The following is a 288,358-nucleotide window of genomic DNA, read 5'->3' on the forward strand; positions in this document are numbered from 1 at the left end:
GGCTTCATCCTGATACTGTGTCACTATGTGGTGTTGTCAAGGCCAGGATCTATCTGGGTGGATACCTGCAGTGGCAGAGGCAGCCCTTTAGAACAGTGGTCCCCAATCTTGGGCCTCCAGATGTTCTTGAACTACAACTCCCAGAAGCCTTCACCACCAGCTCTGCTGGTTAGGATTTCTGGGAGTTGAAGTCCAAGAACATTTGGAGGTCCAAGGTTGGGGATCACAGCTTTAGAAGATCTGTGACAAAACTGCTCCACCTGACCTGCTTCTCCACATAGCCCAAGTACACCCTAAAAGTCTACTCTAAATTGTACAGATAGCCTATCCAGCAGTGTTAAGTGGTGTGGAGGACAGAAATATACTAAAGAAAGCCCTGTAAAGAACTTGCAGGGAGAAGCATGGGAAGGGAAGATGCCTCCTCCTGAGCCTGCTGACAGGCTTCTACCATTGGCACACTTACGCCAGTGAACCTAGATCCCTGAAGCCTTATTGGAGTGGGTATGTGCCTACTGTTGCTAAATCTGCCTCATATATTGGAGGTGCATGGAAGAGGTAGTGTGTTGGAGGCTGGTTCTGTACAGTTGAATGGCCATCAGGATTTGCCCTCCCATGCAGCTGAGCGAGTTGCAGAGATCCCTGGGGATGCTACACTGCAGTGGGCCACTCATCTTGCTGTTTGAAGAAGTAGTGGCATGGGAAGAGCATTAGGATAGAGTGGCCTGGCCTAATTCCTTCCGGTTTGGGGGCTTTTACTCCTATAATTCTGCCTGGGCAAATTATGGAAGGGGAAGTCTCAAAAATACAGAAGTCCCATCTGTACTGTTGAGATAGTTTCCCGGGCTTTAACAGAAGCCAGCTGCTACAGTGATGATTGTACAGAAAAAGTCAAGATGTGCTTCCACATTCCTCAACCAAGTCATAAAATAAGAATCCTGAACTTCAGCCACAACAATTCCTCTGAAATGTCTCCTGCTTTGAAATGCTTTTTGATGTGAATTTATTTCCTAGAAGATTGAATTTGAATAATCAAATGTCCACCACTGAGACAGACCAAAACATAGGAAGAAACCAAGTTTGGCGGCAGACGAAATTGGCAATTATAGGCCCGTTGCCAATGTTTCTTTCCTAAGCAAGGTAGTTGAGAGGGTGGTGGCCGATCAGCTCCAGGCGCACCTGGACGAAACAGATGCCCTGGATCCATTTCAGTTGGGCTTCAGGCTGTGCCATGCTACAGAAACGGCATTGGTCGCCCTGTGCGATGACCTATTGAGGGAGGCCGACAGGGGGAAAGTGTCCCTGCTGGTCCTCCTCGACATCTCAGCGGCCTTTGATACCATTGACCATGGTATCCTCCTGGGGAGGCTCTCTGAGTTGGGAATTGGAGGCCTTGCATTGGCCTGGCTCCGTTCCTTCTTGGAGGACCATCCCCAGAGAGTACAGCTTGGGGAGAGCTTCTCGGCCCCGTGGAGTCTCAATTGTGGGGTTCCACAGGGGTCGATTATCTCCCCAATGATGTTTAACATCTATATGAGGCCGCTGGGAGGGGTCATCCGGGGGCGTGGAGCTCGATGTCATCAGTATGCTGATGATACTCAGCTCTACATCTCCTCTCCACCTGCTGCAGGAGATGCCGTTCTGTCCCTTCAGCGCTGCCTGGCGACCGTACTGCAATGGATGCAGGAGAACAGGCTGAGGCTGAACCCGGACAAGACAGAGGTGCTGAGGGTAGGTGTCCCCACAGTGGGGGGTCTGGGAAACTCCCTCTCTTTTGGGGGGGTGACTCTACCTGCCAAGAATGGGGTCCGCAGCTTGGGGATCCATCTGGACCCGGCGCTCACTATGGAATCCCAGGTGGCGTCCGTGGTCCGAACCGCCTTTTATCACCTTAGGCGGATAGCCCAGCTGCGGCCCTATCTTGATGTGGGGGCCCTCACTACCTTGGTACATGCGCTCGTAATCTCAAGATTAGACCACTGCAATGCGCTCTACGTGAGGCTGCCTTTGAGGCTGTTGCAGAAACTACAGGTGGTGCAGAATGCCGCGGCCAGACTCCTCAGTGGTGTGAAAAAATACCAACACATTTCACTCACTCTGGCCGCACTGCATTGGCTGCCCATCCAATTCTGCATCGACTTCAAAGTGTTTATGCTTACGTATAAAGCCCTAAAAGGCTTAGGGCCTCGATACTTAGCGGAACGCCTACTTCCACCAAGTTCTACCCGTGTCACTCACGCGAGTCAGGAGGTGAGGCTGAGGAGCCTAACGCCAAGGGAGGCCCGGAAAGAAAAGACAAGAAATCGGGCCTTCTCGGCGGTGGCTCCTCGCCTCTGGAATAACCTTGCCCCTAACATTCGCGCGGCTCACTTGCTGGGTATTTTTAAAAATAAATTAAAAACACTGATGTTTCGGCGGGCCTTCCCTTCAGCCAACTCCTAATCTTCCCTCTTTTTTCCCTTTCTTAGTGTTTGTTTCATTTTGTCTAAAGTTTTTCCCCTATTTAAAATTGTTTTAATATATTGTATTGTGCTTGCTGTAAGCCGCCTAGAGTGGACTCAATGAGACTAGATAGGCGGAATATAAATAAATAAATAAATAAATAAATAAATAAATAAATAAATAAATAAATAAATAAATAAATAAATAAATAAATAAATAAATAAATAAATAAATAGTATGTCAACTATCTTCAGAGAACAGATAGCTATGATATAAACTCTAGAACTCCCAGAAATCTTGACCAGCACAGCTAGTGGTGAAGGCTCCTGGGAGTTTTAATGCAAGAACATCTGGGAACTCACGGTTCGGAACCACCGTTCTATAGCAATCATGGAAGATCTGCACATTTTGATGTTTACGTGTTCAGATGCCTTTGAATAAATGCTTTATTTTTCAGAAACCAGATGTCTAGTAAGCTGCATGAGCACAATAATATCTGTAGCAGTTATTTTAGTATTTCCCAGGTCTTAGCGCTTAGTGGTGGTGCTGCAGACTAAACCACAGAAGCCTGTGCTGCACGGTTAGAAGACCAGCAATCGTAAGATCAAATCCACGCGACGGTGTGAGGTCCCGTCGCTTTGTCCAAGCTCCTCGCCAACCTAGCAGTTTGAAAACATGTACGTGCGAGTAGATAAATAGGTACCATCTCGGTGGGAAGGAAAAACGGCATTCCCTAGTCACACTGGGCACGTGACAACCGAAACTGTCTTCAGACAAGCGCTGGCTCTACGGCTTGAAAAGCGGGATGAGTGCCGCCCCCTAGAGTCGGACATGACTGAACTAAAAATGTCAAGGGGAGCCTTTACCTTTACCTAGCATCTAGAGCTCAGCTGTGTTGCTTTTTTGCTAAGTGTGTGTGTTAGATTTGGCTTCCAGAGACTCTTTACATGCAAACAGAAACTGATTTTATCAGCTAAACTTCCCCAGTTATTACAGAAATTGTGAACAAAGAACCCATCTGAACTTCCACTCCAATATAACTTTATAGTATCTTTGGATCATAACACTGGCTGTAACAATCCAATGAAATATAAATGGATAACTTCCATCAAACACTTCATACTGCAGCACTCTTTTGTTGAAGACACTCAGCTCATGTGAAAATTCAATCCATCAGCAATCTGTACATGATTTTCATTTGTGAAATAAGCTGATCAGATGTTCCATTTTTGTCCGTGTGTGTTTCAAGCAAAGTTGCTCCCAGAGCTTGAGTCTTTCACCATGTACTGCACACAACAGAGGCGTCATTTTCAAAAGAACTTTTGTGCGGCCAGCCATTTCATACCAAAGGTTTACCACACCAAGACAGATGGTATGTGTTTCAAAACCTCCCTATTGAAGCTATAACGGACGCAAAAGTCGCAACTCAGTGCTTTTCATTTTCACCCTACTACATTTGTTTCTCCTCTCAAGTCTTGTAACTAATATAAAAATTGGACTACCATATAGCTCTACCGTGAAAGAGCAATTCTCACCCAAGTGCTTCACCACATTTTCTACTCCAAACAATAAATATTAACAAGTTGGATGAGGTGTTGCAGAGAATACTCCCCAAGTTGGTGGATGCCACATTGGGTGGAATAACTAATACCTTAGTAGGCAGGAACAAATTTCAAAAAGTTCTTCATAGGCCAGGATTGAAAATAACTGAATGATATCGAACAGGGATAAGCGAAAAGCTCTACATCCTGGGAGGAAAAAATCAAACACACAGTTACAAGATGGGGGAATACTTGGTTCAATAATACAAAAAGTGAGAAGAATCTTCAAATTGTTGTAGACCACAAGCTGAATATGAGCCAAGAACACAATGTGGCTGCAAAAAAGACAAATGCTGTTATAGGCTGCATTAACAGACGTTTGGTCTTCAAATCCCATGAAGCACTCATCCTCCTCTATTCAGCACTGGTTAGGTTTCATCTAGAGTACTGGGTCCAGTTCTGGACATTGCACTTTAATAAGAATACCAACAAACTGGAACAAGTTCAGAGTGGTCTTATATGCCAGATAGGCGGTGCATGTGTCTGGTCTCTGGGTGTCTGTGTATTTCGTTGTATGTGTATATACTTACAATGACAATTAATAATAATAATAATAATAATAATAATAATAATAATAATAATAATAATAATAATAATAATAATAATAATAATAATAATAATAATAAATCAAATAAATAAATAAATAAACAAGGATGATCGGGGGACTGGAAACGATGCCCAGTGAGGACTGAAAGAACTGAGCGTGTTAAACCTTGAGAAAAGAGGACTGGGGGGGGGCATATGATAGCATTTTTAAAATACCTGGAAGGTAGTCATACAGAAGGGAAAGATCTGTTTTCAATCATCAGAGTGCAAGACACATAACAATGGGCTCAAGCCACAGGAAGCCAGATTTAGACTGAAAATCAGCAAAAGCCTCTTAACTGTTAGAGCACTATGACAATGGAAGCAATTACCTTGGGAGATCACAAGTGATCCAATGCTGGAGGAATTCAAGAGTAAGACAACCATCTGTCAGATCCGCTTTGCTTTGGAATTCTACACTGAGAAGGGGGTTGGACTTGATGGCCTTATAAGCCCCTTCCAACACAAATATTTTATGATTCTTCTATGACATTGAATATGATTTCACTTTATTGAGACACAAAGTTCTTATCCTATTACTACTGTGTGTTGCTTCTGATTTCAACTGAAAAGGATTCACTCAGGGAAGTTAATTAGTACTGTTTTAAGAGCCTCATGGCGCAGTGGTTAAACTGCTGTACTGCAGCCAAAACTGTGCTCACGACCTGGGGTTCAATCCCAGGTAGCCGGCTCAAGGTTGACTCAGCCTTCTATCCTTCCGAGGTCGGTAAAATGAGTACCCAGTTTGTGTGTGGGGGCAATGTGTAGCCTGCATAATTAACTTGTAAATCGCCGAGTGGTTGAAGCACTATGGGGCGGTATATAAGCAGCACACTTTGCTTTTTGCTTTGTTGTATATTTAAATTAAAACACTTACTACTGCTTCCATATCAAGGACTCATACGAAGAACTGATGACAATGAAAAATGCATGAAAAGGAGGCATCAAAAATAAAAAGGAACTACTGGATAATTTAGTACATCATTCTCTCTTTGCGTGTGCTGTTTATTTAAATTCTAAGGATATAGATGTGGTTTTGTTGTTGTGGAGATAGATAAAACAAGGTGGCAGTACATAGCACTCATATTTTCATAGGCTAGTCAGGCTGCAATATCCAAGAAATATGTAAACTAAATATTTTTCAGATGACTGTTCAGAATCATTACTGAATATGTTAGGGTTTTGTTTGACAGAATTTCCATTTTAGATACACATAAAGATTATAAAATGAAGCAGATGACAACTATTCCTGAAAAACCAAGGTCATCACTAGTTGTTTATATTCTAAATGTATGACTTAATATTCTTAAAGTTATTTTGAAAGGCTGGTGTAACCAAGAAATTCTATTTTCAGGACTAGTATGCAAAAGAATCTCATCTCATTCTAGGAGTAATTTAAGATGAGAAGTTTAAATAGGAAAGGATTCAAATGTTATGAGAAATACTGATGGGTAGTTGTTGTTTTTAATAAAAACTTTCATTGTGATAAGATGAAGAGAATTTCCTGTGGACTTCAGAAAATCCTTGCCCACAGATTCCAAAGCAGTACGTTAATCTGTTTCAGCACGTTAGCAAAATTAAAAAGGAAAACCAAAGGGAAAAAAAGATAAAATGTTGTGGTACCGTAAAAACTAACACACAAGGAAGCATGACATTTTGTGGATCAGAATCCACTTCTTCAGACACATGGAGTGCTCATATTTGCCACCTTGAATTATACTTCTTCCTGAGATGTTGGTGGTGGAATCATAAGTAGGTGTAGAAACAACAATATAAGAGTGCATCATTAACACAAGGATGGAATTATTAAGATACTAATTACTTAAAATTGCAGGTCATAGTAAGTGTGATTATCTGTCTGGTAGATTCCACTGTCATATTTCTAGGGAAGAGATCAGTGTATGTCAAGGGAGACAACTATTTTATATTCATAAGACATGGTAGAAAACGAGCTTATTAATAAATATAGTGCAGTGAGTAGCCTTGGTCTACATATAAGCCCTTAAATACACATTTGAATTTGTGTATGTGGCCCATTTCCACTGTTTTCCTCTTTAATTTTCCTTTATAGTTCTTTTTCTCTACAATGGCCACTTTGAGATTCCTAACAGAGAATTCTGGGAGGCTTAAAATTTCAGAAACTGGTTTCTCTGTGTTGTCATTCCTGAAGTCAGACTTAAGTCTGTTTGTCCTTTTATGCAGAGGCAGCCATGTCTGTTATACATAAAATATGGAAAAAGACAAAGTTGGTAGGAAATGGCATAAATCACATTAAAGGATGAAGTAGTAAATAGCCTGATGTTGTTAAGACCCTTGATAGTGTTGCCAATATAGATATGAGGATACAACTCACAATAGGTTTGTGGTAGAGTCTTGTTCCTGTCTCTATCTGCACATTGTGTTGCCTCTTGTGTTAGCAGATGTTTAAATAGGAGGAGTTGCCTATAAACAAATATGTCTGCCAGCCACAGCCTGGAAAAGGAATATATTATGATCCAGGATCAACTACAGTTCACAAATAATACAAATTAGTGGTCTTAAACTCTAGGTGACTACCAATTGTGCTCTGTCAGTCTAATTTTTCTGCCAATTTGATTTTCACCTTATAGTGTCGGTACTGCAATGTCTGCTCTAAATCCATGAGTCTTGATTCTGTGTCCTCTGATTCTGAGCACATCTGGTTATAGAGGAGCTTGGCTATAGACAATGGATCTAGCAACTGTGTGTGCAATGGTTTGTGGGTTTCCAATATAATATAGCACTCATATGTCCTTTGAGCAGTTGCACAATGGCATCTAGAATGTGTACTTATTGTATAGACTGGCCTGGTTTAGGCTAATAGAAGGATGGAAATTATTGATCTGCTAGTGGGTTTTTTCTAATGATTCCCCTGCCATGCATCCAAGTGACAAATATGTAGTCAACGACCTAGAAGGGAGGATTCTGGGTAAAGAAACTGAGAAGCCATTCCATATCAACCATAAATGTTTCTTCTCATAGAAGCCTTCTCATGCAGATGTTACGATGATACCAATGGAAGAAGAGCAAATTCTAAACCAGACTTTACAAAGAGCCTGCACAGAGGACTCCCCACTGAAGAAGCTACAAGCAGCCACCATGCAGTTTGGGGCTAGCACTAAACCTAACAACTTTTGGCTGCCTTCTGCCTATACTGAAAGTAATACTTGCATAAGGCTTTCATCTTCACAAACTACATGAAGAGCACACAATTTCTTCCTGGTTTGATTCACTCTTGATAAGAATGATTGGAAAATGGGCTATTATGTGTGGTTAAAATAGGAAACAGTAACATGAACCTTTAACAATTTCCTCAATATTAAATGTAGGTTTAGTTCTACCATTAATGGTACTCTTGTAGAATAAGAAAATTCAGAAGAATATTTGTTAGAACAAAACCACTTTTTTTGTCTTGTCCCAAGCAATTTATTTGAACCATTTTACTTAAATATTTTGCGTCAAAACATGAACTGTCATTTAAATTATTAATTTGACAATACACTGAAATTTTCAGAATGCTGTTTCTTTTGGAATACAGGCATTTTATATCCATACAAATTACTTTATACATTTCAATTTAAAATTTACATGAACAGTCTTGGATAGAGGCGCCATACCACAGTGGCATTTAAAAAGCATGCAGACCATTGAGACATTTACATGTTCAAATCTTTATTGTTTTAAAATTCTACATGTCTTTTACAATACAATAATTTGTTACTTAAGTGGCCTTTTTATAGTTAATGTACAGTGGATTCTTTTCTTCTTCTTCTTGAACCTCAGCCATGAAACTGAATTTCATCAATATGATTTTTCTAAATGAATACAAGATTTCTCTGTGGATTGGGAAAATCGGGGTGCTTCATTTAAACACAAGGGCACAGCTACTTCCCTTCAAAATCTGTGATCAATCCTTCAAAGACGCTTTTAAGGACTGTATATTTACTATGGCTGATTTGTATCAGCCCAACAAGGTACTCCCCCCCCCCGTTTATATTCAAGGATTTTTTAATGCAATGTAATGGAGCAAGTTGCAGTAGTTACCTTTTCATCTACTGAGGCAAACTCATGTTGAAGAAAATTATGATTATCTGCATGCAATGAACACTCTTTAAATATGAATTTTATACATATTAAAGAATCTGTTAAGAGCGCAAGTACTTTGATAATGATTTCACAAAAGGACATATGCTGGTAACGGTAGCTAACATTTAACACCTAACATGAAAGTAATGTATATTAAACAGGCAATTAACATGGCTAGTAAATAAGCCATGATATGCAAGGGTTGCCTTCCATAAAATGAACTCTTTTGGTCCACACTTTGTCCAGGTAGAAAAACTGGAACTGTTAAGCCAGTTTTTGTGATGAATTTCTTGTTTCTAAAATGTAACACATTAAAAAAGGAAAAAAAAAAAGGTTTTATATTGTGGAGCATTGTCATGTGACCTCAGTATAAAAAAGATGGCCTGCTACTTGGAGTGACGAATGTGACCTGAAGGCCAAGCCAGAAAAAATTGTAGTAAGTTGAATTTCCATGATGTGTTATACTTTCTTGTTCCATGGCACTGCTTTTACTCTATAGAATTTTGTACCCAGAGGAACTTTAAATCTGTTTTGTGCCTAGAGAGAAAGAGAAGGAGCATTATTTCAATAGTTATATCTGAACTCCAGGTAAGACTACCTTATTGTCAAGTTGTCAATAAATCCATTTGAAAGGAGAAGGGGGAAAGCACTAAATACCTGGCATTACACATTCTTCCTGCATGCAACACTGAAGTAACAGCAGTTTGTCTATCTCACCGGTTATCCATAATAATACTACTAAAAACTGACTTCTGTCTGTACAACAATATTAAACTTTTGTAAATCAAATATATTCAAATCATTTAATTACATAATGTATTCTGAAATATACATGAAACACACATATGGTGGGAAAGAGAAGGTATATCCAAGTCTATCTGAATGGATGATCAGCAGAGAAGAAAAAAAGTGAGGCAAGACAAAATAGGAATCTAGAATCAGGTCTCATTTCCATAACCCTGTTCAGGTCACACAGACAAATATCCAGTGTAACTGAATAACGAGGAACCAAGGTTACATAACTAGATAGTAGCAACTATGGGACTCAAGAAGCATGAATGAGTAATTTTACAGGTTCTGCAAACTGGAAATAATGAGCTACTGATGACTTTCACATAAGTCTATATAAATTCATGAAACAAAAGGGACAGGTTTAGACTTAGATGATCAGGAGCATTTTCAGAGTGAAAGACAAACAGAAATCAGAGCTTGGAACCTTAATTCTCCAGTAACAACACAAAAATGACATTTCTTTTTGTAAGATAATGCAACAAATTGTAACATAATTACATTTTGTGCAACAACAGTTTAGTTCCAAAATGTTGTGTCTGTGTGTTATTGTGGAGATGTTTGAGTATTTTTATATTTAAGGCTTTAAAAATAATTTTTAATTAATTAAAAACTTACATATTAGTCATAAAGTACGAGAGAGTGCTGATCTATTGAGCCTTTCCCAGAAAAAATTGAGCGAGGAAGCTATAAATTGCAGGATGTATTGGCCAATTTGTCTGTATTCAATGGTGCAAAAATCAACTACCTATTATTTTAACTTATCTTTCATGTTCAGGTCTAAAGTGAACATGGCAGCACCTCCAGAAAAGTTCAATGTGGAAGAGCAGAGGACCATAACCAAGTTCCTGTTTCTCCAAGGGAAAGGTTCAAAGCAGATCCATGATGAAATGTCGCAAACTATGGGTGACAGTGGCCCTTCATATGCAACAGTTAAACATGACATGATCATGGAGGACTGCTCAATATCAGCCAAAAGTATTGCTACATATCTGAGAATATCGCGTGAGAGTTGGTTCCATTATCCACAATGATTTGGAAATGAGAAAGCTGGTAGCAAAATGGATCCCCAAACTTTTGGGAATCGAACAAAAGAGGAAACGTGTGGAGTCACTGGTGGCTGTTTTGGACCATTTTGCAAGAAATGAGTCAGATTTCCTGGGCAAACTGGTAACTGGTGATGAGACATGGATCTACTGTTATGATCCTGAGACAAAGGAACAGTCTAAGGAATGGAGGCACCGTGGTTCCCCCAGGCCAAAGAAGTTCCAAGTGCAAAGGTCGGTGCAGAAGCAAATGGCAATGATTTTTTGGGATAAGAAGGGAGTTCTGCTGGTGGACTACCTCCAAAAGGGTTCAACCATCAATCCAAAATATTGCTGTGCTTTATTGATGAAATTGAGGCAAAATATCAAGGAAAAATGTCAAGGAAAGCTCTCCAAAGGTGTCATCCTGTTGCATGACAACACCTTGTCACACACTGCAGGTGAAACAATGACACACCTGACCTCCTTAGGCTTTCAAGTGATGCCCCATCCACCCTATTCTCCTGACCTGGCTCCTTATGACTATTATCTGATCCCCAAACTCAAAAAACACCTAAAGGGACAATAATTTGGGAGTGTTCTGGAGGCAACTAATGCTGCAAATGAATGGTTATGCCAGCAGTCAGAAGAATTTTATTTGCAGGGACTTAAAAAACTGCACCCTGATGTTGGGAAAGTGTGAGGGCAAGAGGAGAAGGGGACAACAGAGGTCGAGATGGTTGGACAGTGTCACCGAAGCAACCAACATGAATTTGACCCAACTCCGGGAGGCAGTGGAAGACAGGAGGGCCTGGTGTGCTCTGGTCTATGGGGTCACAAAGAGTCAGACATGACTTAATGACTAAACAACAACAACAAAGCTGCAGGACAGATGTCGCAAGTGCACTGACTTCCAGGGAGAATATGTAGAATAGTGTGGTAGTTACAGCTTCCTAGCTCAATTTTTTTCTGGGAAAGTCTCAATACTTACCAGCATTCCCTCATAGTGGGCAAAGATCAACATGAAAAAAGTTACCCCTTCATACAAACTAAGATTAATTTGTTTCTTTTTTAATGTAAAAGTTCAGGTTCTAGTGGATATGGCTAACATGGGTTGGTTTGTGGCATACGGAAGGCAGATGAATGAACAAAGAATATTATGAATAAATTCAACAATGCTAAAAATCGTGAAGACTGCTTATCCAATTTTAATGAACCATACTAGAATAAATCTCTAATTCTTACCTTTTTTGCCTGGCAGTATTCCTTCTCCATTACTTTCCCTAATACCCAGGGTCTTCGCGATGCACCTGAAGCTAAAAGGAAATGTTTTGTTATGCATGGGATGATACGCAAAGTATCAAATAGCCCTCACAATTCCCCTTCATCAATGGAACATTACTCAGTATGATTAGAAGCCAGTTGCAAAACTACATGCCTTTGTCTCCTCTTCTCTCCCATCTGGTGCTTGACATACAGGAAGTTCTGGGGAGAAATGCACCATTTGCGGGAACACAAGCCCTACCCAGAATCTCAAGAAAAAATAAATCCAAACACATGGGGAGGGGGCGAAGAAGGCTAGCCCCTCCTCTTCAAGTAAAGAGCTAGTCTGAAATAAAGTACAAGCTCTTCACACACTTGGGGACCATAAAGAAATCACAGTTCCTTACTGTCTCGAGAGGCTCTATATGTAGTAGAGACTCCTATCTTCAGATGGCTGCTTTCCATAGACAGGAAATGACAAAAGAGATTACCCGTTCTTGGACACCTGAATACAGCTATATGGGCCTCTGTCTTTGTCACCCTCTGAATTGAAATGACTAATGAATTTTCAGGAGCATTCCGTTCCAATCACTTTGGAGGAGCTCCAGGTTGATTCACACATCCCTCAGATCTCTCTCAATCACCACTCAGATCTCTTTCAACCACTATAATTTCTTTTTGGAGTTTGAATTCACCTGAACAAGAAACATACTGTACCTCAATACATTTATATATATAAATAAATATATGCATGGAATGTTCAAAACTTTTTCTCTCATATATGATTAAGTATTTTAAACTTCTCAGAAGAACACACTGTGCTGTGTCATGACACTTACCACACTCACCTGGTTTCAGATCCAGTGCAGCAAGAGATTCTGAGTGTAAGAAATACAAAGTGGGGCTAACAGTGAACAGGACATAGTTGTCATGACGCTCATCCAAAATAATGAGAACCAAATCTCCAACCTGAAAACTAGATTGAAAACACAAGATTGAGAAGGAGATATTTACTTAGAAGAATGTCCTACGATCATTATTGGGCTGATTGCTAGACAAGGGATTCTACCTTTCATGCCCATCATTGACATACTTTTAAAATGGCATATAGATCTGCATTAACTGTTAAAAAACTGCTGGAAAATTTTATGTGGCTGTAAACATGTTGCCAACATGGTGAGCTCTGTAAACATATAGTTATACTGAGTTATGTAATACAGTAAATTATAACCCCCCAAAAGACAGCCAACTGCCATGTAGTACTTGACATGTCAAAGTAGGACTGGGGAGATTTAGGTTCAGATCTTCACTTAGCAACGAGGCTCACCGGGGACAGTGCTTAGTCACTATATTTTAGTCTAACCTTCCTCCCAAGCTACTTGTGATGATAAAAAGGAAGACAGAGATCCTGATTGGAGAAAATGACATATATACAGTTGTGTTCAAAATTATTCAACCCCCACTGAAATTGAATGTTTTGGCCATTTTGACATTGATTTTGATCATTCAGTCATCTTGCTTACATTTACATGAAAGAGGCACTTGTAGGTCAGAGAAATATAACCTTAAGTTTATAATGAAATAACCACAAATGTCTTTTCTGTGCTCACATCATTATTAGTTTTTATTCAACCCCCAAGTGACATTCAATCTTAGTACTTAGTACAACATCCTTTTACAGTTATAACAGCTTTTAAACGTGAAGCATAGCTTGACACAAGTGTCTTGCAGCGATCTACGGGTATCTTCGCCCATTCTTCATGGGCAAAAGCCTCCAGTTCAGTCAAATTCTTAGGCTTGCGCACTGCAACTGCTTTCTTTAAGTCCCACCAGAGGTTCTCAATCGGATTTAAGTCTGGTGACTGCGATGGCCACTCCAAAATGTTCCAGCCTTTCCTGTGCAACCATGCTCTAGTGGACTTGGAGGTATGCTTGGGATCATTGTCCTGTTGAAAGGTCCAACGTCTCCCAAGCCTCAGGTGTGTGACGGACTGCATCACATTTTCATCCAATATCTCCTGGTACTGAAGAGAATTCATGGTCCCTTGTACACGCTGAAGCTTCCCTGTACCTGCAGAAGCAAAACAGCCCCAAAGCATTATTGACCCTCCGCCATGCTTCACAGTAGGCAAGGTGTTCTTTTCGTCATATGCCTTGTTCTTCCTCCTCCAAACATAGCGTTGATCCATGGGCCCAAACAGTTCTAATTTTGTTTCATCAGTCCACAGAACACTATCCCACAACTTTTGTGGTTTGCCCACATGACTTTTGGCATACTGCAGTCGACTCTTCTTATTCTTGGGAGACAGCAAGGGGGTGCACCTGGGGGTTCTGGCATGGAGACCTTCATTACGCAGTGTGCGCCTTATTGTCTGAGCTGAAACTTCTATACCCACATCTGACAAATCTTTTTTCAGTTCCTCAGCAGTCACACGGGGACTTTTCACCACTCTACGCTTTAGGTAGCGCACAGCAGTCGAAGTCAGCATCTTCTTTCTTCCACGACCAGGTAGCATTTCAACAGTGCCCTTTGCCTTGAATTTGTGAATGATGCTTCCTATGGTGTCTCTTGGTATGTTTAACTTCTTTGCAATCTTCTTATAGCCATTGCCCTTCCTGTGAAGACAAATCACCTCTTCTCTTGTCTTCCTGGACCATTCTCTTGACTTCACCATGTTTGTAACCACACCAGTAAATGTCTAGAAGGAGCTGAGTATCACAGTCATTTTAAAGCTGCCTAATTGGTGCTTATTATGCTTGATTGGTGCTCGGTGACATCCACAGGTGTTTTCAATACCTGATCGAAAACACCTGAATGAACCTCTCTTCTTCAGAGTGGTAGTCTTTAAGGGCTTGAATAATTGTGGCAATGAAGAAACCACAAAAGAAACATTTACTACTGTATTACATAAACAATTGATGTTATTTTAGTTGCATTTGGTTCTTTAAAACGTCCTTGTAGGATTTCATTCTGAATACAATTCCAAATGTACACTATAGTCCCTAAACCCCTTTACAGCATTGGGGGTTGAATAATTTTGAACACAACTGTAAATGTCATAGACAAAGAGAAAGGAAGCTCAAAACACAACAGTGACATGCACTGAAGTATATGCCAAATTCTTAACTATACTCCTGTAAATACAATCTCCAAACTTAAGAACACAACAAAACTGTGTGTGGTAAAGAGCTTTGGGATACTACCTGAAGTAAATTTCAGACATAGTTTTGTGATCTTCTAAAATAAGTAACATGAGAGGTTCTGTTTCATACTGGCTAAAATCCCATGGCTTAGTGTTGAAAGTCTCACTACAAGAGATCCACTGGATCAGTGGGGTTTTGGTGATTCGACTCCTCCATATACACCGCTGAGTCAAATAGGCTTACCGTATTTGCCGGCGTATAAGATGACTTTTTGGGCCCAAAAAACATGCCTCCAAGTGGGGGGGGGTCGTCTTGTACGCCGAGTGCACTGAATGACGTGGGGCCGCGCTGGCCAGGGAGGCAAGCAGGCGGGCAGGCAGGCGGTCTGTATGGAAGGAGGGAAGCACAGCCTGCCATGCCTGAGCGGCCAGATCCTGCCGCCGGGCTGCCTGCTGCCCCGCGCCGCTGAGCCAGCTGTGTGCTCACTCGCCCGCCACCTGTTTCCCCTTTTCTCCTCCTCCTCTTGCCTTCTTCCTTGCCCTCTCGCTGCTGAGCCAGCGTGCTCACTCGCCCGCCACCCACCTGTTTCCCTTTTCCTCCTTCTCCTCCTCAGCCTCTTGCTCTTCCTTGCCCTCTTGCTGCCATGCCTGAGCCGCCGCCAGGCTGCCCCGCACCGCTGAGCCAGCTGCATGCTCACTTGCCCGCCACCCGCCCGTTTCCCCTCTTCCTCCTCCTCCTGTTGGGGGGGTGTCTTATACGGCCGGTCGCCTTGTGTGCCGGCAAATACGGTACTCCTGTTGCAATTTACTATGCTAAAGGAAAACACAAGTAGGCCCATTTGAATCAATGGAATTAATGGAGGAGTTGAATCACCAAATTCCCACTGATTGAATAGGCCTACTTTAGTATCGCTACATTATGCAGCAAAATTTCAGCCAAAAAGTGGGGGGGGGGGATAAATGTTCAAAATGGTTTTGACAAATCTATAAACTCACACAAACTAAAGCAAATAGTTAACCCACTGAATAGCTTTCAGTCTGTATTCAACTAAGGGTTTCTAAAAGAACCTACTTTATTATCATTATTATTATTATCATCTTTATTAATATTTTATAAAAAGATTGCAGTAAAACAGAAATGTTTAACTTGACAATTGCCAATAGGTATACTTACTCTCTGATAGCAATTTTTTCAGAATGTCTTAGGGATACTGATGACATACTTTGAGACATCTGGAAAAAGAAACAGAAAAGTATTACTCTAGTCTGGCAAGTTGTGATGCAACACATTACATGTATCGTTATTAAATATTGATCTCATAACATATTCAGGCAAAATAGAATATTCTGCATTATTTTTATATTACAACTTATTGTACTCCTTAAGGCCAATGGAGAATATCCAGCCATTTGGATAACAGCTTAAAAGAATCTTAATAAGGCAGTTAGCACTGAATCAGGGAAATAACAGGTTAAATTTCACTTCCCAATTGCTTTGTTCTCATTAGTTCTATTGGGCTGAAGCACTGAAGAGCATGCAGGGCCATTTCACTGGATAACCCAGAAGGTACCGTCATCTGGCTCCCCTTGCCCTTCTGACCTATGGAACAGCTATTAACCCTTAAGAACTGGTGCCTGAGTTTGTTCTCCCACTCTGACTTCCAGACATTAAACTATGCAAGCAGCAGCAGAAAAAGGAATAAAGGATAGAGACAGCATGAGAGAGACTACCAAGGGGTGAGAAATTCCATGGGATGGGGGCCAGTTTCCTGTATGGCCAACTACTTGGAGGCGGCAAACCCACAGGAGAGTGTAGTCTAAAGTGAAAGAGGGCATGATTTAAGGGAAAGGGAAACAATGCATTTCCTCCTATACTATTATATTTTATAACTTTATATTATGTCATATATACAAGATATAATTTTAATATCTAATAAAAAATCTTACTTTAATAGAAAATATTCCACACCAGCCCCCCACCCCCACATTTCCAACTTTCCCATTTCAGATCTTGAGGAATCTATGTTCCATTTTTTCTTTCTTTTTTGTGCCTTCTTTTATCTTGTTTAAAGGAAGAATGGGAGACACATCAATGCATACAGATCATAATGGTCCCCAGTTACTAATATGACAGCAATAAGGAGTGCAGTCTATCTGCAAGCTGTACACAGAAGAAATAGCTTTGATTGCCCCAGGATGCTTAACAGAGAAGCACTTTTTTGGAGACAGGCTTTGTAATTCCACCTTCTTACTTTATCCAGGTAATACCTAAGCTTGCATTGTACTATTTAAAGACTTTTAAAAAAAGTTCTTCCTCTTTATTGACCTTGTAAATAAATCCATATAAGTTATTAGTCTACAAAACATTTTACTAGCCCTCTGGGTCTGGCAGAGGAAGGATGGAGAGCTCTCTTCTTCCTACATTACTCATCTATTTCTACTTAGGGCAGAGGTGGGGATGAGAATTCTTACCCCAGGAGTCTACTTTGTCTTCAACCTAGGGATAGAGTGGTGGAACAATTTATTCCTCAGCAAGCCTGTTTCTTGCCCATTCATCAGCATGTAACTTGCTGTCACATATAGCACCAGCTGGATGTTTAAGCACAAAGCTGTTCTCTGTACCATACAGCTTTTGTTTTTAAGCACTTGGCTATTGTTTTTGTACATTTTACTGTGATAGATTAGCCTTGTACAGAGAAAAGTTTGCTCCAAGGAATTTGTAGCAGTTATTAAGTATTAGGCGCTGCCAAAGATAATACTGTAGAGCAGTGTTCCTCAATGTTTTCTGTAGTGCGGACCGGCGGAGCCTCTGAGGGAGGTGGGGCGGCCCCTTGCACTCATGCATTCCCCTTCCCACCTGCCCTCACAAGCACTTCCCTCCCCACAGCTGCTCACGCTGGCAAGCACGCCCGCAAAGCAGCTCTGGGAGGGGAGTACATGCGGGGGTGGGGGGCTTCCTGGCTCTTGCCCACCCCCCTCCGCTGCCGCTCCTGGGAAGAGAGCAGCCGGAGCACCCCGCCAAGCTCTTGCCTCTCGGTTCTTGGCTACCCCATCCCCCTCCTCCGCTGCTGCCGGGAAGAGAGCAGCCAGAGCACCCGGCCATGCTCTTGCCTCCTGGCTCTGGCCCACACCCTACCCCCCCGCCGCCGCCGGGCCGCAAAGGCAGACCTCCCACCCGCCCCCGCACGCACTTCCCTCCCCACAGCTGCTTTGCACGCGTGGGCGCTTGCATGAAAGAGGGAGGGAGCGCTCACGCTGGCAAGCGCACCCGCAAAGCAGCTCTGGGGAGGGGAGTGCGAGTGGGGGAAGGTCTGTCTTCGCTGCCTCCTGGCTCTTGCCCACTCCCACCCCGCCTCCACTGTCACTGCTGGGAAGAGAGCAACCAGAGCACCCGGCCATGCTCTTGCCTCCTGGATCTGGCCCACACCTTACCCCCCCCCCCCGCTGCTGCCGGGCCACAAAGGCAGACCTCCCGCCCACCCCTGCACTCACTTTCCTCCCCACAGCTGCTTTGCGCATGCAGGCGCTTGCATGAAAGGGGGGAGGGAGCGCTCACGCTGGCAAGCGCACCCACAAAGCAGCTCTGGGGAGGGGAGTGGCTGCGGGGGAAGGTCACTGTCACTGCTGGGAAGAGAGCAGCCGGAGCACCCGATCATTTCCTGACTCCAGGCTCTTGGCTACCCCCCGCCCCCGCCGTTCCGAGTGTGTGCGGGGGAGGGGGGCCGGCAGGAGGTCTGTCTTCACGGCCCAGTCAGGGTCAAGCCATGGACCGGCAATGGGCCGCGGACCGGGGGTTGACGACCTCTGCTGTAGACGAAAATCTCTCAATGTACTCCTGCCTGGAAGGTTCTTCTTATGTTACTTCTGACCCTGAGATGATATTTAAAGCATGGGACACTGCTGTGCAGAATTGGCCTGTGCTTTGTAGTCAGAGAAATGGTTGCACTGTTGCTTATTGATCAGCAGATGTACAAAAAATGGCACTGTACTTTGCAGGGAAAAATACCCAAATAAGTACAAAACAAAACCCTACATCTAGTTTCACACACCTTGCCTTGCTCTTGCTCACTTCTTGAATGTAGTCCCTAGACCCTTCCCAACTTGGATTTCAGCACTGAACAGTTCATTTTGCCCCCAGGCAAATGTAGCCAAAAAACCCGTGGGTACTCAACCCTGAATAGCCAAGTATAATTTGTTAGATGTTCAAAATGCTGCTGGAAAACAAAAAGATGAATATATGTAGATTCAATAAACCCGAAGCTGAACACTGAAATCTATTTTCCAAGTTGCAGAGAAACAACTTTTCTTGAATAGCAATTTTCTCCATCATTATTCAATACACCATAACCTAAGAGAAGTCGACTTTAAGCAATAAATGAAACCACTCTTTTTCAACTGAGAACTTACAGGGTCAATTTCATGGAATGTTTAGGCCCAACCACCATTATTGACATGCACTTTGATTTACGAAGTAATTCTCATGAAGTTTCTAAAACTGTATACCCAGTTACTAGATGTCACAGTACATCAAATAGGGAAGCTATTTTTATCATCTGCTTTCTGTTAAGCTTTTCTCTCCTAGAGACCGGCTTGGATCCAAAAATCCCCAGGCTTGTGATGAACACACATCCACACATGCATGGGGAGGAGCATGGAGAGTGGAGGTAACCAATTTCATGCCCTAACTTTATGTCCCAGAAATATGATTCAGAGATAGAGACTCTTCAGAGTGCCACACAACTTAAGCACTTGGCTATTGTTTTTGTACATTTCACTGTGATAGATTAGCCTTTTACAGAGAAAAGATTGCTCCAAGGAAAAAAAAAATAGCAACTCCCCCTGTTTACGTACATAAGGGCCTTCTGCCTTCCAATCAAGTTTTTGCTTTGGATTATGCACCCAATGGAAAATGTTGCTTAATTATTTAGGCATGTGTTAAGGCCATCAAAGACAAAAAAAAAGCCAGCCAATAAACTTTGTACACTTATTTAAGCTCTAGCAGAGATATCAGTGTTGCATGGGTAGAGGCCTATTAATTTCCTCCATGTTCTCTTTCCTTCTTTCTGCTACCTTTTTCTATCTTCTCCCCATTTCCCCCCTTACAGCTCTTGACTACTTCAGTGGTCACTCAGCCTTTCGCTTTATTCCTTCCCCTCTGTTTTAATCAAGAGTTCTCACCCTTCTGACATCTATGTACTAGTTGAAAATGGGGAGGGCTGCAGAGGAAACCATCAAGCTTTGCAGAAATTTTTTTCTCAGACATGCCTCCAGTTTTCTCATGCCTGGCTACAAACGTATCTCAATTAACTCAAAGTAGTCAACCCATTTAAAAAAAACAAAATAACTCCGAGATACATTCTAAGGGAATCTGAGGGTGCATATCACATTCCATGAACCTGAAGTCATGGTGGAAATGAAACTCACAGGGACATACATCATCTTTGATGACTACTGGCAATATTTTAATAAAGGGGAGGGACAGGTCATGGAAGGATAAATGAAAGAGAAGAACAGGAAGAGAACACTAAAAAGATAATATAAATCTATTCCTTCTATATGTCCCTTCATGTGCCCTAAGGTGTTTGAGACCTCAAGAAGCAGCTTTTTCACATGGTTTCCAACCTGATTACTGTCTTCTAGAAGGGATCTGTCTTAAAAATACACACATTTAGGGAGATTTATCTGAAAAAAAAGTCCTGCAATGAAGAATCAAGTTATTTTATTTAATTACTTATCATATGATCAGATTTTTAAGCAAGTCCAGGGCTAACCAAAGCCAAACACTACTAAGAAAGGCAACAGTTTTGTTTCTCCTATGTTATCTTAGATCACAGCCTTCCATTCTGCATTTGTCTGGATTAATAATCATTTGTATGCCTGTACCTACAATTAGGGATATAAACTGGAATATAAACTCTATCAACATGCAATGTAAGGGCAGAAAAATATTTCTGTAAAAAAATAAGTTTCTATAACTCTTCTGATGCTACAAAAGGGTGGTGCAGTCCATCTGTATTGAATTAAATAAAAATAATATTCTTTTTATTTCTTTGTATTTTAAAAATAAAAACTATTTTTGGTTGACATACCCTTCCTACTATTTTATAGATAGCAGTCCAAAGATTATATCCATGTATACTACTGGTCAGTGCTATATAATAAATTATTTATGTAGTGTTACTAAAGTAAACAAAGGCATGCTTGTATAAAAACATTCTTACATTTAAAAATGCAATGCGAAGTCAGCCTTTTACTATAGCAATCTTACAGCAGCCGGGAAAAGGGAACTGGCTGTAATAGGGATGACTTGAAAAGAGTCCCTGTTTACACGTTTAAACTTAGTGCAGGAGTTTGGGGTGGCTATCCTCTGCACAGCAGCATATACAGGTAGAGAAGGTGTGTGTATACCCACACAGTATCCAAAGAGATCATAAACAGTAGTTCAGTGGTTCTTAACCTTGGGTTATTCAGGTGTTTTTGGACTGCAACTCCCAGAAGCCTTCACCACCAGCTGTGCTGGCTGGGGTTTCTGGGAGTTGCAGTTCAAAAACACCTGAGTAACCCAAGGTTAAGAACCAATGATATAGTTTGATATAGCATGAAGGCCTTTGCATTGTTTCCACCATATTTATGGGAAGAAAAATTGAGGAAAAAGCTTCACTCAATTTATTGAGATGAAGGAGAATATCACAATTAACAGTGTCTACAACACAGCTTTGTTCTTTTCTTTTCCTTTTGACATTGCCACAAAAAGTGGTAAAAGCAGTGTACCTGGTATTGGCAGGCTAGACATTGTTTTGCTCCATTCACAATGTCATCTACTAGTGTCACTCTTGGGGATAGTCACGGAGCCAGGGGAAGCAGTCACCAGAATATGGTGAGGAAAGTTTGGAAATAGTTTTGCAAAGTGTCTGAACAAACATTTTGGTTCAGCAGCTGTTGTCCTCTATCAAGATTCAACTTTTGCCCTACCTTCAAAATATTAAGTTCTTGAGGAGTCACTGCAGATGGAGTTTGGCTCAGTGCCAGATGCTTATAATACAGCTCTAGTCCTATAAACCCTGTAGTAGGTTATGAGGGATGGTAATGTTGTGTCCAGTTCCAAATTCCCATAGGTCCTGTTGTTGCTTAGTCGTTAAGTCATGTCCGACTCTTTGTGACCCCATGGAACAGAGCACGCCAGGCTCTCCTGTCTTCACTGCCTCCGTAGCTTCGATGACACTGTCGAACCACCTGGTCCTCTGTCATCCCCTTCTCCTCTTGCTTTCACACTTGCCCAACATCAGGGTCCTTTCCAGGGAGACTTCTCTTCTCATGAGATGGCCAAAGTATTGGAGCTTCAGCTTTAGGATCTGTCCTTCCAGTGAGCACTCAGGGTTGATTTCCTTCAAAACGGAAAGTTCTGATTTCTTTACAGTCCAGGGGACTCTCAAGAGCCTCCTCCAGCACCACAATTCAAAAGAATCAATTCTTCGGCGGTCAGCCTTCTTTATGGTCCAGCTCTCACTTCTATACATCGCTACTGGAAAAAATATAGCTTTGACTATGCGGACCTTTGTTGGCAGGATGATGTCTCTGCTTTTTAAGATGCTATCTAGGTTTGTCATTGCTTTCCTCCCAAGAAGCAGGTGTCTTTTAATTTCGGGGCTGCTGTCCCAATCTGCAGTGATCATGGAGTCCAAGAAAGTAAAATCTGTCACTGCTTCCATATCTTCCCCTTTGATATGCCAGGACGTGATGGGACCGGTGGCCATGATCTTAGTTTTTTTTATGTTGGGCTTCAGACCACTTTCGGCACTCTCCTCTTTCACCCTCATAATGAGGTTTTTAAATTCCTCCTCACTTTCTGCCATCAGAGTGGTATCATCTGCATATCTGGGGTTGGTGATATTTCTTCTGGCAATCTTAATCCCGGTTTAGGATTCCTCCAGTCCAGCCTTTCACATGATGTATTCTGCATATAAGTTAAATAAGCAGGGAGACAATATACAGCCTTGTTGTACTCCACCACATCCCTTGATCTGCTTCTGTTAGGTCCCTACTATTTTTGTCCGTTATCATGTCCATCTTTGCACAAAATGTTCCTTTAATAGCTCCAATTTTCTTGAACAGATCTCTGGTTTTCCCCTTTCTATTATTTTCCTCTATGTCTTTGCACTGTTCATTTAAGAAGGCCCTCTTGTCTGTCCTTGCTATTCTTTGGAAGTCAGCATTCCATTTTCTGTAACTTTCCCTTTCTCCCTTGCATTTTGTCTCCCTTCTCTTCTCTGCTATTTGTAAGACCTCTTTGGACAGCCACTTTGCTTTCTTGCATTTCCTTTTCTTTGGGATGGTTTTTGTTGATGCCTCCTGTACAATGTTACAAGCCTACAACCATAGTACTTCAGGCACTCTGTCCACCAAATATAGTTCCTTAAATCTGTTCTTTACTTCCACTGTGTATTCATAAGGGATTTGGTTTAGTTTATATCTGACTAGCCCAGTGGATTTTCCTAGTTCAGTTTAAGCTTGAGTTTTGCTATAAGAAGCTGATGATCAGAGTCATAATCAGCTCCAGATCTTGTTTTTGCTGACTGTATAGAACGTCTCCATCTTTGGCTGCAGAGAACATAATCAATTTGATTTTGGTATTGCCCATCTGGTGATTTCCATGTGTAGAGTCGCCTCTTGTATTGTTGGAAAAGAGTGTCTGTAATGACCAGCTTGTTCTCTTGACAAAACTCTATTAGCTTTTGCCCTGCTTCATTTTGAACTCCAAGGCCAAACTTTCCTGTTGTTACTTTTATCTCCTGACTCCCTACTTTAGCATTCCAGTCCCCTATAATGAGAAGAACATCTTTCTTTGGTGTGAGTTCTAGAAGGTGTTGTAAGTCTTCACAGAACTGGTCAATTCAGCCTCTTCAGCATCAGTGGTTGGTACATAAACTTGGATTCCAACACCTGGGTAAGGCTGCACCAGGTATAAAGATATGCAACAGCATTTCACCACTGTAACGTAGCAAAACATATGGCAATTATTATTTTCTAGTTGCCACAGAGATGACTACAGAATGTTACATAAGAAATGCACACAATTGCAAGGCAAGAACAAGTATCCTGAACTTCACCGGGAGAATTTACTCAAGATTTCCTCTCCTTTGAAATTCTTTTCAAAGCAAATTTCTTTTCTAGAGAACGGAGAAACCTGAAGTTTAATCCAGTTTATACAAAAAAAATTAGGGAAAGAAGCAAGAAAATGTGTAAATGATAGAATTCCTCATCTTTCAGGGACTCAGTCACAGAAAGAACATTTTTCATTACCATGGCCAGAAGATATTGTTTTCTTCCGGAACATGAAGGATACCAAGAGGATCCTAAAATAACACAAGCATCCTAAATCAATAGAAAACTGAACTTTAATCCTTGCGTTCACAGTACTTGGGAAGCTTGAGCTGGGAGGCTATAATACTTGACAACTCTTACTTGTTAGAAACATGACATATCAATAGGATGTTATTATGATGACGTAAATGAAAGGAAGCATTTGCTGATAACATCTAAAAGACCCAAAGACATGTATTATGGTCTTCATTGGTTCTCACCTGTTTCAAACAACTATTGGTAGTTATATATCAGTATGACTGGCAAAATCTGGCTTCATGTTATGGTTTCTTCCTTGTGTAATAATTGCTGCTTTTCCTTGTAAAAGTTCTGTGAGTTACTGCCAAAACTTTTCTATACCCAAACATCAATCTCTCAAATACTCTTCTGTAATTTTATTGATGTCCAATTTAGACAAATCAATGAAAGATACAGCAGAGTTTCTCATGAGAAAATGTCCTCTAGACAGGAAAGAGAATATGAAATTTATAACAGATTTAAAGATGTTGACAAATTTAACACCTCAGTCCTAAATACTGAGGCCAGATCCAATTGTGCAGCCAGTGGTGGACATCTCAATTTATTTATTTTATTTATATCATTTCCTTGTCACTTTTCTCCCATAAATGCTGATATCTTATTGTACCTGATATAAGCTAAAGTTACATCTATGTGAGTTCACCAGGAGTTACAACCAAGTGGTCCACAATGAAGTATGCAATGAACTGGTGGTATGAGGGTCTGTCGATGTCGAGATCTGGATTGTGAGGCTTTGACAAAAATAGTTTGGAGCTGGTTGTTTTTAAAGAAATAGAGCTCCAGGATCATGGGCTCTGTAGAGGTTATCGATTCGTTTAGACATAGTATGGGAAAAGGCTGATTTTGTCCAGGATCATTGAGCACTGCTGAGTAGATGGAAGCATCGAGATGTGTACTGGACTAGTTGCATCTTTAGAGACTGGGTCGTATAGATGATCGGCCGGTTCTGTCGAAGGATGGTGGTTTTGGGGATTGAGAGACTTAGCCATATGGATCATAAGTTGGGCATAGGTTTGGAAGTTTTCCACCGGTGATGGTGGGTCGGCATCGACAAGGTCAGATTCTGGTGAGCTAAGTAATACTGACGGCGTCTGAGGTCTGGATTTGTGATCAGAATAATCAGGATAGTGTTGGGAGTCGATGGATTGTCGATCGACTTCAGTGTTGAGTGTCATACGTAGTATTGACGTTTGTTGCTTGATGTCGATGAGGCAGCATGTCCATGGGCATTTGTCGGTGTTGAGGATTTTTGATATCAAGAGATGTCATCCGAGTGTCCATGGATGTCATTAGATATGGTTGAACGTCGGTGTTGAACCCGGGGTCATAGTGATGTCAAGTTCAATGGCTTGGTTCTATCAGATGACAGAAATCGTGAGTCAATAGAGGGGCAGAATGAGTGTCCATGGACCAGAATGGATATCGAGGATCATTGATATCAGAGCCTGTGTCTTGGTGATGTCAAAACGGAGGTTGTTGACGAGCTGGTAAAGCAGTGTATATAAATCCTAGATATGCCGAGTGAAAGGAATGATTTCCCTCGTCTGGATTAGCGGGAATTATCAGGAGGCTGGAGCTGTAAAAGTCTTGCATGCAGAAGAAAATTGCTCAACCGTCCTGAGCCTTTTAGGTGCCAGGTAGGGAGCAGGTTGGAGTTGATGTGTGTCATGCTAATATGGCCGTTTTGACACCGATGGCTGTCGAGATCAAGGCCCACCATGAGAAGGTACAGTCAAGCTGGATAGAGCAACTGGCTGATTGACAGTTGCGGTTTGTCCGTTCGAGCACTGGTCGGGGCAAATGGCACCCCGGTGAGAGTACTGAATGTGGGTCTGAGCCACGCATGATGAAATAAATGGCTCCAGGGACTGTTGGGGCTGATGTCTCTGAGGAAGTCATGGTGGATGATCAGATGTTACCGAATAAGGTATGGTCTCTAGTTGTTGTACGGAGTCCACCCTGTCAGGTGAAGCAACTATGGAAGGGTTGCTCAAAAGAACAGTGTGTTGAGGACCGGGAGAAGATGTTAATTGATCAACTCTGTCATCCCATTCCGGTTATTGGGAGCAGGGTTGATAAGAGGGGATTCCGTCATCGTCAGAAGGGGAACCAATAAAGATTGATTCAGCGGTTTGTTGAGGCTGCTGAGAAATGACTGCAGCTTTAGATTTATGGCGTTTAGGTCTTTTAGGCGGAGAAGGCTCCGGAACTGAAGAGGCTTCAGTGGACATTTGACATTTAGTGGAGGGCTTCGATAGCGAGGATTTCGGCATTGAGTGCTTTGATTTATGAGTTTTTGAAGTTTTAGGCGAAATGGGACGGAATGTCTGACTGGGATGGTGTGGTCGATGGACGTTGTTTTGAGGCTTCAGAAAAAGGCTTCTCTATTGCTTTGGTTTGTGAGATGGCCTTACAAAGAGGTTAGGCCATTTTGGTTGGCTGAAGGGATTGTTCCCAAAGATGGAGTTTTAATCTGGATAAGCGAGAACGGAGGATTCCGCGCTTGAAGTTCTTACAATGCTGGTGGGAGAACATCTGGTGTGTCTCTCCCAAGCAAAAAAGACACTTGGCGTGCCCATCAGAGAGTGGTATTTTGTTATCACAGACCACACAGTGTTTAAATGGGTCCAAAGGGGCCATGAATAGGAGAAAACAGTTTGAGGAGAAAAAAAACAATGGTGGGGGTGCTGCGGCCAGAGGCCAAGCACAGTAGAAAGGGGGAAAAACACTTCTGATTATAATGAATTTGATATAAAAGTTTAAAGGAAAAAAAGATTGATAACGGAAGAAATCAAGAATAAACTCTCTTTCTCTTTTACTCACAGAAGCAGAACTATGAGGCTCTCATCAGGGTTGCTGAAAGAAAGGGGAGCCTTGGCACCAAGGTACTTATATGAGGGGGGAGGGGCCTTATTCTAACGTTTTGGGGTGGGTTTTTTTTTTTTTTTTTGCTACCGCAGAAGCTCTAGAACTTTCCAATGAGGCTCCGCACAGGCATGGATCACCCAGGGTGTGATTCACAGAGGCCACGAAGAACTTTAATAGTAAAAGTAATCACGAGATTGCTGCCAGTGGTTCCAATGAAAGTGACAGCAATTTTGACTATTAAAGCTCCTCCCCAAACTTTTCCTGGTGAATTGTGGGGGAAAATTTATAATCAAGGTTTCCACATCTTACCAGCCATTGCCATCATCTCACTGAAAAACCCTATACAAAGCTAGAAAACTACACCACAAGCTTTTCTTATGTAGTATTTAAATTACTCAGTGAGGAAAACTGCTTTTTAGATGAACTGCAAATACCACTGCATATGCAACCAAGGCTCTCTTACCTAAGTGTAAATCAGTTCAAAACAAACAACCCACTCCCAAACCACAGCACTTCCAGCACTGCAACATTTCAGAGAGATTTGCAGAGCAATTCTATGATGCTTCAGATCCTCATACAGACACAACTTGTTCATTATGACACCATGTTTATACATTCCATATGTTTAAATGTATCAGGTGGTAGCAATTCCTCTTGCCTATATATGAACTCAGGATTTTAAGAAATGATTTTTAAAGAACTAATTTTTAATATTTCAATACAGTTCTTCAAAAACATAAACTAAACATATTTTCAAATGACTACTTTTCTATTATTCCCTCACCAAGATTTGCCTTTGTGTCCATTATAACTGATTTTCTAAGGTATTTTTAATCTGTTCTTATAATAAAGCATATCGTCTCATGTGTGTTAGTAGTTACTGCCGTGTATTGTAGTAATACATAAGGAACAGAACTCATTTATCGGAGGAAAAGGTGGGGGAAAAGTGACCCTCCAGCTCCCATACTCCTTCACCATTGGCTGTGTTGGCTAAGACTGATGGGAGATGCAGTCCAATGATATGTGGAGGGTAAAAGGTTTCCTATTCCATCCTATCCCTGTCTTAAGGAATGCTAACCAATGGAATCTAAGGCCATCCTTAGCCACAGATCCAAGCATCTGTAGCACCCTACACGGTACTCATTTATTTGGGTTGTGAAAGAAATACAGTGGTGCCTCGCTTAACGGGTGCCCTGTTTAGCGAAGAATCCATATAGCGATGAAGATTTTTCCATCGCTTTTTGCATCGTATTGCGATTTTTCCTATAGGGAAAAATGGCATTACGATGATGACTCCCCCCCATCATCGCAAATGCTCCGTTTTTGCAGAGCTTGTGATGAGGGGGGGAATCCCTCATCCCAGAAAAGAACTGGAGCCCTCTTCCCGGCTCCAGCCCCTCCCCCTCCCCGCCTTTCAGCTGACGGGCGGGAAGCTGCGGCTGCTCTTAGAAGCTTGCCTAGCAGCTAAATAGGCAGTGTAAAAGCACTGCCGAAGCCTCTGAAAGCGGGGCTTTGCTGGGGTGGGGGTGGGTGTGTGTGTGTCAGGGACAGGGTTTAATGCATTCTTATGGGCTTTTTTGTTCCGTACAGCGATGTTTCCGGATATCGATGTTAATCCTGGAACGGATTAACGTCGCTATGCGGGGCACCACTGTACTATTTTTGTAACTAGTTGCTTGATATGTTTTTGTTCTCTAAAACAGAACTCCAATTATCCATATAAATACATTCACTTACCAATCTTTGACTAAGCCTCTTATTTTCCTCCTCTTTCAACTGTAGTGTCTATAAAACAAGATAGCATACACTTTTAAATGTTCTATTTAAAAGCAGTACTGTATATATTAGTGTCATGCCCTTATATATACAATTTCAGTATTTTAAAACTGCAATCCTACACTTATGTAACTGAACATCTCACTTAATTTATGGAGACTTGCTTCTGAGTAAATATGAACAATAAGGATTTGTAGATAAATTCTTCTTCATCTTTGTGGACACACAAATGAACAATTACGTGGATCAACCAAGACCACAAATGAGATCAGCCATGTTACACAATTTTTTTGTAACACTGTATATCTTGAGTAACAGCTTCTGATATAAGGAAGGCAACCAGCTGTTCATAGCAGATGTACATTTCTAGTGATTTGAAGTTCAAAATGAAATATGATTTTCAGACTAAGTAATTTTTATTTAAAAGAATTCCGTAACACTGGTAGTCAACTTTAATATTACTGATGTTTTTCCCTCTTCCCACAAGGAAGGGGAGAAACCAAATAGAGTGATAGACGAAATAAATCCCCAGAGGACTAAAGGAAAATACTGTACATGCATTTTTAATTATGCTAATCCAATTGAGTCTTAACAGCTAAGCACACAAGAGTGCTACCTGCTCCCCTTTTTAGTTTATGACTGAGTCTAAAGGAGGGAAGGGAAAAGACAATCTGAAATGTTTATCTGTGTAGAGCAGCTCTTTGTAATAACTGAATTTCTTCTGGAATGAGGAAAAAGATGCAAAAATTTCTGTCTTGCCTCACTCATAATAAGAGTTTAAAAGCAAGACACACATATGGATAAGCTAATGCAATATAATCACAGACTCAGTACTGTCACACTACCCCGGCTCTCGACTAACTAGAATACAAGTTTTTTTTTCAGCTGTTTCTTGTGATCTTAACTGCATACATTAAAAATACAGTCTTCTTACAAAGTGTGTGCTCTATCAGTGAGCTATGCGTCCTTCCTCTAATCACCCAAGAACTGTGTACGTTGTAAGCTAAAGCTTCTAATGGTAAATAAATGCAATCATTCAAAGATGAAAAGGCAGTATTAATTTGTAAGTTGAAAGTTCTAAGTGCTTAACATAATAAAACATTTTCATTTAACCAACTGCAGAATAGCATTATATATTACAATACATGCTACAACTCAGTAATGAAAAAAGCACTTTGGAAGTAGATTGATATTAGATAAAAACTACTCACTTTTTCTAACATCATAATCCTTTGTTTTTCTTCAGACATCTGCACATTCTCACTATTTAAAAAAATAAGTCATTAACAATTTGTGGAGATCAAAATTTTATTTTTGTGACATAGGCTCAACCCCGCCAATGCACCCCCACCGTCTTCAGCTGGCCTCCACAGCTGCAGCTTCCCTACCCTAAATGAAGCCGCAGCCGCCATCTTTGCAAAGGACAGGCAGTGTCCCTTTCTTCCGGCTGTGGCGGCCAGCTGGAGACAGTGGCGGCGATTATGGTGCGGGTGCATTGGCGGGAGGGTGGGAGGTTGGGGACGGCGGAGGCAGATAGGGAGAGGAAGGGGGCAAGGGATAGGCTACAGGAGTGGGGGGCTGTGGGGGTAGGCAGAATGAGAATGCCATAGGAAGGGAGGGAAGGCTAGCCTTCCCTCTCTTCCTATGGGGGATGAATAAAAGTGGGGAAATACTCGTGCCTTCATATTCCTGGGTGTCTCTGGAACCCACAAATATGAAGGGGCGAATATTTAACGAATCAGCTATTTCTAACAAATATCACGATCCATTTTTTAATTCATCCCCATGTCTAATCATGAGTAAAAATATCAAAAGGATTACAGCCGTAAGAATTTTAGGTTCCAAGTATCTGTAGCGCTACATCCATCTTGCTATTCTATGCTGTTTTCCAGGTTATTGTGTACGCTGTACACACTGTTAAACAGTAGACAACAAAAAAGTGGCACATCTGGGCACATTTATTTATCACAATGCCTTCAAAATCATATATAGTGCCCCTTAAAGCTTCTTCAAGCACCTGATCACAATATATGATTACAATTAATTTCAAAGAATACACTTAGGCTTATCGTTTTATTTTAATTTTCTTTATTATTTTTCTTCTCATTTTCACATAAAATAGTTCCTCACCTCTATGTTTAACATACCGTATTTTTTGCTCCATAAGACGCACCTTTCCATAAGACGCATCAATTTTTTAGGAGAAGAAAACAGGAAAATATAATCTGTTTTCTTAGCTCCGTAAGACGCACAGAGTTTCCACCCCCCTGTTTTGTGGGGGAAAAGTGCGTCTTATGGTGCGAAAAATACGGTATATCATGCCTTTTCACATTTGCTGGAAACCAATCATTTTGAAGTCATTGGATTGAATCCTGTTTGTCTAGATGCCACATAATGTTATGTTTGCATAAATGTACCCAGCATTTCACCAAGGCAATGACAACTGGGCAATTCCATTGTACAATCCATCACATGGTTCTTCTTCTAACCGACTGCTCAGTGCAGCTTCATAAATTCTTTGAGTACAGCACTTCTGCCTTGGCACAGTGAGCACTACTGCTTGCGTAACATCAAGTTCTGCAAGCACAGTTATTCAATTGGATTGAAGCCACTGTAAAATGCCACCGGGGTGATAGCATAAGTGAGTGTCTATTAAGCAGAATCTGTGTATACATCACCACCATCCAGCTACAACTAGCTTGGAAAAGTTGGTCTTGTTTTGGACTATAACTTCCTCCAGTCAGCATGGACCCTCTAGGAGTTGCAGCATAAAAAAAGATTACTTCCAATCTCTGAATTTTATTCAGTTATGTTTGAACAAACCTTCTGACCAGAAGACAGGTGTGTGTGCATACCTTTCCACTGTTCTGTCTACCCCACCCCACAGATATATAGACATAATAATGTTCTAATACTGGGAACAAACAGAGCATAAATAAGTGTCCAACTATGGTTATGAATCACATTCAACTCCAGTTAAGGTTTGATACTTTACCCCTTCATTCATAAGTGGAAAACACTCTCACTCCATCAAAAGGTTGAATGACTAAGAATTATTTCCACTGAACACAGCAAAGTATGAAACACCAATGACTCAGGTTCTGATAATGAATTACATTCCAGTATAGAATGAATTGCATTAGAAGCAGATCATGGTCAAGGTGCAGACACTCCTATCAATCAAGCACACATTATATATATAAGATAATAAAGATAAGCATTTGCAATACTTGGAAAACAAGTATTTGGAACAAAAATTTCAAACATCAATATGGTTTTAAACCAAGTATCTAATTTGTTCTGCAACATTCAGGTATGTATTTAGTTCAATACCAAATTGTGCTACTTACTTTACAGCCATCATGCTAGTTTCCAGTGTAGAATCCATTCTCCCTTCCTCTGTAGTTTCTGAAGCCAGTCGTTCCGTTTCTGCAGCAAAGTCAGCTGCACAAGCTCCAGGAAGTTCTGAACTGGGAGGTAAATAGGTTGATGGAACCAGATTACTACATTTCAATTTATTAACTTCTTCTTCTAGTTTCTTCTTCTCTTCAATTAAACGAGCTCGATCTTCAGAAAGGGTTTCAATCAGATCTGAACAAGGAACAGTTAATAATTATTTCTCAACATTCAAATACTGAACATAACAATTAGTTGGATTAAAACTGTACAATATTTTCTAGCTCAAGCGTACCCTTGTCCCTTTCTTGTTGCTGTGTTATCATTTTTAATTTGTCATTAAGATCATTTATGATGTTTTCTTTTTTCATCTTTTCTCTTGTCAGCACAGTGTTAAAGGTAGTCTGAAAAAAAAAGAAACATTACTTGAGGTAAGACAACATAATTAAATATGAAGGGAAAAACCCTTTATTTTCTTCACCTCCAGCTTAAAATGGAACAAAGAAGCAAGCAAACAAACAAACGATAGGCAGAATGCATTTCCGAGTTGTGCTTGTAAAAGATTTTGGAAAACACAAACCTAGAATGCATTCAATTTCATTCCGGTACATCATTTATTGATTATATTTATATTCTATACTACAGTCTTCATTCCATTACAACTTCATTCCAGACAAAGATAAAGTGGTGCCTCGCTTAGTGAGGTTAATCCGTTCCAGATTAACCCTCGCTCAGCGAATCCATCGCTAAGTGAAATAAAAAAGCCCATAGGAACGTATTAAAACTGATTTAATACGTTCCTATGGGCTTAAAACTCACCGTTCTGCGAGTTTCCTCCATTGCGGCGGCCATTTTGGATGCCTCGTTAGCGAGGCAAAACAGCGGTCGCCATTTTGTTTTAGCGGCGGCCATTTTGGAACCGCCGATCAGCTGTTCGCTATGCTTTGATCGCGTCCGTGCGATGATTGCATAGCGAAAAAAGCCCATAGGGGCCATCGCTGAGCGAACGCTCCAGCGATGGACCGGGACCCCTCGTTGTGCGGTTTCATCGCATAGCGAAGCGCTCGCTATGCGAGGCACCACTGTATCATTAAAAGTTCTTAGGAATCTAAAGAATGACTATCTGTTGCACAGGCTACCAAGCTTCTAATTATCATTGACTATGCACATCTATTGCATTTATTTTGAAGTCACAGAACAGACTATTCTACCTGCTGCTCTGCAGTGAGTGATGTTCGAATGTTTTGCATTTCCTCATTTTTCCTTTTTTCATGTTCTTCAAGCTGCTCCAAAAACTTCACCTTTTCCTCCTGGAGTTTTTCTTGAAGTTCAGCAACCAAACTTGATGCAGATGATTCAGCCGAACTAAAGGAAGGAAGGAAAGAAGGAAGGAAAGAAAGAAATAGAAGAATGGGGTTTGGTCCAAATAAAGCCACACACATTAAAGGTTCAAAACTTAATACTATTTCTCCTGATATCTTTCTATGTGTGTGCCCCTACAAGGATTTTCTACTGAACTATGAAACACAAGATGCTGGATATGATTAACAGACAACTATAACCTAATACTTCTGCATCAAGAGAGGAAACAAATACACATATGAAAGCAAACTAAGGGGAGACCATGGTTTGTAGAAGACAAGAAAGAGATCTTAATGGTGCCCCCCTAACTAGGCATGAGCATGCACAAAGACCATGGAATGTTTGTGGAATGTTGTGTATGTGTGTGAAAAGGAGTGGCTGCAATCCTGAACATTAGTCCCACACACAACATCCTGTGGCAAGTTCCATTTGATATGAACTTTCAGTGGTGAGTTCTAGAAATATCAGTAGTAACAGTAGTGGTATCTTATGCTACAAAACCACAAAGGGGAGCCTTCGTAGGTCACATACAATCACCAAAACCCCACCCCACTGCGTCATGAGTAAGTTGCTGCCACACAATGAAAGCAAAGCAAAGCATACTGCTTAAAGCATTCTCTAAGTGGTTTGCAAGTTAATTATGCAGGCTTCACATTGCCGCCGCCCCGTCAAGCATGCTGGGTACTCAATTTACTGACTTAAGAAGGGTGGAAGGCTGTGTGAATCTAGAGCCAGCTACCTGGGACTGAATCTGGGTTGTGAGAATAGTTTTGGCTGCAGTGCTGCAGTTTAAACACTGTTCCACAAGACTCTAATCAGGGTAAAGGATATACAACTTTATGGATATTCATTTTTTTAAATAAAATGATAGAAGAAACAAGAGACAAAAATGATGTGCTTCATCTTGCACTTCTTAAATATTTCTCAAATAATCATTTTCCTTGAGATATAAATAGCAGTACAAACAAGATGAAAACAACCTCCAGCATATCACTAGTTTACGACTCATCAAAATCATCTTCCTAGATGTATTTCTCAGCAGACCAACACAACTATTCACATTTCCTTTGCAAACATTAAAATCTAAGTATAATATCTATAGCTGATAAACAGTTTAATCTTACACCTTCTAATAGATGACTCCCATACAATTTAGTGGATTTGAAAAACAAAATTGCACTTATACAACATAAATTATAAGAAACAACCTGGCACCAGCAACAATATTAAATGTTAATGCAGCTCTGCTTGGCAAATTTGCTTGAAGGCAATAACTGAAACTTCTGGCTTAAAAGAAACCCCTAAGAGTTTGAAACCAATGAACTTTTATATAATGAACCTTTACATAATTGCTTGACATTAAACTGCAATTGCTTAAACCCAACATTGCACTAGTGCAGTAATACCAGCATAATGGAACATCCTTCCCACTCCCACCACCACAGAATTCAGTGCTCCTTGTAAGCTGAATCTGAAGCATTTCCAGTCCTCCAGAGAGAGTACAAAGGGGTATAAAAAGGGGGATGCAATAAGAAGGGAATAAAAACCTCCTCCCAATTCTACTGATGAAGGTAGATCCATCAGCAAATACACCTTGATAGATCACAGCCGTATCAATGAAAGATAAATAAACCTTTTAAAAAACAAGTGTATATAATTTTTAATCTATACATGAACAACTGCAGCTCACCACGTATTTAGTTTTAGTAACACTGCCTATGAACACAGGGGCTTGCAAATGAATTCCTGTTAAAACACAATGGTCATCAATCCCACAGGATAGCTAAACATTTCAACTTGGAACTATCTCCATGGAACAGGAGAACTATTTCTTTCAAATCCTCTACAGAGACCTGCTCAGGAATTCCATCCAATTTTCTAAAGAGGTTTTTCATGAGAGCGGCTAGAAAAAGGGATGGAAGAGGATTCCTTCCATAAATTAATTTATCTCGGATGCAAGAATTAGCATATAAACACAGATACATACCTATCCGTGCAGGTGCTTATCACTCCATAATAAAAGATGCCTAGATAGGAATGGAAAATTTGGCCTTACCCATAATTTAATCTTTAACCTATTTATAACTTGCTCTTCCTAAAACAGAAATGAGCAGTGCACTCTGCTACCCTAGCCAATGAAGACATACTTTCTTCTCATCTACTGGCTAGAGAAGGGGAGTTAAGAACCAACAATTCACCCAGAGATTGGTTCAGTAACAAGCCAACATGTTAAAGAAGGTTAAGTATGAAATAAAAGTCATCATCTTATTTTCCCAGTCCCACTGCCTAAAGTTAGTTTATGTGAAACCTAGAAGACATCCTATAACAACACAAAGATTAATCTGAGTATCTGCAGATCCTTCCTCTTCTGAAACCACCATGAGAAAAAAAAAATGACGTCAAAATCTGGGCAGATGTTCCCTCTTCCCAAAATATGTAACATCTTGCCTAAGTATCACATCAAGTCTGCACGTATTGCTGTACCCTTCTAGCTGGCCTATTAACTGTATTATTTTAATATGGATGAGACAACTGAGTTCCTTGGATGTTGTTAATGTACATATTTTTCTTTTCTTGTTCTCTCTTTTCTTTATTGCACGGTTTTTTAATCACTATTTGTAATATGTATTGTTATGTGAGATCTGTAAGATCTTTTAACTTGTAAACAACCTAGCGTGAACTAATGAGGCAGTATATAAATCAAATAAATGAGGCACCACTCATTAATACTCTAGCAACACCACCATTAAATTCCAAGTAATTTAAACTCCAAGCCATTAGGTGAGTGGGATAAAAATCTTAAAAATAAAATAAATGAATTAAATGCAACACTCAAACACAGCAACATGACTCCTCGAGACTGCTTTACTTCTGAGCTACTGGGTATCAAAAATTGATATAGCAGAAAAAAAAACAACATACAGAGAAGAAAAACAAAAGTTTAGAGTTCAGAAGTCTGCTTTTAATTTTTGTTCTAAATACAAGCAGAGGTTTATGCAAAACAAGAGTCAGTTAGAAAAGTCACACATGGCAGTCAGAATGTAGATGCTTGTATGTATGTTACATTATAAGAGGGAGGAGGTGGAATTGTGAACCAGATGGCAGAAAAAAATCAACTATAGATAGTGGCGAGTCATAGAATAATTGTGTGGTAACAGATATCCTTGCTCTGGTGAGCTAATTAAGACATGCAGTGCGACTTTTTACTATCTTAAACATGAATTTTATCCTTTTTATTATAGGAGATAAAGAGCTCAATCTTCAGACAAATCACACTGTTTCAAGCTACAAATTCTTATCTGAAGTTCCTACATATCTTACCAATGCAAAGACAGTGCTATCACCCAAGAATTATCTTGCGAATAATTGCCACAATAATCAGCATCTCTATTTTCTGGGTTTTATTTTCCTCTGGTCTCCACTTCCTATTTCTTCGTATTTATACATCAAGAGACATGTATAAATACTTGTAACATTTGACATGACGTGCACTTGAAGAAGTGGATTATAGTTCACAAAAACGTATGCCAGAAAATGTCAGGTTGATGAGCTGAATGACTCTTGGACATATCTCTGTGATCTTTCTGCCTTGACGGATTAACATGGCCACCAAAATGAAAACTCCATTGAAGTGCTTTTCATGCTCAATCATTTTATCATTGATTTATCCTGTTTTACTGTCTTTGACTCCACCAAGACCACTAGATATGGGGCAGGATATGAATTGCTTCTGGATCTTATCATACAGATATGGAAAAACAATCAGTTAGCTACTTTACAACTGGATTTGTCACTAGAGGCCCTATATTATAAATATCAAGGGGTTCAGCCATCTTCTGGAAAAGAATGGGAATGACAGATTAGTGATTTATGAAATTTCACAAGATCATGGACTGAAGTATGCATTACTGAACCATACAATATCTGGTGGAAATTTCCAACTGTCTTTCACACTCTGGTGAATTCATTAATTCACGCTGGTGAACTATAAGATGACTGCCCAATCTCTATGAAGTCAAATACCCTTCAGGTACGTTGATACCTACATCTTTTCCTAAATTTTGCACATCAAAAGATAGACAGAACAATGTTCTGTCCTTGTGGAAATGATTATTAATTGTGGGGGGACTGTGCTGTTTTTTCAACCAGGAAAACTTGCATGAAGCTACCCAAACACCTTTGTCCATGTTCAATGGACCATCCTCATTAACTCAAGTAGATACCATGCATCTGTTTCAGGACACAGGGTCTCAGCATGCATCCAAAAAGTAACAAATATCTATTATCCCAGGCAACTGTGGGTATAGGGAAGAGGAGAAAAGAGCATGCTTTCCAAATAAAGAATTTTAAAAATATCTTCCTTGCATGTGACGGATATTGAGTCCCTCTTCCTTGCAAAGGTTCTGAAATCCTCCACAGGCTCCTTGTCCACTAAAATGCCACTGTGACATGTTCTTGGTCATGTGCTTTTATTGCTGACTTTCACTATTTTGTCTCCCCTTATCTGTTGATACAGGATGGGTCCTTAAAATTTTATGGTGGCCAATCGCTGTTTAGTGAAATCATCGTCTAGAGAAAAGCATTTCCCCATTGGAATGCATTTAAACCTGTTTAATACGTTCCAATGGGGAAATATCGTTGTTGTCTAGCGAAGATCGGCCATAGGAAAGCCGCTTTGTGAACCGCCGATCAGCTGTTTAAATAGCTGTCTTGTGAAACTTAGGTCCCGAAAACACCCGTTTTGCGAGCACGGAGGGAGCTGTCAAAATCGTTGTCTAGCGAAAATTGGTTGGTGAAGCAGGGACCAAACATTGTCCAGCGAAATTCCCCCATAGGAATCACTGTTTTGCGATTCGCTATAGCAATCGCAAAAAGTCAATGTCTAGCGAAAAAACTGTCATGCAGGGTAACTGTCTAGCAAGGCACCACTGTAATGGTTTCTTAAAATATTTATATATCACCTTTTGGCTGCTCTTGGAAGGTCTTCCAAGGTGGCTTACAACTGTACGTATGTATACAGGAGACAGATTGTTGACTGAGGCAGGTTACAGGGGTCACACAATCCCCAGTTAGAACAGCTCCACCGGCTGCCAATCTGTTTCTGGACACAATTCAAAGGTTTTAACTTACAAAGCCCTACCTCAAAGACTACGGCTCCCATTATGAACCTCCTCTTGTACTCAGATCATTAAGGGAGGCCTTTCTCTTTGTCCCACCACCTTCACAGGTACATTTGATGGGGACACAAGAGAGGACCTTCTCTATCGCTGCTCCAAGATTTTGGAACTCCCTCCCACAAGAAGCTAGGCTGGCCCCATCTTTGTTGTCTTTTTTGCAAGCAAGTGAATACCTTTTTCTTCAGGCAAACTGGCTTTCGCCAATGAATGGCTGCCTGTGCATGATCTTTTTAGATGGATTGTTATGCATCAATGCTTTGATGGTATCTTTAGTATTACAGGTACTTGTGTTTCCCATTTCTAAGAGGGGTATTTTGTTGTTTCTTTTTAATATTGACTTTTAATGATGTATGTCACCCTTGTATCATTGTTTTGTTCTTAAATATTGTCTTTAAATGCTGTAAGCCACCTTGGGTCCTTTTCTAATGAGAAAGGTGGGGTAAATATATTTTAAATAAATAATTGATAAATAATAAAGATGGGGAAAAAATCACCTTTCAAACAAATACAGAATGGCAAAGAAAAAAGATTAGTGAACCAGTTAGAAAACTTTAAGAGCATATAAATGTTGCAGCTGTCAATATAAAAATCACCAAATATAAAGCGTATCAAACCTCCCATGGGACATTTCCTTAATAAGGGTGCTAATACTAACAAAGGCTTTGCTCAGCTATGCACAAGATGAAAGAAGTCCCTGTTTTGGCCCAGGACCCTGTTTTTCCTATTCTTTACATTCTGCATGGGGGAAAAAAATCACATATAGCTTCTTTATGAGACCCTATCAATTCTTTATGTGAGAAGTGACAGGCAAATACAATCTGAACCAAAAATGAGACTGAACATAGGTACAGTTGTGTTCAAAATTATTCAACCCCCACTGAAATTGAATGTTTTGGCCATTTTGACATTGATTTTGATCATTCAGTCATCTTGCTTACATTTACATGAAAGAGGCACTTGTAGGTCAGAGAAATATAACCTTAAGTTTATAATGAAATAACCACAAATGTCTTTTCTGTGCTCACATCATTATTAGTTTTTATTCAACCCCCAAGTGACATTCAATCTTAGTACTTAGTACAACATCCTTTTACAGTTATAACAGCTTTTAAACGTGAAGCATAGCTTGACACAAGTGTCTTGCAGTGATCTACGGGTATCTTTGCCCATTCTTCATGGGCAAAAGCCTCCAGTTCAGTCAAATTCTTAGGCTTGCGCACTGCAACTGCTTTCTTTAAGTCCCACCAGAGGTTCTCAATTGGATTTAAGTCTGGTGACTGCGATGGCCACTCCAAAATGTTCCAGCCTTTCCTCTGCAACCATGCTCTAGTGGACTTGGAGGTATGCTTGGGATCATTGTCCTGTTGAAAGGTCCAACGTCTCCCAAGCCTCAGGTGTGTGACGGACTGCATCACATTTTCATCCAATATCTCCTGGTACTGAAGAGAATTCATGGTACCTTGTACACGCTGAAGCTTCCCTGTACCTGCAGAAGCAAAACAGCCCCAAAGCATTATCGACCCTCCGCCATGCTTCACAGTAGGCAAGGTGTTCTTTTCGTCATATGCCTTGTTCTTCCTCCTCCAAACATAGCGTTGATCCATGGGCCCAAACAGTTCTAATTTTGTTTCATCAGTCCACAGAACACTATCCCACAACTTTTGTGGTTTGCCCACATGACTTTTGGCATACTGCAGTCGACTCTTCTTATTCTTGGGAGACAGCAAGGGGGTGCGCCTGGGGGTTCTGGCATGGAGACCTTCATTACGCAGTGTGCGCCTTATTGTCTGAGCTGAAACTTCTATACCCACATCTGACAAATCTTTTTTCAGTTCCTCAGCAGTCACACGGGGACTTTTCACCACTCTACGCTTTAGGTAGCGCACAGCAGTCGAAGTCAGCATCTTCTTTCTTCCATGACCAGGTAGCATTTCAACAGTGCCCTTTGCCTTGAATTTGTGAATGATGCTTCCTATGGTGTCTCTTGGTATGTTTAACTTCTTTGCAATCTTATAGCCATTGCCCTTCCTGTGAAGACAAATCACCTCTTCTCTTGTCTTCCTGGACCATTCTCTTGACTTCACCATGTTTGCAACCACACCAGTAAATGTCTAGAAGGAGCTGAGTATCACAGTCATTTTAAAGCTGCCTAATTGGTGCTTATTATGCTTGATTGGTGCTCGGTGACATCCACAGGTGTTTTCAATACCTGATCGAAAACACCTGAATGAACCTCTCTTCTTCAGAGTGGTAGTCTTTAAGGGGTTGAATAATTGTGGCAATGAAGAAACCACAAAAGAAACATTTACTACTGTATTACATAAACAATTGATGTTATTTTAGTTGCATTTGGTTCTTTAAAACGTCCTTGTAGGATTTCATTCTGAATACAATTCCAAATGTACACTATAGTCCCTAAACCCCTTTACAGCATTGGGGGTTGAATAATTTTGAACACAACTGTATGTATAATGTCTGTCTTGAACAGCACAGAACAGCTTCATGTCTCATTAAATCACTATGATTCTTTAAACTGTGGTGGATGACATATCAAACTGGTAAGACAAAAAAAGGAGTACCTTTAGTTAAATATATCTTTCTCATCCATCTGCATCGTAGCTTACATTCATATACATTTTTACTCATTCATAAAAATTCACTAAAGCAATGCATTCAACAATAACATAATTAAAGTATACCAGGTGATTTAGTCTTGCCCTCAATGACAGTATGGTTAGACTGGATATTTTTAAATGCAGCATTTTCCCAATAAAAATTATTTTTATATCAACTATGAACATCTATTTTCAAATTATTTAGCAATTGAACAAGATCTGTGCAACTTTATTTGAAAAAATATATAAGAGACACAGTATTGGCCCGTTAATCACACAGAAACTGATCAGACAATAGTTTGACTTTCAGACCTGAACATCTGTCAGATTTTCAGCACATTAAATTTTCTAAATATCTTAATTTTTTAATTCTGATTTTTCATTGTGGCATCCGACATCTTCATTATAGAAAAATACAAATTATCCAGTAGCTTCCAACACTAAATAGCAGACTTGGCATTCTGAGTTATTAAAATATAAAGCTATTCTCACTGTTATTTGGCAAACATATGTTTCAGAAACTTGAGGAAGGAAGCCTTAAATGTTTTCAGATAATAAGCTATATAAAGACATCAAACTGAAGTCTGTTAAAAGTCTGCTATCAACTTTTATGAAACCAAATCATACACAGTAACAGCTTTGTTTTATTTTATTTCCAAAAAACCTTGGAATGCAGTTTTGGCAGGGGGTGAGATTCAATGTTTGCTACCCTGATGATAAAGATCTGTCAGTAGGACAGGTTAATCTTCAGAGACTGTCCTTCCCTGCAGCAACCCCACCCCATTTTCTGGCCTTGCAGTGGAAACAAAAAAGGCAGTACATGCGTGATTCTGCTGTAAAATAGCCAAGATGTGCTTGTCTCTTCTTCCTGATCTCTACCAACACTGGATTATACTTTTGTATGTAGAAAGATTCCAACGTTCTTAGAACTTTATCTTACACTTTACATCAATGGCTACCAACCTTGGGTAACCAAGCTGTTCTTGGATTGCATCTCTCAGAAACCCTAGCCAGCCGGTGCTGAAGGTTTCTGGGAATTCTAGTCCAAGAATACCTGGGTTACTCAAGGTTGGGAACCACTGCTTTAGAATTTATACAGCAGGCTAAACATGAAACAGAAACCATAGTTTTCTGTTACAAAAATGATTTGCAACATATTTCCAGATGGTACATTCCCCTTTCAAAGAGAAGTTTGATTTTTTTTCCAAAATCTGGAACCAAATGACAGTTCTCTGGAGGGAGGGAATGTAGTATCCTTAAACAATGGTGTAAGAAAACATTAGGCTGTAACTGTTGGGATGTGATTTGATCTGGGCTTGTTCTCAATAATAATAGTTTAAACAAACCATTTCCCCAATTCAGACATCACAGAAAGCCATTATTTTAAAATAAAAAACAGAGGCACATGAGAAAAGGTGTAGAAGGGCAGAAGGGGCATGAATGCCTTTATCCTTCCATTTTCTTCTTTCAAAGTAGAGTACTGACTAGAATATATGGCTACAGTTCAGGACACCTTGTTTCAATGTCTAGTTGGCCATGGGGACTCTAGATCAGCCTCTCAGCCTGAAAATTATTGTCAGGATAAAACATGGGAATGGTGAAAGAGATATGTATATCACCCTGACCTCTGTAGAAGAAAAAAAAAGAATATAAACACAATAAGCCAAATGCTCACTGTGGCTGAATCTCACCAAGGGGAAGTCTTCTTGCTACATCTGAATCAACCCTACATGGACTTCCCATATTCCAAACCTATGCAAAAAGTTCAGCTCCTCTTTCTAGGTAATTTACAGTTAAATCAAAATACTTGTCCCACAATGTACAAGCAAGTATACTGTCTGCCAAAATCTATTATCTACCCTTCATCTTACATTCAATACACTCCCTAGGGTGATGTATGCAAAGAGTAATCTACACATTTTGTGACTTGAATCCAAAGATTCCCTTTCTACACTGGAGATACTAGATAAAGCATGGGAGTGGTGAGAGCACCACCATACCTATCAGCAATTGTAGATCTTGCCCAATGTTTCCAAAGGTTACTCATTGTATTGATAAATAGAATAAGCCTGATTTATTTTAATTTGAATCCATTTTACTTAGAAACAGGTTCAGTGGATAAATACTGAATACAGTCACATACCTTTCAAATGTCAGGATGAAAGTCGATGTGATATTTTAAAACACATACTACAGAAGAACAAAAATTCTAAAAACAACTAAGAACACCGCCAGTTTAATAGCTAATGAACAGAACAGTTTTAAAGCTGAATTACTTGAAAAGTCCATATCAAACAAATGAGGACATCCCAACAAAAGCAACCTGAAAGCAAAACGTTGCAAGTAAAGATACATACAAACCTACATATGTAGGATATTAATGAACAAAATCTGGGTGAATATGGCAAAAGGCCAAACCCTTGCCTTAATTTCTTCACAGCTGATTCAAATGTAGCAAACTGAGAAGCCTGGAGGGGGAAGGATCACTCTTGATCTTGGCTTTCCCACTGAGCAGCTTCCCACATCAAAGGGGAAGATACATTCCATGTTCTCCATCATCCATTCCAAATGATAACTTTTTAATATGGATTTCAATGGATACACAGCTTTAAAAAATTACGCTCCAATTCAAACTTGTAGTCCCAATCAAAATAGACTCATTAAATGTACTGCTAAGTGATGGGCTAACATTTATAGACATTCCACTGATTCAGTGGGACTGCTCTACCAATTGGATGAGGCTAGTTACCAATCCATTATGAAATAGGAAGTATATATCTAATGCAAATATGTGACACCCTGCCCTCCCCAGGTATTAATTTGTCTTTAGTTCAAGAGTCAAGACAAATGGAGAACAACAAATAAATCATGTTGCTCAAATATATGTTATGGAGCAAGAGGATTAAGGTTTGATGGTGAAGACAGGTTGAAGACATGTTAGGGGGAAAATCTGGAATCTGAAGTCATTCTCTTATTTATGGCTTCACTGCACTTACTCCAATGACTGCAAGATATATTGAGAACAACTGGTTTTATTGCAAACAGAAGTGTGTAATTTAATTCATACAGTACCTCTGATTAACTTGAATCTCAAGTTGCTGGATTTTTTCCAAAAGTTCTTTTTCAACAGCTTCCCTCTGCAACTCAAATTCTTTAAGGGCACTTCGTACAGCATCTTCTTTTTCACAATTCAGTTTCTGCACAAGCACATTCCTGTCCTGCCCATGGTTTGTTATTAGAAGTTCTTTTTCTTCTGTTAGCTTACTGATTGTGGCTTCATATTTCTTTTGTTGTTCACAGAGTGCCAGATTCTTCTCTTTTTCCTTCTCCAGGGCACTTACTTCCAGTTCCAGTTTACCTTGCAATTCTGTTATTTGTTCTTCCAACCTTTTTTCTGCTTCAAGAGCTTTTTGATGCAAAGAATTTACTTTGCTTAGTTCAGTTCTAAGTAAATTTGTTTCTTCTTCATGCCTGTCTATTAATTCTGAAATGCACTGATCTTTCTCTATTGTCATTAAAGTTCTTAGCTCTGCTAGACCCACCTGATATTCATCATTGTTAACTTGAATTATATGGTTCAATTTATCAATCTCTTTTCTTAACACTTCAGTTTCCTTGTCAACAAGACTTTTCAGATTATCCTGCTGCTGAGTTTTGCTCTCTTCTAAGAGTAATTTCATTTCATCTGTTTCTGCTTCTTTCAGTGCAAGTTCAACTTCCAATTTGCATCTTAAGTCAGACAGTTCAGAAACCTTGATCTTCAATTGTTCAATCTCTTGTTCTTTTGCATGAATATTAGCAGCATGGGATTCTTGCATTTGCTCAAGTCGCTTCTGATTTTCTTTTTTTAATTTCTCTAAACAATCATCGTGTTTGGACATTAATTCTTCAAACTCTTGTGTATGTTTGATAAGAAGATTGGATTCTAATTCCTTCAGGTGATCTTGCTCCAAAGTTTGAAGTTCCTCCCTTAGAAGTTGCATTTTTTCATCATTTTCAATATGAAGTTTTTTCAATTTTTCTAATACTCTTTCACGTGACTCTCTTAGCTTTTTAATTTCACAAGTCTGATTCTCCATTTGGCATTCCAGTTCAAGCAACTTCTGATCTTTTTCATTCTGTAAAACCACAACTGCTTCCTTTTCATTCTTTACTATTGCAAATTCATTATCTTTGTCATGCAAAACCTCTTCTAGACCTTTTAAGTCATGTTTTAATTTTGTAATCTTTTTTTGATTCTCTTCACTATCTTCAACTAAGGTATTCAATCTACATTCATATTCAGTTTTTATAGACTGAAGTTCCTTTTGATGCTTATCTTTTAGTGTTTTTTCAAGAGAAAGTTTTACCTTTTCTATGATATTCCTTATTTCTATTGAAGTACATTTTAAAGAACTGGAAAATTCACACTGTTCCTTTTCTACAAACGTTCTAAAGTGGCAAAGATCTTCTTTGATGTTTATTAAATTTAAGTGAGATTCCTGGGCAACATCTCTACATTTCTCCATATAAACATTTACAGCAGAATTTTCTAAAGCTTCCTCTTTTGCACATATATTTGTATCTTGCATCCGCCTACTATCTATTGCATTGATAACTGATGAATAGAGGGACTCCACCATCATTTCTGGACTCTGAGGATCACTTATGACATTTGGAGACGTTGGGTTTTCTTCTATTATGAACTCATTCACCGCTGACATAAAATCAGATTCTGGACTTTCTGCCAATGAATCCAAATCTAAAGACCCTTGCTTAAGAGCTTGTTCTATGCTTGGATGGGCAATTGTTTCAAAATCAAATGTCTGAGCATCAATACTGTCTGGTGACAATTCTTCCAAAGGACCTGGAGGACATACGGGAGGGTACAGAGGTCCCTGAAGACTGAGTGGTGGTGGTGTTTTAGGAGAGGTAGCAATTGTTGTTCCTTCCATCCTTGGTGTAGTGACAGACTGTGGTGAGTCTTGACTGTTGGAAGCCTAAAAATGAAAAAGAGGTAGATGTTAAAATACTCTTATAGCAATCCCCCATACAGATCTCAGGCCAAACAGAGAGCATACCATACATAAAGTGAAATTCCAAATTTGTCTCAAAGGAGGCAAATCCCAAAACTTCCTAAAAATAATCTGTGCCGTGGCTTTGTACTAAAAACAGTCACCAAATACCATCTGGTGTTCAAGCTACCAAACTTTAGAACAGTAGGAGGCAATCTCAGGCTAGCCACAGGCCAAATTCTTATCTCGCAACCTAAGGGTGCCCCAACAACAACAAAATCTGCAGCACAACCTGCCCCTGAATATATGGCAGCATGGCTTCAAGCCATTTTTTTCTGGCTTTTCAGCAGCTTTCTTATGTTCAGTCAACTAATTTTACACTGAAAATCAGTGCTATCTTACATTGAATCAAGATTAGCAAAACACAGTTGGGAAACTGGGCATAGTATCTGCTTTAATGAAACAAAAAACTATTTCAGCCATACTCTTAGAATTTGGGACTGTTAAGAGAATCTTTAGAAATACATGTTATAAATAATGTGGTTAATAATAAGGGCAAAGACTTAGTGCCTTGTGGCTCCTTGTAATTGATCTCATCAGAAAAGCAAAAAGTTGATCAAGAAATTAGTACACGTGGAATGTTTTTGTGTTGTAATCACATTGAGTATGTATCACCATGTGCAATGTAGCTAGTATGCCATTTGTAATCCTGAAGAAGATAGGACATTTTCCTTTGTTGACAGCTTGATTTTTTATTGTTTTATTACACTTTTTACTTGGAAGCTAAACCTGTGACTTTTTTGAGCCAATTCAGTCTGTTTGGTCTGGGGGTAGTCATCTTTTTCTATGATGCTCCAAGAAATCAGAAAAGTTTTTATAATTTTATTAGTTTAATAGTGTTTTCAGCAGTAATTTTTATATAAAATTGAAGTTTTTAATGCAATGATAGAAGTTTTTGACCTTTATTATCCTAATTGACTCAGAAAGTCTCCAGCTGGATTAAGCCCTTCAATTTGTGAACATATATGTATATATGGATAAATGACATCGTTTGAGAGTAACTGAAGTACAACCTTATGCTTCCCAACTAATATTCTAGTAACATTCAAGAACAAATGTCCTTCTGAAATCAACAACAACAATGAAGATGAGATGCCCTCCAAGAGCACAAAGAATAAAAATGGCAAGGCAAAATATTTCAATCCACTACTTCCAACATTTAAGTCTATCCATATGTTACTTCTGCCAGAAGATGCTGTAAGAGTAATCAAAGGACCCCTGAAGAGGTGACAAGCATGTGGATTCACAACAGATGCTCTTAGACATATGTTACTGACACTTAAGTACATTTACCATTGGTAAACCTGAAATGTTGAAGTAAGAACAAGCATGCATCACTTCAATTATTGTTGTGATGAAAAGGTCTTAGGTACTTCAGTAAACCAACATTTAAGGTACTACAAAACAACCTCTGGAGAAGGCGAGAGAGAAAGGAATGTCTTAGCCTATTATTTCAGTATGTCTGACAAGCTTCTGCACATTTCAAGAAGAAAACCCAATGTTTTTATGAACAGACAAAACAGAGCAAAAGATTTAAAGGATTCAATTCATCCACTTCTTTAATGAACAAATTCAAGGTATAAGTATTGTGGCAAGTTAAAAACTAGCTCTGGAAAGAACCTGCTGACTCCAGGCAGTTTGAACATCTACCTCACAAAGCCAAAAAAGAAAAAGACATATCCAGATGTGAGGTGCACTTTTAAAAAACAGGTTAAAATTGGAAGTTGACCTATGAAAGTTTTCTAATCCCAATTTCAAAACTGCATCTACTCCCATGTGCATGGGGGACCTTGCATCCAACCTGGAATTTAAAAATCTGACTTTTTCTACAATGTAAAGGCTTTAAGAATATGCATGATCTGAAGTGAAAAAGGGCAAAACTAATTCAAATATTGTTACATTTCTTGACAGAGATAAAGAATGAGTAGTTCAACCCTTCTCTTGTTAGCAAACAACTTCCTCATATTGCAGGTTAACTGTTTACCAATAATCAGTTAATTAATGTACTATTCATTATTATACACTGCTCTCAAGGTGTTCAGAGCTATCTTCATCAGATAAAAACTTTTTTTTTTCAGAAATCAGGAAAAACAAAGAAATTAGCTGTTCAATCCTGATATAGTTTTAAGGAATTCTTAACTGACTCCAATTTACAACTGAAGCTAAATCTGGCTGGCACTCCCATCTCAAGTAGAATCACCGAATCAACAAAAGTTACAGGAGGGTTGGCTTGGTAAGTCCTGTTCATTTAATGGGCCTACTTTACCAGCAGCCAAATAACAACTGGATTTAACCTCATATTTATTTCCAAGTAGCATTCTATATTGGCATTCTAAATATTTTCTTTATATATAATCACATCCATACCCCAAGGATACCTTTTGTTCATTCAGCAGATCTGTAATGGTCTGTGACATTTCATCCAAACTTTGCGCTGCTTTGACCAGGTTATGTAGAGCAAGTACATGCTGGTGGAGAGGTTCAAAATCACAAAGTATGGGAACCCTTAAAAATATGAAATAATTAATATAGATTATCAGAGGAGATATTAGAATATGGATTAAATCTAAAAACAATTATTCTATGATCTACAGTACTGTCTGCACATGATTATCATTCTTTGAGGATTTCAGCTTCTAATCCGAAACCATGTATTATAATATGGCACTAGTTGAGTTTACAAAAGTAAATTATAAAACAAAGACTGTTTTAAGCACTATGGGGCAGTATATAAAAAGCAGAATTTGTTTTATTTTGTTTGACCCTCAAGAATGCTCAGATTAGAGAGTTCAAGACCTTGCATGGCCAAAGAGAAGTTAATTCTTGCACTGATCGTATAAATCCTAGTTTAAATGAGTGGCACTAAACAAATAACACTTTTCCTATACCTTTAAGTACAGATTCCCTCATACCCCAAGAAGCAGACTAAGATCTAAATCAGACTAAGGAAATAGAAGTTAAGACCCAGCACTGCTTTCATGTTTTAATAAATACTGCTTTAATAACTGAAAGGCATGTTGGTTTTAATTATAGCTATAAAGATTTTTGAATAAATTAGTAGAATAAAACATATGCAGCATTTTTCACATGACAAAATCTATCTATGTAAATAGCAAAACAAGTTCATATTTAGATTTTTTCCATACAACAAACTACGTTAATGTTGCCTCAAATTTCCAACAATGAAATGCATTCTGTGGAAGTAATATATAACCTTTGAAACAGCTTTGACCATTACCGAAACACACCTCCTGGAACTTCTGCTATTCACAAATTTAATAGGCAGCTCACATTAAAATACAGCAATTAATCTTTAAGGTGCCACAGCATTTTTGTCTTCATTTTTAATGTTTCTTCTGTATTTACCTGATATGCTGCAGTTGGTCTCTGATTAGAAATACATTAGTCTATTATGACTTTGCTAACTGGATAGCTCAGTGAGTTAGGTATCTCGCTGTGAAGCCAGAGACTAGGAGTTCAGTTCCCCACTGTGCATGTCAGAAGAGCCAGGCTGTGTGGCCTTGGGTAAGCTGCACAGTCCCAAGATGCTCCTAGAAGAAGGGAATGGTAAGCCATTCCTGAGTACGCTCTACCTAGAAAACCCTGAAAAGGGTTGTCAAAAGTTGTAATTGACTTGATGGCACATGATTATAATTGTTAAGAATTATGGATTTAAAGTAATTATAATGATGATTTCAGGATGTCCGTACAATGCTAAGTGCAAATGGAATTGGGACCTTACAATAAAAACACAAGCATAGCTTTTAAAAATCTATTTTCATAAGCAGCACAGTAGTAAAGCAAAGATAAGGGTTACTTCAAATGCTACTTTCCTTGACTCTCACTCAGAAATGGTTATTAAGAATGATGACTATGGCTTGCTTCTCAGTTCAGGTAAGAATAAACTACACTACCATGTACTTCAGTCTCCACAGAAAGAAGACAGATGGTTTACTTCTAACATAGCTCTTCAAGTGCTACTCTTTGGAGTCACACATACAGGGATTTAGACTTGTGCAAAGCAGCTCTCCAGAAAATGACTAAAGCCTGTAAAAGCTTGTAAACCTTACTCATGAATGGGGAAAATAATGTGCCAATACATGCTTACAGATGTGGCAACATCTTCTCATTAACTCCAGGAAAGCCATGAGCACAAGTCAAAAACTGGGGCCGGAAAGAAAATCCTGTTACCTAAGCACAGTAGAAATCATATAATTTCCAGCAGGCTGTGGGGCATGAATGTAATAAATAAATAAATAAATAAATAAATAAATAAATAAATAAATAAATAAATAAATAAATAAATAAATAAATAAATAAATAAATAAATAAATAAATATGTTCAACACCTTTGCATAGTGTTTTACAGCATAATGCCTCCAGGAAGATCATAATACTGACATTGGACTCAGACAGGGCAGGGCAACAAGTCAAGTGGCATTAGCACAGCAATGTACCAAAAGACAGTAAGCAATGTCACAAGGGGACCTTGGGTTACTAAGTAAGCTTTGAGTAATTATACAGCAGTTATAAATAGTGAAAACAATTGAGAGGGGGAAACAGAAAAGGTCCTTCATTATATCAATGCCAGGAAGCGACCCTGAACCTTGTGGGTGTCAGATAGGAAAGAAACTGGCAGTATCCCAACTCACAATACACAGCCCACTAGACCCAGCAAAGCAAGCAGGGGCTAGAGATAGGCAACATGTGGTATTTGATGACAGACTGCTCAAAATGACTTTATGCTTGCCAAGCTAACCACTGTATCTAAATATGTATATAGCAGAAAAGAAAATCTGTGGTCTTTAAGACTATCAGATTTATTTTAACATGGGTTTCCATAGATTAGAATCCACTTTCTAAAACGCAGGGAATGCAATATTCAAGGTCTTAGTCAATATTATATGAAGTGTCATCCATGAAAGTTGGATTTTTTATGAAGAACAAATGACATTTTATAAACTACTGTTAGAAATGATTAAATAATTAAAAGAATGTATGAATATCTCTTAAATATGAAAATGGAAGATGAAGTGGTGCAAGATTGGATAATAAAATGGGTACAAAATGTTGGTCATAATATCAATTTAGAACAGTGGGCACAAATTCTCAGAATAATACCCTGTTTCCCTGAAAATAAGACCTAACCTGAAAATAAGCCCTAGTAGGATTTTTCAGGATGCTCGGAATATAAGCCCTACCCCCAAAATAAGCCCCAGTTAAGTGAAACCCCGCCATCCACCATTGTGTAGCAACCAGAAGATGACATGATTGCATTTGAACAAATGTAGATTGTTGCACATGGAAAAAAAAATAAAACATCCCCTGAAAATAAGCCCTAATGCATTTTTGGAGCAAAAATTAATATAAGACCCTGTATTATTTTCAGGGAAACACGGTATTAAATTTATAAAATCAGTAATTTTAAAGAAAAAATATATATGATGTTTTATAGATGACATATGATTCCAACTAAATTGTCCAAAATACAGTGGGGTCTTGACTTGAGAACTTAATCCATATTGGAAGGTGGTTCTCAAGTCAAAAAGTCTGTAAGTCAAGTCTCCATTGACCTACAGTGCAGTGAAAACCGATTAATCCCGTAACAGGCCGTTTTTGTTCCATTTTGGTTTTTTTTCTGGTCTGTAAGTCAAATCTCAGTCTGCAAGTCAAACCTAAATTTTGCGGCCAGAGAAGTCTGTAACTCAAAAAGTCTGTAAGTCAAGCCGTCTGTAAGTCAAGGGTCCACTGTATACAAAAATACCTCCAACAAATGTTGGAAATGTAAAATGCAGGAGAGTACTTTTTACCATATCTGGTGGAAATGCAGGGAAGCAAAAAATTACAGGAGATCAATACATGATATGATACAAAAAAATCTTATCTGATGTGATACCATTTAAACCAGAATTGTTTTTATTGAATATTATAACTGAAACTCTAGATAAAGAAATGAGATATTTGATAATACATGTAATTACGGCAGCGAGAATACTATATGGACAATACTAGAACAAAGAAGAGGTACCATCTCTGGAGGAACTGATAGAAAATATAACGAAAGTGATGGAGATGGATGTACTAACAGAAGCATTAAATGAAAGATCATTTCAGAAATGACTCAAAAAAATGGGAAGAAAATATGGATCTGAAATATGGACTGGAAAGTACAGTATAGATAAAAGAAGTATGAGAATGTCCAATGGAATGGAGAGAGTAGTAACAAGAGATAAGTCTGGAAAAACTGCTATATTGTTTACTTATGTGATTTCCCTTTTTAACATAATTAAGTAAGTGTATGTAAGAACCCCTTCGTGGATTGCTGCCTTGTCGTGGCGAAGGGGCTTGAGTAACTCAGAGAAGCTATGGGCTATGCCGTGCAGGGACACCCAAGACGGACAGGACATAGTGGAGAGTTCCGAATAAATGCAATTCACCTGGAGTACGAAATGGTAATGCCACTCCAGTATCTTTGCCAAGAACACCCCAAGAACAGAAACAAAAGGCTAAAAGATATGACGCTGGAAGATGGGCCCCTCAGGTCGAAAGGCGTCCAACATGCTACTGAGGAAGAGCGGAGGACAAATGCAAGTAGCTCCAGAGCTAATGAAGTGGTTGGGCCAAAGCCGAAAGGACGCTCAGCTGTGGACGTGCCTGGAAGTGAAAGGAAAGTCCAATGCTGCAAAGAAAAATAAATACTGCATAGGAACCTGGAATGTAAGATCTATGAACCTTGGGAAGCTGGAGATGGTCAAACAGGAGATGGCAAGAATAAACATCGACATCCTGGGCATCAGTGAACTAAAATGGACAGGAATGGGCGAATTCAACTCAGATGATTATCATATCTACTATTGTGGGCAAGAATCCCGTAGAAGGAATGGAGTAGCCTTCACAGTCAACAAAAGAGTGGGAAAAGCTGTAATGGGATACAATCTCAAAAATGATAGAATGATGTCAATATGAATCCAAGGAAGACCTTTCAACATCACAATAATCTAAGTTTATGCACCAACCACCGTTGCTGAGGAGACTGAAATTGAACAATTTTATGAAGAGGCGGGGCTGGGAAGGGGCGGGGCTACAAACAGCGAGGCAGCGAGGGAATTTGGGCTCTCCAGATTCCTGCTGCTTGCCGTGAATCCAACACCCCCCGAGAAATTGGGAGGAAGGGGGAGCCAGGAGAAGCTCCTCTGGGTTGTAGGAGGGTGGGGGTTTTCTGGGGGGGTGGAAGGCAACCACCTCTTTAGATTACCCTTTCTCCAGACAAAGGATTCCGTTGACGCCATGTTTTATGGCTGTCCTAGCTGTAAGCCCCGCGGCTGGAGGGGAAAGCAGGAGAATGTTATAAAGGACTGAACCAACAGAACTAATCAATTCCAACATTTTGTGAGTACAAAATAAATAATCTCAAACGGCTGGATGGTGTAATCCTGAAGCGGCAAAAAGGCTCTAGCCTGGAACAGATCTGTTGTTTTTTTTACTGCGTCACACCCGAAATAGAGAAGCAGATAAGGACAGAGACTTTCGTTTTCTGCTCCCTGTAAGAGGTTAATTTACAACCGAAGCTACTTATCTGTTGAGGAACTGACTTTTATTGCTTAAATACCTTACAGCTGCCGGCCGTGAAAAGTAAATAAGCTAAATTGGGGAGAATCTTCATAACAAGGAATGTCTCTTTAAATGAGGTGGATACTTGGAAATTAGGAGACAATTTTGAACACTCACCTTCCAAATAAGGAAACTTTAACACAGGATATAGTAGCGGATATAGTAAATGTTTTCCACAAAGTACAGAGGAACATTCTTGACCATCTGAATTTTCAGTTTGATGGGCTTAAGACTGTCCTCTCTGGGATGGAGGAAAAGATACAGCACTGGAACTTTCCGTCGCAACAGATTGAAACAGAAATCATCACTACACAGTCGCAACAGTTTGATGGGCTCAAGGCTGTCCTTTTTGGGATGGAGGAAGAGATACAGTACTGGAACTTTTCGTCACAACAGACTGAAACAGAGAACATCACTACACAGCTGCAAAGGAGAGAGACAAAGGAGGGGAAAGAGGCTCAGGTGGATGAGAGATGTCCGAACTTGATGGGTGTTTATGCAGATCGAAGAAGTGAGAAGGAAGAGTTGAAATATGATTACAAATTAGATATTCCTTGGCTCCAAATGGACATGAAAATTGAGGAAACTTCAAATCAGAGAGAAAATAGCCTAATAGGTTTTTATAGGTGGCATTTTAAAACTAGGGAAAAAAAGGAACTAATGTTAATTTTGATGAAATATGAAATTGGGATATCATTTTAACATAATCAATCTATAATGTGAGAGATACATAACATACCTATTCTCTGAAATATTGATATCATGTGAAATTTTGATATAGAACTTTATATGTGCATAGATTAAAAATAGAAAGTAATATAGTGTAGGAGGATAATTAACGCCTTTATAAAAAGATACTAAACACATATGAAGTATAATATGATTAGGTAGCCAATGTTAGATATGTTTGGTGTGGTTTTGCTTTGCTTTTGTTTCTCTAATGATGATGTTTTATTGCTGAAATGTGGAGTTTTACATGATGGTAGTATTGATCTTCCAAGAAATAATTGGTAGCCAAGGATGTAAGAGAAATAATTATTAGAATTAGTACAATTTTAGAACGAATGATATTTTGGAATTCTTATAAAGTAAGAAGGTTGGTACAGTCAGTTTTTTTTAAGAATGGATAACATTGTATGGAAATGCTTCCCCCCTGCCTATATATGTGGGGGTTTGTCTGTTTGTATTTTTTGATTTAGGTGTACTGTCTCTGTTTGTTTGTTTGTTTTTTGTGTAGGGTTGGTAGAGATGTTTTTTTTTGTATGTAGGAAAAAAAATCTAAACAAAATACTATTTGGAAGGAAAAAAAAACAATTTTATGAAGATTTACAACACCTTCTAGAACTGACACCAAAGAAAGATGTTCTTCTCATTCTAGGGGACTGGAATGCTAAAGTAGGGAGCCAAGAGATAAAAGGAACAACAAGGAAGTTTGGCCTTGGAGTTCAGAATGAAGCAGGGCAAAGGCTAATACAGCTTTGTCAAGAGAACAAGCTGGTCATCACAAACACTCTTTTCCAACAACACAAGAGGCGACTCAGTACATGGAAATCACCAGATGGGCAATATCGAAATCAGATTGATTATATTCTCCGCAGCAAAAGATGGAGAAGATCTATACAGTCAGCAAAAACAAGACCTGGAGCTGACTGCGGCTCTGATCATCAGCTTCTCATAGCAAAACTCAAGCTTAAACTGAAGAGAGTAGGAAAATCCACTGGGCTAGTCAGATATAATCTAAACCAAATCCCTTATGAATACACAGTGGAAGTGAAGAACAGATTTAAGGAACTCGATTTGGTGGACAGAGTGCCTGAAGAACTTTGGATAGAGACTCGTATCATTGTACAGGAGGCAGCAACAAAAACTATCCCAAAGAAAAGGAAATGCAAGAAAGCAAAGTGGCTGTCCAACGAGGCCTTAGAAATAGCAGAGAGGAGAAGGGAAACAAAATGCAAGGGAGATAGGGAAAGCTACAGAAACTTGAATGCAGACTTCCAAAGAAAAGCAAGGAGAGACAAGAGGGCCTTCTTAAATGAACAATGCAAAGAAACAGAGGAAAGTAACAGAAAAGGAAAAACCAGAGATCTGTTCAGGAAAATTGGAGATACTAGAGGAACATTTTGTGCAAAGATGAACATGATAAAGGACAAAAATGGGAGGGACCTAACAGAAGCAGAAAACATCAAAAAGAGGTGGCAAGAATACACAAAGGAATTATATCAGAAAGATTTGGATATCCCGGACAACCCAGACAATGTAGTTGCTAACCTTGAGCCAGAGATCCTGGAGAGTGAAGTCAAGTGGGCCTTAGAAAGCCTGGCTAACAACAAGGTCAGTGGAGGTGATGACATTCCAGTTGAACTATTTAAAATCTTAAAAGATGATGTTGTTAAGATGCTACATTCAATATGCCAGCAAGTTTGGAAAACTCAACAGTGGCCAGAGGATTGGAAAAGAGCAGTCTACATCCCAATCCCAAAGAAGGGCAGTGCCAAAGAATGCTCCAACTACCGTACAATTGCACTCATTTCACACGCTAGCAAGGTTATGCTCAAAATCCTCCAAGGTAGGCTTCAGCAGTATGTGGACCGAGAACTCCCAGAAGTACAAGCTGAATTCTGAAGGGGCAGAGGAACTAGAGACCAAATTGCAAACATGTGTTGGATTATAGAGAAAGCCAGAGAGTTCCAGAAAAACATCTACTTCTGCTTTATTGACTATACAAAAGCCTTTGACTGTGTGGACCACAGCAAACTATGGCAAGTCCTTAAAGAAATGTGAGTGCCTGACCACCTTGTCTATCTCCTGAGAAACCTATATGTGGGACAGGAAGCAACAGTTAGAACTGGATATGGAACAACTGATTGGTTCAAAATTGGGAAAGGAGTACGACAAGGCTGTATATTGTCCCCCGGCTTATTTAACTTATATGCAGAATACATCATGTGGAAGGCTGGACTGGAGGAATCCCAAACTGGAATTAAGATTGCCGGAAGAAATATCAACAACTTCCGATATGCAGATGATACCACTCTGATGGCAGAAAGTGAGGAGGAATTAAAGAACCTCGTAATGAGGGTGAAAGAGGAGAGTGCAAAAAATGGCCTGAAACTCAACATCAAAAAAACTAAGATCATGGCCACTGGTCCCATCACCTCCTGGGAAATTGAAGGGGAAGATATGGAGGCAGTGACAGATTTTACTTTATTGGGCTCCATGATCACTGCAGATGGAGACAGCAGCCACAAAATTAAAAGACGCCTGCTTCTTGGGAGGAAAGCGATGACAAACCTCAACAGCATCTTAAAAAGCAGAGACATCACCTTGCCAACAAAACTCTGAATGGTCAAAGCTATGGTTTTTCCTGTCGTGATGTATGGTAGTGAGAGCTGGACCATAAAGAAAGCAGACCGCCAAAGAATTGATGCCTTTGAATTGTGGGGCTGGAGGAGGATCTTGAGAGTCCCCTGGACTGCAAGGAGAACAAACCTATCAATTCTAAAGGAAATCAACCCTGAGTGCTCACTGGAAGGACAGATCCTGAAGCTGAGGCTCCAGTACTTTGCCCATCTCATGAGAAGAGAAGACTCCTTGGAAAAGACCGTGATGTTAGAAAAATGTGAGGGCAAGAGGAGAAGGGGACGACAGAGGATGAGATGGCTGGACAGTGTCTGCGAAGCAACCAACATGAAATTGACACTACGGGAAGCAGTGGAAGATAGGAGGGCTTGGCATGCTCTGGTCCATGGGGTCACGAAGAGTCGGACACGACTAAACGACTAAACAAAATGATGTAAGAATACTTTCGCTCTCTGGAATTTTACCCTTTCCCCATCCCTTCCTTATTCCCTTGTACCCACACCGCAATCCTTATCCCTACTGAAAATGAATAAAAACTTTATAAAAAAACCCCGCTAGCCTTTTTCTTTTATGTTGAAAGACTAGCACAGCAATGTGTTTTAGATATGTATGTACATCTTTCTCTTTCTGTACATACACAATGATATTATAACATATAATAGAAAGCATAGAATTTTCAAAATTAACTCCATGATCATCATGTCTTTGATCTATCATAGTTTGATGTGCAGAAACAGAGGACTACAGCTGAGAAAGCCCTACATCTAATCTTTCAAAGCAATTATCTTATAAAACTGAGAAATGGAATTGCCTGACCCCACTCCATAATTAAGTACAAGATTCTTGCAATCTCCATGGTGAAAGGAGTGGGATGAACACCACTGTACCATAATAGAAGAATTGTTTTCTCTAGTAAAGAGACTTAAATTAATCTGAAGTGATGCTGCAAGAACTGATCGATTTTCGGCTTGAAAAGGCCACAAGTAGTAGTGGAATATAAGGTTACAGATCTGTAGTTAAATATTCTGCTTCTCATGCTGCTCCAGTGAGTATATTTGCAGTCTACATTAAAAGGGGCAGGTACCAGTAAAAATAGCTAAAAAGGAACATTTGCCAAAGGAAATGTATTTGTCATATACGTAGCAAACGTTCATAAACTACAATAACCTGTGCCAGCTCACTATTAGCAAAACATATGAACAGTATAGCCTGCTGCAAATCAGTAGGGACTAATCTTTCAGCACTAACTGGAATGATGTGATTTGAGGACAGAACATCTGAAAATCTGCTTCCTGTTGTATGGGTCTGGTCCATTTCTGGGCATAGTTCAAAGAGTTGGTTCTAGCTTATAAAGCTCTAAACCACTTGGGCCCAAGCTATTTCAAGGACTGCATCTCCCCTTATGAGCCTGGTCAGGTGTTAAGATCATCAGGAGAGACCTTTCTCTTGGTCTCAATGCCATCACAGGTGTGTTTGGTGGGGACACGGGAGAAAGTCTTCTCTTTTGCTGCTCCTAGGCTTTGGACGTCCTTACCACAGAAGGTCAGACTGGCCCCATCTTTCCTGTCCATCCACAAGCAGGCCAAGACCTTTTCCTTCAGGAAAGCTTTTCCCCAGTGACTAGCTGCCTGAGTGTGGTTGTAAAACAGGTGCCTTGCTGCTTTCAATGTGTTTCTGGCGTTGTTTCTGTTTACTGTATTACAGTGTTCCATTTGACTGTTTCTAGTATTTTTATACTTCCCATTTTTAGCTTTAAATACTGTATTTTAAGCTGCCTCGACTCCTTTTAAAGAAAAAAGGCATTATATATATTCATTCCATCTGTTACATGCCCATCTCCTAGAGACTGATGGATATCTAAAATGAGGCATTTTAGGTAGCAGGAGCCTGTTGCAAAACTCTCTTCTGAGGGAAATTATATTATCCTTCCTCTTTGCTGTTCTTTAGAGAACTGATAAAAGCAATATTGTTCCACCAAGCTGTTAACAGTTAATACAACAAACAGTTTCTTTTGATAGTGGCTGTCTATATTGTTCAATTCTTTGTGCTTTATTCCTTTACTGCTTTCATTTATACATTATTTTCAGTGCTCCGTGACTTGTGGGGCAACAAAGAGCTCCAACATATTGGTGTACACTTTATGAACAGTTTGCAAGTTCTATTCACTAACTTAGAAATGCTGCATTTGTTCAGAAATATATGACTGGGGCTGACAAGAAGATGCTTCAAAAATTGCTCAAGAAAAGAAGAAAGGTACAACAACCACCCCTTTTGCAATAGTAAATCTTAAAATGGTTTCTTGAATCTTGAATATGCAACAATCTGGAAGTTTGGAAGTAACTGAATCATGATTAACGGCTGCCAAGTAATACTGCTTATCATCTGAAATTGTTTTGACCATTCCATGGTATCTAAGGATGATTGTCTTGTAAATGGCAAATACCATTGTGACCAAATGGACAGAAAGGCTGGATTTCTAAGATCTTGTACATCAGAGTAAGATGGCTGAGATAAGCCAAGAAATGCTTAAGGATTGCAATGTCTGAAATGTATATGTATAACACATGTGGAAACAACAGATCCATAGTTCAGTAAAACTATTGTACAGTAGCAGTAACATCTCTGCATTCTGAGCTGACTAATGTACAATGAGATTTCTTCCAGTGACAAATACTGTATTTTTCCATGTATAAAATGATACTTTTGGCTAAAATCTTTAGACTAAAAATTGAGGGTCGTCTTATACATGGAAGCTGAGGAGAGAACAAAAACAAGTGGAGGGGGAAAGGATCAAAGCTATCCTACAGCCCTTTGATCCTTGCTTTTCCCCTCCACTTCCTAAGCTCCGTGGGGCTTAAGAAGTGGTGGGGAAAGCAGCAATCAAAGTAATCCTGCATCCCTTTCATTGCTGCTTTTCCCCTCCTTCTCCTAAACCCTGTGGGGCTTAGGAAGTGGAGGGGAAACCAGAGATCAAAATGATCTTGCAGCCCTTTGATCCCTGCTTTTCCCCCCCTTTTGCTAAGCTCCAGGCTTAGGAAGGGGCAGGGAAAGCAGTGATCAAATTTTCTAATTTGGGGTTTAAAAAGTGGGGGTCATCTTATATATTGGGGTCTTATACACAGAAAAATATGGTAGCTTTAGCCTGTAGAAAATCAGGAATCACTGCCAAGATAAATATCCCTCTATCTCTTACAGCAGTGAGGAGAACATAGCACTAGCATTAGAATAGCTAGACAGAGCCATTACAGTGGAAAAGTCATGTTGTTTAATGCTATTACCCAGCAAAGCACAAAACCTAGAATCTGACACTGACATGCTTATTAAGTCGAACAGTCTTTCTCTACTGGCTGAGAATGGTCAAGTGTGGGTAAAAAGGGATGTCAAAAGGATATACAAAAAATAAAAGCTAAAGTAGACAGATTGTCTAATGAAATAAAGAAGTTATGAAAAGAAAAACTCAACAGTGTGAGATGAACTATTTTTCAAGGAGTACTATAAAAGCATTCTGAAGCTCTGGAAGCCACTGGAAAGAAACGACAGAAAGATTTTTTGGCCCATCCAGAGACATGCTGAGTTGCAGGGCGCCCTTCTCAAGAGAAGATGCTCAATGGGCTCTAAGATCTACAAGTGCTGCAGACTATGAGACAGGGCACATGCTAAATTAAGCACGTTTGTTTCGTGTTGTTTCATGCCATCAAGTCCCATCTGATTTATGGTGACCCAACAGGGTTTTCAAGGTATGTGAAATATTCAGAGAGTGGTCTTGCCATTGCTACCCAGCCTTCCCAGTGACTTTTCATTGCTGAGCAGGAATTTCAATCAAGCTCTCCTGGGAGTACTGTAGTCTATCCACTACAGTACCCTGCATCTGGGCACTTACAACTGTGCTACTCGACATCCAGACTCTAATGCAGTATTTTAAAACTGCATGAGAAAGGCTGCACAGAGACTCAGTCAAACACAATACATTAACATGCCTTTTAACTCTGAAACTCATGAGCAATTACCACGAGGTCAGAAGTGTTAAGGTAACTTCAGGGCTCACCATCAACGTTTTGCCATTTTTCTTGCTGTTGCTCATCTTGAAGCAGTCAGACACCCTTTATCCAGAGATCTAATAATACACTCTGATCAATATTCTACCCAACCCATATCACTAAGAAATTAAACTTACCTGAGTAATGGTTGTACTTCTGAAGGACAAAAGGACTGCAAAAACTGCAAGTCAGATAACGAGATATCAGGAAGCTCACTATCAAACTTGCGAGGTTTTCGGGTCTGTTTATAAAATAAATTGTACATATAAATATGACAAATAGGCAAATGGGGGAACATTTAAAGTTTATCAACAGCTGCCAAAAACTGAGGCAATTAACAGATGACATCAAGTCTATATGGGGAAAAAGAAAGTTTTAACACTGCATATAATACATTATGATATAAAATGATGCACAACAGGAGGAAAAATCCTAACCTCATATACAGTGGTGCCTCGCTAGACAGTTACCTCGCATGACAGTTTTTTCGCTAGACATAGACTTTTTGCGATCACTATAGTGATTTGCAAAACAGTGATTCCTATGGGGGAATTTTGCTGGACAATCTTTGGTCCCTGCTTCGCAAACCGATTTTCGCTAGACGATGATTTTGACAGCTCCCTCCGTGCTCGCAAAACAGGTGTTTTCGGGACCTAAGCTTCGCAAGACAGTGATTTAAATAGCTGATTGGCTGTTCCCAAAACGGCTTTCCTATAGCCGATCCACGCTAGAGAACAACAATTCTTCCCCATTGGAATGCATTAAACAGGTTTCAATGCATTCCAATGGGGAAATGCTTTTCGTTAGACAATGATTTCGCTAAACAGCGATTTCAGTGGAATGGATTATCATCGTCTAGCGAAGCACCACTGTACTATGATGGAAACTGAATTACTGTGATGAGTAAAAGTCATGAAGGGCAGTTTAATGGAAAATGGCAATAGTGTGGAAGAGCAAATTCCAAACTAAAGACAGAGAACAAAAGAAACATATTCGTAAAATATTTGGGTATGAAAGAAACAGAAGGAGCTACCAACTTCTTCCATATGGTATCTATTTCAAATCGTTTGGAAGAAGCTAGCTGTCTTTGTTTAAAATACTCACACAAAAGGATGGAGGCCAAGCATCAAGTCCCCTGAACAAACGATTTCTTAGAAAAGATTTCCCTGTACACAGAAATAAATATAATTTCTTTTATTCATACATACCAGAAAATCTAATAATACTGAAGTGAAATGCAGTGGCTATATATACAGATAAGCATACCCATTTTTTCACTTCGTGAATGAACTGTTTTTCCAGTGGAGATAGACAGAAGGCTATGATATGCAAGGAAAAGGCAAGTCAACATGCTCAGATCTCAGGGACATCCCCTCAGATCAAAATGCACTGCATTCTTATGCTTCTGGTGTTGTTCTTCCTTTCTCTCTCAACCAATTTCACTTAAATTTCAGTAACAAATATTTATCAATAAAAACTCATGATCATTTGTGCTCTGTTACAAACAGAAAAAAATAAATAACTAACTCTAAAGGAAAATTTCAGAATGGTAGCTGTGTTGGTTTGTTGTAGCAACAGTATTGTTCTAAGGCATGTTAAAGACCAACAAGTTTTGTCTGGCATAAACTTTTGTGGACTGCAGCCTTCCTCATCAGATGCATAGGACACCTTATGACAAATAAAACTTGTTAGTCTTTAAGATGCCACAGGACTGTTGGTATAAGTCAAAAGCCTACTTAAGGTTCCCTATACAGAATACATTCAAGTGCATTATGTGGAGCTATGTTAGCACACTGTACACTGTCTCTGTGCAGTTTTATACTGCATTAATATTTTCCTCACATTGTTAAGGTGGAAGATACTGTCTGTATCAGTGATGACTGAAAGGAAAATGTGTATGTTCATGTCTTGGTCCTGCACTTACAGAAGATGGTAAATTCTCCCATTTGGAACACTTCTACCCCATTCTGCCTTCCACTGCTCCATTACTCTGATATATGCAATGAAACGGACAGGAAGAAAAGTGACCAGGGCAACAGAGCACAGGGAGATAAGATGAAAAACATCTTCTCTTTCTCCTCCTCCTCCTCCTCTCCCTATCACATAACTAACTTTTTCATGCATGGAATTATAAATGACTAGGAGGAAACCTGTGAATAAATATGGCTGATAACTGGGACTAACAGTTTGCTTGAGTAATCAGCCACTACACATCAACTAACCAAGAGAAGGGTCATGTCACGCTGCAGTTTACATCAACCTCTATGTGACGGATAACATGTATAACCCAGGCTTCCAAGACAGAAGTGCTACCTCAGTCAATGTTATAATATTATTTATGTCACTGTAGCTTGAGGGAGGAAAAGAACTTTTTAAAAAATACTTACTAAATAATTTCCCAAAAGATTCCCTTTTGGCCTTTTCTGCATCATAAAGATGTTTCCCATCTTTTATTAATGCACCAGCCCACTATTAAAAAAAAAGTATTTCAGTTAATCACATATGCATATCTACATGCAAACAAGGATCATCTTATTTCCTCTAGTCTTTCAAAGGTTTGATGTAGAAATTATCTATCCAAGTTACTTACCTCCCTGTAGTGTTTTACAAACATTTTTCTTCTTACAACTTCAACAACAGCCAAACAGTACATCTGAGGAACATTACTAAGTTTCTCTACGATCTTCACTCTTTCTAAGAGCTCTGTTACAAGACGTAGCAAGGCTTGCAGCTTTTCTCCATCTTGGTCAGCATGAAGCATTACAAAGCAACACCACCTATGGAGTATAATGTTTCACTGAAGCATACTGGATTGACATCATTTAAGAAAAATAGTAATATAATAATTTTAGAACTGCAGAGCTAGAACAGATATGATCTAATGAATAGCTCAAGGGTTTAGATATTGCTTGAGAGTTCAGTTACCCACTGTGCTTCCTTGACAAGGTTGGATACAATGATCCATAGGCTCCCTTCCAAACCTGCAATTCTAGGATTAGATTATTAAATTAGATTAAATCCTATCATCATGTCCAGCTCTTTGTCAAGGAGGCACAGTGGGATAGCAAACTCCCCACTTCTGGCTTGGCAACCAATACATATACCACAAAGGTATCAAAACCCTCTCACATATGTTTTAACCTGAACAGTTTTTTTTCAGATGCTTATTTATAAAACAAAAGTAGTCAGCATTAGTGATTGACACCTTTGATTCAACATCTAGCAAAAATATATATAGGAGAATGCCAAAGACAAGTCACACAAAGTTAAATTTGTCTGTTCTGTATATGTAGTTGTTCTGCTTTAAAAAGTAAAAGTTAAAAAATTGTGTGAAGTCCCCAAGGAGGCTAATTTTATATCTAATACCAAGTTCTGCCCTCATGCAGATTCCAAAATTATTTTACTATAAATCACATTAAAGGCTAAATAGTTTTTTTGAACTTCTCATAGGTGCTAAGTAAATACCCTTCTAGTCCAAAACTAAGAGCACAGAAAGATTGTCAAATTGATAAATTCACACCTGACAAGATTCCATCTAGGTACAAGAGTCCACGCTCTTAGATTTCTCTTGCAAAAAGTACACAATAGTCAAAATCCTCTTGTGTACCTTTGTAAACAGTGCATCCTTTAAAGATATGAAACAAATAATATCTATGGAGATTCCTTAACTCAAAGCAATATGCCTCCAACTGCTACACCACTTGTATTACCATAACAAGATTATTTTTAATCTGAGTATCTAGACAACATTAGCTAGCAATATAGCTACATGATTGGAGAAAAGCATATATAATCTGCTGCATGTTTACACACATGTGCACACACACTCAAGAGCTGATTGAGTGCACTGAGCTTGTTCTTATTACACTCAGAACTGTGTTACAGAAACTGAATACTATCCATTTTAAAATCAATTAATGACTAAATTCTTCTTCCCGGAGTTCTTTAGATACAGCTAAAAAACAAAACTCGCATTGCTTCAGTTCAAGCTCATGCAATAATATGCTGGAATCTGGAAGCATTTGAGGTGGAAGACTAAAACTGTAATGACTAACAAACACGACAAAAACTTTATGACAAAAACTTACTTCAGTCGAACCTGTAGATTATTTGCAAGTTCTTGTTTGGCAGTAGTGCATTTCTGCTTAATATCTAAAAGCTTCCGGTGATTAGTTAACATAATCATCAATTGATTTGCATGACTCAAGCACAGATCAGGTAACACAGAAGGATCTTTCAAGTTCTCTGCTCTCTTCTGATTAGCCAAAAATCCCTATCAGAAAACAGAACTTCAAAATTCACTCATATGACAAGAAATGAAAACATATATTGTTTTTTATGTTACACAAAATCACTTAGTATAGTCCTTAAATTACTCTTCATTGGTATCTAATATCTCAGAACTTCTCATTCAAAAAAAAAAAAAAAACCAACCACAAAGTTGGTTGAAATATAGATGAACTATGAATAATTTCCAGCAGATAAATGGAAACTGCAAATCCATGTATATATTTACATGTATCCACAAAATTATATGTTAAATTATACATCTGCAAAAAAAAATGTAACCCGAATAATATTCTGTCAAATATGCTGCTTCAAACATTGAAAACCAGGACAATGCTATCACTTCAAAGATGTTACTTTTATTTTATTTTTTCCTCCTAGACTTAAATATAACAATGTTAAACAGAGAAAACATTTATTTATTTATTGAACTTATATACCGCCCCATAGCGCTGCAAGCACTCTCCGGGCGGTTTACAGTTTCATTATACAGGCTACACATTGCCCCCCCAGCAAGCTAGGTACTCATTTTACCGACCTCGGAAGGATGGAAGGCTGAGTCAACCTTGAGCCGGCTACCTGGGATTTGAACCCCAGGTCGTGAGCACAGCTTTAGCTGCAGTACAGCATTTTAACCACTGAGCCACGAGGCTCATTGCACTCGGAGGAAGCCTGTTGTCTTTCACATTTCTGGAAGGTGCATGTATTGCTTCTTATAAGCATTAGGCATGATGCTGCTGTTGTACAGGAATCTACATCAAACTTCCTCTCTGCTCATAGTAAAGAATTAGGAATCCATAAGAACATCATCATTCGTTCCACTGTCTGCATTCATTGTATTAAGATGTTCGGAATTACTTGGTTTAGAAAAGTAACATGTTTTTTAACAATGTATTTATTTATTTATTTATTTATTTATTTATTTATTGGACTTATATACCGCCCCATAGCGCTACAAGCACTCTCCGGGCGGTTTACAATTTTTAATTATACAGGCTACACATGTACTGAATTCTATAACACTTTTGCAACTTATTTATACAAAGCAGCATTTTATTAAGTGTTCAGCAAAAGTTTCCAGGATGACTAACAATAAAAACTTAAAACCAGAAAATAATAAAAACAAGAAATATAAAAGTATTCATTAAAAGCTCACGAAAAAAACAATGTGAACAAAACGCTTCTGGTAATCTTAAAACTATTCAATTTATTTCAGTGTCGGTGCCCGTGTGGATTACAAAGTGGACCACTGTATAATCCATTAAAATAAACATTGAAAAAGATAATGTGTCTGTCTACAGTTTTGGGGTTTATTATATGTGCTGGAACAGATAATATGGGTACGTCTATTAAAACAAAAATGCCTGTTGCACCCAATGGTCCAAATCTAATAAAGCCAGCAGCAAAATGTGCCTGAGATAAAATGCTCATTCAATTGGGAAACATCACTGAAAAAACACATCCCACAAACTTTATCCACATTAGAGAACTAATATATATGTGGAACTACATTTGAAATTATTTAACATTCATAATCACACAGAGATGTCAATTAATACTAACAGTTTGGGGTTCAAAATCTAATAAGATAATATGCCAACTGCACACATTCTTAACTGTTGCCATATTATCAATCCTTCAGAAACGCTGAAGTCAGCCTCCTGAAAAAAATGTGGGGGCACTAGTCAGAGTCCATGCTTTTGCATGTCGTACATTCCATGTCTAATTCTTGGCACCCCCAGTTTAAAGGAGACACAGACACCAGTTGTCTCATGAAGAATACAAGAGCATCACTCATAAACAAAATTTTACAACAACAGCAATAAAAGCCTTATTTTCAACTGAAATACAAGCAAAGTAGCACAAGCTTAGCATTACATTTAATTTACAAGTTGAGTAGAACTAGCTTTATGATATATTGCCACCTATTGACTATACCAAAAAGATGTAATACAAAACTTACAATGTTATGTGCAAGCTATTCTCCTACTTTCTTTTGTATTTCTTTCCTTTTAACATCACATCTACTTACAGAATAAATTAAAAACTTAAATAAAAACAGTGCAGCCATTATTGCACATTATTTTTACTCTCTGACCGAAATTTCAGCCTTCATTTCACCAGTTATTTCAACCACAAAGTTGTAGAAAAAGGGAGACGTACAGATAAGCTACATATACAAATCCCATAGTGTCTAAGGTTTTAAATATAGATTTCTACATCACTATGTATATTAGTAAGCAATTTTCTTTATAACCTTGACTCTGAGCCCAGATTTAAAGGATGGATTTAATGGTGAATGTTCCTTCTGGTCATTGGGGACCAAAATGGTTATCTCTTCCCTAAAGAGAAGCACGGCAAAGACAAATTTCTGCTATAGACTAAGGAGGAAGAAATTCCCTATCAGTAACTGATCTTGCCATTAGCAATGCATATTAATTCAGCATAGCCAGCACAGAAAACCCTGAACATTCAACAATACTAAATAGGAGCCAAAAACCATGGACAAGAAGAGGCTGAGATGACCACTCTGTAAATGTCCTCCACTGGGGTTTGGGAATTTGGCCATCACCTCACACAATGCATGAGCAGTCCCTCTGATCTAAGGTGATACATTTGATCAACACTAACTGAACAGCAGAACACCTGTTTCCAACATTCCAAAGTGGATAAAAGGCTTTTATTTTATTTTATTTTATTTATTTATTTATTTATTTATTTATTTGTTTGTTTGTTTATTTATTTATTTATTTAATATGCTGCCCACAGTACCCAAAGGTCTCTGGGAGGCTTTTTAACATATTGTTAACCTGAGATGCAAAACAAAAGAGCCTAGTGGCGCAGTGGTTAAACCGCTGTATTGCAGCCAAAACTGTGCTCACGACCTGGGGTTCAATCTCAGTTAGCCAGCTCAAGGTTGACTCAGCCTTCTATCCTTCCAAGGTTGGTAAAATGAGTGCCTGGCTTGCTGGGGGGGGGGGGGCAATGTGTAGCCTGTATGTTTAACTTGTAAACCGCCCAGAGAGTGCTTGAAGCGCTATGCGGCGGTATATAAGCAGCACGCTTTGCTTTAGTCTTTAAGGTATTTGTATTTTTATTGGTTTGTTTTGTTTTATTCTGGTATTGTACTACAAGTTGGTATAGACCAACAAAGCTATATTTTTTATAACAAGGCTTTTATTCTAAACTACTATATAAAGTTAATACACTGACCATGTTCTAAAATGATTTCAATCAAGATCTAAGGAACAGCTTGGTAAGGATAATGGTAATTCATGTAGTTCTGTTAAGAAAAATCTTTTCCACACATGGGAGTTATATAGGGAGAGAGTGCACTTCCTAACCCTACCCTTACATCTCTCTGAATTATCCTTTCTCTCACACACAGATGCACAAATATTTACAACCAGATTTCATCTCTACAAAGTAATACATGTTCAGCTGACTGTATTATACATATTTAAACATGTTCCTCTCAGTTTGGATCCATATTCAAATATGCTGAGCACCTATATATATTCAGCAGATGATGACAATAAATTCCTTCACAATCACCACTGCTCAGGCCACCCAAGTTACAGGCAAGAGCAGCAGGAATGCAAAACACCTGAGTCAGAACCAGGACACATGACCTACCTGCCTGCCTAAATACAATTTGCATAGAAGGGATTTTCCGAATATTACATCTTCACCTGTTTGGTTTTCTAGCTGCTTCTAAAAATGAAGCAAGTTTCAAAAGCATATAGTGATATGAGAGTGCTTTAAACTGGACATACTACAAGTAGTTTTTCAAATTCCAAACACTGTGGTTTGCTGCATACTATAATTACAGACCCACTGTATGACTGTTTACTCAGAATCCACTTTGCTTGGAAACAGATGACAAAGCGGTGGAGGTCTTCTAGTGCCAAAAAGGCATGTTCTCTCATCTCAGCCAATCACATTTGTGAGACCCCCAGCTATAACTATGAGTCACTCACTTAACATCAGCAGCCACCTTCCACTGAAGTATAATCTGTTCCTGCATTTGTACCTTTCACTGTGTTAGTCTTAGGGACAAACTTTACATCTCTGTACATAATGTTTTTGGTTTAAGCACAAATATCAGACATGAGTTAGTGAGTGATAAGGGGGGGGAACCTGTAAAACTGAAAAGGAACATAATCTCTTTTTCAAAATAACCCAAGGTAAATTCAGAAGTAATTTAAAAGAAGGAGGAAGTCAGATGAAAGAAATTAAAAAATAATAATTGGGTAAGACTAAGCAAGACTGCCTCCAAGCCAAAAATTTGATGTGTGTACATTCAGACTGCAGCTCCCAGAACTCCCCTGGGGAATATTTGGTGCTACAGCTGCAAACACACAAATATGCTATCAAAAATGGCAGTGCCATTTTCATCTACTACTCTGCAGACAAATAACTCAAATGGCACTACTGGGAATGCAGTTATGTTTCCCTATAATATTTTTGCACTACTATCATTTCATGTTCTTACAATTACACAAAGCACAGAATAATTTAATTTTGGTGATGTATGCCAGGCCCGCATCCTACAAAAACAAGCTATAAATGTTTTTCCAGGTGGACAAGCTCCATCTGAGAACTGAAGCATGGCCATTTCCTTGATTAGCATCTATTGTGTTTTTGGACGTCCTTGTCTTCTCCCTCATAGCTGTATATTCTATATACAGTAAAGAAGGAATTCCCTAACAAATCCCAATCAATAAGAAGCAACCCAACCAGGTCTACTTTATCAATTTTGCCTATATGGTATTATCCAAAGCATTTGTGTACAGTCAGAAAAGTCAATCATACAATCTAATAAAGCACTATTCATAGCCTGATTAGATCGAATCTGTTCATCTGGGCAGAATGGAACTATGAAAACTGATTTTTTCAAAAATTAAAGTTTTAACATATCACAGAGAAACAATGCATCAGCAAACAGTCATACCCCAAGGAACTGGTGATATTACCTGAGCAAGTTCTTTTTGTTCATTTACCAGCCTGCTACAGCTAGCTATCATCTGGTCCAAAGCATAAAGCCTGTCCTCAAGTCCCTTAATGGCTTTCATATTTTGATTATCTAACTTGGCAATTGTTTGTCGACAGTCTGCCAAAAAAGGCTGAATAATCCTTGGATCCAGCTGAAAAACAAGGACAAAAAATTAAAAAGAACACATGAATGAGTGAGGGATACATGAATATGAAATATAGTGCAAATGAAACAGACATAACAACAATGGTCAGCCATTTCCTTGAAGAAAACCAGCAAATTATTTATTAAAAAAATATATTACAGAGAAGACAAGGCTAGCTCTGTTGCTCATGTGAAAACCTCTTAAAAAATATATTAGGGCCATCATTTTACGAGACCATCGCAAACGTCATAAAATAGAATAGTATACAGGCATTCAGTTGAATGCTGAATAAAAGCTTTTATCTTCTCTGACATTTTGGCTTTCTGATAAAAGCACTGCCCAGTGAAATAAAAGCTACAAAATGTTACTGTGCTGCTTCTTATGTTTAACAAAGCTGATCACATGCCTTCTTTAGACACAGCTAACGTTCAAACGAGTCAGAAATAAACTGGTCATGGTGATGTTTAAGAATCGACTAAAATGGATGATTAAGACAGAAACAGATTTGTAAATAAAATTAATGTAGGACGGTAAATGTTAAACATCTGGTTGTCCACCATTTTTTATTATTTATTAATTTGATTAGTACTATTATTTTATTAATTGATGCTATTTATTTATTTATTTTCCTTTGTACATGGAGTCAATTGGGAAGTGAGGCTAGAAGTAAAGTGAGGCGATAATGTCTATTAAACTCAACTGTCATAACCAGATTTCTACTGATCTGCAGCAGGGAGGAGCACTTCTTGTATAGTTATTCAAATGTTTTGTAGAGAGGGAAGGAGTACTTTTTTTCAGTTTTGATGTTTTGTGTTAATTGAGTTATTTAGGTTTGTTATATTTTATATTATTTCTTTAAAAACTAAAGAAAAGTATAATTTGCATGGTCTTTCTTTATTCATATTAGAGCACTGCACAATCTAAAAATATGGACACATGAAATATAGGTGAAGTTAAAAACAAATTAAAATGTTTTTGACCAGAAGCAGAATATTCCAACTGTGTTATCTTGGCTATTTGCTTGATCTTCTATTGTACACATGGTAGGGCATAAACTGGATATACCTAAGTGCTGTATTGATTGAGTTTCTCCACAATCACAGAAAATTTGCCCCATTTTACTTTATTTTTTGAACTTCCTACTTCACTTTGAATTCAAACATATAAAAAAGTCATAGATGAAATTATATCATTCATCCATCTATCCTAGCAGCATACAAATTTAATAGTAAGAAAGTTTCCCAAGGGTTTAAACCCTTTTAAGTAAGTTAATTTTTCTAATCATTGCTACCAAGGATTTTTTTTCCCCCATGGAGATACTGTGGACTGAACTTGATATGTTCTGTATACCAATCTGGTACTCTCTCACTGAGTACAGTATATGCCTTTCCTCACCTCTAGAACTGGGAAATGGTCCAGCCTATAGACAATGGGCCTGCAGCATGGAACAGATCAGGTTTGGGAGAGGACAAATAATCTTTTTTAATATTATGAGATCAAGAAAATAATATTTGCCCTAACATTGGAAATAAACATAGTGGCAGGAACATAAATAAGCCTATAAAACAACACATCCCAACCTTGAGTCCCCAGATGTTCTTGGACTACAACTCCCAGAAATCCTGGCCAGCACAGCTAGTGGTAAAGGCTTCTGAGAGTTTTAATCCAAGAACATCTGGGGACCCGTGGCTGGGAATCATTTCTACAAAAGTTCGTCACTTTAGGTTTTATACATAGTGGCTCTTTAAAAACCTACCAAATTGCAACTCCCTGAAGTTACCATGGAGTTTAGCAAATGTGAAAGAAAAGAGAAAGAGTAAGAAAAAAAGAAAAGTGCAACTATGATTTAAAAAAGAATCTGGTGGGCTGCTCTAGCTGTTTCAACTGTTGAGCAATTTGGATTTGGCTGAATGGAATTGTGTTGATAGGACACTCTGTCCAGAATTTTTTTTCTTTTCTCATGCATTTCCCTTTAGACACCAAAGCCAAGGGGTGGGGGAGTCCAAAGGATAAATGAAGTCACTTGAGCAACTGGAGGAAGAATGGGGAAATCGGCCAAAATTACCTCCTAGACACTCGCAGAACCTTCTACTGCATTTTAATCTCATCCATAAACAGAGGGAGCCATTCTATTTATAGGACAACTCTAACCTTCCATATTTCTAAGAAAACTAATATAAAGACAGGACACTGTAATTCAAAATATAGTAAGAAAAACACAATGAAATTTTAGAAGAATTCACTTACTCTGCTCATAGAATCAAAACACTTTCTGACCAAAGATTCAACATCGTTAGGTCTATCTTGAACATTAATCCAATCTAAGAGGGACACATTGAAGGAAGGGAGATCATTCTCTTTCAGCTCCATTGAAACATCACTGTCCTGGACAGAAGGATCCTGACTGCTTTCCCTCTTTTCATTCACTTGTTCAGAAACTCTGCCATCTGGGCTTTGATGTTCTACTGATTTGCAAAACGATGCTAACAATGATTGTTTGTTAATTTTATGCTTATTAGGAGAAACCATGACTTCAGCTGACTTCTCATTTTCAGTGTCTTCACTTTCAGTCTCTCCATGTTCTACTGAAGAATCAAGATGCTCCAAACACTCTCTGTAACTATGTCGAGTTAGGCACTCCAACAATGGAATCTTTGCCATAATAGAAACAGCAGCCCCTAAGCTTGGGAGAGAAAAAAAGACCAAAACCTCCCATAAGAATAACCAAAGAAAGTGGCAGGCACAAAAGACGTGTTCTCCAAAATGAATTCCATACAACTCCTCATGATTACTTGCATTTAGTTATTAGTTCTAGAATCTGAAGCTAAGATCTGAAAGCACTTCAACATACGTTGTAAGGAATTTAAAAGAAAATCCTAACATCAAGGCTGTAGGCCTTCTTAACTCCCGCTGAATTCACTGGATTTATTTTTTGGACAATTACAGGTCTACTGTATGTTCTACAGTGCTAAAAATACAGAAAAGATTTCTCAAAATCTGTCCACAAACGAAACTGATGATCACTGAATTAATATGCATCTTATCTACATTTTGAGAGGTAAAAAATGCTGGGAAAATTTTTACATTGTACCTGCATATACATAACTAAATTCAAACTGATTTAGTTCTAAATAATTTTGTGAAAAAGTGTATCCTTAATTCAAGAATCATATCAGTCTGTAATGTACTCCAAATTATCTATCACGAAATCCTGAAACAAGAATTATTAGGTACATGAAGTTTATTATATAAGTATGAAATGCTAAACTATTTTTAATTATCTAGAGGTAAACCTACTGTGTAAGTTTTAGCTTAATGTCATCAATGGATTGCAGGTAACTTGAATAAGCATTTTCAAACTTGAAAAGCAGCTTTTGGTAAGAGCATGCACAATCTTCCAAATTTGCCATTATGGCAGCCCAGCCTTGGTGCTGAAGATGTTCATCATGGACCAGACCTTCACAGAAGGAACAAAGTTTCTTGGCAATCTCATACATTTCCTGTAGAAAAATAATATTTGTAAACATTAACAGATGATTACTCTGGATACCCATATTTACTTGTTAAGAAATTGACACAAACAGACACTATGGGATATAAAATCACTTGTCTAATCATCCCTTAAGAGAAAAAGATTCAGTGTAAGTGTACAGACTGTATACAAGATGCACTATACAATAAACTGCAACACAATATAAAAAACCAAATTATCTAGAAGGATCATGAGAGCTAAACGACAAAAAAAAGAGTTTCTTTGTCCTGTCTGTTTTCTTTTCTTGATTCCTCAAAAGACTCCCTAAAACATGATTCATATTACTGAAAGTTTTGTGTTCTTCCATGTTTCCTTCTTTCATGAAAACTTTTTTCCACTAGCTGAACATGCCCTGAAACAAACTGAAAGGCATCCAGATCCTCCCACCCTGCCCCCGCGGCCGGGATCCCTACCCTCGCCAGGGAGGGACTGATCCAAGCGGCGGCGGCAGGATGGGAGGGGTCCAGATACCTTTCAGGCCTCCAGGGCTTGGATCCGCCCCCGGCCAGCTTCCCCATCCATGGACGGACTCTCTGGAGTCCGTCCATGGATGGGGTAGCCGGCCGCGACGCGGATCACGGCCGCCCTCCTCCCAACCCCTCACCCCCTTCTCCGACACCGCTGCTGGACTTTGGAAGCCACTTCCAAGCCCAGCGTCAGCGGCGGAGATGAGGGTGAGGGGTGTGTCGAGAAGGGAAAGGCTCGGGTATTCCCCGAGCCTTGCCCTCCTCTCAACCCCTCACTCCCTTCTCCACCACCGATGCTGGGTCTCGGAAGGGGCTTCTGAAACCCGGCGGCGGCGGCGGAGATGAGGGTGAGGGGTGTGTCGAGAAGGGAAAGGCTCGGGTATTACCCGAGCCTTGCCCTCCTCTCAACCCCTCACTCCCTTCTCCACCACCGATGCTGGGTCTCGGAAGGGGCTTCTGAAACCCAGCGGCGGCGGCGGCGATGAGGGTGAGGGGTGGATCGTCCAGACCCGGGAGGAGGGGGAAGGCTCCGCCACCGGCGCTCAGACGCGCTGGCCGGCATTTTCCCGGCCAGCGCTTCCGAGAGGCCTCGGGGGGAACTGCCGCTCGGACGTGCTGGCCCCGCCACCGGCAGCCACCCCGCGCCACCTACCCCAGCCGTTCTCGGACGCCTGGAAGTCCGAGAACGGCTGGGGTGGGCGGCTTCAAGCGGCGGCAGCGGCTGCAGGGTGGGGGGGTGTCCCGAAGCCTTCCAGACACCCCAGACACCCTGCAGCCGCTGCCGCTTGAGCCCGCCGCCCAGCTGGGGGGAAAGGTCAGCCGCCTTTTGGGAAGGAGGGTGGAGGAGGTCCCCACAGTCCTCCCCAAGAGCCCGCCGCCCAGCTGATCGGCGGTTCCAAAATGGCTGCCCGTTTGGTGCCTCGCTTACCGAGGCAGCGAAAATGGCAGCCCTATGCAAGATCTTCGCTGAACTGTGAGTTTTTGCCCCCTAGGAACGAATTAAACAGGGTTTAATTCGTTCCTATGGGGATTTTTATTCCGTTCAGCGATGTTTTCGTATAGCGACGTTAATCCTGGAACGGATTAACGTCGCTGTGCGGGGCACCACTGTACGTGCAAAAGGTCAATGAACTCTGCCCAGGCACAAGGACAGGGGATCACTACACACAAAAGACCAGCTAATGACACCCATCAATTACAGGAACAGATAATCTCTTCCCCTTAGCACAACAATACACCCACAACAATGCACACTAATCACCCATCTAGAGGAAAAGACAAAAGCCTATCTCACAGCCATAAACACTGCACTCCCAAGCCAATTACACCAGAGTACAGGTTGCTGTCCTCTGAAGATGCCGGCCACAGAGACTGGCGAAATGTCAGGAAGAACCTTCAGAACACAGCCAAAGAGCCCGAAAAACCCAGAACAACCAACTTTTTTCCACTCTTTCTATGTCAAACCTTTCTTTCACCTTTCATTTCCCTCTTCATATTTCAAACCATCTGATCTATTTTCTCATCCCATAACACTGGCAGAGCTATTGCAATGACAATGTGACCAACTGCCAGCAGCCAATCAGAACATTTGGAGGGAGGGAGAATGTTCAATCTGTAGAAGGTCCTAGAACCCACCGAGAATTTTTTAATGTTCATTTGATTCCTTTTGCTTCACAGGCTTTTGGTCTCTGCCAGCCCTGACTTCTTTGGAAAGCCCCCGCCCCAGCTCATTTTGGGTTTCTGTTTGTTTTAATTTTTTCCTTTCTTGCATTATTTCTGTTACTGCTGTGCCTGGCCTGCTGGACTCAAATAAGACAAGAGAAGGCATCCAGTGGGGGGAGGGAGCAGGAGAGGGAGAGAGAGAGAGAAATGCCTCATATTTTAGCAATTTTGACATGTGGGTGGATTTGATTGTACTTTTTGCCTCTCTTTCCTTTTATTTATTTATTTATTTATTTATTTATTTATTTATTTATTTATTTATTTATTTATTTATTTATTTATTTATTTAGCTTTTCTTGATTTTTGGCAGAGAGGGTGATAAGTTTAATTTTGCTACCTTTTGCCGTGTGTGTGTGTGTGTGTGTGTGTGTGTGTGTGTGTGTGTGTGTGTGTGTGTGTGTGTGTGTGTGTGTGTGTGCGCGTGTGTGTGCGTGTGTGTGTGAGAGAGAGAGAGAGAGAGAGAAAGAGAGAGAGAAAGAGAGAGAGAGAGAAATGCTTTCCCTGTTCAACTGGTGGATTTTTTTAATTATTTCATTAATTTATTGTGTCTTTTTCTTTTATACATTTTGGTGAGTTTTTATTTTTTCCTCATGTAGCTTCTATGGGTTTTTAAGAATTCTCCAGGGCTTTTGGAGTGTCAGAAAACACAATAAGAAAACCCAGAAAAGAAAACAAAAAGAGGCAGGCTCAAAAGAACTTAAAATGAAACAATCATAAATATTTTCACCATGATCATCCCAAGGCAGTTGAAATGCACACTGTTTAATCTCTTACATTTACAAAGAAACAGAGGAAAGAGGATCCACATGTTGCCAAGACACACTGAATCCAAACTGGCAGTTCTGTCCAAGATACCAAGCAAAGCCCACACATAGTTGCTGTCTTCTATTAGGAGAACACATAGAAGTTTCCCCAATTGATCTCCTCCTAGAAAACATGGGACCTATGTCTAATTTGGCAATAATTCACTGTCAAGTCCACCCTGTATCCTTGGTTTATTTTCCCTAACCCCAAGTCCACCCTCTGGATGTGTTTCTTCACACCACACTGCCACCAGGTATTATTCACTCAATACCAAATAGATCTTAGACATGTGCTGCCAATACAGTGGTACTTCACTAGACGACAACCTCACTGTACGAAAAAAGTGCATGACGATGGCTTTTTGCAATCGCTACAGCGATTCGCAAAACAGTCATTCCTATGGGGGAATTCTGCTTGACGATGATTTGGTCTGTGCTTCGCGAACCGTTTATTCGCAAGACGATGATCTTTACAGCTGATTGTCGAGGTCCTAAAATGGCTGCCCTATGTTTTCCGGACCTATGCTTCGCAGGGCAGCCATTTTAACACTTGACTGATGCTCGGAAAATAGCTTCCCTACGGGCAATCTTCGCTGGGACGACAAGGTAATTTCCCCATTGGAACGCATTAAATGGGTTTCAATGCATTCCAATGGAGAAAGGCTTTTCGCATGATGACGATTTCGCTTAACAGCGATTTTCCCAGAACGGATTATCGTCGTCATGCGGGGCGCCACTTTACAACAGATTTATTAATATTATAGATGTTATGCAAATCACAGGAGACAATCACATTAAATATCATTTGCTTTTACGTTGGTTTGTATGTATATTTATTCAATGTCACAATATTCTCTGCCTATTTATTCTCTATGCATTTGAACTCTTTCCTATTATTTCTAGCATTCCAACTTTCCAATCTCTGTCATAACTTTCTCAATTCAATCTCCTAACTCTCTCTCTTCAATTCCCTATCTGTAATCTCTTTTCTCCAACTCCTCTCCCTAACTCTCTAACCAGCTGTCTAAGTGTCCTTTAGGTTCCGCCCCTCCTGTCCTATCATAAGCTCCTGCCCTTGAGCTCCCCATAATGGACAGGCGTGACATGGGGGTTCCGCCACAATCACCGTTATTCATTCATTCCAAATTCTGTGTTTTGTGTCCACTGCTCACACTCTGGATACACCTGCTGCTACTGTAGCAGTGAAGCACAATTGTTACCTGAAAATCCTCTATTGCCTGAGTAGGTCTGATAACCTAAACTTTTATCTCTAAGAGACTAGTACCACTGCACCTCCTTGCTAAGAATGATTTCTTTTAAAACTAGTCATTAAAACTGACACCCATGGCTGTTTTCTCCCCTCCTCTTACCTAGTTCCTCATGTCACATATTGTAGACTATAGCCCTGCAGACAAGAACTACCTTGCATGTTACAGATCTGAAATTACATAAACAAGGTGGACTTCTGATTTGATCCACAATGTCCTAGATCTCCTAATGCCAAAGGCTTTCCACATCCTATCCAGTAAATGAGTCAAATGTCTCTTATCTAATAATCTAAAGTAAATGTTCAAGTTCATAAACATCACAAGCATCCCACAGTTCCTCCCCTCCTTCCAAACATGTTAATTCTGCTCTATGATAGTTTGGTACTATATCTAATAAGCATTGACCTTGATTAATACAGAACTAGTTAGCTACTAAAATTCTCAATTAAACTAGTATGAGAAAATCCAAAAACCTGATGAAGTTTTCCATTCCACAAAATGTTCTAGAATAGCATCAGAGAGACAGAGTGAGTGTACACATACAGAGTACAAACACATACACACGAAAAAGATACTTTAACAATCTGCCAGACTAGCTTCTACTGGAGAGATTTTTAAAGTACCGTATTTGCCAGTGTATAAGATGACTTTTTTGGTCCCAAAAGCATGCCTCCAAGTGGGGGGATCGTCTTATATGCCGAGTGCACTTCAGCTGGGCTAGGAAGGAGCCGCCACAGTTGAGTGAGTGACGCGGGACCGTGCCGGCAGGGGAGGAAGGCAGGCAGGCAGGCGGTTGGTCCGGACGGAGGGAGGAAAGCAAGGCCAGCCATGCCTGAGCGGCCAGAACCCGCGCTGGGCTGTCCGCCACCCCGCGCCGCTGAGCCAGCTGCCTGCTCGCCCACGCGCTGCCAGAGAGCTGCTTTCCCTTCCCCTCCTCCTCCGCTGAGACCGCCCGGCCGGCCGCTTCCCCTCCTCCTCGCCCTCCTCGCAGCTGAGCCAGCTGCCCGCTCACCTGCACGCCACAGACAGCTTCTTCCCCTTCCCCTCGTCCTCCGCTCCCGCCACCCACATGGCTGCTTCCGCTCCTCGCCGCCAACCATGAATTTCCAGGGCGGGTCTGGGCAGAGACCCGGGCAGCCAGCGCCACAGCAGAGCCGTCCACTCTATATTTTGAGTGGAAATGTTGGGGGGGGTCGTCTTATATGCCCAGTCGTCTTGTACGTCGACAAATACAGTACTTAATAAAGCCCAGTTGTTAAATATGCTGCCAATGCTTACCACAGCAAGCTGTGTCCGCGAAGCTACTGTATGAAAAACTGCAGGCATCATAAGAGATTCTTCAACTTTCAGTTCCATCTCATTTTCTGCTGAAAATGTTGTTTTAGGGATAGCTGGAGGACGTTCACATAAAATCATTTCTTTGTTGAAGAGAAAAATTGGGTTTGTATCCTACATTAAAATACAACATGTTATTTCCTTCTCTTTCCAGGCATTTGGGGAAAAAATGCAAAAACTATTAGGAGAACTGAGTATTTACCGTTCCAGCACTGTAACTACAAACTTTCCTATCCGCTGCCATGCACTCTCCGCCATTGACAACCAACACCTGATGCTGAATAGCGATTTTGTACTTGGTTTGGATTGCCTGTTTAAGATCTGCCACACTAAACAAAACAATTTACAAAAATGACTTCATTAACTTCCACCAACATTAAAAATATATATACAATGATTTGTTAATACCATATGCTGATAAATATTAAATATGAAGATAGATAAAAGTAATTACTATTGTCTAATCTTTAATTTGTTACAGTAAGTGAAGGATAGTGCCAAAGAATTACAGCCAGGATTGTCAATATGCCTACTCTGTCGTTTAATGCCTAAACATAAACTCAAACCATAAGCACTGCAGTTACTATGTCATAAATACAACATTATATTCATTCCTTTAGAGAGCTATTGGAAGAGAAGAAAGAATCTCAAGTGAGTCTTAAATAGATAGTGCTACTGTTAGGTGGATTTGTAATTGACTGACTGACTGAATCCAAAGGGTGATCAAAAATGGCTCCCCTTCATCCTAGAAAGAGGTGACTAGTAGGATGCCTCAGGGTTCTGTTCTTCAGGGTCCCGTGTTATTCAACATCTTTATCAATGACTTGAATGAAGGAATAGAGAGTATGTTGATTAAATCTGCAGATTATACTAAATTGGCAGGGATTGCTAATTCCCCAGAGGACAAGATTAAAATTCAAAATGACCTTGACAGCTTAGAGCCCTATGCAAAAATTAACAAAATTAATTTCAACAGGGAGAAATGTAAGGTCCTACACCTAGGCAGAAAATATGAACTGCACAGATATATGACGGAAAACACCTGGCTAGACAACAGTACCTGTGAAAGCGATCTAGGAGTCTTGGTAGACCACAAGCTGAACATGAGTCAGCAGCATGATGCAGCTGCCAAGAAAGCCAATGCGATTCCTGGTTGTATCAATAGAAATATAGTGTCTAGATCAAGGGAAGTGATAGTACCACTCTATTCCGCTTAGGTCAGACCTCACCTGGAGTATTGTGTCCAGTTCTGGGCACCTCTGTTCAAAAAGGATGTTGACAACCTGAAATGTGTCCAAAGGAGGTTGACTAAAATGATTAAAGGTCTGGAAGCAAAGTCCTACAAGGAGTGGCTTAGGGAGTTGGGAATGTTTTGTTGTTGTTTAGTCATTAAGTCATGTCCGACTCTTCATGGCCCCATGCACCAGAGCATGCCAGGCCCTCCTGTCTTCTACTGCCTCCCGGAGTTGGGTCAACTCCATGCTGGTAGCTTCCATGACACTGTCCAACCATCTTGTCCTCTGACGTCCCATTCTCCTCTTGACTTCACACTTTCTCAACATCAGGGTCTTTTCTAGGGAATCTTCTCTTCTCATGAGATGGCCAATGTATTGGAGCCTCAGCTTCAGGATCTGTCCTTCCAGTGAGCACTCAGAGTTGATTTCCTTCAAAATGGATAGGGTTGTTCTCCTTGCAGTCCAGGGGACTCACAAGAGTCTCCTCCAGCACCACAATTCAAAGGCATCAATTCTTTGACAGTCAGCTCTCATTTCCATACATTACTACTGGAAAAACCGTAGCTTTCACTATGGGGACCTTTGGCGGCAAGGTGATGTCTCTGCTTTTTAAGATGCTGTCTAGGTTTGTCATCGCTTTCTTCCCAAGAAACAGGCGTCTTTTAAATTTGTGGCTGCTGTCACCATCTGCAGTGATAATGGAGCCCAAGAAAATAAAATCTGTCACTGTCTCCATATCTTCCCCTTCTATTTGCCAGGAGGTGATGGGACCAGTGGCCATGATCTGAGCTTTTTTGATGTTGAGCTTCAGATCATTTTTGCACTTCCCTCTTTCACCCTCATTACGAGGTTCTTTAACTCCTCCTCACTTTCTGCCATCAGAGTGGTATCACCTGCATATCTGAGGTTGTTGATATATCTTCCAGCAATCTTAATTCCGCCTTGGGATTCATCCAGTCCTGCCTTTCGCATGATGCATTCTGCATATAAGTTAAATAAGCAGGGAGATAATATACACCCTTGTCGTACTCCTTTCCCAATTTTGAACCAATCAGTTGTTCCATATCCAGTTCTAACTCTTGCCTCCTGTCCCACATATAGATTTCTCAGGAAATAGGTAAGGTGGTCAGTGTGGGAAAATTGTATGCCTTTAAAATGTATATATCTATGGCAGTAGCAAATGTATATTATAAATGTATATAAATGTATATATCTGTATGCTAGTAGCAGACATCATGCCCTAGCTGCAAGACACGTACATAACTGCTAACTTCCAGTAACGGATAAATCATTGACCTGCTGTCCATTGTCTCTGGGTAATGTAGTTAAAATGTCTTCCTGAGGAATGTTTACATTGGCTGTGTATTTGAAGTTAGCTGTGTCTGTTTACTATTAACTGTCTGTTTACCAGCCTGTCTGTTTACCAACCACTCTGTTTACTGATGCCTGTGTATTCAGGAAATTAGTTACCTCTGTATTGATTAACTAGAGCAAATGTAGTAGGGGGATACAATAAAAGAAGAGGAGGGGGGGAACGAGAGATTCCGCCTCTGAACAGCTGCCATACACTCGAGTGTCCCGTCTTTTCTTTTCCCCCTTGCTGGTCAAGGAGAAAGATCCCTGCCCCTGAGGCTTCATCTGCAAGACCCCTACTTTCCTTCATCTTGCAGATCCCGACAAAATGGTGCCCTCTCTGAGGTAATTCACCTCTCTGAGGTCCACTCTCGAAGACCACCTACTCATCACGCCCGGTATGGAAGGGCTACAGCGCGCGCACGCATCCTCTGGATCCCGATGAGTAGGACTGAGGTCAACTTTCGACAATTCGCACTCATCTCGCCTGACACAGGCCCCAAGACGCGTCAATCATCCGCAAGGATCCCTCGGGTGAGTGGAATTTGTCAAGTAAGACACCTACACTTTTAGAAACATGGGAACTTCTTTATCCAATCTTCAGGAACAATTTGTAGTGTGTACTTGCCTCCAAGACACACGTAACATCTTTTTCGATCCAGAATTCGAGGCTAATCTAATCAAACAACTCCCTCAAATTCTGCCTCCACTCCCTTCAGCCTCTTTGGCTTGCCTGGAGCAACATGAGAACAACTCCTTGGACCAGCCTGATGAATTAAAAGCATTGGCACCTCAGGCAACTGATATTGATAACCATCCTTCAATGGATACAACAGGTGCTTGTGCAGAAACTGGTGTCATTTCTGCCCCTCCTGTCATTGAGGGAGCAGCAGAAGCACAGAGAGATGTGCCAGCTGTTTCTGCTAGTTGTGAATTGTTCCCAGCTCAAGGCATCCACAAACTGCAAAGCAGTAACCAGGACAATGGGATGAACTCTTTATCTGCCCCATGGCTTAACGACTGCAAGGCCTTGATAAAAGATTCCTTTCCACCAGCAGAAGGACTCACTTGCCTTCCAGAATGGCAAGATTTAGCATTTAAGCAAACAAAAATTAATGCTGGTGCATCCCCTGATAGTCCTCTAATGTTTATGGGAGGAACTGCATTTGCTACTGCTGTTCAGCAAAGCTTCACGACAACAGCTTTAACTCAAGCAGCAGGAGTAGCTATAAACGCATTCCAATCAGCAAATCAAACTGCATGCCTGACTCCCTTGCTTGCTGGCCTGAAAGAAGCAGCAGCTACCTCAGTATCTCCGCCGGTTCAGCCAAAGTTGCATTATGTCCCAGCGAATTGGGACCCAGGCCCAGATTTCTGTGATCATAGACTGGGGTACAAAAGCAGCTTTGCAAGCATTAGCTGCATCATATAAGGAAGGGGACGAAGAAGAGAATCTAAGGGGGGTAACTGCTACACCCCAACATGAAGCTGGTTTTGAACTGCTTTTTCCATGTGCTAATCTTGTTTGAATAAAAAGTCCTACTCAGCCGGACATGGCAATTATATAGATCACCAAAGAATGCCTCCCACCTGGCCAGTAGAGAGACTAATGCTGCATATTGGGGTGGGAGGAAGCGAACCAGAAAGTTTTCCCCCATCACCTTCCAATTTGGAGAAAGACTTGTTACAACTGAGCTCTCAGCGAATTTTCATCTGCAAGCTGTGGCTTGCTAACTGTTTGTTTTTCTTTCTGCAGGATAAAAGTGCATGACATGTGTTTCCTCTGTTAGACAGATCTTAAAGGATAATGGATATTGAATTTTAGAGAAGCAATTCTTAGTTTTATGCTCAGAATTAAATGCAGTTTTAGCCTTTGAGTTTTTCCTAATATGAATTTAATTTTGTTGTAGACACTGTATGTTTATTCTTTTACGTCACAGTTTTCTTTGAAAATTATTTTCTAATGTAATATGAAAACTTTGTCTGTTTATCCCTGAGACAGAGAAGCATATTATTCCCTACAAGTAGGCCCCACAGTAGGCAATTTTGTACACTGTGATGCTGATACATCTGACATGCTTGTAAAAACATATTTTCAATCCAGGGGAAATTTAAGGGCACTAGCAGGCAACTTTTTAAATTCAGTCAGTTGTACAGTTTAAGAACTTTGCCCAAGAGCCAGGCAGATGCATATCAACATCATTCTTTACTACTCATCCCTCAAAATAAGTTTCTGTTCTGTTGCCAAGCTCTATATGTATCTCTCCTGTCAAGTGTCATACAAGAAATTCATGGTGTGTGTGTCTTCAGTGGGGAAGTTGTCTGTGTCACATATTTCTATGCAAAAAATCTGTATACCTTAAAATGTTTTGCTTTTGTCTCTTAGCAATATGCTGTGCTTATATATCTGAATAATATGTTTTCAATATGTTTTATTTTCCTGAAAATTGTTCTGTATTCTTGTTATGCATATCTTATTGTAATTGTAATTTTATCTATCCAATATTGTGTTTTCTTTAATCTACATTGTAATGTTGATGTCATCAGAATATGCCATTTAATTCTCTTGCAAGATTCCAGGTTTCATTCCATCTGAACAATGTTTTAAAGTTGTAAAGAATGAGTTTTGCCTCTCAGTGCAACAAGGAAGCAGGATTGGCTATTTGAATGCTTTCCTTATTCCCAGTGGCCTGGAACATGCTATTCAGCCCTCTGCTGAAGATGAGCCTGACTTCATATCATACCTGGATTCGGAATTTTCAGGAGTTTACAACAGCAATTGTCTTTAACAAAATAAATAAAAAACGGTTGGGATGTGGGAAAATTGTATGCCTTTAAAATGTATATATCTATGGCAGTAGCAAATGTATATTATAAATGTATATAAATGTATATATCTGTATGCTAGTAGCAGACATCATGCCCTAGCTGCAAGACACGTACATAACTGCTAACTTCCAGTAACGGATAAATCATTGACCTGCTGTCCATTGTCTCTGGGTAATGTAGTTAAAATGTCTTCCTGAGGAATGTTTACATTGGCTGTGTATTTGAAGTTAGCTGTGTCTGTTTACTATTAACTGTCTGTTTACCAGCCTGTCTGTTTACCAACCACTCTGTTTACTGATGCCTGTGTATTCAGGAAATTAGTTACCTCTGTATTGATTAACTAGAGCAAATGTAGTAGGGGGATACAATAAAAGAAGAGGAGGGGGGGAACGAGAGATTCCGCCTCTGAACAGCTGCCATACACTCGAGTGTCCCGTCTTTTCTTTTCCCCCTTGCTGGTCAAGGAGAAAGATCCCTGCCCCTGAGGCTTCATCTGCAAGACCCCTACTTTCTCTCATCTTGCAGATCCCGACAGGTCAGGCACTCCCATGTCCTTAAGGAGTTGTCATAGTTTGCTGTGGTCGACACAGTCAAAGGCTTTTGCATAGCAAATGAAGCAGAAGTAGATGTTTTTCTGGAATTCTCTGGCTTTCTCCATAGACCGGTGCAGGTTAACAATTTGGTCTCTAGTTCCTCTGACCTTTTGAAATCCAGCTTGTACTTCTGGGAGTTCTCGGTCCACATACTGCTGAAGACTACCTTGTAGGATTTTTAGCATAACCTTGCTAGCGTTTGAAACGATGCAATTTTACGGTAGTTGTCACATTCTTTGGCATTGCCCTTCTTTGAGATTAGGATGTAAACTAATCTTTTCCAATCCTCTGGCCACTGCTGAATTTTCCATACTTGCTGGCATATTGAGTAGCACCTTACAGCGTCATCTTCTAAAATTTTAAATAGTTCCACTGGAGTGCCTTCACCTCCACTGGCCTTATCATTAGCCATGCTTTCTAATGGGAATGTTTAACTTGACAAAAAGTTTGAGAGGGGACATAATAGCCATGTTTAAATATTTGAAAGGATTTCATGCTGAAGAGGGGACAATTTTGTTTTCCAGGGCTCCAGAGACTAGGACATGGATCAATGGTTTCAAACTACAGTGGTGCCCCGCTTGACTATGACCCCGCTTGACGACGAAATCACTTAATGAGTTTTTTTGCGATCGCTATAGCGATCACAGAATGATGATTCAATGTGTTTTTTTCACTTCACGACAATCAGTTCCCTGCTTTGGGAATTGATTTTTTGCTTAATGACAATTTAAAAACAGCTGATCAGCAGCTCACAAAATGGCTCCCCACTGTTTTGCCGACCTATTTTCGCTATACAGGCATTGGAAAATGGCCACCCTATGGAGAATCTTCACAGGACGATCAGGTATTTCCCCCATTGGAACACACTGACCAGTTTTCAATGCATTCCAATGAGTTTTTTTTTCTTCTTTCACTTGACGACGATTTTGCTGTACAGCAATTTTGCTGGGATGCATTATTGTCGCCAAGCAGGGGACCACTGTACAGGAAAAGAGATTTCATCTGAACATTAGGAAGAACTTCCTGATGGTCAGAGCTCTCCAGCAGTGGAATAGGCTGCCTCGAAGGGTGGTGGAGTCTCGTTCTTTGGAAGTTTTTAAGCAGAGGCTGGATGGCCATCTGTTGGGAGTACTTTGATGGATGTTCCTGCATGGCGGGGGGGGGGGGAGTTGGACTAGATGGCCTCAGTGGTCTCTTCCAACTCCATGCATCTATGAAAGTAATGAATTTCAGCAAGTTTTAAAATATGCAATCTACGTAACAGCATACTACTTTCACAATAGTTTTAAATATTTCTTAAGCAGTAAAGAAAATGTATAAAACTAGCCTATTGTTAGGTGCACTCCAACAATAGTATTGCTTTGACTCTTATTCCCAAACGTAATAGCTGAAATTCTGCTGCAAAATTACACAAATAGCATAACTAGGAGAGACTGCTATTAGTTAAGAAACCTCCATAGATCTTACCTGTTCCACACTGAGTTATTCAACTCACTATGCCACAGACAATGTCTACAGAAATGTCTTAAACTTTGCCAATTCACTACCAAAAGTTACACCATTTGCATTATCATGCAACAGGATATCACTCAATCTATACCAAAATTTGGAAATAAACAATTTTGATATAATCAGTCCAGCAAAATTTCCTTTAGAAGAAGAGATGTTCTTACTTCTGTACTGCAAGTTCTGTATCAAAGGTAAGGGTGGTTCCAGTGTTCACCAAAAACACATATAACTTCATGCTGACTTCTTTAAATTCTGGAAGTTTATACCTTTGATGTTGTGATTATTGTTTTGAAACTGCAAAGAAAACCAAAAATTAAGTCAGATAAAACAAAAGTTAAGGTCACAGTATTAAAATTTAAGACACAATCAATACCTCTTACACTAGAATGAAAAAGCCCCGATGGACATGTATGAATTAGTCCTTTTACATATATGGTAGCTCTAATCAACAGTAATAAATTTATATTATGTCATAGTCAACTGGCTTCTGCCCTGACTGTTGAAGAAAAGGGGAAAGAGTATCCAGAAGAGCTGGCAGAAGAGCATACATGTCCATCTGCAGCCAAGAACAACAGTATCAGCAGCTGCTGCCTAGGAGAGATGGCAACAATCACAAGCTCATGAGGGAAGGAGTGGGAGATTAAGTGAAGAGACACAAATAAAAGTGGTTCTTTCCTGCAATAAGGAGGAGGAAGCTCCACCAAGAAGACTCTCTAGGTAAGCAGAACAATGAAGGCTACTCCGGGCCACTGGAAAGTACGTTTGCCAACCTAGTGGGGTCTGAGGCTAAGAATAGTATCCCTCCAAAGCTTCAGGAGAAAACAAGTGAAATCCTGGTGTATTGGTTTCTCTAGCTTCATTTTCTCTATGCCCAGAAACATCTCTGTGATGACGTCCAGAACTATAGCTGATCCAGAATGTGGCAGCCACACTGGTGGCTGATGTGAGCAAATTTGATAATATCACCCCAGTACAGGCCAGCCTCAACTACTTACCTGTTGTGTCCCAGATCAGGTTCAAGATTTTGAGACATGAAACCCCCCTCCCATGGTTTGGAACCACATTACCTGTCAGAGTGACTTTCCCCAATGTTATCTGCCCCACCCACCAGATCATTTCAGATCAAGCTGCGCCATGAAGCCACCCCGAGAGAGGCCTAAAAGTAATCTACAATAGGTAAGGCTTTCTCCGTGGTGGCAGGAACATTATGCAATCAACTTCCAGAGGAGCTACACCTGCCCCCCCCTCTGTACTGATTTAGAAGGCAATACAGTGGGGTCCTGACTTGAGAACTTAATCCGTATTGGAAGGCGGTTCTCAAGTCAAAAAGTTCTCAGGTCAAATCTGCATTTCCCATAGGAATGCATTGAAAACCATTTGATCCGTATCTGCTCTTTTCCGTCCATAGAAACTAATGGGAAGCTGCTATTCCGCCTTCGACCACTACAGGGGGATATTTTGTTTCTTTTTTTCTTAGGTCAAGAAAGGTTCAGGGAAGGCAGGGAAAATACAGTCCAGGCAGTCTGAAGACTGTGTCCCAATCCACTCTCTAAATGCTGGGAGGAGTGAGGAAGCAGACAGGCACCCTTTTCACTGGCCAACAGTTAACTGAAAGTTCAAATTTTGCACTTTCCCTGCCTCCCACGTGGGTTTTTTTCAGTTCGTAACTCAAATCTAAGTATGTAAGTCAAGTCAATATTTTCCTATGAGAGTGGTTTGTAAGTCAAAATGTTCTTCACTCGGGCCGTTCTTAAGTCAAGACCCCACTGTACTTCAGAGAGGCCTTTCACATTGACCGCAACTAAATAGCTCACCTCCAGTCTTGCTTCATTCCGAAGATTGGTTTTTGCCATTGATTGTTTAGTTTTGGATGATGTTTTTTGTTATTTATGTTGCATTTATTGTTTATTATGCTGTTTGTTTTAATTTCTTGCAAACCACGTAGAATAGTGCTTTGGCACTAATGGGGTAGTATATAAATCAAAGTATAAACAGACAGGCAGAAAGACAAATAAACAAAGAAGCAAGCAAGCAAATAAATAAATAAATGCAACAGTACATTCTGTTTTAAAAGTTACTGCAGTATGTATATGAGCCTTGTGGCGCAGTGGTTAAACTGCTGTACTGCAGCCAAAAGTGTGCTCACGACCTGGGATTCAATCCCAGGTAGCTGTCTCAAGGTTGACTCAGCTTTCTATCCTTCCGAGGTCGGTAAAATGAGTACCCAGCTCGCTGGGGGGGCGGCATGTGTAGCCTGCATAATTAACCTGTAAACCACACAGAGAGTACAATGACAAATAAATTTCTTATGTCTTATAAGCAGCACGCTTTGCTTTTTTGCTTTGCTTTGCTATATCAAAGAGTGTTACCTGGAAACCTTTGCTTTCTAGGATATAACACTTACCTTCAGGCACTGCATGGAGGTACCACTATGTTTAAGAACAACTAGATTGCAAATAACTTATTTTCCTCATGTGACTTTGGCAAGAGTTTTCAGTAAACACAGAGCATTAAAGACCTGCAATGAGAAAAACAGAAATAAAGTTCTGAGTACCTCTACAACAGGGAGTTTGTTAACAATGACACTGACAATACGGCACTTCAAAAACTACTACTAAAGCACATTTATTAACCAGGAATAGAATACTTTGTGTTGCACAGAAAACAATACACTAACACCTCTGTCCAGAACATACGCAATATACATCGGGGCAGAAAACCTGTTATTCTCCAGATATTTTGGTCTGCAATTCCTACCAGCCACACACACCACAGCCAAAGGCCTAGGACTGTGGGAACTGTAGCCAAAACATCTGGAACACACTATGTGTACATTAACTAGAAATGCCTTAAACTCTAAGCAAAAGAAAAGAAGAACTACACCCTGACAAATGGTGGCATATAAAATACCATTTCAGTTATTTGTACCACATGAAGAATACAACCAATTTTAACCAAAGGTGAAACAGCAAATTCACCCTTGCAACTAAGTCTATTTGCCCACACGTGCCTTTGCTAGTCGTAATACACCTAGAACTGCAGAGCTTGGAGGGACCCTATGGATCACTGAATAGAGCCCCTGTCAAAGAGGCACAGTGGGGAATCGAGCTGCCAACCTCTGGCTCTGCAGCCAGAGACCTAAGGCACTGAACTATCAAGCAGTCGCACAGACTATGCAGAGGTGAAAGGGAGAATGGGACTCAAACTGTATGTTATAAGGCGCCTGCAAGTGGAAGAGGCGGAAATGGGCAAAGAGATGGAGTGTCATAGGAATGGAACAGAAGGGTGGGCATATTAGATGGCAAGTGTGCTATCCAGCATCCAGATACTATCTGTCCTGCTGGCATGAAGTTATGTCAGCAGAACAAATGTAATGATCAATACACCCACACAGAAGTTTGCTTTATTTGCCCTCTGCCCTTACAGTGAAGAACAGGATCTTGACTGAAGCTAATGATGACACAGTAATAGAAGTGTATACATCTTAGTAAGAAAACACAGCTCATAAAATACAAACAAGGGCCACATCATGATGCCCTTATGTCAGAAAAAATGAGAATACACAAGAGGGAAATCGGTTCAGGGGAATTATGCACAAACATTTAACTAAATTTGGCAACAAAGCAGTATATAAAGACAGGTTTCTCTTTAACAGATAACTATGGATGTTAAATTTAAACACTTGTCTGGAGCCTTGCTTCCATTCTTGCAACTGAGAATGCAAGAACAAGGCAACTATGCTGGTCGATAAAGAAAAGAATTTAATTAGAAGTCCTGAAGATCTGAACTTTAAAACTCATTAGCAAACCCCCCATTTTAAACACAGAAAGAAGCTGCATAGATCATGTTGCTCAGCACTGTCCCTGACCACTTGCCATTCTATCTGGGCTGGAAAGAGTATGAGATCCTACAACTCCTGAAGGACCCTCAGTTCCATAGCCCTACTCCAAAATAAGCACAGCCTAACAATCATAATATAAATTATGAGTAAAGTTATCTAAAATACCTAGATGATAAAGCTATTTCCTGGATGCTGAGAGGCTTATTTTAGCGCTGTCAGGGCAAAACACAGACATGCTCTCAGGGCCAGATATAAGTATATTGTTTAAAGCAGCAAAATTTTGTACAAAATCTGCAAAGGAAAAGTTTCAGTAATTTTTTAGCCAGTCTTAGTTGTAGCAATAGAAAGATGTTAGGCATATTTATATAGGTATATGCTTTCTGGATATTGTGCATTTTATGTACACTTATTTTGGATATTGGTCACTGACCATGATTAAGTTTATCTATCTAGATCAGAGGTCTCCAAACTTCTCAGCATGAGGGCCACATCATATATGCTCCACATTTTCGAGGACCAAAGGAATACATGTGTGCGCATGGGCTCACCCTCACTCCCACCTCTGTGAACACCCCACCCATCCGCCCGACCAGATAAAAAGGCAAGGCACATTGGATGTGGTCCATCGGCCATAGTTTGGAGACCCCTGTGCCAGGGGATAGAGACACCAACTATGGGAACATAGAATGATATGCCCATAAGTATTAATTACTGTTCTCTTTCTGGAAAGACAGAAAAGTTCTGTGTTGGGGCTGCTGCCCAGCAGCACACTGTACATATACCTGTAGATTGTATACAAAATGTTCCTGGCAAGCTCCTCTGGATGTTCCTGCTATTACATGTCTAATGGTTCCTGCCATACATTGCCAATACAGAAGAATCATGAAATGTAATGTTTTGACGAGTGGGTAGTGATAGCTGCTTAGTATTTTAAAGGAAAGGGCATCAATCTTAAGCTATTTTTTCCTCAAACTATTATTATGCCTTTGATGTTACTGACAGAGAAATATAAAAAGCTTATTAGATAACAGAGTAAGGTCCAGCTACCTTAGCTAGATTGTGAGACTGCTCTGCCAAACTAAACTTTAAGAAATCGAATGTATTTCTTTCAACATAACTTTATAAGCTGTGTGTACTATTTTAAATATGCTATATTTCTGAATTAACTAACTAGAACTACTTCTGGTGAATGTAGGACAGAAAACACAATGTCAGAAGAGTTCATAGCATCTTGCACTCCAGTTTACTACAATGTCATCACCTGTAGTCTAAATATTTCTGCTTGAGTTCTGTCCCCTGTGACATAATGCTGATTCCATGAAACATTTGGGCAAGGCTATCATTAAATGTCTGGGAAGCAAAGCGCCTCAACAGTAGCTATGGTAGATACTGATTGTACAGTATGCCCCACAAAAGTTTCTTTCCACCTGTTTTATGTATTCTTTATGTAATTAAAAGATTTAATAAGAATGTCTAACCATATACTAGGACTAGGGAAAGTTCAGCCCTCCAGACGTCTAGCCCCATCACGCTTCAATATTGGCCAGAATAACTAGAGATGATGAATTCAAGTTCAGCAATGTCTTTTTCCCCCTCGGAAAAGTAATGTTGCATGACATTAAGATTAAGTGACGGTCAATTTTCTGCATAATCTATTAAGCAAAGAAATAAGAAAGAACAGCGATCACAATTTGCTGATATATCCTTTTAAGAAACTATTTAAAACTAAATTAGACCTTGCCTGTCTTTCTTCCTTTCAAATATTGCTCAGAATATTGAATTATTTTGTCGTGAGAAAGTCATGAGAATGGCTGACGGTCAGATTACAAAAGATCTCTTGTATGGAGAATTAGGGCATGGAAAGCGCCCCAGAGAGAGATCACAACTGCAATACAAGTATATCTGCAAGTGGGATCTAAAGGCTTTAGGAATGGACCTCAACAGATGGGAAACCTTGACATCTGAGCATTCAGCCTGGAGGCAGGCAGTGCAGCATCACCTCTCGCAATTTGAAGAGACCCTTGTCCAGTAGGCCAAGGCAAAGAGGCAGTCACGAAAGCAGCAAAATCAGGGAGCTGGACAGGGGACAGATTGGAGTTGTCTTCAGTGTGGAAGGGATTGTCACTCTCGAATTGGTCTTCTCAGCCACACTAGACGCTGTTCCAAGACCTCTATTCAGAGCATGTTACCATAGTCTCTTGAGACTGAAGGATGCCTACTCGGATTGAATTATTTTACATTTCAGTGCATCGGTCCTACAAAGTTACATGTACCAAGTTTTCCTTTGATGTATTTCACAGTGCTTTTATTGCTCTGGAGGGCATAACTAAATGGCAGCAATGAAAACCCAAGAAAGATGGAAAAATCCCAAGGACCTAAGCAAGTTTAATAGTAACTTTGAATAACTGGCTGGATAGCTCAGAGAATTAGGCATCTGGCTGTGGAGTCAGAGGTTGGCCAGCTTGTGTTGTCATGGACAAGCTGCACAGTCCCAGGGTGCTCCCAGAAGAATGTAAAGGTAAATCACTTCAGAGTATACTCTGACTGGAAAACCTGAAAAGGGTCATCGTGAGTAAGAACTGACTTGGTACCACATAATTATTATTAAGAATTTTTTACCAGCCATGTACATACGTACCTAATATTTCAGATACTAAAAATCTAATGCAAAAATTAAGATATTTCATTCACACACACTGCAGAATAAGTCTACACTAAATACAAGAGATTCAAAGAAATAGTGTTCTATCAGGCAAGTTGAAGGCAATGTGATGGATTTCATGGAGCTTGTTAATGTTGTTTAGTCGTTTCCGACACTTCATGACCCCATGGATCAGAGCACGCCAGGCCCTCTTATCTTCCATTGCCTCCCGGAGATGTGTCAAATTCATGTTGGTTGCTTCAATGATACTGTCCAACATGGAGTTCAGAAATCAAGTTTAATTGAGTGTGCTAGGAATTCAACTCAAAGCCTTCAGAAACTTTATATTTATCTCATCTGAGATTGCTGTCTACATATAACAGACAAAAACCTACAGATGACTGCTGTGAGGATTAGTAAAAGACCAAAATGTTCAGAAAGTTAATCTCCTCCATGCTATCAGTAGTACAGATACCGGATCTAAATTCAGCTGGATGCAATGGAGCTGATTTCCCACATCCTCCCCAAACGAGGCAGAGAGACCTTCTACTAATGTCTACAAAAAATGTGGCCCACTCCTCGATTTCAAGGTTGAGCAATAGATGATCTAATAAAGGCACTGTTCATCCTCAGCTCTCCTTCTACTACTAGATGACAGATCATGAATCCAACCTGTACTTTCCTCCCTTTCCCCAGGTGAACATTCATTTGTTATTTATATTTATTTAAAATATTTTTACCCCACTTTTCTCCTTAAAATTGATCCAAGGCAACTTACTAAAAGACAATATTTAAAGCTAAAAACAGTAAGTATACAAATACTAAACAGCATCAAACAAATATCACACTAAAAGACAGTAAACAAAAACAACACCAAAGAAATATTCAAAGCAGCAAGGCACAACCAACAATTTGAAAACTCCACTTAAGCAGTCAGTCACTAAGGGAAAGCTTGCCTGAAGAAAAAGTTCTCTGCCTGCTTGTGTTCCAAAGTCTGGGATCAACAAGAAGGCTCTCTCCCATGTCTACACCAAGGGCACCTGTGAAGGTGGTGGGACCAAGCGAAAGGTCTCTCCTAATGATGTTAAGAATCATGGACATCACCAGATGGGCAATACCGAAATCAGATTGATTATGTTCTCTTCAGCCAAAAATGGAGAAGCTCTATACAGTCAGCAAAAACAAGACCTGGAGCTGATTCTGGCTCTGATCATCAACTTCTTATAGCAACATTCAAACTTAAACTGAAGAAAGTAGGAAACACCACTGGACTAGTCAGATATACAGTGGTGCCTCGCTAGACAGTTACCCCACATGACAGTTTTTTCGCTAGACATTGACTTTTTGCGATCGCTATAGCAATTCGCAAAACAGTGATTCCTGTGGGGGAATTTCGCTGGACAATGTTTGGTCCCTGCTTCACAAACCAATTTTCGCTAGACAACGATTTTGACAGCTCCCTCCGTGCTCACAAAATCAGGTGTTTTCGGGACCTAAGCTTCGCAAGACAGCTATTTAAACAGCTGATCGGAGGTTCACAAAGCAGCTTTCCTATGGCTGATCTTCACTAGACAACGATTCTTCCCCATTGAAACGCATTAAACAGGTTTCAATGCATTCCAATGGGGAAATGCTTTTCGCTAGATGATGATTTCACTAAACAGCGATTTCAGTGTAATGGATTATTATCATCTAGCGAGGCACCACTGTAAACTAAACCAAATCCCTTATGAGTACACAGTGGAAGTGAAGAACAGATTTAAGGAACTCAATTTGGTGGACAGAGTGTCTGAAGAACTTTGGATAGAGGCTAGTAACATTGTACAGCAGGTAGCAACAAAAACCATCCCATAGAAAAGGAAAGGCAAGAAAGCAAAGTGGCTGTCCAATGAGGCCTTACAAATATCAGAGAAGAGAAGGGGGGGGAATGCAAGGGAGATAGAGAAAGTTACAGAAAATGGAATGCAGACTTCCCAAGAATAGCAAGGAGAGAAAAGAGGACCTTCATAAATGAACAGTGCAAAGAAATAGACGAAAATAATAGAAAAGCAAAAAAACAGAGATTGGTTCAGGAAAATTGGAGATATTAAAGGAACATTTTGTGCAAAGATGGACGTGATAAAGGACAAAAATGGTAGGGAGATCACAGAAGCAGAATGTATCAACGGTTGGCAAGAATACATAGAGGAATTATACCAGAAAGATCTTGATGTCCCAGACAACCCAGATAGTGTGCTTGCTGACCTCGAGCCAGTCATGGAGAGCGAAGTCAAGTGGGCCTTAGAAAGCATGGCTAACAAGGCCAGTGAAGGTAATGGTATTCCAGTTGAACTATTTAAAATCTTAACGATGACGTTGTTAAGGTGCTACACTCAATATGCCAGCAAGTTTGGAAACCCCAGCAGTGGCCGGAGGATTGGAAAAGATCAGTCTACATCCCAGTCCCAGTCTATATCCTGGTTGGGTCAAAATTGGGAAAGGAGTATGACAAGGCTGTATATTGTCTCCCTGCTTATTTAACTTATATGCAGAATACATCATGCAAAAGGCTGGACTGGAGGAATCCCAAACTGGAATTAAGATTGCCAGAAGAAATATCAACAACCTCTGATATGCAGTTAATACCACTGTGATGGCAGAAAGTGAGCAGGAATTAAAGAACCTCTTAATGAGGGTGAAAGAGGAGAGCGCCAAAATGGTCTGACACTGAACATCAAAACACTAAGATCATGGCCAATGGTCCCATCACCTCCTGGCAAATTGAAGGGGAAGATATGGAGGAACAGATTTTACTTTCTTGAGCTCCATGATCACTGCAGATGGGAACAGCAGCCATAAAATTAAAAGACACCTGCTTCTTGGGAGGAAAGCGATGACAAACCTTGACAGCATCTTAAAAAGCAGAGACATCACCTTGCCGCCAAAGGTCTGCATAGTCAAAGCTATGGTTTTTCTAGTAATGATGTATGGAAGTGAGAGCTGGACCATAAAGAAGGCTGACTACCAGAATTGATGCTTTTGAATTGTGGTGCTGGATGAAATTCTTGAGAGTCCCCTGGACTGCAAAGAGAACAAACCTATCTATTTTGAAGGAAATCAATCCTGAATGCTCACTGGAAGGATAAATCCTGAAGCTGAGGCTCCAATACTTTGGCCATCTCATGAGAAGAGAAGACTCCCTGGGAAAGACCCTGACGTGAAAGTGTGAAAGCAAGAGGTGAAGGTGACGACAGAGGACAAAATGGTTGGATAGTGGCACTGAAGCTACCAGTATGAATTTGACCAAACTTTGGGAAGCAGTGGAAGACAGGAGGGCCTGGTGTGCTCTAGTCCATTGGGTCATTAAGAGTCGGACACGACTTAACAACTAAACAACAACAAGCAGGAATAAGTCCCTAATGTTCCATTTTTGGGAAAGGTGGGGCCTCGCTTCTCAGCTTGGGAAATTCTGGAATGAGATGGGTTATCTAGATCCATTTCAGTCTGGCTTCAGTCTGGCTATGAGATGGACACTGGTTTGATCACCTTAACGGACGACCTATGCCAGGAACTGGACTGTGTACTGTATGTGTGTCCCTGTTCTGCTGGACCTCTCAGCCACTTTTGATACTATCAGCCATAATATCTTTCTGGTCCATCTTTCTGAGATAGGACTTGAAGGCACTGTTTTATAGTGGCTCTGTTCATTTCCTGGAAGGGAGAACTCAGAATGTGAGGCTAGAGTATTGGTCTGTGAGATAACTTAGGGTTCTGTTTTGTACCCTATGCTATTTAACACATACATGTAACTGCTGGAAACGGTTTTCCAGAGTTTGGGAGTTCAGTGTCCCCAGTATGTGGACACCCAATTTTGTCCCTCTTTTCTTTTCCATCTAAATCTGAGGAAGCTCTTTTGATTCTAAATCAGTGTCTGGTGTCAGTAATGGACTGGATGAGGGTGTATAAACTCAATCTTAATCCAGACAAGACAGAGTTGCTTCTGGTCAGCTGAAAGACAATAGGAATTGCTGGCTGGGTTTACACTCCCATAGAAAACACAAGTGTGCAGCTTGGTTGTGTGCTCCTGGATTTTGATGATAGCCAAATGTGCATTTTTGCAGTCAAAACTAGTGTACCAGCTACAGTCATCCCTGGAGAGATCTAATCTGGCCACAGTGACACATGCCTTAGTTACATCCTGGCTGGAAAACTGTAACAGACTCTATGTGGGTCTGCCTTTGGAAAAATATTCAGAAACTTCAGCCGGTCCAAAATGCTGCAGCCAGATTGTTAACTGGGTTTGGTTACAGGGATCACATTAGCCCTCCTGTTAAAAGAGCACTCCAGTGGCTGCTGATCTGTTTCCAGGAACGATTGTTTGTCTGTTTTTTCATCTAAATCAATTTGATTTTTAAAAATTCTTGACTGTTATCCACCTTATCTAGAACTCCCTCCCAAACTTGCCCCCATGTTTTCTGTGGTTCTGCAAGCAGGTGAAGATCTTTCCCTCAGACAGGCTTTCCCTTAATGAGTGGCTGTCTAAGAGGGGTTCTAAAATGTGATGGTTTCTGTTTTTGTTGTTTTACATCAGTTTTAGTATTGTTTTTATCTAATATTTTAATATGTTTAAATAAATATTATTTTTTAATATTCATACCACTTACTGTTTTAGTTTTCAAATATTTTCTTTTTAATTATGTAGGCCACCTTGGGTCCTTTTTAGGAGAAAGGTGGACTAAAATATTTTAAATAAAGAATAAATAATACTGTAGCATGTTCATGTATCGTACCAACTATACTACTGTAACAATCATGCCATTTTCCATTGCATGGCCCCACAAAAACACTCATGTATATAGTGAGAATTCATTCAGTGCTTCCCTTGTCCTAGATACCTGTTAACACATCTACAACTACAGTGACAAACAGTTATGCAACTGCTATATATTGGTCCAGGCTATCTAGCTGTCTCAGTAAGTTAAGTGTCTAGCTACAAAGCTACAGGCTGGAAGTTCAGTTCCCCACTCCACATACTAGGAGGAGAGCCAACCTGTATAGTCTTGGACAAGCTGCAAAGTCCCAGAAACACCCCTAGAAGAAGGGGATGGTAAACCAATTCTAAGTACTCTATATCTAGAAAACCCTGAAAAGAGTCACCGTAAGTCTGAGTTGACCTGACAGTGTATAATTACTGTATTATTACTATTTATTGGCCTATATTACATTAAACAGTAACTATGTCATGAAATACTTCATGTAACAGTAACAAGTTCAGCCTCTTCTCTTTTTTTGCTACCAAAACACTCTATAAGTTAATTTAGATTTTAATACTGTATATACAGAAAAAAATAATAAACACTCGCTGGTAAACAAGATGGTTGTTAGACCAAAATAATACAAAATATACAAATCCATGTCATTATTATTCACCTAACTTACCACCATTAAATACAAACTAAATAAACTATATTCATTGTTAAAAGGAATCCAAATACCTGCCAATATATGAAATCAGCCTCCACAGAATTCACTGGAGCAAGACTGCATCACCCACTGTTTCAGAAAAGTAAACTTAACTCCCTATGGATTGGGAAGGTTTTCCTTTCATATTGGAAAAGCTTTTGATAAAGGCCTACATGTACTGGAAAAGCTGAAAATTAACGACACAAAGGAAATAGCAAATAGGGTTTGCAATGGCAGTGTCACACATCTGAGCAGTCTACAATAAATCCATTAAACTATCCCTCATGGTCAGATAAATACTACTGAGTTTTAACCTTTCCCTGGAAAGTTACTTATGCATTTTATTTCTTCAAGTTCATAACATCAATGAAACTGCCTATCACAGGCCAACTTACAATGACCAACTCAACTGATACATCCTCAAAGCAAGTCATAATTTACCTTAGATAGGTGTCATTAAGTTAAACACAATTATATTAGCAAGGTCTTGAACCACTCTTTCATTATACTGTTTTTTAATTATCAATGGGTTTTCAATCTCACCAAACATCCATTATAGTATCCATATGGTTACATATGAGCAGGGCTTCAGCAATCGGATATTTCATCAACACCAACAAAGCAGCAAAGGTGAGATCTCCAGATTACACAGCACAGTAAAGGGTGTGTACACCACCTCATGATGAGCTTTAGTCACGACTACACCAAACCAAACCCTCAAGCCAAAATCCAAGTCAGGCAAACTGATCCAGGCGCAGGACACAAAAGTTGGCAACACTGAGAGAAGCCATTTACTTCTGGCTTTCTATGCCAAAGCAATGAAGGAGACCGGGAAAGTTTCGAGGGAAACTTTCGCCTCGCCCATCCCTACAGAAACCCATGACTTCCAAACTTCTAGGGTTCAGGGAAGGAAGGAAAACAACCGCAGCCGGCCTTCGACCAAGTCGCTCCTTGCCATAACAAAGCCCTGTGGGCGGGAGGGCACCAGGGCGCCCGGGCTGAGTCATTCCCCCTTGGAGTTAACTTCCAAAACAGCCTCGGTTCCCCTCGGTGCCGGGCTACGGCAAGACGAAACCGAGACGGTTTCACCCCGAAGGGGGAAAAGGAATCCGGGAAGAAGGGTTCCAGCCCCACAAGGTCCAGACGGGTTGACACCCAGACGGGGCCCCTTCCCACGTACACGCGAACGTCCTGAACTACCCGGTGCCCTCCGATCTCCGAGAAGTGGGTCCTCCTCCTCCGCCTGGCCCCTCCTGCGTCTTCTCCGCCGCCCGGGTCACCGAGGGAGGAGGGCGGGGGGGGAAGGCGAGCAAGCGGGCGGGTGTTTGCTACCGCGGCCAACTCCCTCCCTCCCGTTCCCCGGATCCCCTGAGACTTACCCGAAGGCGGCCACAAGAAGAGCAGCAGCAGCAACAGCTGGGCAGCCCCGCGCACCATCCCGCGCCGGTGACCGCCGGCCACGGAAGCTCCTCCCCTCCGCTGCGTCTCCGACACAGGGCAGCAGCTCCGGTCTCGGCCGCCCGGACAGGAGAGAGGCTGAGCGCCGGTGGAAGAGCCAAGGGGGGTGAGGGGAACCCGGTAGGAAGGAACGGAATCCGCAAGCGGGTGGATCGGCGGAGCTCCTGAGGGCCGGAAGCGGGCCGAAAACTATATTACAGCGTCCGACGCCGGGATCGCTTCCTCGATCCGCCGCCCGTTCCGACTCTAAACCTTCGCCGCCGCTGTTTGTTATTGTCGTCACTCTCTTCCGCCGCAAAGCACGCTGGGAAAGTCACAGGGCCGGAAGAGCGCGAGGGAAGAGGATTGCGGAACCACAGAGAAGAGCGGGTGGCTCTCAGGATAGAGCGTCCAGAGGGGTCTCCTTTTCAGGGATGGATGCGAGGGGGGAGGGTGCATTATTCCCGCTTCGGAACGCGGGCACTATCACAGAGAGGGAAATGGCAGAAAGGCCAGGAAGGGCCGGCTTGTTAGAGGTTCGGAGGCTGAAGTAGGTGCCTAGTTGGAGTGCGCCCTTGGGGGGGGCGCGTGGTGGCTGCCGGCTAGGTTATCAGTTTAGGGAGAAGCTCAGTGGGCTTGATAAGGGGCAGCATTGATAGGGGGCTTCGGCTAAAAAAGAGAGAGAGAGAGTTGAATGCCTTGCGAGACACAGGCATGAAGGAAGGGAGGAGACGGGGTGATAGATGTGAAGTGGGGTCAGCTTCCTTTGGGAAAATGGGTGGGGAGGGAGGCGGCGTGGGTGGGCTGTGTCGGGCTTAGCTGTGCAAGGACGTGAGATGTTGACAGAATGGGCTATTTAAACATCAAGTGGAAAACCTGTACAGTCCCAGGGTACTCCAAGAAGAGAATAGCAAGCCACTTCTGAGTGCCCTTGTCAAGGAGGCACGGTGGGGAATCAAACTCCTAATTATTAATAACTATGTGTTCATAGAGTATAAATGCTTAGATATTGTTTAGAATGTTTTGTTTTGTTTTGAATCTGAGGCAGTTTCTAAAGAATACTTGTTGCATTCTCCAGTTATTCCATGGCAGAAAAAAATTAGTGAGAAACTGGGATATTGCTCCATGCTGAAAATTTATTTATTTATTTATTGGATTTCTATCCCACTCATCTAGACCACTGATTCTTAACCTTGGGTTACTCAGGAGTTTTGGACTGCAACTCCCAGAAGCCTTCACCACCAACTGTGCTGAATGGGGTTTCTGGGAGTTGCAGTTCAAAAGCATCTGAGTAACCAAAGGTTAAGAACCAGTGATCTAGAGTCTAGATTCTAGACCAAAGGTCTACTCTAAATATAAATTTAATGGTGATTTGGGAACTTTTATGAGAGTTAAATTAAGTACACTATCAGGGAAGATAGGATAAAAGCAGTGCAAAAATAAATAAAACGTTCTGAAAGTAATAAAATCCTCATTATTATAATATACAGTCAAATCAATTCTGACTTATACTGGCTCTTTTCAGGGTTTTCCAGGTAGAGAATACTCAAAAGTGGCGTACCATTCCCTTCTTCTGGGGGCACCCTGGAACAGTCCAGCTTGGAGAATTAAACTCTCGACTTCTGGCTCCCAGCGAGCTGAAGTGAAAAGTTGGGGGCAATTCTGCAGAGACAGTTTTGCAGAGCAACTAATTACATAGTTGTACAGGCAGGTAAGGAAAATGAGTAGTATGGGATACTAGAAGAATGAATGATAGGGCAGATTTGGATTCTTAATCTTTGAAGAATGTGTACAGATTGCAGAGAAAATTAAAGAAAAGGTGGATCAGTTTCAGAGGATTAATAATAACAGAAATTTATCAAAATATCTCACTAGGCAATTGGCATACTTTTCTAGATTGCCAGCCAGCCATTATGTTGAATGACTGGTTACCTTCGTAGAATGACGCTCTAAGCTTGGATTGCTTTGTTGGAAAATGAAAGCAGGTGTAGAAATATTTGAGTGTGGAGGTATCACAGTACTGATTGCCTTTTTTCTTCTTCCTTTTTTTAAGGTATGTATTAATTGGTTTTCCATTCTGATGACAGGTCGTTCAGCTTGGTGATTATGCTGGCAGTCTCTCAGTGGCAGCCTCATAGTGTCCAGAGGTTTTCACTTGCATAAATATAATATGATGGAGAAAATGTTAGTGAATGAACTTATCATTTTATCAAAAAGGTGGAGTAAATCCTGGATATGAGTTAGCAAACGGCAACGCTTACTGAGGTAAATGTTTGGAACGAATTTTAATTTTTATAGTCTGGTTGGAAGGTTAGGTATGTTGCCAAATCATAAAGCAGTGGTGTTGGAAGAACATTTTTCCTAAATTTCAATTATTTTTGCCCCATTTTGGCAGCCAGTCACCTAACTGGGCAATTACACTGGCAATTTCTTTATGAGGGACTGTCCTCTTATTTGTCCTTAGACTTATCCACTTGAGATCAGGCAGCCTTGGAATGGCATGAAAGTACTGTGAATTGATTGATGAATGGAAAAATTTAAAAGCTACGGTAACCACTTGGAAACATATGGATTTTGTTCTTACAAGAAGCTTGACAAAGCTCTTTCCCTGCTCCTTTTCCCATAGACAGCTGTGCATTGGGTTATGAAACACATGATAATGCTAAGTTGCTAGACAGTGGTTGCATTTGATATAGTGCAAAGTTACACCTGTGGAAGTTCCTGAAGAGTTATGCCCAGGCAATTCATGTATCTTTTTACACAATTATTTGTGCAATGAACCACACAACAAATTGTCCAATTGATTACCAAGTACTACATGCGCAGTGGATGATGCAACTAACCACGCACTGACCAAGCAACTGCATTTGGGGGGATGCTTCCTTGGTGCAAATTTCACAATGGCTTGCACAGCCTCAAGTTATGCAGCTGTAGATACACAACAGGATTTTAGCCAGTATTTATTGGAGCAACATTGGTGACATAAGTACAAAATTGATTTTGTAGGGCTTGAATGGTAGAATACCATGGTGACTGATCAGGGGAAAGAGATACAGAGGTTATAACATATGTTGCGTAAAGGCCATTTCTAGTAACAGGACAATATGTTATGCTTACTTTCTCACTTTCGCATATAGAGGTCTGGCTATGGCTTATCTCCACTGTGGAAACATTTATATAAAAAAGATGAACAGTGTGCTTCATTGTAGATTTGCAGAGAGGGTCACATTGACAAGCTCTGTGATTTTCTTATTTACATTTTAGTCCACAAAACAGTTTGTTCCAGAGGGCAACATGATAGAACAAATCCAGAAGATCCCCTAGGAAAAAAGTCCATGTCCTTTTTTGTTGTGAGTTGGACTCACAAAGGGTTTTCAGCAACAATTCACAGAGAAAACAGTGGAACTTAACCTGCTTAGGCAAGAGTCAAAGCTCTGAAAACCAAGATTAGAAGGTAAAGCTTCTGTTGTTTTGTTGCTTCATTATAGAAACCAAAGGGAAAGTTAACTAAGAAAGTTAGGCAACATTATAGAATGGAGAATAACCCTAGTTGCAGTCTCTGTACAAGTACTGTATTACATTATCTGCCAACAATAATTCAAGGAATTGGGTTTGTGTTAAATTTGAGATTACCCAATTAAACATGAGGCCATTGTGTGCTATATTTACCTAGTACTTCAGCTCCTCAGGTTTTTTGTTGTTTTTGTCCAAAACCAGATAGAGGGATGTGTTCTTTTGCTTTAAGGATGAAAAGACATGGCTTTTTGCATTTTATGGCCCTGTAGCACCTGTAATAAAAGGCAGTATTTGTCTGCTAAGGATCCGAATATTGTTCATTACAGATATATTCTAATAATTAAATGTGAACCTATAGTATTTACAATAAGATCTAAAGGTACAGAATACTGAGTTAAATTTTCTTTTATTTCAGGACGTAGTAATCACACTCATTTCAAAGAGTTTCCTTAAACAAAAAACAGTGTCTTTATCTTAAATCTTTTTTAAAAATAGGGAAAAGAAAGGCTGATCTAAAAAGATGCAAAAACAATAATGCAAGAGTTGTATAAGTATGTGGGCTGTATGTATATGGCTTTTTGTGCGCATGTGCCAGCGGTTACAATGGCATTTGTGTGTAGGGTGTGCGTGTGTTTGTGTGTGTGTGTGTGTGTGTGAGAGAGAGAGAGAGAGAGAAGTATAGTGCACATGTTGCGTAGTAAGAAATAATATGAAAAATGGCGCTGTAATTTTGTGAATGCTTGTGTGCAAGTGCAGTGATGTCTCTGTGAAAGAAAAATGGAAACCATTACAGAACATTCAGCAAAGAGTTCATGATACTCTGAGGGCTTCAAACATTTTAGTGGGCCACTTGCAAAATTTTTCAGCACTCCACATTTTTTGCTTTTTTCTGCCTTCGAGAAGGGAGATAGATGTTCTGTGGTACAGGAGGAGAGTCTGTGGTGTGAGAGTTCTCTCTTTTCTGCCCTCCTGTACCCTAGAGAGCTTCTGCAGCTGCTAACAAATTTTGGTTGCACTTCTAGAAACTTCAGTAGCAGCCACTGGGTGGTGACGATAGTAAGTTTTGGGGTGCATTGTGCCCCCATCATCAAACACAGGAGATTGCCTACCCCCATACAAACTAAATAGAGAAAATAGATTTGCAGAGTTATTAGCTGTCATTTTGAAAATATACTTCCAAATATGGCAGATGGCCCCTTATAACTATTGTTATCACACAGAGGGGCCATGAGTATCAAGTCCGTAGGTGTTCTGCATGAATATGTAGTCCATTTGTTTTACTGCACGAACACTCAACCAGCAGATGCAGCAGACAAATGTCCAGGGCTTGTACAATAGTGTTCCTCATGGAATCTGTTTGTTTTACAATAGCCAGCAAAAGTCTGCTGACTGATCTAATGAATAGAAGAACAACTGTGGCCATAAGCACTATCATGCCCTTGCATTTTTTTTATTTTGTTATTTCTGCTTGCCAATTCTGTCACAATGTTGTCTGTTTATACTTGTTTATACCTAATTTCCTTTTCTATATGAACAAAAAACAAGAGAAGAAAAGTTCACTCATTCTTCAACTTGTAGCTGGCCAGCAAAGATCACATTAATACACCCTGTTTTTGATTGAACTTGCTCAACAGGTAAGTTGCCTTCCAGCTTCAGACTCTACTAGGCAAGATCAGACTTTGTTCTAAAACTTTTTTTTATTTGCTTTGGAGAAACTACTTTGTGACTTTTGTTGCTGGCTAGATTCTGTGATTTATATGATGACACAAAAACCATTATCCCTCTTTGCATTTTATTTAGGATGAACAAGGAACTGGCTTGAAAGGGATGATGGGTCTTAGCTCCTTCATACATGATACACACCTCTTTCAGGTGTTAAACATCCATTAGCATGGATGTCTGAGGCAAGGAAACCTTGTCTACACATATATGTGTGGAGCTGACATCTCTGCCTCTCTAGATTTTGCTGTGCTGAAACATTCATTTTTCACCACTGGCTCTGCTATTCAGAATGACTGGAAATACAGCCCAGAAACTTCTAGAGTGCCAGATATTCCCTAACCCTCTAATGGCAGTTTCCCTGTGCCCCGGAACCCTGTATAATTCAAGTTCTAGGACCCATGGAAGCCTTGCAGTAATGTGAAGAGTCTTCAGCTCACACTTTGATGCTTGGAGGATCAGGTAGGGCAGGAGTTGCATCAATTTTCAAAGCTTCCCCCTCCCCGCTTTCTGCAAGCAACAATAGAATTAGCTTTTGATTTACATTAGGAAGAGCTGTGCTTAATCAGGCCAAAGGTGTATCTAGTCCAGCGGTTCATTCCCTAATTACACAACCAGCTCCGGCTGCAAAATTTTGCTTCTGCTTGCGACCGGAGCTTCCACTTACGAACAGAAAAAGGCAGGGGAAAAGGCGGGAAATTCAAATTTCTAACTAGGTGGTGACGAGGCTGCTTCTTTTTAGCAACTTCGCACAAGAAGTTAGAGACAGTGCCTCAGAGGAGACTTGGGACTGCCTCCTTCTGCTTCTGAGCATATGTGTGTGTGTGTGTGTGTGTGTGTGTGTGTGTGTTTGCAGGGAGGCTTCAGGCTGCCTGGTAAGCTAAGGTGCTGTTTTCTGCTTTTAAAAAACTGTTCTGGGTGTTTTTGCAGCATGGTTTTGAGCTGGGGGGGTTATGTTTCTGTGCTGTGATCGGTCTTGGGGGGTTGTTTCTTTTTTTGTCCCCCCCCCCATTTCCAATGGGTCTTGGGGACTTTTGTTGCTTTTTGGAATGTTTTTCCCATTTCCAATGGGTCTTGGGGGGTTGGTTGTTTGGGGGGGTTCCCCCCTGATTTCCGATGGGTCTTGGGGGTTTGGTTGTTTATTGGGAGGTGTTTCCCCATTTCGGTTGGGTCATGGGTGTTTCCCTTGCTTTTTCCTTTGTTTTCTTTGCATTTCCAACCTGCCCCCTTTGTTCTCTGTGCATTTCTGATATGCTCTGTTTTCTGTGCATTTCCAATGGGTCTTGCACGCTTGATTGCTTTTCTTCCCCCCCCCCCCTTCGGCCAGAAGGGATTAATTGCGTTTCCAATGAGTTTTGCAGTGATTTCTTTGCATATGTGTGTGAATTTTTTCCTCAGCTGGAATGGATTAATTGCATTTCAATGCATTCCTATGGGAAATGGTGCTTCGACTTACAACCATTTCGAGTTACGTCCATCTTCTGGAATAGATTATGGTCATAAATCGAGGCACCACTGTATAGCAGAAGACCTCCAGGGTGTGATTTCGACTGAAATTGGAAAAAAATCAGTGGGTGGGCCTTGTGGATTTCATTAAGTTTGAGCACTGGAGCAAATCTAACTGTAGCCACTATAGTTATGGTTGATGACAGGTGTCCATGTTAGTTCAAAAACACTCAACTTTTGGAGAATCTCTTTTTGTTGCAGCTTTTATTCCCTGTTGCTGTGATTGTATCTCTTCTTAATCCTCCCGTCTTCTGGACATTCTCAGCTCTCTCACCACAAGTGGGGGTGTGGGGTGGCTAGTGGGATTGTGGTATTCTGTTTACTCAAGGTGCATGTTAAAATACAACAATGGAACAGCAGTGTGCCCATGTTTTACATGAGAATGGGGTGGGTGCAGTTGATCTGTGGTCTGAATTTTGTTGCTTTGCTGAGTAATAATCTGAACCAGAACTTTCCCCTTTAAACCAAGATTTCTTTGGGCTATGTTAATTTGGGGTATGTTTAATTTGTTTCAGGAGGTGAACTTGTGCAGTATGCCATCACAAATTATTTGTCATTGGAGTTTGTGTGGGTTTTGTGTCCTGAAACTCCCACCTCTACTTTATTCTCTTTCTTTTTTTTCAGTGACACACAGTTACTTGGATAGTTATACCCTAATGCAATGAATATACCTCTCAGTGTTGCTTAAACCCTGCTTACACTTCCCACTTTAACCATTGAAACTGAGTTTAATGTACTACGAAATATAACACCACAAACTGTGACTATATCCCATTTCTGGAAAACGATGCCACATCTCCAGCTGTGAATTCACAACAAGAACAGCCATGTTGTGATTTCCTCCTTAACAAGATCTTGTCACCCAGCTGTTTTATCACAGTCTTTTTTTAATCAATGGTAAAGTGCAGCACTTTCAAATTGCCACTAGAGGACGTCTCAAACCACAAGTTCCATTTGTGTCATCTCTATCTTTACTGGCATCATTTGCGCAAAGAATGTAAAAGACTGGATAATAAGTCTTCTGGGGTCATTACATCTTGCATTAAAACATATTGAAATGTCTCTCAAATGTTTCAGTGAAAAATGCTACATTGCCCCAGTATTATATTAACTTGGCAGTATGTTCTGCTGTACTCAATGGTCCTTACAGATGACATACCACATACCAGCTAGGTACTACAATTTTTCCTTCACCACTCAGTAGGTGTTCTTCATATCAGTGTTGCTGATATTACTAAAAAAATAAGATTTGGGGATTTTGGAAAGCATGCTGTTCCACTTGTATGTTACCTTTGCAAGTTGATGTTTTCACTGGCTTATTAGAGGGCATAATTTAAGGTGCTATTGTAAAAGCTCTGTAGGGCCAGGAAAGCTTAAATAGCCCCATGTGTGATCCTGCCTAGATCCAGTAGTTAACTTAACAACATTGACCTGACACTAATTGAAGTGTTCTCTGTTCCATTAATAAGTTTGTTTGAGAAAGGGGCACGGTGGGGGAGTTTAGACCCTGTAGATGCAAAGCCTTTCCCAGTCTGCCTTTCCAACAGCCCTTGATGCTTCATGCTTTTTCTTTTACTGATGTTGGAAAAGGAAGTGCTCCAGTTGTTTTTGAGGAGGCAAGAAAAAATGGGATGAGGTCAGAGGTCTCCCCAGACTTAGAGAACTGATCTTTCCTGAGGTCTTTGAACACTCACTCTAGCCATTGGTGAAGAATGATAGTAGGTGTAGTCAAACCACATCTGAAGGGTTACACATTCTCCAACATGCTCCTGTGAACCTTAAGTGCCCATTTGCAGAATTGTTCCTGTGCTGAGTATAATTATTCAAACTTGCATCCCACCTTTCCCCTGTAAACAAAGCTAAATGTGATTAATGACAGTAATTAATTGTGATCCAAAGAGAAAGGCAGACTCTTTAAAAACACATCCATAAAAGTAAGTGACATCTACCAGTTGAAACCCACTTCAGCAAACAAACTTGAATTTGCCAAAAATAGAAACAAAAACCTTTCACTCTATAGCAGAAAGCTTTAGCTGAGGCTGGACATTTTAAAAGAAGAAAAGTCAGATCATGGGTTAACCTCTCCAAGTAAAGCAAGTGCACATGGTTGCATTCTTTTTTGGAGGGGCATCAATTAGCCCAAGTAAACATTGCAGCGTGGAAGAAAACACAGTCTTTGATAGTGCCAGCATCTAAAATAAACAGTTCTATCCACAGTTCCTATGCAGTATTTTTCTTTGCAACATTGGACTTTCCTTTCACTTCCAGGCACGTCCACAGCTGAGTGTCCTTTCGGCTTTGTCCCAACCACTTCATTACCTCTGGAGCTACTTGTACTCTGCTCTTCCTCAGTAACATGTAGGACGCCTTCGACCTGAGGGGCCCATCTTCCAGCGTCATATCTTTTAGCCTTTTGTTTTTGTTCATGGGGTATTCTTGGCAAAGATACTGGAGTGGCTTGCCAATTCCTACTCCAGATGGATTGCGTTTCGTCAGAACTCTCCACTATGACCTGTCCGTCCCTGCACGGCATAGCTTCTCTGAGTTACTCAAGCCCCTTCACCACAACAAGGCAGCAAACCATGGAGAGGAGGCAGCAATCCATGAAGAGGATTGTGTGGAAGTGAAAGGAAAGTTCGATGCTGCAAAGAAAAAAAACTGCATAGGAACCTGGAATGTAAGATCTATGAACCTTGGTAAGCTGGATGTGGTCAAACAGGAGATGGCAAGAATAAACATTGACATCCTGGGCATCAGTGAACTAAAACGGACAGGAATGGGTGAATTCAATTCAGAAGATTATCATGTCTACTATTGTGGGCAAGAAGCCTGTAGAAGGAATGGAGTAGCCCTCATAGTCAAGAAAAGAGTGGGGAAAGCTGTAATGGGATATAACCTCAAAAATGATAGATTGATTTCAATATGAATCCAAGGGAGACCTTTCAACATTACAATAATGGAAGTTTATGAACCAAACACCAATGCTGAGGAGACTGAAATTGACCAATTTTATGAAGACTTACAACACCTTCTAGAACTCACACCAAAGAAAGACGTTCTTCTCATTATAGGGGACAGGAATGCTAAAGTAGGAAGCCTAGAGATAAAAGGAACAACAGGGCACTTTGTCCTTGGAGTTCAGAATGAAGCAGGGCAAAAGCTAGTAGAGTTTTATCAAGAGAACAAGTTGGTCATCACAAACACTTTTCCAACAACACAAGAGGCAACTCTACACATGGAAATCACCAGATGGGCAATACCAAAATCAGATTGCTTATATTCTCTGCAACCAAAGCTGGAGAAGCTCTATGCAGTCAGCAAAAACAAGACCTGGAGCTGATTCTGGCTCTGATCATCAGCTTCTCATAGCAAAATTCAAGCTTAAACTGAAGAGAATAGGAAAAACCACTGGGCTAGTCAGGTATAATCTAAACCAAATCCCTTATGAATACACACTGGAAGCGAAGAACAGATTTAAGGAACTAGATTTGGTGGACAGAGTGCCTGAAGAACATTAGATAGAGGCTCGTAACATTTCACAGGAGGCAGCAACAAAAACCATCCCGAAGAAAAGGAAATGCAAGAAAGCAAAGTGGCTGTCCAACGAAGCCTTAGATATAGCAGAAATTCCTGACAAAAGTCTGTATAGTCAAAGCTATGGTTTTTCTTGTAGTGATGTATGGAAATGAGAGCTGGACCATAACGAAAGCTGACCGCCGAAGAATTGATGCTTTTGAATTGTGGTGCTGGAGGAGGCTCTTGACTTTGGCCATCTCATGAGTAGAGAAAACTCCTTGGAAAAGACCCTGATGTTAGGAAAGTGTGAAGGAAAGAGAAGAAGGGGACGACAGAGGATGAGATGGCTGGACAGTGTCAATGAAGCGACCAACATGAATTTGACTAAACTCCGGGAGGCAGTGGAAAACAGGAGGGCCCAGCGTGCTCTGGTCCATGGGGTCACAAAGAGTCGGACACGACTAAACAACTAAACAACAAATCCGCAGTTAGGTAAAGGTTCCCCTTGACAATTTGTCCAGTTGTGGCCAACTCTAGGATGTGCTGCTCATCCACATTTCCAAGCCGTAGAGCCAGCGTTTTTCCGAAGACAGTTTCCATGGTCACATGACCAGCGCAACTAGACATGGAATTACCTTCGCACCATGGTGGTACCTATTTATCTACTCGTATTTGCATGCTTTTGAACTGCTAGGTTGGCATGAGCTGGGAGAAGCGACGGGAGCTCACTCCGTCACGTGGATTTGATCTTAGGACTGCTGGTCGTCCGACCTTGCAGTACAGAGGCATCTGTGGTTTAACCCACAGCACCGCCACGTCCACTGTTACACAATCTTAATTCGTCCACTGCAGTTCATCTTTATTTGAAAGAGGGTTGTTTCATGGTGCTCAGTGTGATCCTATACTTGTCTACTGAGTTAGATAGCAACAACACTGAGGTAAATTTATTTTGGATTGCAACGGAAATCTTCAGGTGACAAAGTAATAAGGCCTAATTCCCTTTCTCATTATTAAGCAGGAAGAATAGGTCACTATCCTTTTTCTGTTATTACTTAATCTTCTAACTAACATTGTCATTTGTGTGTCTTCATGATCCTTGACAAATGAACATGCTATGTCTGCTTTGTACCATTTTTTGTTTGAAATCAAATATAGGAGCTAGGAAAGCGCTCCAGGTTGCAATATAACACCAGAAAGTTTGGCACATACTGAGGAGTAAATGTATGGCCTTAGAGAGTAGTCTGAGTTCAGTTAGCCACTGGCCAAAACATCCCAGAGCACTTCTAGATTAATACAGTGTTATCTGCATAATTTAATTTGAACATACTTATGAAGAAAAGTGGCAGCCAATGTGTAAGTTAGTCAGACCCACTTGGGGGTGCTCTGTATATTTCCCTTACAGGCCAACTTAAAAACTGACCTACAAGACAAATCACAGAAGCTTCTACTTTGTTTACAGCTTACAAAAATATTCTAGGTTTGTCATAACTGACATCATCTCATTGAAGGATTAATTCCAGACTTAAATCAGACAATCATTAATGAGCATTTCAAAATTCATCTGGGTATCTTACCTATAAATATTTTTTTGTTGCAATAACTCCAGGCAACTTCCAATGCTTGCATTTTTACAAGTTTTATTTCTACATACTGTAACTTCTAGGTTTTATAAGCAGAATGTGAAATTCAGTAACATTTAAGATATAATTGTGGCAAAGTCATGGGCATATCATTTCATCTTGCAAAAATCCTCACAGTTATAAGAAACTGTAGAAACACCATTTAAAATCTGTGAATACTGAACTTAGGCTTTAGGCAAGAACTTAAGCCAGAAAATAAATCTTAGTTATAAGCTTCTAGCTATGCAAAGTCCAGACAAGAACTTTAATCATTTCTGAATCAAAAAGAAGCTTATTAACACATTTTCATTTTAAAAGCATATGAAGAAGTCTGAACCTCTCTATAACGTTTCATTGAAAAATTAAAACATAAACTTTAAAAACTACAGTAAAAGCTTAGAAATACATGAAAGAACATGCCTTTAAACATGTTTACACACAGAATGCATAATATTCTCACCCATTTTTAGCCAGTTTATAATTAAAGCCTGTGTAATATCCATTGTTTATTTTCTGGACTGCTTATCTTTTGCCTTGGATAAGATGTCTCTAGTAGCTGCTTCATCTTCTGATTTTGGTGTGTGAAATCACTGGTTATTTATTCTAAGTTTTATTTAACTATTCTGCTATGAAACAATGGCCATCCCCTGCTTTTAAGGAACAGTTACTGCTATTTAGCAGTCGCTTTTACTTCATCTGCTTATTTCTGTTTGTAAGCAAAAGGATAAAAAATGTTTCATGCTGTAAGTTTAAAATAATTATTCTTTTACAGCAGTGTTTAGATAATATTCTATACTCCCTATAATTGTTCTAATACCCTGAAACACACGGTATCAAATCCTGACAAGTTCCTAATGCAACATAAGGTAGGCTGTATTTCTCAAGGCACACTGTCCACATGGTTATGCTGCAAAAGCTAAGATTGGTAGCAAGAACAACAAAAAGGGCAGAATCCAGAGGTCACAAATAAGGCAGACCCACTGAAAGAATGGGACTCGTTAAGTCCATAGTCATGTAAGTCCCACTGATTCATTTAGGGCTTGGCTAGACAGCTACATTGGTGCGGGCCAAATACGTTAGCTTAAAGTCTCGTAAAGGTACAGTTTGTCATTTGGTATGATCCTTGCATCCACATGACATACCTCAAGCAACTCAATTTGACCTGTCTCCCTTTAAAGGGAAAGGGGGGAGGGAGGAAAACCACCTCCTTTTTCCCTGTTGTCTCCCCCTCCTCCTCATTCTGAAAGGAATCTTCCAATTTTTAAGCTTTTTTTCTTAAAGGCATAGTTCATCAGAGCTGCCCTAATTAGCTTTGGTTTGATCCCAGGATCACACATGCTGGAATTGAACCAAAACAGAGCAATCCTACACAAATCTAATAAAGAGCAGCCCCTGACAGGGAGACAGAAACGTGTGTGTAGGAATGCTCTGGGGATAGTTTATTTCATATTGGCACTTACCTTGTGTGATCACTGGGGAAAGGAGTGAACCAACATGTCTCCAGAGCAGACCAAACAGCAGGACAAAACTCTGTGTAGTTGCACCCTGAGTCTACTCTAGTTGGAACCAACCATTGGATTTAGCCCCAAGTATTTTCTCTGTCTCTCTCTCTCTCTTTACTTCCTAGTAGAACATAGGTTTGCACCAAACATAACCTGAATAATCTGAGTGGCTGGGGACAAACCCAACAGCATCCAGTTCAGATTTAAAGAAACATATTTTTGGAGGAATATTGTTCAGCAGAGAATATTTGTAAATGTGATCACCTGGGGAGACTGAATGCAGTGAACTCAGATGGACTATGGGATTTAACTCCCAGCAGTGTTCTGTAGAGAGCTGATGCTAGAATGGTGGGTATACAGAAGTGTTTGAAGGATTAATCCAGCTACCCTGCTGGAAATAATTAGAGGAAGAACCCAGTAGATTGTCCCAAGACTGAGCTGTTGAGGAAGCAAAGCCAGAGAGGGTGCAAGCAATGGCAGATGTATACAAAAGCTACTGTTCAGGACCTTAAGTTATGAGAGGCTTCCAAAATAAATAAATAAATATTTAAAACCCTATTACAATAGCCAATGGTTTTGGTAATGTTAGTCTCAAAACATGACATAAAGATAGATGACTTTATTGTGGTCTGGATGCAAGGGACTTCTATAACAAAATGCTTTACAATCAAATGTGTTACAATTATTTGTTTTCTCTCATATCCCAGGGGCCCAGAGTAAAGCAAAACCCTTGCTATGGCAAAAAGACCTGGTGGATTGCATAAAGCTGATGCAATGGCAGTGCAGAAATAAGTTCCATTCTACACTATCACCACAAATGGATACTCCTTAAAATGAGCCGTTTAGCTTGTGTTTGGTCCAAGATTATTATTTTTTTCCACTTGTGTTCCATTATCCATGATGTGTCATATTATTTTACTATTCAGAATAATACAATAACGGTAATTTAAATCTTCCAGAATCATTGTTGTAAATACAACAGCAAACGTATTTTAAAACGTGACTCCCCAAGTGATTCAGTGTCCGTTGCAGAGGTATGAGTCATTAACAGGATAGTAATGAGAAGAGAGAAAAGTAATCAATCAAAGTTCTAACTAATGCCCTAGCATTGGGAATGTGGCTGACACATGTGGCCAAGTAACCAAACATGCATTATTTATTAGCTCTTTTTCCTCCTGATCCCATGTCTATTCATATTTTAGAAGCCTGCGGTCTTTCAGATGTACTTTAATCCTTTTTTTTCTGGACTAGATGATTCCAAAATGCTCTGTCCCTGAGTTCATCAAATTATACTGTTTTGGTAGGGATACAGTGAATAATGCTACATAATGAACATTTAATTTGTTTATTTGTTGTGTAAAGCAAAAAGCTTTATGGATACATTGGACTGCCAGAAAGACAAGCAAGTGGGTCTTAGATCAAATCAAGACTAAACTACATGTGAAAGAAACTGAGGCTGTCCTACTTTAGGCACACCATGAGAAGGCAAGATTCTCTGGAAAAGGCAATAATGCTGGGATAAGTGAAAGGCATCAGAAAAACAGCAAGACCAAATATGAGATGGGTTGACTCCCCAGCAGAACCACAGGCTTGAATTTACAGGAGCTGACTGTTGAGGACAGGATGTTTTAGAGATTGCTCATTCAGAGGGCTGACATAAGTCGGGAGGGGCTTGATGGCACATAACAACAAACAAAGCATATTAAAATGTGATTAATAATTTCCAATTAAATGTGTTGATGAGGATGGTTTCAAAGGGATCATAATACACCTGTGAACAGTACCATGACTTTTGCTGGGATGATGTGTCCCTGAATGTCATAGCGTTAATGAAGAAAAGCCGCTAGTCAAAGAGAGTTTATCTTTAAAAAATTTATTACTCTTACTCCCTTGCTGGAAAGATAAATGGCTATGATCTGGCATGGGAGGTGTTTGAGCACTTTCAGCTTTGAGAGAGTGGTGGACTTTCACTTTATTGACAGAGCTTCTACCAGTTTCCTTCCTTCAATGCCCCTTCTCCAACTCAATGCTGGAGATAATGAAAAGTGTCCTCGTATTGTCCCCAGTCAGTAGCCTGGCTTGCTGAAGTGCACCTAATCATTACCTAGCATAAATCTGAATGCTATATGTTTGGCATCCACCCCTTCTGGAACATACATGGGCACTTTGGTTCAGGCAGCAGTTTCTTCTGTCACTCTTGCAGTGAACCAGTGACAGTAATAAGGAAAATATGAGAAAGCAGCTAAGGAAAATGTCCTCAGCCAGTACCTTTGACTTTCTCACTGTCTAGCCTCAAGAGTGCTGCATCTTTGGCACCCAAGGGGGGGGGAAGGGTTCTGCAATTAAAAGTCTGTTTGTGAGGGCAGAAAACAGCTAGCTCCTAGTGCTGCTTTGACCTCTTCAGTCAAAACCTGCACAAGAGAGTGAGTCATCCACCCCACATTTACAGGCACACTAAATTCTAAGTGTGACAAGACTTTTAGGTAGCTATGTACCTAAAAGAAAAGGCAAGAACAGTCTAGAATGTGGCCAATCTGATACACCACCCACTTTTCAGGCCTAGATGCAAAACAGCTGCCAGGTTGGGTAGATGAGGAGTATCTGGAGTCTCGTTAGACTTACGTGAGTCCTCCCTAGGGCTCAGCAACAGGAGTTTCCAGGAAAAGTTATGGCTTTTATTAGGGCTCTGGCTGTACATCCCCTTCTGCTCTGGTGCTTTCTTCTTTTGCTGCAGCAATTGACAACAAAAAATTTGGTTCAAATTATAACATGTTAAACAAAAGCCAGGGAAAACCTCAGTTATTTGTAGGGACACCCTGATGGATCTCTCCACGACAGGAGGCTTTTTGAACTGTGTCTGCTCCAATAATGTACAAGTACCTTTGCTTTGCCTCACTTGGACCCTTTTTCTGAAGATTGTGTACAGCCCTACTCAGAACTAAGTCCAACTGAGTGGAATGGGGTTCACCCTGGGCTAAGTGAGTTTGCAAGCTTTTGTTGTTTGTTGTTTAGTCCTTAGTCGTGTCCGACTCTTCGTGACCCCATGGACCAGAGCACGCCAGGCCCTCCTGTCTTCCACTGCCTCCCGGAATTGGGTCACATTCATGTGGGTTGCTTCGATGAAGCTGTCCAACCATCTCATCCAGTGTCGTCACCTTCTCCTCCTGCCTTCACACTTTCCTAACACCAGCGTCTTCGCCAGGGAGTCTTCTGTTCTCATGAGATGTCCAAAGTATTGGAGCCTCAGCTTCAGGATCTGTCCTTCCAGTGATCACTCAGGCTTGATTTCCTTTAGAATGGATAATTTTGTTCTCCTTGCAGTCCAGGTGACTCTCAAGAGCCTCCTCCAGCACCACAATTCAAAAGCATCAATTCTTCGGCAGTCAGCTTTCTTTATGGTCCAGCTCCCACTTCCATACATCACTACAGGAAAAACTATAGCTTTGACTATGCAGACTTTTGTCGGCAAGGCAATGTCCCTGCTTTTTAAGATGCTGTCGAGGTTTGTCATCGCTTTCCTCTCAAGAAGCAGGTGTCTTTTAATTTCGTGGCTGCTGTTAGCATCTGCAGTGATCATGGAGCCCAAGAAAGTAAAATCTGTTACTGCCTCCATATCTTCCCCTTCTATTTTCCAGGAGGTGATGGGACCAGTGGCCATGATCTTAGCTTTTTGATGTTGAGCTTCACACCATTTTCTGCACTCTCTTTCACCCTCATTACAAGGTTCCTTAATTCCTCCTCACTTTCTGCCATCAGCGTGGTATCATCTGCATATCGGAGGCTGTTGATATTTCTTCCAGCAGTCTTAATTCCAGTTTGGGATTCCTCCAGTTCGGCCTTTCGCATGATGTATTCTGCATATAAGTTAACAAGCCGGGGGACAATATACAGCATTGTCGTACTCCTTTCCCAATTTTGAACCGATCAGTTGTTCCATATCCATTTCTAACTGTTGCTTCCTGTCCCACGTATAGGTTTCTCAGGAGATAGATAAGGGGGTCTCTAGTTCCTCTGCCCCTTCGAAATCCAGCTTGTACCTCTGGGAGTTCTCGGTCCACATACTGCTGAAGCCTACCTTGGAGGATTATGAGTATAACCTTGCTAGCGTGGGAAATGAGTGTGATTGTACAGTAGTTGGAGCAGTCCTTGGCACTACCCTTCTTTGGGATCTGATGCACTGTTGAGTTTTCCAAATTTGCTGGCCTATTGAATATAGCACTTTAACAGCGTCATCTTTTAAGATTTTAAATAGTTCCACTGGAATGCCATCACCTCCACTGGCCTTGTTGTTAGACAAGCTTTCTAAGGCCCACTTGACTTCACTCTCCAGGATGTCTGGCTCAAGGTCAGCAACCACATTATCTGCGTTGTCTGGGATATCCAAATCTTTCTGGTATAATTCCTCTGTGTATTCTTGCCACCTGTTCTTGATGTCTTCATATTCTGTTAGGTCCCTCTCATTTTTGTCCTTTATCATGTCCATCTTTGCACAAAATGTATCTCCAATTTTCCTGAACCAATCTCTGGTTTTTCCTTTTCTATTATTTTCCTCTATTTCTTTCCATTGTTCATTTAAGAAGGCCCTCTTGTCTCTCCTTGCTATTCTTTGGAAGTCTGCATTCAATTTTCTGTAACTTTCCCTATCTCCCCTGCATTTTGTTTCCCTTCTCTTCTCTGCTATTTCTAAGGCCTCGTTGGACAGCTTTCTTGCATTTCCTTTTCTTTGGGATGGTTTTTGTTGCTGCCTCCTGTAGAATGTTACGAGCCTCTATCCAAAGTTCTTCAGGCACTCTGTCCACCAAATCGAGTTCCTTAAATCTGCTTTTCACTTCCACTGTGTATTCATAAGGGATTTGGTTTAGATTATACCTGACTAGCCCAGTGTTTTTTCCTACTCTCTTCAGTTTAAGCTTGAATTTTGCTATGAGAAGCTGATAATCAGAGCCACAATCAGCTCCAGGTCTTGTTTTTGCTGATTGTATAGAGCTTCTCCATCTTTGTCTGCAGAGAATATAATCAATCTGATTACGATATTGCTCATCTGGTGATTTTCATGTGTAGAATCGCCTCTTGTGTTGGAAAAGAGTGTTTTTTGTTGATGACCACCTTGTTCTCTTGACGAAACTCTATTAGCCTTTGCCCTACTTCGTTTTGAACTCCAAGGCCAAACTTGTTGTTTCATTGATTTCCATGACCAAGTTACAGACCTCGAAAAAAAGTTAACTTCCCGGTCAAACTCAGTGAAGGAGGAAGTCAACTTAACAGCTTTCTGGGAACTTGAAAACAAAATCTTTGAGAGGCCAATCCATGTCACAATAACATTGCTGACACTGTTTACTCAAGGTGATAGAGATAACTGTGTTTAAGTCTTCAAATGTGTTGACTAAGACTTTCTAAATCCAGATAAAGGTGATACGGCTTAACAGACAAGAAAACTGAAGATGTTTTTTCAGGCCATATGAGATGTTATACCATTTTACAGCCATTGTGTCGTATTGTTTTGATAATATATATAATTGCTTCTTTAGGTTTCAATTTATTCATTTGATATTTTAGCATGTGTAGGTGCCATGTTGAATCAGCGATTTTGTGTTGAGATCACTAAATTCACCCTGACTTGTCACATTTTTTTACTGTTCAGGAGGTCCATTCTTTTGTAGAATTTTTCCCCTGCTATTTTCTGTTTCAGCCCTCTGTTCTTCATGGATATCTGATTTTCATTATGTGTTCCTGTCTTCTAAGTACAATTATGATGCTAGACAGCTACATTGGTGTGGGCCAAATACGGTAGCTTAAAGTCTCGTAAAGTACAATCTGTCATTTGGTGTGATCCTTGCATCCACATGACATACCTCAAGCAACTCAATTTGACCTGTCTCCCTTTAAAGAGAAGGGGGGGAAGGGGAATAATCCACCTCCTTGTTCCCTCTTGTCTCCCCCTCCTCCTCCTTCTGAAAGGAATCTTCCAATTTTTAAACTTTTTTTCTTAAAGGCATAGTTCATCAGAGCTGCCCTAACTAGCTTTGGTTTGATCCCAGGATCACACATGCTGGAACTGAACCAAAACAGAGCAATCCTACACAAATCTAATATAAAGAGCAGCCCCTGACAGGGAGACAGAAAGGTGTGTGTAGGAATGCTCTGGGAATATTGTAGCATGTGTAGGTGTCATGTCGAATCAGTGTTTTCATGTTGAGATCACTAAATTCACCCTGACGTGTCACATTTTTTACTGTCCAGGAGGTCCATTCTTTTGTAGATTTTTCCTCTGCTATTTTCTGTTTCAGCCCTCTGTTCTTCATCATGGATATCTGATTTTCATTATGTGTTCCTGTCTTCTAAGTACAATTATGATGCTTCTGAACCCACAAAACTGGCAATGAAACACTTTCCCAATTCAGCTTCAAAGGCAGAGGATTGCGGGGGAAATAAAGAATAATGTGCCCTTAAGTCAATCCTGACTTACGGCAATCCATTTTAGGGTATTATAGGTAGAGAGAGCACTTATGAATGGTATTTACCATTAGCTAGTTAGATAACTCACTGAGCTATCCAGCCAACAATGATAATTGTGTGCTATCAAGTCAATTCTGACTCATGGCAACCCTTTTCAGGGTTTTCTAGGTAAAGAGTACTGTACCTAATAGTAGTTTACTAATACCTGCTTCTGGCAGTGCCTTGGAATTGTGCAGCTTGCCCAAGGCTACACAAGCTGGCTCTTCTGGGAAAGAAATGAACTCCCAACCTTTGGCTCCACAGCCAGATACTTAGTCCACTGAGCTATCCAGCCAGCTCATTATCTACCAAAAATCAGAATGTTGCATGTTTGGAGAATGGAAAGAGAATGTAGCAGAAATCCCTATGACTGTATTCTCTATAACCGGAGGGCAGTAAAGAGGAAATTAGCAAAGAAAGATGCTACCCTTGTCACCATGCCAACAGTACCTTTTACTTACTATTTACCAGGGAAGAGGAAAGGACCTTAGACATTTCCAGCCTTGAAACAGAGTATCAAAAATAGCAGTGATATATATTCGCGAAGGCTTTCACGGCCGGGATCTAATGGTTATCTTGGGTTTTTCGGGCTCTTTGGCCGTGTTCTGAAAGTTGTTCTTCCTAATGTTTCGCCAGTCTCTGTGGCCGGCATCATCAGAGGACAGCACTCTGAAGATGCCGGCCACAGAGACTGGCAAAACGTTAGGAAGAACATCCTTCAGAACACGGCCAAAGAGCCCGAAAAACCCACAACAACCAGCAGTGATATAGTTTGCTAGTTAGTATATATAGAAACAAAGATATATCCTCCTGCCCCAAAGTTCAGTTATTCAATGTCCAATATGTGAAGTGGCCATTCTGTTTGTTCAAATGTGATGGGGCTCTTATATTCTAATCAAGAATGCCACCTAGAGCATGTAGAATTTTGAAACCCAAATAATCACAGTTTTAATGTGTTCAGTTGTTTAGTCGTGTCCGACTCTTCGTGACCCCATGGACCAGAGCACGCCAGGCCCTCCTATCTTCCACCGCCTCCCGGAGTTGTGTCAAATTCATGTTGGTTGCTTCGATGACACTGTCCAACCATCTCATCCTCGGTCGTCCCCTTCTCCTCTTGCCTTCACACTTTCCCAACATCAAAGTCTTTTCCAAGGAGTCTTCTCTTCTCATGATATGGCCAAAGTACTGGAGCCTCAGCTTCAGGATCTGTCCTTCCAATGAGCACTCGGGGTTGATTTCCTTTAGAATTGATAGGTTTGTTCTCTTTGCAGTCCAGGGAACTCTCAAGAGTCTCCTCCAGCACCACAATTCAAAGGCATCAATTCTTCGGCGGTCAGCTTTCTTTATGGTCCAGCTCTCACTTCCATACAACACTACAGGAAAAACCATAGCTTTGACTATTCGGACTTTTGTTGGCAAGGTGATGTCTCTGCTTTTTAAGATGCTGTCAAGGTTTGTCATTGCTTTCCTCCCAAGAAGCAGGCGTCTTTTAATTTCGGGGCTGCTGTCTCCATCTGCAGTGATCATGGAGCCCAAGAAAGTAAAATCTGTCACTGCCTCCATATCTTCCCCTTCTATTTCCCAGGAGGTGATGGGACCAGTGGCCATGATCTTAGTTTTTTTGATGTTGAGTTTCAGACCATTTTTTGCACTCTCGTCTTTCACCCTCATTACAAGGTTCTTTAGTTCCTCCTCACTTTCCGCCATCAGAGTGGTATCATCTGCATAACGGAGGTTGTTGATATTTCTTCCTGCAATCTTAATTCCAGCTTGGGATTCCTCCAGTCCAGCCTTCCGCATGATGTATTCTGCATATAAGTTAAATAAGCTGGGGGACAATATACAGCCTTGTCGTACTCCTTTCCCAATTTTGAACCAATCAGTGTTTCTGTATCCAGTTCTAACTGTTGCTTCCTGTCCCACATATAGGTTTCTCAGGAGATGGATAAGGTGGTCAGGCACGACCATTTCTTTTAGGACTTGCCATAGTTTGCTGTGGTCCACACAGTCAAAGGCTTTTGCATAGTCAATGGAGCAGAAGTAGATGTTTTTCTGGAACTCTCTGGCTTTCTCCATAATCCAGCACATGTTGGCAATTTGGTCTCGAGTTCCTCTGCCCCTTCGGAATCCCGCTTGTACTTCTGGGAGTTCTCGGTCCACATACTGCTAAAGCCTACCTTGTATGATTTTGAGCATAACCTTGCTGGCGTGTGAGATGAGTGCAATTGTCCGGTAGTTGGAGCATTCTTTGGCACTGCCCTTCTTTGGTATTGGGATGTACACTGATCATTTCCAGTCCTCTGGCCATTGTTGAGTTTTCCAAACTTGTTGGCATATTGAATGTAGCACCTTAACAGCATCATCCTTTAGGATTTTAAATAGTTCAACTGGAATGCCATCACCTCCACTGGCCTTGTTGTTAGCCAGGCTTTCTAAGGCCCACTTGACCTCACTCTCCAGGATGTCTGGCTCTAGGTCAGCAACTATATTGTCTGGGTTGTCCGGGATATCCAAAACTTTCTGATATAATTCCTCTGTGTATTCTTGCCACCTCTTCTTGATGTCTTCTGCTTCTGTGAGGTCCCTTCCATTTTTGTCTTTTATCATGTCCATCTTTGCACAAAATTTTCCTCTAATATCTCCAATTATCCTGAACAGATCTCTGGTTTTTCCTTTTCTGTTATTTTCCTCTATTTCTTTGCATTGTTCATTTAAGAAGGCCCTCTTGTTTCTCCTTGCTATTCTTTGGAAGTCTGCATTCAATTTTCTGTAACTTTCCCTATCTCCCCTGCATTTTGTTTCCCTTCTCTTTTCTGCTATTTGTAAGGCCTCGTTGGACAGCCACTTTGCTTTCTTGCATTTCCTTTTCTTTGGGATGGTTTTTGTTGCTGCCTCCTGTAGAATGTTACGAGCCTCTATCCAAAGTTCTTCAGGCACTCTGTCTACCAAATCTAGTTCCTTAAATCTGTTCTTCACTTCTACTGTGTATTCGTAAGGGATTTGGTTTAGATTATACCTGAGTGGCCCAGTGGTTTTTCCTACTCTCTTCAGTTTAAGCTTGAATTTTGCTATGAGAAGCTGATGATCAGAGCCACAATCAGCTCCAGGTCTTGTTTTTGCTGACTTTATAGAGCTTCTCCATCTTTGGCTGCAGAGAATATAGTCAATCTGATTTCAATGTTGCCCATCTGGTGATTTCCATGTGTAGAGTCGCCTCTTGTGTTGTTGGAAAAGGGTGTTTGTGATGACCAGCTTTAAACTATTAAAACTGTGATGGCAGTTTTAATAGTTTGGGTTTATTTGTTTTGTGAGGGCTGTGCCTAGCAGAGAAGGCATGGAAAGAATTTGAGTCACTGGAAGGAGCCGATCATTGTAGCAGTGACAACAAATAGATTCTCTGGCTGCCACATGGGAGTAGTCAGAAACAGTCCATGGTGAACATGCAGTGTGGAATTAGGGTATATGTGTGAGAGAGGGAGCGAGGATATCAGACCTTTACATAGAAGATGAGAATGTGTGGGATGGGAAAGCTGAAGAGGAGAGCCAGGAACTTCAGTTATAAAAATATGGATGGAGATATTCGAAGAGATTACCATGTAGCTCATATAAGCAGAGCCATGGCAATGCAAGGAATATAAGAATATCCCCCACCCCCATCTCTCTTTTTCCATTTATGCAGCAACATTTCTTTTCCCCTTTTAACCATACTTCTTGATCCCGAGTGGAGGGAAGAAGGAGAAGATGCAGCTCTTCAGTAGAACCGAAGAAATGTTCTCCCTATGTTCAGAGGCACTCAAAAGAATTCTGATTATAAATTCACCACCTTCAGCTTACCAGCTAATCTTTGTAGCCACTTACTGCTGAAGTTCCATTTTGCAGTGGGCGGCTGTCCTCTAACTGAAATGAACACATCAGTTCTTATTCTCTTTTCCCATCTAGATAAACAAACTGTGGCATTTGAAGTGAACAGCACAAATGCTGCTGAGTGGCTGGGAGAAGGAAAGAAAGCAGCAGATCAACAACGAAGCTTAATTCAACAGCGTGTTAAAACCTGGGCTTTATTTTCCTGGATGTGCTGGAACTGCAAATCCTACTAGTGCCTGCTAGCAACTGCAATGTGAAATTTGTGGTCCACGGAGTCTGGAAAATGCTAGGTTGGGGGAACCTGACTGAAAATACAAGTGGGGCCAATTTGAAAGAATAAACAACAAAATGCTGCTGGCGTAAAGGTGTCAATCTACAGGAAAGTATCCTAGTTTCTTCTAGCTTTTCTTTTAAAGATAACCAATAGCATAATGTTGAATGCAACAAAGAACTGTGCCCATTAATATTAATATAGAATCAATTAGATATCTGAGTCCTCTGAGTAAAGTCTTCACTAATTAGACTTGCAGCAGCATTCAAAGTTCTGCATTCTTCCCAATTTGTTTCTCTCAGATAAAATTTTGTCTAAGTATCACCTTGAATTATTTTATAAAAGAGGAAATGTGTCACCCAAGGAAAATTAAAAACTGATTCTCTCTTATGTGTCTAATTCTTTTATGTATGTCAGCAAAAATACTGCCCCATATTGAACTGTGAAAACCACAATTGATCAAATTAGATAGTTGCAAAAGCAGGGAGCACATTTCATTGTGCCTTAATACTAGATCTTCCTAACATTTCAGACAAAAAAACCCCTCAAAATAATCTGTATTTTCCTCCACTCTCATTGCCTTCTTTTGAAACTCAAGGTTCATATTTGGCTGGAGAAAAGCTAGTACAGAAAAGTGCTTAGCCTCCGCAGCTCATAAAGATTCAAGCAACCCATTTATTTCTTCTACTTTAACAAAACCTCACATGACAACAATGTTGGTCTGGGCTTTGTGCAATTGCACCAAAAATTCCTTCACAACTACCAATTGTCTCAGCGACCATTAAAAATGTTATCTTCCTGTTGTGAGGGGGAAAAATGAGTCTGGTTTCACATTTAGTACATGAAGGTGAACTATGGCACAATTTACATTTGTATTGCTAACTAAGGCTGAACCTGACAATTTCTTCCAGACCACATTCTCTTTCCAGGGAAACTGATGTCCTACTTTTTGTGCATATGGATGATTTAGTGGCATCTGAGGGCTTGGGGACTGACAAGGACAATGGCCTCTTAGACTAGCGGTTCCCAACGTTGGGTAATCCAGGTGTTCTTGAACTGTAGTTCCCAGAAGCCTTTGCCACCAGCTGTGCTGGCCTGGCTTTCAGGGAACTGCAGTTCAAGAACACCTTGGTTACCCAAGGGCACCATTGTCTTAGACATATCAAGCATGGGAACTGCAGGCACTGGTGCTGTGGATTTTGAGATATCAGGTGTAGAAAGTTGTAATATTGAAGGCCTTTTGCTGCTGGATCAAAATTCAGTATTGAGGGTCTAAGTCCAGCACATCTAAGCAGTGTCCCTGAAAATGTCAGAACTGTTCCTACAGATCTGTAGGGACTCATTCTGGCTCTTTGCTTGGTCTGAAGAACTAGCTAGAACATCCATGTGTGAGACAACTATGTTACCAACATAGGGAACAACTCATTTGCATAAATGAAATAGATCAGAAGTGGTTTCCCCCTCCTTTTAAAAAAAAGAGTTTTGCATAATTAATCTAGTTTGAATCTTGAGCATCCAATGACATTTGGGATAATCAATGGGCAGTTTGCAAGCTGAATTTTACTCACAAGGCAATTTTAGCTGGCATTATCTGCTTTAATTACAGTGTAAGTCAGGCCTTTGCCCACAAAGCCTCATCTGTTCCGAACAACATGAACATAGGAAGCTATCTTGTGCTGAGTTAGACCACTGGTTCTTCTCACTGTTTGCCACTCAGCTATTCCATCACAAGAAAAGGCGTGGTTGCATAGGTAATATTAAATATTTCTATCATGTTCAGCAGGAGAATGTGTGAAGGGAGGTAGGTTAGTTAAGGAACCTTTCTAGTGCTGGAGATTTCCCTAGAATGACCTCTCTAGGCCTAAGTGTTTTAGGATAAAGGAAAGGGCCCTGTGGAAAGCAAACTGTTTTACCCCAACATACAGGTCATATGGAGATAGTTACTGTATTTCCTTCAAGAACTAAGGATGTAGCCAATGAGGCGGCATTGTAGCCTTGCCCAATAATGTTAAATAGCACAGAACAGCTATCTTAGCCAAACTCCATATGTACGTCAGAGGATCCTTTGCGTGTGTGTTTGTATCTGCAGACCTTTTGTATAATCTAGTAAGCATGGCTCTAATTATCAAATACTTGAGTTTTCTTTCTCTGCGTCTTCATTTGGTATTGTAGAAATAGCCTTATGTTTCAAACCTATGTAAATTCACCAAAGTCTCTGAAATTATCTACTGTTAATTTACATTAGTGAATATCTATTTTGTCCAAATTAGCCGCAGTATCCTTGACCTGCCGTTGATTTACTTTGGCTGAACAATAATTGACCTTAACATTTGCCAGCTACGTAAACTGTTGAGCTTCCAAAACATAGCAGAGGTGATTCAACAAAAATATCCTTACATGCTGTGCTAGCTATGTCTCTTACGTACTTGCATAGGAATGTAATGCTAGGGTTTGTTTTTAGCTGTGTACAGTATCTGAAATTGAAATCTTTCTCATTCTGTCAGGAGTTCAGCTAGTAGACTTCCTAGTGTCCTGGTCCTAAATGAATGGGGTGTTTCTCTGCCTCCCTGGCTCTTCCACCTCCTTATATGAACAAAAAAAAAATCATCTTTCCTATCCAGACTTCAAGCATACATTTCAGGTTGAAGAGAGTAACCATGGAATTTAGCACACTGTCACAACAACAGCAGTAACAAGGATCTTGATTTTCCTTCACAATTAAATTATAACAAAGTCTTGAATTTTTTGACAGAATTGTGAATAAATATCTCCAGTTTCAGGGTGCCACAAATGAAGCTGAAGAACCAACTGGCATTTCACTAGCATGATTGGTGTTCTTCAAGCAAGAATGTGTTCTAGGAATGAGTATATTCATGTCATGCCATGCAGCAGCCCAAAAATTCAGATAACCCTCAAGGGCCCTGGATTAAAAATAGAGAGGAAATGTGAGGAAATAAATAACTGGCACGAAAGGCTTGGCTTCAAAGTCAACAGTCAAATTCCAGTTTGGGAGGGATCATGGGACTGCATTCAATAAGAATGCAGAAGCTAAAGTTAGCAGGGCCAGATATAAACCCTACCTCTCTGCCCTGGGGCAATGGTTTTTAAGTGGGCAAAGCAGATTCAGTTGTGTTAATATCTCCTTAAGACTAATCCTCAATATAACAATGTTTCAGGTGGCAAAGCAGAGCTCCTGGTCCCGCAAAACAGTTACCACTAAAGGCTCTAAAGCAGAGAGGAGGGTCTCTCTTTGAAATCAAAGGAAGGAGGAAATGATTACAGTGGGGTCTCGACTTACGAACGGCTCGACATACGAACGTTTCGACTTACGAACCGCTCTCATAGGAATATATGGACTCGACTTACGAACTTAGATTCGAGTTACGAACTCTTTTTTCCCCTTTTTTTAAAAGCTAAGTCATCTTAGGTTAAAAGGAAAAAAGAAAAAATATCCCCCTCTAGTGGCAGAAGGCAGAATAGTAGCTTCCCATTAGTTTCTATGGACGAAAAGAGCAGATACGGATTAAATGGTTTTCAATGCATTCCTATGGGAAATGCAGATTCGACTTAAGAACTTTTCGACCTGAGAACTGCCTTCCAATACGGATTAAGTTCGTAAGTCGAGACCCCACTGTACTGCTGGAAAGATTGACAGCTGCTGCAGCCCAGAAAGGTACCTCCCAGCCACACCTATTAGAGGCAGCATGTGGGGCTGCAGTACTGTATACAGTGTCCAACATTTATTCTAGTGCATCTTGCTACGATACACTGCAGGATTTCAGCCACTGTGCACAAATATGAAAGCTAGACAGTAAGTGGATGGGGGAAAATCATTTCATTCAGAAGACAGTGTTGAAGAAGAATGTATAGCTATCACGAACTATTAGAAGGACATATAAGTGGCTGCTAGCTCTAATCAAGCCTGAACATTTTCTAGAAGTAGGGGCTGAAATACCTTGGGCATTTCATGAGAAGACAATCCAAAATGCTGGGAAAAGTGGAAGTCAGTGAGGAAAAGAAGATTGAACATAGAGACTGATCCAATAAAGGAAACTGTAGCCATTCGTCTGCAAGACACGAGCTGGGCTTTTAATGATAGGACATGTTGGAGGTCACTAATTCAGAAAGTCACCATAAATCAGAAGTGACTTCATGGCATATAACAACAATACTTGTTAGTACACAAGCAGAATTGAACACACCTAAAAAGCTTTTTGATGCCACTTTTATTTAAATTATATGAATTAGATACAAATGATTAACTTAAACCTAAAGCTTCTTAAATATGAGAAGCAAATACTGACAATGCTAGCCAATCAGGATATTCCCAGCACCCCCAGCCAACCAACAAAAGAAGTCCTAATCTGTATTTTTTTTCCTACCTAGATAATTTGAACTACAGCTTTCTTTGGACTGTAGATAATATGGACATCAAGTCAATGGTCACTGATAATGGGTATTGTTATTTTTAAAAACCATGTCTGGAAGGCACCAGCCTTCAGAATATGAAGTGGACTTGATTACATCTGTATAGCAAGGCAGCTTTAAGATACATATAGTTTGTCAGTTTTGCTTCTATTGGAATGAATGTTGGAAAGTTTGGATACATCTAATTCCCCTTCAGGCAAGGATCTTACTGGGATTTGTACCAATGTCCAGATTACTTTTTCTTTGGTTCTGTTTGTAACACTACCTGTAACCCACCCGCACATCCTGTTCCCTAGACTTTTTTACACCTCCCCAAATCCTTCATTTATATTTTGTTCTGATTGTTCTGGGAGTGGAATTTTATTTAGAATTTGTTTATTTAATTATTATTTAGGACATTTATATTCTGCCCTATCGCTTTTAATCTCAGGGTGGAGTAAAGCAATAAAAACAATCCAATATTTTAAAGCCATTTAAACCATGAAAATCTATATACATACTTTAAACTGATAACAAGAAGGAAGTCTCCACAAGCTACTTCTTATTCCTTGAAGGCCTTACCAAATAACCATGTCTTGTCTTGACACACAATGAGATTGATATCGGCACCAGTCAAACATCAAAGGGGAGGGCATTCCATAACTGGGGTGCTACAGTTGAGAAAACCCTACCCCATGTCTCTGCAGAGTGGATCATATTCCATGGCAAGACATGGAGGAGCTCCTCCCCTTAGCACATGCAGTCTGGAGTGTGCTTTATTTCTATTTTTAATGATGTTTTTCTTGGTTTTGGAAAAAGGATCATAGTATTCCCCTCCAAAAAGGAAGGAGAGCAGATATGGTCCCTTCATGCTGCAGCCCCATGACTACCAGAATGTTGGAGGATTGTGAAACATGTCGTTAAACCCTACAGACTTCAGTGAGTCAGTTAACATCTTTGTAGCAGAAAAGGTAAGGAAGATTCATTTCTAAGGTGAATGGTATATTGTTTCTCTACTGGTGCCAACTCAGTGTTTTTCTTAATTTGCCCCTCACTTTCCCTGCATGTGCATTGCTTTTGATTTTAATATTCTTTACCCTGCAAATGTTAGCACAAGGAATCTGCTGGGATGCTGCGTTGCCCGATGATTGCCTTTGTGCTCTATGTTTATTCGGCAGATAGTGTGAAAATGAATAAGTACCCTTGATTTGGTTGTTATTTACATATTTATAAAAAAAAACCAAGGCTCATCCATACCTTACAACAAGTGTGAGCAAAATAGCAAATCTTCTGTAAAATAAGCAAAAGAAAATCTAAAGAGTGCCTATTTTTCCTGGCAACAGTTTTTTACATGGTAGCATAAATATTTCACAGGCCACTGCATTCCTAAATATCACCTAAAATTAGAGTGCCAGTACACTGACTTTTAGAAGTCAGAATGAACATTCTTTACATTCATTCTAGTGGGATGTGGTGGCGCTGTGGGCTAAACCGCAGAAGCCTGTGCTGCAGGGTCAGAAGACCAGCAGTCGTAAGATCAAATCCACGCGACGGAGTGAGCTCCCATCGCTTTATCCCAGCTCGCGCCAACCTAGCGGTTCAAAAGCATGTAAATGCGAGTAGATCAATAGGGACCACCTCAGTGGGAAGGTAAACAGCATTCCGTGTATAGCCACGCTGGCCATGTGACCACGGAAGATTGTCTTCGGACAAAACGCTGACTCTGTGGCTTGGAAACGGGGATGAGCACCGCCCCCTAGGGTCGAACACGACTGGACAAAAATTGTCAAGGGGAACCTTAACCTTTACCTTTACCAATTTTTTTTCTTTTTGACTTACTGGCTTTGTTTCATTTTAGCCTTCAAAATCTATAAAGCCATTTATAAGGTGCAATGACTTACAGCCAAGATGAATAACATTGCAATCCAGTAGTTATAGTTTCTACCATCTAGACCTATCAAGACCTATCTAGAGACAAGAAAGGTGGTTTGTGAGGCAGTGCAACTTTCCTGCAATTCTCATCTTTCCTCTCCTTCTCTTTAAAGGTGCCTGAGACCCATTGGCCTCTTTTGCTTAATTCCCACATATGTTTGGAGAAGAGGAGAAGCAGATCCTACAAGCTATGTGATGCAATCATAATCCTGAATAACAGCAAACTGTAGACGGTACTCGCTACTCTTTAAAAAAACAAAATCTCAAATAGAAGTTTCTAGGGAAACAAACAATAGCAGTGTGAATGACAAGAAATAAATATCTGCCCTGGAATAGTTCACATGGTTTCTATCCCATAGATTTGTGCTCAGTCCAAAACATGTTTGAGCCCAGACATTATTAAGCATATCCTTTATTGGCTGGATAGCTCATTGATAAAACTATGTGGCTGTGGAGCCAGAGGTTGGAGTTTGATTCCACTCTGTGCCTCCTGTGAGTAGAACCAACTTGTGTAATCAAGCTGCAAGTCCCATGATGACCCCAGAAGAAAGAAATGGTAAACTACTTCTGTGTATTCTTTATGTCAAAAAACCCTGGAAAGGGTCACCATAAGTCAAAATTGACTTGACAGCGTATGAGAATAATTATTATTAGCTCAAATGGAAGGATTTTCATTGAAAAACTAATGCAAAGGCCTAAATACAGCTGGTATTACCAATTAGAGTAGACTCACTGAGATCATTGTTGACTGGTAAGTCAACAGCTAAAACAATTTCCAGTGGGCAAAATCCTGTTGGTGTATATTTACACTGGTCTAACCTGAATGGGATGCTAGAAATACTGTATTTAATTTAAACTAATGGAAGACTTTTTATCCTCTTTTTCACTTTCTGAGATCCCCTAGTGCCCTCATGTTGTTCAACTGTTTTCCAGTGTAATTCTATGCGTGTCTTCTTAGAATGAAGTCTCCTTTAATCCATTGAAACTTATTCCTAGGTAAGGTGCACAGGATTGCATCTCAACTGTGCAGTCCTATACATGTCTACTTAGAAGTCAGTCCCATAGTTGAAATCATCTTTGCTCAAATCACTCATGCAACCATATGAAGAGTCTGGTTTTTATGGGGTGTATGCAAGGGATCATCCAGGACATCTTTGCATAAAGAAGTCGAGGGTTCCTGAAGGGGATCTCTGCTTGCATAAAGGCAACCCTTGCGCACTTGTGAGATGCTGCATTATGTGTCAGAGGGCCTTAATATTCCACTGACAATCAACAGAATTGGGGCCAATGAATTATTCCCAGATTGGTGGGAAGTCTGAATAATTTACTCCTGCTATCTCTTTTGCTCGAGAAACTCAAAATGGTAAGGGAAGCAGAGTAGTGACGTAAATGAGTAAGGTTTATGTAACTGATTGGAGCACGACAGGTATTCTGTGGTTCATTTGGGATGGAGCTCTCCATAAAATGAAAGGGTGAGGCTCCCTCCATGCTTGGATCGTGGCCACTGTTGCGAAGTACAATTGGATAGAAAGATGGCATATACATTCAACAAATAAGAAGCAATAATAATAATTATAGGCACCATATGATATTGAAAAATCTTTGTATATATCAGATGATAAACTAATTAGGAAAATATATAAATTCCTTCTAAGATAGAAAATGGAGGACGAAAAGGTCAAAGAAACGATGGTTCAATGAGCACAGAATTTTGGATACAATATTGACTTTGAAAAATGGCAAGAGCTGTGGTCTAGAAACTATAAGATGACAATGGCAACATCCTATAAAGAGAATTTATATAAAATGTTTTATAGATGCCATTTATCTTCTGACAGATTGTCTAAGGTGTATTCTAATAGGCCAAGTAAATGTTAGAAGTGTCTTAAAAAAACTGGAACCTATTATCACCTCTGGTGGACTTGTGATAAAGCAAAAAGTTTTGGAGCAAAATACATACATGGCTTGTTAAAATAATTATAAAGCATGTAGACTTTAGGCCAGAGCTCTTTCTGTTAGGTATAATACCAGAAAGTGTTGATAAACAAAATGTATATTTAATACTCCATATTTTAACAGCCGCGAGGATTATATATGCACAGTACTGGAAAAAGGAAGGAACACCTACAAATCAAGAAATAATTAAAATATACTGGACTGCGCCAAAATGGATAGACTAACACTGAAAATCAAAGAAGATACAAAATATTGTCAAACATGGGACTTGTTCTATCAATGGTTAGAAGGATGTTGTATAGATTAGGAGCGTAATGTGTATGGTAGTTGTTTTAACAAATGAATATAAGCTGTACTTAGGTGGCATGATGTTAAATCAACATGGATGGATTTTATATAATAAAAAATGTTAAAAAAAAATAAAAATCTTTGTATATTTTTTCTTTGTATAAAAGAATAAATTAAGGAAATTTAAATTAAAACATTTTGATCTTCTTTATTTATTTATTTTATTTATTTATTGTATTTATACCCCGCCTATCTAGTCATTTCGTCCACTCTAGGCGGCTATCCAATTTTCATCAGCTCATTCATGTGAGCAGGTGGTCTAGAGCTATTTGAACCAACCATTACAATATATGTTTCCTTAAACCTCTCTCAGAGACAGAACCCCATTTTCCTTACATTTTTCTTTTTCATATACTGTATAATGTTGATTTGCCTTCACTATTGGAAATTCATTCCCCTTACTTCTCCAGAAGTGCAAGCTGGATTTCGAAGGGGCAGAGGAACTAGAGACCAAATTGCTAACATGGGCTGGATTATGGAGAAAGCCAGAGAGTTCCAGAAAAACATCTACTTCTGCTTCATTGATTATGCAAAAACCTTTGACTGTGTGGACCACAGCAAACTATGGCAAGTCCTTAAAGAAATGGGAGTGCCTGACCACCTTATCTATCTCCTGAGAAACCTATATGTGGAACAGGAAGCAACAGTTAGAACTGGATATGGAACAACTAATTGGTTTAAAATTGGGAAAGGATTACGACAAGGCTGTATATTGTCTCCCTGCTTATTTAACTTATATGCAGAATACATCATGCGAAAGGAATCCCAAACTGAAATTAAGATTGCCGGAAGAAATATCAACAACCTCAAATATGCAGATGATACCACTCAGATGGCAGAAAGTGAGGAGGAATTAAAGAACCTCGTAATGAGGGTGAAAGAGGAGAGTGCAAAAAATGGGCTGAAACTCAACATCAAAAAACTAATATCATCACCTCCTGGTAAACAGAAGGGAAAGACATGGAGGCAGTGACAGATTTTACTTTCTTGGGCTCCATGATCACTGCAGATGGAGACAGTAGCCACAGAATTAAAAGACACCTGCTTCTTGGGAGGAAAGTGATGACAAACCTTGACAGCATCTTAAAAAGCAGAAACATCACCTTGCCAACAAAAGTCCGAATAGTGAAACCTATGGTTTTTTCTGTAGTGATGTATGGAAGTGAGAGCTGGACCATAAAGAAAGCTGACTGCCGAAGAATTGATGTCTTTGAATCGTGGTGCTGGAGGAGGCTCTTGAGAGTCCCCCGGACTGCAAGGAGAACAAACCAATCAATTCTAAAGGAAATAAAACCTGAGTGCTCACTGGAAGAACAGATCCTGAAGCTGAGACTCCAATACTTTGGCCATCTCATGAGACGAGAAGACTCCCTGGAAAAGACCCTGATGTTGGGAAAGTGTGAAAGCAAGAGGAGAAGGGGACGACAGAGGATGAGATGGTTGGACAGTGTCATCGAAGCAACCAGCATGAATTTGACACAACTCTGGGAGGCAGTGGAAGATAGGAGGGCCTGGCGTGCTCTGATCCATGGGGTCACAAAGAGTCGGACACGACTAAACGACATATAAGAGTGCATCTTTAATCTAAACTTGATATTGTGTTAATTTGGAGTGCTAATGAGATAGGGATTTCATTGTTTGTTGAAATGTTATGCTTGGGCTTTCTTTTCTGTGGGAGTACTACTGAGACATTGATAAATGTACATCTATGACTCAAAGCAAAACATGATTTGCGCAAACACAGGGGTTCACACATTTTGAGAAATGAAAGATTTGTACTTACTCTCAGCTTTCATGAGATTGTTCTTTTCTACCAGTTGTGAAGTTATGGGAAACAGAACAAAACAAATGTGTGATGAGGGAAAGTTCAATAAAAAAATAATTAGCAGGTTGGTGTTGCCTCTCTTTATCTTTGAATATCATGAAATCAGTCTAAAGAATAAATAAAGTTGGGACATGCATCGTCTTTCTGGTTGTCTCTATCAATATTCACACAAGCATAATTGTTGGAAAACAAGCAACAAAGAGGTTTTTCCTCCTGATGTTCATAAAGTACAGTCTAATCACTAACTGATTTGTGGGTTTTGTGTATTTTTGAACAGAAATAACAGGCATTTCTTTTGTTGTGGAATGTGATATTGAAAATCAGATTAAAAAACATCTTGGTGACTGTTATCTATGCTTTAAATAATATCAACACAATCTAAAAGGTTTTGTTTAAAAGTGTGAAGGAGAAACCAGTTCCTTGCCCCCCCAAATGCTGTTCAATTTTTATGACACAAGATGTAGTCACACCAGCGAAATGTCCTCTGTGGTTACACGACATTTAATCACCTTCCTATTGTGCTTTGAGGTCACGTGACATTGATTCCAGGATGTGTGTCCCGATGTGTTTTTGGGTTACTGAGTCATTTCCTTCCAATTCAATAAGAACCTAGAGCTTCTTGTTGAGACTGTTTGACAACACAAACTCCACAGAAAAATTAAAAATAAAAATAAAAAAACATTTTAAAATGACACACATGGTGACAGTAGCTCAAAAAAGTTGTGATAAGATCATCGTTCATACACACAACCATGCAATATTTATTTTAAAAGATCCACAACAAAAAAAAGTAGAAGCCTCTGGCTGAGCAAGAAACGATCCACAGTTAGCATGCTTGCCAGGTAAATGATTTGCCAATGGTCATGCATCATGTGATTGCAATTTTAAATTACGAAATCAAAGTGGGGAGAAGTGGAAAACGTTTTATTGGTGTGACCACAGCCAGCTGGTACTGCTGAGGTAGCATCTTACGCTTAGCATGTAAGTGGAGCCAGAGAATCGCACAGTTGTCTTCAAATCCACCTATCTGTCCAAATAGGTACTGAATGTTTTCTTGTTCCCTTGAGTTCCTTCTGTCTCTGAATGAAGGAAGACGGGAGAATGATCACAGTCCACAGTGGTTATGTAAGTCTCATTGAGTAAAAATTGTAAAAGAGGTTCACATGAAGTCTACATTGTTATTATTAAGTGCTAGGTGAAGACATATTCTCACAGACATTTAAGGCTTAAATTGTTTTTGGACACTGCTGTGTTGCTGCTTTTCCTCTAAGGAATTGGTATTTACTTTTTCCATAAAAAGGATCAAAGTGCCTTAAAAGCATAAAAGCAATACCAGTTACGTGTAATAAACCATTTATTTTCAAAGTACATCCCATTTTGTATTTTGATTTATTTTGTATATTATCTTACCTGGGAGCAGAACTGCATGACAGCATATGCATTTGCTAAGTAAGTACATAAAGAAAGAAGCATACTGTCAGGCTCAGTCTGCTGTTGCATACAACTCTTCAGAAGAGTTTGTAACCGGCCTTTATTGTGAGTAAATGAGTATAAGATTGTCCCATTAATCTTTATTTTCTACACTTGTCTTCTAGAACAAGTGCTCTTGGGTTGAAAGATTATAACGTCACGACTTGGATTTAAGGCTTAGATTTGTTAATAATAACCCACTCACCCATAATACTTTGTCAAATAAGATTGTTGGATTCTGAAATGGATTTCTGCTGTTGACATCAGGTAAGCACCAGAGCTGCACATAATTGGTTTTGCCATCCCTTATTGCAGAAAAGGCCTTATTGATTTCTTTGCTCTCTAGAAGGTAATCATAGCACCCAGTCAACTAGTGAGAAAGTGGAGTTGGCCAGAAACATGGAAGAGAACTGTCAGTTGAAATTAAAGCAATGGAAGCAAAATGGAGGGGGGGGGACCCAGAAATGTTATCATTCTTTGTTGGTCCTGGATTTGCCCCTCATTTATGGGCCAAGGCAGTTCCAGTGCTAATTCCTAGTTTATAAGATATGGGGCTTGTCAGCCTTGGAAGGCAGCCTATCTAGGAGAAGGAAAACTCTGATTTCAAACCCCCACTGCCTTGTGGCTATATCCACTGATGGAAAAAGCTTCAGGAGTTAACCTTGGGGCAAAATCCGGAGCCGGAGTCCCAGAGGCAGTTCGTGTCGTTCTGTCAACTCCTGCAACATCGCTGGAACCAGTTGTATTGGCTCTTGCCTTTCCATTGGACTATTTCAGCAACGTGGAGAGGGGGGATTTGCTGCTTGGGTAAAAGCCTATCCTCCATATGATTTTACCCAGGCTCCGTGCTCTGGAGGGGACACTCCAGCTCACAGCACGTTACCATGGTCTCTCGAGACTGAAGGATTCCTAAGAAGAAAGATGTGACAGAATCGTCTCCAAATCTACCTGGCAACATCAGAAAGGAGCTTATTGGGTGAGAGAAAGCAGGAGAACCATTCAAGAAGAAGGAGAAGGAAAGCATTAATTTGTTTTCCCAAGAAGGGAGGAGGGAGTTAACAGGGAGAGCTAAGTTTGTCTGAATTTTTAGAGAGGGCTGTAAAAGAGAAATACTTTGTATCAGAGAGAGCAAGATCTGGTGTGGGAAAGTTGGCATGTCTGATTAATTTAACCTCAAGCTAAAGTCTTTACAATTTAACAAGTTATTTTTCAATAAATATCTTATTTTTATGTTTCAAATTTAAAACCACTTGGGCTCTTGTGATTTGGGCAAGCCTAGTGAAAGTAACAGGCAGTTTAAAGGTGATTAGCCAGGTTAGGGCTGGTCACATATTTTAGTGGCAGTGTTGTGAGATCCGTCAAATCCAGGAGAGACTTTAAAGCAGTGGTCCCCAACCTTGGGCCTCCAGATGTTCTTGGACTGCAACTCCCAGAAGCCTGCACCACCACCTCTGCTGGCCAGGATTTCTGGGAGTTGAAGTCCAAGAACCTCTGGAGGCCCAAGGTTGAGGACCACTGCTTTAAAGGACCAGGAGAGGTCAGACATAAGTAAGTAGCTCAGATGTTACTATTGTTTTTCATGATTTCATAGTTCTTATTAATATAGAAGGATCAAAATGAGACCTCAACCCCAGCTGCACAGAGTGCAAGGGTGTTTTTGTTGCTGTTGTTCTTTCCACCACCACTGATTTTCTTCACAGCACGAAGTGTGATCAGCCCATTATTAACTCAATATGAGTTGACTTGAGGGAAGAATGCCACTGTATTTCATTGCTAAAATGTGGGCCCAGCAAACTCTTTTCCCGTCATTTTTCCATCTTTTTGAAGGTTGTATGTGATGCAGAGTAAGCAAAACAGCAGGACAGAAGCAATATTAACCTATAGATTCTGTTGGCCTAGCATCGTCATGGCATCACCTCCTAGCAACATATCCAGCTAATAACAGATCACTATAGTAATTCACAAACTGTTGGGAGGGTAGAATTTGCAAATATATGAACAATTTCTACCCATTATATCACCACTTATTTTGGAAATGAAAGGTTATATTCCTTGCTTCTAAAGATTAATAAATGTTATTATCTTAGCTTTTCCCATTAATCTGTTCTTATGATAATGATGTTTATGCTATATTTCTGTGAACTGGGCATCTTTGTTTGGTAAGGATGTCTGCTGTATCTATTTAACATCATTATTTTCCAATGCATTTTAAATAACATGAGTAACTTCATCCTTTCTTGAGCAATCCTCAAGCTTGAATTGATGTTGAAGCCTAGTACAAAGCCTTCAGCTTATTACACAGACTAAAGCTGTTTGCTGATTTCTGATTTTGTTTTGGAAAATATCAGTTGTTCATACTGATATTTTGCAATCTTACAGTTGATCGCCGTGTACAGATTTCATTTTTGTGTACAAAAAATTTTCTGACTACAACAGGTGAGTCAGAATTTATGGCTACAAGAGCAGATCACAGATTTATTTCTCCATCTGACTCATTCTTAATATAATTTACCATCATTCCAGAACTACTGTTATCAGTTTAGTGATTGTGCTGATCTATATAACAAAGCTTTCCAATGGAAACAGTAGCAGTTTTGAGGGGGCTATGTTCACTGTGGGAGGTTTTGAGGGGTCTCTGTTCATTGGCCCATTAACAGGTTCATGGGTTCTAGAGACAGGGCCTTCACAGTGTTAGTCCCTAACCTGTAAAACTCCCTTCTGAAAGAGATATAGCTAGCCTGATTTATAGTGCTGTTAGGAGAGGTTTGAACACCCGTCTCTTCCCCTGAATATAATTGGAATGCTGATCAATTTGAAAATACATTTTATTAGAGTCGACATTATTTAAAATTGTTTTATTTAGTATCCAATTAATGTTTGCTAAATATTTGCTGAATGTTTTTTCATACTGTAAGCCACAGTGGTATTTAAAAGGCAGCTAAGAAAGGAGTTGATGTGATCAGATGGACATTTTGCCTACTCTCTGGTACACTGTGAGGATGGGTTGATTCACTCTTTTTTCTAGCAACCACACAGCATAATCACTGGAGTGAATAAAATTGTCCCCAGACCATTCCTACCTGCACTTTTCTGAGGCCCTGTCAGAGGCGTCTACTTTTTTTTGGTGCCAGTAGGATCATTCTGTTTTTTTTTTTCCCCAGCACATGTAATAGTTGGAAACAAACAAAAACAGGTTTTCTGGCTATCAAGGCTTCTTCCAGTGGGAATTTCCAATATTGTGAAGTGGCTTAATAACTTCAGAATATTGGAAAATTAAATGCTTCCTCTGTTCCTCCTTCCATGTCTGCCACCATGGATTCAGTTGTGGGCAGTTTCTTTACCAGCCCTTTAAGAAGAAGCTCTGGAGCTACTTGTCCTTGTCCTCCACTCTTCCTCGGTAGCATTTTGGACGCCTTCCGACCTGAGGGGCACATCTTCCAGTATCATATCTTTTAGCCTTTTGTTTCTGTTTATGGGGTTTTCTTGGCAAAGATACTGGAGTGGCTTGCCAGTTCCTGCTCCAGGTGGATCGCATTTAGTCAGAACTCTCCACTATGACCTGTTTGTCTTGGGTGTCCCTGCAAGGCATAGCCCATAGGTTTTCTGAATTACTCAAGTCCCGTCGCCACGCCAAGGCAGCAGTCCATGAAGGGGTATCAGCTTGCACCAATGGGAGTTGTTGGGAGGTGGAGCTAAAGTGAAACTAGAAGGGAGGGGTCAGTTGGACTTAGACAGTTGGAGTTAGAGACTTGAGAGTTAGAGAGTTAACCATGAAGTGGGGAGTTAGGCTGTGGAGAGTTAAAGGTGGCAGTTGATAGTGAGGATGTTAAAGTTAAATAAGGAATAAGTTATTAAGATCCAATAAATGCCTTAACATCTTTTAACAAATTATTTAAATAAACTGTAATCAATAAACCTTTTTTATGCTTAAAGTTACACCGCGTATGGACCTCAATCTTTCTGAGTAAATTGTGTTGGTATGGACCAACTGGTGAAAGTGTGAAGTAAAAAGGGCATGTGGCTTGTGTGCCTTGGGTTAGTGAAGCAACCTGAGGGCACGCAGGAAAGTGGGTGCACATCACACATTGCTTCTCTTTTTTGGTTTCCTATCCATGTGTTTTCAGACAAAAGTGCATGTTCCTCCATTGGATGAACTGTTAAGCACTGTTTAAATATGAACACTTTTTTAACATCCACTTTTCAAAAGGGAGGATTTTACTCTGGAAGTATAAAAGGTTGTCTATGAACATGTGAGTTTCAGAGTATAATTTTTATCCCATCTACAGAGAGACTGGAGAAAATACAGAAGAAGAAAATTAAAAACAACCAGAATAGATGTCTTGCAAATCCTTACAAAAAAGTATCAAAATCCAGATCTCTGTAGATTCATTGTGACACATATTACCCCAGGGTTGCATATTTTCAGTTCTGGATACATCTCTTCAAAATTATCTGTGCTTGGTCTTAACTTTTCCAGTATGTATTATAAAGAATCAAAGTATGTCCAGAGAGAGGTGTTAATCTGCATTTGTGCTGGTCTATTGGGTGCTACATGCATTAGAATGCTTGTTAGAAAATAGCAAAACAAAACAAAACAAAACACTGCCCAGATACATCTGGTGAAAATAAACTAAATGTATGTGGCAGATTATTAATGCATATTTCAGTTTTCTTAAGAGCTGTGAGTCATCCTCTTTTTGATACCTAGGTCATGCTGCCTGAGGAGCCAAAGTCAAGAAATTATTTGTCTTCTCAAAACAAAAAGATATCAGTGCAACATTATACACAGATTGTGTTTTACCTTAATTGCTCCTCTCCAAAGCCTAAGGTAGTCTGATGAAGATGAATAGGGTTTAGTAACATAACAAGTGAGAGCTGAATTTCCTTGAATTAATGCTGACTTGCATAGTTTTTAAGAAATCAAAACAGAGCAAACAATGAGCAAAATCCTGTTGTGTTGCATAGTAGATTACACTAGAGTACACCTATCGAATCAAAGAGAACTCCTCCATACATTCCACTAATTCAGATGGCCATACTCTAAATGCAATTCACTGTGCTAAAGTGTCTGATGGCTACTGGAGTGCACAAAAGAACTTCAGAATATCACTATATGCTTTATAGATTACAGCAAAGACTTTGACAGTATAGATCATGAGAAACTATGGGTTGTTCTGAAAGAAATGTCTGTACCTCAGCACTTGATTGTCCTGATGAGTAACTTGTGCTGTGGACAAGAAGCTACTGTTAGGGCAGAATATGGAGAGACAGAGTGACAAAGGTAGAGATTTGCAGATGACAATGTCTAACTGGCAGAAAGCAGCAATGACTTGAAATAACTTCTGCTGATTGTGATAGAACAGTGTTCCCCAACCTTTTTCGGAACACAGACCGGTTGAGGGGTATGGACTCCATGTGTGGACCGGTTCCGGGGCGGGGACAGAGCCTGGGAAAAATTCAAAAGATCTCCCCTCCTCCGGCTCTTTCCTCCTGCGGGGTCTCTCCGTGCTGCTGCCTGCCCACTCTCCCTTGAAAGCCTGCCTCCCCCCCGGCTCTGTCTTCAGCCGTGTGGTCTCTCCATGCTTCTGGCTTTCCAGCAGCAGAGAGAGACCCTGCGCAGGAGATAGAAGTCGGGGGGTTGGGTCTTTTTGAATTTTTCCCGGGCTCTGTTGGCTGGGAGCGCAGGGCGATCGGGCAAGGTGAGGAGGTCTCCGCACAGCCCTGACAGCCCGCCCGCTCTCCTTTGTGAGCCTGCCTCCCCCCTGCTCTGTCTCCAGCCACTGAATCTCTCCATGCTGCTGGCTTTCCAGCCAGGCTGGAAAGCCAGCAGCATGGAGGAACCCCACGGTGGGAGGCCATTTGAATTTCCTGGGTTCCTGTCTTCAGCCGCTGGGTCCCTCCGCACTGTTAGCTTTCCAGCCAGGCTCCGGGAGACTGCACCACTGTTTGTGCGCAGGTGCAAACAACCTTTGCGGGGGTGAGTGTGGGGGGAGGTCTGTCTTGGCGGCCCAGTCAGGCTTAAGCCACGGACCGGCAATGGGCCGCAGACCAGGGGTTGGTGACCTCTGTGATAGAAGGACGTGCTACAGCAAGCCTGCGAATGAACAGTATGAAGAAAAAATTATGACTAGAGAATGGAATGGCATCCTTCAGTCTCGAGAGACTATGGTAATGTGCTCTGTATAGAGGACTTGGAGAAACAGAGGCTGGGCACATCATGAGAAGACAGGATTCTCTGGAAAAGAAAATGCTGGGAAAGGTGGATGGGAAACTCCTTAAAGTTTACCACTATATACATTATACTGCTTTGCCACTGGAGTTTTCAGTGAAAGTGTAATGTCCAGATACTTTCAAATAGCCTATTGCATTAGGAAACTTTAGGAGATATCTATGAATATTAACGACCATTTTTTCCAGTAAAGCTAGAGATGGAAGACTAAAGTTAAGTCATAAAAATGGGTTGTCATTTATTTTTACAGACAATTCTTTTTTATTTTATTTTTTAATAAATTTATTAAACAAACATCCAACCTAAACAACATAAACCTAACACCACAATAAAATACAATTACCTAAGTGCCACCACCACTTAGGGCTAGCGTTTGCCCCATCTTGTTTAATGTTTTTCCCCTTATTTAAAATTGTTTATATTGTTAGATGTCTGTTGTAAGCCGCCTAGAGTGGTCCTGAGGGACTAGATAGGCGGGATATAAATAAAATAAATAAACAAAATAAATAAATAAATACATTTTAATTTTCATTCAGTCCATTTTCTCTCCAAAACTTCATTGTTTCTTCCCTCGGTGTATATACCTTCCCTCTCCGAAATACATATTCCAGGAATACACTCCATATTTTCTTAAATTCATTATTTTTTGATAGTCCTCTTGTTATTTTCATATCACATGTCAGTTTGTCATTAATTGCCACATCCCATAGTTCTCTGTACCATTCCTCTAAATTGACTTGGTTATCATTTTTCTAGTTTCTTGCAAAAATTAACCTTGCTGCCATAATCATTATTAATATTAAGTCCTTATTTTCTTTCAGCAATTGATCCTTCTTAATAAAATTCAATAAAGCCATTGACAGGTACATTTGAATATTTAATCCTGCTATTTCCCTTATATTTTAAAAAAATTGCTTTCATTATTGCTTTCTTAATTCACATGACCATCCCATATGTATATACATCCCCTTCTTTTTACACCTACAGCAATAATGATTATACATTTTTATTTATTATATTCAGTTTTACCAGCATTAAATACCACCTCCATATTACCTTATAACAATTTTCTTTCATCCTTACAGACATGTTCTTCATAATTCTTTAATCCCACATTTTATCCCATTCTTCTGCTATTACTTCTTAATCCAAATCATATTGCCTCTGTGTTTTTAATCCTTGTGTATCCTGTTCAGCCTGAATTAATAATTTATATATTTGACTTACAGTTACAGATAATTCTTATGATAATAAATGCTGTACATTTCAAATCCAGCATGATTTATTCACTATTTCACTATGTAAATATCTGATTCACTAGCTTTGATTGCCTGTCAATTTATAAGCAAAAGAAAAATAACTTGCGAGGTGTATTAACTTTCGGAATATATTGTTTATGACATGTGGATTGAAACATGAGAAAAGTATATTCCAGTTACCTGAAACAAATACAAATCTCTGAAGGACAGCATGATAAATTACTTTTATGACTGCACAGTAGAATAGTTTTGTGTGATAAAATATATCTCATGCCATCTGGAACATCGGTCTTTGACAGACACTCACATTCAGCCTTAAGGTTGAAAGCTGGAAGCACCTATTTCTTTGGTGACCATCATATTATTAGATGTGACAGGACTGTCCCTAATAGGATAATTAATGAATCTTATTGAAGGATGAATCTTTGATCAATATTGATAAATTACAAAAAAAATGACATTTTAACAAAATGCCGTTTCCTCTTCATGCTGTGGACTGAAAGACAAGTTGAAATTTCATTTTAATCTTTTCTGTCTCTTATATCTAGGAAAGAAACCTAGAGGAGAAAGCAACCAGAGAAGGGAAGAGAATATTCTTATAAATGTCTCTCTATTCAAATAACCCCTGGGAATTCTGTAATATCTTGAGTTATCTTTAAATTTAATCTGGCAACTACATTATTCTTTGGAGCCATTATATTCCCCCAGCTATATAAAGAATCAATTCTTCAAAAATCTCTGGTTTATGAATGTAGGATATTGTACTTCTGTACCCATGATTCAAAAAAACCAGTACACAGCCTGATATTAAGAATGTAAGAACATAAGAAGACCCATTCTGGATCAGGCCAAGGGGCCCATCTAGTCCAGCTTCCTGTATCTCACAGTGGCCCCACCAGATGCCTCTGGGAGCACATGAGACAACTAGATACCTGTTTCCTGATACCCTTCCCCTGCATCTGGCATTTTGAGGTACCTTCCTTTTACGTCTGGAGATTATAGATCCCCATCACGGTTGGAACCTGCGATAGACTTCTCTTCCAGAAATCTGTCCAATCCAATTTTCAAGCCATCTAGGCCTGATGTCATCATCACATCCTGTGGCAAGGAGTTCCACAGACGAATAACACGCTGGGTAAAGAAATCTTTTCTTTTGTCTGTTCTCACTCTCCCAACACTCAATTGGAGGGGCTGTCCCCTGGTTCTGGTATTGAGTGAGAGAGAAAAGAGTTTCCCTCTATCCACTTTATCCATCCTCTGTGTAATTTTATACGTATCAGTCATGTCCCCCCTCAAGTGACTTTTCTCTAGACTAAAGAGCCCCAAACAGCCTTTCCTCATAAGGGAGCCTTTCCTCATAAGGGAGGTGCCCCCAGCCCAGTCATCATTTTACTCACTCTCTTTTCTTCACCTTTTCCTGTTTCACTATGTCTTTTTTGAGGTGTGGCAACCAGAACTGTACACAATACTCCAGATGCAGCCTTTCCAGCTTCTGCACAATATCATGCCCAGATTGCCAGTATGAAAAAAAGATGCCAAAGGGCAGCCTAAATGTTGGCAATACCAACGGCAGCAGTCCAGGTGGTCTACAGGATATCCTCTTGCGTTCATTATCATTCACAAAGGGACATCAAGTAGTTAACCACCTCTCACCCAAAAAAACAAAGCAGTTTTCAAGGCAGTTTTTCAACAAGTTCTCTTAAGACAAAGTCACAGCAAAACAACATCCACACCATCTGTGGAGGCACCAGTGGAAAGATTTGTTGCTTTCCTTTGGTCTTAAAATCTGAGGACAGAGGCTTCTTCAATTACTTGTAAAAATAAAATTAAGTGACTGATTGTGTTCCTATGTCCATCAGGCATCCTTTTAAAAGAAGGATTCTTATAAGTTTTGTTTTCTCTTCCAGAATGGGAATACTTTTTCCAAATGAAATTCACCATTCCCAATAATTTTTTGCACACCTTCCTTATTTTTTGATGATTGTGCTTGAGAACCACTGATCTACAGGATACCTTCCCGTGCTTGCTACCAGTCACAAAGTGACACCACACAGGGCATAATCCTAGAAGCTGACTCCTTTTTTCCTCGGTTAACCACTTCTCACCCAAACACAAAGCAATGGACATTTTTTCAAGAAGTGCGAATGTTAAAGATATTCTAACATCTATTTATTTAAAATATTTATACCCCACCTTTCTTCTCAAGAGGATCCAAGAGGCAGCTTATAATTTTAAAAAACCCACAATATTTTAAAAATTAAAACAATAAAACTTTTTTAATTAAAGAAAGTATATATTTATGCATGTATGTGAAACTGTAGAAATTTTATTTGTATTGCCATAAAATATGTAATGGAGATGTGGTGGTGCTGGCGGGCTAAACCGCAGAAGCCGCTGTGCTGCAGGGTCAGAAGACCAGCAGTCGTAAGATTGAAACCACGTGACAGAGTGAGCGCCCATCGCTTTGTCCCAGCTCCTCGCTAACCTAGCAGTTTGAAACTATGCAAATGTGAGTAGATAAATAGCTACCACCTCAGTGGGAAGGTAAAACGGCGTTCCCTAGTCATGCTGGCCACGTGACAATGGAAACTGTCTTTGGACAAGCTCTGGCTCTACAGCTTGAAAACGGGATGAGCACCGCACCCTAGAGTCGGACAAGACTGGACTAAAAAAGTCAAGGGGAACCTTTAAAAGGTAAAGGTAAAGGTTCCCCTTGACAATTTTTGTCCAGTCGTGTCCGACTCTAGGGGGCGGCGCTCATCCCGCTCTTCAAGCCATAGAGCCAGCGTTTGTCCAAAGACAATCTTTCCGTGGTCACATGGCCAGTGTGATTTAGACACGGAATGCTGTTTACCTTCCCACCGAGATGGTACCTATTTACCTACTCGCATTTGCATGCTTTCGAACCGCTAGGTTGGCGGGAGCTGGGACAGGCGACGGGTGCTCATTCCGTCGCGTGGATTCGAACTTACGACTGCTTGGTCTTCTGACCCTGCAGCACAGGCTTTTGCGGTTTAGCCCACAGCGCCACCACGTCCCTATTCAAGGGGAACCTTTACCTTTACCTAAAGTATGTAATGTAAAGTATGTCATATAGATACATAAAGTATGTAATGTAAAATATGTAACAGCTTACTGTTTTAGATTGGCCCAAAATAAGTCTTTTACAGTTGTGTATAAACTTGATTTAGTTGATATTTGGTAATAAAATGCATTATAAGTATTTATTCCAACCATGTTCACAATGGAATATATCATTCCTTAAGTCTAGTCTTTATTTTAAATTATTATCATAAAAGAAACATGATTAGATTCAGGAGCTCTTTTATTTATTATCCACATATTTCATCCACTCCAGGCTGACACCCTCTCAGGTCAGTGTGATCAGTTATTGTCAGGTTTGCAATATTTCAGACTGGCTTTTTAAGAAGAAGAATCCTAAGAAACTAAGAGTTCACTGAGTTCTGAAGTGTCTGAAATGTTTCATTTACAGTATTTTGTCTATGAGGATGGATGGATGGATGGATTTTACAGTTACGAGATTAAGAGATGCCAAGTTAAAGAATGAAGTCATTTTCATGGGCTACACTCATATTCTAAATTACATGTTCTATTATTCGTCAAGAGATCCATATACTGTATGTTTACATTTAAAAGAGTGTTTCTCCAAATGACCAATCTGAGACATACTTTTCTGAAGAGAAAAACTGCAGAAAGCTTATTTATTTATTTATTTATTTATTTATTTATTTATTTATTTATTTATTTCATTTATATCCTGCCTATCTGGTCGTGTCAGGACCACTCAGTGAGCTCAGAGTTACTCTCCTCGATATATCTGTTGACTGACATGAACTGTAGACAAGCACATCTATATATATCTGTCAGTTATCCCAAATAACATAAACATATCAGGTTGTCTGTTTTTTATCATAGCTATCCAGGACTGAGAGAAACCAGAGGGGAAAAAAAAGAGTGAGATGAACCAGCTCTACTTTTTGCCCCTTCCAGATCAGGCTTTTGATGATGTCCCAGTTTTCAACTGCATTCCAACATGCAGAAGTTAAGAGCCTGAAACATGTTTCTCTGAAAAGAATAATAATATGGCTAGCCTTTAGATAATTTCTAATTCGGAAATCCAGTTGAGACTCTTATAAATTGGGGTTAATCAATTATACCCCAGGACTCTATGCAGTTCCCAAACCCTGTTTTTGTGGGATCTGGACCTCTCAGGCTTTCTCTGGTAAACAAAATGTCTCAGTGGAAAGAAATAATGTGCTGTGCTCTTGAAAAACAATTTTTCAAGGCGAGGAGAGGACTTTGCAGCCGTTTCCTGTTTTATTATTTTCAGATTTGGGCACTTTCGACAGTTTCTGCAACCCTCCTCCTGACATTCCTAGCGGCCCAGAAACTGGACTTCCCTAAATGCCCACCCCTGTTGTAAATCAGTCCAGTGTGCTTTTTATGGAGAATGTTCCAAGATGTTAGGGTAGAGCAGCCACTGCACCACCACAAAAAAGGAGATATCAACAAAAAGGTGGACACAGAGGAGAAGGAACACTTTTTTCACAAAAAGGAGGATATTTTGCATTAAATTTACATATGCTGATTTAAACTAATACATGCCATTATTACCACAATTAGACATTAACCCTATAGATGGAAATATAGTACAGCTCACAAAAGAACACAAGACTATGACTCGGTATCCACCATGAGACACAACATTGAGAGAAAGATGGGATACAAATCGAATAAATCATAAAGCTATTGTGTTCAATAACTCTGTGAAATGCCCCGTATCTTGTATTTTCTGCACCTTACTGAAAATGAGTATATATAAAATACAATTTTAAACTGTAGTTTTGTTGAAATATCTAGCTAAGCAACAGTCAGTTATTTCAGAGGTAGGGCCAAAATGTCCACTCCTGGCACTGACCTCACATTTGAAGTTCAGGCCAAATTGACATGTTGTGCCATATGCCTTCCTGCCATCCATCACTAATTATATCATTGTGTGAAGTTTGTGTGTTTTCTTCCAAAATACCCCTCCCCTTACATAAAAAGTTAGAGAAAGCCAACTAGATACATTTACCAATCAAAGCCTCAACTTTCTCCACTCAGCCAGGGAAACCAGGGTGTATGGTGGACACTTTCATATATCACCATAAAGGAGGAAAGCTCTTCAAGTGCAGGAGCAGGCTCCTTAAAAGAGGATGTAAGGCCACCCCATGCAAGGAAAGGGATAAAGTGGTAAAATCAAGTTTCTTCTCTTTTTTTGAAAACATAAACCTATCCTTAAAAACTGTCACTTGGTGACATAATGGCAACTATCTGAAATACCAATTCATGTACGAAGATGGAGCTGTTTGCATTGAAATAAGTCCAGTAAAGTTACTCCTTTGTCCTTTAATAATACTTTCAGTTCTTTGTTGACATGCAAATCGGCATATTAAGACATTAATTCTGTCCTTTAGTGCAGTGGTCCCCAACCTTGGGCCTCCAGATGTTCTTGGACTACATGTCCCAGAAACCTTCACCACCACCTCTGCTGGCCAGGATTTCTGGTAGTTGAAGTCCAAGAACATCTGGAGGCCCAAGGTTGGGGACCATTGCTTTAGTGTGCCTAGTGTGTTAAGCCCACTGAACACAAAAGAAGAACACCAAAGTCTTCCAGAGAGAGAGAAATGTGAAAAAATCTCAAATGAAGAGACCTGCATCTGGAGGGTAGCTTTAGCTTTAAAAGGCTATGATTTCAATTTCCATTTGGCAAGATGCTTGTGTGTTTATACATCTTCACACTGAGTATTTTTGCAGCATTTGCAAAGATCGATTGTTTCACCGGATGAAGCTGTTCATTACCTCATCTTATTCATCTCCATCTATGTCTGAAGTATTAGATTTTCACCCAAATGCCTGCATTAAAATTTACTGCAATAGTATCTGTAAGCAACAGGAAAGTGCTCTATTAAATTAGAATGCTAATATAGAAGTTGAGATATTAAGCAAGGGTATTTGCACAATATTTTGAGTCTTAAGGGTTTTATTGAACAGATTACGACATGACATTATTGCCCCAGTGTTTTTAATACTGTCTTGAAAGAAAAAGTCCTGAATCACTGAGAGTCTTCATTTCACAAATAACTTTTAATTGTGTGTTAAATTGTTTTTTTTCCTATCTGATATTGCTAAAACAAAACTACAGTATATCAAGCTGCCATTCGCTATGTCTGCTGCACCCTAGCAACATGTGCTGTGCCTTCAGTATGGAAAACGCAGGGTCCCTTCCCCCCTCATATCACCCTTGTGACATGAGATGTTCTCTTCTTACACTCCAGATAGTGTTAAAGAACAATATTTTGCACATGTGAAAAATGATGGGAAAGGAGCCTGGTCTCAGATTATCTGAAAATACGGTCACTTCCAAGCTGTCCTCCCTTTTTAGTTCAATTTTTCTAGCCACTGTTTGATATCAAAGGTCAATATTGCAGTTTATGCACTTTAATAACAGAGCTTAAACTGGTCACAGAAATTATGATACATGTTGTGCACTTGCAGACATGATTTCTGCATATCAACCAATATTCTCTTCAAATTGCACATCTTCCACAATGCTGTCTGCAAGTCTAACTGCCTGTCTGCTTGATTGAACTAAAAGGCACTCCTGTGTGAGAGAGAGCCTTCATTTGACAGATGGATTGGGCTTGGTGAATCAAGAGGTAGAAGAAAATCTATCACTTTTATTTTTTCCTGTATTGATTTTTTTTCCCTGGCAGTTATTTTGCCCCTGAGAATTTAAGTAAATTCTTCAAAAAAGAAGTCAAACTAAAATTTAAACTGTTTGCACTGCCCAAATTCAATAGGTACGACTAAGCCCAGCATGGAGGATCCTGTTACACCTGCCTCCCATTTATATGTTAAAGATAAAGAATCTTTCAGGACAAGGAAGAAATGGCAAACTTAATGCAGGCCTAACATGGCTGTAAAAACAGGGATATGAAAGCTGGATGAGTTAAGGACTCACAATCAGACTCCTGCTGGAGCAGAGGATATGTTCCACATACAATTGAAAAAGTTTATCTGTGGTGGTGGCAGCTTCATGGGGCTCACATGAGATTTAGGAGGTGGAGTTGTCATTATTCTTTCCTGAGGAGGAATTAAGAGAGGAGGAATTAAAATGTCTGTGAATGTGGTAGGAGGTACTCATTTAATTTTTTTTAGAGAAATGCTGGGAAGCAATTGGTTCCCTATGGCGGAAAAGAGAGATACATTATCCACACCGGTTGAGCATTATCCATCACCACATCTGGCAGCTATGTTTCCTGTTGTTGGCACATTCGACACATGCCAGAGGGGGCTTTATGTGGATACCAATGTCAGCATATAGTGCTCCTCCGTGCAAGATCACATTTCATGTGGAGAAGTTTGATATGTACACTGGTATGCATAAAGACATTTACCAGATTAGAATTCAAAAGTAGACAGTGAGCCTGGAGAGGCCTGTGAGAGTACAGCAAGTTCTCTGCTGCAGATTTTCAAGTGCAGCATTTGTCAGGTACAACGGTAATATAATGTATTTCAGAGTTTGTGAGGGGATTGCCAGTAGAGTCCTGAGTGGGGCATCTGCCCTCACTCCACAGCCCCTTAGGAGCCTGGGGAAGCTGTTGGATCCCATGCACATGGAAGGAGAAGTGGAGGGAGGAGAGGTGTCCATCAAAGAGTCTGCTGATGAGAGGCACCCGTGGAAGATACGGAGAGAGCCTTGGAGGAAAAAAAGATGAAGAATGAGAAGATTCAAGGGCTTCAAAAGAGACAGAGAAAGACTGGACAAGCAGTACCTACACCAACCCTGTTGCAATGGATGCACCAACACAAGATACAGAAGAGACCCTAGGAGGAACAAAGGAGCCTGCCTAGTTACCTGTCAACTGGCTGCAGCTAGGTCCTGGACTCATAATCCTCTCCTATTTCTGTGCTGAGTTTGCTGGGGCCTCCAGTGAAGTTAACTGGAGCCCCTTCAGCTAAAGACACTACAGGGAGAGGGGGAAGTACAGGGAATCCAAACCCCCAGTGACCCCACCAAGGGGGCTGGAGTCCCAGATATTGTAGCAAATCAAAGTCTACTTTGATAAAGAGTGTTATTGGTTGCACTAACAACCTGGAGCCAATGGAGTTATTGTTGGGATCAAAATCAATTTGTAAGCCTTCTACTGATTTGTAGACAGGGATGTTCACAAGTCTTTGGGTCCAAGTCTCAAGTCTGAGTTCAAGTCTTTGGCACCAAGTCCCAAGTCCCAAGTCTGAGTCCTTATTAAAAGCAAGCTTCCGCCCCCTCCAGAAAAACGGAGGGGGGTGGGTTCCATGTGATGTGTCAAGTCGGAGTAATTGAAAATATCCCCTGAGTTCAATCCAAGTCAAGTGTGACTTAAGTCCGTCTTGAGAACGACTCAAGTTCCTATCCCTGCATACAGCTGGTTTGCACTGGAGTACTTGGAGATATGATACACCCTTAGAAGAAGTCTAAATCTGTCAAATTTCAGTCAAAGGATTGTGCATTCAGCTCCTTCAAAATTTGATTTTAAAAAAGCAATAAGCTGAAACAATTTAGGCTCATCTACTCTGATTTATGCTTCAGACACAAAATAATTGGTAAATTCACTGTGCTTCGCTCTAGAACCAAATCTGGCCATCCCATTCTGATCTGGGCCTCACACGTAGCAGTCTGAAATCAGGCCAATTCGGTTAATAATTTGTTTTTTTGCTGAATCTAGTGCACTTTTGGCTGCTGCTAGTAACAAAAATTGTACCAACAATGTGAAGTATTCCTTGCTATTAAAGCAAGGAGAAATATGCCTCCCTCTGTGAGAGTCTGAAAATAGCTTTCATCATAGAGAAAGCATGAAATCATTCTGTTGCTTTTCAGATAAAGAAAATTCCATTGCCAGAATCACTTGTTTGATTATACAGTTCATGTCCCACCTTTCTATATTAAAATATTGTGTGCTCAAGGCAGAATGAGGCCTCACATAGTGCTGTGTCCAGTACCTTCACATTGATGTCAGGAGAAAACAACAATGGGTACTGGAAGAACTGTATTGTTGTCCTCATGTTATATCACTCTTAGTATCACTAGGCAGAACAAATTTAATGGAAAAATAATTTATAGTGGCTGTAGAGCCATCTACATGCATTACCTCCAGGCCTTGGGAAGATGTGAGGTATATCCTAATATGCCAATAATCAATGGTACTAATGAGTTTACTGAAACAGCCTCTGGGGAAAGCAAAAGATTTAGCAAATGTTCAGAAACAATGAGTTCAAATAGAAAAAGAAATCAAGCAACTAGTATGATCATACAGCACTTCGGTACTTATAGGAGGAGTGTTTGATAAACTTCGTGGACCATTGGCAAGACATATAGATGTGTTCTAGATCAGATTAAGCTTGAACTTTTTCTTTCAAGTCCTGGGCTCCTATGTCCACCCATTCCCACCTGCATTCAGGACTCATTGTTTCAACACAAAGATGATTGAACACGTTACACTAGCTTCCTTCCCAGACACTTTGACATCACAAAGATGCATGCCTGTGATGTGAAAAGAACCTTCTTTGTTATATCACATGGATCTATCTCTTGGTCTTAGGTTTCGGATCTGAAATCTAAAGGAATGGGCTGCTGCTGACCTGGTAACTGTAAATGTGACATATGGTAAGCAAGCTTTGCCTACACGAATCATCTATGGGATGAACTTTTGGTAGCTACACCACTATGTTTTTGTCAGTTACATAATTTCTTTCCCTCTTTCTTCAGCTTTCTACTATATACAGAGGTGCCTCGACTTACGAACATAATCTGCTCCAGAAGATAACTCAAAATGGTCATAAGTCAAAGCACCATTTTCCATAGGAATGCATTGAAATGTAATTAATCCATTCTGGATAAAGAAAAAAAAATCACAAAAAAAAATTCACTGAAAGACTCATTGGAAACATGATTAATCCCTTCCAGCTGAAGGGGGGAAAGAAAAGCAATCAAGCTTGCAAGACCCATTGGAAATGCACAGAAAACAAATGGAGCAGATTGGAAATGCACAGAGAAAAAAGAGGGCAGGTTGGAAATGAAAAAAAACAAAAACAAAGAAAAAAGCAAGGGAAGCATGCAGGACCCGTCTGAAATGGGGAACCCCCCAAAAAAGCAACTAAAACCCCCAAGACCCATTGGAAATGGGGGAAACAAAAAACAAAGAAACCCCCAAGACCCATCACAGCACAGAAACATAACCCCCCCAGCTCAAAACCACACTGCAAAAACACCGAGAACAGTTTTTAAAAATCAGAAAACAGCACCTTACCTTACAAGGCAGCCCAAAGCATCCCTGCAAACACACACACACACACACACATACACACACACACTCAGAAGCAGAAGTGAGGCAGTGCCAAACCTCCTCCGATACACACTCTCTAACTGCCGGGGCGAAAGAGCTACAAAGAAACAGCCTTGTCACCACCTACAGTTAGAAATTTGAATTTTCCACCTTTTTCCCCTGGCTTTTTCTGTTTGGAAGAGGAAGCTCGGGTCTCAAGTAGAAGCCAAATTTTGCAGCCGGAGCTGGTCGTAACTCGAAATGGTTGTAAGTAGGGACGTTGGTAAGTTGAGGCACCACTGTATATAATGTCATGGATTACAACACATCAGTCTGTGGTGGTTTTGGGTGACACAAAATCATGACCCAGTGTTGTGTTGTTACATTAGCCAGATTGAGTGTGTGACTGTGAAGGAGGTCCGAAGGGGAGTGTGCCATCTCACAAGACAGAGGGCAAAGTGGGAGGAATGAGACCAGAAAGTGCCTGTTTGGAATCAGACCCAAGGGAGGACAGGATGGAGGAGGGGACAAGAGGCAAAAGACAGAGGGCGTTTGAAATATGTTGGGTAGAGGAGTGTGGGAGTCGGAAGGGGGAGGAGCAGGAACTATCAGTTTGGGAAGAGGGTATAAGTAACTGGGGGAGAGCGACGGTTAGGGGGAGATGAGTGGAGACGGAAGAGAGAGAGAGCTGGAGAGTTGGCACGAATATGAGAGAGTAGAACACAGGAGCTGTTGAGAGACTTTCCAAATCTGAAGCTGTGATATTTCCCACGCAAAATGAGGAGTTGCCACATACATACTTTTCTTCCTGCGCACATGCAAATTGCTACCTAATCCTGACTTAAGGGAGGGTCCTGTACCTTATTTACAACATTTTAGTGACATTTCATGAAATGTTCTACTGCCTTTGAATGGCTATTTTCAGTTACCATGTAGACAAATTCTTGAACAAAAAGGAAATAAAGGTACAGTAACATGTTATATTTTCCCCCAATACTGATTTCTGAAAAGGCTCTTGAGTTGAGTGGCTTTGCTTGAGGAAGAGAGGATACAAGGCAAACAAATCCATAAAATAGTTGATTTGGGTTTTTTTTATTGCATGCTTTGTGAACACTAATAGGATATGTTAAGCAAAATGCAAGGGAGAATTTATGTTTCTTATTAAATCAGATAGGAAAGTGCTCAAGGGCTTTTGAACAAAAGGAGGAAAGATATTACTTTTGTTAAAGCTAGATACTGAAAGATACTATACTGAACAATGCCCCATTAAGAGAATCCTCTGCATAAGTTGCCAAATAGCTAGTAAGTTAATGTTTAAGATCCATTTAGATTCAGAGATGAATATACAAAATATATATCTGTTTTGCAAACAAAGTAGGTAATACTTCACACAGTTGTTCTTTTTTTGCTTGGCCCATTTGGCCTCTATAAGCTCTTTTCTTAGAATTAAACAATCCTGTCTTGGTTTCCATACTACCTTATTATATATATCTTACTTTTTGAGTAAAATTAATGTCTCACCCACTGGAGAATGGCTTAGAGGATGAAGCCTGGTTTCCTCTCTGCAGAGACAATCATGTTCACTTTGTGGACTGATTACTTGAAGCCCTGGTCCTGCAGAAAGTATGAGATCCCTCTATGGCACTGATGGCAAACCTTTTTGAGCCAAACTGCAACACAAAACCAACTTATTTATTTCAAAGTGCCAACACTGCAATTACACCTGAATACTGAGGTTTTAGTTTAGAAAAACAAAACAAAACAACTGGCCATGCACCGCAAGAGTTAAATGTTTGTTCTTGTTTTTTTTCCCCCTAGGGGTAGTACTGACATCACTTTCCTGGGAGGAAAACGATGACAAACCTTGACAGCATCTTAAAAAGCAGAGACATCACCTTGCCAACGAAAGTCCGAATAGTCAAAGCTATGGATTTTCCTGTAGTGATGTATGGAAGTGAGAGCTGGACCATAAAGAAAGCAGACCGCTGAAGAATTGATGCCTTTGAATTGTGGTACTGGAGGAGGCTCTTAAGAGTCCCCTGGACTGCAAAGAAAACAAACCTATCCATTTTGAAAGAAATCAACCCTCAGTGCTCACTGGAAGGACAGGTCCTGAAGCTAAGGCTCCAATACTTTGGCCGTCTCATGAGAAGAGAAGACTCCTTGGAAAAGACCTTGATGTTTGGAAAGTGTGAGGGCAAGAGGAGAAGGGGACGACAGAGGATGAGATGGTTGGACAGTGTTATTGAAGCAACCAACATGAATTTGACACAACTCCGGGAGGCAGTGGAAGATAGGAGGGCCTGGCGTGCTCTGGTCCCTGGGGTTATGAAGAGTCGGACACGACTAAATGACTAAACGACGATGAGTACTAACAAAGAAATACTTACCTGTCCTCCAATCCCCCATCAGGCTAGACCAACAATGGCCACCATTGCACCCCTCCGCTGGACCACCAGAGGGGAGTGCCGAAATCCGGGATTGGAGGATCAGTAAGTATTTCTCAATGGTGACTTATGGCTTGCATGCCTATAGAGAGGGCTTGTGGTGCCAGCTGTGCCACACGTGCCATAGGTTTGCCATTGCTGCTCTATGGTGTAGCAGACATCAGTCAAATAGAATACACAATAAGTGCCTCAACTCACATTAAAACAAGCAGAAGTAGCTGCTCTTGTAGTGAAGCTAATGTTTAAGAAGGTCAACTATTTATCGCATCATCGTGTTGAAATATGTTGCAGTTTGTGGATAATTTCTATAATTAAATCAACTGTGGTGCCGCAAAATGGAGCCATCTGGCAAAACACTTGTTATCACAGGAACAACATATTTCATTTGATGGGAACACTAGGGGAAAAAAGATTCACAAAGACAAGTATATATATTATACTAATATAAATAATTGTGATGGTAATCACAAAAATATGTATGGGTTTTTATAATAACAATTAAGAATATGCCTCATGCTGCAAATCTCTAAATAAAATGGCTGAATAGTATCAGAATCACAGTTTTGAGTTGAAAAATAGCTAAACATGTGTCCCAGTCTGGAAATGGATGGATTGAGACATGGGAACAAGGCAATATTTGAATATGTCCTCCTGTGTCCTTATATTGGCTGGGCTGAATCCAACAAAGCTGTTCCAGTCCATTCCATTCCACACAAACTTCTCTTCTTTTTCTCCCTCTGGTCTTAGCACCTTACCAATGTCTAATCATATACTGACTGAAATCTTGTTGCTTAGCATAGTAAGTTGCACCAGAGTAGGCAGATTGACTCAGTGGGAATTTGGTGAGTCAACTCCTCTGTAAGTTCTATTGATTCAAATGGGCCTTAGTGCAACTTATTACTCTAAGCAAGAGGATTTCAACCAGTGATTGCACTTGCTAAGCAAGTAGATGATATGACGGGTTCCCCCAATCCAAACCTACCTGAGGCCCAAGTTGACAGTTTGGTGAGGCTAAGCATGCTCCAAACAGCCATTGTCTTGGTGCTGAAGGCTTTGGGCCTCACAGCAGCTTGAAAAAAATGAGAGGATCCTGGAGTGTCAAACGGGAGATGGTCTGGAATTTGAAACAATGAATCATGGGGGATTGTTTAGCAAAATAACATGGCCAATCAGGGGTCACGGCACATAAGCTGTTTGGTAGATTTAAAAGAAGTTCAGGAGCATCTCACCAGGCAGACTTCCTTGGCCTTTGCCCACCCTCTTTCCCTTTCTTTATGAAAAAGTTATATGGGGATGTCAAGAGATGCATATTGTACCAATCTATTATTTCAGTGCAATTTATTGTGTATATTTGTCACAAATTTTGTTGGTTACAGAGAAAGGAGGTGGTGGTTACAGTGAGACTGGAAGATGCTCTTTCAGTATCTCCCACCGCTGGGGACTTGAACTGAATATATTGAACATTTTCTGTATGATTCCAAAGAATGTTACCGCTTCACTGCAGACAGACTTCAGTACAATCCGTACCAAAAAGATTCAGAATATGATTTTCACAACTGGAGAAATTGCAGTTGTTACTTTTCTTCTTAAAGGCAGTCTTGTCAAAAAAATTTCTGTACCCCCTTGTTTTCCATGAATTGTCACTTAAATTTAACACAGAGTTGGTTTCTGTTATCTGCATTTGTTTCTTTGTATTCTATCTGTGTTAATCTTCTTTTAAATTTTAATATTTACTACTAAAGGATGCCCCTTAACTCTCTTGGAATAGGCCCCCTCAAAATCATAGGCTAATGCCCCATACTGATAATGGGTTCAAGTTACAGGAAGCCTGATTTTGGTTGAATCTCAGGGAAAAAAACTTCCCAACTGTTAGATCAGTATGGCAGTGGAACCAATTAGAGGCAGCAAGTGCTCCAAACACTAGAGGCATTCAAGAGAAAATTAGATAACCATCTGCCAGATATACTTCTATTGGGATTCCTGCATTGAGCAGGAGATGGGGCTCGATGGTTTTATAGGCCCCTTCCGACCAGAAAATAGAAAATGGCCACTGTTTGCTTGTTTGTTTCTCTGCACCAATGTCAGACTCTGTTTTTATATCACTGTATATTATCTCTGTAGCAAAAGGATAAGTGGGTGTTGCTTCTTGGATGCCTCTTAATCTCTGCTCGGTTTGGACAACTTTTGTTGCTTTGGCTTGAATATACAGTACTTTGAAAAAAGACTGATTTTTCAAAAAATCTGCAGTTGGAAAGGCCAGACATCAATAAATAGGTGGACGATGTTTGTTTTGCTCCTTGCTTGCTTTTGTAATCAAAGTGGTATGTAGGCTTCAAGCTGTTCATTTCCTGATCCATAAAGCAAGTAAATGAAAAATACCTTCTTAATAAAAGAAGGCCTGTCTTCTTTTATTTTTGATCATACTCTTTCTTTTCTCCTCACTTGTCAAATATAATTCTCTTGTTTTGACACACTTAGACATGCTTCATATTGTGTGGTGCTTCTCCAGAACATCAGTGCACCAAGACAGAGGCTGTTATTTTCTCATAGCCCAGCTTCTGCTGAGCTACTAAAATTGTAAGTTGGAAATGAACCCCAATAATGTTTTGATGATACAAGCATTATTATTTTCATTATTTCAATGATACAAGCATTATTATTTCCATGGAAGGAATCTTCCATTTATAATTTATAATAGAAGATTCCTTATAAATTATAGGACTTAAATTCAATATACATACTAATAATGATAAAATCAGACATGGTGAAGTACAAGTATGCAATCCAGGTATAAAATATCATACACTTATCCAGTAATTGAATGCCTGTTGTTCTTGTTGCTGCTGCTGTTGTTCTGTGCTGCCAAGTCAGAACCAATTTATAGCAACAGTAATAGGGCTTTCAAGGTAAGTGAGATATTTAAGCCGCCTAGAGTGGTCGTTTGACAAGGCAGGCGGGGTATAAATACAATCAATCAATCAATCAATCAATCAATCAATAAAGGTGAGATATTTAAACAAGATATTTAAGTTGTTTTACCAGCTCTATTCCCCCAGTGAGTTGCCATGGCTGAGCAGAAATTCAAACCCCGGTCTCCAAAGTTCTGGTCTGTCACTTTGTCCCCTACACAACATTGTGTATAATAGTAATCATGTGCCATCAACTAAATTCTGATTTTTGTGACTTTTTTCAGGGTTTTCCAGGCAGAGAACATTCAGGAGTGGTTTACCATTCCCTTTGCCCTCCAACTCCAGAATAATGAGGTGAGACACAGGTGATTGGTATAAATAGGGCCACATTTTATTAAATCAACATGCCATAACTTAGAGGTAGGGTCAGAAGGTCTTTATTTCATGAACCCACTGAGAATTTGAGTGTCATCCCTGAATGTGGCCAACCTACTAATAAGCAGTCTGTGCCATTTGTTTATTTTCTTTATTTTCTGTCCTACCTTACTCCTATAATAGATCCGAGATGGCATATATAATTTAAAATGCAATATTAAAAGCTAAAAACAGTTAATTGTTCAAACGTTAAAGAATAATTAATATGGTTGCTGTGGGTTTTTCGGGCTCTTTGTCCATATTCTGAAGGTTGTTCTTCCTAATGTTTCGCCAGTGTCTGTGGCCAGCATCTTCAGAGGACAGGAGTCAGAACGCTGTCTGTGCTCTGTTGCAGTTTGTTGGTCCAACAAACTGCAACAGAGCACAGACAGCGTTCTGACTCCTGTCCTCTGAAGATGCTGGCCACACAGACTGGTGAAATGTTAGGAAGAACAACCTTCAAAACATGGCCAAAGATCCCAAAAAACCCACAGCAACCATCAGATCCTGGCCATGAAAGCCTTTGAGAATACAATAATTAATATATTTAACATGTTAGGTAAAAGTATTACCAAAAAAACAGATTTAGAAACAGCAAAATACAAGCCATCTAATTTATTGTCTTCTAGATAATCAGTCACTAAGGAAAAACCTGAAGAGAAAGGTCTTCACCTGCTTGTGGAAGGACAGCACATATTTCTGCTTATCGGCATCATTACTCACTGAAACATTATGTGGGATATATTTTTTTCCTAATAGTCTGCTCCCAAACTATGGAATGCACTCCTGACTGAGATTCATTTGGCGCCAACGCTGATGACATTTCGGTGCCAGGTCAAAACCTTCCTGTTCCAGAAGGCTTTTAAGTGAAATAATATCAACTGTGGGTCCTGATGGCAATTTTTAGAGTATCTATTTTAATTGTATTTTAATTGTTTTATCTTTTTATTGTATTTTAATTGTTATAAGCCTCCCAGAGATCTTTGGATGGAGTGGGCGGCATATAAGTTAAATAATAAATAAATAATATATTACACTAGTTAAGACAAAAAGTTACCCCAATGGCAAAAATCGAAAGATTTGTGGGAACAATTACCATCTCAGCTGTTTTTCTGTCATTAAGGAACCTCTGCATGGTAAATGCGAATATTGTTTATAGCTCCTCAGGTGTCAAGTGTCAAAAATGCCTATCTTGTAGGTCAAGTTCTAGGTGAACGCTGGAATGACAGATGACTCTAGGGTATTTAAAATGGCCTGTCAATCTGGATAAGATTTAAATCTAAGGTCTAAAATTACCCTAGCTGTACTATTGTGCTACAGAAAGGCATCTGAGAATTCGTCAAAGTCTCCAGTTTATGAATGGGAGACATTGTGCTTCTCTATCTATTATTCAAAACACTAGGCAGTAGCCTATTGATTTTGTTTTCCATTTTTAGTATGGTATTTGTTTGATTCTTTTAAATAGCTGTATAATGTCTGCTTTTAACATTTAAATATTGTCTTTTAATGGTGTAAGCCACTTTGGATCCTTTTAAAGGAGAAAGATGGGGTAAAATATTTTAAATCAACCAAATAAAAATATTTTAAATCAACCAAATAAATAAATATTGCTGCATCAATCAAATAAATAAATATTCCTGTGTTACCAGCAGAAAAAAAGTGACGCCAAACTCTACGTGTCAAAGGGCAGCCTGAATGTTCACAACACCAATGTCAGCACAAACAGACACCAAGCAAGGAAAAATCTGAGGACGTGGCTCCTTTTTTGCCAGTCAGCCACTCCTCAACAGGAAGAAATTGTCAGGGCTGTTTTTGGAGGCTGCTCCTAAACTTTAGAACACTCTTCCAAGAGAGTCTATCCTCATCTCTTCCCTGTAGTTTTCCCACTGGCAATCAAAGACTTTTTTGGTGGACTGGCCTTTTAGGAATTGACTAGCTACTGAGAAACGGCATCCTTTCCCTCAATGTCCTTTTGAATGCTTTTAATTCAGCTTTGTTTCGATATTGCTTTGATTTGAGTTGTTTTTTTTTTTTTTTTACTATTGATTTGGGGTTTTTTAGCATTGTAACATTTTGTCTTCATCTGCCTCAGCTTTAATCTTCTTGCAAACTGCCTGTAGTCTCAGTTTGTGGAGGACACCAGGATATAAATCAAATAGACAGATCAATAACTTTATGGAAACAATTCCTGGTCGATACAAGTCTTGGCTTTAGCTTGCCACTCTCAGAAACCATCTGGCCCTTAGCACAGATATACTTTCTTCAAATGAATAAATACATATTATCTGTGCAGTAGATTTTTTTTTGACCCAATTTGTGCACTTCTGAAAAGAAAGGAGAGAGAGCAAGACTCGTGCTGGTATCATAAGCAAAACAGCCCAGCTGCTTAAGGTATTCCATAATTCCTGTTTGCAAGGGTAACAATTGTAAGTATTCTTTTCCATGTGTTAAGTCTCATTTAACTCAGCAGGACTTACTTCTGTGCATTGCACAGCTGTGATCCTAGTCCCAATTACTTGGGAGTAAATCCAATGAGACCAGTAAAGCTGACATCTGAGCTAATATGGATAAGAAAACGCAGCAGATGAACTAACATTATTGTCATTCCAAAGGGCTGTGTGCTACAAAAAATATCTTGACACGGTGAAATGAGATGGTACAATTGTTTTTAATTTTTAAAGATACATGTGGTTTCTCCCCATGCACATTTTTATAACATGCAAACAAGATAAAGTTGCCTATTTCATTGTTTCATAGACAAGAAGAAATCAACCTAAACATACTGAATTGCCTGCTTAAAACGTTCAGGGCAATTTTTATTGCTCTTGAAATAACGGCACAGCACTATTGTCAGTGTCTTTTTGTTAAATTCAGCTAGAACTGGCTTCATACTGTTTTGTGTTGCTTTAGGTTCACTTGAGATGACATAATATTGAAATTAAAGATTGTTTTAGCATTATGATAAGAAAGAAGTAGAAATACTTGGTAAAGTTTCCATTCTGCTAAAGCTTTTATAAGACTTTTTTAAAAAATACTTTCACATAGTTCTAATCCTCCACAATTAAGCAGTTCAATTTGATATGTGGTTTGCAATAAGTTTTCAATGAACCTGATTTATACATGAAAATAATAGTAATACTATTCTAATAATCCGGAACGTGTAATGCTATTCTAGTCATTAATAACTTTAAAAGCTTTTTTTATATTATGTGATTCAGGATTATGCTGATTCTATATTAAGGCCATGGCCCTGTACACACCTATCTCTATCATCAATTGTTACTCCCAGCTAAAGTAAACACATTGAATCAATGGGAGTTTGTTAAATCAATGCTTAGTTCAATAGGTTTATTGTAGCTGGAACTAATAGTCAACTACAGCCCGTAGTAATCTTCTAAGAAGACAAACGCATTGCCTCATCAGTGTTTTTTCATCTCCCTTTGGAGACAAGTGTGGTAACACTAGTGAGGCTACTCCTGCAAAAAGAAAACAGAAAACTACAATTGATGAAGACTTTGGCAGTTTCTTCCCATGTTTCTTAATTTGTAAAGATTACTTGGCAGAAAAGGGTAGTGGAAATCATGTCATGGTAAAGAAATTAATTTACATTGAACCATTTATCTGCCTAAATTGAATTTGTCTTCTCCCTTCTTTCTGATTTCTGATTTCCTAAAGCACTTACTAGTGCCTGGCTTTTTTAATCCAGATTAACAGCCACATCTTTTCTCAACTGAAGTTTTCAATAGTAGATACTGACAATCTGTTTGTTTCTTTCATTTTTGAAACATGGATTTTTTTAAATAACAGCAGCTTCATTTAGAAAGGGGTTTGATGGAGGAACATTTTCAGTCGGAACATTTTCTGGTTCCACTGACTGCTTGGTCCAGTCACACCCTCAGTGTGCAATCCTTGATACATTGCCCACTGCCACACAATGCACTGAGAGGCAAATATCAATCAATCAATCAATCAATCAGTCAATCAATCAATCAATCAATCAATCAATATCCATCCTTTAAATAAGAAAGTAAACTCTCTTCTGGATCAGTAAAAGGTTATGGTCTTTAATTGATCCAGAAGCATCAATAGAAATAAATGGATTGTTATTGACGTATTGGAATGTGAAAGAGAGGCTATTTTTTTAAAGGATCTGCAGTGAGACCAAGACTTCTAAACTTAGGAATGATCTGGAGTCAGGAAGTAACTAATAGGAGAGCCAAGTTTGCAGATAGTACTATACTTTTTAGGATGGCCAAAAAAAGGACCATTGTAAAAAGAACCAGAAGGATTTTTTCAAATGGGATGAATGGTTTAAAAGGGACAAATGCAGGTCAATGTAAAAAGCGTGCTGCTTATATACCACCCCATAGTGCTTCAAGCACTCTCTGGGGAGTTTACAAGTTAATACTTGTAACACATTGCCCCCCCCAGCAAGCTGGGTACTCATTTTACCAACCTCGGAAGGATAGAAGGCTGAGTCAACCTTGAGCCTGCTACCTGGGATTGAACCCCAGGTTGTGAGCACAGTTTTGGCTGCAGTACAGCAGTTTAACCACTGTGCCACAAGGCTCTTATGTAGTCCCCTTAAGACATTATGCAAGAGAAAGAATGGAAAGGAAATGGAACCACATGTACCAAGGCACAATAGATCTCCATGCACTGATGGGAAGGGTCTGCACTGAGTCTTCTATAGGATCAGTGTCCCAGGTCAATCAGACTTACCAGTTGTGCAAAGGATGATAATCATATTCAGGTGATCACAGATACAACCTCATTTCAGTCCTCTGCCAACATGGCATGCTTTCTAGTTTATAATGTCTGGATTTTTTTGGTTTTGTTTATTTCCTGAACATGTAAAAATCATTCCAGATCTCAGCAGATTTAAACAAGCCTATGAACAAATGAAATGCTAGACAACTGAGTTGGTTATAATACACTAAATTAATTTTAGATTGATGGATGGATGGGTTATGCTGTTTTATGATTTCCATGTTTCTACTTAATTTTGCTGCTATTGGATTGGATTTTATGGCCAATGGTTGAACTTTTAAAGTCCTTGTACAATCATAAGCCAGATTTCCATAATGTTGATCTCAAAGCATGTACTGGCATGCTGTGTGTAAGCAGGACATAATGTGTTGCTACACTGGTGGAATAATACATCCTGTGATGGTCCAACAGGACCTCTGCTTCTGTTCAGATCATGTTAGTTGTGCTTGCTGGCTGTAGCAGTCAGTCACCTGTCATGCATATTCAGCAGGCTATCTGCATGAACCAATAGGGAGCTGTTGGGAGGCGGAGCTAGATACATAGAAGGGGGACTGAAGCAGAGAGTGGGGGATATAGAGAAAAAAGGAGTGGAGAGCTTGAAGAGACAGAGAGATAGTTTGGGAGTTTTGTGACAGAGAGAGGTTTTAGTGAGTGAACAGTCAGAGTGTTATCTGTATTAAGTACAGAAGAGGTTAAGGGAATATACGGAATGCTTTGTGTAACTTTAAGAATGTACCTAAGAACTATTCATGAAACAACTTGTAACCAATAAACTTGTTTTTATTTCAGAGTTAAGTACTGAATGGACCTTAGTCTTTCACAGTAAACATAGTTTGTAAAGAGATCAACTGGTGGCAGTAAAAGGATGTGATGGGTGTCTGGGATTGGGTACATAATCTAGGTACTTGCAAGAGGCACATCAGAGACTGATGGTGAGCGACAGGGTACTGAGACAAGAGGTGTTAACTTGTAGGACGGTCCTGACAATTGGTGTACAGCGGTGTAATCCCAAGTAATCCAGTGAAGCCTAAATTTTACAAGTTAATTTTGTGGAGTCGTGGTTACCTATTTAGTTAGGATCTGTGGTAAAGAAGTAGGTCACTTGCTAAAAAAGCTTACGTTTGTGAAAAAGCTTAAGTAGCAGGGCTTCTGAACTCAGATCTGAGGGAACTTAAGTGAGGGAACCAACTCTTCAAGGAAACCTCTTTTACCTCAGGATTTGGAAAACCTAGTGAGTTTACCCAAAATCTGGAGATCAGAGAGAGAAAGCTATCATGGATGAGAGGGAAGCCAGGGTTAGAACAAATTTGTGGTAATAATAAAAAGCAGAGGCTTGAAAAGAAAATTTTCTGGTGTCTGAGGGCAAGAATTGCTCAGATGAAGTAACATAGTAAGTAAAAGGTTGTGAGCTGGAAAGCAGCCAGAGAGAGCAGCTCAGCAAGAACAACATAGTTACTGGAATAAATAGCAGAAAGACGTGTCCTTTTTGAAAGCAGTACAGACATTAAAGACTAATTCACTCTGACTTAAACATGCCACCCAAACAAAGCCAAAAAAGGAGTCAGGAGGCACAAAGTTTACCTCATGGAGGGAAATGGAGACCCTCTAGCTCCAGTGGAACAGGAGGAAATTGATGAAAATGCCTCAGAAAGACAAGGCGTTCTAAGCCCCCAAGAGTTTGGAAAATGGAGGTTAGAGCAGAAATTCAGGCTTACAGAATTGGAGATCAGAGAGAAAGCCAGAACTGAAGAAAGAGCTAAGAAAATAGTGCTTGAAATGGAGAAAGAAAGGACCAGAGAAAGGCAAAGTGAAAGAGAAATGCAGTTCCAAATAGAAATGTGGAAAATGGAACTAGCCTCTCAAAACAACGATAATAGTAATCCAACTGACGGTACTCTTCTATCCAAAGTAGATCTAAATAAATTCCCTCAGTACAAACAGGGAATCATTTCTTGTCTCATTTGAAAGAGCCTGTTGGGTCTTTGAAGTGAAAGATGAGGAGAAAATGATAATTTTAAGATCTAAGATCAGGGGTGCTCTTGAAGAAATCTATTCTCAAATGCCTAGAGAAGAAGCTAAAGACTTTGACGCATATAAAAACCTTGTGTATTCTAAATTTGGGATAGATGCTGAACATCTCAGAAAAAAATTCAGGTCAATTAACAAGAAATCTGATGAATCATTTGCTCAATTACAGTACTTCAACATTACTGTGTAAAAATAGTGTTGTATGCATTTCTTTTCCTCCTTTTCTTCCTCTTTCTTTTTTCTTCCTGTTATTATTTTTAAAAATTTCTAAAAACTGTTCCTTTATAACTGAGTGATCCCAGGAGAGTATGTAAAAATTATACAATACAGTGGCCTGAATCCTATTACACATCTATGCCAGCATATTTCCACTGGCATATATTTCACTGGCAAATTGCCACAAGTGAAAAAGTCAACTCAGGGATTTGCTGTCACCCACTGAATCATGTAATTGGTATGCAATAGCATACCCTGTTTCCCTGAAAATAAGCCCTAGTATGATTTTTCAGGATGCTCGTAATATAAGCCCTGCCCCAAGAATAAGCCCTAGTTAAGTGAAACCCCACCCTCCACCATTGTGCAGCAACCAGAAGAAGATGACATGACTGTATTTAAATAAATGTAGATTGTTGTACATAAAAAAATCCTCTGAAAATAAGCCCTAATGCAGTTTTTGGAAGAAAAATTAATATAAGACCCTGTCTTATTTTTCAAGGAAACACGGTAGTTTAGAAAAAGCAAAATAGAAGACACCAGGTTTGTATTACAAAGTCATATCTGATTTTTGCTACCTAAAGTGTATGAAACTCTCCAGCCCACTAAGAAGCTTTGTTTCTTCCTGAACTGCTTGAAAACGTGTGGAGTTTGAGCATGAGTGTGAATATTACATTCATAACATTATTGTCTTTAGGGCTCCCCACCACCACCACAATTCCAGTATCTTGTTCACTGAGGCTTTTACCCCATTAAAAACATTCTGCATTCTTCCTCCTTTAAAAATGGAGGAGTACTAAGTGCTTGGAGTGCAATGTGGTACTTGAATAATAGAAAATCAATATACCCCAGCTGTGCCATATTGTTTTGTATTTGCCTTATTTTTCCCCAAAGTTATTTCACAATTAATAATGCATTTTATTTTCCCATCTCTGGTTATAGCTTTTCGTTTTGTTTCAAAGATACATTATCATTTGTTGTCACGGTAACCTGCTCCATTCCATTAGGTAGTTTTTGTGTGAAATAGGTACATGAGTTCCATAAGATATTTGCACACTTTGGAGGTCTGGAAGGGGCGAGGATCAGGCAGCTCCTTTTCCTCAGTAGCCTCAAGGTCTATGTTCAAAACAATAGGTGACCAGATCATTTCTTACACAAGATCATTTCTTTGCAAGTTCCTTCAGTAATATATATCAGTATGCAGTATATGTATTAGTTCCATAATTTACAAAGTTATTTGTTTAAGGAGGAGGGGATAGAATAGCTGTTTGGAGATTCACAAAAGAAACTGGAATCCAAAGTGGAAGATTTGGTTGAATTGAGAGAGGTGGATTGGCATGTGGTTTGGCCAAAATAAATCTTGAGAGAAACTAAGCAGTTTCATTTATCCCTAAATTCAGCCAATGACAGGCAGCCCATCCCATGGGAAAGGCACCTGCTTCAGATGTTTGGAATTTCCATGGCTATGCTGTTTCCCTTCAGAAGCTGTTAACAACATTAAAAATAGTTTCTGTTAGACCCCTTAGACATAAAGAAAGTACATGCTGAAGAAAGAGATATCTGAAAGACAGTCTCAGGCCATTTGAGATTTACAGATTCAAGGCTTGAAGCAAACCAAACATTTTTACAAATGTGTGTGAGAACACAAGAAGCAGCAAAGACAATCTATCTGACAAATTGCAGTAATACCAAAAGGTTTCTCAGCCCACACTAAGCATTTACCAGCCACTTTCCTTTCAGTAGCGATTAATGTGTCTTTTTACAAGTGACAGTCCTGCTGGCAATGTTTTCAGTAAAGGGTGTTTATTTTGTTTTTAACTTCATCTTCAAAATGCCTGTTTGAAGGAGGAGAATTATCAAAGGTTAATCTGTGTGGTAATTGACAATGACAAGAAGCTCAGAATGGATAATTGCCCTAAATCGTAATATAAGTTGTAATGTGAAATGTAGGTGCCCAGATAACTTTTGGTTGCTACAGGCGGTCTATAAAGGGTGTAAGTAATTCAGGCAACAATCCTATATCTAAGGGTCTGAGAGAAATTCCTGCTGAACTCACAAGACTTACTTGTGAGTAGACATGGATAAGACTGGGCTGAAGTAATTGATAGCAGTCCTGAGTGGGATGGAAGAGTACTGACCTCAGATGGATGGAAGGCTGAGTCAACCTTGAGCTGCCTACCTGAGCCCTCTGAGATTGAACTCAGGTCCTGAGCAGAGTCTTGATTGCAGTACTGAAGTTTAACCATCATGCCACAAGGTTCCTAAAGCAATGGCATCTTCACTACAAATTTTACCTCAAGAAAACATAAGAAATGTACTTTACTGTTTGTTTTCCTAAATAGAAAGGAAGACCATTAAAGTGCTCAAAGTGGTCGCATAGACCAGATGGGCAGGATGCAAATCAAATCAAATCAAATCAAATCAATTAATTAATTAATTAAACACAATGATATTTGCTCTGAAAAATTCAGAACAATATGACTTGATACTATCAAAACCTGTGCTTCATTTCAACCCATCCATACCATTAGTGCTGTGATACCTAAGGAGTGGGGTGACCAGTGGGTTTTTATTCGGGTGGAGGTTAAGGCATTAGAATGTTAGAGCATAACTGTAGGACTAAATGATTACCCCAACATTTTCCTGAACAGTGAATCTAGCAAATTTTAGAACACACCTTTAGGTAGGAAGATCTAGCAGTCCTATATGTTTTACCACTTGAATCTCATAAATGGCATTCACACACATAAATAATACAGAATAGGTTTTATTTGCTAGAGACTGCATATTGGGGAGGGGGGAGGGGGAGTCCAAACTGCCAATGGCTAAACAAATGCAGAACCTCAGAAGAAAAACTCAGTGTATGTAGCTTGTTACAGAACAGTTTTACCTATGCATAAGCATAGTTATCATTATGCAGTGACTCCCCAAAACCTATAGCTTTGGAACAGTATGGTCAAACCTAAAAGTTCAGTACATTGAGTTGATTCTTACTTTTTTTTTTCCTGGTTAAAATCAAGCTTCCAAATAAAGACCTGCAACCTCAGTGTATTTAACTGTGTGCTATAAACTCAATTCTGAGTTATGGTGACACCTCCCAGGGTTTTCTAGGTACAGAGTATCCAGAAGTGGTTTACCATTCCCTTTTTCTGGATGAGTTCTGGCTGCCTTTTCTCCTGAGAGGCACAATGAGGAATCAGACTCCCAACCTCCTCACTCGATATTCAGCCAGCTAGCTCAGTGCATTAAGAAAGCCACAATTTATTATAGTGCAAACACACCTAGATTAAGCAGTTCTTTTCAGTGTAGTTTATGCTTACTTCATGTGTACTATGTATATTAATCAATTGCTATAATTGTAATTTTAATTGTAATTTTAAGATGTTACATATGTTATATTGCTGTGTTTTATTTGTAAGCCGCCCCGAGTAGACACTGTCTAGAGGGGCAGGGTAAAAAATGTAATAAATAAATAAATTTTAAAAATACTGAAATTTAAGGCAACAAAAATGGCTGGATGGTGTCCGTCACAATTGCCTTCTGTTCAAGTAAAATGCAAGAAAAAAGCTAAAAATATTAAATTGTTTAACTCATGGGTTTGAAATTCATGCTTTGAGATTTTCTTACTCTTGCCATTGTTTCCCAGGAGACAGAAGTACACTTCACAATCCTATTTATTTAAAGATAACTCAGTAACTTCCCCCTGTTTTACCTTCTTCCGATTAAATATTTGTAACTGTTTCAGTGAAATGAGCCACTTGTTATTCCATTTCTTCCTTTTGCTGAACACTCGCTGTTATCATTGTCTCTCTGAAGCCTGGTTTCCTACCATATACATGCCAGCCCTAAGTGTTTTGAATTTACTAGAAACTGTAATTCCAGTTCAGTAGTAGGTGCTACAGATTTTATCCCTCCTGATGTCTTCCCTTTGTTATTACTCAGTATTTTATCTTTACAGAATTGCTTGAAGGACTTGAGTTTGGAGGGGTTAAATGATGGTGCTATGCAAACTCTGGATTCAGCAGGTAGCCTTTGTTTAAATATTCAGCTGGCTGTTGTGAATTCACGTGGGGGACATGAGCCCTGTGGCACTGTATTTGGTCCCTGACCCATGCAAATTTGTCATTATGTGTGTGGGGAGCCACAGAACATACTACAGGTGTATGTTTGTACAGCTTTGCTCATCATTTATTTATGAACATTTATTTTAGGTGAAATACTACCTAGATACATTTCAGTTGGGCCTCATGGCCAGTTTTGCAGGCATACAGCCCTGAATGGCAATCTATAAACTAGATAGGAAAATACATTTCTGTGGAATCTGCTGGACCACTCTGTGGATTTTGATATCATCCATGGAATTCCTTAGCACCATTGGGTTGATGGGACTAGGATTGGACTAGTGTTGCTTGGTCTCAGTCCTCCTTACAAGGTGCTGTTGAAGGGATGTCTGCTCATAGCTTTTCCCACAGGCTCATAGCATCCTTCTGAGTTGTAGCCTGTCTCTCACTTTTTACAATTATACATGGAATCTTGGAAAATTTTCTGCAGGAGTGTGTATAGTAGTGGATACGAATTATGAGTTTAAAGTGCATATTGCTAATGGATTCCTGCCATCTCTCAAGGCTACTGGAGGATCTATTCACAAGAAAAGAAGAGGCAATGATAAAGAGGTGTGATGTATACTTGGTGAGTTCCTGAGGGCCCATGTACATATTTCATAATAAAATTAATCCAGGATTTACCGAGTAGATAGAATAAGACATTTGATAGAAGGATGTACCAGAAAGTCACGCTGGGAGAAGAATTATAACCATGATAATAATCTGTGCCTACTGAAAAGAAAGCACAGTGCCAAGGCACTCAAGAATAGTTCATTAGTTGTTGGTGTTTACATTCTTTCATGGAATTCTTTAGCACCATAAGAGCCTATTACACCTTGTTTTAATCCAGACCCATAGACACTTCTACTCTTTTTATGAACACATTGCTGCCTGCATGTGACTTCCTTAAAAATGATTCCTTTAATCATTTGCCCAACACAAGGGCGAAATGAAATTACCTCCTTTCGGTCTTGAATTACTGCAACATCAATTGTTCCACACTGAATTACATGGAAGCCAAGCCATCCCATAATTTGGCCAGAATAATTAGTCTGACCTCTTATGTCACAGGCCTGCTGTTTATTAACTGTTATCATATTGCTAACTCATCTGGATGACCTAATCATTTGATTATACTGAAGAGGAGAATTGATGTTATAGTTTTCCACTGCAATAAATAGAAATTTACTGGGCAATTAAGTATTGCTTAAAATTGGGGGGTGGGGGAGAGGAAAAGGGAAAGGAAAGGAATAAATGTTTATAGGGTCCAGATTGCTTCTAGTTAGCATTCTGTTTAAAAAATAATGGGTCTAACACCCCAGCTGTTATGAAATACTTTTTCCTCTAGTTCAGACAGATGGATAATAATTTTTGCTGAAGAGAAGTCAGAAGAGCAGCTGCCATTTTAGAAAGTATACTGCCCAGAAAGCTGAGCAGAGCAGCTGTCCGTTATTTCTCTCATCGCAGAATTTTGCTTCCCTTGGGATTATTACTGTTACTAGACTAGAACATTCATGGGTCCATTCCCCACCCCCCAAAAAAATGAGGAATGGAGGTTTGCCTCAATGCTAACGTACAGTATAGTTCTGAGAGCATGAGCAAGAAAATTATTACAGGTATCATTTCCACTAATAGTGAAATCAAGTGGTGAGATGGCTTATGGGTTGCAAAATAAGGAGAAATAAAATTGGACTTATTAGGTATGCTAAAGACATAATTTTTTGAAATTAAGCTTAAATGAGTTTAAAAACAAAAAAGATTAAAAAGCCCACCAAACATCCTGACAAAGGTTCTATAAGCTTCCAGAACATGAGGAAGAAACTGAACAGTGTGGCAAGTGAGAGAAACATAAGTGGGAATTGGTTCTAGCCATCTGTACTGGAAGCATACTGCAGGGAGAGGATGAGCATTTGCAGTGACAGGAGGGTGATCATGGAAGAATGAGGAGGCAATGCAACTTTCTTGTACATATAATGCAATCTAGCCATGTGGTTTTGTGCTTTCTATAGCCCTTGGTTCGCGTGTTCAACAGCATGAGCAGCACTATTTTTTTCCGAAGTCCCATTCCATAAAAATGTAGACATACAGTAAAAATGCTACTGTATAACACTTCTCTTCCCATAGAAAATATCTTTAACTCTTGTTGTGGATGCCCTAGTTTGGAAGACTGAGCAGAGAGACAGGCTAAGAGCAGATGCTTAGAAACTCTGTCTGGTTGAACAGAAAAGGCCTGTGTGTATTACAGCTAGCTATGCAGCAAGGTATTCTCATCTGATTTCCCCAGTGTCCAACAGATTTTCAACACAGAGCATAAAGAATTGCTCATTTCAGGAAGAGCTGAACATTGACACAGTCATGTGACAGAGCAGTGACGAGACCATTATGTGTGGGTGGTTTTTTTGCCAGATATGATGAACCTTGAAAAAGCGACGCAGCCAGAATCAATTTAGGGTTATGTGATTTAGCTTTAAAATGCCTGCTGGCCCCCATTTATTGCAGAAGGAATAGTGATTCCCACTATGTTGCTTCTAAATCTGTTTCTGGTAATGTTTTTACCTCACATTTTTAATACAATGTTATTAATCTTCTTTAATATTTGAATAATTTACTGGTTTTCAGTTTTAATATTGAAAGAACATTAAATTATTCCTCTATTTTTCTGTTTTCTGGTTTTAATGATGTGAGCTGCTTCGGGTCGTTTTTTAGGAGAAAGGTGGCATTAAATAAATAAATAAATAAATAAATAAATAAATAAATAAAATTGACCTGCAATTCTGAAGTAGGCCTACAACGTATAAGGCTTTGTATAAACAGAGAAGGCATGGATTTCTAACCTAAAATGAGAATTTGAAAATGTAGTTGTCTTAACCACTTTCAACATGGAGAGATGTACTATAAATTTAAAAACTGCAAGTAGGCAAATGAATTATTGGATTCTCACCCAAAGTGCCTGTAGTTTATCAATTATTGTATAATGTAACAGAGGAAAGAAGGTTGCAGGCAACTAAGTGCAATTGTCAGGAGAACATGTTCATAGACATTTAATCCAGATCTTGTACAACTAGTTTCAGAAATCTTAATTAGGTCAGATATATTCCTAGGCATAAAAAGAAGTGTGGGAAAATGTGAGTACTGATTGTGGATTTAGGTCTAACAATAAAGATTGCACACATAAATATTATCTATCATTGCTGTGTGGTTGCCGCCACAAAGTTGCTTCATTCTAATTTGCTGTCTGTGTTTTTTTCTTGCATGCTCCCCAACATTTGTTGTTGTGCACTGTCAAATTCCCTCAAAGTTACAGTGATCTTATGTCATTAGCAGCTCTGCTCAAGCCTTGGAAACTAAAGGTCATAGCTTCCTTTATTGGGTCAAAGCTGGGACACTCAGACTAAGGTGTATCCATTCTTTTCAGAAGCCGATGTTTGCACCACCAGAAGATAGAACTACCAATATGTTGTTCCTCATTGTGTAGTTCAATTTCCATAGGAGCTCATTCCGATAGTGGAGGCAGAGAAATTCTTGAAGAATTGCTACTGGGTAGTAGTGGAAGATGACATTGGTGGAGGCTCATTCAAAGACAATGACAATGGCACTTCTAGCTCACTCCTGCTGATGCTGCTCAAAAGACCATGGTAAACCACTTCTGATTTTTTTTATACCTTGGAAACTATATGATGAGACAATCCAAAATGATAGCACCCTCCCCGCACATAAATATACCTCTCTTCCAGATGAGATGGACAACACAAACATAACTATGGGAAGCAACAGTGGAGTCGCCTGATAAACAACAGGGAAATGATGCAACAGCAAGAACCATACCAATAAGATGCAAATAAGATCTAAAGAGGGAACTAAAGAGAAAACCAGAATGCAAATAGCAAGGTTGTCAAGCTCCCCCTTCCCAAAACCCTTTCACTGAGCTTTTTTGCGCACACATGTGCATAGCAGTTTTTCTGCTTCTTTTGTTCTCACTCTCCCCCTATTATTTTAATTGTTGTTTCGTGATTCTGAAATCTGATCAGAGCTGTACATTTCTCTTGAAAACCATTTTGTGTTGTCCTAATATTTCAGTTTCTAGTTCTACTTAGAATGTTCACATCGGTTTTCCTCCAGTTTGCTTTGTACTGCAATATTTTAATCAAAACAAAGGGGAAACTAGATTATTATTTAGTTTTTCATAATAAAGTTCTCCTTCAAGTGGTAGAAGATACGTCAGGATGTTCCTTACCTGCATACTTTGATTTGTGATTGGTCATTGGAAGGTAAACGTGGGCTTACTTTGCAAGTCATGGGTCTCTAGGGAATTTCCATAATAAGAGAAATAAGGCTGGCAAATAAACATTTCTCTTGACATCTAGTTTAATCAAAGACAGGCAAACCATTCAAAGTAGCTGTGGATTGGAACAGAGTTTTTCTTTGGAATGCACAGTTCACCAAATGTCGAAATGCATTTAAAATTTGATATACAAAAAGTGATATGATAAGAGACAAACACAAATGAGCATTGTTGCGTTCACCCAGTGTCCCCTGTTTGTTTTCCCTCAAACACAGGTCCACCTTTGGACACGATGTACTGTTTTCTCCCTTTACACACTGCCACCAGTGGATCTTTATCCACACCGTACCAAATATGTTTCTTAGACACGGGCTGCTAAATATAACAGGTTTATTTATTGTTTGATTGGGAAATCACAGAAGTAAAATCATAGATGTTCTTTTATTGTTCAGTCATTGAACTTGGATAGGATTACACGTTTGCTTGTTTGTACTCATTCACATTAACCACTGTAACAATATCTTATGACTGTCTATTTTCTATTACTTTTATCTCTTATTTGTTCTCTAACACACACCAAGTTTTCAATCTCCGTGTTAACCCCTCAAAACCTTTCTCTCTGACTCCCTTCAGTCTCCAACTGTTCTCCTGACTCCACCCCTCCTGTCCTGCCATAGGCTCCTGCCCTAGAGCTCCATATGATGGACAGGCATGACTTGAGCATTCTGCCACAAGCATTTTATAGAAAAATACTTTTAAATGAATATGTTTAGTGGAAAATGGTACACAAATTAAAAATGAACGTTCATAATTTGTTTTTAAATTGCAGAAGCCAAGAAAGTCTGTGACTTCTGACACTTATAATTCCTGTCAGCCCTAGTAATAACATAGTTATTCAACCAGGCTCCTTTTAGCTTTCAGAAAGTGTACACCAGCCTTCATTCTCTTCAAGAATATGAAAGCAGCATACAAACCTGAGAAAGGAAATGTTAATGTAAAGAGTTTTTTTTTAAAAAAATGACACATTATTTTGTCTTCCACAAGTCTAAATTATTACAGTGGACCCTCTACTTACGGAATTAATCCGTATTAGAACAGTGGCTGCAGGTCAAAAAGTCTGTAGGTCGAGTTTCCATTGATCTACAATGCATTGAAAATCGATTAATCCCGTAACCGGCCATTTTTGTTCCATTTTTATTCCATTTTTTTTTCCTGGTCTGTAGGTCGATTCTCCGTCTGCAAGTCGAACCTAAATTTTGCGGCCAGAGAAGTCTGTAACTCGAAAAGTCTGTAAGTTGAGGGTCCACTGTAGTATCAAAATTCTAAATAATTTTGTGAAATTTTTTCACCAATCCACAACTGGAGAATGAATGTCCAGGGTTGTAATTTCTTTTTATTTTTGCAGTGGTTTATATTTGATCTTTTATTTATTTATTTATTTATTTATTTATTTATTTATTTATTTATTTATTTATTTATTTATTTATTTATTTATTTAATGCCACCTTTCTCCTAAAAAACGACCCGAAGCAGCTCACATCATTAAAACCAGAAAACAGAAAAATAGAGGAATAATTTAATGTTCTTTCAATATTAAAACTGAAAACCAGTAAATTATTCAAATATTAAAGAAGATTAATAACATTGTATTAAAAATGTGAGGTAAAAACATTACCAGAAACAGATTTATTTATTTATAGTTGTTGTTGTCATCGTTGTCATCACCAAGATCTCCTAAGAGATACTTGATGGTCGAACAGAGAGGGTCCGGGCGTAAGTGCACTCCTAATTAAGCTCAGCAGAGTCCGGGTAACTCAGCAAGGCAGCTACACTTACCCTTTTCCACAAGTCTGTTCTAATAAGCAATTCAAAGAGAAAAAAAACAAAGATAAAAATCATGAGTTTTGGAGTCTGCTGGGACAAACAAAACTCAGACAAAAAGGACTCTGGTAGCACTCTGTGGCCCTTTGCCATGTGGCTCTACAGATTTGCTGTTCTAGAGACCAAAATGAGGATTTTAAAAATTATTGTTTTATTAGAAAAATAAAGTATTTAGAGATGTTCAGTTTGTTGCAAAAGCATAGCATAAAGTACATTTCCATAAAGTATTGCAGTTAGAATCTTAACAAATTCCATCTAACAAAATCAAATAAAAAAACTCTAAAAACTGCTTAGAAGGCAGGACAGGCATCGCCCCCCTTCTTTTATCCTTTCTCTGAACTACATCTTAGCATAACACTAAAACTTGCATTTGGAACTCAAAACTCCATTCTAGTTCTCAGTCCTAAAATCAATACTAAAATCACTCCTAAAGCAATTCTAGTCTCTGACTCCATTCTCCATTTTTTCTTCCTTACTCACTCTTCACTCTTCTGAGATGCTAACCAATCATCGTAAAGGATGGTGTACTTTTAAAGGATTGTTACCTTTTGGAAGGTAACAGTCTAAGAGATCAATACATGAAGGTGGAGCTGGGTAGGGGGAGAAAAAGACAAAAGGAGTTTCTTTATGAAATAAATGAATGTATTTTTAATGTAAAATATGGGATTACTTTCTTTCTTTTTTATTCAGGCCTTGTAGTGCATCCAGGATGCACATGAGGACAACCTGAGTTCCAGATTCAAGGACACTGGAAGATGATCTATACTAGGTCAAGCCATTAGAGTTTCAAGCAGGATTGTTACATAGTCCTACCTGGAGGTGCTGAGGACTGGAGCTGGGATATTCTGCATGCGAAGCATATTTTCTACCATTTCAAAACTCTGGCTATGCATTCAAGTCCCTTGAAGAAAAGCTGCTCTCAACTATGTCACCAATGAACTCTGGAGCTTTTATTGATGCTCACCAGCATACTTTTATGCTTTTAGGTATCTTTTAGGGTCATGATGACACCCCTCAGGAAATGTTAAAGACTGCACAGTCTGTGATCCAATGGAAGAATTCTTTCCCCAGTTTAAACAATTTAGATAATGGGGCTGTAAAATTGGAAGGCTGATTCATAATCGTTTTAAAATTGCATGCATTTCCTTCCTGCTGTGCATATAAACTGCCACAGCTTTTTATTCTAAACTTTCTATGTGACTATATAATTGCCAGGACCAGATTTTCATTGTTCCACAAGATTGTTTTCAGCCTATAGCAGCACGATTCCTGTTTATTTTAATTAAAACACTGTCATATGCAAAACCACCAGGTAAGATAGAAATAAAAAGATTATGCATGGATATACCCTGCTTATTTAACTTATATGAAGAATACATCATGTGAAAGGCCAGACTAGAGGAATCCCAAAACAGAATTAAGATTGCAGGAAGAAATATCAACAACCTACGATATGCAGATGATACCAATCTGATGGCAGAAAATGAGGAGGAATTAAAGAACCTTGCAATGAGGGTGAAAGAGGAGAGCGCAAAAAATGGTCTGAAGCTCAACATCATAAAAACTAAGATCATGGCCACCGGTCCCATCACCTCCTGACAAATACAAGGGGACAATATGGAGGCAGTAATAGATTTTATTTTCTTGGGCTCGACATGATCACTGCAGATGGTGACAGCAGCCACGAAATTCAAAGACGTCTGCTACTTGGGAGGAAAGCGATGACAAACCTAGACAGCATCTTAAAAAACAGAGACATCACCTTGCTGACAAAGGTCCGCATAGTCAAAGCAATTTTTTCCCCAGTAGTAATGTATGGAAGTGAGAGCTGGAACATACAGAAGACTGACCACCGAAGAATTGATGCTTTTGAATTGTGGTGCTGGAGGAGACTCTTGAGAGTCCCCTGGACTGCAAGGAGAACAAACCTATCCATTCTGAAGGAAATCAACCCTGAGTGCTCACTGGAAGGACAGATCCTGAAGCTGAGGCTCCAATACTTTGGCCATCTCATGAGAAGAGAAGACTCCCTGGAAAGGACCCTGATGTTGGGAAAGAGTGAAGGCAAGAGGAGAAGGGGATTACAGAGTATGAGATGGTTGGACAGTGTCATTGAAGCTACCAACATGCATTTGACCAAACTCTGGGAGGCAGCGGAAGACAGGAGGGCCTGGCGTGCTCTGGTCCATGGGGTCAGGAAGAGTCGGACACGACTGAATGACAAAACAACAACAAATCTCTTCTGACTTATCTCCTTCCATCCTTAGTCTGTTGCCATCTTTTCATAGTATTAGCCAAAGGTGTTCTTTGGAAAGAATATTTAGTTCGAAGATAAACATTCAACTTGTATATATTTGTCATGAGTTTAGCCGAAGATCTGGAATCTGAGGGGTTAACTACAGCTGAGGAGAATACTAGGCAATCAGAATCACAGGCAGCTGAATCACCACCAGATCCTCCTCCCACAGTAGCCAGAGTGAGGAAGAAGCTTCGGCAAGGACTCATGACATGAAGATCCGAAGCCTGCATGAATGCTTCCCATAGGAACATAATGTTGACCAGCCCTGAGTATTAGCAGGATGAGGTGTTTACATGGCTGCTGTTGCTATAAAATCTGCACCCAGATGCTTGCAAGCTTGTGGGAGCAACAAGTCAAATCTCTGGCTCGCACCCACGCTCCTTACTACCTTGAACCTTGTTCTCTGGGCCATTGGCTTTGGACTCTGACCCTGGACTACGTTGTGTGATTTGGCTTTGGACCCTGACCTCGGATTACGGTTTGTGATTTGGCTTTGGCATTTTGGTATCAGCTCTGCATCCTCTGAATTTCTGATATTGGACTGGCTTATCGGACTTTGTTGTTGAAACCCCCGGGAACATGAGAGATTGCTTCCACCACCACACTCTCTCCACAAGATGGAGACAAGCAAAGGTTCTGGTCAGCTGCATGCTGTGTTTACTCAGGTGCAGTTTCTGACACAGACGGTGGCACAGCTTCAGCAGCAACAACTGCAATCCCAGGCCAATGCTGCTACCCAGGTCAAGTGCCCTGTGCTTCCTCCAGAAAAGTTTAGAGGAAAGGTGGAGGAGTTTCCAGCATTCCTGGCACAGTGTAAACTGTATATTGAGCTGTGTGCCAAAGACTTTCCTACAGATAAAACCAAGGTTTGCTTCATAGCCTACTCAAGGGACAGGAAGCTAAATGGGCCACTCCTCTACTCCTTGCTCCTTCACCCCTGTTAACCAATTACAAGGGCTTTTTGGACCATATTTCAGCAGCCTTTGCTAATCCCTTGCAAGCTGCTACTGCCAACAGGAAGATTCGGGCCCTGAAACAGGCTAAGGGTTCAGTCTCCCAGTATTCCACTGAGTTCAGACTCTTGGCCCAAGACTTGCTCTGGAATGAGGCGGTTCTCGTGGATCAATATATGGAGGGGCTGGCTGATGATATCCTGGATGAGCTGGCACGTGTAAACCGACCCAATACACTGCAAGAACTAATCACGCTGTGCCTTCACATTGATTGCTGCCTAGAGAGTCGACACTTAGTATGGGGCGGTTCCCATCCCTCACAGCCACTCCTGACACCTGGACAAGAGGATTTTGAGCCCATGCAGTTAGGGGCTGCTCGGCTATGCCTCACCTCTGAGGAAAAAACACGACGCCATTCACAGAATCTCTGCCTGTACTGTGGGGGAACTTCATATTCTTTGATATTTACTTATTTATCAAGCAACAGAGTTCAAAAATTCCCAGCTTACTGATAATGCAAGGTAGCAGGGGGCATTGTAATGAAAAACATTTACCAGTGTGTACCAGAATATAAAGTAAGAAAGATAAATCTTCTGTTCTTCCCAAGAGAAGAAAACACATGACTGATATATCTTAGTCCTCTTTAAAAAACGAACTAAAACCTTTCTGCTGTTTTTTTAAATGGACTCAAGGATGACCTATCAGGGAAACAAATAGGGTTTATTTTGTCTTGACCCTGAACCTGAAAAAAAATGTTCATTTCACATTAGATCTACTACCACAGCCGGGAGAGGGGGGATATGCTGCTTGGGTAACAGTCTATCCTCCATATTACCTTACCCAGGCTTCATGCTCTGGAGAGGACACTCTTCAATTCAGAGCATGTTACCATAGTCTCTCAAGACTGAAGGATTCCTATGCACTACTACCACAATATCCTGTTAGTTTGTACCTCAGGATTGCTTCCACAAAAGTTAACAATAATGGCTAAATATGTTATTCTCAGAATGTGTGGGCCTTTACATAGCAGCAGCATTTGCTAATAGAAATGTAGAAAGTGATCTTTGCTTGGTCTCTCCCCACCACCACTGCTCATTTCCCACACCATTGAGGAGCAGACTTTCTGGAAAAAGGATCAATTGCAAGAAGGAGAAATAGTTAGAAATCACTTCTTCCCCTTCTGTGACTAGGTACTGGAAACATATTTTCTGAGTGTTGAGGGACCTTTGGACCCAATCCAGTGCATCCACACTGAGATATTTCCAGGTTCACTTTATGTATTTTATTTATTTATTTATTCGATTTATACCCCTATTGTGCCCCATCTGGTTCCTTTAACTGGTCTGGTACTGAACAGTGAGCATCCTACCCTACTGTGTACTCTGCAAGTACAGGATGATTTTTAGATTAGGCATCCTTCAGTCTCGAGAGACTATGGTAACGTGCTCTGTATTGGACTTGGAACAGCATCTAGTGTGGCTGAGAAGGCCAATCCCTTCCACACTGAAGACAAATACAATCTGTCCCCTGTCCAGCTCTCTGATTTTGCTGGTTTCGGGACTAACTCTTTGCCTTGGCCTGCTGGACAAGTGTTTCTTTAAAATGAGGGAGGCCATGATGCACTGCCTGCCTCCAGGCTGAATGCTCAGATGTCAAGGTTTCCCATCTGTTGAGGTCCATTCCTAAGGCCTTCAGATCCCGCTTGCAGATATCCTTGTATCGCAGCTGTGGTCTACATGCTAAAAATTCCAGCTCGTTCTAGGACTACTCTATTTGGAACTTTGTCCTGCAGGTGATACCAAAAATGTTTCAGAGACAACGCATATGGAAAATGTTCAGCTTCCTCTTCTGCCGTGCACAAAGGGTCCAGGACTCACTGCAGTACAGAAGTGTACTCAGGACACAGGTTCTATAGACCTGGGTCTTGGTATATGTCATCAGCTTCTTATTAAGCCATACTCTTTTTGTGAGTCTAGATAACGTGGTAGCTACTTTACCAATGTGTTTATCCAGTTTAACATCTAAAGGAGAGAGTGTCAGAGATCATTGAACCAAGGTACACAAAGTCATGAACAACCTCCAATTCTTGTGTGGAGATCATAATAGAAGGAAGTGAGTCGACACCGTGGACCATGACTTGTCTTTTCTTCAGGCTGTTTGTTAATCCAAAGTCTTGGCAGGACTTGCTAAAGTGATTCATGAGTTGTTGGAGGTCTTCAGCAGAGTGGACAACTACAGCTGCATCGACGAAGAGGAAGTCTGCATGCATTTCAGCTGGACTTTGGTCTTTGCTCTCAATCTAGAGAGATTAAAGAGCTTTCCATCTGATCTAGTCCGGAGATAGACACTTTCTGTTGCAATTCCAAAGGCGTGCTTCAGCATGACAGCAAAAAAGATCCCAAACAGAGCCAGCATGAGGACAAGCCCTGTTTCACTCTGCTTCGGATGTCAAAGGGATCTGATGTTGAGCCATCAAAAACTACAGTGCCCTTCATTTCCTCATGAATGGACCTGATGATGTTAAGGAGTTGAGGTGGACATCCAGTCTTGGGAAGTATTTTAAAAAGGCCGTCCCTGCTAACCAAATCAAAGGCCTTGGTGAGATTTATGAAAGCCACAAAGAGTTGCTGTTGTTCCCTACATTTCTCCTGCAACTGTCTGAGGGAGAATACTATGTCAGTGGTGGATCTATTAGCTCGAAATCCACACTGTGATTCTGGATAGACGCTGTCTGCAAGAACCTGGAGTCTCTTCAGCACAACACGGGCAAGCAGCATTTCTACAATGCAGAGAAGAGAGATGCCACCGTAGTTATTGCAATCTCCCCTGTCTCCTTTGTTCTTATACAATGTGATGATGTTTGCATCCTTCATGTCCTGTGGTACTCCACCTTCCCTTCAGCAAAGACAAGTACGGGATGAACCTTACAAAAATATTACCTATGTAGCAATTTCTAAGCTGCATTGACAGAAGAGTAGTGTCCAGACCAAGGAAGTAATAGTACCATTCTGCTCTGGTTTAGTCAGACCTTACCTGTCCAGTTCTGAGCACTTCAGTTTAACATGGACATTGACAAGCTGAAACATATCTAAAGAATGACCAGGATGGTATAGTCTAGAAACACAGCTGCATGATAAGATCCAGATGATGGGATCTGAACTAGTGGATGTAAATTATATACTGTATAAGGGCATTCTGACTAAATGTTCAGAAAAATTCTTAATAGTAGGAGTTGTTTGACAGTGGAATCATCCTGGACATTGGTGGGCTATCTTTCATTGGAGTTTTTTCATCAGAGGCTGAAGGGCCACTTATCAAGAATGATTTAGTTGTGGATTTCCTAAACTGACAGAAATTTAGATTAGATGGCTTCATGGGATCCTTTCCAATTCTACCATTCTATGCTTCTTTGATTTTGATTTGTTTTTATTTCAAGAAGAAAGTCACAATTGGCTAAAAGGGGCAATGTTTTATCATTGCATTTCTCTTCTCTACTATGTCCAACCAAGAAGATTCTATTCTGGAAGCAATAATTCATTTACAATGAATACATTCACATCATATACCTATTAAATATGGTTTAAAATGTGTAAGAGATAATGAGCAAGGTTCTGTGCTTTCCCATTTACATTCAATATCATTCAACTTTCATGACTGAATGACTTCATGATTAAAAACAAATTGGCAATGCCTTTGAGCAGAATTCCCCAGCTCTTCTAATACTTATCTTAAAATAGTTATTAAATATACATTATTTTAAAATAAATAGCAGAATGCTGATTAATTACTAAAATCATTCTTTGATCTGGGGGGAAGCATAATCCAATGAAGGACAGTTTGAGCCATAGATTTGTATATATCTTATATTACATATCTTTAAAAAGTGTATTACATGACTTTGAAATTAAATGAAATTCTGAAAGCTCTGTAAGCTCTCTGCCTGAGAAATTGCAATACATGGGACTTTTGACTGCAATGCAGTTTTTAAAAATGTAATAACAAATACTGGGGTTTGTGGAACTCTGCTTCTTCAATTCCTTTATCATGAACCGTCTTTCTGAGTAAGCTGAGTCACTGAAACTTGTTACACATACATTGCACCAGGTGCATTGATTTCTCACCTGTTGCTCAACCCAGTTTGAAGTATGGGAATTGATTTCAAAGCCCTTAATAGTCTGAAGCCAGGTTATTGAGGGATTGTTTGTGGTGGCATGAAAATGCTCAGGTCTTAAGATCTACTTCATAGGCCCTATAAAAATGGGAAGGACAGGGAGTGAAGGTAAAAGTGGTGATAAAAATGTGAAGAAATTTTTCTCTTGGCAAAAGCAGCCTGTCAAAGATTCACAAGCCCTTGATTTTTTCCCTTTGTGTTGTGCATAGTTTGTGCAAAATGTCTCTACCTTCTTTTGCCTTTGTGAACCTAGCCAAAAACACAAAAAGTGGCAAACAACAGGTTGACTGTTGAGAAAGACTGAAAGAAATTCCTCTTGTGCTTTTGTGTACTATGTGACAAAGTCACAAGCAACTCAAAATCACAAAAGGAAGTCTTTAATCAATGGCAGTCTGCCATGGCCAATGACATCGTTCCCACTGCTCAGGTAGGTGGACCCCCCCTCACAGGATTTTGGCCAGTAACCTCTTGACCCAAGAACCTTAAATACACACTACTGAAATTAGTGGATTAATCTGAACTCATACATATGTTAGTCAGAAAAAAAAGAAGCTTTCTATTGAACACCCACAAATTTTAAGTCCAGGATATCATCCAGGGGACAGACTGGCTTTAGTGCATCTGTGTTCCATCCCTTTTAGTGAGATCCAGGAAACACTGACTTCATAAAACTTGGGACCTATTTTATATAACATCAATATATCATCAGTATATCCAGATAACCTCACCTGGATGACTGAGAACCTTCACAGATATATCAGTATATCATGACTGTAACTTCAAAACTAAGTAAGAAGTTAATTACTTTTAATAGTGTTCACAAGTGGTATAGTGTATGTGAAGATGCTTGTAAGGCACATCTCTGCACTGGAGAAAGGGTATTTCACCTCAAAGGCTAGCATTATGAAGTGGACTGTTGAACTTATGTATCTCTGCCATCTGCATTTCTGGAACCTCATTTTATGTTGCAAAATATTTTATAGTAAAGAAAGAAATATAAGCCTAATCTCAGGGTGATTCCTATCTATTGTCTGCAGCAGATATTTGATATTACTGTACTGTGTAGCCAATACTTGATAAAAGCTTTTGTAAAGCCTTTTCAGCTGGCACAGAAAAAGAAAGATGCAAATATGCTGACTTAAACCTTCAGTCTTGAGTTACAAAATGCAGAAGGCATGTTTTGGGTGAACCCACATCCTAAGACATAGTTGCCAGAAAATACACAGAGACTGCATGAATGGAGGACTGGAACAGGAGAAGTATAATGACTAAACCGAGGAGAGGAGAGGAAAGGAAAGGAAAGGAAGGGAGAATTAATGGCCAGAGGGGCACTGGTACATCCTTCTATAATTTAAAGAAATGTTTTCATTTGCCCAAGAAATGTCTTTGAATGCTTTTTTTTTTAATTCTAGAAGAGTTGTAACACATTTCAATAATACTTATTTTTTTAAAAATCTATGTGGATGCATTCTCCCCTTCATTACATGAAGTAAATAACTGCAAATCAAAGTACACTGGAAAGGCATGCTGTGACTTCTCGGAGTTTTGAACCTATTGGCACTTTTGTATCAGCAGGTCATCTGTGATAATACGATGCCTGGCATACACAGCTCTTGCCTGTGGGTTTCTTAGAATTGTTTTCTTTAAGAAGCAAATAGAATTGTTTGCTTAGAAGTCACATTGCTGAAACTTTGCCTCATCTATTTTGACTGGCATGTATTGTCACTGCGGTGGCTGCTGAGCAGAGTATTTTATCACAGAAAGTGTCTTAGGAGGTAGCAACACTGACAAAATAATACAGGCCTTGCTCTGGGATGGGAATGATCAGATTCACAGTATTTTCTTTCCATTGACTACCTGAACTATCTCTGGAAGCAAAAATGTTGAAACTGAGGCTATCCTGCATTGGGCACATCATGAGAAGGCAGGATTCTCTGGAAAATACAAAAATTTTGGGAAAGGTTTGAAGGCAGCAGGAAAAGAGGAAGACCAAATATGAGATGAACTGACTCCCTAAAGGAAAAGCAGGCTTGAGTTTACAAGAGCTGAGGAGGGCAGTTGAGGACAGGACATTTTGGAGATTGCTCATTCACAGAATTGCCAAACGTCGAAGGTGATTTGACAACACATAGCAATAACAACGGATAAAATACATGTCAATGTGAATCAAACCAGAGTGCTGCCCTTCCCGAAACTGTACTTTCTTTTTCTCCTATGTTGGCACTCTTACCTTTTTATATATACAATGCATTTGCATCTCCTCAGATGGCGTGTTCACTTGTGCCAATAAAGAAATTTGTGGAGAGATTCTGGTGGTTGGGAGAGTGGGGAGAGAGGAAGCAAAGGGGCACTCACAATATGTCTGTTCCCCTCAACCAAGCACCTCTTGTCCTCAAACCATTTATTTTTTTAAAAAAAAGAAAGTGAAAAGTACAATGCCAGTGCTGGAACAAGTTGTGCTAAAGCATCCAGGAGACCAAAGAAAGAGAGATAGAAATAGAGAGAGAGAGAAGGAGAGAGGAAAAGAGGAGGAAACTGCCAATCAGCATTTAGTTGCAGCTCCCTAAGGTAGCTTCAGCTGTAGCCATGCTCCTGTCCCTACTCATGACTACTACTACTAATAGCTCTAATAATTAGATGGTCAAATTTATTTGCCCCTGAGGGCTGCATGTATCAATAGGCAGTGGATTGGAGGATGCATTTAATTGTGCCCACCTGTGTGTGCACATGTATACATGTACCACTATAGAAACACATGTACCATGAGGATGAGGAGGCTTAACACATTCCATTTTCAGAGCTTGATTTCTTCACACTCAGATAACGGCCTCTTCGCGAGGCGTGCAGCTGCTGAAGCGAGGCTGTTTTGCCCGCTCGGCAGGGAAGAGAAGAGGCAAAGCAAGAGCCGGGGAAAGGCAAGAGCAGAGGCTTTAAAAGGTCTGCTCACCCAAGCATCGCCCTCTTTGTCAGGGTCAGATAGTGAGACATACAATGGTAGAAGTTAGTCATACAGTATGAATCTATTCAAAGACAACTGGCCTCAGTATTCTAAAACATTCTCAATACGTTCATTTTGAACGTGGATCAGCATCAACCATAGGAAACTAAGAGGAAATAAATACATTTGTAAGTACAAAAGGATACTGATCGATACTGATAAAAGAAAATGTTCTGGTTTGGGTTAATACATTTACTGGCCAGCTAAAAAGTTACGAACAAGGAAGGCTTTAAAATTCTTTAAGCAAAAGTGATAAGAATTATCGGGTTAGTCCAAAAGGTAGTCCAGATCATTGTTCTTGAAACTAGACTGCCAACAGAGCAAAATGGGGTTTGTGGATTCCGTGTGAGACAATGGAATCAAAAATATTGATTTATAGTCTCTCCTTTCCCTACAGACAACAGCCTGGCCTGGACCTATCAGACTTTTAAGAATAGCGTCCAGGCTATCTGAAGGACTACATCTCTCCATATAAGCCTTTTTGACCACTAAGATATTTATGCCAGGTCCTTCTCTCAGGCCTCCTGACTTCACAGGCACAGGTGAAACCATGGGAGAGGGCCTTCCTCATGGCTAATCCCAGGGTGCGGAATGCTTTCTCACAAGAGGCTAAGTTGGTCATTTCCTTCTTGTCCTTCCAGAGGCAGCTGAAGACCATCATTTTTTAAATAAACTTTTAACAACTAATTGGCAGTGAGTGTTCTTATCTTAATGCTGGACATTCTTCTTCTTCAAGGTGTGCTTTAACTGTTTTTAACTGTTTTACCTAATGGCTTTATATGGTTACGTGTTTAGTTTCATTGTTTTTATTTTATATAATAATATATGTGTATTTTTCTTTTTTTTCTTTTTCTTTTTTCTTTCTTTCTTTCTTTCTTTTTTTGCTTTTTACATAGTTTATTCCTTTTGTCTGTCATTCAATTTGTAGGCTGTATTTCCTTTAAAAAGAACCCCCAAATCTGCAGAAACCAATAAAACACAAAATTACCAATGCATCAGCACACACACTTAACAATTATTCATTTATTTTAAGGCAAATCCAGAAATAATGTGTGGTGGCATCTAGATAATTTTTATCCTGTAAAAACTAGAAGGCTATTTCTCCTCATCCTATAAAAATGTCAGTGATATTTTCTTTGGGGAATTATGGGAGCTGTAATCCAAGACAGTAACACTTCAAAGCTCTGATCATACCAAGTACACAAACAGAAACAAAACAAAACAAAAATATGCTGCACTGGATTGCACTGTGGAAGGAGACTGTAGTAAGACATGATGGTCTAGTGGCCATATTGATATTAATGCTCTCCCTTCACCTCATGGCTGACAATCTTAGAAAAGAAAGAAAGATTTGGCAGGATATTTTTTTTCCTATTAAGATGGGCTGCTGAATCCTCTTCTTCCTCATCATCTTAGAATTGCACAGCTAGTAGAGTCCCTATGGATCATCAGGTCCAGCCCCTGGGGAATTGAACTCCCAACCTCTGACTCCACCACCAGATGCTTCAGCCACTGGCTATCCAGGATAGGCTCTTGATCAAATAAGTGCTCCTTTCTCTTTTATTAATACATTTAAACTCTATTTTCATCTATTTTATGCCTTAAACAATCTGCATTATATTATAACTGCAACCATTTGTTTTTATTTTTGTTAGCTCAGACAAGGGCGAGCATCAGTCGCACTTGAAGCTGATAATAAGCATACAGATTTTATAAAACGTGAACTTTTGGGACATAAAATACCACCTCCAGTTGCACATAACAGTTTGGTAAAATGCCAGGCTTATAAAGCAAAGGAAAGAGAAGAGAAAGCTATTTGTAGTTAACACATGCTGAAGGACCAATCAAACCTCATTAAATAAGCATCATTGCCTGTTTCCATTTTTCCTTCACATTTAAGATCAAGTTATTAGTAGTAAATAACAATTATTTCATTGATTAATGACTGTCATTGTTCATGCATGTTTTAAGTTTGTGCACTATACCACCCATGTGCAGTTTATTGTTATCCATCCTGACAGTAATATGAGGGAGCCTGGTGGGGTAGAAAACTGTGGGGTAAATTGCTTTTCTGGAATACAGATCTCAGGATGCTATAGTCATCATACTTCCTGTTCTGTTAACTATAGTTTCTCATCTCTGCTCTTTTCAAATGTGAGGGCCTTCCTCAGCGTTGGGACTCAGCCTCTAGGTTTTAAAACAAAAACCAACATTGTCAGGCTCAAAGAAAAGAAAGTCTGTTCTTTACAACATGATGCATCTACACAATAAAGTGTAGATGCAAATTCCCCTGAGTTGCAGCTTAGACTGGTGTTTAAACACCAGGCATTTGTGTACTTGATTGGGTCAACATGCTGAGGGGGAAGCACTTAGTCAAATCCTTCAATCACACTATGATGGTAGCATCTGAAGAGGAAAGGTTCTTGTTTGTATATAAGCTCTACATGTGAGGAAGAACCCTGGAAATTGAGATTCTGGCTCTCCTCTTCAGACTCCTTGGTTTTTGTGTGTCGGAAGGGAGAACAGACAGAGTAAGGCTAGGTGCTCTCCCCTGGTGTTGATGAAACCAAACTTGCTGGCTACTGAGCACAGCTCAGGTGTTAACAGTTCCAGCTACCTCTGCATCCAGTTCTTCTGCCCTGTCTCATCAACAGCACCTGAGCACTTGAGCCTTTTAATAAGTGTGAGAGGATTTTCACAGTGACAGATGTTTTAGAAAGATGGCGTACTTTCTGCTTCTGCTGTGATGAGAAAAATGGATATCAGCTTGTCATGTCACTTGCTTGGTTCTGATTAATAAGAGCATAAACGATTTTGAGTCTGGGAATTTAAACTGAATGGACTGACATAGGCATGTCTTGCTGCCTCATCTAAAGTCCCAAGTGAGTCTTCTGTTTTATAGTTGCTCAAATGCCATTGGTCTCCACGGTTAAGAATGTTGATTTTCTTGAATGCTAGTGTTTGCAACAAAACTCCCATCAGCCATTATCTTGGGACCCAGGAGCTGATTAATTCAATAACTTGGGGCTACTGGACATTATTAGTTATTCACAGTTTTCTCATCTGCCCCAAAGGAAAAGAAAATACAGAAAGTTTCCCTTCTTTCTCTGAGATAATGAAGGCTTTTATACTTATGTATGATTTTTATTAATTATGATGCTGTATCTGTCTGCATCTGATTTGTACTTCTATTCTCCTCAGATTGCATCTCCAACTATTCTTTAGAGGGATCCCCTCTGGGTATTCCAGGCTACTGTGAAGAGTTACCTTTAATTTAAATTTAAATTTTAACAGCTGTCTCTAGTCCTGTTGCAATTGGGGATTTTGACATAATAAAAGAATTTCTTTCACAGCTGTGCAGGATTTAATCCAACTTAATCCTAGCAGAGTAATAATCTCCACTAGTGCAGCAGCATTGGATAACACTACTGCAGAAGTGGTTGTGCACACTTTTGTGATAAATTGGCATTGGATCTGACCCTTGGACTATCTTTGAAAAGGTCCAACTGCAAGCCCAACAGATCTTGTACCAGCACAGTGACATCACTGATTACCGGCTATAATAAAAGGGGGGGAAAACTTTAAGCACAGGCTATCTATGTTTATGTTCAGCTTATGCTATCATTTTCCAGCTCCTATACTGGTAGGGATCTTACCTCGTTTGCACTTTTTGAATCCACAGAGACCTGAGACTCAGATTTCCTTCAATATTTGCATTTCTCAGTATTCACTAATAAAGTTCTCTGAATAAAAATGTGACAGAATACATATCGTAGGGGAAATAAGCACAAAATGCATGTATTTCTAAAAAACAAGTACAAAACATCAGTATGTAATGGGAAATAACTTGGAACAAATGCATTTTAAGTCCTCTTCACAGGAAGAATGCAAACTGAAGGAATAAATAAATTGGAGCCAAGATCCAGAAGTGTAGTTTTGTATTTGACATCTGTGGAATGGAGAATTTCTTCTCACCATCCCTGCAGATGTCCAAGGTCCCAAAAGATTTCCTCTAGAGCTGTGGTTCCCAGCCTTGGGTCCCCAGGTGTTCTTGGACATCCAGAAGCCTTCATCATTAGTTGTGCTGGCCAGGATTTCTGGGAGTTGCAGTCCAAGAACATCTGGGGACAAAACCTTGAATACCACTGGTCCCAGCCCTCCAGCAGAAGTCTAGCATTAGATTCCAGCCATACATATTAAGGGAAATTTTCTATAAAAAGTCACAAATGTGTATAAAATGAATACTGCAAATGGAAGTGGGAACAGTAGTCAGTGAAAAAAGGACCAGAAAATGAAACTAAAAAAACCTTAACTTGTCAGATTTCTTCATTCATAACCTGTGTCTAGTTGGTGCTAATTTTCTGGGGAAAGGTTTTTGATCTTGTATTCGTGAAGGCTTTCACGGGCGGGATCTAATGGTTGTTGTGGGTTTTTTGGGCTCTTTGGCCGTGTTCTGAAGGTTGTTCTTCCTAATGTTTCGCCAGTCTCTGTGGCCGGCACAGAGAAGATGCTGGCCACAGAGACCGGCAAAACGTTAGGAAGAACAACCTTAAGAAAACAGCCAAAGAGTTCGAAAAACCCACAACAACCGTTTTTTATCCTGTTGGTTTATATATTACTAGAGACAGAATCATTAGGATGAAAAGTATTCTGTATGTTAAAAGTTACATGCTAATGTAAATGCTTTGATTTTCTTATGCAGCAGACTTTCAGAGATCCAGCTGAAGCATCTGATCCTTGGAGATAAAGAGTGCATACTAACAATTGCACACAGGGCTTCTCTTCATGTGCCAGTAGCTTCTGAGAATTCACATTACATGTGAATTCAAACATTGCATACTCATGCTGGAATTATTCATTCACCCTAAATTAGATTGAAATAATATCAGTGAGATGGAAATATTAGTGTTCTTAATTACAAATCTCCAAATACCCAGCTAACATGGACCATGGACAGGCTAGCTGAAATATTCTGGGGGACATAGTCCAAGAAGCTAACATTTCAAACCATAGGAATGTAGACCTGTTAACTGATACTACAGTATAATTCCTGTAATGTAACTCATTGGGCACACTGCCCAATCTTATGCAAGTTTAATTAGAAATCAAATGTGCATAATATTTCAGCCTTCATGCCAATTTTATTTTCCATTTGTGAAACAGTTTAACTAGAGAGAGAAAATGTCATTGCTTACCCATAAGTCCATTCACTAAATGAGACTCAAAGAACAATGTATAGCCATTAGTCGTGATAATTTGTTTGCTATTGACCATGGCAAATAATATACAAAGGTCCTAACATAAAAAGAACAAATAATCTAAAAAACCCAACTGGCGCATTATACAAATAAACCAATTTTCACAGAAAGAGCACATTAGAGTTTAGAATGTAATCTGAAGCTTTTAATCACCATAATTACAAGCTCTAAACCTAATTTCATAATATGTAAAGAATTCAGGACAAAAGACTGTGCTAAGTTCTGGTGACATAGTGTAATATATAGTTAACAGCTTAAAGACTTCACATTGTAATCCTAAACATACTTAATGGACTGGAAATCTCACTAAACTCAGCAGCTTTATATATGAATAAAGAAGTGGTGTAAATCCTGACCCAGTTTGTTCCCACATAACAACTAAGAAACAACACCCACCCACAAATCTTTCACTACAAGGTGGCAAGAAAATTCTTTGTTCATCTCATAGATATTGTTCATTTGCAAGACTGGTTTTTGTGCAGTTTAATGAAACATGAATTCTTGAAAAATACTTTAAGTCTTTCTTTCTTGTATGCATGATCTAGCGGTAGCATTGTTGGATGGATTGCTTGTGCATACCCGGTCTCTTGTGGGTATGCATATGCTCTAAGGGAAATAACACTAGTCTTTTCTTATTGCCTTTTGTGCAAAACGGCAAGCAGAAGAGGGAAGTGCTTCTTGTTCTACGCTTGGACTGGAGATGTGAAATTTTGCAGAGGTTAGAGAATCTTTGACAAACTGTCTTGCCATGTTAAGATGTGTTCTCCACCAGAAATGAGATATTGTTGAGATTTCTTCTCATCCCTAGAGTTGGTTTGCTTTAAGTAGCTTTGCAAATCAATAAATCACTGTTCATATTAAAAAAATTTTCTGGAATTTTAATATTATCTTAAAACAAGTAAAACTGGATTTTGAAAAATCGTATGTGTATCCCTGGTAAATCTAGGAGAGCTTGGGCTGAGTTATGAGATGGTCCCATTCAATCTCCTATCTGCAGTTATGTGAGAGAGGCTACATTTATATGAGTTTCATGTCTGAGTCATTTTCCCCACTCTAAATTCATCACAATATCTTCTAGATCACACTAGTTCTTGCTATTTTTAATTTGCAGAGTGCTTTTAATTTACATGTTAAAACACTCACAATTTCTCAAAAGTACAGAGAAATGAGGAAACCTAAGCATTCAAACCAAGAAACGGAACATACTGTAAGAACATTTCAGTGCTTGGTGTCATTGAACCACTCTAGTAGACCAGAATGGGATATTTTCAGTCAAACAACTACAAAGTTGCACTGGAAATGAAAAACTCAGAAGCAATGGATTGGCTCTAATACTGAGGCAAGATGTACACAGGGAGTTAGGGTTTATAATGCAAGACATGACCAAATAACATTAATCAGAATCCTGGCAAAAAACCATCAACATAATCATCATTCAAGCTTATGTTCCAACTACTGAAGCTGAAGAAGATGAAATTGAAAGTTCTTATGCAATCATCCAGGAAGAAACTGGATCACACATCAAACAAGACATGAGTATAATTATAAGTGACTAGAACGTGGAAGTAGGAAATAAAACGGAACCAAATATTTGTGGAAAATTTGTTCTGGGGGTCAGAAACAAAGCAGGAGAATGAGTTGCATAGTTCTGTGAAGCCAACAGTCTGTTTATTGCAAATGCATGCTTCGAGCAAACAAACAGACACATGTGGACATCACCAAATGGTCAATGTAGAAATCAAATGAATTATGTAATTAAAAGCTGCATATGGAGAGGCTGTATTCTCTCTGCCCAAACAAGACTTATTTGTCCTATCTGAGGTGGCATTGCTTTATTTTATTATTATTATTATTTTTAAAAATTGCCACATCTTTCTCCTTCAAAAGGACAAAAGGTGGCTTACATCGTTAAAAGACAACACTTAAACCTGACAACAGTACGGGTACAAATACTAAAAAGGATCAGACAGAACATACTAAAAGATGGTAAACAAAAGCAACATCAAAAACATTCAAACAACAATCCATTTAAAAAACCCAGTCAGTCACTGAGGGAAAGCTTGCCTGAAGGGGTCTTCACCTGCTTGCAGAAGAATAGCAGAGATGGGGTCTCCCTGGCCTCCTATGGGAGGTCAAAGTCTGGGAGCAGCAACAGAAAAGATCTTCTCCCATGTTCCCACCAAACGTATCTGTGAAGTTGCCTTAGAATTACTGAGGTAACAGTTAATATAACTTACTATCCAACTGTCACTGGGTAACGCATAACCACCCCCTCATACTTGTGCAAGAACTAAATCTAGGTGAATACTGTAGTAACTGTGTGCCATTAAGTCAATTCCGACTTCTGGGATCCACAGTGGGAAATGAGCTCCCACCCTCAGGTTCTACAGCTGGATACCTAACACACTATCCTAATAAAGCTTTCAATCTAAGTGGAATATTTAAGGAGTGGCTTTACCAGTTCCACACCCTGGTAAATTCTTATGGCTGTGCAGGAATTTGAACTCAGGCCTCCTGAGTCCTAGTCTATTAATTTATCCATTACATCACACTGGGTATCCCCTGATTATGTGCCATCAGGTTAATTCTGACTCATGGTGACTCTTTTCAAGGTGTTCTAGGTAGAAAGTATCCAGAAGGCGGTTACCATTCTCTTCTTTTGGAGGCATCCTGAGACTGTGCAGTTTGTCCAGGGCCATCCAGGCTGATTCTTCTGAGATGCACCATGGAGAACTGGACTCCCAACCTCTCGCTCTGCAGTCACATACTTAACTCACTGAGCTGCCCAGCCAACTACACAGTGCTAATGCAACAGTTTCTGTCTCTGTGCTTGCGCTATCTCCTTTTCCCTACATCTGTGTAGCCGAGGTACATTGCCCTCTTGGAGAAGAATTGGGATCAGACTTTAAGTGTCATAGCTAGTGCCGACACTCTATCCTTGGTGTTTATGTGAGTTTATACATATGTAGATCAGAATGAGATAATCTGTCCCCCTGGCAGTTATGATTGTCCTCAAGCACCTTTGAGTAAGTGTAAAAAGAAGTGTTCTCAGGATACATCATTCATATTCGTCCTGTTTCTGGAATTGTACTGGGTAGATTGATATGGAAAAGTGTGAAAGTACCATTTGCTTTAAGAAACTTGTCTTTGGGGTAATGCTGAAGAGACTGAAGTTTCAATGTATTCTTGAAGACTGAAGTTTCTTCATTTATACAATGGATAGCTGATGGAGGGGAAGAAGACATTCTTGAGATCTATAACAATCGTGAAGAGAATTGAGAGAACAGAAATGATGATCTTGTTTTCACTCAAAGAACAACTCTGGGTCATTTAATGAAACTGCTAGACTTAATACATAACAAGGAAAAACTCTGGCATTTCTGCCTCCTCCACAGATGAAAAGGTATACTACTGAAAGCAGACTGATCTTACTTTATGATTACAGAATGAAGGGACTGAAGAGGGAACACAAACTCTTGACAGCCACTGCCGCACAAAGCTCTTTGCATTTTCTGAGGACACAGATCTCTACAGAGGAGACAGAATATGAATCTGTGATGGGGTTGGTTGACCTGTGGGCTATTGAAAGTGTGGCACTCCCATGCTGAGGCAGCATCTGCACTCTGATTGCCAGCCCCAGAGGAGTGCAAGTGGGCTTCGGGGAGAGGCTCTCCAGAAATCCAGCACTGAGGAACTGTTCAGAGATGCAGCTGCTGGGGAGCTGTCCAGCATTTCAGCATCCCGGTGCAGCATTTGGGATTTTTCACCTGCTACTGAGTCTTCAGAAAAGAGCAACCACAAGAAGATGCAGAAAGGGAAGATGGCACTTTGATTAGCCAGGTAAGGGGAGATAAAGGATCATAAAACAACTAATAATTCATACTATATTGAATGTGATAAACAGCATGTGGATGCTTTGGATATGAATTCTGTGAGGTGAGCAAACAAGAGAGAGGCATTATCCACATGGAGATGGGAGAGTTTTCTTCAGGATTTTTTACTCACAGAAGTATGATTTTTATATCTGCTTATTATTGTTCCTGAGCAATGAGGTACAATATCATCTCCTATGCAATACAAGGAAAATGAATTAATTCAAATATAAGAAGGGCAATTTTTGTGCTTTATTATAAACATAAATATATTGCAATGCTAAGTAACATCTACAAAAGTCAGGGATTATGGTGACTGTTATTTGTATTTAAAATGTATTTTCCTCATTAAAATATATTTATTTGCATTTAAACTTTGTTTTCCTTAGGATGCCTGAGCAATAGGAGCAGTCTAAATGCAAAAAGGAAGAACAAATAAAGTGAAGGATTAAGCAAATGAAAAAGAATGTGTTAAGAATAAGAACTTGCTTAAAATGTGCTTATCTCAATCAGCTGCAAGACTGAAGGATATGAAACAAACCTCTGAGGTACTGCATTCTAATGCACTGATCTCACCTGCATGATAGTTAAAAGGTCCAGTCTGCTAAATTGATTTAAACTACAGTCCTGCTCAGAGGAAACTGATTTTTGTTGCTATAGAAAATGGATAATTTTTCTTTCCAGGCTGAGCCCAATGCTTCCTGCATGGATGTGGATGTTGGCTGCTACAGGACAGGACACCAGTGGCATAATATGTCAGCCCCACAACTGATTCCTACCTTCTACATTGCTGTGCCCATCATCTATTCTGTTATCTGTGCTGTTGGACTTACCGGGAACTCTGCCGTCATATATGTTATCTTAAAGGCCCCCAAAATGAAGACAGTCACGAACATTTTCATCCTAAATCTGGCAATTGCTGATGAGCTGTTCACTTTGGTGCTCCCTATCAACATAGCTGACTATCTGCTGCTTCAGTGGCCCTTTGGTGAATTCATGTGCAAACTAATTATCTCCATAGACCAGTACAATACTTTTTCAAGCATCTATTTCTTGACTGTCATGAGCATTGATCGATACCTGGTTGTTGTTGCTACTGTCAAGTCAAAGAAAATGTCCTATCGCACCTACAGGGCTGCCAAGACAGTAAGTGTGTGTGTCTGGATTTTTGTCACAATCATCATCTTGCCATTTAGTATTTTTGCCAAGATCCATACTGAAGAGGGACGGTCTCAATGTGTCTTTGTTTTTCCCAGTCCAGAAGGCTTATGGTGGAAAGTGAGTCGTCTCTACACCCTGATCATGGGCTTTGCCATCCCAGTGTCTACCATTTGCATCCTATATAGCACCATGCTGTACAAGCTAAGGCATATGCACCTCCACAGCAATGCTAAAGCCCTGGACAAAGCAAAGAAGAAAGTGACAGTAATGGTGTTGATCATCTTGGCAGTTTGCCTGTTTTGTTGGACCCCCTATCACCTCAGTACTGTGGTGGCTCTCACCACAGACATCCCCCAAACCCCTCTAATAATTGGAATCTCCTACTTCATCACCACTCTAAGCTACGCTAACAGTTGCCTCAACCCATTCCTCTATGGCTTTTTGGATGATAATTTCCGGAAGAGTTTCCGAAAGTTGATCGAATGTGGAACTTCCTCATAAAATCCCAGTCTCTTTGTAATCCATTTCAGATATGATACTGATTCCTGAAGAAACTCAATGAAGCACACTGGGAAAGAGAAAAACTTTTAACCATGGACCGGATCTAAAATGTGGTAAAGGACAGAAACATTGGCTGATCTCTTTAAGAAGTGTCACGGCATTTCTGTTTTGATGGAGCCACGATGTGTCACTACTGTCCACCAGCTAGACCTTCTTTCCTCTCCTTCTTTTCACATTCCAACTATTCATTATAGATCCCCACCACCACCTTTAGTATGGTATGCAACAGATTTTCCCGAAATGTTCTAAAAGAAAAAAGAATCACAATAAGGATAATGTACATGACTTTATTCATTGAAATGGAAGCTCTTTGATGTTGGTAACACAGACATTTTGGAAAGCCAAATAAAGATGTGCAGAGTGCCTTTGCTTCCTGAATGTAAATGCTTCTATTTTTTTTTCTCTGTTACATATATCTTGCTGCATTGCATTCTTACATCTTACTTTATTACATATTAAGTTTGGCAAGGTAAGAATTCTCATGGCAAGGGCTTTTCCTCCCTATGGTTGTGGGTTGTTTTTTCCCCCTCTAGGCTGGTTATTTTTTAACAGAAATATGTCCAGGGCTGCTCACCAACAGAGGTACACAGGACCAGTGTCAGAAGGGAGGGGTGGACTACTCCTTTCATGTTTGCTTTCTGCTATCCCCTCTTTCTGTCACTCTTCAATCCCCCCTCTTCCCCTTCTATCCCTCCACCTCTCTCACTATGAAGCAGCAAGCCTAGTAAGAGGAAGAAGTGTGACTTGTTTTCATGCACAGTGCTTTCCAAATTAGACCTAGGGAAGCATAAAACCATTGGGCTTTAGGAAACCAAACCATCTCCTACAACTCCCACTTATTTAATAATGAAAAAAAAATTCAAAGGACATAGATCGAGTTTGGGAAAGGAATTGGACTACAGTTCCCAGGATCCCTTAGGCAGCATGGCCATGTTGGCTGGGAGTTTCTGAGAATTATAACACCCCTCCCCCAAACTAACTTTTCCAAGCTGTGACTGCAAGTTTCAACACATCCTGCAACTCCATCAGCAGCAGGAGCATCACAGTCAGCATTACTATAGAAAAATATTTTCATCTAAAGTACTTTGTACAATCCCTCTGTGCACAGTAACAATATATGGATAAGCATTTGCAAAGCAACATTTCCTTTTCTATAGCTGTCATTTGCATTTATTTATTTTTAAATCCTAGTCCTTTTTTGGTACTAGAGGTTGATAGAAAGTAAATAGCAACACCTTTAGACATTGAAACATTTTGTTCAAATAAGATTTAAATATTAATATTTCCTTCACCAGGCATTTTTCTTTCCTTCTCTTTAAGAGCCAAGAGAAAATGGAGAAGTACATTATTGTTAGGTACATAATAATGAGTGTTGAGAGACACCTTCAGTAGGAAGAGGAAATTTCTGTTCAAGTGCAGAGTTAGTTACCCTAAATATGGCAAATTAGTTTTCACTCATTATCAATGATAAGAGGTAGAGTAGATGAAAAAAGAAGGCGCCCAAGTCACATGCTTCAGCTCCATTCCCAGATTCTTATTCAGTTTCTGCTACCCAGAGGGGGCAGAGGTGTTAACTGGAAACTTATTTACCAGCGTCAAAACCCTACTAAGCAGGAAATTGGAAATAAAACAATCAGGAACAGGACAAACATTTCAACTCATGCTCTTGAAAAGTAACCAATTAACCCTGGCCTTACAGAAGACAAGTGGGTAGGGAGGTTGATACTTTGCCTCATGCATAGGCCAAGTGTGGCATCACTGTGTACCATGTGAGTGCACTCTGAAAACACTGATACTCGGGAGGTAAGCAGCACCTTATCTTACCAGGCAGTCCGAAGCCTTCCCCAGTCGCACTCACTCCAACCGCTGGGGCAAAAGAGCTACAAAGAAGGTAGTAAGTCAAAATGGTCTCGAGTTCATAAGTCGAGGAACCACTGTAAAAGCTACCAGAGCGAGTCTGGCTGAGTAGATAGGAGGAGTTGTGAATGCCTCTCTTCAGCAGGGTAGGATCCCAGCATGCTAAAAGAAGGCAATAGTAAAACCATTACTGAAATAACCATCCTTGAATCTCATAATATTAGATGATTACCGGCCAGTCTCTAATGTTCCAATTTTGGGCAAGGTCCTGGGGTGTTTGGTGGCTCCACAGAATGAATGGACTTATCTAGATCCATTTCAGTCTGGCTTCAGGCCTGGTTATGGAACAGAGACTGCTTGGGTTGCCTTGGTGGATGACCTGCACAAGGAACTGGGGGGTGCGGTGTCCCTGTTGGGTTTGCTGACACTCTCAGTGGCTTTCAATATACCATCAACCATGGTATATTTCTGGGCCATCTCTCTGGAAGGGGATTTTGAGGCATTGCTTTACAGTGGCTCCAGTCCTTCATAAAGGTAAGAACTCAGAGGTGGGTGGTGAGGGACTCCTCTTTGACACCTGGGCTGTTGGTCTGGGGGGGCCCCTCAGGATTCTGTTTTGTCCCCTATGCTTTTTAACATCAACTTGAATCCATTGGGAGAGGTTGGTTTGAAGTTTTACGTCACCAGTATGCAGATGACACACGACTCTATGTCTCTTTCCATCAAAATCCAAGAAAGCTGTCTCAGTTCTTGATCATTTTCTGGTGCCAGTAATAGACTAGATGAGGGTGAATAAACTGAAACTTAATTCAGAGAAGACAAAAGTGCTTCTGCTCAGTTGAAAGGCAAATCAGGGAACAGGGATGCAGCCTGTGCTGGATTGCCCCTGAAAAGAGAAGTGTGAAGCTTGATTGTGCTCCTGGATTCATCCCTGAGCCAGATTTCAATGGTGGCTAGGAGTGCATTTTCACAATTAAAATTAGCGTGCCAACTGCACCTTTTCCTGAAAATGTCTGATCTAGCCACAGTAATTCATGGCTTAGTTACATCCCAGTTGAATTACTGTGACACACTCTACAGTATATGGGCCTACCTTTGGAAAGTGTTTGGAAACTTCAGAGGGTCAAAAAATGCTGCAGCCAGATTGTTAACTGGAACTGGTTACAGGGATCATACAACTCCCCATTAAGGCAGCTCTACTGGCTGCCAGTATATTTCCAGGCACAATTAAAAATGCTGGTTTTAACATATAAATTCCTAAGTGACTTGAGTCCAAGGACTGTATCTCCGTTTATGAGACTTCAAGACCATCAGGGGAAGCCTTTCTTGGTCCTGACACCCTCACATGTATGTTTATTGGGGACACGGAGGAGGCTCTTCTCTGTTGTTGCTCCCAGACTCTGGAGGACGGGTGTTCAGACTGTTCCCCATCTTTCCTGATCTTCCACAAGCAGAAAAAGATCTTTCTCTTCAGGCAGGCTTATTTAGTGACTGGCTGTCTAAGGGTTTGTTCGTTTTTTTCACTGGAGCTGCTGTTTTTTTTCCCCTTGTTGTTCTTTCTGATGTGTTTTGCTCCTATTTAAATCTACCAAGCTTTAATATTATATTTATTTAACTATTTTTCAATATTAAAATATTCTATTGTTTTAGCTTTTAATATTGTTTCTTTTAAATGATGTAAGCCATCTTGGATCCTTTTAAGAAGAAAGTCAGCATGTACAGACTTTAAACAAATAAATAAGGCCTATTTCTGCTTCAGAAGTGACAGTTTTCAGGTTAGGAGCCCTAGATATGATAGGTTCCAGCCTAGAAACTGGAAGTTCATGTTTGGATGCTTATGTTTTTTTAATAATAATTATTATTGAATTTTGTGGCCATTTCTGGGCCCGTAATAGAATGTGGGTGAAATAGTTCAGCTCCAAGTCCTATGGAGATCACAATTAACTGCCCTATTGGGTCATAAGACTCCACCTAGCACAACATTGTCTCCTTTGACTAGCAGGCTTTCTAAAGTATTGTACAGTTGTCTTCCTCTCCAGTTGCTACAAGAAAAATACTTGGGTCCTAAATTCTCAACATCCCCTTAGCATCGGTGGGATTGATGGAAGTTCTATGCCAGAGTATTGATTGAATATCTGCATTTAGAGAGAAAAGTGAGGGGCTTCCTGCATTCAAATTGTGTGTTCAGCTCATAAAATTACATTTTGTGCTATGGAGGAGAAATCCTAGTTCACTTTTGTTAAGTTCAGCACTTTCCATTCAAACCCTTTTGGATTGAAGTATCTATCATGTTCTTCATGCTTTTTAAAAGACGTGTTTCAACTGGCCACTTTTACATAGTAGAAAAAAAGCAGCAATACTGCCACCGTCTGAAATACTCTTTGAACTATCACCAGTTACCTGGTGAAAATACATCCATCCTCTGCTGCTTCCTAAGATGATGTGCATGATGTGTGCATTGTCACATCAAAATACTAATATGGAGAGGTATGGGGAGTGGTTTTAACATGAAATCAGTGCTGAGAGCCAGTCCAGATGTTCAGGATGGGCCTGCCTTAACCAATTTAACTTTAAAACTGCACTGTCCTATTTAAATACTTTTCTTAAACCACACAAACAGCAGATTGTATAATTTGACCAGTGCACAGGAGAAACAGGAATAATGCAAAGGCTAAATTAATATCTATGCCAAAGAAACATGAATAATATTGTCATGGCAATTGGGGCATGGTTAACAATAACAATTAAGTCATGTAGTACACTGGTTCTTAACCTTGGGTTACTCAGGAGTTTTGGACTGCAACTCCCAGAAGCCTCCACCACCAGCTGTCCTGACTGGGGTTTCTGGGAGTTACAGTTCAAAAGCATCCGAGTAACAAAGGTTAAGAACCACTGATGTAGTAGATGCATCAAAATCAATCGCAGAACCCTAGGTTTACATACAACTGTACATGTAAATTGTAGTAGCAGACTGTCATTAATTAACAAGTCGCTGCTTACATTTCTTGTCCCATGCCAAGACTGGCACACAACAAAGAATGTGAGCAGCAGCACATTAATTAGTGGCCAATTGGCTGTCATGATTCTTGCAGTTACACTAATCCAGGTGTAAACCCTTGATAGGATTCTGGCCATTAGAATTTACAGGAAATACTGGCCCAAGATAAATTGATCTCTTTTACGGTGGCACAGTATGGGAGGGATGGTTTCTGGGATAGGGCTTAGTAGCTTCCTGAAGACTTTCCATTTACAGGGATTGCTTAGCAACCCTATCCACAAGCAACAGAGGGGTAGAGGCTTTGTCTGGGCAAATTTAGTATCACCTGCCACCTAAATCATATTAAAGGCACAGCCAGATGTGTCCTGCAGCACCTGACAAGTTCTCTTTGTCTTTGGGCTTTAACTCAAGTTAATTTACAGACAAGTGGCTCCACCTTACAATGATTCAGACCCAAGATTTCCCACTTCTTACCTTACAATTGTGTTTCCTGCCCTATTTGTAGGTAGCTTAGCTAATCTTCTCACTGCAGTCATGGTACACAGTAGAACTGTGCCCATTTTCAAACCCTTTGCTGTCTCCAGAATCTTCATTTCTTGTGGGAGGGCAAAGCTGGGAAGATTTATCAGAGTTGAAATAGGGAAATGCTCCTGGTCAAGAGGCAGGTAAGAGAAGAACTCATAAGGTTTGCATAACAATGGTTTGGTGATCATTTTTGCTGGATGTAGGAACTGTGCAGTTCAGAATGATTTGTTCTATATCTTTCCCACTAGGGTGTGCTGTAAGACTATTTTTTTCAGATAAAACATTTTTAGGGACTTTATAAATATTTTGCATTCTCCTTTAGATAGAGGAGAGAGAATTAGCTGTCAAGCCTACAGTACTGACTATATTGGCAGGGAAATTCTCAGTGTCTGAAAAAAAAAACACCTTTTGGAAATTCTGGTCTGCATGTTCTGGGAGTTCTGGGAATTATGGAAATTGAAATTCTTGAGACTTAGAAGCTGGCCAGAGGATCTCTGAAGAACCTGAACCTGACAAAAGGGAATATGGAAATGCTCTAGAAACAGGAAAATTAATAGACCTCACTCTAGCAGAAGTGAAGCTGGGTTTTTAATATAGTTTTCCACTGCATTTCTCCAGAAATCATTTTAAGATCAGAAACCTTTGGTGTTGCCCCTGGAACCCACTACTGAGTTGACATGATCTGCTGGCCTCATTACTCTAAATAGGGTTTTGCAATTTTAAAAGTAGAATTTAAACAAAATATATGCCAGGATTGGAAAGATGGAGTGCATCCATATCTGAGTCTCCAAGCAGTCAAAAACATTTTGCAGGGGCTTCTTCCTCAACTGAAGAGGAGGGCCTTTCTTTTTAAAAATCCCTCTCAAGCATGTCTTTGAAAAGAGATTATTCCAATGGGAACCAATATAAATTTTCTCCATTCTGTGGGAGCCAAGAGGGCTGTGATTCATCAGGTACATGTCTTATCCCTCCTCACTCATTGCTACATCCCCAACCTGTCTCTTTTAATCCCTCCACAAATGGCCCAAGCATGGTTCTGAGCATGGCACACAGGCAGGCCCACATCTCTCTTTCTCTTAAACTGTATCTACAAGAAGCTCTTCTTCAACCTTTTTTCTTTCCACAACCCTCTGTTCAATAAGGTACCTAAGTGGCAACTTCCTGTTCCTAATCTTGATCTGTTTTAACTTTGATGGAGCCCCATCAAATCCACAAAGTCTTACAGGGCAAGGATACTCTAGAGCCCAACCTTGGGTAACCCACGTGTTCTTGAACTACAACTACTAGAAAGTCCAGTCAGCACAAGTGGTGAAGGCTTCTGGGAATTGCAGTCCAAGAACACCTGGGCTACCCAAGGTTGGGAACCACTGCTTTAGAACAACATTGCTCAATCGGATGTCCTTCAATTTTTTGGACTTCAACTTCTGAGGCATTGGCTTTGTTAGAGGATGACTACATGGGCTCCACTGCAGGAATAGGTTGGTTGGCTCTTAAAGATGATCATTAGACAATGTCTTTGTTGGAGTGAACCCGACCACCCTGAATTGTTTTACCCATATCTTCCTGAACCCCTATCAGGGGCTTCTACATTTTAGTGCATGTAGGATCACTCTGGTTTGGATCAGTTCCAGCTCCTATAATCTCAGGAATCAATCCAAAGCAGGCCTTCCAGTTCTGGACACCACACTTCAAGAAGGATGCTAACAAACTGGAACAAGTTCAGAGGAGGGTGACAAGGATGATCAGGGGGCCTCATCTTAAAGGACTGGTCAAGAAACTGCCTGTAGTTGAATCCACAACAGCGGCTCCGGCTGCTGGCAGTTTCTCAATCAGCCCTTTAAGAGAAGGCAAAGATGGGCTGCAGGAGCAATTTCTGTATGAACAGGAGGGCTTGATTAGATTGCTTTCATCAAGCTCAACTATTCCAAAGCAGTTCACACTAGCTTACTACCTGCCACTAATGTAGCTGCACCCTTAGCTGTGGCTAGTGGACGTGCAAATGAAACTGGTAGGTTTAGATAATAGACAGACCGAAAGACAGACAGACAGGAAGTTTGTACAGACATTCAGCAATATATGGTCTCATTTTTCTTCCCATAGCAATGGCTTAGCATTCCAACTGAGTTCCCTCAGTCTCTGAGTCCTAGTAAATTGTACCTCCAGTTTATTCTTGCTGTCTTGAATAATCATGTTGTGAATAATTACCAGCAAATAGTTGTCCCTTTTTTTTGGAAGGGGGGGGGAGATCTTCCTCTTGTATATGAAGACTATCTTGTTTTGACACATTGCATTGCCTCTGTGTCACCACAGGATGGGAGCAGTGGGCTTACCATTATCTAATATTTGGAAGATAAAAGGTTGCACAAATTGGAAAGCAAATTTCCTGGTTTTCTAAAGAGAAAGAACCAACATAATTTGAGTGTTTAATATCTTTTCCAGAGCAATCATAAAATTGAGGTTTTTTCAAATCAATTATCTAGGATTCTTGTTAATTTTATACCATATTTCCTTAATACTGGGTAAGAAGGGAAATTCACATTTCACTGCAGTCATTGTTAGTTATGAATGTTTAGAAGAACCATATTGGATCAGGCCAAGAGTCTGGAAATGTAACTTTCTGGGACTACAACTCCTGGAATTTTGCAACCAAATTCTGAGAGTTCTAGCCCAAAATGGTAAGTTTTCCAAGCACTGATCAGACTGGAGACTTATCTAGTGCAGCATTCTGTTCTCACAGTGGCCAATGAGGTGCATATGGGAAGTCCACAAGATGTAGGACATGAACAGAATAACACCTTCTTATGAATACTCCCCAGATGCTGATATATAGATGCATACTGCCTTTAATACTCAAAGTAACATATAGCCATAATAACAAGTAAGCATTGATAGACCTATCCTCTACAAATTTGATCAATATTCTTTTAAAGGAGATAGTAGAAATGTCAAACTAGAGAGTGATGGCTCAAAGAAAGGTGAATTCCATGTTCAGAAGCATCATTAGGGAAGGAGTTGGAAGTCAAACAGGCTACCAATATTATATATACAACTCTGTATGCAATTCAGGACACAACACCTCAAAAGGTATATTATAATAGAGCTAGAGAAAGTGAAGAAAGGGGTAACCAAAAGTCTCATGTGCATGAAGCAAAGAATATATAAATTATGCAAGGGATAAACAGGAGAAGGTCTCTCCTTTCATTATTCTTTAAACTGTTTTTACTACATGGTTGAACAAAATGTGCAGGTGGAGAAGAATTACTACAGTTGAGAGGTTGATTCATGTGCCTTTATAATAAACTGGAGATATGGAATTAGGATGGAAATTTATTGAGAGCCAGAGAGGTGAACAATACTTGTTAAATTTCCTTTTCTCATCATATCATCTCTGTATGTTAAGAGACTTCAAGAAGGAATTTTCAAGCCTTTTGAGACTCCTTGTCTAGCATGACAAGAACTAGGTATGTTTAGCTTAACGAAGAGAAGGCTGAGGGAAGACATGATAGCATTGCTTCCCCAAGCCCCAAAATGAAGACGCAAGACAACAATTCTTTGGATATAAATATGGGCCACACTTTATTAGACCAATTTAAATGTCACCAAATAAACCAATTCCAAAATTGAGGGGGCCTGCGGTAGTGCGGGGAAATAATGCCAAATAATTCCTTATCAGTCAATGGGCGAGTCCCAGGCCCCAGGTTCCAGCTGTCTAATGACCGGAGGAACCTATAAGGCCACAATTAACACCCTGGACCTCTAGCCATCGTATTTGATGACCTTTGGTCCGAAAGTGGTCCAGCGCATCAGCCTCCTTCGGCCCTGTAATCACACGATCGACAGAACCGTCAGGACCGACACGCTGTTGGCTTTATGATAATTACAAAAGGGACACACCGTGACAACCAGTTATTCCCGCACTACCCGCCAGTGTGACCGATTGGAAACCACCCTTAAATACCAACAAACCCTTTTCCAGTGTGGGATAGGCGAAAAATCCCCCCATCCACAAGCCAATCAGGATAGAGGTCAAAAATTCCTATCTGGCCCCAAAACAGGCAACCCCAAAACACACTAGAAAGAGGGTGGGCGGGTGGGTGCCAGAAGTGAAAGAGCAACTGCAAACGGGCCGGCGCTTCCTTATATCAGCACGGGCCCCTGACAAACATCACGTGGCCCATTGCTTATTCCTTCCGGGCCCGGGGCAGCAAAAATGCCGCGGAGTTCAATGACGCGAAACGCGCCACTCCTGCGCGCTTGCACGTCTTCCAATATCTGAAGAATTGCCACAGTGAAGACGGCATCGATTTATTCTCCATTGCGCCTGAGGGTAGGACAAGAAACAATGGGGGCAAACTTGTCAGAGGGAGATACAACCTGGAAATAAAGAGTTGGTAAGAACCATTAAGCAGTAGAACAGTTTGCCTCCCAATGCTGTGGGTGCCCCATCACTGGAGGTTTTTAAGAAAAGATTAGACAGCCATCTGGCCAGGATGGTAAGAGGTCTGAGATAATATGAGGTGTCCTGCCCTTCCAACCCTACTGTGGTTCTGTGAATCCATCCAATGCTTCTAATTTTTAGACATGGCTGCTGGCATAGTTTTGCTTAATAGGTGTTATTTGCACAACGAATACTCTTCCAAATGTGAAAATGCTCTTAGAGACTTCTTGCATGCAATGAGTAAAAAATGTTAGCCACTTTTTATTTCTTTTTCTTTTTTCTTCATCTTTTTTTCTTGTCTAAGAATCATCATTCACCCAATTATTGGCAAAATATTTCCAAATTTAGAAAATATAATATAGAAGACAGATTTCTTAAGTAGAAACTAATACAATTTCCTGTGGGCTTCCTGTTTCAGTACCTCAAGAAATTTCTTTCATATTTAAGAGCCAACTGATCATGATTATGCATTGGATGTAACATTTACTAAACTCTTAATGTTAAAAAGTAGCTCAGGAGCTGCCCGATTAAGTGCTCAAGGTTTGCTATCATTTTTAAAGATTTATAGCTTCTGGTACCCACCAAAGCCATATTAAAAAATCCATCTGCAAACACCACTGCCAATGATAGGATATATTGATTCTTCACATAGAAATTTTATATGGAAAAAAAGTAGCTGCCCCATAGGCACTAATAGCAGTCTACATTTAAATGCCCAAATCCATTTGCTGACTGGAGTGGATCCATCATATATCAATTGCTGAACAACAGCAACACTCTAAAAAGTCCCATTGATTCAGTCTTCTTCAGTTGCAATAGTCAACTTGTTTGAGATCAAATTTTAACAGAAATGCAACTGTCTTTCACAACTAGGATGCTCTTGGAGTAGTTTGAGGCAGACATATATTTACTTCTGGAAAAAGCTAAAAAAGCAATAATGTAAATATTTATTCAGTTCAACTAGGTTCAAAGGAATTTCAAGTGATCAGAAAAGAATTGCACTTCAGCCTCAGCTTCGACAATGGATAGAGCTGAGGATGGAAGATTTTCACGGACGGACGGACGGACGGACGGACGGACGGACGGACGGAAGGAAGGAAGGAAGGAAGGAAGGAAGGAAGGAAGGAAGGAAGGAAGGAAGGAAGGAAGGAAGGAAGGAAGGAAGGAAGGAAGGAAGGAAGGATGGATGGATATATGAGAGATGTGGAGAGGTTGGCACTGGCTAAAAACAGTAAGTATACATATATTTAAAAGGATCAAACAAATGCCACAGTAAAACATGGTAAACAAAATCAACACCAACAACAGGGATGAAAGTACCAGGGAACAAACTTGTGTCTGTCAAATAGTTTCTGTCAAACTATTTTCAGTTTTTATTTTGTTAAGTTAATCTCCACTTATTCTAGAGCCATGCCATTGAAGTGATGGAATATACTTCCTAGCTGTGCTAGGACTGCTTATACTTCTAATTTATTTATAAATCCCTGGTGTAGTATAGACAAAATGAAGTCCATTGTTCAATACATTTTTAAATATTCATTTTTAATAGCAAACCTCTAACTGTGTATTTAATCATTTCTGTAAGGGAAAGGAATGTATGTGGGTGTGGGTGCGTGAGGAGAGATGGGCCATTTTCCTTGGACTTCTTACATTTCATTTATCCAGCTGCAAGGAAGAGGCAGAATGCTTATTCCAACATAGGAAGCAAACCTATACTGACTCAGACCACTACTGTTCTTTCTGGCTGTCAAAAGCTCCCCAAGGTTTAAGGCAGGATTCCCTCCCAGTCCTACATGTACATACCTTGTACTATTTGCCCATCTGGCCCTGCCTAGCTTCTGAAATTAGACAATGTGAGATATGTTCAGGGCAGTATGATAGTGTTCTTAGTGGCAACATGTGCATATTTGTGCTGTTTATTTCACAACATCTGCTATATAAACCAATAAAATATTGCTTTCTTGTGTCATTGTTTCTTACATTGATAGTAAAATAAATAAATAAATAAATAAATAAAATAAATAGTACCCTTCAGAAACAGTCCAAAATAAAATTTTAATCATGTCAATTTGGGCTTTTGTGAATGTGGTTTGAATAACATTGTATGCAAAATAGAATTCTGAGCATGAGAACAAAAACAAAAATGTAATGATATACTTGCTAGCCAGTGCATCTTTCATTCAAGCAGAAATGGGGTAGATCTACTGGTATGGGGTAGATCTACTGGTAGATCTACTAGATTTCAACTTTAATTTGACTGAATTATACACATTAAAGGTAAATCATCATCATCATCATCATCTTAGAACTGCAGAGCTGGAAGGGACTCTATGGATCATTGATTCCAAAGGTCAGTTAGTCACATGAGCATTTGTGTGTGTGACAAGATCAAGGAATGAAGGATAATAGAGATATTTTTAAAATAATTGCTTTAAAGCTACAATTATAAATAAAAAGTGAATCAGTTGGCCAGTTAGTAGAACCCCTCTCAACCATGCACACATAGGGAAAGGGCTAGCATTTTTAATAACCACCCTCTGGGTTTGCTCTGATGACTACTAGCACTGGTCAGTCCAGTGCCAACCTCTCCACATCTCTTGTATATTCTTCCTTCCTTCCTTCCTTTTGTAAAACTCTTCCATTCTCTGCTCTACCCATTGTCCAAGCTGAGGCTGAAGTGCAATTCTTTTCTGATCCCTTGAAATCCCATTGAATCTAGTTGAACTTCTGTCTGGATTAATATGCACAGGAGTGTGTTTTTTAAAAAGTGTTTCCAGAAGTAAAAATATGTCTGCCTCAAAATACTCTGGGAGCAGCCTAGTTGTGAAAGACAAATGCATTTCTTTTAAATATTATTGTTTAATAATGTAAGTCACTTTGGTTCCTTTTTAAGGAGAAAGACAGGATAAGAATATTTTAAATAAATAAACAATAAACAAATAAATCCCACCAACCAAATGTTGAGACAGGTCAAGTTTTTGATAAATGCTGTTGTTTTTCTTGTTTAGTCATTAAGTCATGTCCAACTCTTCATGACCCCATGGACCAGAGCATACCACGCCCTCCTGTCTTCCACTGCCTCCCGGAGATAGAGATGGGTCAAATTCATGTTGGTCGCTTCGGTGACACTGTCTAACCATCTCGTCCTCTGTCCTCCCCTTCTCCTCTTGCCTTCACACAACAAATGCTGTGTTTTATGCTTATTCTTGTAATTTCTAGATCCTGAAACATAGCTGATTTGAGTTTTGCATGACACAAGTCAAACACTGGCTTCAGAACCAGAACAATGATACAGTATACAGGCATATGACTCCCAGAATCACATAGGTAGCCTGAACAGCCTACTTCATACTAATATAAACAAAAAAATAAGCATTCAATTTCCTTTTTTATCTCATTGTCATCATCAGCTCAGTCCTCTGTTTTAGGACTCTGCACTTGGCATTTTGGAAAGATGCAGGAAAGAATGTGGAAACCTGATGCAGAATAATCTGTCTGTGAAGAAAGGGAAGCAACTTTCTCCAAAATATTTCCTATTAAAGAATGACATGTCCCGAAGCATCTGGCATGGCATTAAAAGCTAGTGTTTTATGCTGCATTCTAGAGCTGCTCCCAAGGCTGTCCTTCTACTTCTCCCACATAGGTAGCATTTATCTCTTTGAGACAGATCATCCCTTAGGCTCCGGCAGAAACCATGAATTACTATTCTGAGTAGAAACGGTCATTGTAAGTCATGCCATCTCTATTTTTCTTTGTTTCTTTTTGATGCTTGTATATCTGCAGTGAAGAAATAAGAAAACTGGATCTGGGGGAGGCAAGAGAAATGTCAGAAAAGAGAAACAGCAGCAGAATAGATTCAAAATAGGATTATATTTTTTAAATGCCCTTCAAAAATATATGGAGAGAATGTAATTCAGACATATCCAAAGAACAGGAAGAACTGGAAAACCAGAGGTTGAAAGAGTTATTTTTTGAGGGCTACAACTCCCAGAATGCCCCAGCCAGGGACTATTCCAAGCTTTGTGAATGTAAAATTGGAATGCTGGTCTTGGCTCCTTGAACACAATAGCCTAGTGATCTGTTTAGATGTCTTTGTACTTACCCAGGGATAACAGAACTGAAGGGAAACATATTTGGGCTCTACCATTAGCTAAGGAACACTGGGAGATTGTAACTCCATCTCCTAGAAGGATATTATGGCAGTGGGAAGCCTAGCCTCCATTGCTTTCCTATTTGCCTTATCTCCTCATACCTTTCTTTAGCTCTGAGTTAAGTTAGAAAGATAGTTGCTAGATAAACTGGACTTAAGTTTATTAGAATGGATTATCTAGATCTGGATTCAAGCTTGGGTTTGATATCACACTAGCTTTGATTGCCTTGATGCATGAACTCTAATGGGAGTGGACAGAAGTAAGCAATTCTGTTCCTTGAAGTCCCAGACTAGTCTATTTCAGTTGGACTTCTGGATCTGGTTCAATGCACCCCTGTAACCCAAACTATTACATCCCATAAGTTTTGCACCATGAACATTATCTTTCACATATGCTCCTTGATTAGCAACAGGGGTGAGGAGGAAGAAGCAAGCAGAAGGGCAGGTTGGCTTCCAGCTGCTGACTACAAAGCAGATGATCAGCAATAACTTTTACTACTTTTCTAGAATTTGTAGTGCAGGTGGGTAATTCTGAGCAGTTATAGCTACAGGCAGACCGCTTCTAAAGGTCTTGTGTGTGTCTCCTCAAAAATCAGATGGCTGCCTCAGAACCCTGTGGGAGTTAAAGGGTCTAAAGACAATTTTTGGTACATATTTTCTCTCAGAAGTATTTCAGGCATGGGTTGGTTGGTTGATCAAAACAGCACGTGACAATACAGAATGTCTCTCCAAGTCTTTAATAAAGGATGCCTCTGGGCCTGAAACAGTAAAAGACCCTGGAAAATATGGCAAAATTGCCCCTCAAGTTCCCTAAAGCAAAATAAATGGGAGTGTTCAGTATATGGGAAAGGGGGCTGCATATGGGAGCCCTGGGTGGGTACATGCAGCCTGTGAACCCCACTTTGCCTACTTGTACCTTAGCACTATGGAATGGAAAGAGGTTCATGAAAAGCATACATAACATGAGCCCTTTGTTTCTACAGCAGTGTTATAAACCTAGTGTACAATAAGATGCCCCGTGTGCTGTTTGTTCTCTTTCAAGGGTACAGACATTGCAGGATAAGACCCTCCATTTTGTAAAAACCTACAGTATTAGGATATCTTGTTTTTCCTACCAAAAGCTATGTTTGTCTATTGGTTTCTGTATATTTATTTTGCTATCAGTTCCTCTCCCGTCCACAAAAAGCTTGCCCCAGTTCCCTGAATCAGAAGAAGTTGGAATATTAGTGGTTGTTGTGGGTTTTTCGGGCTCTTTGGCCGTGTTCTGAAGGTTGTTCTTCCTAACGTTTCGCCAGTCTTTGTGGCCAGCATCTTCAGAGGACAGCACTGTGCTATTCTCTGAAGATTCCGGCCACAGAGACTGGCGAAACGTTAGGAAGAACAACCTTCAGAACACGGCCAAAGAGCCTGAAGAACTCACAACAACCATTAGATCCTGGCCGTGAAAGCTTTCACGAATACATTGGAATATTAGGTTTTTTTAAATTGTCCCAAGGAACTCCTGAGTACAGCATGAAGTGAAAACAATTTCCTTTTTTCATGATGGATTTCTAAAAAGAGAGGAAAGAGCAAAAAGAAATAGTATAAATATAAAAGCTCATACTGTACATGCCTAGGCCATGCATCGTTTTACCTACACCATTTTTGATGTGCCTTTTCCTAAAGACTTTCACTTCATTAGAAATGGCAGTGAAAAGGCATGTCCCTGTCTCTTCATTTGGGAGACTCTATGAATTTAAATGCTTTTTGGGAAGATAGCTACTCTCAATATAGCAGTTATAATAAATCTACAGAATTGGCTTATGATTCAAGGAGGAAGTGCATTTCCATTCTTTTAAAAATCTGGTAGGCAGTAGAAACCTCATCACTGCAGTTTTCAAAAAAGGTTATAGATTATGAAATGCATATTTTGTCTAGCACTGTGATTAATGATCAATCTAGTCTCTATGCTTCCTGAGCCATTTTTCCAAGGATGTTGGCTTTCCTATTTCTTTAACTTATGAGACAGTTTAGGTCACTACTCACATCTGTTCCTGAATTTTAAAGCCGTTTTTTATTATTAAAGGTTTGGCCCCGAGATCGCTCCTTAAATCAAGGGTTGTGCTAATTTAGCAAGACAGGACTTGTCTTCTGGAATATCCCTATAGATATTCCCTAAATTCATTTTATAGATGGTACATTTTTTCCACTTTAAGCACAAATTGTGGCTCAGAGCTGTTGTCTTCTCCAGAAACTTTAGGATGGCCACTGCTCCATCACAAGAAGGAAGACATTTTTGCATTAAACTTGCACGTGCTAATTTAAACTAATATCTGCAAATATCACATTTATTTATTTATTTATTTATTTATTTATTTATTTATTTATTTATTTATTTATTTATTTATTTATTTATTAAACATCATTATTATACTTTCAGTGGAAATAACCTACTGCTCACCACAATGCACAAAACTGACTAGATTTTCATTTTGGGGCATAGCTACGAGAGAAAGATGGGATATAAACCAAATAAATATGGCATAGTGACCAACAACTCTATAAAATGCCTTGTGCCTTGTATTTTCTACAGTTTTGCAGTTCAGTCAAAACAGAAAATGATACTTAATGGAAAACTTCCCAAATAGTTTCCTCATTCACAGGAAAGGAAGAGTGAACCAACTGCCTAGGTGGGCAAAAAGTTCATTCAAATGAGTTTATTCAGCCAAGTTGTGGTCAATTAAACTCTCTCATTATACACTTTAGACAAGGCATTCACAACCTTTTTTTGGCGATGGCCATAAACACAGTATGAAAGAAATGGATATAGAATCAGGATTGTATAAGTCCCAGAACAAACTTTATAAGTTGGTGTGTCAAGACTTGCTTCCAACCTGTGCCCCCCCCTTCAAATGCATATGGCTTCCTATTGAGAACAGTTAGTTAAAACACAATAGAACACTGAAGAGGAATTTACCACTTCCACAAGGAGCTTTATGTGCAAAGACTTGGCCAAGGAAAAGAGTGCAGGAATTTGCCATTGCATTTGCTTCTGCTTTCAGTCATATAGGATTAGTTCAGCTGTTGATGTTGAAATAATGTTGTTGTTGTTTATTTGTCAAGTCATGCCCGACTCTTCATGACCCCATGTCACTGTCTCCATATCTTCCCCTTCTATTTGCCAGGAGGTGATGGGACCAGTGGCCATGATCTTAGTTTTTATGATGTTGAGCTTCACACCATTTTTTGCACTCTCCTCTTTCACCCTCGTTACGAGGTTCTTTAATTCCTCCTCATTTTCTGCCATCAGAGTGGTATCAACTGCATATTTGAGGTTATTGATATTTCTTTTGACAATCTTAATTCCAGTTTGTGATTCCTCATGTCCAGCCTTTTGCATGAGGTATTCTGCATATAAGTTAAATAAACAGGGGAACAATATGCAGCTTTGTCATACTCATTTCCCAATTTTGAACCAATCAGTTGTTCCGTATCCAGTTCTAACTGTTGCTTCCTGTCCCACATATAGATTTCTCAGGAGATAGATAAAGTGATCAGGCACTCCCATAGTTTGCTGTGGTCCACACAATCAAAGGCTTTTGCGTAGTCAATGAAGCAGAAGTAGATGTTTTTCTGGAAGTCTCTGGCTTTCTCCATGATCTAGCACATGTTAGCAATTAGGTCTCTAGTTCCTCTGCTCCTTCAAAATCCAGCTTGTACAAGAGTAGATATGATAACTGTCTGAATGGAATTCACCCATTCCCATACATTTTAGTTCACTGACACCCAGGATGTCAATATACACCTAGAGTGGTCATAACGACCAGATAGGCGGGATATAAATAAATAAATAAATAAATAAATAAATAAATAAATAAATAAATAAATAAATAAATAAATAAATAAATAAATAAATAAATAAATAAATGTTTATTCTTGCCATCTCCTGTTCGACCACATCCAGCTTACCAATGTTGATAGATCTTTCATTCCAGGTTCCTATGCAATATTTTTCTTTGCAGCTTAGGACTTTCATTTCACTTCCAGGCGCGTCTGCAGCTGAGCGTCCTTTCGGCTTTGGCCCAACCACTTCATTAGTTCTGGAGCTACTCGTACGTGTCCTGTGCTCTTCCTCAGTTGCGTGTTGGATGCCTTCCGACCTGAGGGGGCTCATCTTCCAGCGTCGTATCTTTTAGCCTTTTGTTTCTCTCCATGGAGTTTTCTTGGCAAAGATACTGGAGTTGCTTGCCAGTTCCTGCCCCACATTTAGTCAGAACTCTCCACTATGACCTGTCCATCTTGGCATAGCTTTTCTGAATTACTCAAGCCCCTTCGCCACGACAAGGCAGCAAACTGTGAAGGGGTTGAAATAATATAGGGTTTTTTAAAATCCCTACTACTACTGCTTCTGGTGGTAAAAATGGTCCTGTTAGCCAAAGCATGTGCAGTGAGGTCATCAAGATGAAAGGTTTATTTTTGTGGGTGACTATATTTTCCTCTGAATTACCTGGTGATGGTGATGATGATATTCTTGTTTTGTTGTTGTTGTTGTTGTTGCTATTTATTATTATACTCAGCTTTCTAATATTTGTCTTTAATTTTTAAAACATGGTCTTCTTAGAACTAGTCACAGAAAGTTGAACCAGCAAAACCTCTGAGATCAGTAGAATTTAAACTCACTCATCCTTATTATTGCTTCATCCAATTTTCATGTCAAAATGAAAGAGAAATTTCCTTTGAGAAATCAAATGCCATCTTTCCTGGCTCTCATGTAGAAAGACAAGTCATTGTTCTTACCATGTCGTTCCGAAGAGTACATCAAATTAAAATTCGGTTTGCAAGCCTCCTTTAATACATTTAAAGGAGACAGAGGTTTAGACAGTGACTTTCAGAGTTTCTTATGACTGTGCACTAGGCTTATCTCACAGTTTAACCAGACAGTTTGCAATAATCAAAGGATGACAAATAAACAGGCTATCTCAAAAATGCAGTTAATGCCACTCCTAAGGAACTTAGATTTGTTTTTTTGTTGGGTGTTTTCTTGCTCAGATCACAAGCTACTAGTGGGTACGGTGATCTAAGTGTGTCTCCCACATAAGCTACACCTCTGTTTTGTTTAAAACAAAAAAAAAGGGGGGGGATAAAATGTCAGATTAAATCACTTTCTTTTTTTAAAAAGCACAGAGAAGTTACAAAATAGTAATGTAAGTGTCTCATAAAAGTGAAAGAGCCAAGACTGATAATTCCAGCATAAATACATCCAAGTATATTCAGAATTGTGGTAGGGAGTGGGAAATACAAAAAATGCATTTCTCTTGATGAAGTAATCCTAATGAAGCTACTGAGAGTAATGAAAATGCTTCTGGAGCAACTGACACTCTGAAACATCTTGTAGAACAGGTTGCACCATGGATTGTGAAAAAAGGAACACTTGAGCATGAGTGAGAAACAGGATTTTTACTAATGGTTCCACTTCATAGAATTCAACTTTCTGTGCTGAAAGATTGTGGCTTCACTACACTGTGAATCAAGGTATAAGCAGTCTCTTATTTCAACATTCATTATTGGCCCACTGATATCAAAGGATTTTGCATTCTTCATATGGCTTGCCCACCCCACTCACCATCTTAGAGAGAGACTGAATGGTATAATTTGTAAATAGATGTGGGACTTGAGGGAGAGATGGAGGAGGAACTAAGAGGGGAGAGCTAGGGGAGGCCAGGGAGGAAGAATGATGCTTGCTGAGATATGCCACTGCCTACTGAAGTATGTGGACTTAGTGTCTACAGGAGACTTTTTGACTAAAAGGCAGCATATAATGCATCCAATTAGAGATGGACATGAACCTTTATTTATATCCATTCATTCATTCATTCATTCATTCATTCATTCATTCATTCATTCATTCATTCATACCCTGCCCATTTAGACTACGTCTACTCTGGCCGTCTTACAATAAAATAGCATTAAAACCATAATTAAAAGGAAACCTTGGTTCAGAGGTTCATGCCAGTTCATATGCATGACACCGCAGGTGCCACACATTCCCTTCTTGTATCCACCTTCCCGGCTGTATCCTCCACTCAGTAACCAGCACACACTCATCTCCTCCTCCTTTTTGGTTGTTCAACCAGTCTCCAGCAGGAGCACAGATTTCCCTGCCCCACCTCCTTGGCTGATCATCCACTCAGGCTGATCGCCCACTTGTCAGGGAGCAGCCAAACAGCCAAAAAGGAGGAGAAGAGAGTACTCTGACTGGTTGATTGCCATTGGCTGGGGAGGTGGTGGAAGGGAACGTGTGGTACCTGTGGTGCCTTGTATAAGCCAACACTCTGCATTTCTTCCATCTTCTTCTTAGATGTCACTGAAAGTCCCTTGTTCTTCTCTTTCCTTCTCTACCAATTCGCCTTTAGATTTTCCTTCTCCTCTCCCAAGGCATCTTTCTCTTCCTCTGCTTGACCTATCCTGAATTCTCCTCTTTCTCTCATTCCTCAAGGGTTCCTTTCTTCTTAGTTTGTGCTTCCTATCTCTCCTCCCCTTTTGGTGGCAAGGCAGTCTTTATATCCACCATGCACCAGGGTTACAGTAAATCCACTCTCTCTTAATGAGCTCCTGTCTATTCCAAAGGCTGACATGACCACATTGGCTTTCCTCTGAGTTCCGAACTACATGGAGGGGCACCCTCCTGTGCAGCACCCTCCTGTGCACTCTTGTGATTGGCTCTCTAGTAGGTTGTTGGGTCATGTGGGTCTTGGGTTGGAGATTGACAGCCCCCCAACATGGGCATCTACGTCCCTGTCCTCACAAGATGAAATATGATTAAATTATTGCAATAACAGTTATCTTATGAAGCTCATGTAGATTTGATGATATATTTTAACAAAGGATCCTGTACCTGTTTAGTTACCTAAGATGGCACAGTGAGGATCTCATTGATCTTTCTTCATCTGTACGTAAATGTCAAATAACAGTTTGCTGAGAATGAATCATCTCCCCTTTTAGCTGCTATCAAATCTGGTATGGCAAGCAATTAGCTACCGATGAAGTGGAGAAAGGGTTTTTTTTTTAACAGTGTTCCTGGGGAAATGGAAAGAAAAAGCTATGCCATTATCTAATGGTCTGAGATTACTTACATTTCCAGATTAACACGCACATAATTAAACTAGAGAAATAAATGCCACAAAAGCTGTAAAAGAACATGTAATAAAGGTGTCGTATATAGAAATGAAGTGTCCACTGTTTTTTCAAACAGGGCCAGACTGCTTCTGTTGTCAGGATCTGAAAGCAAGCACAATGTTTTTGAGAACAGGCCAAAGAAAACAGAAAAGGTAAGGTGGTAAAAGGCAGGGGTGATGGGTGGAAGACCCGTTTATAGCAAATAAAGACTTTACCCCTATTCATTTATTATAGAATCCAGTGCTTTCAACGACAGAGAAGAGCATCTATTCCCCTTGTCTCTATTTTCACTTTCTCCGTGTAGAAAGAGTTTCTGCTTGCAGCTAGGCTCCACATGTGAGTAAGAGCACAGGGTTCTTGTTCCTGTGTTTCTCCATCTGATCAGAAATATCTCTCCTTTAGTAGTGGAGTGGTTGTTCCAGGGCATACAGTGTTGAATCCAAGACTTTCTCATCAGCAAGGACTGTGATGACCATTAGCTACCTTATCAGGAATCTGTTCTCTCTAAAACTAGCTGCAGTCCTTATTGAACTGGAAGATAAATGGATTTTCTCAGGAACACAATATTGTTGTAAGCTATCCCTCTTGTAATGCAAAGTATTTGAGGAAGGCTTGGCTTAAATGGCCAATTAAAAACTGTGAGGCTTATAAGAAACCTGATTCTCATTTGTTTATCTGGACTAATCTAGCAACCTGCATTTTTTGATCTTGTGGGATTGGTCAGGAGGACTGTCATGATTGATAAGCCCCTCTCCTTTTGAACTTATAACTATACCATTGCTATTCAGACTTGTCATCATTCACATGAAGAAAACAATGACTGAGGAGGGCAGAGCTAGGTATTCCCCTCTTACTGCTCAAGCTACAGGAAGCCATATTTAGGATTTATCAGATATATCAGGAAAAAAAGTTTAACTGTTAGAGCAGTGCAACAATGGAACCAAATACATTAGGAGGTGACGAGTGGTCCAGTGCCGGAGACATTGAGCAGGGGATTGGACTCAATGAACTTATAGGCCCCTTCCAACTCAATTAGTCTATAATTTTAAATAGGGCTTATCTGTCATGGTCTCCAGTTACCGGTATATCCACATTTGAAATGATGTTATCTGCACATGCCTTTTCTTGTCTTGCCCACAAGCCTATCTCGACTTCCCCACTGAAAAGAAAAATCAGGAGCCAAAGAAAGAAAGAAAGAAAGAAAGAAAGAAAGAAAGAAAGAAAGAAAGAAAGAAAGAAAGAAAGAAAGAAAGAAAGAAAGAAAGAAAGAAAGAAAGAGAAGGAGAAGGAGAATTGCCATATCCAAATTGACTCAGGGAGAGCCTGTTAGAAAAAAAAACAGTATTCCTCCCCCCGTTTCATTTTCTTTCTCTTTCTCTTTCTCCTTTTCCTTTCCTTCTTCAGTTACCCTATAGATCTTTCTAGCAACAACAACAGTTCAGAATTTGAGATTCGCTATTGGTGGGTTTTCACCCCTTTTTTCACTCTGTTGATTTCAGACAGGTAGTCTTGAATGTAACAGATAAATTTCATCTCATGGGCAATTGCAAAGATTTAATGAAAAAAAATTACTCATTTTGTTCCCTCACTCCACTGACTTGGGAAAGAAACATCTGGATCCTTTTCCTGCTAATTAGAATGCCTACAAAAAGCCAGTCTATAGGTACTTGCCCATATGGGGAATATATCAGATTTACTGCGGCATTTCATGGTTTTCCTTTGAGCGATGTCTGTCATTTGGCCCTGACATCTGATATAAGACTCCAGAGGAAAAAAATAAGGGTTGCAGAAACAATAAGCAATCAGTGAAAAGCCATCAGTTTTCTAAGTTCATGGCTCTCTTGTACTACTTGTAGATTTTTAAGCTATTGTGCTTTTATTTATGACCCTGTGTAAATTGAAAATAAGCCAAAGATCTGAATGAAGGATGTAAAAAAGCCTCTTTTGGTTACTTTTCTCATTAGGCTTACTCATTTACAGAACATAAGGGCTGAAATCTGGATGCTTAAGGCGGTAAATTGTACTAGAGCAGGTCGATTGAATCAGTAGGGACTTGGTGAGTCAGTGCCTCCATAGGTTCCCTTGACTCACATCTGCTTGTTTTAGTTGGGATTTACTTTAGTCATTTGGCCAAATTAAAATAATGCCCTGAACAGCAGCAGAGTGGGCGGACAAAAACATTGTGACACCTTAAATGCTAAGAGCTTTATTTTAATGTTCCAAAGTCTTTGGATCCGAGTCCAAGTCTTTGGTACCAAGTCCCGAATCCCAAGCCCGAAGTCTGAGTCGCTATTAAAAACAAGCAACTTCAAGGGATGTGGTGGCGCTGTGGGTTAAAGCGCAGAAGCCTCTGTGCTGCAAGGCCAGAAGACCTGCAGTCATAAGATTGAATCCATGCAACAGAGTGAGCCCCCGTCGCTTGTCCCAGCTCCTGCCAACCTAGCAGTTCGAAAGCATGCAAAATGCAAAAAATGCAAGTAGATAAATAGATACCACCACAGTGGGAAGGTAACGGCATTCCGTGTCTAGTCGCGCTGGCCACGTGACCATGGAAGATTGAACACCACCCCCTAGGGTCATACACAACTGGACAAACTGTCAAGGGGAACCTTTACCTTTACCTTTCCCCCTCCCCCAGAAAAAACAGAGGGCATGGGTGGGTTCTGAGTTGCATGTTGAGTCTTTGCCAAAAAAACACACAAAAAAAAACAGACTCAAGTCACTGGTATGACATAAGTCTGACTTGACAGCTACTCCTGCAACTCAAGTCCCCATCCCTGACAGTTAGTTTTTCAGGTACCACAACATTATTGTCTTCTTTTTTCTTTTGATTTGGCCTGATATAGAATAAACTGGTGCAACATCTCAAAAAGAATCTGCAATAGCATTAGGTAGCAGGGCACAGCTTATGGCAGCAGAAGAAAATTAGGCCATGGAAAGAGAGAAAAATTGATTTGGTGGGGGGCGGGGGACTATAGGATCCAAAATTCCATACACAGCATGGCCACAAGGATTCACTCCTGGGATTTTAGGAGTCCTACTCCAGCATTTTCCAACTCTGTCTGGACCTACTGAAGTTGCCCATTCTCTCGTAAAGGAAGAGGCTATACTTTTGGTTCCTGTTTAGTTGCTAGAGTTTTCTTTTCTTTTAATTTCAACAGCTGGAAATCTACACAAGCTGATATCATTCCTCATCATTCAAACATAAAGCCCTGCTTCACACAAACATCTATCGTGCTCATCCACCCACAGGTAGGACCTCACCTGCTTTCTTGTATTTTAGTGATTATGATTAATGCATACACATTTTGGTCAAGAAAATGTCACATACTACCAATTAACCTGAAGCGTTATGTACATATTCACTTAGAACAACAGCCTCCATCATTTCTAAAATAGCTAGGCTAAGTTTAAACACTATAAAATTTCTAAAACTGAATTAAAATGTCACATTGTGCAAGCACAAACAGCAGAAAAGTTGATTTTAATAATCTCCAGTTTGGGTTGAAATGCATACTGTGTAAACTATGCTGTAACATATTAAAACATATCACTTTCAAAAATTGCAGGTTTATCTTCAAGAAAAGGTTTTCAGGGATACTCTTACATTTATATGTGGGTGCTTACAAAAATGGGTTTTATCCTAATATGTACCTTTTCCTAAGAAATGGTCTTGTCGCAAATCTTCCTTTTCCTCAGGTGAACATCCATGAGAAAGAATCTCAATATTCCAGCACATAGACAAGCTAGAAACATTTTTCCCTTCAGGTAGGAAGGTATAAATGTTGACTGTAGTAGCTGCAACACAATCAGCAAGCACTGTGACTCTCAAGAAGCCTAACCCCAAATATCTGGTGTACCACGTGTGAGACAATTATTCTCTTGCAGTATTCAGATCAGTATACACTTTTCAGTTGTGTCTGCCCTCTGTTCCAAGGCATCTTTCTGACAGAGGTAGAGTTGGTATGCTCATTTCAGATACAAAATCTCTGCATCTAAATGACTGCAGTTGGGCAGGCTTTATCTACTCAGAAAGAGATATGGCACTAGTATACCCAGTTCTGTCCCCAAAATATAGATGTTACAGGCATATTTTAAAAATTTCATCATAACCTAGAACATTAAAGTAGCAATTAAACACCTTATCAATTTTCCCTGTTATCCATGCTGTCACAATTTGAAAACTACCTTTTGTTTATCCTTTTTAAAATAATTTTTCAAGTGGTTAGCCATGATAGTCTGTTGTAAAAATAATAGAGCACTTTAAAGACTATCGAGTCTTATTCAGCATAAGATTTCATAGATTGAAGCCCCCAGTCCTCATTTGGATGTGTCTAATGAAGTGGTCATCAAAGCCACCAACATGAATTTGACCCAACTCCAGGAGGCAGTGGAAGACAGGAGGACCTGGTGTGCTCTGGTCCAGGGGGTCACGAAGGAAGGGTCGGACACAACTAAACGACTAAACAACAACAAATGAAGTGGGCCACAAAAATGTATGCCAAGTAAAATCTGCTAGTCCTTAAGGTGCCACAAGATTCTTTCTTGATTCTTTTTTAGGGAAAAAATCCTGAATACTACAAATCACTGATGGTCATGCTTCTCCTGTTTGCCTCAACACCCAAAACATAGAACAAACCAGGAGCACAAGGCATCACATATGCTGATATTTGAATCATATGATTTCTCCTCTCCACCCTTGGTAAGACCACATCCCTATTACTATAAAAATGACTAAAAGTTACCATTATACTACAAGAGAGGTGACGTATTTTGTTATAAGGACAGTAAAATATTTATACCTTAGATATCAATGGAAAAGAAATTTCTTACAGGTAATTAATTGTTTATAATTAGAAAATGTCTATTTGTTATATTTGTTACTAGTTACTACCAAGCTTTGGAATTCTCCATTATAGGGGAGATTTTTGGAGCTTCAGAAAACTGAAGTGAGGTTCCAACTTCAATCCAAACAGATGTGGATCTTTCCAAAATGTTTCAAAGAAATACGGCCAACTATCTAAAGCACTGCATTGGATGGTGATATTTGCAAATACCAAATCTACTTCTTTACATTAATAATAATAATAATACTTTATTACGATCAACAAACATACTTCTTTACATTTTGGGATCTTGGTTTCAATTTCCCCCACAGTTCGTGTAGTATGGCTTTTAGAACTTTTAACATGACAGGGATATGAACTGAAAATCCTGGAAGGGATTTCCACTTTAGACAAAAAGATACACAAGTGGACAACTAATCCATTATCAATTTATTGCATTAGACTTTTCTTGTTCTAATTTATCACATCCTACAGTATTATGGGATTTATTGTTCATTCTGCAAGTCATTCATAAGAAGAGTGTAGGCAATTTATTTGACACAAAAATCAATCAAAGGCAGAGCTATGCTATTTGTAGCCATGCTGTTTGATTAGATTTCTGTCAGAAGGACCTGAGCCCAAGAAAATACCAGATGAAAGGCAGACAGCCTGAAGTCAATGATAGACAGACAGCACCATAACATGCAGACACCCCTTGAAATACAAATGTTTCACGTCACTGCAGAGTTTCAGGGTCACAGTCAGAACTGAGTTCGATCCTAGAGTTTCTGAAAAGGATCTATGGTACAGTCAGTCCATAAAGATCACCAAAAAGAGGACACATGTTGTCGCTGCCTACCCATCTCCCCAAAACTGATGGAGGAAAAAATCTAAATTAGAAGTATTTTCAATACCTTAAACATAGATGCCATATATTTCCAGCTGGGTGGAGAAGATTTGACTAGGTGACCTAGGTGTCTACTAAGTCTGTTCACTATGGATGGGCAACTTCAAGATCCCTGTTTTTCTCTGGTTCTGTGGTTCTTCACCTTGAAATCAGACTTGGACTGGACATCTCATTGAACCAAAGATACATTACAGCAAAGCAAAGCAGAACACTACGCTAACACTGAAAAAGTTTATCATTGTGCATGCCCTAGTTATAATTTGTGCAGTTTCAGTCCTGAGTGCTTTCAAAGCAGTTCTTTTTATTTATTCCAAGAATTGTTACAATTTTAGGAAGTACTTTTCAGGGCTGTTAAGAGCTTTCTGCTTGTCATTTCTAAATTTCATAAATATAGTGTTCCCTAGGCACCCCTTACTGCTTAAAAGTCTCCCTGAAAAGGAAAGTCTTTGCCTGATGATGGAAGGACAAGAGGAACGTGCCCATCATGGCTTCTCAGTGCATCTCAAAGCCTGGGAGCTACCACTGAGAAGCCCCTGTCTTATTTTGGGGGAAACAGGGTAATTATACTTCAAGGAAGGAAGTTTCATATTGCATTGGTGTTAGAAAGTTAAGAAATCTTTGTCTTAAAACAATTATTAGCTAAACAACTCTGGGAATTAAACTTGTTAAGTTATGGCTATGTTATGGCTATCTACAGCATTGACAAAAAGCCTAGAACAATGACCTTGTACACTCTATGGCTGTTTTAAGCTTAGAAATTGATTTGACTTCCCTTTTTTCCCCTGAGAACTGACTGAAGCATAGACAAATTAACCCTGGAAAGTCTAATCCTGCCAAAGTGAATTTTTAAACCATACTTTGCTAAGATCTAAACAAAGACAATTCATCTTGGAATATATATATGGCTAATGTGGACAAATAAAAATATTTGGATGTATGCTGGATTCTGAATCTGACTGGAACACAGGCTGGGATAGAATTAGTGTTGAAATGGACCACATCTGGGGCTGGATTACAAAAGACATCAGGCCATGAACACAAACATTGAGTGAACTGGACTGTCACTTTATGCCTGAGACTGGATTCAAATTTAACCCTAAAAATGATCACTCTATTAAAGTGGATTTATTGAAGCAATTATTGATGGAACTGGATTGATTACTTTAAGCCACTGGATATCTTTCACTAGGAAAACAATTATTTGACATCTTGGGCCATAATGATACAAGGGAAATTTTGGGATGAAACAAAATCTACAAGCAATTTGTGAGATCCCACAAGGAAGATGCGAAATCATTTAATGAGCAGTTATGGAAGGACTATATTCAACAGGATACAGGGAATAACGAACAAGGATTTGTGAGGGTAGTGGATGATGTATGCCAACCAAAGGAGGGGCTGGAGGAAATCACAGGAGAAAAATTAGGAGATCTAATTCTAACCCTGGAAGTGATGAAACTCTTAGGTGTGCTAAGGGAAGATAAGGGGAGAGAACCAGCAGATTTATTTAAATATAGTCTTAATCTACTGAAGATAGATTAAGTGCATAAAATGATCCCAGAAGATATAAGGGATGGCAGAATTTTTAGAGAGATAGGAATAAGAATTGGGAAAAGACAAACAAGAGAAGGAGTTACTTAGAAAGATGCAAATGAAAAAATATTAAGGTGGCTCTCAACATTGAAAGCATGTATACACCTAACTTCTGGAATTGTAAGGGGACATATATATTAGAAAAGGGAAATGAACTGAAATAAGGGATCACTAAACAGGATAAAAGCATAACATGGTGGTTCTTAAGGTGAGATAAAACAAATAGGACTTAATTAATATATATTAGATATGATATTGATATAAACATGGCAGAAAATGTGGAGACAGAAATGGCTAAACAATTATATAAAAAAAATCTATAAAAATGCTTTAGATAACTTTTACTATCTGTTAGGAATTTATTTAGTTATTATTGGTAAAAAAGACAAAGTTGGTTGGTTAAATTGCCTCAAAATCACATAGATTTGGAAGTAGAATTGCTTTTATTAGGTATTTTACTAGAGGGTTTTGAAAACATTGTACTGTATACTGATTAAAACACCAAAATGCAAACCCATGTAACATGATATTTAACAAGCACAAATTGAATATAAATATAGTGAAAAACTAATAAAATGTTATTTTTTAAAAATTTAACTAACAGGTAAACTACTTTACCATTGTAATTTACAGGGCAACAATGTCAATCCTTTCATGTTCATTGTAACTCAGGGTGTGGCTACACTGTTGAAATAAATTGACAGCTGGACTGGGGGTTTTCAAGTTGTTTTAAAGGTTGCTGTACTGGATGTACTCTAGCTGCCTTGAGTGGTCATCTGACAAGATAGGCGGGGTAAAAATACAATCAATCAATCAATCAGTCAATCAGTCAATCAATCAATCAATCAATCAATCAATCAATCAATCAATCAATCAATCAATCAATCAATCAATCAATCAATCAATCAATCAATCAATCAATCAAATGTGTGTCCACTTGGGACAACCTTTATTCTGGTTGTAAACTGTGTTGTGCATCTGTCAAGGGGACTACACGTGCTTTAAAATTGTATTTTTAAGTGAATTGGCACCTTGGTGCTCTAGCTTCTGGCTTCTCCAAGTCCCTTGACATGGGAAAAACCCCACTGACACAACTTACTGTAACACAGACAAACACACATGTCAAAACAGTTTTTAAAAATTTAAATTTTAAATCAGAATTGATAAAAAATAAACAACGCTTTCATGGGTGTTTCAAAAAACATGCTTTCAGCCCCCAAAATGCGCATGTAGTTGTATGTCATGTAGGAAGATATTTTAAAATCAATTTCAAGCATGCTAAAAAAATGAGTATTACCACACATGAGCCTTTAGTTACTTTTATGGTAACGTGGGTGTGACCTTAGTAAATGTCAGAGTAATGTCATGTGGTTCTAGTGCTGCTGCCTTTTGCTTCTCTGTAAGGACTGAGGCAACCATAAGATGAGCAGGAGAAGAGTGTGCTTTATACTACAGGCCAGCAACTTGTAGCAGATTTTTTAAACTGGAAATTAAAAATAAGTATTTTAGTTGGTTTGGAGAAATATGAAAATAAATAACTGCCTTTAAAGTATCTGATGAAGTGGACATGCCCATGAAAGCCCCCATTAAAGAATATAAGGTAGTCTTTAAAGCGCCAACACATCTTTGTCTTTTTTTACTCTTTATTTTTATTTTGTTTTAACCTATAATGCCTTTAAAATGTAACTATAAATGTAACTAACTGCTCTGGGAGGGCTTGGTACTAAAGCAAGTAGTCAACTACAAACAAAAATAATTTTCAAAACTTGCTTTATGCACAGAAGTGTCTTGTATATATAATAGTTCTTGTTATGCGCACTGATATGTCCACAAAGGGGTTACTTGCAGCTATTTCTGTTAACATATTTACAGAAAACATGCCACCTTTGTGATGTGTGTTCCGTTGATGTGGTGACTAGAATTAACCCGTTGGTTTACAAATCAGTATACATAGCAGGCAGCACTGTGCAATTAAAAAATGGGGAGAGGTTGTTGAGATCAGACTATGCAAATTACATTTTATGTTAGGGTACCTTCTATGTGAAATGACAACAAAACTCTTATGCAAAAATGTATTTCTTTATCAGCTGGCCTGCCAGCTTTTACAAAATGCCTGCAGCTGTCTCTCCATCAACACAAAAAGTATACTATGATTTCAAATTGCAGCATTAATCACAGCTTTGAATGCAGCATACTGTGCCATGATTAGAAAATAGAAGTTGTAATTCTCATTGCTGTCACATCCATTTGCTTTTACTCTTTAATTATTTGCTGCAGTCTGCTTCTTCACCCCTACGTCTGGCTGCCAAAGATTTGCTGCATAGTAAGCTTAGAAAGTATATCACTGGTTTGGAAAGAATGTGTGAATCAGAAACAGAACATTGTCAGAACAGACATGTGGTGCTGTAATTACAACAGTGCCTTTTATGTCCACATTAGCTTGATGCTCATTATAGGCTTTCTTCTGAGTTATGCTTACTCACATCTTTTTTCTGTAACTGAATTTTTTAATTGTTTAAATGTAATTCTGTCTCAACAATGCTTAGGCTGAAACCTTATAGCAAAAGATGCTAAGGTGTACAGTGATGCCTTGACTTACAAACGCCCCGACGTACGAACATTTCAACTTATGAACAGCTCCGTTCACAAAATTTTGCTTTGACTTGCAAACGCAGCTTTGACTTACGAACAAAGAAATCCACAGACAAAGCGGGAAATGGACTTTGGACTGCCTGGTGCTGTAATTTTAAAATGTAAAAATTGGTTTTAAAGGTGCTTGGTTTGGATTAAAGCTGCTTGGTTGTAAAGGTGTTCTGTTTAAAAGGTGTTCATTCCCTCCCTCCTCTCCTGCCTTTTTTTAACCCAAGTCATTTTAGGTTTTAAAAAAAATTCTCCCCCTAGTGGTAGAGGACAGATTAACCGGTTTTGCATTAGTTCCTATGGGAACTAATGCTTTGATTTACAAATGGAGCCTCTACATACGAACAAAGAACAGCCAGAATGGATTAATTGGTTTTCAATGAATTCCTATGGGAAATGTTGATTTAACTTACAAACCTTTCGACTTACGAATATATTCTGGGACGGATTAAGTTTGTAGATTGAGGCAGCAATGTATAGGAAAGCAATAGATTAAAAGAAGTTTAAGAACAAATAATTTAACACACCATTAATTTAATGTCAGTTAAAAACCTATTCTATCTGAAAACAAAAGGAAAAGCATCGGTAAAGGAAGACTATATGTTGCAGTTGCATCATCTCTGGGTGCTAGCTAAAGACTCAGAGAAGAGACCCCTGAAGGAAGAGAAGCAGCTTTGAGCTCATAAATAGGAGACAGATTGTTTCTCAGGCCTCCACCGCTGTTGAGTGAGGGATTTTCTATATGCACATGTATGGCCTCCATGACCCTTCTCTCAAACCACCTATCTTTTAAGTCCAAAATGAGTACATGTTAGTTATTAAATGACTGTCCTTTGTCCTTCAAATGAAGAAACACTGCTGATTGTGGTCCTTAGCCATTGCCCCTCCTATTTATCATGCTGCACTTTTGTCCATCTACAGAAAGATTAGGACCACGCATACCAGAAAGACCACTGTTACTGACTGTTAATGACCCATGACAGTGGATGGAGAAGGACTGCAGAAGTGGGATAATCCCTCACCCCCCAGACCTTTGGCCATCTAACGAGCCTATTCAGACCAGGGGAAGGTGAAACCAACGTGGAGGATATATCAGGGGTCTCCTACCAACTCATACTGAAGAAGCTGCTTGGATGAGTAGCAAAACATTTCAACCTAACAAGAAAGAAGTCCAGTTGCCATGACTCAACTTCCAGATAGCCTCACCTGGATGACTGAGAATCTTCTCAGATATTTACTGTATTGTACAAGCCTTAGAGGCAGCAGAAGGGGCGAGGGATCTGCAGGCTAGCAGTGAGCATTCAACAGGCCTTTCCATTACAGAAGCAAGTAATAAGCACACAGCAAGCACAGAAGGACTGGCTGGCTGGCTGGCTGGCTGGCTGGCTGGCTGGCTGGCTGGCTGGCTGGCTGGCTGGCTGGCTTATTTATTTATCTATCTATCTATCTATCTATCTATCTATCTATCTATCTATCTATCTATCTATCTATCTATCTATCTATCTATCTATCTATCTATCTATTTATTTATTTATTTATTTATTTATTTATTTATTTATTTGCAAGTGTGACCACTCATTTTGAAAAGAATGGAATGCTCCAGTGTGATTTCACAGTGAGAGAATACAAGTTAATTTATATTTCCTTTGTTTTGTAATTGTACACTTGTTCTCTATGGCAGCCATTCTCAACCTTTTTTTTCCATTTCTTTTCTTTTCGTTTCTTTTCAGGCACGGCCATAAACACAATATGAAAGAAATATATGCTGAATCAAGATGGTGTAAGTCATATAATGAATCTTACAAAGTGGTATGTGAATAATTGTTTCCAGTCTATGCTCCCCTTCAAATATGCCAGGCCCCTTCAGGGCGCCATATGTCCCCTGTTGAGAATACCTGCTCTAGGCATCCCTAAGCCCCATGGGGAAGAGATGTGCCACTTAGGTGTTCTTGACTGAACATTTCTTTGAAAATGTAAATGTTTTTGTGCTCTTTCACTATTCATATTCATTAACATCTGTGCATTGAACTCAAGATATACAATGACCAGAATCCTACTTGGAATTTATTCGATAGTATATGAAATATTATCATCTACAGTGGAAAAATGCAGTTAATTAGCAAGGTCTGTTTGTCTGACATGTGACCAAGCACATGGCCACCATCTTGTTAAATAAATGAAATTTGCTACTGTGGCATATGTGATTTCGTTTACTTCGGAACAAAAATCCAGTACATTTCTGGCCAGTGAATTGGGAAAGTGACATTTTTGAAATAAAAATATCAAAGTTTCCTATAAATTAACTATAGTTGCTTGTAGAGTCTGGTAATTGTAGTCCAAAAAAGTAACTTTTTCAAGTACTGGGAGATGCATGTTCAAGCATGTGTGCTTAGTCACATCCAAAACAAGACATCTGGCTTGCTGTGGAAGAAAGCTGTGAGGTCTGTCACATAAGTACCAAAGGGTGTAGGAGCACATGGTTTGTAGCTCCATTTTCCTCATTTTTACATAAATTACCCCTGGAGTTTCTCTTTGAGGGCATTCCTAATAAATGAATAAATAACTCACCATGTAAACTGATATAATATAGGGGAGCCTAGCAGCACTACTCATCTGAGATATAATAATAACAGCATCGACAACTCTAGGCTAAATAAGAACAGCTTTCAAAACTAATCTAATCAAAAGAGAAGCTAATATTGTTTTGAAAGAACAGGCGATCAAATTAGGAAAAGATTCATTTGTAATTAGCAATTTTAAAATTTGCTTTCTGTTTTCTTATCCATCTTTTGAGTCTCCAAGTGATAGTAAGCATTTTAATTTTTCCCTGCTGTGATTCTAGATAAATGTACCAGTTACATTTCCCTTCTACACTTGGATAATGAAATCTACATTGCTTGTAAGGCAGTCAAAAACCACTGCTGAATTCAGTGGATGTAAGGAAAACCATGCAACATTAGAACATAGGGCCGTCCCATCTAGCATTTTAAACATATAATAATCTTAGAATGACATTGCTAGATGGGACCCCATAGATCATTGAGTCCAGCCCTTGTCAAGGTGGCACAGTGGGGAATCCAACTCCCAATCTCTGCAGCCAGATGCCTAAACCATTCAGCTATCCAGTGTTTATCTCCAGATGCTTCTCTGCTGTTTATATAAGTGGAGGCAATCGGGAGACCTGGATACAAGATGGCAGATTTGTAGCTCCACATCAAATTCATACAGGAAGGGTATGAAATTCCAAATTTTACTCTTCTTTTCTTTCATTTATTTATATCATGCCTTTCTCTAAATTCAAAGACAAAGTGGTGGGTGGGAGGGAGATGAACTACTAGAGTCCACTAACTCACTAATCCAGTATTAATAGACTTGCCTCCTGAATGAATGTAGACATTTATATCATTTCCTTTCTGAGCCTTACACGATGCATCTTGGCTCTTAGTGGGCATTCATAATGAATCCCCTAATTATTTCTAAAGAAAATAGCATGTATCTGTATTTCTAAGAAAGCTTGTTTTTAAAGTGCTGTACCAGCTTAGACATATTATTCTTATAGTTTAGCCAAAGTTTATTATCACAGCCAAAATCCTGTTGAACAAAATCCTGCATGTAATGGCAATGGTATAACCAGTTTGTCTTTTCTTGCTATCCTTCTCATGGATGGCTGTGCAACCAGGCACATGACTGTTTTCCTGACTGAAGGAGGCAAGGGAATAAAACAGATAACTGCAAAGGGAGGATCATTTGTGTGATTGCTTAGTTACACTGCATGATCCCTACAGGATTCTGGCTCATATGTTAATTATTTGATTTAAAACATTTATATTTAATAAGTTTTTTTTTCTACTTATAGCCACTGAGATGAGTCATCAGAAGATAAGGCAAGTTTCTCTCTCTCTCTCTCTCTCTCTCTCTCCCTCTCTCTGTGTATATTGCATATGTAACTTTTGGTTGCTTTGTTTGAAATTTAATTATGGAATTTGTAAAATGCAGGCATGATAGATACTGAGAAAAAATTGTCTGGAACTGTAAAATGTGGCCTGTTATCAAACTTATTGTCAATGAATGCATGATGAATGAGCAACTTTATATAACCATGTTAACATTTAGAGGGTGACTATGCTGGCTATTTACCATACAGTTTACATCAGAGTGGGCTCTGGTGAAATTGAATTATAAACCAGTGATTGCATGATGTAAACTCAGAACAGGGCCTTTTTCTCTGTCACAATTACCTCTCCTTAAAGAGATAATGATCTTGGTCAGGGAGTCACTGTGGGTGGAGAACTACCACTTTTCTTACCTGAGGTAGGTCTTTTAGGCCTCAGAAGTGCATAGTACATGCCCCATGGACTACTGTGACCTAAAAGAGAACTGCTTGTGTGGAGGGAGCCACTTAAGACGAGATTGCTCTAGAGCTCAATGTGGCAGCCAGCTGTCCAAGTCTCCTGCCAAGCCAGTAGCCTCTATGCCGAGCGTCAGCAGCCCAAGATGAAGTTTCTTAGCTACCTGGACCATGAGGAGTTCCAGCCACCAGATGACATTGCATGGGGCCCACAGAGGACCGAGGGATTCCAGAGAGATGATGCCTCGCAGGATTCCTGTTCCAGAGACCAGCACTTCAAAGTCCAGAACCACAAAGAGTTAAGGCATCGCAAGCCAGCGAGGGAGCAAGCCTGGAGAAAGGAACGCCAGCAATTCGTCATGCTTCTACTAATCCTTTCCAGCCAGGAATGTTTGGGCAGCAGGCACAAAAGCAGCTAAATCACCAGACCAGAAAACCCAGTGGAAATTACAATTTAGAGTCGTTGATCCAGATTGTCTAATCTGCAAAGAGGAAGCAAGTTGGGCAGTGCAGCAGTTTGGCGAGTCAATCCAAACCATGTCATGATCTTCTCTCCCTAAAGAGATAATAATCTCAGTCAGGGAGTCACTGTGGATGCAAAACTACCACTTTTATTACCAGAGGCAGATTCTTTAGGCCTCAGAAGTGCGTAGTACATGCCTCATGGACAAGCCAGACCTAAAAAAGAACTCTTGCCTGCTTAAAGTAAAGGTTCCCATTGACATTTAGTGTCCAACTCTAGGGTATGGTGCTCATCCCCATCTCCAAGCCACAGAGCCAGCATTTGTCGGTAGACAGTTTCCATGGTCACATGGCCAGTGCATCCCACTTTGCCTGCTTACAAGGCAGTAAATCATTGACTGTGTGCTCCCTTAGAATGCACAACTGACTGGCCAGGTTAGTTAGTTAGGCATCCTTCAGTCTCGAAAGACTATGGTAGCGTGCTCTGTATGGAGGACTTGGAACAGCGTCTAGTGTGGCTGAGGAGGCCAATTCGAGAGTGACAATCCCTTCCACACTGAAGACAAATCCAATCTGTCCCCTGTCCAGCTCCCTGGTTTTGCTGCTTTTGTGACTTCCTCTTTGCCTCGGCCTGCTGGGCAAGGGTCTCTTCAAATTAGGAGAGGCTGTGATGCAGTGCCTGCCTCCAGGCTGAACGCTCAGATGTCAGGGTTTCCCATCTGTTGAGGTCTATTCCTAAGGCCTTCAGATCTCACTTGCAGATGTCCTTGTATCGCAGCTGTGGTCTCCCTCTGGGGCGTTTCCCTGCACTAATTCTCCATACAGGATATCCTTTGAAATCCGACCATCAGCCATTCTCACGACGTGCCCAAGCCAACATAGATGTCGCTGTTTCAGTAATGTATACATGCTGAAAATCCACCTCGTTCTAGGACTACTCTGTTTGGAACTTTTTCCTGCCAGGTGATACCAAAAATCCGTTGGAGGCAACGCATATGGAACATGTTCAGCTTCCTCTCCTGCTGTGCACAAAGGGTCCAGGACTCACTGCAGTACAGGAGTGTGCTTAGGACAGAGGCTCTATAGACCTGGATCTTCGTATGTGTCATCAGCTTCTTATTGAGCCATACTCTCTTTGTGAGTCTGCTTTGCCAATGAGTTGCTGCTTTGCCAATGAGTTTATCCAGCTCGACATCCAGAGAGAGGGTGTCAGAGATGGTTGAGCCAAGGTACACAAAGTCATGAACAACCTCCAATTCTTGTGTGGAGATGGTAATAGAAGGAGGTGAGTCCATGCCCTGGCCCATGACTTGTGTTTTCTTCAGGCTGATTGTTAGTCCAAAGTCTTGGCAGGCCTTGCTGAAAGAATTCATGAGTTGTTGGAGGTCTTCAGCAGAGTGGGCAACAATGGCTGCATCATCTGCGAAGAGGAAGTCCTGCATGCATTTCAGTTGGACTTTGGTCTTTGCTCTCAATCTAGAGAGATTAAAGAGCTTTCCGTCTGATCTAGTCCAGAGATAGACACTCTCGGTTGCAGTTCCAAAGGCATGCTTCAGCATGACAGCAAAAAAGATCCCAAAAAATGTTGGTGCGAGGACACAGTCCTGTTTCACTCCGCTTCGGATGTCAATGGGGTCTGATGTTGAGCCATCAAAAACTACAGTGCCTTTCATTCCCTCATGGAAAGATCTGATGATGTTAAGGAGACGAGGTGGACATCCAATCTTGGGAAGTATTTTAAAAAGGCCATCCCTGCTAACCAGATCAAATGCTTTTGTAAGGTCTATGAAGGCCACTAAGAGTGGCTGTCGTTGTTCCCTGACTGGCCAGGTAGGACCTCTCAATATACAGTAGCAACTAGTGACCTTCTCAAATCCTCAGATCCTCACTGGATTTAGGTGTAAGTCCTGCTGTTCAAGAGACAAGTCCTCTGTTGAAGAGTAATTGTTTTATTAAGAAAATTAAGTAGTTTCATTAGAATACAGTTGTAGCATTAAAGGCATAATACATTAAACAAATCCAGTAGTTACCATGATTCAAATAAGCTTACTACTATTTCTAAATAACAGCTAAAACTAAGCTAAGTAATCATCTTTGCTCTCTACATGTTAGCATCTAGAGAAGCTGGTCTATTTCTCCCCCCTCTTCTCCTTCAAAAAACAAACTTCTCACCATTTAACCAAAAATGATTTAAAAAAATATAACTTCTCACATTCCACAACATCCACCAAGGAACAAAGATCAATTTTCTACATGCTTCTGTACCACCTTCATGATACTTCCAAGCTGGCTCCCTCCTCACAGTCTCTTTCAGTGGGTCATAATCTGTTTTGTTCAACCAGAAAGATTGGTTTTATCTTGCTCCAACTGGACTGATATCACTTATCTCTGTTTTCTGCCCTGTGTGATCTGTTGATCCAATGTAAAAAATAAAAGCTCTTGTGTGGGTGTCAGTTACTCTTATCTTGAGCACATGAGACCTCCAGACAGTGTTTCTTTAAAACAAACAAAAAAACTTTCAGGTTAGCACTGATTCAGATCAGTGATATGCCAGCTAGTGAGAGAGAAAGAAGCAAAGCAAAGAGGTGCTCCCAGTGGGAATTGTCAATTGATACCTTGTCAGATCAAAGGCCACTTCTCCTGTCTGTGCAAACATTTGACAGCTTTCTCTGCCCCTGCTGACAATAATTGTTTGTCATTTATAGGGCTGCAACAATTTTATCTGTGGAAACCCATGGGGACCTAATCGGGAAAATGGCAGATCAAAGAGAATCTAATTGCATTTTTCCTGCTATGTAGTCCCATCCCTAGTCTGGAAATGAAGACCTGCCATTCCACAGCCTGGGGATAGAAACTCTGGTTTACATGCTGCCATATGTTCACATGTAGATTACAGAAACAGAACAGGAGCATGAATGCAAGCCCTCTCCCTGCCCCCAGTCATATAATTCTACATACCCTGCACAATTTCAGACCTTTGCATGTTCACCATGAAGTTGTACCTAGGGCTCTGAAACTGAGGATCTCCTCTGGATCTGACTCTTACTAAACTATGAGTTGTGGCCAAAAAAATCAGGGGGAACTATTGAGATAGAGATAACTATTAATCTGTCACATAAACAGCTATTTTCAAGCATTACATATCATGTTCATCCAACAGGGAAAGTAGAGAACCCCTCCATTATAATTTTCCTCATGAAAAAAAGCAACAAAGAAGAAGAGGCAATATTTTTCATATATATGGATCCTCTCTGTTAGCAGGATCTCTGTAAGGAAAGCCTCCACTTGTACAACAGCCCCTCCTCATGAGAACCTTTCCTTTAGTGTGAAGACTGCAATGACGGGGACAGCACAACCTCCTCTCCACATGTTGGATCAACATGGTAAGTAGTATGTGGATAGCACTTATGTCATAATACTTTATTGCTGCTGCTGCTATTTTTTTGTTAAGAATTAAGAGTTTAAAACCAGTTAAAATTCAGAATTAATTTAATTTTTTTGCTGTCCCTTGCAAACAAACAAGAGCTCTGTTTGTTCTGCACTCTTACTCCTCCTCCTGAGTTACTTAAGGATAACCTGTAGGGGGAGGAGGTGAAGAGGCAAGGGAGAAAATAAGTTGGTTGCATGTGCCTTGTGTAGGACTACCAGCAGGAGAATTGGCTCAGTGTTTAAGTTAGAATATATAGTTGTTCCCACACAATCAATAATTGTTTAGCACCCACTCAGCATGTTGAAATCGGCTTCCTTTGTGAGCCAAATAGGACTTTTTTCCTCTTAAGACCAAAATTGGCTAAGGACACCTGGGTATTCTCCCCCCCCCCGTCTTGTTCTTTTCTCCACCATGTATTGCTTTAAAAGAGCCCTCAGAGGGGTGATGTCTTTGTAACTCTTCAGTCATTTTTTTATTTAGTCCATATCTGGAAGCCAGTGTGGACAAAACAAGGAAGAGAGACAGGGGTGTCAATGAGTACCCTGAGATGTCATATGGCCTTGCTTCTTAAGGCAACAAGGCTTAGAAAGAGCTGAGTCAAGAGACACCTTGAAACCTACCCACCTAAAGGGGCCACTGGAGACAAAGGAATGGTCATTGCCCTTATTACTGGGATCTTAGCCCAGGTGAGCTCATCTGAGTATGGAAACAAGATAAGGTGATGGCGCATAGACTACTTTCCCCAGGAATAGGGAATGCTTATAGTGAAAGCTGTGCATACAAAAATAAATATTGGTTCATGTGAAAGGTTCTCCATGATCATGAGCATCTCATGACTGAAGCAGAGGGACACTCCAGCCAAAAATGATGAAGTGATATGTTCCCTTGCTTGGACTACAAGCAGCCACTGCTTTAGATCATTGCAGATCCAAATTGCCCTTATTTACTCCCAGAATTTTGTGGATCTGTATGCCTGGATCAGCCACTACATTTTATTTGTACTTCATGGCCTCTGTTTCGTGGAATCTGAAGTTACCATACTCCTTCCAAAAAATGACATATCTTTCGGTATTCAAGTTTCTAATTTTCTAGCAGCTTCACTAATATTAACTGGTAGCAGAAACTGTACGTTGATATATCTCTTTATTCATTTAAACATCGTCAGTTTGAAATTCAGCCCATGGCAACAACTGTAGAAAAATATTCCCAAGCATATAAATAGCTTAACCTTGACCTTTATTTATTTATGATTTCAAAGAATTATATATTAATTTTAATAGCATTTTCTTAAGCAAAGAGCTTGCAGACAGAGATGCAGCAAAAAAAATGTTTGCAGTTTGGATTGAAAAAATATTAATTGTACTATGGAAATTTATTTTTATGTTTCCAGATACAAAAGTGTGATATGGCAAAATCATTTGTTCAGAATTACAGCCATTGTGGAGCCATACGGCGTGCCTGCCCCAAAGCACCATTACAAAGTAATTTGTAGTTCTCTGTCTTAAACCAGCACAATGTACTGGTTTACAGAAGTTATATAGAAGTTCCTTATTTCACCACTATTCTGGGACAAGGTAGTTTACTGCTCACCTTGAAGTTTCTGTTATTTAAACCACCAGAGACTTTCAACCTCCTTAAATTTTCCCTTCTCTAACATTTTTAATGTCAAATTGTCCATGGCAGCAGGTGTAAGAGGTTTCCCAAATACTCATAGACACTGCATTTTTTTAAAAAAAATTACAATTCAGGACAAAAACCATCATGAAGCAGATGTCAACATCTGCAACAGAGCTCAGTAAGCAGATGAAAGTTCCAGTGAGGCATTCTCATTCTGGATAGAATGAACATGGAAAGCAGCATATTAGCTTTGCCCCACTCCTCAAAGTTACCATCCTTATAAACGATCACATGTTAAAGGCAAAGTTCTATAGCAGAAGCACATTTTAAAAATAGTTCTTAAATCTCTCAGGATTCCCTATTGTACAGTGAGACTGCAGCTAGGAAAGGCCTGCAGCAAACATTGACCAGGATCCTGTATGTGCCAACTAATTGCAGATAATTGATGAGGAGCTGGGGTGTATCTCATATGGTCATGTGCCTGACTGCACAACTCAGATGCACCCCAACACACTTTCAATTAGCTGCAAAAGGTTGCAACACGTTATACAAGCCTTACCTGTACACCAGTCAGATTCCAGACGTTCCCACTCTAGATGTGGAGTAAAGATATGGATCTGTACTTTGTTCTCATTAGTGAAAAAAATTCAACAGTTTTCTGCTAGCATAGATGGTGAGAGATTTTCTGCATTTTTCACATTTTGTCATTTTCCTGATTTTTTTTTAAAAAAACCATGGGTGCCTTTTCTTGTTTGCAAAAAAAAAAAACAACCCCACCACCCTTATACCCTGTGCAGAAACTTGTATTTTGTGCAACCACCACCCCCCCCAAAAAAACCCAGCATGTGTATATGTTGCACAAATGCAATGTAAAATACAAGGGTTGTGTGCGCTCAAAACACCATCTTTTTGCTAACCTGGCAAACCTTAGGGGGTTTTATAAGTCATAATTGGCACTTCCAATTGGGAATGGTTATCCAGCGAAGCTATTGGAGCAAAGCATTTCTATTCTCACTATCACTGGCTTTGGTCAAGACCATTTTGGAACTGGGGAGAGTCCCAACACTTTACAAAAGAAGCATCACAGAGCAGATTTTACAGCCATTCAAACAGGATGCAACTAAGGCATGGGTTACTGTGACCAGACCGGACTTCCTCTGGAATGGCTGCAGTGGATGCACTGGTTTTAACTGTGCAGTTGTCCTCCTGGTCACTGCAGAAACTTGGGCATCTGGGCTTACAGCTGGATCTAATCTCATTTAAGAACTATTCGTTTGTGAATTTCAGAATTGAGAAACATGCCTTATTCTGTTCCCTAGGAAGCACTTATTTTTGTACCCATTTACAACAGTCACCACTTGCACCCTGAACACTCTGGATATCTTAACATTGTGGTGAATTTTGGTGAGGAAATGATGACTTTAAGAGCAACAAAAATGGGACAAGAGTTGATGTGTTAATGATGGCATAATAATGATACTTAACTGGATCCAACTGAATTCCATCAATAGAGATAAATAAAGATCAACAACTCTGTTTCTCTGTTTGAAATAAAGATCACCTCTAGAGATTTTTCCTTAATTAAAAAAACATCCTCCTCCCAGCTCTTAATATGCAAGAAATGATTGCAGCACTATTCACTGGTGTGTATGCTAGTAAGAAACTTTTGCAGACATTTTTTGCAGGGCTTCTTTCTCTGTTATACAGCAAATGAAAGCAGAGAAGTCCAGTTCTGTGTCTTCATGCAGATGCTTCATCCAGACCTTACCTAATTTATTTGGGTGAGAAAAGTTTGTCACTTCCTGAAAGGGTAACCTTGATCTGTAGTCATAATATTGACACTTAAACACCAATTTGTCCAAATGCTGTCCTAAACTTTATTACTGGGAAGAGTACACTGAGAAAAAGACAAACAAAAGAAGCATGCAGATTTAATGTTTAGCACCTTATGTTCTCAGTGCTTCTGCAAAAGCCTTCAACAGTTTTAAGATGGGCTTTTCAAGCTATAATTTTCTCAAGGCAAAATGCTAGAACATTATTTCTATGTTACAATTGAGAAAACACTGGTAACACTGATGTCACTGGTAAAGTGGTAAAAACACTGAAACCTTGAACTTCAAATGGCCTTCAAATAAACGTGTATGTTGCTGGGAGAAAATTTACATTGGCATTTATTTACGTATACTTCTGTTAATGCCATTAGCAAATGCATTCAGTTCTTCCCTAACATATGCACTTTCTGTATGCCTCTTTCCTCATTCTTATCCATATTTAATAGTAAAGTTACATTTTTGTTTTTGGTATGTTGTGGGTTGTTGTTGTTGTTTTGCATTTTCTATTATTTTGGGAAGCAAATTACAAGCAGTGCTGTACCTAATGAAGCAACCAGATTAAAGCTGAAAGGACATCTAGTTGCTGATGTGCACAGAGGCAGAAGGAAAATCTAAAGCTTCACACCATTTATAAATGTAACAAGGAATGTGAGGACTATTAATTAAAGCTAACATCCTTTATTCTAAAAGGGATTTGATACACATTCTTTGTTCATGTGTTGGGACCAATGCTATTTAAATTTTTTCATACATATGCATGAATTGTATTACAGTATTTTTTAAAAGTTAAAATAGTATATCTGCTCAAAGACACACAGTGGTGAAAATGAGGTATGCCTGTCAGCTCCGAAAGCTAGGGTTCTGTATGTTTTTCTTCGTATTTTAAATTTTACAGCCATTGGATCTTTTAATTTGCAGACCAATAAGGACTCCTTGTGCTAATACAGAATTGTACCAGAATTAAAGCAGCAAGATGGTATAATGCTATATTATACTTCATCCAAAGTTATTAAATTGGCACACTTCAATATTCTCAGTATTTTTGCAGGACTGATCCAAGGCATTTCACTGCCTGCAGTGGAACAGCAAGTGCAGAAGCAGTGGTGGAATCCATGCCAAAACTGCATATTATACAGGACTGGCCAACCTATTTTGGTACCTGAGGAAGGAAATCCTGCAAGCCTACCTCTTTCATTCTCTAGCAATTCCTACTCATGGTTTCTTTCAACCAACATGGCCACAGAGTATTCCAGTTTTACTTCATTCTTTCTCCACAGGGGAGATGAATTCAGCCCAAACTGCTGTGTGCTGTTAAGCTATTCACTAGCAGAATAAATGACCATGTTTTAGGCAAAATTTTACTTCTTGTGGGAGAAGGGTAGTATTTGATTCGGAATTTGATGAATGATTCTGTTTCCCAAAGAACTTGCTTGCTGGGATATAAATAACATAAATTTAAAATGAAAACTGTACTCTTTATCTGCCGTGCTTGTCCATGCAGTAATGGAAAATCACCTAGGCAACAAGGCCCACTGTTACAGTTAAACACTGTGGGATTTTTCCACGAAAAGAAGCTCAATAGCCGAAGAATAGGTCAAGGGTTTTTTTTTTTAAAAAAAAATTAAGGTAGCCCTTGTGTGAAATATCTAATTGGAGTACTTTTGATAGATTCATCTCTCTCTCTCTCTCTCTCTCTCTCTCTCTCTCTCTCTGTGTGTGTGTGTGTGTGTGTGTGTGTGTGTGTGTGTTTAAATGGAGTTTGTGCAAGCTACCCAACATATGATCAGGAGCTCTGCCTTATCTGCACACTCGCATAGTCAATTGCAGAACTGGCGTCCACCTCATCAATCAGCTGCCATTCGCTACAACAAGTTACAGAAACCTAAAAGAACACCAACGGGATTCTGACACCATCAAAAAAATAAAAAATAGAGTTGGGGGACTCTCTCAGTTTCATTGTCCCACCAATTTCAAAATTTTCACTGGCCAAAAGTTCAAGTTCTATTGAATTCAATGGTGATTACCTCTGAATAACAGACTTGAGTTAATTCTATGTAGACTTGCACAATAAGAATCACAATTCTAATATAAAGAGACAAGGGGCCAGAAATGCATCAGTAAATTATTCCCATGATTTTATCTACAGAGTACTTATTCCTAAACATAGAATCTGCAGATACATATCAGGTGCATTAAAAATCATTATTTCCATTTTAAAAATATTTTACAATTAGTAGTAAAGTGGAATACAAACAAGAAAGAAAATAGGAGTAACAACCATAGCAATTATTAGGATACTTAGGCAGTTCAGTCAGAGGTGGCAATTAGTGACTATACAAATTAAAACAGATTGCTACCATCTCTTTAAAACAGTGGCAAAATCAGTGTGAAACTTGATGGTAAATTTCTCTGTTTTTTTTTTCAAAATCGATAACATGCTGAAAAGATTGCAACACCAATGACTGCTTCTAAGCATAAATTATGAATAGATGCCAAGTTTTTACAAAGTGATCCTTTGCGTCTATAACTTTTTAAAAAATTTTAATTTTTATTATATTAGTTATAATCCTCTGATCACATAACAAAAAAATTAAAAGTAGTAATTACCTATAAATACAGATACACTTCCAATAATTTTTGTATCTATAGTATGCTAATAATACTTAAACATTTATATATGTTTTACTTCTAACTCTACAGTTATTCAAAATAACCAGCATTTCAGCCCATTTTCCATTTGATCTCCTGCACCAGAGGCCCACAAGATATACCATACTTCCATAAATTAATCTTGTTTTATTTCACATCTATAAAGTTTAATGTGATAGGTCAGTTTTTCCATCAGAGGCAGTCTCCATATTCTGTTCTGACATCTTTACAAGGACAAATCTTGAGCATCACTCCACTGATGGGCAGTTTCATTAAAGGCTCCTCCTAATATAATCTGGAATATATGTGGTTAACATGCCCAAGAGTGGAAATTTTCTGGTCTGAAGTAATTAAGTGGTTGGAAAGTATAACAAAAGAAAAAAATAATTTCAAATGAAATGTTGTTACTTTTTTCATTATTTACAAGAGGAAAAGAAAACACTGTGAATAAAGAACTAATTGAGATTATATTAGGCTTTGCCTCTAATATCTTTGGAAACTCATCTTTTTAGAAAGTTTGGCATCACCCCCTATGACTGCACAAGGATCCACTCCATGGTCTCAGGATTTGTCCCTGAAATATACAGAGTTGGAAGCAGGGGAAAAAAGAACACATCAAAATAAATATATATCACAGCCTGTAGGTAGAAATACATGGTAAAATAGCTGTTTTCCTTTATTTCTACCAGGGGAATAAATATACACACTAGCAAGGCAGGTGCTGCCCTGTGAAATCAACAGTTAGTCCATTCCTACTCGGACAGCAGAGGCCAAAGAGGTATGGAGAGGGCATCCTCTGCCCCCCCCACACACACACATATCCATGACTATAGCTTCATTAACAAGTAACATATCATTTTCTGCCAACGAACCATTGTCCAGTTCTTGCTTTTATTTGACTTTTTTGTTTCATTCAGTGAATAGAGCACTGGATGAACATAAGAAGAGCTCTGTTGGCTCAGGCCAAGGGGCCCATCTAGTCCACCTTCCTGTATCTCACAGTGGCCCCACCAGAAGCCTCCGGGTGCACACGAGACAACTACTGTAGATACCTGTCCCTTGATACCACTCCCCTGCATCTGGGCTTTTGAAGTACCTTCCTTTTAAGCTTGGAGATTATACATGCCCATCATGGCTTGTCACCTGTGATGGACTTTTCCTCCAGGAATCTGCCCAATCCCCTTTTCAAGCCAGATGCCATCACCACATCCTGTAGCAAGGAGTTCCCCAGACAAGCAACATGCTTGGTAAAGAAATATTTTCTTTTGTCTGTTCCCAGTCTCCCAAAACACTCAATATGTGTGGATGTTCTGTGGTTCTGGTGTTGCGTGAGAGGGAAAAGAGCTTCCCTCTATCCTCTTTACCCATCCGCTGCATAATTTTATACATTTCAATCATATCCCCCCTCAGGCGCCTTTTATCTAGATTAAAAAGCCCCAAAAATCATAATGAACTTCTTTTGCATCATGGAAGCCTCTTTTTCTGTTCCCACTTCCAAAATAATTGAGATCCTTCTGAGGGAAGGTGGATATTCAGATCAACATTACATTTTCTCTTTTTAAAATATATGGTTTCAGCTTCATGGGGCTCTCAAATTTTGAGGTGGGGCTCGTCAGCCATGGAAGGCAGCCCATCTAGGAGAAGGAAAACTCCGATTTCAAACCTCCACTGCCTTGTGGCTATATCCACTCATGGAAAAGGCTTCAGGAGTTAACCTAGAGGCAAAATCCGGAGCTGGAGTCCCGAAGGCAGCATGTGTCGTTCTGCCAACTCCTGCGACATTGCTGGAACCAGTTGTATTGGCTCTTGCCTTTCCATTGGACCATTTCAGCAATGTGGAGAGGGGGGATCTGCTGCTTGGGTAACAGCCTGTCCTCCATATGATTTTACCCAGGCTTCTTGCTCTGGAGAGGACACTCCTCGATTCAGAGCATGCTACCATAGTCTTTCGAGACTGAAGGATGCCTATGACACAAAAATTTGTATCTTAATACTTTTTGCTGAACAATTGAATGTGAGTTCTTGCTCCACTAGGAGCAGCAAATGGAAGAGAGAAATGAACTGTGAATGTTTGACAACGAAGACAAATTCTCATGTGGACAGAATGGTCTGAGGTGGTGGCTGAATGACGTTGGTGTCATTCAGTTCTCTTTTCAAATCTACTTGTTTGATTAACTAGTGCCAAAAATGCTGCAAAAACTGCTTGTGAAAACAATACAAAATTTCACTTTCCTAGCATCTTCATGGGTCTTATCTGACATAACTAAGGCAAGATATCTCCAATGATTGGTTTATCCTTGCTCACGTATTCCAGCACAGTCTGGCCCCACCATGAAGCACAGTGAGCTGGCCACCTCAGACAGGAGAATTTTGGTGTCATACAAAGGCACCAAATGATTAGCTATTGATTTGCTGCTGCTGATCTAGAGTGAGAATTTGCTATGCTTACAGAAGACTCATGAAAATTAATGCAAGTAAGTGTCACTGGTTCCAGTGGGTCCAACTCTATGTATGACATGAGCCTTATCCAAGCATTACTGATTCTGCTTTATCCGGTCTGTGAGCAGGGAAGCACCTAGCACCGTTGTTACTCTCATCATATAGAAAGTGATACATCTCAAGAGAGAAATAGAGAGCTTCATGTTCCCATGGAAGCTGTCCAATGGAAGCAAGAGCTCTTGTTCAAGGACAGCTTCCACGTGAACAGGATACTCTTCTTTTCAGATGTGTAGCTTCCCATGTAAGGAAAGCAGCTACAGAGGGGTACAGAGTTAGCAGGTTTCCCCTCCTCACATGTTTCCATGTAAGCTGGTGTCTGAATAAGATTATCATCTGGACCAAACCCATTGTATTTATATTTATATTTATTCTGCCAGGAAATTAGGGATGCTTGAAGTTCTGCCTCCCAGGCCAAACACCATAGCCAGTCTTGGAAGCTCTGCATTTTGACTCAGAACAGATATGATCAGCAGATTCTCCACCTCTGGTAATAAAACGTCATCAGCTAGCCCTGTTTTTCAGAATGAATTTCTTTACACTGTGGTGAATTTTGAATTGTTGAAAATTAGTTTTGGTTGATGAAAAGCAATGGGCAAAGAAGTATAAAACTCATCAGATGCATTTCTGCAATAGATGCTTTGAAAATCTTACTTCCTAATTAAGTCTAGCAGTCATTTGGAACAGTGATTCTGGATTTTATTGCCAACTCTGATAACAACACTGCATGGTGTTCTATTAATTTTTTACCATCTGTCTTCTAGTTAAGAATGCCAGTATTTTTATCCTCTGCACAAATAAAAGGAACAAAACTCTTCACAGTGGTAAATAGTTACCAAGTTACTTTAAAAAAAAATGCAGAAGGCAGGAAGACATACATTTTGCTTTTATTTTTACTGCCGTTAATCTGACTCCACCTTTCTACCTAATTCTGCTCACAACATAGCTTCGAATAAAAGAGTAACAGATATTGTGTTTTCAAAAACAAACTGTTTTATGATGAAGGGGTGGCATGCTTGTTTCCTAAGTACCTAAATAAATACTATGTTAAAACAGATGTTTCTGCAGCAAAATGTCCCTTCCTAGGAGTCAGCATTTCAGCTTGCCAGTTGGCCATACCCTTCTTTATCACAGACTTGAGACAATTATTCCAGTTTTCTATTTCCCCTTCTGATGTTCAAACGGTACTGATTATATTGAATTTTCTGTGTGAGCATCTCCTTACTTGTGTGATGATTATGGTGGTAATGGTGGTGATTTTGTGCTTCTTCTGACTTCATTTCTGCTTTATATTTTTTTTACTGTTATATATTTATTTTTTTTAACTGTTAGCAAGTAGAGATTTCCTACTTCTGCTTGATGTAAAAGGGAGTGATAATTCAGTAAACAACCTCAGAAACAGTTCAAGGCTGCAATCCTATGCACATTTAGCTGGGTCTCATTCAGCATAATTGATCTTAAACAACCAGATGATTATCCTGAAAATCTATCATTATCTATGCAAGTAAGGAAGAAATTAAGAAAAAAAATGCAAATGTTTCCCAAAGATGCCTAAAAGCCTTGTAAAATTGAAACCATGAGAGTTCCAGTAAAACAAAAACAAAAACAAAAACACCTGGTTCTCCCAGCCCTCATTTAAAGAGTTAATATTTGTGACACTTTCCTCTCTACCAATTGCCTGTGAGATTACACTGTTTGCTTGTCACAGCCAAAATATGAAGAGGCTACATGGCCCTTCAAAGGCTGAAAAATATATTGTGCCAGTGTGAATTTTTTTTTAAAAAAAACAACCAACAACCCACAGTTTCACAACTGAATTAACACCTAAATGCATATAAAGAGTGACCACCCACATGTCATTGCTGATGACTCTTGGTTTTGTTGTATGCAGTCATTGAGTAAATATCTATATACACATACTACAGGGCCACGCATTTGGATTGTATGTAGAGAGAAGAGCTAGGCTTAGGGTAGGGTGACGGGGGGGGGGGGGGGCGCAGGACCTATCTCCAACATCTGAATCTGAATCTGAATTAAAATTTCAGTGGAACATAAAATTTAGTGAAACATGTTTAGCTATTCCACACAGCCAAGATCCTAATTTCTCGCGCTCACTTACTGCTCTGATGACGTTAGAGTATGCTTCTTACAATACAGCAAAACCCAGCCAAAATCTCAGCCAGATATCTGTCTTCATTTTATTTATTTATTTATTTATTTGTTTGTTTGTTTATTTATTTATTTATTTATTTATTTAATATCCCACTTATCTGGTCAGGTCAAGACCCCTCATGGAAGACAGTACTAGTTAGTTATCAACATGAATATCATACAGTAACTAATTACAGACTCATTTCTATATTTCATAAGTTACATTGTATAGGTGTAGACACCCCATTTCAGATATACTTATGAACATACAGACACGTTTTGTCTCTTACAGTGGAACTGAGTTTGAGAGTCAAAAAATGTTAGCCAGAGAAATGAGCCACAAGATGGATGGTAGAGAAGTTACACATAATAGTGCATTTAAAAATGCTTTATGATCGAAAAGTTGTTCTAATCTCTCCCATAACATTTCAAAGTAGTACTGGTTTGACTCATAATGTAATAAATGGCAATGAAGACCATTATTCTGAAGGGGGCTTGATCACACATTTATTAGCAGCCTGGCTAAATGTCTCTAAGTGACAGAGAAAAATGTGAAATCACCACCTATTTCATAGTGCCATCAAAGAATGGACATTCAATTACAGATTTTGGGGATGGGGAGTAGGGTCTTTCCTTCTGATGGACCCCTTCCTTGCAAGCATTCTTTAAGAAGAGGAGGATAGGAAACAACTGTGGCCTCTTCTTGCAAGAATTTGCATTAAAGCAGACATGTGAAACAGGCTGTTTTATACAGATAATGTGCAGTGAATCACTCATTGTGGGTAATCTGAAACTTGTAATTTCTACCCTGAGGTTAGTTTTTTTAAAACCACTGATTTTCTGAAAATAGGTGTGAATCCTTGCACTAAAGCAGAGCATGGAGCAGTCCCCAATCCCACAGCCTGGCCAGGCGAGCAGGCTTCCCACTGCCACTGTCAGCACTGGGCTTGGGACAGCCTCACCCACTTGCCATGCAGGGGGAAAGGAGCCACTGAAGCTGCCTCCCCCTGGCAAAAACAAAGTCACCAACCAACTAGTGCTGAGATGGCTGGTAAACCTCTCCAGCGCTGGCTGGAGAGAGACTCTATTCTTGTCCGAAAGGTAGCTGCAGTGGCTCTGTTTTTGCCACCTGTCAAGCACCAGCCCAGCATAGTCTGTAGTTGGGAAGCTTCCCAGTACTGGTAGGCTGGAATAGAAGTCGTGGTGCAGTTTAAAAGTGGCACCAATACACACTTTTTAAAGTGGCACCTGCGCTTGCATCATGTGATGTGACCAAGATTGCGGTGAAGCGACTTTGGTTCTTCCTGAAAGGGTCACTGCATCCAGCGAAAAGCTCGTCTTGCTGGCTCTCAAATGAAGCATAGCAAGGTTACATTCCACCACCTCCACCCCTGTCTAATTGGATAGCTATACAAACAGGAAGTCTGGAGGGGGGCTGGTTTTCTGCCTTTTTTCTGTAATGCTTGGTACATACAGTATTGTAATCATTTGTGTAAGAGAGAGAGAGAGAGAGAGAGTAAAACATTAACACAGTAAAGAACACAGAAAATTACTCACGAACTCATAGATGGAGGGCATTTAAAAGAACAACAACAACAAGCAAAAAGGCCAAGGTCTCCAGCTTTAAAGTTATCTAGTACAAAATCCATGGCCAGTATTTTCTGAAATTTCTCAGGTTTCATCTCTTCAGAAGGGATTACATTGCTTACAAGATTGATCCACATGCATTTTCATATTATCTTGAGTGGGGGAAGTCAGCTTGGAAAAGCCCCAGGAAAATGAAATTAGATAAGGCAAAGCATTGGCATTGGCCACTGTGCTAGAGTGGATGGGGGATGGTAGGCTGAGGCGGAATGTGAACAAGATGGAGGTCTTCTGGGTGGGTGCCCCAGTGTCTGCGGTTTGGACAGCTCCCTCTTCTTTGGCAGGGTTATTCTCTGCCAGAAATGAGGTGCATAGTCTACGCGTTATTTTGGATCTGGCACTATCTATGGAGAACCAGATAGGACTGGTGGTCTGATCTGCCTTTTTCCACCTTAGATTGCGCAATTATGCCCTTACCTAGACACAGTCATTTGCCATACTGGTCCACGCGCTGGTAGTTTCAAAAATAGACTACTATGATGCTCTTTATGTGGGGTTGCCCCTGAGGCTGATGTGGAAGCTCCAGAAGTTCAAAAATGTGGTGGCCAGGTAGTGGGTAGAGTTGGTAGTTATCAACATATCTCTCCAACCTGGCCGCATTGCTGGTTACCTGTTCCCTGCCATACTGACTCCAAGGTAATGGATCTAACATATAAAGTCCTAAACAGTTTTGGACCTTGGAAAAAAGCAAAATGCATTCTTCCAGCAAGAACCGCCCATCCTAGTCATTCATCCTACATCTGGCGCCCTCCCTTTTGGAATTCAGAAGAAAATTCAAGACCTTTCTTTTTAGGGAGGACTTTCAGTAGAATGTCCAGGTTGATATTTGGTTCATCTCTTGCCCTGCCGCTTTTGTAAATTGTTTTGGTGCTATCTGCTTTTTCTATTGTGAGTATTTATAAATGTTTGATTGTAATAACCAAACAAACAAACAAACAAATAGATAGAAGTGTCTTATCACCTAAGACAAAAAGATGGGTTCTGAAGATTTGCTTTTATGCATGGCCACCTATGTATATATCTTTTTTCTTTTGCTTTCCTCCTGCTTTTATTTCAGAAACATACTTGCAGCACTCACTGCCTTATAATTTACTACTGAATGGCTTGAAAGAATGTATAAGGGAGCTTCACTGGGAAAATACTGAGTTTGCAGTGACATGAAATGGGCAGGAAGGTTTAGACCTTCTCTCTCTCTCTCTCTCTCTCTCTCTCACACACACACACACACACACACACACACACAAGTGCACAGAGACACATACTCATGGTCATACTGTATTTTTATAGTAATTTTTTTAAAATGTCAAGAACTGAAGTCCCGGATACTCCACTTTATATTTAGTTGGGCCTTTAAACATAAGAGATTAGTTTTATTATTATACAGTCATAGACCTGAAAATACAAAGATAAAAACATTATATAAGATATACAGAATAAATAAGTTGTTAGAACATATCAGCAGTATAAAACTTGAATCATGTGGTTGTCTTAATATAACATTTTACGAATTCTTAAAAATGAGAATAAAAACAGCCACCAACTGTATTATTAATTGGTTCTCTCTGGACAGCAGAAACTTCAGGTAGTCTGTGGGAGGCATACTAGTACATTTACACATTATTGGGTAGAGGTAATGGATACATTCAGACCTATATAAGCTACAGTACATTCTAGAATGGTGTGTACCAAGGACTCAACTGTTTCTTCCCCACAGGGGCATATCCGTTCTCCATAAGCAATGTTATTAAAGCGCCCTTTTAACAAGGCTGAGGGAAAGCAATTAAACCTAGCCCTTGAGAAGACAAAAGGATACCTTGGTGTTGTGATTCGATATAGATAATTTGCTAACTTGGGAAAGTTAAAATTTAAACCAAAGTACATTGGTGAGCAGGTCCTGTCTGCATATGCTAGTGAATACTGCAGATCTATGTATTTAATGTATTGTACAAGCATTGACTTGGTACTATCATAGGGCTGACCCAGAAAGAAGTCCATAGAGAAGCCTAAAAGATGTAATTTGTCAGTAAATCCCTTATGGCACGAGCTGGCAAAGACATCTTTTGACCATAAGTGGTCTAGAGTGGTCGCAATGACCAGATAGGAGGGGTATGTATGTATGTATGTATGTATGTATGTATGTATGTATGTATGTATGTATGTATGTATAAATAAATAAATAAATAAATAAATAAATAAATAAATAAATAAATAAATAAATAAATAAATAAATAAATAAATAAATAAATAAATAAATAAATAAATAAATAAATAAATAAGAGATTTATTACTGTCATGTTAGTGTGACCCTTATCAATCTTAATAGCAATATGTTAGATCATGACTGTTCTGAAGGGAAGAGCGAAGAAAGAAATTGCTGTAAACATTTACAGTTTACCCTCCTTTTGGCCTGTTGTCCTTCAGAAAGATGACATTATTATATTTTCATTGCCAGGTTATTTGTCTGCTCCAATTAATGTCTTAATTTTGATTTCTCTTTCCAACTAGGCTAGACCCATTGAATCCATGAGATTTACATGACTATTGACTCCTACACTTGATTAAATGGTCTATTCTATTTGGGACTCTAATTGGGTTTACACTACTGTTGATTATTCCTCACTATTTTCTATGTTTAGGGAGACATGTGGTATAATAGGTTTATTATTTGTGTTCTCTTTATTTTTCATTTTTATATATTTTATCCACACACATACAAACAGATCACATACTGTAAGGATTTTACTAAGCCAATATCTAACCCACTTTTCCAAAAGTATGTGTTTGTGAGCATTCCTTCTTTGGATTTGCATGTTTTCTAATATAACATTCACTATTAGAGATGGGGACAAATATAAAAACGGATTGGTTTTTCTGATAAATATAGCCGATCCGTTAAATATTTGTCAATCCAATTTTTGTGGGTTCCAGAGACCCCACGAATATGAAGGGATGAATATTTGCCCATTTTATTCATCCTTTGTATAAAAAACAAACAAAAACCACCATTCCGCTTACCAGCTGCTAATCAACTGATTGGTGACAGAAAGGTAGCCACCACCCCACACAGTCACCCAATACCACAGCCTACCCTGACACCCTTCCTTTCCCTACACCATGCCATCCCCACCAACACCCTCTTCCCTTAATTGTTGTTGCCAAGGTCTTCTGGCCTCAGAGCCACACATGTAAAAATGGAGATTGGCTGCCCTTTGCAAAGATGGTGGCTGCAGCTTCATTTATGGTATGGGAACTGCAGCTGCCATCTTTGCAAAGGGTAGCCTGGATTCCCTCAGTCTGCCTTAAGGGAATCCAGGCTGCCCTTTGCAAAGATGGCAGCTGCAGCTTCCCTGCCCTAAATGAAGCCACAGCCACAATCTTTGCAAAGGGCAGCCAGTCTCCCTTTTTACATGCCGTGGCTGTGAAGGTCTGATGGAGACTTGGCAGCAACTATTAAGGTAAGGGGGTATCAGTGGGAGTGGGGTGGGGGCTAAGGTAGGGAAAGGAAGGGATGTGGGGGTAGGCTGTTGTGGTGGCTGCTTATTGGCTTCTGATCAGCTGATCGGCGGCCGGTAGGCAGAATGGGCTTCTGTGCCATGTGGTAAACTCTCCTTAGGGGACCCAATTTGTGGGTGAATAACCTGGATGTCCAATATCCAATCTTCACCAAAGTTGGCAGGCATGTTGGGGAAAGAAATAGGAAGCTCCACTGTGATTCTGGATTCTCTAAGTACCTGGGGAGAGCTTTCCTGGAGGGGTCCTCTTTGTGACTATATAACTCAGGGGTCCATGATCCAATGTTCACCAACCTTTCAGGAGTTGTAGAAATGCGTCTGAGGAAGCTTCCCTGTAAATTAGGTGTCTCTAGGCCATCAGGGGCCAGTGTTATAGTTATTTAAAGTGCAAATGAATCAATGGATTGATTCGTCAATTCGTCAAAGAATATTCATATTCGTTGATCCATTGACAAATAATGGATCAAAACGAATTACCCTTTTTCATTTGTCCCCATCTCTAATCACTATTATTCAATTTCTGTGTAAAAAATATTCATAAATACCACTGTTGTAATTTTGCTCTGGTGAAGAATCTTTCAACTAGACAAAATCTTTATTGCTTAATCCAGAGACCATGACAAATATATTATATGAGTACAATTACATAGAAATATTTTCCAAATACTTGGATCTACATAGAGAGGCTCTAACCGCGAATTTTCAACTACATTTTTCCAAGGGTAAAAAAAAAGAAGAAAGCCATTCTTTTAGCTGATAAATTTAGCTTACAGAAACTTTGGGATTCAGAAGTCAGTCACACCAAAAAGTGGTGCCAAATGATAGAGAGAACACAGAAAAGAGCCAGAATCAAAGAGCCAGAATATGTATATATATTTAAAAGTATTCATGACCTTTTCCACAAAGGCATTTGTGACTAAGGAGCTGCATCCATGTCCTGAAGGAAACTCACAATTGCTTTCATGATTATATGCTTTCCTTACTCAGGGAAAGAAACTATGTAAGAAATTCTTTCTTACTATTGTTATTATTATTTAGACTCTTTTTTTCTTTTTAAAAAATCCACTTAGCTGTGAAAGGAAAGTGCTGTTATTATTACTACTAAATCTCTCTCTTTCTTTTTAAAGAACTCTTGCTATATTATCAGAGACACGGAGGTATTTTTCCACAATGACAGCACCAAACTTGTGTGAAGGGCACTAAAGCCTTATGCCGAGCCATATTTTGTGGGCGAGAAGCCGCAGCAAGCTGTGCTCTCTTAGAATACAGACATTTTAGTCATTTCTTCAAAAAGCTAAATATGCATCTTTTCAAGTACTGTATAAAGCAGCTTGCAGATGAATAGTCTTTGCAAGCCTGCTTGTTTAGTGCATTTTCTTAAATAAGTGGTGCCTTACAGACACAGAGAATAATGCAATTGGAAGGGGCCTATAAGGCAATTGAGTCCAACCCCCTGCTCAATGCACAGATCCAAATTAAAGTATACAGTAGGATCGTGGTATCCATAGGGTATTGGTTCCAAGCCCCCCCCATGGATGCTTAAAATAATAGATAAAGAAAGCACTTACTTAAAGTTTATCTGGTGTCCATGCATGGTGGGGAGATGGAACCCCCGCCCAGTCTTACCAAAAGGTTATGTTTCTTGCCATCTGTTCACAAGGGAGCCTTCCCTGAAACTTGCAACAGTGGCCGCCCCACTGGCCTCCCAATGCCTGCCTCTCAGTGCCCACAAGGAGGAGTATTGCCTGACCAATTTATCTTGAAAGACATTTCACCCAAACCATTTAAGAATTCATTTCTTCCCAAGGTGCTAATATTTCCATTCTCATCTCTTTGGTTGAACAAATGGTTGTGCCAGAGAGAGAGAGAGAGAGAGAGAGAGAGAGAGAGAGAGCGTACGTGATTGATTTTGGCCATCATATATCTGACACTGTCATGGAAACCCTCCTAGTCAGGAAAGAAAACAAGAACTTTACTGTGCCTCTTATATAAGACCCAAATAACAGGAAATGGGCCAATCAATTAAAATTCCCTCCCCCAGAACCATCCAGCCATTGGGCTCCACTGGGGTCCTTCATCAGTACCGTGCCAACTGTGGCAGGATCCCAGCTGGCTTTCTCTGCCTGGGGAGGCGCAGCCAACCACTGATCCCACCTCCTCACCAAAGCGGTTGGCTGTGCAGGGAGGCAGAGAAAGCTGCCTGGGCTTTTGCCATGATTGGAATGACAACAAAGGATCCCAGCACCACACAGAGTTCAGGGAGTGAGCCAGCCAATTCTGAGAGACAGAACTGGGGCCCTGAGGCGTCTGTGGTGTTGTGGGTCATATTTGTATCCCCAGACATACAAATACTGTACTAAAAGCCCAGGTCTAGTCCCATTATTTAGGGCAAGAGTGTATTTCCTGCCCTGCAAGGTATGTGAGGCTATTAGTTTCTAAAGATGCTGAACAAAGAGAAGGATATCCCTGACATTTATTCCTTACCTCTTTGAGTCCTGAGAATGTTTTCAGGCTACAAACCTTGTATGGAAACCATGTGGCTCATAAGCCCTTTTCCAAGCTTCAGATCAAGGAATGGCAACAGGCAGAAAACAACAAGTTCCTACAACTCCCTGTCCATTCATTTCTATTCCAGATACATCCTGGGAAGAATGCTATTGTAGCTTTACTTCAGATGTTACAGGATCCATAAAGGCCTCTATTCAGCAATTCTTTCCAATATAGTTTTTCACAGCATAAAATTAATTAATTAATAATCCTAAAGTAATTTTGACATGAAAATAATATTTAAAACTAACAACATGGGAATAATCCCTTATACAGTGGTGCCCCGCTTGATGATTACCCCGGTAGATGACGAAATCGCTTAATAATGAGGTTTTTGTGATCACTATTGCGATTGCAAAACAATGTTTCAGTGGGGAAAATTCGCCTCATGATGATCGGTTCCCTGCTTCAGGAACCGATTTTTCGCTTCCCAACAATCAAAAACAGCGGATTGCTGGGGTTTCAAAATGGCCACCGCTGTTTTCCGGACCTATTTCCGGAAGACAGTTATTGAAAATGGCTTCCCCTATGGAGGATCTTCGCTGGACGATGAGATATTTCACCCATTGGAATGCATTGAACCAGTTTTCAATGCATTTCAATGGGTTTTTTCTTTTGCTTGACGATGATATCACTTAACAGCGATTTTAACGGAATGGATTAACGTCGTCAAGTGGGGCACCACTGTATTAGCATTTCAGACTACAGATGCATTTCTATTTGTTTTGTTTCCTTGGATCTTTATGAGCCCTGTCTAGCAATTATGTTATTACTACAGTGAAGTGTTATTCTCTAGTGTGAACCAACACATACTGCCCTTCTGCTCATATGGAGAACAGATGCAGAGCTGACTTATTTGCAAAGCATATGCCACTCTAGTCTTTCGAAACAACTGATGCCATCTCTTCGTTCTTTGTAAACTTTTATTAGCAGGCCTTTTTTTGTCTGCCATTTCTATGCACTGTGGTTAGTTGCTAGCTTTTGCAAATCATTTGTTTAATAAAGCCAGCAGTGCAGCACTTCCTTTGCATGGAGACATTGTGAGACAAATTTGATATCTGGGGAGAGGAAGGGATACAAAAATTGGTTGCATTTCTTGGAATTTCACAGACATTCTTATCTTGTCCAAATTCTATACTGAATCACCCAGATTTTTCACGCAACATCTTATATAGAATAACTCAGTGGTTTAGATATCTGGAGCCAGAGTTTGATTCCCACTGTGCCTCCAATTCCTCTAAGGCAACCCCAGAAAAAGGGAATGATAAAGCACTTAAGGTACTTGGTGGCGCTGCAGGTTAAACCACAGAAGCCTCTGTGCTGCAAGGTCAGAAGACCTGCAGTCGTAAGATCAAATCCATGAGACGGAGTGAGCTCCCATCACTTGTCCCAGCACCTGCCAACCTAGCAGTTCAAAAACATGCAAATGTGAGTAGGTAAATAGGTACCACCTTGGTCAGAAGGTAACGGTGTTTCATGTCTAGTTGCACTGGCCACGTTACCACGGAAACTGTCTTTGGACAAACACTGGCTCTATGGCTTGGAAACAGGGATGAGCACTGCCCCCTAGAGTTGGACACATCTAGACTAAATGTCAAGGGGAACCTTTACCTTTACCTTAAAGCACTTCTGAGTTTTCTTAACATCTGAAAAGGGGTTTCCATAAGTCACAATTGACTTCACAATACATGATTATCATTATTCCTCCATAGGAATTTTTAGAGCTCCAGTTCAGGAGCCTATGACAGGACAGGAGGGGCAGAGTCAAGGAAACTGGGAGTGCCAGAGAAGCAGTTAGAGTGTGACAGAGCAAGTTAGGAAAAAACATGGTGAAGCGTTTAGACAGGGAAAAGATAGTGAAGTGTTTAGATAATATATTGGGCAGTTGGTTAGGTAGAGAATATTAAAGAGTTAAAAGGAATTGGTAGTACATTGACAGGCAGAAAATATACTGAGATCTTGATTAAAGCCAATGAATACAAGCAATCGTACATGTAACCAAATCCACGGTTAATGAATGAATGATAATAGAACACCCATGATTCTGTGATTCACTTATTTATCCTTAAATAAACCTGGTTTTGTTTGGCAGCAAGAGTGCGAGACTCATAATTGATATAGTAAGGATAATATCCTCTGGTGGCAGCGAATAAAAGGGAAAAGAACAAGTCATGTCCAAAGGTGAACGTGTGGGAGAGGCAAAACACACAGGGGTCACGTGTGGGCTGTCTGCCACAATTATCATTATTCCTCCATAGGAATTTTTTTGTATTTTGGTATGGACTTTTCTTAATGCAAATGTTCATATACTTCCTTAATGTAATCAATATTTGAAGCATTTTTTCATTGCAAAACCATATTAGTGCCATTTTAATGTCTACATTTTTTCATGATGAATTTTTTTCTAGTCAAGTGAAACATCAGTGCAAGTTTACCTCCCAGATATATTGATGGGAAGGACAGAATATGGACTTACCCGGTCCTGTGTTGACGCTGGACCAACTGCTGGGTCCTGCTGGCAGCTGACAGGAAAAAAGATGGCTGCCGCGACATGGTGAGCAGCAAAGGAGCCTACGACACCACCCATTACAGGGATTGGGCCGGCTCAGGGCAAAGAGCATGGGGCTGCTTGTCAGCAGACCTGAGGAACAGGGTTTCCAGTCTCGTCCACCAGCATGGTTAAAAAGGAAGGCAACCTGAGGCTTGGAGCCTCTGCTCGCCAGATCTGTCCCCGCCCTAGGAGGCAGGGGAGACACTGAGTGGCTTACGTCCACGTGGCCCCCCAAGGGAACTGCCACCCCAGATGTCTCTCAAGGAAACAGTGGATGGCATTGGGAGGCATTTGGGTCCCCTAATAAGGTGGATCCAACCCAATGCTTGGCCAGGACGACTGCTGCTGTGATCAATAAAGTTGGCCCCTTTTTCTCCAATTATGTTGTGTGTGTCAGTTAATTCAGTTGTTTAAAGACCAGCCAGCTTAACAGTAGGCCATCAAGGGAATGATATGCATGAAGAGCAATACCAGTAGTGAAACCTGCTCCCAGTAATCATATTCAACATGTGATGGGAGATCAGGACATTCTTAGATCTCCAGCGTTCTGTAGATAAAAGAAGGGGTTCCTTCATTCTCTGAAGTAACTTTATTGAAATTGTGTCGTGGGAGTAAGGATAGCATTGTTTTAGACTGCAAAACCCAATTTATAAATGGGGCTAAAACAATTCTGTATGCCTGAGTAATGTTGTCATGTGCATTATGCAGTGGTACTCCACTGGCTATATAAAATCAATGAACATATTTCATACTTTGGCAGGCAAAGAAGAAAGCATAATCCAAAAGCCAGTTAAACTGGAACAATTAAGTTTTAATTAATTAGAGATACAGATTTGGCAACTGCAAAGATGCCACATTAACATATCAAGGACCATGATTTACACATCAAAAGGTGCAAACATGTAGGTAGTTCTGACCTTCCACCCCTCCTTGCCCAGAAGATTCTGGTTCTTCCTGCAGTCAGGTGTTTTCAGATTGATTTCTTTTCCTCAAATACTTTTCACTTAAATGCAAGAATGACTTGCAGGATATGACTGCAGTCCTAAATACACTTGCCTCAGAATAAATTCCTTTGAATCACTGGGACTTTCCTTTGACTGGACAGCCATAGAATTGAGTGATATTAGACTAGCCGGTAAGATAATTATTTATTTGAGGTTCTTTAGCCAAAAAGAGAAACAATTTTTTTCATGATGCTAAATGATTCCAGAGAAGAGAGAGAGAGAGAGTTGCCACAAATGATTGGAAGACTGCAGCTGAATGCTAGGATATATCAGGGATTTCCTACCAACTCTCCTCAGAGTGAAGAAGCTGCTTGGATGAGTAGCGAAATATTTGAACCTAACAAGAAAGAAGCCAAGTTGCCATGACTTGACATCCAGATAATCTCATCTGGATGACTGAGAATCTTCACAGAAACATAGGGAGTACAGCAGTAGGAGTATTCATGATAGAAAAACAGAGCTGCCATTTGGTAGTTTTGTGTTGACTGTAGCTTGTGTTTCTGCTTCCTTTATCCTGTTCATCCCCAGCCTTCGATCCTGTTCTAATCCTTTCTCAATCTGTTCTCATCTTTCTTTGCTCTTTATATTTGTTGTTCTCTGTTTGCGAAGTCAGTATTTTGGCCTGCACATTGTTTTATAAGGCATTTCTCAACATTTATCTTACCCTCCTTTGCACACATCCTCTCAATACACTGGTGTTGGCTTACCATTTTTAGGCTTCATTTCAATATATGTTGGTTGTTTAGTTTACTTAATGTCTGTGTGGTGTGCTTGGTTTGCTTGCTTTGTGTGGTTAGTCTGTTCATTCTGTTTTCACTTTTTCTTAATAGCAACTTTAGCAAGAATCCCTTTTATAATAATACAGTCCAAATACTGTATATATTTAAAGGACATTATTGGAGCAAAAACTTAAAAAACAAGATACAACAAGAATTACCTCATCATGTTATATATTAGAAAGTGTGCATGTATGGAAAAGGAGAGAATGACTGTCAGGTTTGTATCCTCTTTTGCAGAAGGCAGATTCTAGAGATGGGGAGTAAGCTTATTCCGTAGAATGACTGAAGGGCCCAGAAGAGCTAATTAATTGCAAGGGCAAGGGTAGTAGATAGCTTCAGATCCATTCTCCCTCAGAGGAGAAACAGACATTACAAATAATCTATCATTAGAAGAAGGAATTCCTTAACTGCTGAAAGTACTGTATCTGATTGTGCAGCAGGAGCTTTTCTCACCTGACGTAATTCACAGCTTAACTTGTTTGACTGGTAACTAGCCTTCAGGATATAAGCATGGGATTCCTATGATTTCTCAGGCATGAATCTCCACCTGAATCAAGTCTCTCTGACACTAATGTGCTTTTAGCTTTAATTACAGGCTGACTGTAATATCATTTTCTGCTCTTATACACAAAGGCTGAATTAAAATGCAGCTACAGTGTCTGTAAAATCCACCCCTTACAGCTGCTAAAGATCAAGGTCAAGAAACTACCATGTTATACAGATAAAACACTCAGCATTTCTGAGATAACCTGCTGTCAAAGAATTGTTGCAGCTTCCTGTGTTAGTTTTGATAAGTTGAGTTTTATGGACTGTAGTGACAACTGCATGTAGTTAGGCTTTAATCCATACTGAAGTTAAATTGTTTGAGGACTGTTCATAAGAACATAAGAAGAGTCTTGCTGGATCAGGCCAATGGCTCATCTAGTCCAGCTTCCTGTACCTCACAGTGGACCCACCAGAAGCCTCTGGGAGCACATGAGACAACTAAATACCTGTTTCCTGATACCCCTCCCCTGCATTTGGCATTTTGATGTACCTTCCTTATAAGCCTGGAGATTATACATGCCTATAATGGCTTGTCACCTGACTTTTCCTCCACAAATCTGTCCAATCCCCTTTTCAAGCTAGATGCCATCACCACATCCTGTGGCAAGGAGTTGAACAGACAAACAACACGCTAGGTAAAGAAATATTTTCTTTTGTCTGTTCTCACTATCCCAACACTCAATTTGAGTGAATGTCCCCTGGTTCTGGTACTGCGTGAGATCCACTTGATCTACTCCCTGCATAATTTATACAACTTTATCATGTTCCGCCTCAGGCGCCTTTTTTCTAGACTAAAGAGCCCCAAATGCTGTAGCATTTCCTCATAAGGGAGGTGCCCTAGCCCGGTCATCATTTTAGTCACTCTGATTTGCACCTTTTTCAGTTTCACTATGTCTTTTTTGAGGTGCCGCAATTAGAACTGTACACAATACTCCAGGTGTGGCCTTACCAGCGTTTTGTACAATGGCATTATAATGTTGGCTGCTTTATTTTCAATGCCCCTTTTAATGATACCTAGTGTAGAATTGGCCTTCTTCACTGCCACCCCACACTGGGTTGACACTTTCATTACCAGCACACCAAGATCTTTTTCCTGATCTATCACGGACAGCTCAGAAATCTTTAGCAATCAGTCACAACTTCCACCTCATTATCACTTGAGAGACAGGCCTTTTTTATTTTCCTTCCCTAAATCAAAGGGGCCATTAAACAGCTTCATTTTTGTTTCAATTTAGGTCTGAAGTTAGGTTTTGCTCCACTCATCAAAACACAAAAGAAGAATATACCTCAGTATTAGGCAAAGAAAAATGAACTAAAGAGCCCCAGACTCCACAATACTCATCTATTTCTTTTTATTGTAAAGATACAGTATGTGTTTGTCTCTTTTAATCATTGGTAGACCACACTGAAGTCTTTGATATGGTGAATTGATAAATTTAATAAAGAAAAATAGATAAATAGATTGCTATCTTGATTGATAGAGATTACTCAAGCAGCTGGAGTGGTGGGTTTTAAAGCTCTTTCAGTAGAATGATCTGAAAAGTAACATGGAAGATAGCTATGCAAAATAACAAAGTTTTTTGCACTGTTTAGTGGTGGATATTGTTGTATAACCAATGGATTCTGATAAAATATTTAACTAACATCTCTCTGGATGTGTATTTGTTTATTCTGTATTCAATTCATTATTTTATATATTAAGAAGAGTAAACTATTTCAGCACTCGGGAATGGTACTTTTATGTAATTTCAAACATAAAGAAAAAAAGCTGAACAAAAGCATGTGAAGAACGGATGGTAAATGCTTCAAAGTTTTTTTTAAAATGTCCTTCTGCATCAAATGTTAAGTAAGAAAAGTTATTTTTACTACATTCTTCTCCATATGATTGATAGTCTTATATTCAGTGCCATGTTAATGAAAGGCATACTGTCACTCTCAGTAGTTAAGAGATATTTCTGGAAATTCACACAGAGGAGTGATTATGAGGAATATATATCTATATCTACGTATGTATAGATACTGATACATATTTCTGTATTTGTATTTTTTTCCTTTTAAACAGCAACAACACAGAAACACTTGTTGCAGACAGACACAAATACAAATATTTGTGATCATGCTTGAATCAAAAACATCACTGTGCAAACATATGCAGACTGTTCACATTGTTATGGACCAAAACCCCTAACTGGGATAGAGTATGCATATTTACATGCTACATTTTGGCTCTGAAATTGGTGTGGCTTCTGTACATATCACATTTGGAATCTGATAGAGGAAAAAAAATCACATGGCAATGGGAGGCTGAGGGAAAATCTTACAAATCAGCCCAAGGTTAAAGCTTTAGACCAGGGGTAGGAATTGTGTTGCCTGTATATGACCCCTAAACATCCCAGTGCAGCTCCCAGGATCCCACCATTGCTGTGGAAAATCTTCAGCCTAAAAATGAATGATGTTCTTCCAGGAACTGAGGGCACATTTCTCCATGTTAAGGATACTGGCCCACACACCTTCCCGAGAACTGAAAACCATATTTTCACCCCATGAATGTAGGAAGTAAATTTGCCTAGGAATACAAATAATAGTTGTTAAATTCCTTGCTCTCATCAGTTTTAGCTGTCTTGACATGAAGAGACATCTCAATGAGGAATGTTAAAAGTCTTGTGAGATGTTACACCTCCACCTAAAAGTGAGAGCCATCTTTTTCTTTCTTTCTTTTTTTGTCCTTCAAAGTATTTGTAAGTTGTGTAATGTATTTCCCCTTGATAAAGTGTAAACATACACAGCAAGCCCAAAGGTACTCACTACTTATTAAGAAAGACACTCACAATACACCCAGCAATTCAGATTTTTAAATGAAAGAGCAAACATCCTAATTTGTGATGACCTGCACAATTTATGCAGTTCACAAATTATGCAATTTGATGCAAAACAAGCAATTCTGAGTGAAAACATAAGAGCTTTTGCTCAAAACATTGTTCCTGCCAATGCAGGAACTGGAGCTGTAGCCCAAGAAATTCCATGCCATCCTTGTTGCTGAGAAGAACAACGTGGCCTCATTCTTATTTGCAACATCGAGGCAAATGAGGATTTATGTCTCCAGAACTGAACACCTGGTTGTTAAAAAAGGGACAAATGTAGTCCTCTGAGGACCAGCAGGAAGGAAAAGTAGGGCATGCAACTCTAAGATCTTTAGAAACTTCCTTTCTATGTTTCGGTCAAATATCTAGTTCTTCCTTGTTGGGCATCCTAGATAATGTGGATATGAAGGATATGTATTGTATAGACATATATAGTTCCCAGAACCTATTCATGCAGTAAGTATGTTAAAAGCTTACTTGGCTCCTTCAGAATTAACAGCCATTAATTTGACATAGTAAAGAATGCTGCATGTTTGAGCAGACGAGCTTCTTAACTAAAAGGTGCTGTCACCATATAGATCTTGATTATTTTCATCCAGTGCTGGCTGGGATTTCAAAGAAGCTCACCGTTGGTGCAATATAAAACTAGATTCCATAATTCATTACATGACTTGGACATATACGCTTCTGAAAATATGCATCTCGTTTGAAGACTGTAAGGAAAATATTACCTCCTTATTCCTTAATTAATTCTTCAGCTAAAAGACATGTGCTAGTTCCCGTCTGGAATCTAAATAAGAACCAGGAGATGCTACAAGAAAAAGGTCCTTGCAAGGTTTTTTTTTCTTTGCTTCTCTCCCCCCCCCCCCCAATGCTATTAAGACATTAATTTTATAAAGGGCTTCTCCTTTTCCTGCACCAAATGTTTTTTTTCCTTCTGTTTTGTTGTTGTTGTGTACAAAGAGCTTTTTATGAATATAACCCTAAAATTGCTAATTAGTGAGCATATGTGAAGAAACAGTTCATGCCAAGCAATGGCCATACTTCAGTTCAATCTATGGGAGTTCTGAAAGAAATCAGTTCTACTGCTATCAATTTCACACTGCAGTGGTTATTTGGGTTAGTCCAAGATCATTGGATTCCTCTTGTCCAGGAGGACAATAAGACGACATCTCCACGACTAGTCATACTGGCTTGTTTGTACCATCAGCATCCTTGACGTACACAGGATCTTGAATGATGTTTCTGACTCTGTTGGTGCCTTGTCTGTCTGTCTTCATTTTAAAAGGAAAGCAGAAGTCCTTGAAGCATCGCTTGAAGTTTTCATCAAGAAAAGCATACAGGATGGGATTTAGACTGCTGTTGGTGTAGCCCAATGCAATGCAGAAATAATAGCTAGAAATGGCTGCAGTGCTGTGCGACACATCCCCAAGGGCCTCAACTAATACAAAAATGTGAATCGGGGTCCAGCAGATAATGAAGACAGCAACCACAACAAGAACCAATCTGGTGATGCGACGAAGGTTCCGGTCTTTTTCCCGAGATCCAGACAGAAGCCGTACACTTTTCAAGCGCAGAATCATCAGAGTATAGCAAATAACTATAATCAGCACTGGGATAACAAATGCAAAGACAAAGACACAGATTTTCATAAAGGTGTCCCACCAATCATAGTCATCATCTGGAAACTGCAGAGAACACTCAGTGCTGCCAGTATCTGTAAAGGAAAGAGGCAACAAGGAGAACAGACACAAGTCAGATGAGGTCAGATGTAAGATGTTGTAAGAACAAAATGCAGAGTTGTGCAAGAAATTTTCACTAAGACACTGAAATGTTACACAACTGGCACAGAAGTGCTGCAAGCTTTTGAGTTCTCCAAAATGTTTTTCAGGCACAATGGTACAAAAATATAGGGGAAGGGTGGACATGAAGGCCCCAAATCCATTGCATAGCTCTTCTGGTGCTGAGTGCAGGCTCAGTGAACAGAAAATAAGTGAAAGGGTCAGTTTGCACCATGCTGGTATGAACGGTTAATCAAGTTTCCCCTGGTGAATAAGGCTTGCTGATATTCAAGTTTTATATGGTACTTTCTGTGATGTTTCCCCAGGCCAATGCAAACAGAGGAATTATTATGTGCAGAGGACTGTTTGCTCAAAAAATATATATATATTGTGTAAGTAGCATAGCCCTGATACCTTGGGATTTTTTACCCTAGTATATCCACTGCATGACAGAAAAGTAAGTTTGGAGTTGCTTCCCAGTTGCTCCCATCTTTTTAAATTGCCTCTCCTCAGCATGTTCTCCAGATAATTAATCTAATTGTTTCAAGTCTGATGTCACTGTTGAATTTAGTGGATAAACCATAGCAAATGTATCCCAGAAAGTCCACTCTCTCTACCTACCAGCAATTCAGTAGCTCCCTGATGAATCTTAGCTCTTCTCAGTTCCACAGCTTAGAAAGAGAAGCAATAGCTTATAGGGGAAGACTTCCGTAAGTAATGAAGTAGAGCAATTGAGAGTGAAGACACATGATTTATAGCAATAAGACATTTATGATGCAGGAGTAAAGATATATATTCTATGGAGTACTATAATATTCCAGCCAACTTGATTGTTCTAAGGGTTTAACAAGCTTTTGTCCTTTAAAAGAAATAGTGTCTTTTTCTGGGCTGACATTAAAAATTATAGGGAAACCATAGAAAATTTAACAGCTGCTGCATGGAGGATGCTAATATTAATTGGCATTAAGATACTGGCCAGTCCATCCAGCAGCTGTGATCTGTAGTATAAAGCACATGTGGGATGACCCACTGGATACCATATTTTTTCCAGATGACTTTGATGATGGCCTGGGAATCTTCCAGCTGGTGGGGGCAATCCACTTCACCTTGGGAAAGAACCAGGGGCATTTTAGAGAAGGGATGGGAATACATGCCTTCCAATAGTTGTTGAACTGCAGCTTCCAGCATTTTCACCACTAGCTAGGTGAAGGTAGTGGAAATGGTTAGCAATAATGGGAGTTGCAGTCAAACAACATTTGTAGGGTCAGATTTTGGCTGGCTGTTCTCTGAAGTAGGGATGCGTACTGTTTATGGACTGTTTGGGAAACCAGTCCAAATCAGGGATCTCTGTGCAATTCTGGGGCAAGTACATGGTGATGCAAAGAGTTCCATGTTGCCTCAGGGTAGACGAATACACCTATGGACCTTCATTTTCTATCTAGCATTTATAGGGTTTGAAAGTTTTTAAAGATGCTCAGCTATTTGAAATGAGAAAAGGGAACATTCAGAGTTTCTGCAGTATCTTAGACTGAGCTGCTGCCACCAAAGGAAAAGGTGAGGGACAGCTGACCCCTGCAACCAGATCTCCCCTGAACAGTCCAGCCGCTGAGGTGCTAGGTAGGGCTCAGAGTAGGAAACTGCATGGCATACACTGTATATCCCCTTACAATTGCTCTGCTAGGCATTTTTCAGAGCTGCAGGGTGAAGAGCTGTGTTGCAGCTCATATAGCCTTTCTCTGTGTGTTCTGGAATGTTATTTGTTCCCACACAACCTAGATCATTAAACTTCAGTAAAATATTGTTGCACTCAATGAAATATTAGACATTATTACACTATTAAGACTATGTGCATGTATGCTTGCGGAAGGATGACTGATGTATGAGCTTAGAGTGGATAGGTAAAAAAGCAAAGTGTGTTGCTTATATACCGCCCCATAGCGCTTCAAGCACTCCCTGGGCGGTTTACAAGTTAATTATGCAGGCTACACATTCCCCCCCCCCCAGCGAGCTGGGTACTCATTTTACCGACCTCGGAAGGATAGAAGGCTGAGTCAACCTTGAGCCGGCTACCTGGGATTGAACCCCAGGTCATGAGCACAGTTTTAGCTGCAGTACAGCAGTTTAACCACTGCGCCACGAGGTCACAACAGTTAGGGTATTACACTCTGCCTTTCCTCCAACTATTTTTTTTCTCCTTTTTTACTTGTTACAGTGGTGTGAATGCAACTGCCTGTTGGTCTTTGTGCCATAGGATACCTAGGAAGACATCCTTTCTGTAGCAGCATCTTTTGGAGGAGATTGAATCTCCCATCTGAGAAAGTGTGTATCCCAATATACTATGTTACAATCAACATTTAAAGTCTACCACATCTCCAGAATCAATAATGCTCAACTCAGTTCATAGAACTTCAGTGAAATATTAATACACTTAATGAAATACTAAATATTATTACACTACGTGCATGCATGGTTACCGAAAGATGATTCTTGAGTTGGGTAACCCACACCTCTAGCTAAGCCATTGCTTTTTCCCCCGTTGGGAGGTTTGTTTGTTTGTTTTAATGGAGCTGTGGAACAATACAAATAATATCACAGCCAGACAAGGATTAGAAACTCTCCTAAAGGGGGTAAGGCAAGTTTGTCCCTGATCTGTGTGTCCTTTATTTGGCCATAAATATTACCAAGGTTTGATGCACATCATTACTCTATCAAAGGTTTATCAGCAAACAGTGGCCAGAATTCTGCTATTTATACCTGCTGAAGTAAGTCCATCAGGATAAAGCAACAAATTGCTTCTAGTTAAGAAACTGTTGTGGACATTTAACTTATAACATGGCAATGGATGGTAATGTTGACTTCTTAACCTTCATCAGGTCAATCCTAAAACAGAATCTTTTGGATTCTGGCCCATGAGCTTTGCATACAGGGCCATCCCAAGGCTTAGGGCTGCCTGAGGCATAGCACAAACTGCCATTCACCCACCCAAGTAGAATGCATGCAACATTGAAAGCTAGTTGAGTAATTATAGCATATGACACTAAAAAAAAACACCATACATACTCTTTCCCTGATTGGCAGTAAAATAAAAATAAAAAAACTAAATATATGTGGCACTTTCATGTCACCCAAAATCTGTTGCCTGAAGCAGCTGTCACACTGAACCATGTAGCAGGATCAGCTCTCATTATATTTAAAGGGCAGAGCCTATACTTACCTTCCCGGAACTCAGTGCCTCCAAGGACTATGGCTGATATGCCAACTGATGAAGACAAGAGCCAGATACATATGTTGATTATCTTGGCCTTCAGAGGGGTACGGAAATCCAGAGCCTTCACAGGGTGGCACACAGCAATATATCGATCCACACTCATCATGGTCAGAGTGAAGATGCTGGTGAACATGTTATAGTAGTCAATTGAAATAACTATTTTACACAGCACATCCCCAAATGGCCAAGAGTTCATCAAGTACTCAGTACTTTGGAAAGGCATGGTTGTGGTAACTAGAGCATCTGCTAGAGCCAGGTTAAAAATATAGATGTTGGTTGCTGTCTTCATCTTTGTGTACCTGAAACACAAGAAGGAGGTCTGGTTTTTGGTTTTCAAAATTGCCACTTGTCAGTTTAATGTCGAGAACCTTCTGGAAAAGCCATTCAGCTTAGTACTGAATTCAGTTTCTGTTTATTTAGTGCAAAGTTCACACACATTCAATAAGAATTAAATGGAACAAAGACACAAGGGGTGTTTAAGAAATAAGTGGTGCCTAACAAACGTATTTCAGCATGAGCTTTTGTGGATAAAGTCTACCACTTCAGACATGTGATTTTGTGCTTTATATTTTTGAGAACTGGAGCTGACCTACAAAGGCTCAAGCTGAAATTGTCTTAAGAGTGCTGCAATGCTTTTGATTTGGTTTGGTTTCCAGTTCGTTTTTATTTCTTTTTCTTGCTCTTGGCACAAAATAACACAGCTACCTCTCTGAAAATACATACACAAAAATGCAAACCAAAATACCTCCCTTTTCAGTAATTTTGGAGAGTGGATTGCACTGACAGGGTGAAAGTGTTATCCTGCTGCATGGAACCTGTAGGAAAGAAACCTATCTCTGTGTTTCTTAGAGAGCTGTGAAACTTTCTTCCTGTCCAGGCTGCACTGCAGCAGTTTCACTGACTGCTTCAGCAGTGCAGAGGAGATATACTTATTCCCATCTCTCCTGCCCAACACCTTCCCACCAACATGACCAGCTGCCCTCAGTGATGAAGTGACATTAGTCACAACTTAACAGCTACATTGTGATATTTAAAACTGTTTAAAAGAAAAGGTGATGGGCTGAATTCCGAGATGGGAATACAATTGTCAATGCCCTCTGGCCATGCTGATGGGGGATATGCTGGGAGTTTTAGCCCAGAAAGGTGACTCCATTTCTGGGGATGCAGCCAAGTCTAGTCATAAATAGAAGAACCATTAAAATCTATATCACTCCAGTTAATCATAAATACCGTATTTTTCGCTCCATAAGACGCACCTTTCCATAAGACGCACCGATTTTTTTGGAGAAGAAAACAGGAAAATATAATCTGTTTTCTTCGCTCCATAAGATGCACAGACTTTCCACCCCCCTGTTTTGTGGGGAAAAAGTGAGTCTTATGGTGCAAAAAATACAGTAATTCTAGCTCAGTGGATTACAGTAACCAGGGGTCTGGAGTTTGATTTCCCTCTGTGCCTCCCAAGAGAAGAGCCAGCCTGTGTAGCCTTGGACAAGCTGTAAACTCTTGAGTATTACCAGAGGAAGAACCCACTTCCGAGCACTTTATACCTAGATTGCTCTGAATTCAAATCAACTTAGCATATAATAATAAATAATTATATATCCCTCTGATTCAAATGGGTCTGTTCTAACTGTGAGTAAGTCTGAATCCAAATACTGTAGTGTATTGATTATATGTGTTTACAATTTGAAAAATTAAGATTTGTTTGCCCTTACAAGAAATCCAAGCACGCTATAAATCTATTATTTCATTGTACCTTTGTATTCTTATACATTTTCTAATGTCTAAATTGTTGCATTAGTTGTTGGGTTTTAAGATTTTAGCTCCTTTGGGTGTGGACATGTAGGATATTAACCAATTTATTAATTAATGCATAAAATCAACAACTTGTTTGCACCTTAGTATTGATTGACTGGATTTTAGAAATAGAATACAAAAAAACTGCACAGGAAGAAAAGTAGAGAAAGGAGAACAGTGGTTGAAGTAGTCAGGGAAGAACACAAAAAGGGGGACATGTCACAACTCCTGCAAGCCCACTTTTCACCACAAAATTGTTTGCAGAACAAAATGTGGAACAGTTTTTGCTAAGGGGATTATTGATAGTGCTCTACCAATAGAAGAACTGGCATTTACGCAGGTCTGGACTGCATCCTCTATAATTCTGTTTTGTCTTTCAACTGATTTATTGTTGCACATCTCTCCTATCAATTAAATTTCACTTGACACAGGCACAACTGAATTTATGAGTGATTTTAATTAGATTATGCAAATTAGTAAAGCTATTTTACTGCTGCTGGATTTACTTTCATCGCAAACTATCAAATAGCAGCTAAATGGGAATATAATTTTCTCTGTTGGTAACAAGTAGAAAGTAAATTTCCCTAGCATTTTTCATCTTTATAGGAATTACTCTCTCATCTTTCATCTCTCAAACTCTTTCAAGGAAAATGGTGCCATGCTTCTCTCAGTATCTAGCTGCATGAAGCAACATCCGTTATTACTGCTAAGTGGACTTAATGACTGAGCATTGGCAGTCATATCCAATTGTAGTCGATCCTGCTTTGGTCTATAATGCCTAGAATATTCACACATGCAAAGAGGACCAAAATAGCTTCTATGAATGCAAATGTAGATGTAGCAGATTTCCCACATTATAAAATGTACCCATGATACAGTTTTCCACTCCATTCTTCCTCACCCTAAGGCAGGGTGCAAGATTTAAAACGAAGATTGCTGCAATATGTTTTAGTACCCGCCATTTCCATTCATAAAATTGTTGGGCCAGCCTGTCTTGGCAGTAGCATTCCATGGACTTTCAAAACGGGCTGGACATTATTGCATATCACCCCACATCTGTTTGCATCTGTGAAACAGGCCTGAAATTAGAGACTGAGAACAATTTCTGATTCAGGCTGTTTCAACATGACAAGATGTTGGCAAGGAATTTTGAAGCCTCTTGGTATTTCTTGCCTCAGCAATAGTCTTTAGTTCCCTCTATGGACCATTTCTCATCTTATGTGTGTGTTATGTCTTGTCACATTGCATCTGATTTACAGAGAGCCTAAAAGGTTTTCAAGATAAGTGAGATATTTAAGGAGTAGCTTTACCAGTGCAAGCCCCCACCACTGAGTTTCCATGGCCAAGCAGGGACTCAACCCCAGGTCTCCTCAGGCCTTATCTGTCACTCTGTCCACTACATCGCTGTGAGTACCCTATTTATATTACACCTTAGAAATATATCTATTAATTATAAAAGACAAAAGCAAATAACCCTTTCCTTGCCAGTTAAAAGTTGATAAAGGAGTGACACAAATCTGGAAATTTCTGTCAAAATGCTTCTAAAAATGTTTTTAAATCAGTTCTAAAAGTAACATCTGAAAGTAACTAGGAGTTGCTAAGTAAATAACATAGGTGTTACTCCTTCTACCTGGAAAATAATTTCTAATTGATAGTTGTTGCTCCAATGTAACCAACTAAAAGTACTGTATTACCTTAATTACTCCCAAGTAATGCAGTAATGCAGACTAGGACTGCAAATGGGCAAGATGCAACCTTTCAGCTATTTGCTATTGCTGTTATGTGACATCAAGTCCCCTCTGACCTTTGGCAGCCTTTTGAGTGAGTGACTTTCAAAATGTCCTGTGATTAACAGCTCTGCTCTTGCAAACTCACACCCATGTACAGTATTCCTTTATTGAGTCAGTTCAACCCATATTTGGTCTTTATTTTCCCCCCACAGTCTTTAACTTTTCCCAGCATTATCATCTTTTCCATTGAGCATTGTCTCCTCATGATGTATCCAAAGTATGACAGCCTCAGTTTAGTCATTTCTGCTTCCAGAGATAGTTCAGGCTTGATTTGGTCTAGGACCCATTTCTACATCTTAGCAGCCCCTAGTGACCATAAAGTTCTCATCCAGCACCATATTTCCAATGAATCAATTTTTCTGTTTTTTAGTAGATTTTATTTGATTACTGCAACTTTAACCAGCATAGTCAATGGCAAGAAATATTGGGAGTTACACTCCAACAGCTTGAGAACTCAACCCTGCAGTGAAACTGAGCTGTAACGTTGTGCCTACTTTTATCTGCACAATCATTAAATTTAGTAGCCTTTTGTGGGTTAATTCTAGGTTTGAGTTCCCTTTTATTCTGGAGCACACTGTGACAGTGCGGCTTGCCCAAGGCTACACAGGATGATCCTACTCCTGGGTGGCACAGTGAAGAATCAGGCTCCCGTAGCCATGTATCCAATTCACTGGTGAGCTGTCATGCATACAAAAATGTTTTGAATGCATTACAGCTCCTCTTTCAAAGTTTAACCAGTCACAATTGCCAAAAATTCATTTGTTTACTGATTATTTGTTACATTTGCATCCCACCTTTCCTCCCATGAGCTCTAGCTCTTTTCTTCCCATGTTAATCCTCTCAACAATTCTGTGATACAACTCAGTTCAACAGAGTGTGACTGGTCCAAGGTCACTCAGTAAGTTTAATGACTGAGATTTGAACTCTGGGACTCTCCCAAATTATAATCTGACAAGCTAATGTCTGCTGTCCTGTCTGAAAATATAGTCAGCCATTTTGGAATAAGGTACATTGTGGGGTCCATTTGTAAGTAGTTGCCTTGAGAACACATGTGGACAAGTCCTCCCACAAGGTCTGGTTAGGGTTGACTGAGCCCCTCCACAAAGCACAAATAGTCAGGGATTATTAGTGTCCCTAACAACAGGCACAAACAAATAAGATTCAGAATGCTACCCTAGGAATGGTAGTAGGGGAATACAATTGCACAGTTTCATATCTCATGGAAACAGATGTCCAACTTCTGCGCCAGTTTGGTGTTGTCAGGATTGGTGTTGCCACACACCATATATTACAGGACCCCACAGCTTTTGCTCTTATGGTAGCTGTACTGGAGGAGAGGGTATGTTAGGAGACCTTTTAGCCATCTTTGCATTCATTTAACAGGGTTGTATATGTTTTCCTTTTGCTTGATAAACTAACATTGTGTTTCAATCAGTTCTGTCTATTTTCACTTTTTATTTCCTGATTGCCTTCATGACTGTGGCATTGCAATCATTTCTATTGGTATACAGTATGCCCTCTATACCTGTGGAGGATCAGTTCCAAGCCCCACCCCACAGATGCTGTAAAAATGAAGATTATAGTGAACACTGTTTTAATAGCAAATGCTATACATAGGATGGTCTCACGCTCTCTTCCATGGCCAGTTCTAGTAATGACATCAGGGAAATATATTTCCCTAGAGAACGCTTCATATAGCATGATTTCTGGCTTCCTCTAGTGGCCAGTTCTGGTAACTTAATTGTTAAATATATATATATATATATATGATGACTCATGATGACAGAAAGACAATAGGACCTCTTTGTCCCTGGGATCTTTTTATAGGTTTTTTTTCTCTTTTAATATTTTTAATATTTTCAGACCGTGGATAAGTGAATCAGTGAATACGGATCCCAAGGACAAGGAGGTCCTATTGTATTTCTGTCATCATGAGTAATAACCAATTGTGCACGTGTGGTCATTTTAAAAATACTAAATATAAGGTGACATTTCTCTCTCTCTCTGTCTCTCTCTCTCTCTCTCCCTTTCTCTCTCTCTCTCTCTCCCTCTCTCTCCCTCTCCCCCCCTCTCTCTCTGTCTGTCTGTCTGTCTGTCTAGCCAGCCAGCCAGCCAGCCAGCCATAAGATAGTCCATTAAGCAGATGTAAAAGCCCACCTGAAAACTTCCTCAAGCTCTGCCTCACAAACAGTTCCAGGGTTACATGCTGCCCCATAGAACAGTTGACAGGCTTTGCCAAAGACTTTGTTGCCTGGGCATGGAGGGAGCAGCTCCCCCACCCCGCCAACTGAGCAGGGATGAAGGAGCACTTTGGAAACACAAATTCCCCCAGGTTACAAATCCCAGTAGTTTTGTCATAAAATGAGACACACACATGCAGACCAAAAACCAAGTGGGATAAACTCTAATGTTTATGGATTGCAACTGCTTGTTCAAATTAGATTCATAGTCAACATCTGGAAAGTGCATAGTAATGCATTTCTGTTCGTACAATAGTGCCATGAGGAGGAGAAGCTAATTATTTGCTCAATAAACCCAAGTGGCAGGCAAACAAGGAAAATTATAGGATCTCATTTGCATGGTAAGTGTTGGTTAAGCAGATTCTTATCCTAAATATTATTCAATTACATTAAAATGCCTACAAAACTAGTCTTTGCCAATGTTATTCAATTTTCCATTCTGTGCAAGACCACATGAAGAAAGCCCTCCTCCTGCACAGTTGACTTAGATATGTATGAGTATCTCCCCCAACTTGTCTCATATAGGCAGAGAAATCAATTGAACTGTTTTTCTCTTTTGTGAACAATTGTTCCACTTATTCTCCACTGCCCCAATGAACCAATCTAAGCTAAGAGGCATGTCATCCTTGTCTAGTTCAATTGCTCATGAAAAAAACAGGGATCAGTGTCATATTACTAGTCTCAGCTACAGAGTGGACCTTTTCAACAAACTACTGAAAGGTAAGTCAACAGTAATGTGAATCCCATTGAGTCAGTGGGTCTTTTCCAGTTGCAGCTAGCAACAAGATACTACCCAGGGTCTCTTGCTGTGTGGAGACAGCCCTATACCATTGTACTCATGTAAATCCTGCCCCAATCTTCAACAGAACATGCATCATCTGTAGTTGGAATCCATTTACTTGCTTCTTCCTCCGCCAGTACAAACTTTGTATATGTATTAAGATTGTCTAAAAAGAAAACTAGAATCTGTAAGCAAATATGAAATGTTTGCAAGGATTGTCCTGGTAGAAATTACTGGCCGTTATGTTAGTAGAATGCAGCAGGCTAGTAAGGTAAGCTCTTGGCTAAGAATTAGCAGTAATAACAACCATGTTTGTGGTAAGGTAGAGGGAAACATTCATGTTTATTTATTGTTCTAGAAATCCACTGAGGATAAAGCAGAATAAAATCTACCCTGTTTCCCTGAAAATAAGACAGGATCTTATTATTAAGACCTGGCTATTTGGGCAGGCTTTTCCTCCTGCTGTATCTTAAATTCACACCCTAACATCTTGGATTTATAGTGTGTGTTTATTGGCTTAACTGTTTTTAAAATTGTAATGCTGCCCAGAGTAGACCTTTGGTCTAAATGAGTGGGGTAGAAATCTAATATAATTAATTAATTGATTGATTTTTCCTCCAAAAATGCATTAGGGCTTATTTTCAGGGGATGTTCTATTTTTTTCATGTAGAACAATCTACATTTATTCAAATACAGTCATGTCATCTTCTGGTTGGTGCACAATGATGGAGGGCAGGTTTTCACTTAACTGGGGCTTATTTTGGGGGGTAGGGCTTATATTACAAGCATTCTGAAAAATCATACTAGGGCTTATTTTCAGGTTAGGTCTTATTTTAGGGGAAACAGGGTAGTCCTGAATACAGAATCTCCTGGAGCTGCCTTTTATGTGTGCAGGTGTACTAAAAGCCAACATGGAGGCAACTTGATAGCCAGCTGTTGAATGAAAAAGAAGCAGAACAGAAAAATGAAAAACTGTTTCCTAGAACAAGGGAGAGGTGACCTTAGAAAGAAAGGATCACTAACAAAGATCAAGATGGTAAAAATAAAGTTCACCTGGCTACCTATCCTTCTTTCTACCTCCATCTTAGTTGCTTGAAAGGCAACATAGCTTTTACTCAGTTCCACTGTGTACTATAATTATTCACAATTCATGCCCCCCCCCCCAATTCTTTTAAACATCTGCTCTGTTTGGAGATCATTTTGGTGCTCTTTACCAAATGTTTAAGATTTCAACACCCTTAATGATTTAGTGTCATTTGAAAACTCTTAGTTCCTCAATTATTTATGAATTAGTTAAACAGTACAGAGACGTTTGGAAATATCCACTGTTTACCTCTTACTATTATATAAAGCCCATGGATATAACCTATTATCTGCCATATGATCAAGCTTTCTCAGGATATTTCAGTGAGGGATGGGCTCTTGAATGTGATATATCACTTTTTTCTTTTTCTGACAATGTATGCCCTGAAACTAAAATAATAAATATGTATGTAACTGTCAAGCTATCTCCTCCCTTCTTGATTTAGTGCTTCTGACAATATGAATGTGATAAAAGATGGTTTGTTTTTCATCTGCTCTGGTACCCACACATCTCATCTAGGACAGAGTACTATGGATAAATATCAATTTAAGATGTGAACTCTCATTCCTATTTCAGCGTTAAAGCTCGGTCTACAGTTGAAAATTGAAATGATTGATTTCACTTTTAATTTCAGATATGAGGAAACTTTTGTCTTTAAAACTCAGTTCTTTCAGGGGGTTCTTTCTTTGTTCTCTTCAAACCCTAGCTAGATTTTACAGACAGGAAAGGTCACTGTTACCACCTCTCATATCTTGGTGACAACTTGAAAGATGAACATGCAATGTTTCACCATTCCTTGCCCCAGTGTACAGCCTGCTGCTTGCAGAATGCAGATGTTTATTTAATCATAGAACTGCAAAGCTGGAAGAGGTCCTATGGACCATCAAGTCCAGCCCCTGTCAAGGAGGCACAGTGGGAAATCAAATCCCAACCTCTGGCTCTGCAACCAGATACCTAAACCACTGGGCTATCCAGCAGTTGTTTGTTTGTTTGTTGCTGCCGATTATGTTGGAGTTTTGTTCGCAACCTTGCATGCCATCTGTGGTTTGAGCGACTGGGAGGGACTTTTCTATCCAGCACTTTTAGTACGTTGGAAGCATCATTGGATACTCAACAAGGTAATTTGAAAAAGTAATCATCCCAGAGTTTTGTGGCACTCACTTGTTCCTATATCCTGGGACCATGAGGCCCAGTATACTAAAGAAAGGGATTCAGAATCACACTGCACCCATCATAGCTATTAGTAGTTGACAACGGCATCATAACGGCAAACCCATAATGCTAAAATTCTATTTCAACCTGAAATTCGAGTCCATCTCAAACTTAAAGAAGGTGAAAACATTTCCAGTGAAGACATCACTGAGAAAATAATGTAAAATTAGAAAAGGTATTTTTGCCACACATATGATTTCTGGAGCTAGAAAAGTATGCTGGAGCCATGAATTCCCTCCACATCCATCTTTACTTGCTGTGTAGAAAATAGCCCTGTGAAGAACAAGTTGAAAAAGTAACATTACTTTTGTCTTGCTATTTTTTAAATTAGCACTCCTTTCCTTCACGCTCTCTAAAAAGCACTCATCTTCTGGCCTAAAAAGGCCTCTTTCACTACTTCCTTTGTGCAGTAATGGTCCTCAAAATGGAAGCACTCAGAACAGAAGCCATGGTGAGATCACCATTTTAGTCAAATCTGAGCCCAGCAGCCAGGAAATTCGTCCTTATCTCAAGATACATTTCACTGTGCTCAGGCTACACCCACTGCCCCATAAGGATTATAGGCCAACTGAACTTTGACTCAGTTACTCGTGACTGCAGCGTGAAAGGACAGTGGTGTCTAGTGAGAAAGAGGAATGCTGAGGATCTGAATCATAGATCTCCCATCCAGGCTGCTTTTGACATATGACTATTTGAGACAATTATAGATCACAGTTGGGGAAACTGTGACTCTCCAAATGATGCTGTACGTCAGTTCCCATCAGTCTTAGCCAGATAGGCCAATGCCAAGGGATGATGGAGATATTAGTTCAGCCCTGCTGTCTAGTTCAAAGCTTGGAAAACTTGGTCATCTCTTCTGTGACAAACACTGACTCATTCATGAAGTTTGCAGCTTACTTAGATCCTGATGAATTCAATGAGCTTCTATGTAACTTTACAGAAAATTGCCTCAGGCTCCTTTCTCCCCCCCCCCCCACCTCTCAGAACTTTGAAATACACAAGTTGCTCCCATGAATGTGTTGGAGTTTAGGAATGTTATTTTTTGGGGGGACTACGACTTCCAGGATCCCCCAACCAGTCCAAAAAGTAATATACCAAAACTCCAACACATTCATGGGAGTAACTTCCAGTGCAATGTACTTCTGAATAAACATCATAGTAGGATCACACTGCTCACCACTACTCTACTGCACTGCAGAAAATGTATTTTCTTATGTATTGCCTCTACTCATCTTTATTCTTAATGCTCAGTCTTACTTCGGTATTCCCACAACTGGTGCTGTAGTTACTATAGATGTTGCCCACAGATCTAGGGAGAGAAGAAAACCCTTTTTTCCAGAGTACTTTTGGAAGATTCAAGTTAACTTTTAAAATCTATCATTTACTTTTGAGAATATGGGGAAAATGAAACAGTCTTGCAGCTGGGGAGTGGGAGGAAGGAAATTGAGAAATTTACATTATTTTATTGAACTACAGATGGTGGGTGCCACAAATGATGAATCCAGAGCTTCAGCATGATGATTATAAAGAATGGTGATCACAAAACGGCTGTTCATTCAAAATGGCAAAATAGAATGGTGGGGAATAGACTCATGCTGTCTGGTGACGATGTCACAGATGCTGGCCACTCCATGCTCATGACAATAGCACCAAGAAACAAGAATGTGGTAATTGGGCTTGCCAGGACAAGAACCACCATTTCAATCAATTGCACAGCCTAGTCTGAATACTAGAGACACTTGCTGGATAATGTTATTAATGCAGATTACAGATGGCCAAATAATCAGTTCAGTCTATACTCATGCTATAGTAGTGCTTTAAACTGCTCCATCATTAATACGGAAATCAAGCACTATGAAGAAAGACTGAAAGAACTGGGGATGTTTAGTCTTGAGGGGGAAAAGACTGAAAGGACTTTTCAAATACTTAAAAGGTAGTCACACAGAGGAGGGACAGGATCTGTTCTATATCATCCCAGAGTGTGATGTCATGTAAAAATGGGCACAATCTACAGGAAGCCAGATTTAGGCTGAATCTCAGGGGGGAAAAATCTTAATTGCTAGAGCAGTATGACAATGGAACCAATTACCTTGGGAGGTGATGAGTGCTCCAATGCTGGAGGCACTCAAGAGGAAATTGGACAACCATCTGTCAGATGTGCTTTGATTTGGATTCCTGCATTGTTCAGGGGGTTGGACTCAATGGCCTTATAGGCCCCCTCCAACTCAATTATTCTATGATTCTATAACACAAAGAGTCCAAAGACTACTACTGGACACAGAATGGTGAGAGCAGTTTGAGTGCTTAGCATGAGAAATTGCTTCAACATTCAGCAGACCATGACTGGCAATTGGAATTGAATCAGAAGTCTACATTTTTCCCTCAACAGCATGCACATGCAAAACACAATCTGCTTCTAACTACAGCAAGACTTGTGCAAATACTGGAGTAAAACTGAGCATTAAGAATAAAGATGAGTAGAGACAATACATAAGAAAATACATTTTCTGCACTGCAAGTAGAGTATTGCCTATGGTTTCATTGTGAAGTTTCAGCTTGACCTCGACCTCACAGGGTTGTTCTGAGGATCAGGTGAGGAGGACAGCCATGCATGCTACCCTTGAGCTCAGTGGAGAAAAGTCAGGATAATAAGTCATATAATCAGTCTGCAGGGATATCAGACAAGATGACAATAGCAGACTGGATGTATCAGTGGTCTGATAAGACAATTTAAAATGTGGGCTACCAATGACTGTTAATTTTCTTGCATCTGATAGCACAGTGCAAAAATACATTGTGTTGTATTGCAGTGCTTCTTCTATGCACAAACCAGTTTCACATGCCTTATCTCAGAAGTCTTCACAACTGTAGGTTGCTATTATTCCCATACTACAGCTGAAGATGAAGGGGGGAAGCTGGAGAAATGGCTCATCTGCGAGCATCTGGTTAGTTCAAGGCTGAGACAATCTTTGAAACAGACTTCTCAGCTCTCAGAATCATTGAACTGCTACAATACAGCAACTTTCACCATATTGAGTACTACACAAAGAGTCAAGCTGGGAGGAGGATTAGCATTCTTTCACTCAGCAATGATGCCTAGCAACACAACCCAGATCATGACAACAGAGCAACAAAAGCTACATACAAGTGTTTAAAATTAACGGAAGGAAAAGAGAAAGTGCATTAAGAGTAGGTTGGTTATTGGTTCTCTCAGAGCATTCCTCATTATCTCAGAATTTTCTGAAATACCAGCATAGTTTGAGGAGCAGATTCTCAAAATGCCTTTAGGTGCCTATGAAAAAGATGGATTGTGGATGGCTGTGGCCACCCAAGGGGCAAAAGGTCTAGAAGCCTGTACAGTACTGTATTTACCAGGCCTTCTAGGAAGGACCAAGTGGAGATACTGATGTCATGAAAGGGAGTTGTGGAAGGAAAAGGTGTAGACATCCAAAGGCAGATAATCGTAGGGCAGCCAGATACATAATATGGAAATACTCACAGAAAAAGTAACAAGGAAACAAAGAAACAGTGCCAGAAAACCTTTAAATTGCTCCACAGAGAGATTATTCTTTACCACAGCATCAGTGAGACAAAAACAGACACAGCTTTCCCATATTGTTTCCCATATTTCCATACTAGCTGAAATACAGTAATAAATCACACTTGGAGTAGGCCCATTGAATCACGGAGATTTGTTGAATCAACACTTGTGTAGATTCAATTGATTTAGTGAACCTACTCTAGTTGTGACATACTGCAAAATTTCAGCCATTGTTCAATATGTCTCAGGAGATTTTTTTTACTAGCTTACAATTGGCAAAATGTCTGGAGACCAAAGACCTAACATATATTTCGTGATTTGAGGGGGAAAGGACACCTTCCACCACCACCACCCCAAGTTATTATTTCTCTGCTGGGACAGTTAATAGGAAAACCAACAGATGGTGCACCATATGTGAGAAATAGCTTTGTAAGGACCATCTAAGTGACATGCACAGAATGCTCCTTCTCTCAGCAGATATCTTTTCTTACTGAGGTAGAAAATTGTTCCAAAAGATCATTGACACTAGGTCTTCTGGCAAATAAATTATTATTTTTTCCCTCCAAGGTTTACATTGGTTTTTAATTCCCGGGATTCAAAACTAGGCTTTGTTTCAAATTGGAAATAAAAAGTTCAAATTTTAAGGCACAGGATTTGTGTTGGTTACATTTTTTAAAAAAAAGGAGGGCTATCAGCTACTTCAGTGGTCCCCAACCTTGGGCCTCCAGATGTTATTTGACTACAACTCCCAGAAGCCCTCACCACTGCCTCCGCTGGCCAGGATTTCTGGAAGTTGAAGTCCAAGAACTTCTGGAGGCCCAAGGTCCAGGACCACTGAGCTACTTGACACTAATATCTGAGTTCAAACGAATTCTTGCTCTGTGTCTTCAACCATTAGGGAAGACCCCCATTTCCACATGTGCAAATGCTCTTGTGAATGTGGGGCATTTCCATATTTAAATTCTCCTTGGCTCAGAAAATACCCTAAAGTTGTTCAGTGCATGTTTTCATACCACCCTGGATAATTTCTAAATGGTTTATAGTATTTAGATGTCAAATGTCAGTGCCAAACAACTACAAAGCATTTAAATCAAACAAAATGCTTGCTTTCAATGGTTGGCCCCACCACAGCATATACTGGAGGTCACAAAATTGACCCCTGGACCAAGGCAGAGTTGCTTACCCTTGAATTAAGGAGTTAAGTCTCTAGTCAATGAATTAAACATTTAGAAAATAAGATACTTATTTCACACACATACATTGACACATCCTTTTTTCAGACATACAGAAATGTGTCTCTTTCCACACTAATAAACTTTCTCACGACTCCTTCCACATAGGAAAAAAAAGAACATCCTTTGTCTCCCTCTTTTATGCACACGATAAAAGGTATCTATATCTTGTCTCTGTATTGCAATAAAGTACTAATTTATTGTTGTGATTGAGAGATTCTTAATTTAGATAATAGCAATGAAAGATAAATGTTACAGAACTGGCTGGCTAATTTCATTCTGATTTTTTTTTCACCATTTGGGTTCACACACACACACACACACACACACACACACACACACACACACACACACACACACACACACACACACACACACACACACACACACACACACACACACACACACACACACACACACACACACACACACACAAACTGCGTCCACCGTCTTTACCAGTCTTGTTTGCTTCATGCTGATAAGCCAACCCTGGACATGTTTTACTTCCAGACAATCAAACAGAGGACAAAATAGCAGGATTTAAGTATTCTGTGATGGATAGGACCAAAGGTATGAGTCACAAAGTGAAACTTGCTGGGAGTTTACTACAGAAAATGAGCTCCTTTTGAAAATGGTATAAGAATTTATTTTAGAAATATATATAAAAGAAAGCACAAGAAATGTTAAAATAGAGATGGTGCTAGAGATCTAAATGGGTTCTCTCAGAAGTGTGTTCATTATTGTTTTACATTAAAATAGCTTATTAGTGTTCTGGATTCACTTTGAGAGTCAGTGTTGCATGGTGCCTGTATTTTTCCACAGCAAGGCTACTAGCAGCTTTGTGGGTGCTACTAACAGCTTTTTAGATCAGGAAAATGGGATGGGGAAAAAATGGCCACTCCCCCCCCATTCTGGGGCATCAATCGTCCCCACCCCCATAGCTGCTTTAAATTGAAAGGGTGGGAGGAGATGTGCTCATAGCTATTCATATTACATTTTGTCTTGTCCTTCCGATAATTATGTAAGATATTTCTTTATACTCATTGTTCTTAGCTTTAAATATTGTGGCTGTTGTGGGTTTTTCGGGCTCTTTAAATATTGTCTTTTAATGATGTTCACCCTTGTTGTGTACTCATTGTTTTAAACTTTAAATATTATCTTTCAGTATTGTATGCCTCCCTTTTCAGAGAGAAAGTCAGGGTTAAAATATTTTAAATAAATAAATATATCCATCAAGGAAGGGACGTGGTGGCGCTGTGGGCTAAACCGCAGAAGCCTGTGCTGCAGGGTCAGAAGACCAAGCAGTCGTAAGATCGAATCCACGTGACGGAGTGAGCTCCTGTCGCTTGTCCCAGCTCCCGCCAACCTAGCGGTTCGAAAGCATGCAAATGCAAGTAGATAAATAGGGACCACTTCGGTGGGAAGGTAACAGCGTTCCGTGTCTAAGTCGCACTGGCCATGTGAACACGGAAAGATTGTCTTCGGACAAAACGCTGGCTCTATGGCTTGGAAACGGGGATGAGCACCGCCCCCTAGAGTCGAACACGACTGGACAACAAATTGTCAAGGGGAACCTTTACCTTTTTATATCCATCAAGTACACTGGAAACTGGAATATATTTGAACGGTGATGATTTCATCATTTTTAAAAAGCAACCTTAGACTTGAGCCACTTTTTAATATACAAACACCATGATAACAAGGCAAGCCACCAAAAAAAAAGGCAGCACCAATATACAGAGTGTTCCATTTCAAGTTCCAACAGAAGCCAAAGCTACATGAATAGCACTAGTGGCCAACAGGGTGAACAGAAGGTCATCATGACAATCCTCAGGAATGATCAAGAAAAGGCCACATAGTCATAGAAACAATAAAAATGCAGGAAGAGGTGATACCTTTAACAATCCTCACATATTCTCTTCTAGACCTCCCTTTCCACTCAGGGCAAATATAGCCATGCAGTGAAGCAAAACCAATTTGTACAGAAATGAGAGAGCACTGCACAAATTATGTGGCAAGCTCACACTCATGTCTACATTTGTGGTTGCAGAAATATGCGGATAGGGGTGTGTGTGGCTAAAATAGTTTTATTGAGCCCAGAGGAATCCTTCTGCTATCACCTTTGCACTTGTGATGGACTGAACCAAGCAGCTTATTTGGAAAAGGAAGTTCCACATAGGGACATTGACCTTACAAAACATGACACTGCTTTATTAAAATTTGGAAAACATAGAAAACAAGATTATAAATATGAGATCTGTGAAAAGAACATATGTTGTGTTATTTATAACATGGGTAATGATACAGCAACATTAATCACTTCTTATCCCTGGGGGGAGCTCTACCCATATGTTTCTGCAGTACTCTCAGACTGCTCTACTGCATCACCAAGGCTGTATAACTACAACTTTGAAGTCAGTTTTCTGTTTAGTTAGAGGAAAAGGAAAACAGAAAACTCATTTCAACATATTTGTGCAATTCAAGGGACATTTGCCTTTGACTTGTATTTAAGCATCTATATCTTTATCCAGATGGCAGTTTTCTTCATGGATGGTTCAGCATGGTAATAATGCTGAATTAGAACATCCAGAAAATGAATCTCAAGGAAGAAATTATAAATTATAAGGTGAGCTCCCCCATCCCCACCGTAACACTTGCTATTTTGGATAAGGGCATTTGCAGGCACTGATCACTTATTTTCCAGATCAGGGAACCAACTATCCTTCAGCTAGGAATATCATATCCAAGGGATTTGATAAATAAATTGCACATATTTGGCCCATATCTGTTTACTCTCAACTCCTTTCTCTTTTCAGTTACGTGCATTTTCTATTATCAATAAGTCTCACCATAAAACTCCCTTATGCTGCTTACCTTATGATAACAAACATGACCAGAGAGTTGCCAACCAAGCCCACCACAAAAACCATTGAATAGACGGCTGTGATGATGATGGGAATAGCTGGGGAGATGTTGGTGTGGTTCTGTTGCAAGTCTTCATACATGCCACTACTGCTGTTGCCATATTCTGCCCAGTCCACAAGCCAGCTAGTGCTAGTCACACTTGGAAGTGGACATGCTCCAGGGGAACATGTAGGGCCTGGTTCCTCACGGAAAATGTATACTGGAGATTCCATGGAGGGTTCCACCTTCAGCCAGGTAGAGAAGACAAAGAGCAAGGAGGGAAACAGGTGAATAGGCTGGAAAGAGAGAAAAGACCACATTTTAAGTTGGGGTCCCTAAACTGACCTTTTCTAGGTGCCTTAGACTTCAGATCCTAGAATTCAATTGCTAGCTGGGCATAGTAGCATTTATACTCTCACCTAGGTGTGGTACAGGTGTCAATAAGAATTCTGAAGTAACTATTCCTGCAGTTATGAGTGCCTTCAGAATAATAAGAACAAACTGGGATGGGAAAAACTGAATTTCATAGTGGTGAGAGACATTCATGAAATAACCACAATTTAAGAGCATCATCTTTGAATGAAAGAGTAGCCTAAAACTGCATGTCTGCGGTCCCAAAGAATTTCTCATCTATATGAATTTAATTCTGGAAAAATCAATGACAGAAAGCTAGAAGAACTCCAAGCATCGCTAGTATTAGGTCAGAGAAGAAAGCCACAATAATCAAAAGGTCTGAAACTCCTGCTAATGCACTAAAAACTTGGGAAACTGTTAAAACACATTTTGTTCACTCTAGATCAAGATACACAACATCATGGTCACATCACACGAGACATAAACAATTCAGTCAGATCCCTCCTCATTACTCCCCCCCCCCATTAGTGCATCCAAATGGCACATAAATAATATAAAAAGGGGACCAACAGCCTTTAAAAAGATATCACTATTTTAGAGAAAAAGGTAGAGGACAAAGACTATATCTCAAGAAAATAAACATTATTAGCAAAGGAAGAGAAACAGAGCAGTAGCAACATTACCTTTTTAAAGAAAACCAGGAAAAGAAGCAGATATTCTCACAAGTTGGAAAGCATGTTCTCCCTGCCTATGCCTGTTTTACTCTTTGAAAGAGAGTCTTCTTTTACCGGGAAGCTTTGCACTCCTGGGGATGAAGAGCAGGCTGGCTATTGAGCTCAGAGAAGCAATGACTGCAGCTTCCACTTTACCTTTCTACCAAGCAATCTCTCGCACACTCTCTGTCTCCCACTCTCACTCTGCTAGTTTCGTACGTCGGCAGCCCTTGCACAAATGCTCCTCTAAGCTCACATGACTTTTCTCTGAACACCCAAAGGCAAGCAAAGTATCAAGCAGGAGTGGGGCAGCATCTCCTCTAGCATCTGGAAGAATTTAGACCATGCTCTGCATTGTTCCTGTGCTCTATCCTAATTTTTTAAAAACTGAAGCCATACAGTTTCCCACAGCCCATGACCATTGCTTCTCTCTTCCTTAATTGCATAGAACAGACAGCAAAAGAGAAAATTCAGATAAAGGATACTTGACTGTCCACATGAGACATTTTGAAAGCATTCAGGATAGTTCTGCGATGCTGACATACTGTCCCCTGCTGTATTCAAACTATATAAAGGAAGCAAGAGAGAAGTGTTCCCCTCCTTGACACTGCAGAAGGGGCAGGACACTACGACGATTTTGTTACATGCAATAGTGATTTTGTCACATTTTTATATTGCATCATAAATAGTTTTCTAACAAGAATGAAACATCTTGTTTGTTTCAATCAGGGCAGATGCACTGAATCAACACTATTTAAATAAAATGCCTTCCATAGTTATAGTTTTAGAAGACGTAGCTGTGCTAGTCTGCTAGCGTATCAGGCCAAAACAAAAGAAAAATAAAACAATAAAGAGGACAAAAGAATTATGGCACCTTAACAGCTATATTTTAATGTGAACTTTCGTGGACAAGTCCTCTTCTTCAGACCTGAGGAAGACAGTTTTTGACTTCTTTAATTTTTTATTTTGTTTTGGCCTGA

General features: G+C 39.8%; 3 protein-coding genes and 4 long non-coding RNA genes across 11 annotated transcripts; 5 read left to right on the plus strand and 2 right to left on the minus strand.

Moving 5' to 3' along the window:
- Window positions 1-8,045: 8,045 nt before the first annotated feature.
- On the minus strand, window positions 8,046-101,122 carry RB1CC1 (RB1 inducible coiled-coil 1). Of its 3 annotated transcripts, XM_078393741.1 has the most exons (25): window positions 100,985-101,087; window positions 99,638-99,792; window positions 90,086-90,199; window positions 87,846-87,975; window positions 80,365-80,491; window positions 80,106-80,276; window positions 74,333-74,535; window positions 73,283-73,718; window positions 70,871-71,041; window positions 65,696-65,880; window positions 64,198-64,384; window positions 63,995-64,076; window positions 62,712-62,773; window positions 61,745-61,848; window positions 48,975-49,101; window positions 44,615-46,521; window positions 33,600-33,753; window positions 32,684-32,792; window positions 32,343-32,583; window positions 30,204-30,255; window positions 28,954-29,001; window positions 16,124-16,182; window positions 12,646-12,782; window positions 11,789-11,859; window positions 8,046-9,266 (listed from the first exon to the last, which is right to left on the minus strand). In XM_078393741.1, the coding sequence occupies exons 4-25, from the start codon at window positions 87,914-87,916 to the stop codon at window positions 9,189-9,191; spliced, it is 4,782 nt and encodes a 1,593-aa protein (XP_078249867.1). In that variant the 5' UTR covers window positions 87,917-87,975; window positions 90,086-90,199; window positions 99,638-99,792; window positions 100,985-101,087; the 3' UTR covers window positions 8,046-9,188. The 3 variants fall into 3 exon arrangements, with proteins under 3 accessions (XP_078249867.1, XP_020651629.2, XP_020651628.2); XM_020795970.3 differs by lacking the exon at window positions 99,638-99,792 and having other exon boundaries at window positions 12,655-12,782; window positions 100,985-101,122; XM_020795969.3 differs by lacking the exon at window positions 99,638-99,792 and having other exon boundaries at window positions 100,985-101,122.
- A 277-nt stretch (window positions 101,123-101,399) lies between these two features.
- Window positions 101,400-133,827, plus strand: LOC110080236 (uncharacterized). 2 transcript variants are annotated; one of them, XR_013545388.1, is made up of 6 exons: window positions 101,400-101,592; window positions 103,130-103,307; window positions 124,855-126,801; window positions 130,277-130,428; window positions 131,503-131,622; window positions 133,469-133,827. It is a non-coding gene; the product is annotated as an uncharacterized LOC110080236 (long non-coding RNA). The 2 variants fall into 2 exon arrangements; XR_013545389.1 differs by lacking the exons at window positions 101,400-101,592; window positions 103,130-103,307; window positions 124,855-126,801 and adding an exon at window positions 127,332-127,423.
- Window positions 101,853-102,605, plus strand: LOC144589325 (uncharacterized). The gene is made up of 2 exons (XR_013545390.1): window positions 101,853-101,989; window positions 102,568-102,605. It is a non-coding gene; the product is annotated as an uncharacterized LOC144589325 (long non-coding RNA).
- Window positions 106,071-108,558, plus strand: LOC144589327 (uncharacterized). The gene is made up of 2 exons (XR_013545392.1): window positions 106,071-106,192; window positions 108,408-108,558. It is a non-coding gene; the product is annotated as an uncharacterized LOC144589327 (long non-coding RNA).
- A 3,341-nt stretch (window positions 133,828-137,168) lies between the features above and the next one.
- On the plus strand, window positions 137,169-145,483 carry LOC144589326 (uncharacterized). The gene is made up of 3 exons (XR_013545391.1): window positions 137,169-137,255; window positions 144,039-144,080; window positions 145,025-145,483. It is a non-coding gene; the product is annotated as an uncharacterized LOC144589326 (long non-coding RNA).
- A 51,608-nt stretch (window positions 145,484-197,091) lies between these two features.
- On the plus strand, window positions 197,092-199,541 carry NPBWR1 (neuropeptides B and W receptor 1). Its single transcript, XM_020795979.3, has 2 exons — window positions 197,092-197,409; window positions 197,831-199,541. The coding sequence occupies exon 2, from the start codon at window positions 198,105-198,107 to the stop codon at window positions 199,101-199,103; it is 999 nt and encodes a 332-aa protein (XP_020651638.3). The 5' UTR covers window positions 197,092-197,409; window positions 197,831-198,104; the 3' UTR covers window positions 199,104-199,541.
- Window positions 199,542-263,471: 63,930 nt separating this feature from the next.
- Window positions 263,472-287,958, minus strand: OPRK1 (opioid receptor kappa 1). Of its 2 annotated transcripts, XM_020795948.3 has the most exons (4): window positions 287,349-287,958; window positions 286,282-286,607; window positions 269,677-270,029; window positions 263,472-266,398 (listed from the first exon to the last, which is right to left on the minus strand). In XM_020795948.3, exons 2-4 carry the CDS (start codon window positions 286,542-286,544, stop codon window positions 265,866-265,868), a joined length of 1,149 nt encoding a protein of 382 aa, XP_020651607.1. In that variant the 5' UTR covers window positions 286,545-286,607; window positions 287,349-287,958; the 3' UTR covers window positions 263,472-265,865. The 2 variants fall into 2 exon arrangements, with proteins under 2 accessions (XP_020651607.1, XP_078249872.1); XM_078393746.1 differs by lacking the exon at window positions 287,349-287,958 and having other exon boundaries at window positions 286,282-286,922.
- Window positions 287,959-288,358: the final 400 nt, after the last annotated feature.

This window comes from Pogona vitticeps, chromosome 4, assembly GCF_051106095.1.
Source record: "Pogona vitticeps strain Pit_001003342236 chromosome 4, PviZW2.1, whole genome shotgun sequence".
NCBI lineage: Eukaryota > Metazoa > Chordata > Lepidosauria > Squamata > Agamidae > Pogona > Pogona vitticeps.

What these genes read in the sequence shown, in the direction of transcription:
- OPRK1 (XM_078393746.1), bottom strand. Translation starts at nt 286,631, where the DNA reads ATGTGGTCTTTTCTCTCTTTCCAGCCTATTCACCTGTTTCCCTCCTTG. An exon ending in GTCATGTTTGTTATCATAAG is followed by an intron (nt 270,030 to 286,281) that starts GTAAGCAGCATA and finishes CTTGTGTTTCAG; the next exon opens with GTACACAAAGATGAAGACAG. An exon ending in AGGCACTGAGTTCCGGGAAG is followed by an intron (nt 266,399 to 269,676) that starts GTAAGTATAGGC and finishes TTTCCTTTACAG; the next exon opens with ATACTGGCAGCACTGAGTGT.
- NPBWR1 (XM_020795979.3), top strand. Translation starts at nt 198,105, where the DNA reads ATGGATAATTTTTCTTTCCAGGCTGAGCCCAATGCTTCCTGCATGGAT.
- RB1CC1 (XM_020795969.3), bottom strand. Translation starts at nt 87,916, where the DNA reads ATGAAGTTATATGTGTTTTTGGTGAACACTGGAACCACCCTTACCTTT. An exon ending in AACAAAAAGAACTTGCTCAG is followed by an intron (nt 65,881 to 70,870) that starts GTAATATCACCA and finishes GTTTTCTGATAG; the next exon opens with GGATTTTTGGCTAATCAGAA. An exon ending in TCTGAAACCAGGTGAGTGTG is followed by an intron (nt 11,860 to 12,645) that starts GTAAGTGTCATG and finishes ATTTCCTTTTAG; the next exon opens with CTTCAGGTGCATCGCGAAGA.